The sequence below is a fragment of the Lissotriton vulgaris genome, chromosome 5 (assembly GCF_964263255.1).
Source record: "Lissotriton vulgaris chromosome 5, aLisVul1.2, whole genome shotgun sequence".
Classification (NCBI taxonomy): Eukaryota; Metazoa; Chordata; class Amphibia; order Caudata; family Salamandridae; genus Lissotriton; species Lissotriton vulgaris.
Window position 1 is genome coordinate 640,925,540 of NC_141693.1, and position 288,358 is coordinate 641,213,897.

Genomic DNA, 288,358 nt, shown 5'->3' on the forward strand with positions numbered 1-288,358 from the left:
GGACATTTTCTCTAACTAAACCTACCTTAGTTATCAATCAAATTAACTTTATTTCGGTTTGTTTAAGAACCATAAAAGTACATCAAGTAATGAAAAATACATTTACAATAATAAAATAATACACAATTAATTCTCATTTTGAATAAAAGCAGTTAATATGTGGTTTTTAGGGTGGTGGGAAAAAAAAACACTACAGCAAGAGAATGCATTGATTAAATATTTCAGAATGCAGTAGAAGCATGATCTTACTGAGTTAGAGTAGCTTAATACTACCGAGTCAATCTCCGTCTAATTAACCACATTGAAAACAAGAATTTAGAAATAGCAGTAACTATTAGTGTATTAGTATCGGATTTTAAAATTCTAAAAAACTCTACATGGTTCCTGACTCCTAGGTTCATACATAGCTGTAAAAACCATTTTTTCCTGCTAGCAAAATAAGCAGGACAAAACAATATCACATGGATTAGGGATTCATTTGGATCGTTGCAGCCTGGGCAAGGGTGAACTGAACCTGCTTTCCATTTATTAGTATAAGAATGGATGGGGTAGTGTGCCATATCTAAACTGTAGATACAGTTTTTTTGCTAAAACAGGTTCTATGCTGTCTAATTACTTCTCAAAGCTGTAGGCATTTTTAAAATCCAAAAAGGTGTCAGTGAGACTAGAAGGCCTGGCTGAACGAAGGACCTCTTCTAAGTTGTAATATTTTATAGACTCAGCCAGGGTTTTCTTAGAGATAGATTTGCATGTGTCCTCCGGGTTGGACCAGAGGTTCTCCATGCCAATCCTAGACGCCTGCTCCCTTATAAAGGATAACCACTTTATCCTCCCTACACTCGGGCGTGCCATCACAGTCTTCAATTCCTCTCTATAACACGCAAGCTCCGGGACGCTCCACAGTCTGCGCCAATAAAGGAGCGGGCGTGAAGCAATAGCTTCTGCAATGGGTCTCAAGTTTAAATCCAACCTTAGAGGAACAAGAGGAGTGTTTTTTGGTAAGGAGAGGAGATGCCTAATAAAGTTATTCTCTGTTGTACTAATCTCACTCGCTGGACAGTGGCCCCAGAGTTCAGCTCCGTAAAGGGTAGCTGATCTGGTTTGGACTTTGTATATTTCCAGTGGAACACTGACTACTTTATGGACACAGGACTTCTGCACCTTGAGGATCCCACCCGTGGACTGAGAAAGGGCTAAATTAGCCTTGGTCATTTGAGTTGCCCAACTCATTTTATCATTTAAGGTCAGACCTAGGTAAGTGAAATTGTTTACCCTTTCCAGAGGTCGTCCATCCATTAACGGGCGTGGGCAATTTATTGTATTGGCATTAAACACCATATACTTTGTTTTGTCTATATTAATCACCAAATTCCTGTTCCTACAGAATTTGGTGAATTGGTCTAACACCCGCTGCATCCCCATAGGTGTTTTCGAGAGGAGCAGGGTGTCATCCGCAAACATAAGTGCAGGGAATTTACCACCAGCTAGATTAGGAGCGTCAATATTGTGAACACTGTTTAGATCGTCAACAAGGCCATTTAAAAAAAAGGGAAAATAAGGTAGGGGCAAGTACGCATCCCTGCCTAACTCCCTTCTCAATAGGGAAAGCTCCCGTCAGCTGGCCATATTTGCCATAACGTACCTTTGCATAGGTTCCTTCATGGAGTCTTTTAAATTGGTGACATAAGTAGGGTGGGATGCCCATTGTTGTTAATATACTCCATAGTTGGTTCCTGTGCACCATGTCAAATGCGGATTTGAGGTCCACAAATGTCAGGTAGAGACTACCCCCTTCCATGACCACATGCTTCCAGTATAATACCTGAAGCCGTAGTAGTTGGTCGATGGTAGATGTTTTGGCACGGAACCCTGCTTGCAGATGGGAGAGGATGTTGTTCTCACTAATCCAATCTTGCAAGCGCTGCAAAAGTAGTTTGGCGTAGATTTTTTGGGTGACATCGATAAGACTGATTGGCCTATAGTTTGATGGATCCAACGGTGATCCCTTTTTATAAATCGGGATGATTTCGGCCCCCAACCAGGTATTTGGAATCTCTTGACCGTCAAGAATGGCATTAAATATGACGGTCAGGTAGGGGACCCAGATCTTCGGCTCTTCTCTAAAAAGATCACCGGGGATCTTATCCAACCCTGGGGCCTTGTTACATTTTAATGCTTGGACTGCAATTGTGACTTCCGACATGGTAAAGGGTGGTGGAAGACATCCAAGGTCCAAACTCGAAGATATGATGAGTGGTACCTTATGATGAGGAGCAGGGCTAGAGTAAAGTTTACCAAAAAATGCTTGCCAGGCTTCCTCATACGATGTTAGGATCGATTTTTGCCGTGCCTTCTGGTTTCCCGGTGTGGACCAGGTTCCAAAATGTTCGGGCATCTTTCGTTATTAGGGCCTGTTTAATTGCCTGCCACTTCTCAGTTTCCCATTCGGATTTTGCGTGGGAAAGGAGATTCTTATAGGCTTTCCTTGCGACCATAATGGTAGCTCTATGGCCTTGTTTTAGGGCAGAGATTAGAATAGTCTTCGCCCTCCTACAAGACTGGTTGTACCAGGGATTTGTGGTACGTACCTGTTGGTTAGTCTGCTTTACCGATTTATAGAAGCTTGCCGCTAGGATGAGCATTAGATCATTATGTATGTTTAAGAGTTGAGCATCTTTATCAAGGGTGAGGGCACTTTCAAGCAATATTTTTAATCGCTCTAGTTGGACAGTGACACTATTATACAGTGATGCCAAATTATCTGCTGATGATTTAATGGAGGCCCAACGGATTTTCTTGCCACCCTGTAGGATCCTAATATTACTGGAGGGGATATCATCAACTTGATACTCCCCATCGGGAAGTGGCAACTCTAACTCTGCTACCAAAGGGTTGTGGTCACTTTCTGAGCGATCAGGCACATGAAAGTATCGAATCATGTGCCATAAAAACATACTAACCATGAGATAGTCTATTATTGATGAATGGCCCATTCCACTATAAGTACTCCTTCCTGGGCTATCCCCCGGGAAGCGACCATTGCAAGCTCTAAGTGAATATGTGTATGTCAATGATGTGAGTTGCATGGCCATAGGTGACCAAGATTTAGTTTGGTAAACATTTGGAGGCGGGATCCGGCAGGCATCATCCTCATCAGTTGTTATTAGGGGAACCCCCCCCAAGTGGTTCATAGTGACAATTAAGGTCCCCCCCCATTATCACCTTGGTATCACTTGGGAGGGAGTTTAATAAAGCAGTTAAGCACTCTAGAGTACGGGAGACCACACTCCCCACGACAGGGCGTAGGTAGATGTTAATAATCGCTAATTTGGGTGTGCTAGGACGAGTAAGGAGGCGCTAGGACGAGTAAGGAGGACCTTAGTTATACCATTTTCAGGGCAATGTACCACCCCTAAATGTTGCAAATCTATGTGTTCCCCCCCTGAGTGATTGGTCAGAAAGACAAGGAGAGGTCATCACACCATTATAAGATTAGATAATTGTTCATTAGGCTGTATTGATCAAGTTCCCGCCCATAATTTATTTTTTCATGATTTTATTCCACCCAGCAATATTGGCATACAAATTATATACATTGTATTTGTTTTAGTCTTCTTGCTTCCTCTTTAGAGGTCAGTTGAGCAGGTTCCCAGGAACATCCTGGGTAAGAAGGGTGTTGGCAGTCATTTAATGACAATGACTGCATGACTTTCTGGGATTCTTTTCGCTGGCGCAGCTTTTCAATATGGAGTTTCATCTCATTTAAGGCCTAAAAACGAGCTAGTAACAAAGTCAAAGAAAGACACATGAGAATACAAAAATAAATGAATGCACTGTATACCACTTATCTCTACTCTAACCCCATTACTTTTAACTTTTACATTAATAGTTAAGCAGAATGAACAAGCTTAGTACAAGCAGCAGCATAAGCATTAGCATGTGAGGTTTGAAGCAGCCATTTCTGGTACTAGTGCGCAGAAGCAAGAAGTTTCCACCAAAAGCAGAGGTACGTCACACCATGTAGATGTGGCAGACGCATGCACAGTAAATTTGCCGCATTTACGGCGGCCATTTTTTAGGACACTCGGGTTACTGTTAGTAAAAGCACATTGACAAGCTTCCCCAGCTTGCTAATATGTTGTGTAATGCAAATATTAATGGACAAAACATGTAGATTAATATGGTATATGTTATTTCGAGAGGGTTGAATACAAGCAAGTTTCTGTACGTGTGAAACTTTGCTCCACCAATGTATTCATAGATTCGGCTTCCTAAATCTGCAAACCATTTTCCAACTGTGCCAAACCCTTTTCCAACCTTATCCCAAACTCCTTCAGCTGCCAAGTCCTGTAGTTAATGAGGTATATCAGTAATGTAATTAATATATATTCCTTCAAATCTTTACTTCTTTCAGGGATATTAGTACAACATTCTTGGACCTTCAGCATCCGACAGACTCTGCCTTCTTTTGCCAGTAATATATCCAATGCAAGACAATTCTGCATCATCATCGCCCTTATTGAGACCATATCCCCATCTAGGAGTAATGACAGATAACTTATCCACTATTGTAGACAGCCTTCTAATCTTGACATCATTAAACACAACTCCCTAACTAGGTATCATCACTCCGAAAATGTCTTCCACAACCTCTCTTGCAATCAATCCATATTTTACCCTGCAATTCGAATTTCTTTCCAAACTCTCAAGATCTTTCACATGTTATATTTCCAGAAACACAGCCGCCAAATAGCTTGTACGATACCATTTGCTCGGTAATCGAACGTATGCATCCTTTCAGCACACAAAATATACTCCTGGTGCCATTCAAACTGACCTGTTCAAGAACTTTTTCCAAGGACCATTGATCAAGAAAATATGATCAATCGTACTCTGTCCCATGAATACAGTTTCATAACTACTATTAGCTCGACGTACGCAAAGCTTACCACATTGTGGTCAGTCTAAAGCTATAGTACCAGAACTTCCCTTAGCCTTATGAGCTAATTCTTTATTGGTCCACTACAAATTCTTATCCTTGTTGTCTGCAGTTAGAACTAAGCCCCGACATCTATCTTCTACTTGGTCTACAAATGTGTTTTCTATGTCTGTTAGTATGCATGTTAAATTATGTATATGCGCGTAAGCAGTGTCTAGCGTTACTGTGGATGAGAAGTATTTTTCCATTCTTTCTACTCTTATAGTAAATGTATTTATTCAGATGTTTGAATACAGGAATTTGTGAGAGTACCAGTTTATAGTTTGGAAAGTAGCACTCACAATGGCCTTTTCCATAAAACATACTAAGGAGTAGACTACAACTAATACCATAAGTCAAAGGCAGGTGACAAAAGAATATCCCCTCCTAGACTGAGGCAGGTATTTGCATGCGCGCAAATCAATCTTTCACTTCTATAGTGTCAACATACTCGTACAGCAACTTATCATAAGCATTCAATGTATATTCACCCTTGAATGGATCTACACGAAGAAAGCAACAAGTTTGCTCTATTAAGCCTTTTTCAGATCCTCGGGTACCCTATTTTGAAGTAGCAGTGGTAGGTGTTAATGTCCCATGTACCCCCACTCCATGCTCCTTCTTTGCAGATAAACTCAACATTGACTCTATAAAGACTACAGCTATTATTATAACTACCCCTTCAATGAGTGCACCTATAATACATTTGTGCCTATGATTCAAATTTCCAGACTCCATCCTTGAGCAGCTCGAATCACGTTCGAAAGAGGCTCAACACCCAGAGGCTCTTTTCTCCGTATTCTTCACATATGACAAAGTCCTCAAGCAACTTTTGAAATCTTGGAAAGTTCTTTTCAAAATGTCTTGACTTTACAATATTTACACAGCTTGGAAGACCTCAATAGCCCTTTTTTCTTCTTCGTCCAGGTGAAACCCCATAGATTATATTTATTCCACTCGGGCCTACGGTATCTTCGACAAACAATTATTTACAGTTCAAAGTTCAGTTCACATCCCGAATGAAGTCCGAGACAACCTCCTCAATTACACGCAGTAACAGTTCAGCTTTCAGTGCTGCAATCTTTTGAGGAGACTGTGGTGCTCCAAAGCTTGGAAATTTGATGTCCTCCAGAATCAGAGTCCTACAAATCTTAGAACTTATTACTTTTCATCCTCATATGTGGAGTTACATGTTATTGACCTATCTACTTTGGATGGGGGAATTCTTTGTTTACCCCAGAATCAGCTCTACATTGGAGCTTATCACTTGAAAGGTTCCCTGGTAGACAAGGATACTGCTACAAAATATCTTTGAATTCACATCCAATACACATAAGTAAGCAGGGAATCTATACAGGGGGTTTCGGTTTCAGAGAAATCCTTTGTTTAGAGCACTGATTACGTAGACACAGACAATGTGAGAAGTGGTATAGCAGGAGTCCCATGGACCTGAAAACCAGCATGTAAAATGGGTTTTGTTTTTCCCTGTTTTGTTAATATACTATATTAAACAATAATAATTAAGTTGACCGGGCCTCATACCCCCTTACACAAACTATAGATTTGAAGGTAAATGAGAGAACATTCTAGAAAGAAGAAAAGGAACAGAAAAAACAGTACAAATGACAGAAAGGAACGGAGTAGACAGACCTGAATAAAGCAAGACAGTGGAGTAGCGTAATTTAGACTCCACCCTTACACGTCACAGAAACGCAATTACATATGTGCACCTGACATTATATTCATTGTGTACCTTAACTTTAATAACGTGTGAACCATTTAAACATGTTACTGTAATGTAATCACTGTAGAAACTAGAAATGTATATACTTGTGCACTAATGTTCAATTTAAACATGAATCATGTATTCTTTATCCATGTTTTACACATACACTTCGAGCTTTAATTGTATATGTAAATGTATTCTTTTGCTCACGTTTGCAGTTCATTTAAAGTTACACATGTGCATGTATTTGAAGTGCACATTAAATGCTCATTTAAGTTAGCCTGACTATAGGCCTTAGTTAAAATGCATTTTGTTTGCCAGCATGTTTTTCTTTTCTTACAGGTTTGTTATTTTGTTAGCTAGAGAAAGGCTTATTGTCTGCATTAGATGACTTAAAGGGAGGCCTGAGAGAGACTTGGCAGTGAACGTGGGAAAACAATGGTTAAAAGAGGCTTTCTGTTCTTTGTGAACCAGGATGGTAAGATGTGCAAGGCCGAGATCTGCAGCCTGAGTTTCATGCATTGGGATTTCATGACTATTTTGCAGGTACACTCAAGTGGTGCTCTGATTGGTTCCTGTTGGCGTGAGTTAGATCGACATTTCTGAATCTCTTGTTACTTTTATATCAGTGTTACCATGGTTTGAGTTAGTATATATTCCCTTAAGACTGTGAGAGGTACATACCTCTCTGTTTGCCATATTTTTGCAAATGTGAAGCTTTTGCTAAACACTTAGGGGGTCATTAGGATGTAGGGCGGATCGCCACCGCCCGCATGGTGGTGGCAATCCGCCTTACATCCTTCCCCGCAAGCCACCCATTTACCCCCCGCCACATTAGTATGGCTGGGGGTACCGTGGCAGACGGGAAGACCATCCGCCGCTTTTCCGCCCGGTCAACAAGTCGACTGGGCAGAAAAGGGTTTAATATGGTGGCGGTGTCTGCTAGACACCGCCACCCATATTAGTATGCGGGTGGAAATATGCCTTTCCATGGCGGCGGTGCTGCCGCGGAAAGGCATGCAGAGTTCACTTATAGAGGCCTGGTGTGGGCTCCCAGGGAATCTGGGGGGTACACATTGTCATTAACATGGTGGCAGGCACCTCACGGTGCCTATCACCTTGTGCATGACAATGCACGCAGTGCATTCCCAGCATTGTGGCGGGCGGTGCTGTGAGCACCGCCCGCCACAATGCTGGGAATGGACGATGCCACTGCCACGTGGCATCCTAATCATCGGGTTTGGACCACCGCACCACAGGTGGTCGGTCCCAGCACCGCTAGGTCCCCTTAGTTCCATTTTTTTGGGACTTCTACTGGAGTACGCTCATGCTGACATCTTCTTTTTTTTAAACTCTTGAATTAGAGACCCCTGATAGATGATTCTATATTTGACCCATGTTGAGAGAAGGCAAGGGAAGGTTCTTTATGGAACACCTGCCTGTTTTTATCTGTTATTGTACAAATGTGGCTGTCACAATTTAATATCTCATTCTATTGTGTCTCAACCAAGATATTTCACTTTGCCTATGTACTAATGTACTTGTTCAATTTGCATTTAGTTTGTATATTTACTGGACTGATTGGTAATCAAAATAAAACTCTTTAATAATATCCATTGAATCTTGGTCCTTATTGTGGAATCACATGGTATTCACACGTTAAAATTGTATTTTTGATGTTTCATCCCTTTCAGTGCTTCATGATAGCTATCAAAGGTTCATACTGCCAATGCAGAAAATTCTTTGATAACTTGAGATTACGTTGCAAAGTTCAGGCATTCTAGCAACAGTGAATGGCAAAGTCTGTGCCTGAAAGAGCAGCAGTACCACATTGCCCAAGAAACAGATGTGAGAAACCCAGTTTTGGAAGTTCAATGGCAATCAGAGGTTACTGTGTCCCAATTCTGTCAATAGTAGTCTTTCATTACTGCTCTTGAAGCCTCCATCGTGCAGACCCTCAAAGTGGGAATGAAGTGGATGTATGTCAGTACAACGCGATCTTTTAGATCGCGGTACTTGAAAACGCTGCCATTACAATGCAAGTCGTTACAACGACTTGCATTGGAGGGCGCGGATTGAGGAATATTATAATTTTATATTCCAACAACAGTCCACGTAACAGTAGGGAAGGTGTTGGAATATAAAATTACAATATTCCTTAGCCAACAGCGCCATCCAGCGCAAGTTGTAGTAACGACTTGCGTTGTAATGGCAGCGTTGTTAAGGTAGTGCAGTGTAAACACCGCGTTGTAAAAGATGTTCCCCGAATTAAGTACCCATTTTAGCTATTTACTCTCAGGATAGTGAGGCAGACCAGTCTCAGCCTGTCCTGGTGAAGTGCTGCTAGATACGAAAAACTAAATTACAAATATTGACAAAATGGTATTTGTTAAAGGGCAATACCAGTTTCAATTCCTCCCAAATGGGTCTCGAACACAAACTAAGGTTCTAACTACTTATACTAAATAAAAGTCAGTGTGTGCAACAACCCCTTTATGCTAAGGCTAAATTTGTTAGTTTGTGGTAACTTTACTGATTCTTCTACCAGTAGGACATACCCTCCGAAAAACACAATACCAAATATATATGCCTACAGCAAAACATCCAAAAGATATCCATTATTAAATATCAGGTCTACTGACTTTGTAGGGGGGTTTACAAATGTATCTGGCCCTCAGTCCTTGACAGCGTATTTTAATCAGTAAAAAAGTCTGCAGTTTTATCAAGTAGGAACAATATTTGCTGCTCTCTGCATAATTCAATCCCATTGTTGTTCATTTTCACTATAACAAAATTAGTTTTGAGTATTTTTATACCACATTGCCCAGCGACCATTTAAGATCTTAGCACACATGGGTCAATAACCTCAGCACCTCCACAAAAGTTCAGTACTGAAAATGGGTATAGGTATTAAAAAATAGTACTGCTCCTCCTGGGGACATCAAGTTTCCCTCCTGGGAGACGTAGGGTCTCCGAGGAAAGAAGAGGGGAGTTTGAGGACAAGAGTAGGACTTCCAAGGGCTCTACACCTTTCCAGGTGACCCCAGAAGGTCAACATTTGCAGCCCCAGAGGCATTTCTGGTGTTGTTCAGTCCCAGACAGGGTCAATTTCATCTGGCTGTGGGCCATACAATTACCAGCTGAGGCTGGCCATACTTCTCAATGGGTAACAGAATATTTATCTGTTGGGGGACTTGGCATCCCCAAGGTAGCTTGCCCTCACTCCCTCTGCAGCCACATGGAACTCTGCATTCTGGATTCTGGCAGTTAAGACCACTGCCTGCTGGTCACTCACTGTTCTGAATCTTGAGATAGGGTGGAGCTGCATGCAGATGGTGTCCCATGTGCCAGATGGCCCCCCTTCCTCACAGTGCTGTAGACTCCATGCATAGTGGTTCCTTGGGTGGGGGTGATTCCTCATTTACTCATCCTCCTCTTTAATGGGATCTCACTGGCAAGTCCTTCCTAGAGCTGGTCGTGTATTCTTGGCCATGTAACAGTCGTCCTCAGGAGTTTTGGTGACTGAAAGTGTCCCTGGCTCCAGTGAACTCTTAGCAAATATGAAAGTGCTTCTCGGGAGTAGGTACTTAAAATGACATTTTCTCTGGCCTGAAGTGCCAATTTGAACTGGGTTTGTTGCTTTGTGCTCTTGGTCACGATCTCCAGTCACCTCAGGCAGTTTACTGAGGCCTCCTGCCTCCCAGAAATATAGTGCCACAGACTTTAGGCATTGTGGTTCCTCAGGTGGGGATGACTGCACATTTACTCTGCTTCCTCCCTAATGAAGTCTCACTGCTAAGTCCCTCCTGGAGCTGATCATATATTCTTGGCCATGTATCATTCGTCCTCAGGTGTTTTGGGTGATTGAAAGTGTCCCTGGTTCCAGCGAACATTTAGCAAATATGAAGGTGCTTCTCAAGAGTAGCTACTTAAAATTACATTTTCTCTGGCCTGGAGTGCCAATTTTAACTGGGTTTGTTGCTTTGTGCTCCTGGTCACGATCTCCAGTCACTTCAGATAGTGTACTGGGGCCTCCTGCCTCCCAGAAATATGCTTTTTGATTTCTTTCTGCCTTCCACAGCCTCTTGTACTCGATATTTATCCTCCTTAGTAGTGGATTAGCTGCAAGAGCCTGACCTGCCCTCCTGTCCAGCCCTCCAGGCCTCCTGACATGGAGTTTTTCTGATAGCAGCCAACAAAGGTCCCCCACCACGGCAGACCACTCTCCCTCCCTGGAATTCCCAGAAAAAACAGGCTTTCTGCTGATTGATGTAATTCCAGCAAGAATCTGTAGTGCCCACACCTGGGTCAATCAAAAGAGACACACACAACGCTGGAAAATACACAAGGCAGGCAACTAGAGACAATGGGGTCTCATAAGTGAGCTGACCTCCAAACACAATGTGATCACACAAAAAAGCTACCTGAGATTTTTTTTCTGGTTATGTATCCCTCATGGTTCTACTCAACATAGTATCCATTGTTGGACACACACACAAATGTGACGGGACGTCCTCACACACCACCAGTTGTCATGCTTTATCATACGGCAACCCACCATCTCCAAAAACATGTTTTTTAATTTATTTTATTTATTTATTTAATTGAGTTTTATATAGCGCTGGCTAGACCCGGAGGTATCAGAGAGCTTTACATAAGGGAACAGTGTGTTACAAGTTGCAAAAGTTTCACAATAGTTACAGAATGAATAAATATACAATACAGGAGTGGTTTAACAAACACAAAAATCAGGTTCAGAAAGCCCAGGGAAGGCTGGTAATCCACAGGAAGGAGACAGCAGCGAGGAAGAAAATGAGACAAATGTCCGAAGACTGGCTGGGTAGGTGATGGCCATTGCAGTGTGCCAGAGTCAATCTCCCCTATAACTGTCGGAGCAGCTCCACCGGGAATCAGCCATGTATGCATTTCAGGCTCCACCAGAATAGAGTGAGGATCAGGAGGTGATCAAAAGTCCAGAATCCAAAGAAGGGAGGTGGGAGCTGGCGAGGATGGCAGGATAGGAGAAGGAATGTGGTTTGGCAGATATCTTAAAATCGGACACATCGAGTCTGTTAGTCTCCATGACTCAGTAGCTAGTTCAAGTTGCCACAAGTTATGAGGTTAGTTAAATTTGCTATGTTATTAATCCTGGTAGAACATCAGCACCCTCTTGCCATAAAGGACGTCTACCCTTACTTGCGAATATCCTATTGTGGGTGCCAATTTAGGGTCAGGCTCGGTGAGTATATATCAGAGTACTTACAGAGAAATGATAGGGGATTTGTGAAAAAAAAAGGTCAACAAGCCCTATTGGAATCGGATATGGCTCCCTACGGGGGTACCCAAGAACCTACTTCGCAGATTGGGGTGATGGTTGGTCCAGGGCCCCCCGGTGCATTGATGTGGCGAGTTGGGTGAGCTCCCCACAACAAACAAAAGCCTCTAGCCGGGAGCCCCTTCACGAGGCTGCAATGCCGGTGCCTGACCGCCACCATTTTAAGGTCAGGCACTGCTTGATCTGGATTGATTCTGCTGGCTTTACAGCTGTACTGGGTGCCCCCTCTCCTCTCCGCACCTGGAGGACAAAGCGAGTCAGTCGGGTGAATGCCCCCGCTTCACAGGGGGCTCTCCTACGCTCCGTAGGCAGCGCAACTCATCCATCAAATGCCGATGCGGCTGGGCGCTGCTTTCCGCATACAGCTCCCGACTCACAGGAACCAATTAAGAGAGGTCACAAGATCTCTCAGGCATCCACGGGCGATCGGGGGTCACGCAGTCCCTTGAAGCCCACAGGGTAGCATCTTCCCACTCGGCAGGCTAGCGCGGTAGGAGCCGCAATTTTGCCTTGCTCCTGGAGGATCCTGAGCAAGGTCCAGGGCAGCAGCGACGAGAGGCAAGCCCCAGATCAGAGATTTGGAAGATAACGGGAGTCTCACGTTCCAGATAGCAGGTCCCACTAACACCAGTCAGCTGATCCAGGATGCACACCTTCCAGGGACATGGGGACACCAGGGTCCAGGGTGTGCAGCAGGCACAGCGCTCGACCAGCGGTCTCCTTGTGAAGCGTTCAGCAGGAAAGCTTCTTGCCTACCTCCGCTTTACCGCAGTCGCCCTCGCTTACTGTCCCGGTAGTGAAAGTATCTGGTTCCTCCATTTCTGCCGGCGTTTCACGATCGGCCGCGAATCTGGGACGCCACCATTTTGTGCATCGCCCCCATGCCAGCAGCTCAGGTCCTTCTCTCCTTGATTTTCCCGGCACCGGACAGCGACCTCTGGGGTCCTCCCGATCCCTACGGTATCCGGATTGTGGTCATGTAGGTTTCAGCCATGTCCGGGCTCTACATGTGCCCTCAACAGCTGCCCGACAGCTGCCCAACGGCAGAGCTGGCACGGATCACGTCTGTCCGGCCATCTTGTCCTTGCATCTCTTCTGGTTTGATGAAGAGTGGGCCTTCACCTGGAATCAGGAAGGCCCTTCTCTCAAAGAGTGGACCCTTGCTCTAGATGTACTAAAAACCAATTTGACATCCTAAACACCCTTTTTATTTTCTAGAAATGGCAGCAGCGATGCTGCTCAAGCAGTTGGTAGTTTGCTTTGGTGCTGCTGATTGAGTCGGCAAGGGAGAGGATGAGCTGTCTTTCATCAGCATAGGATACTGTGTTAATGATGTGGCTTTTGACGATGTCTGCAAGGGGTGTCATGTAGACGTTGAAGAGTGCCGGGATGAGCGATAATCCTTAAGGGAATCCACAGATGAGTATCTTGGGTTTTGAGATGTAGGGGGGACATCTAACTCATTATACATGAGGATGGAGGATATCCAGTTAAGGGCTGATCCGCAGATACCTAGGTGCTTAAGCTTTCTGATGAGCGACTTGTAGGAGACTGTATCGAAAGCAGCAGAGAGGTTGAAGAGGATGCACTCATTTTTTCTCAATTGAGGATGCTTCTGAAGTCATTGATGGCCGTAATGAGGATTGTTTCTGTGCTGGGGTTGGTGCAGAACCCTGATTGAGAGCTGAGAGCTGTCTAGGAGTTGATGGAGTTCTAGTTGGTCTGCGAGTTGAGAATTGATGGTTTTTTCCATAACTTTAGCTGAAACAGGCATGGAGTGAGATGGGTTGGTAGTTGTTGAGGGTGTTGGGGTCCACTGTTGCTTTCATCAAGCCTGCTTACTGGTCGGGAAACCCGCTTACTGGTTCCAGGAAAGGGAGTGGGAGAAGACTCCACCTCCCAGACTCCACAGCACTACACTGCACCGCATCCACACCCAGAGTCGCTTAAATCTACATAGCGGCTCCTGCTCCTTGGGCAGCCCGCTTACTGGTTGCAGGAAAGAGAGAGACAGAGAGGGGACTCAACCTCCCAGACTCCCTTGCACTACTCTGCACCGCAACCACACCCGGTGGTGCTTCAATCTACATCACGGGTCTAGCTCCTCGGGAGGCCTGCTTACTGGTTCCAGGAAAGGGAAAAGACTCCATCTCTCAGACTCCCCAGCACTACACTACAACTGCACCTGGAGGCGCTTAAATCTACATCACGGGTTCCGCAGTGCAGGAGGCGCTCGGGCAAAGCCTGTGCCAAGGACGGTCCTGGCCTGCGTCCGTCATCACCAGGAAGAGGCAGGGCAGGGCCACCCCCCTTGGCCTGTGATGTTTCCGGTTATACCTGGCTGTGACACTGTTGTGATCCTACCTCAAGGTACTGTACTGCAATCTTGAAAACCTCTATTGGAGCTGGTTTGTACTCTGACATATTTTTATTGTCAGCGTGCTCTGGGCAGGCAAAGGGGCTTAAAAAAACAGTCTTCCATCAAACAGCTGCTATAATGATTGCAATTTCGTTGTTATATTCCCATGTCACTATCACTGTCTTTGACACGGAGACCACAAGTCTCTGATTGTGTTCTGTAGACATTTTTGGGTCATTGATTTGGTATATTCAGGTAGCTATTAATTGCTGGGTTTATAGGTTCCTTCTGTAAGTTGTTATCAATCTTGGGCCAGGACTCAGAGAATCATTTATCCCCAAAGTGTATCGAATCCCTTATTCTGTCCTTCCCTCTCCTGATTTTATTCCCATTTGATATTGGGCAAACGTAAAGCTTTGGAGGGTGGGCACAGGCTCCTAAAGGAAAAAAAGTGCAACCATCGGCAGGGGATAATGAGGTAATGGATAGGATAGATCATCTGTTACTGGAATGTACAGATCTGGTTAATTCCAACTAGCATCTCTCAAAGCCCAGCCCAATAACCAACGATGTGGACCCAGCTAAACGAGTACACAAAATAAGTGAAAAAGTTAGACCTAAATCCCAACCATGTCCCTGTCTGGTACCACATAATGACCTGTATGGCTCTGAACTAAATCTTAGCCCTGTCCAATTGCATTCAATATCTACCAAACCAACTATTGAGTGTAGCAATCGTTTCTTGCCCCTCCTCATTGAGGGAAATGCTATAATTAACGAGAGTTCACAAGACGGTGACCAGGGCATTATAAATCTAGGGACTGTTCCATTTCTTCAAAATTTGATGCAAAATATGATGGGGATAATTGGGGATTTAAGGGATCAGATCAAAATCCTTCAGAAGATGGTTGGGAGTCTTGTGGGGGAAAAGCTAGTGGACCAGATGTCAATCCCTGCAGGGGCCCGGGGGGTGCTCGCAATAAGTACGAGGACGCCTAAAATTCCATACCCTAGTGCAGATGTTCCCCAGGTACAGATCAACACTATTGATCTCCAGCCAGTTCTAACTCGGCCCATAGTGGAGTAAAGGTGTGTTCAGCAGATAGGAGAGACTGACTACAATCCTCTCATCCAAGGTTGAGTCCATTTGAATGGGAATCCTTTACTGCGGCCTGGCGGTAGCAGCCCCCACCATTTGGTGCACTCAGAGTGCTGCCAAAGTAGGAGGTGTCAGCCGAAAGGGAAAGTTCAATATGGTATCTACACCTGGGGCACAGATCCAGCCAGCTATGATATTCCTTGATAGGGGTCCTAAGCTAGCCTTTGGGGTTAGAGAAGATTCATACTCTCTAATTAACAAGGTAATATACTGGTTTAGAGCAACAAGACAATGTTATGCACTAATTAGGAGTGACACTATAGGGTTGGAAAGGTTGTATACCATTGATCACTGTTGTGATAAACTACGTATCTCCTTTGGTGGAAGCTCTCAAGGCAGTTGAAGCTCAGAGAATCTCCAATGCAAACACACAGATTCAAATTAAGTTTCATGACCCCGTTATGTTGAGCCAGTTTGCTCACACAGGGTCCAAGACTAGGAATGAGGCAATTAACAGTGTGTTAACTGTTGCATCACACTGACTGGAGCATGTCACCCTCCTGCAGTAAGACTGTTGTTAGTGCTTGTTAGAAATGGGGGTCCCTAGTTGGCAGAGGTAGGTTCCTTTGTCCAAGTTGGGACCCTACTTCTTAGTCAGGGTAAGCGGGATACACTTATAACATAAGCCCTGCTCACCCCCATTGTAGCTTGGCATGAGCAGACAGGCTTGTTTCAGAGGCAGTGTGTAAAGCATTGGTGAACACATACAGTAAAACAGTGAAAAGACTACAAATGGACTCCACACCAGTTTAGAAAAATAAGTAATCTTTATACAAACTCAAACAAGACCAAATATGACAGAAATCCACAATTCAATACTGTTAGACCTGGCATCTTTGGCATGGTTTCCCCCTATCTTTGTGCCTCTACCTCCGGTATGTTTTGATGCTGTGCTGGATTTTGTTTTTGCTGGTTTAGATGCTTTGGACACTTTGCCACTGCTGATCAGTGTCAAAGTGCAAGCGCTCCCTGTGTAAATTGTGATTGTAATTGGTTATCCAGGATTGGCATATTTGTCTCACCAAGAAGTCCCTAGTAAAGTCCACTGAGTGTGCCAGGGCCGGTGATACAACTGCTACTAGTGGGCCTGCAGCACTGATTGTGCCACCCACATGGGTAGCCCTAAAATGGTGTCTCAGGCCTGCCACCGCAGTGCCTGTGTGCAGACTGTGAACAGCCATGTCCCCCTAGTCAGTGTCCCCACTGACCAGGCCTTACCTTTCCCTTTCTGTGCACATCGGTCAACCCTATGGATGGCCCTTGGGCAGGATGCAGTGTATGTGAAAGGTAGAGCATGTTCTAGTGCAGGTGACATGATCTGGTAGTGAATTACAGCCATTTTAGTTTTTCATTATTGTAAGGCTATCTTGCCCCATAGGCCATCATGGGGGATCCTGGCTACAGTGGCTACCAGCATACCTTCCCATAGGAGCAAGATAGGACATAAACGTCTGGTATCCCTGAACTCAGAATTTAATAACACATCTTTTAGGAAAGGTTGTTTTAAGTCCTGTGTTTGAGAACAGCACTTTTAGAAAGTTGTTGTTCTCTTGTCTGACCTTCCTGTGTGCCTTGGCATTGACTGTCTGGTTTGAGAGTGACTGGGGCTCAGGTGCCCCCAGGAGGCTGGCTGGGTCAGCCCTAGGCTGGATGACTGCATCTGCATCTTGAGTGGTGGGAGGGGATAGCACCTGGGCCTGAATCGGGCTGTGCCTGCCTTCCACAATGCTGGCTCCACCTCCTGCTGGGCGGCTGACGACCCTGCACCACTCTCTGAAAGGAAAAGAGAAGCCAGGAAAACAAAGTGCTCAAGGAACACCCAGAACAGGTTCAGACCGGGCTCAGAGCCCTCCTGTCCAAAGGGAACAAAGACTTTTAGGGGTATAAGTACATTATCCCTGCCTACAGAAAACTAGATCATCCTGGATTCAAGAAGGAAACTCTGCCAAGGAGAAAGCTGAAACTGAAGAAGAAAGACTGTCCTGATGTTGCTCTGCTGGACTGGCCTGCTGTTGCTTTGCTGCCAAGGAGAGGGGAAGGACTTTTCTTTGCGTTGTGTCCCCTTGCTTTTAGGAATATCCAAGGGCCTATTGTGAGCTGGCTCCCTGGTATGAAGTCCCAGGAACAAAACGACTTCACCCCCAGCTTCCCTGAAATCTGCTGAGAGAGTTCTGTCCTTCCTGGAGTGCCCATGTGTGGTGCCTCTGGAAGTTGTACCTGTATTGGGAAGCTGGAAACCAAGCTTTTAAGGAACTTTCTGCAAGTTTTATGGCATCCCCGGCTTAGCGAGAAAATTCCCGCCGCTACGAAGACCGAGATCGTCGCAGCGCCTGTCGCCGCTGCACGAAGAAGTTGCATCCTTCATTTGCAGGAATATTACCGTCGCTGCGAACATCGTCACAGAGCCTGTGGCCACTGGGTGAGATCACCGCATCACGTCGCTGCGAGAATCGTTGCAGAGCCATGGCATCAAGGAACTGCGGGTGAAAGATCGCCGCTGAGCCGCGCAACGTCGCCGTGGAGATCGTCGCAGTCCCTAAAGATCATCGCATTGTGCCTTTGCAAGAGAAAACTTCCTATGGAACCTATGCACTGGAATCCATACAAGTCATTGCCTTCCTCCCCATGCAGACCGGATTCATCGCAACACGCTGCTACATCCAGCGGAATTGTCCCATCGCCTCCCCAAGGTCTCAGGAGTAACGCATTGCTTGTTTTCCACCGCAACAGCTTCTGTTTCCGAACTTTGTCGCATTTAAAAGGTACTGTTGGCTAAACGTGATGCAACAGTGAACTTTTCACGCAACTGTGGATTATTTTACCGCTAACATTAAGAACTCTTTTGCAACCATATTCTTGAACTATGTATGTTGGATTTTTGTCGTTTTGGTTTTGTGTAGTTTAGATTAAATACCCTTATTTTTCTAAACTGTTGTGGAGTCAGTTTGTGGTGTTTTCACTATGTTACTGTGAGTTTTGGTACAAATACTTTACACATTGCCTTTGATAAGTCTTGACTGCACGTGCCAAGCTACCAAGGGGGTGAGCAGGAGTTATTCCAGAGGGTTTCCTCCTTAACCTGACTAGAAGCAAGGGTCCCTATTTGGACAGTACCTACCTCTGCCAACTAGAGTCCCCCAGTTCCAACAAATACTTTAAAAATAGTTACTTTGCAAGATAACCTTTAAATTGCAGAAATAGCTGAAAAAAAATACAGCTCTTTTAGGGGCTACCTCAATGTTGGAAACAACAGAGTCTAACAAATCCAGCTGACTGCGTCAGTGTGGGGTAATATACTGTGAAGACAGACTCAAAAACAGAGCCTTTACTCGTTGTAGCCGATACAATGGTACGAGCCGCTCAGGGCCAAACATCGCTGTTGCGAGGTGAGATGGAAGCGTTGCAGCATGCCGTGTCCTCATGGCTCTCTGCAGGCAGTGGCTTAGTGATGGAGTTGGTGAGATCAAGGCTTGCGGTGCACGGTGAGATGGTGCTCGATGCGCTGCTGGCAGGTCACAATGTGGCAATGGAGACGGTTGATGTGTGAGTCGGGCAGCGATTGAGTCGTAACATCTGTGCAGCATGTAGAAAAGCGGTGCGGAGTGCGGTACCCACAGGATGCTGTGCAAGCAGCGGTCATTGACTGAATCGGTGTGACCAGGGTTGGGTTACTTTCTAAAAGTGGTATGTTCAAACACAGAATGTAAAAATCACCCTCACTGAAAGACGCTTTTTAACTTTCTGAGTTCAGGTATATTAAACTTTATTTTCCTACCTGGTTCCCAGGGGTAGTTATTCATAAAATATTATAAGCAAACTCCCTATTCTATTCTATGGGAACAGGTAGCCTTGCAATAGAGAAAAACAAAATTGTCAGTATTTCACTATCGGGAAATGCCACACACCAGGGCATGTCCTACCTTTCACATAAACTGCACACTGCCCACAGGGGTACCTTAGACCTACCTTAGGTGTGACTAACATGTAAGAAAAGGGAAGAGTAGGGTTTGGCAAGTGGGTGCTCTTGCCAAGTTGACATGGCAGTACTACGCTGCAGTGGCTGATCTGAGTCACATTTACAGGCTGCTTCTGTGGAAGACACAATCAGTGCTGCAGGTTTCACTAGCAGCATTTGATTTACAGGCCCTGTGCAGTCTCAGTGAACTGTACTAGGGATTGACTAGTAAATCAAATATGCCAAATAATGGAATTGCTAATTCATAACAATAATTTACAAAGGGAGCACTTGCACATTTGCACTCAACAGCATTACAAAGTGCCCAAAGCATCTGGACCAGCAAAAACGAAGTCCAATACACAGCAAAATAATAGGAGGCAAAGGAAAAAGTACATGGAAAATCCATGCCAAAGATGCCAGGTCTAACAGTGCTCTTTTGGAGTAAGAGCTGATCCATCCTTTGGCTGCTCAAATACTGATTGAGCCACTACACCCGGGTAGGGGAACACATGTAGGAATCCCAGGCGATAGATTGATGGATCAGATCTTGCTTTTGGAGAGTATGCCTCCGGCTGAAAGCACTGGGCTTAGCACTTTAGGGGAATCAGACTCCCCACCTTTAGAGGGATTTTACAGCCCCAGAATTCCCATATTAATATATTGTCATGGAATGTAGCAGGATTAAACAAGTGAATGGGGGAGGGTGAATGGGTTGCTTACATCTGACACATTTGACATCTGTCTCTTCCAAGACACATGCAGCCAGATTCATGAAGCTAATTTGCGATCGCAATTGCTGTGAATTCGCAATTGCGATCGCAAATTGAGTAAAATCTATTCATGAAAGTGAAAATCGCAAAAGTGCATAATCGCTAAATAAAAATTGCGAAATCGCAGAATCCTGAAACCTGCCAATTTGCGAATCGGAAATAGCGAGAAACCAAGGATTTTGCAAATTCATTTGCGAAGTCGCTAAATATTTGCTATTGGCATTCAAGAAAATTCGCTGAATGAGAAAAACACGAAAATCGCTATTAGCGACGCGCAATTTAAGGAGAACTCAAACCAGGTGGTAACCAGCAAAAAAAAAAAAAAAAATTCTAAGTTAACTGCATACAGGTGCTGGCCTGACCAAACACACTTAAGGACATGCAGCTGGAGACTGTGGACTCTCACAATGCCAGGACTCTATATGGTGGTCAGGCAGCGTAGGCTGCAGCGAGCAGCACAGAACAGGCGTAGGATCCAGGAGCGGATATTCCGGCAGCGGGTCACCCTTCTGGGCCAAACCAGGGAGCAAATCTATGCCAAGTACCGGCTAAGTGGCCCAATGATCATTAAGCTGATCTAGGACCTGGACCCCCTGCTGCAGCATCCAACAAGGAGAACCAATGCCGTCCCCACCCATGTACAGGTATTGTGCAGCCTGCACCTACTGGCTTCCGGAAGCTTCCAGGGGATAATTGCTGTCACTGGGGGCATATCCCAGCCCACCATGTCCCGCTGCCTCAGTAGTTTTCTGGATGCAATGCTGACCAGGCTACACCACTACATTTCATTCCCAACCACCCAGCAGGACTTAAATGACACCAAGCTGAAATTCTACAACATTGCACAATTTCCGAATGTAATTGGATGCATTGACTGTACCCATATCCACATCTGCCCAGCAGCACAAACGGAATACCTGTACCACAACCCCAAATCCTACCACTCCCTCAATATCCAGATGGTGTGCAACGCCAAGAATGTCATCACGGACATAGTGGCACAATATCCGGGCAGCACACATGACTCCTTCATCTTCCGGCACAGCGGCATTCACACACGACTGGCAAGGGGAGACTTTGGCAAAGGACACCTACTGGGTAAGTACACATGTCCCCATATACTATACTTTCGTCATGTATCTGCGCAGAATAGGCACTCACCCCGTGCTCATTACCCGCAGGTTTCAGCGCCTACGGTCTACGTGAGTACCTCCTCACCCCATACCTCAACCCAGCCACACCACAGCAACGGCGTTAAAATGCTGCACACATACGGACAAGAAATTGCATAGAGAGGACATTTGGCCTATTGAAGAGCCGTTTCCACATACTGCACAAGGCTGGTAGGGCCATCAAATACACACCTGAGGTCTGCCCACGCATCGTGGCCGTGTGTGCAATACTCCACAACATTGCTACCAAGCGCAGGATACCAGTGGAGATATCTGGCAGTGAGTCTGAAGGTGGCACCCGGCCACCTCCACGTGTACGTCATGCACGCGGAGAAGATCCTGCTGAAGGACACAGGCGCCGCAACCACATCACTACGAACTGTTTCTAGTGCACACATCTCACTATCACAACACTGCACCCATGAATGTAATAATGACATGAGTGTGTATCAAGTTTGACCATTCATCTTTATTGTTAAATCACAATAAATTGGCCTTTAAGTATTAAATTGTCTGATGGAGAGAGTATTGCTCCATACCTCCCCATGCTGGGGTAGGGGGTTTGCAGGGGTTGACTGCATGGCCTCCCTCTGAGTGTTAGAGTCCTCATGGACGGTGATGACGAGACGCCCCAAGTCGTCTCTCCGCATCCTGAGGGACGGTGTTGGCCCTACTTGCTGATGTTGGCCTGCTGCTGCGGCGACGTGCAGGCAACGGTGGTAAGGAGGCGCTACTGTTGCTCGACACAGCCTCACTTGCGTTGTCAGCCCCCTCTGCTTCTTCCTGGGCAGTGGCCTGTCTGCCGAGCACAGCTGCGGTGAGTAGGTCGAGTGACCTGGCCACATCCTGGCAACACTGCACCATCTGGGCCTGCATGGCAAGTGACCTTCGTGCCAGTTGAGATGTAGCATTGCCAACTACATGATTTGACCTAGTGTAGGCCGATAGGTGGGCCAGTAGTTGGCGGTGGCGTCGACGGGTCATGTCCTGCTGGGATACAAGCAACTGGTTGTTTTCTCGCACTGCTGCGGTCATCTGGGCAATGTGTTGGCCGTTTGCCTGCATCTGTGCAAGCATTGCTGCCATGTGGCGCGCCTGTGTGCGATGCACCGCCAGCATGCGGCATTCGATGGCCAGGCCTGGGTTGGGTGTTTCAAGTGCCCTGGCGGTGCCTGCTGGGCCCTGGCGCTGCTGGTGCCTCAGTGCGCTGGTCTGTGACCTGGCACCAGGTGTGCGCCTCCTCTGCCTCCGAGGCGCTGGTGGTGGAGCCTGTACCACTGCTGTGACTGTTGGCTGTGGGGTTGGCTGCACTGCTATGGCTACAGGGGTGGCCCTGTCGGCACGGGGTGGTGGTGGTGTTGGTGGTGGTGGGTGCACTGCTGGTGGCTGTGATATGCTGGGTTGTTGGGAGGACTGGCCCTCACCCTCAGTGTCCTCCTGGCTCTCAGCGATGTGCAGCGCCTCGCTGTCCGTGCTGGCTTGGTCACCTGCACCTGTAATGTGAAAGGGTGCATGATTAAAGTTATGTATCTTGCGCAGGCAATGTTGATACATGCATGCAGCCTTGCTTTCCCTGACTGGCTTTTGGATTGACTTTGCATTGAGTGCTTTGGCAGTGTTGGGCTTACTGAGGGTAAATGATTACACTACAACTTCCACAATGCAATTGGGCTTTTTTGGTGAGCATGGTCTGCATTGTTGGGGATGTCATGTTGCTAGCTCAGGACTTAAGGGCATTGTTAGGGGACTGGGTCGCAGTCGCATGGCACTTACCTTCAGTTTGTTGTTGGCTGGGTCGAGATGAGTCCAGCTGAAGGACCCCCACGCAGGCTGCTGGCGCAATGGTGTCCTCAATCAGGTCCTCCAATGGGGTGTTCGGTGTGGCTACAGGTTCCCCTCCACCGGTGGCCAGTTGCTCCCCAAGCCTCACAGCAATCCGCTCCTTGGAATGTCCTCTCAGGTCGTACCAGCGCTTTTTTATGTCATCAATGGAGCGCTGGGTCACACCAACAGAATTGACCTCTGCGCGGATGCGATGCCAGATCCTGCGCTTCTCGGGCTCTGGCACCCTCCGGGAGTCTTTTCCAAAGAGCCTGGCATAGTCCTTGCAGACCCCCTCAATTAGGTGCTCCAATTCGGATTCAGAAAATTTTAGGTTCCTCTTCCTCTCCTGCCCACTGCTCCCTGCTGCATCCTGGGACATCTTTGGACACTTTCTTTCAGGCTGGGGTGCTGCAGAATGTTGGTTTTGGTGCTCCTCAGTTTCCTGCTGCCACTCCCTGGCTCTGTGTTCTGTTTGTGGGTGTGGTGAGCCTACTTCCTGGTTGTGATGTCATCAGTGAAATCGAAATGCGACTTCCCGTTTTTGCGATCTCGCAGTTAGCGAGATCGCAATTTGCGATATCGCTATTTGCGATATTGCAATTTCGGCATAGGAAATTGCCGATTCTGAGATTATTTTGCGATTGCGGCAAGATCGCAATCGCCAATTACGATCTATTGCAATTCGCTTTTTTCCTCTCATTTGTACATGAATTCCATTCTGCGATTCTCAAATTGCGATTCGCAAATTTTCGCAATTTGCTAACCGCAGAATGGTAGCTTCATGAATCTTGCTGATGGTGTCTAGCACCTGCCCACAAAAGTGGGTATACATCTTTTTGTGTGAATGCAAGCCAATCTGAAAGGGGTAGGCCCTCAGGGGGGTTGTGCATATGGATTAAAAAATCACTCCAATGTAGAATATCCCCAGTGCTGTAGCCTCGAGTGACATATTAACAGTTAGATTGGTGTTTCGATCTGGGTTGATGTTAAGAATATACAATATTTATAATAGAGTGGATAACAGTTGTAGGGAGACAAAGGTAATTAATATCTTGAAGCAAGCACTTCTGGAGATCCCGGATAAAGATAGGCTATTGTTGGCTGGGGATCTAGACAGGACAATCAACGGGGAATTCCTTAACTAGTTCTACCCATAGTTTGGTGGAGAGCGAAGGCGGGTCAAATACTGGCCATGACATTAAACTATGATCTGAGTGCTACTGATGGTAGATGCCAATTCAGTCGACAAGGCAAACTGGCCTTCAATTGGGTAGGCTATAGTAGTAGAATTGATTACTTCCTGGCTAATGTAAAACTCTGGCCAGCAATTGTGGATATGGATATAGTCGAGCGTTTGGATAGTGACCACAAGGCCCTTTGTATGTTGCTACTGGACAAAGTACCCCAAGCCCAGCCATCCTATGGCAGCAGAGATATGGGCTCCCTATCATATACCAATAATTTTAAATCAAGTAGGTGGGGCTGGGTGATGAAAAACACTGAGGTATTGGAAGTGATGATCAAGAATAGTGTTACTCATGAGTCCCTATCCAAACTCCCAGTTGTCTCTTGAATTGAGAATATTGCTATCTTCCACAAAAAGTTAATAGCCCATGCCAGAGATACATTAGGGAAACATAGGCGCAGAGGGAATGTTGCCCCTAACACTGACATCTTGTACAATGGTAAATGTAGAGAAGCCAAGTGTGAACTCATTATGGCTGTTAAGACAAAAAGACAAAAACCTAGCCAGACATAGCTAAGAAAAGAAAGCTGTATCGGCAAGCGATAATTAAAGCTAAAAGAGAATGGCAGAGTTCCCTATGGACTAACCTGCATGTAGCACTTTGCAACAAAGACAATAAGTAATTTTGGAAGACAGCATCTGGCTGTCTCAATAGTCGTTTCCAAACCCTCGATTTTTTTATCCAGCCGTCAGACTAGGTGGCTCACTTTGAACAGCTTTACTTCCACAAATGCAATAATGACGAGAATGGCGCAGAAGTTAGTCCATCTAGTTCTACCACTAAGAGTGTCAATCTGACTTTTTCGCTCAGTGAGACATTAACATCTATCAATTCTTGCATTCCTTGTTGTGCCCTGGGAGCTGAAAGACTGCCTAATGATTTATATAGAGAAAACCCAGAAATCTGGGGGCCATAGATCAACTTGCTCACTAACACAATCCTAGTTGCTATGGAGATTCCACCATCCTGGAAATTATTACAATCCATCAAAAAGAGGGATAGAGCTAATCCAGCCAATTATAAGCCTATAAGCCTAATTGACTCCCTACAAAAAAAATTGTACACAGATTTTGACACGTATACAGGAGTGTATTGGGATAAGAACATACTTTCCGATTAGCAGACAGAGTTTAGACAAAATGTGAGCACTGTGGATTTGATTTCCCATTTTGCATGTATATACTGGAGAGAGGTGATTATACGCAAGGGTAAACTTTATGTTGCCGTTGTCGACATCTATGCAGCATTTGATTTAGTTCCCTGTCCCAAAGTATGGAGCGTTCTTAAGGAGATGGGGTTTCCTACTCCCCTGCTGGACATTCTTATGAGATTACACACTGACACACTTGCCCAGGTGAGGTAGAAGCAGGATGAGGCTCTGACCGATCCGATCCAGATTGATTAGGGGGGACACACAGGGGCTTGTATTAGTGCCCACTCTCTTCACCCTACATATAAACAGTGCCATTGGTACACTGGACAGATGGGTGTGATGCACCCAAGATAGGAAGTCGGAGAGCCCCAGTCGTCTTTTTGCATACAAAACGTTGTTAATTTTCTAAATCACTGCAAGGGTTGCAACAACTTCTGAACTCCTTCCAATTGTTTTGTGTGAAGGGGGGTTGGAGCTTAATAGCGCTAAGGCCAAATGTATGATTTTCACCAGTCAGAAGTCAAAACACTGGACAAGCAGATTGTTAGTGGGTGACACAATTTTAGATGTAGTGTCCAGCTTTGAGTGTGTGGGCACCCAACTGACCAATTATCTAAGTTGGGCACCACAGCAGGTGTAAAAAGCTTACCTATCTTTGATTGAGTATACTGCCCAATTAGGGAAATTCCACAGAAAAACATCAAGAAAAGTGGCTCCAACCTTGGAAATGTATAATGTTATGGCTGTAGGGGCGGTTTTATATGGTGTCGAGTTGTGTCTATTCACATATTGAGTGCCTTTCCGTGGTGAAACTAAGGTTTCTTAGAACCCTATTGAATCTCCCCATCAGTACACCTTTAACTCCCTTATATCTAGACATGGCCCAAAAGAAAATTGCCCATAAAAATGAATGCAGAATGTTGAGTTATTGGCATAGGTGATGGCATCAAGGATCTTTTGTAATTGTAATTGTAATTGTAATTGTAAATAGATTTGTTAAGCGCGGTTGCTGCCCACGGGCGTCCAAGCGCTGAGTAAGTAACAGAGATGGGGCGGAGCAGAGGAGTTAGAACTCGGAGGATTTGGCAAACAGTAGGGTTTTCAACTGTTTGCGGAATGAGAGCAGGTTCGGGTTGGACCGGAGTTGTAGAGGAAGAGCATTCCATAGCTTAGAGGTGTTCAAGGAAAACATCCTACCACCGGCCCTGGCTCTCTTTACTCTGGGAATAACTGCCAGGAAAGCCTCCGTGGAAGGAAGGTTTCTATTTGGGTGGTAGGGGATGACTAGATTGTCATTGATTGCTGGGCCTGTCTTCCAGAAGGCCCGATGCGCAATACATAGTGCCTTGAATGCCACTCTCTGCCTTACTGGCAACCAATGTAGGCTTTTTAGTCCAGGTCTGGCTGACTGGGTACGCGGAATCTGTAGCAGGGTACGGGCTGCGCAGTTTTGTACAACCTGCAACTTCTGAAGAGTCATCTCAGGGGCCCCTACATATAGGGCATTGTTTGAGTCTAGGCGGGACTGGATGAGGCCTTGTACTGCCACCTGTTTGGCTTCCAGTGGTAAAAGCGGAAGAACCTTCCTCAGGGTTCTAAGTAGGCCAAAACATGTGGCGGACAACTTGGTGGCCTGGGTGGAGAAGGAGAGCTTTTTGTCCAGCCATACTCCCAGGCTCTTTACATTTTCCTTAGGGGTGGGGGGAGAGCCCAGACAGGGGGGCCATAAGGAAGTGAAAGGCACTGGCGAGGCTGGTCCTAGGAGCATAAGCTCTGTTTTTTCTCCGTTTAATTTGAGGGAGGAGTTAGTCATCCACTCCTTGACGTCCTCTAAACATTTCAGCAGACCTTCCAGGGGTTGCCTGTTGTTCTCTTGTGCCAGCGAGACCACTAGTTGGGTATCGTCGGCGTACGATATGATTTTGATACCGTACAGTTCGACGACCCCTGCTAGTGGTCTCATATATACATTGAATAGCGCAGGGCTCAAGGAGGAGCCCTGTGGTACTCCGCAGCTTAATGGTTTGCTGGATGACACTGTTTCCCCGCCAAAGATCTTAAAAGATCTATTGGTCAAGAAGGAATCGAACCACCTCAATGCATCGCCTGATACTCCGATGTTATAGAGACGGTTCAGCAAGGTGGCATAGCTGACCGTATCGAAGGCTGCACTTAGATCAAGGAGGATCACTGCCACTGATCCTCCCTGATCTAGTACCCTTCGAGATTCTTCGGTAACCGCTAACAGGGCGGTCTCAGTACCGTGCTTCGGTCTGAAGCCTGTCTGGGACGTGTCTAATAGAGAGTTGCTCTCTAGGAACTGGACCAGCTGGGCTTTTATGTACCTCTCCAGAACCTTGCTTGCCCAGGGGAGGAGTGAGATGGGGCGGTAACTGGAGTGATTGTCTGGATCCAGGTTAGGTTTTTTTAATAGCGCCCGCACCATGGCTTGCTTCCAAGCGGTGGGCACTGTACATGCGGAGATAGAGGAGTTTAGTAGCTCCAAGATTACAGGCAGGGTGGCTTGGCATGCCTGCATCAAAACGTCCGGTGGAGCTGGATCGCGAGGAGAGCCCGATTTGACTTGGCTTGCCACTTTGCCAAGGGTGTCAAGGTCAAGAGGAGGGAAGTGCTCAAGAGGTGGCTGGTCTGGGGGAAGAGGGGGTCTTGGGGAAGGTAGGTCAGTTGCATCAGGAATTGTGGCTACTGTTGGGAAGGTGGAGTAGATTTTCGAGACTTTATTGTGGAAAATTCCGCAAGCTCATTACATTGTTCCTGAGTTTTGGTCAAGGGGGGAGCAGTGTTGACTTTGGTACATTGTTTTATTATGTGGAAAATTTCCTTGGGCTTGGATTTGGCTTCCAAAATTTTGTCCGAATAGTAGGTTGCCTGGGCCGCCCTGACCCCTTCTCTGTAGGCCTTGATCGCCTCTTTGTAATGTACCTTTTTTCCGGTTGGAAGTCTAGGCGCCAAGCTCTCTCTCGTTGCCTACAAAGGCGTTTTTTCTCTCTTAGAGAATCTGAGAACCAAGGTGCTGATTTATGCATTCTCTTTGAGGAGGACCTACGAAGAGGGAGGATCGTGTCCAGAGAGTTCGTGATCCAGCCTACGTAGTTTTTGTTCGCCACATTGGGGTCTTTGCAGGGGGGTGGACGAGTGGAGTCCAGACTGTATGTCCAGGATTCCATGGGGAGTTTTGTCCAGTTCCTCCTTGTTGTGACTTGGGGGGACGACTGGGGGGTTTTGTATGTAACCCAGGTGAACGGAATTAAAAAGTGGTCCGACCAGGGGAGGGGGGTGGGTTGGTCTACAGTCAAATCGGTGCAGTTACTAAAGATTGGGTCAAGTAGATTACCCTTCTCGTGAGTCGGGGCTGTAACCAGCTGGGATAGTTGGAGGGCTCCTAGGTCATCTATTAGTTCCTTAGCGATGTGATCTAAAGGGGAATTAAAATGGAAATTAAGGTCCCCTAAGACCGTATGGTTGGCAGAGGTCAGAATTCTTTTTGCTATGATCTCTGGGAGAGACCTGTGGAACAGTTTTGCTGGCTCCGGGGGGCGGTATATCAATGTGCCGGAGAATGAGCTATTAGCATTAAAATCTATACTAAATTCTACACTCTCGCACCCAGGAATGGTTTCCGCTGTAGTTCGGCAGCGATACTGGTCCTTTAGTATAATTGCCAGACCTCCACCTCTCCCTTCTGGCCTGTCCAATTGAAGGATATGATAGCCAGCGGGTAGGGCTGAGACTATATCTGGCTCAGATTGTGCTGTGAGCCATGTCTCTGTGAAAAAGATAGCATCTGGCTTGTGCTCCTCGAGCAACAGGGCGATTTGTGTGCTATGCTTCGGCAGTGATCGACAGTTTAACGCATACATACAGTATTTCTGTGACGCGGCCGGCCGGGTGGTGTTGCAAAAGGGGTGTTTGCAGTCAGGGCAGCGAGGGGGGAGCTCCGTTGGTGCATAGATGTGAGTGCACTGAACAGCAGTTGAGCTTCCTATGTTGTAAATGGCTGCCGAGCTGTACGTCCTGCCCTGGATTGTGGGGGAGCCAGGGTTTATGGCCCCTGGTCCCGTCTGGGCGCGGACGGGCGCAGACGGGCTTGCCTTTGGCGCGCCTTCGGCGCACCGCCGGCGCGCCCGCTGCGCCCGTCCGCTGCGCCTCCGAAACCAACACATCCTTATATGATGGAATAAGGGGGGTGTGGCCTGTTTCAATGGGCGTGGCCCGGGGTCCCGGCGATTCGCCTGCGACCCGCTGCAGCGCCTGACTCGGCTGCGTGGGGAGGGAGTCACGTGGGGAGCCAAGAGGTAGACTAGCGTTGTTTAAAAGTACACGGTATCACAATAAACAATTTTAAAAGCAATCTTTAAAAAAGTCCTGCTCTCGGCTTTCCGCCTCAAGAGCTCTGGTTACAAACAAGCGCTGGCGAGGAAGGCGTGCTTTTGTAGTAAAGGGGGCGTGGCCTGTTTCAATGGGCGTGGCCCAGGGGTCCCGGCGATTCACCTGCGACCCGCTGCAGTGCCTGACTCGGCTGCGTGGGGAGGGAGTCACGTGGGGAGCCAAGAGGTAGACTAGCGTTGTTTAAAAGTACACGGTATCACAATAAACAATTTTAAAAGCAATCTTTAAAAAAGTCCTGCTCTCGGCTTTCCGCCTCAAGAGCTCTGGTTACAAACAAGCGCTGGCGAGGAAGGCGCGCTTTTGAAGTGAAGGGGGCGTGGCCTGTTTCAATGGGCGTGGCCCGGGGGTCCCGGCGATTCGCCTGCGACCCGCTGCAGCGCCTGACTCGGCTGAGCGGGGAGGGAGTCACGTGGGGAGCCAAGAGGTAGACTAGCGTTGTTTAAAAGTACACGGTATCACAATAAACAATTTTAAAAGCAATCTTTAAAAAAGTCCTGCTCTCGGCTTTCCGCCTCAAGAGCTCTGGTTACAAACAAGAGCTGGCGAGGAAGGCGCGCTTTTGTAGTGAAGGGGGCGTGGCCTGTTTCAATGGGCGTGGCCCGGGGGTCCCGGCGATTCGCCTGCGACCCGCTGCAGCGCCTGACTCGGCTGCGCGGGGAGGGAGTCACGTGGGGAGCCAAGAGGTAGACTAGCGTTGTTTAAAAGTACACGGTATCACAATAAACAATTTTAAAAGCAATCTTTAAAAAAGTCCTGCTCTCGGCTTTCCGCCTCAAGAGCTCTGGTTACAAACTTTTGGTCCCACAGTATGCATGGAAAAATCTGTGGCTATGTGGGATCAAAGATAGTCTTAAGATTAAAATTTGCTGAATATTGGACCCTACCCGAGAGTATGTGTCAGATTTGTAAGGCTAGTCTAAAAGGCCTATTCTGGGAAAGTGTGGCAACCGATAGCATTAGAGAGTGTAAGGGCTCCTTTCAGTGTCTTTTATTGATCAGGCACTTATAGCTGCCCATGAAAGCACTATTAATGAAATTGGCCATCCACTGACGAGGAAACTTTACTTCCAATTCTCTTTGTATAAAGTCATTGATGTGCCGATGGCAACAGGAAAAATGCTCATTTAATGAACTGTCTGTAGGGTGTGAAGGGTGCTCGGAATCGCTTATTCATGTTCGGTTTTTTGCTCATTTTACAAATCCATACGTGCTAAATGAATAGCTCCCCTATGTAAAAATCTGAGTTGTAGGGAGCATACAGTCACATTTAGAATACTGCAGAGTGACACTAGTCAGACTGTAGTCTTTTGTGTGACCAAGTGTTTAGATTTGCTTGATGTTGATGAAGTTATGTGGTGGAATGTTTATGCTGCACATTTTATCTGTAGTTTTAGGTCTCTTGCTATTTTAAAACAATGGCTGTGACATGAATTTCTGAGTTTTTATATTTGGTTTTTAGCCGTTAATTTTTATCTATTTTTATTTATAAGTGCATTTTTACGTACATGTGAATTGTGGTTGCATTGTTGTCTATACTTTTATGATCCATAGTGATCGAAATAAAGTCTATGATGATGATAGCTTTCTTCGTTAGGGTGTTAGTTTCTGCAATTTTTCAGCGAGACGTAGTAGTTGTTATGGAATTGTTAATTATAACTGTGACCACAGGGGAGATGATGAATCTTATAATGCTGTATATAAAGTGGGGGCATGGGTCTGAGGGTGCATCTGAGTGGATGGTATTTATCAGGACGGTGGTTCTTTGTTCTAGAGAGGCTCCCAGTTGCTTAGCTGCTGTTTGGCAAAGAAGGAGGTATCTCACTGGCTGGAGGAGCTTGTATCAGTATACTATGGGTCGAATGTGTTGTAGATCTTATTCGGAAAAGTTTCAGAGGTCGTTGCAGATTGCACGGGATGGGATGATGCTATTGGTAACTGCAGGATTGGAGAACTCCTTGACAATGGTGAATAGTTCTTTGCCATTGTTGGAGCTGGCTTTGAGTAAGAGAGTTAGGGCCTTTTTCTTTTTGTCTCATAGCTGTTGGTGGTAGAAGTTGAGGCCGGGTTTGGGAAACAGCCATTATAACATGAATCCTTTACAATGAGCATGCATTTGCCACACATGCCCGTTACTATAAAGCATTCACCACCAATATGCCTTTACCACACATGCGAAATCAGACATACGTGGTAAAGGCAAGTCTGTTGTAAAATTGTAAAGCATGTGTGGTAATGGTCATGGACTGTGTTGTACACCCAGGTGGCACCTGGGGCTAGGGGAAGGGTTTAGGAAATCAGGCACAAGGGACTAGGGGAAGGGGTTAGGTACTCAGGTAGGGGTGGTGGGACTAGGGGAAGGGTTTATGAACTCCTCAGGGCCAGACGGGGGACCATGGCACGGGCAGCAGACTTAGGTCCCAGGGCCAAAGAAAGGGGCAGGCTTAGCTTTCATGGCTGGGCGGGGGGCTGCAGCAGGCAGTGGTTTTCGACTAACCTCTGCCTCCCATGACCCTTCAGGCTCTGTCTTGGTCCCGCAGATTTAGGGATCAGGGCCAGGCAAGGTTTTCGGTCTGGCCTCTCTATCCCATCACTAGATGGAAGTCCGTTCAGTGTGTCTATTCAGCACTGTGAGAGGATCACTCGTGGGAAAAATACAATACAACTCGGACACTCATACCAGAGCACCCCAACTGCACGCATGTTTAACAAACTGTCAAGTGTTTACTTGTTGCAACAGTTCACAAACAGTAGATTGTTTTTCCAAATGATGACAATATGCATGAAACTAAGGGGCATATGTACAAGCTTTATCGCCACCACAACGTCACTTTGTACGACATTGTTGTGGTGATAGGGGCTTTGCCTTATTTACAAGGCAGCGTTCAGCCACTTAAAGTAGCTTAACCCTGCCTTGTAAATAAGGCCCCCTTTCATGCTATGCTTAGCATGAAAGGGGTGGGCAGTTGGTGTTGCGGTGGGCGTTCCACTGCAACACCCATTGATTTTGCACCTGCCCCCTATTTACAAGGGCAGCGTAAATAGGAGGCAGTAGCCAAAATTAAGACCAGGTAAAATCTGGTCTTAACTTGGCAAAAAGAGGAGAAATGCATTATTTCTCCTTGTTTTTGCTTTTTCCATGTGTGCTGCCATGTGCAGCACACATGGAAAAATCAAAATGCCTTGGATTCTTTATGTACAGTAAGGTCCCCCTTCCTGTACATAAACAATCTTTAGAATGAAATGCCATTGCATTAAGGAGCACACATTGAGGTCCCAAAATGGCATTTTATTCTAAAAATTGTTTATGTACAGGAAGGAGGACCTTCCTGTACATAAACAATCTTTCCCCTGCACACAGAAACCCTTGCACTATGGTGCAAGGGTGCCTGCGTTAGTGCTAAACTGCTAAGTGTAGCCCCATCGCAGGGGGAAATGCACCATATATGTTGTAAATATGGTGCAGCCTTGCGTTTCTGAAGTGGCGGAGTGAGGCCTTAAATCATGACGGCAAACGCCTCACTCCGCCACTTCCTTGAACATATGCCCCTAAATGTTGAACTTTGGCACTGTAATTGAAATGTAATGTTACATTTAATTGTTAAATACCCCACAAAAGATGTTTACACCCGGTGTTTTGCAAATATTTGAATTGATTTTCTTACAATTGCTTAATTTGGGAATGGTGTATGCCTGTTGTTGTAAATGACCTCCCAAGACATAGAAAAAAAAGTATGCAAGTAATTACCCGAAACTCAGATATATACTGTAAATTGGAGGATCGCTTTAATAGGAAATGAGCACCTATTTAGTGGCATTTTGGAGGGCACTCTTGAGTAGATTATGTATTCTGAAACACCCAAGATTCTGAAACAAGGAAACTTTTTTTTCAGAAAAATGTTTAATAAATCATGCTAAAATGTCAGTATAACTTGAAGAATAGAAACTAATTACAATGAAGTAACAGTCCAGCTCACAAATTGTCCCAAACTTAATATAGTAAAGAGGACTTTAAAATGGGTGTGTTGGAATTAGTGGCGCTAAAACCTTGTAGGATCCCTTGCCAACAGAAGATTGGTAACGTTGAGGTGAATATCACGGATGACGTGTACATACTCCGGCTAGGAGATACTAAACTTTTACAAAACAAGGGCATAAGGTCAGATTCCAGTATTTAATAAGAGTTCTAACTTCGGTAGTAGCATAATGTGTGTAATCCGCGGAATTATGAAGGTAGGTTTGTTTTCTTAAAGAGAGATATGAAAAATTTCTATAAAGCAACATTAAATAACATCAATAACGTTTTGTGGTAAAGGAGAGATACATGAACTCAGTAAAAAAAATGGGTTATTAGTTGAGGTGGGTGGAATCTCCACTCAGACAATAATCACAATCCTTGTCAGGGTGAACCACAAAAGACATTAAATTAACCTGTGCCTAACACTCTGGTAGCCTGGCACTGAGCAGTAAGGATTAATTTAGAGGCAAAGTTTAAAGTATTTATCCAGCACACAAACAGTAGTAAAGGGAAAACACGACACAAGGAAGTAAAATTATACCAGAAGAATAAAACGTTATTCACTAGAACCGGAGATATTCAATTTTAAAGATTTAAGTTGATATAGCACCTAAAAGCACAAACTGCGACTTGTAATTGGTCATCTGGGCAGGTTAGACTGGAGAAATCCCATATGCAGGCGGATCGCAATGGATGGCAGGTGGCACACAGGGACCAGGTTAGTTCCTTTGAAAAAGTTACATTCTGAAAGTCCAGCATGAAGAGTTCAGCTTGCGGTAGAGGCGGCCAGGAAGAAAAGGGATAGAGTCACTGATGGCCGTCACCCTAGGGTGAAGTGCAGGCCCGGGGCCATAGGCTGTTGTCACTGTAGTGCAAAGAGAGTGTTGGGCACCATATCCGGTTGTTGCTGGAGCTTCCCACTGGCAGTCAACATGAGCTGCCATTGCTGTAGCACCAAATGCAGATTTTGCGTTGCCAGTCATCGCTGGTGGTTGCTGCATCACATAGATTCTGGTCCACCTGAGCTTTGCATTTTGGCTGACACCTCGGGCCATAGAGTCTCAAAGCGAATAGGACCATTTGTGTTTATGGACAGTCCAAAACTTCACATTTTCATCTTTCTTCACAGGAGGAGCTTATCTAACGTCAGACAAGGATTCAGGACCTAGGGACACACCTCTTGGGATCAGGAACTCACTGCAGAAGAGCTTAGGCAGGTCCAGTTGCAGGTCTAATGCTGCTGGTCATCTAGGCATATGCAGGGCACCAATTGACCACTGGAGTCACTCATATTAGCCTGGGATGAACAGCAAAGGTCCAGTCTTCCTTCTCAGCAAGCAGAACAGTCCTCAAGCAGCAAAGCAACCCCTCTGGGGGGGTAAATAGATCCTCAAGCAATTGGGTAGTCCTCTGAAAGTAGCAGGGCAGCTCTATGGGAACAAGACATTCCATCTTCTGAAATGTTCACAAGTCCAGGAGTGTACTGAAGAGTGGCTTTGGAGGGGTCCAGCTCACCTCCTCTGAAGACTACAGACCATACAGAATGTTGGAGTCTTACTCGTCCTGGATCTACCTAGAAGAAACCACATCATTCCCTACCGCAGGGAACTCCACTGGCTCCCTGTACAGAAACTATGCTAGTTCAAGCTCCTAACCCATGCTTACAAGGTCCTACACAACTGCAGACTTGTCTAGTTTAACCTTTGCCTAAATTTCCATCAGCCCACCAGACACCTCTGCATCCCTTTCTCTCACCCCCCGCATCCGAAGAAGCAGATGCGGAGGTCGCTCCTTCTCCTACCTAGCAGCAAAGCCTTGGAATGAGTTCACTTTCAGAGTTCCGAAGGCAAACAGAATTTATACTGCAGCTCGACCACGCTTGAACTTAACAGCATGGTCTGAACCACAAATGCATCCTTGCAACTCATTCCCTTATCATTATAGTCATTTGAACAACTTGCACTAAGGAAACATTTGTTAGGTTGATATTGGACTTTAAATCTAATACTTTCCCTACTGTTGCACAGAATGAAGTTGGAATAGTAAATTATACTCTTCCAACTCCAGCAGTTTCCATAAGGCAAGTCGTTGTAATGACTTGGGTTGTAAAGGAATGCATTGTAAAGATGCATTACTTGTTCGGACAGCAGTAATTAATGTCTGTGTTGTTCCGACATACAACCATTCCGAAAGACCCTGAAGATCGAGCTAATTGTCTAATCAATTAAAGCATGCGAGTGCTTGGAAACCCTCACAGGTGACAAGAAGAAATCTATAAATCCACTGATTGATTGTTCCATTGATTGACTTGAGGTCCAATATTTATACCTGCTGCCAGCATTTGAAGTGGGGGTATTCCCTATATTAACCTCACATCTGGTTCTGGAAAGTTCTTCCCTTACCCTATCAAGGTTCATGGAAGTCTTAGGAGACAAAACAACTAGATTCCTTTGTGTGTGCTGGAGGCACACCCTATGAAGTTTAAGCAAGGCAGGGCACAGATTCATCCCAAGCCATCCCGGCAAGATGGCCCATCTTGCCAATGCAAGCCCAATTTTGTGTCACTGTCTGAAAGGAACCACAAACTATATCCATCTTATTGACATTTGTTCTTAGAAATTCACATTTTGCTTTGGAACACTGGACAAATACAGATCCAGGGATTATCTACCCTATCGTGCCACAATGCCACCGCTCTGCTACCCTCACAGTTATGTGAAGTATACTTGTAAAGCGCACAGCTGCCCCAGCAACGGGGCGTCCCAGCACTGTAGAACGCTGTGGAACCCTTCCTGGCTCTCCCTGTGAGATGCCCCTCCTGGGCACCCCCAAGGTGAAGCCAGGCATCCCAGTGTTGTTGGGGCCGTTTTGGAGATTAAGCAAGCTATTGCCCAGATTTGCAGCGTGGGACCTACCTTGATGGTAGGTTTCCTAGCTTACAGACAGTGCGATTTAGGCACTCCTGTATTGTTATTTTAAAATACTTGCCATTTGCATTTTAAACTGTGTAACGGTATCCGGACTGCAGCGCTAGCTACGCACTCATCTGGTGACTCACCCCACTCTTGGGATTCCTCCTAACCTCCCCGGTCCACCGCGAGCCTCGCTCGATTGATGTGGAGGGAGTTCTTCACCTATCCCTAACTCTTTTGACACTTCCGGCCGGGGCGCGAGAACGCAGTCTAGTGGCAAGGCGCTTCTCTCCCCATAAAACCGGATGTGTTGGCCGTCGCGCAGCAGACGGGCTCAGCGGGCGCGCAGACTGCGCGCAGACGGCGCGTCTAAGGCAAGCCCGTCTGCGCCCGTCCGCGACAGACCGGGGCCAGGGGCCAGCCACCATGCCCGACCCTTAACTTACTCAGCTGACAGGCTGAAATCTCTGCAGCCCACCCTCGGGATAGACCGGCCCTACTCCACTCCTTAGAGCAGCAAGGACTTCTATACCTAATATCCAGCTCTTCCACATCGACGCCCTCACAGCTTCACACCTGAATACCCATTGCCACCATGCCACCCATCAAAACGGCAGCAGAGCCTACACCTCTTATGAACAGGGAACATGACCTATCTGTTTTTTAGCCTAATACTCGCTCTCTGGGTAAACATCAGTCAGAGTTAATCTCCCTGCTCGATACACACAAGCCGGATATTCTGTTTTTAACCGAAACATGGCTCTCACCTGATTCTTCCCCGGACATTTTGGCTGCTATTCCCGAACCCTATTACTTGCTCCACGTTGATAGGGATACAGGCAAAGTGGGCGGTGGAGTAGCTGCCATAATTCACAAAAAGCTTCAATTCATCATGCTGACTACCACTCAAATTGCGCACACAGAAATCCTTACAATTAAATTAGAAGCCCAATCCTCCTCCCTTGTCTGTATAGTCGTCTATCGACCACCTCTATACATGCCTTCTTTTCCGCTGGACTTTGGCGACCTAATTACCCAAATGGTGATTAATCACTCAAGAGTACTGATAGTCAGTGATTTTAATTACTGGCCGGGCGATATAAAAGAGAGTTTATCCTCCCAAGAATTCACAGAAACTCTGATGTGCCTAAATTGCACACAGCACGTACGTGCAGCTACGCACAATAAAGGCCATATCTTAGACCAAATATGGACATCAAATTTAGATATTACAAAACCTCTAATTTAGTCTTGTACCTGGTCAGGTCACAGTTTAATAAACTGTTCGATCTCGAACACCGTGGTGGCCCCAACTACTAAACCCAGCAGCATGTCAGCCAGAAACTGGGGTCATGCCTGTCTTAAGTCTTTTAAAACTATTTTAATTAATACAGCTTCTTCGACATCCGAATCCCCTCTCAGCACTCAGTCCAAAAATCTCACCACCTGGCTGGAATCGGCCAGCAACAAAGTCGCCCCCTTTAAAAACATCAAAACCCGCTGACCACATAATGCGCAACAATGGTTTTCCCCTACCTTAAAAAAACTTAAATGGAGAAGGCATTACGAACCGGAGCTAAAACTAACCTATTTGTCTCTTTTTAAGGAATGCAAAACTACTATTATCTCTTTTAAAACTGAGCTTATAACACAGAAAACTTTAAATTCTGCCAAATAAAACTCGAGAAATCTTCTCAATTGTAGATGAATTGACAGACCTTGAGAGGGTCTTGGCGCAACCCGTGCACTCTCAGGAACTCTGCGACTCATTAAATCACTACTTCTTTGAAAAAATCGACACGATAAAAGCCAGCATCCCAGCCTCTAATTCACCTACCTCTCCTGCCTCTCCCTGTCACCACCCATCCTCTTTCAACTGCTTCCCTCCTATCACCCCTGAATCCTTTTCTAATCTGCTGCTCAAAGTTAAATCTGGTTCTCCTCTTGATAGCGGCCCACCCCACATACTACGAGAAGCTTTTAGTGCTTGCCCTGACCCCCCCTATCTCTCTTGAACACCTCACTTCTTAGCGGCACAGTCCCCAACTCTTTCAAAAATGCCGAGATCCTTGCCATCCTAAAGAAACCAGGTGCCAACCCTCTAGTGTTGTGCAACTATCGCCCCATATCCATTCTACCCTATCTTAGTAAGATCCTGGAGGCGCACATGGCAGGATGTCTGAGCTCTTTTGTCGAGGACTCTTGCTATCTGGATCCCCATCAGGCTTCTTTTAGGCCGGCCCACTCGACCGAAACAGTCATCTTGACCGTCATGGACGAGCTACGTACTGGAGCTGACCTTGATTCTCCCCAAGCTCTGATCATCCTCGATCTGTCCGCTGCATTTGACACGGTCGATCACAACATCCTGATCGACCGTGTCAGCAGCGCGGGCATTGGGGGCCAGGCCCTAAGCTGGTTACAGTCTTTCTTGACGGACAGATATCAATCGGTCCGCCTGGGTAACTTTTGCTCAAAAAAAGGCCGCCTCACCTGTGGTGTCCCACAAGGCTCCTCGCTATTCCCCCTCCTGTTCAACCTGTACATGCAGCCTTTGATTACTGCACTGAAGGACATGGATGTCCTGGTGTTCAATTACGCCGACGACCTACAATTAATCTTTAACATCCAACCCACGAGTCATTCTGAACTTAATCTGCAGGCCATAATGACCTACATCAGTAAGTGGATTAACACCAATCAACTAAAATTGAACCCAGACAAAACAGAGCTAATTCTGACAGGTGGAACGATGAACCCCTGGAACACCAATTTCTAGCCTTCATCCCTGGGCCCTCTGCCTGAACCTGCATCCTCAGCAAGAAGCCTAGGGATTAAGATTAGCAAGGACCTGTCGATGAAATCCCAGATCAGCTCAGCGGTCTTGGTCTGCTTTCTCATGCTACGGAAAAAAAAAAAAAACGATTCCTCTCAACGGAGGCCTTGACTCCGGTCGTCCCCGCTCTCATCATCTCGCGACTTGACTACGCCAATTCACTTTATGTAGGAATCCCGGCATACCAACTACAACGCCTTCAATTAATACAGAACCATGCGGCTAGACTCATTTTCCAGCTCCCGGCCCGTCAGCATGTAAAGCCATTACTTAAACAACTGCACTGGCTACCTGTAGAACAGCGCAGCGTCTTTAAGTTAGGCTGTATCGTACACAAGGCACTACTAGGGGAAGGTCCTAAGTTAATTTCTAAAAAGATAAGGAAATATACCGTCTCCCATACTCTCCGCTCATCTCGTCAACATCTTCTGATCACCCCGAGATACAAGCGCCTTAAACATGGCGGAACCCAATTTTCCTCATTGGCCCCCCCAAACATGGAATTCCCTTCCCCTCTCATTACGCTCCACTCACTCTCATCTCCAGTTTAGAAAAGAGCTGAAAACATGGCTGTTTCTTCAGGCCTTTTCTACCTGATTCCCTTTTCAGTAACATAGAGTGCTGTCTCCAAAGCGCCAATAAACCTATCCGGTGTACGTTGCGCTAAATAAATATTTTAACATAACATAACATGGAGTAGGCGCTGAGGCGAGAATTATCGAGTCCGCGGACATTGAGCCCAAGACCCTGCCGCGTTGTGACTTGAACCATGGTCCGGGCCTGATCTCTGCTTCAGAGTCTGCCTCTCTAACCAGTGAGCCACACTTCTCCAGTTACTTTCTTCTCAAACCAAAACACACATTCAAACACAAATCTTCCCTTGTGTCATACATTGCCTCACTTTTCACGCTAGCTGTATAGCTATGAAGGATCCTCCTTGAACACCCTCAAGAGAATTGTTAGCGCACTTCTAACACAAGGTCACATAAGCCCTTGATCCCATGGGCTCTGTCATGTCACCCTAAACTATATTGAGCAATAAAATAGAAGCAATTGTAAGATCCTCATTCATTGAAAGGCTCTCAAATTTCAATGTGTCAAGCCTCAATCTCTGGACGGAAAGAATAGCCTGCCAGGTACCTGCATGTTGTGACAAGATTAGTTACACAAAGGCCAGGAAGGTTGTCCTCCACTCCTGAATAGCAGGGACAACAAACCTGAGTATCAAGCTCATTCTCTTTCTCACACTAAAAGGAAATTACAGTTCTTATATTAATGCAAAGTTGACTAGTTCGGTCTATCAGCAATGTTTGAAATTACTTTGCTACTTATAAGCCTCATGAACACCCCCTAGACCTATGGTGGTGTCAGGATTCCTGCCACATCTCACCTCTCTTGGCTATCACAATATAACGGCATGAATCATATCATTCCTCCCAACACTTATAAATGAACAAATGTCTTGTATCTGACGTTTGACCATATTACATGCTGTTGGTAATAGCTAGCTGCAGCTGGTGGTCCCGGGTTTGTTTGAAAAGGTTTAATAGCTTTTACAAATGTTTTATTATGCATATGCAAGGTCAGGTTTCAGTTGCCACAGAAACATCCAGAAAACAAGCAACCAGCAAAGCTGACATTAACGTGAACCTTTGTGAAGACAGCCCTTATCAAATTACTCCCCTGCACCTGCTCCTTGCTATAAGCAATTTGAATACAACCTTTGTGAACATTCTAAAACACCTTCTAGAAGACAGACTCATTAAATTAATCATCTGCACCTGTTCCTTGCCATAAATATTTAAATATGATCTTTGTATACATTTTAAAGCACCTTCTAAAAGGCAGCCTCATCAAGTTAATTATCTGTACCTGTTCCTTGTTACAAACAATTAAAGTGTGACCTTTATGAACATTCTAAAGCAGTCTTATTTAAAGACCATCAACACTCTTCGCCTTTGCTTAGTCTCCTTGCCTGCCATCTACCTGTTTCCCGGCTTCCAAGACTCTGTCTGGCCAGCTCTGTTGATCCTTCCACTTCAACCTCACTGCAAAGAATGTCCCACATTAGTCTTACACTTGAACGGAAAAAAGAACACGAAGAAAAGGAGAGAAGCATTAACAGACTTGATTTTACTATGCGCTAAGCTCAGTCACAACATTGTGCTGCAAAGAAGGTACCCAGTGTTTTTGATCAACTTGTAGATACTGTTGGCAGGGCTCTACCAGGGAGGACTTCGGTGAAGCTAACCCCGTTCAAATTTGCTTTTGGGTTTGAAGCTGAAAGCAAAGAAAAACCAAAGGGGATGATGGACGGAGTGTTGACAATACAAACACTCACCCCAGTCAACTGATCTGGTTTTAATCCATCACCATTCTTTAGCTCACTCCGCCACCCCAGTTCAGACATGGCCATATGCAAATCCATCTGACCCTGTGCCTCGTGGGAACAGTCCAGCCGAACTGCAAAGCCATGTCTTCCCTGGACTTGAATCAAGCTTCCCAGGACCGGTTTCTGGCATTACAGCCGTCTTCAGCCGGGCTTGCTTGAATCCAGTGGCAAAGTGAGCAAGGGACTCACATCTGAGCATACCCTGCCAACTTAGGGCAAACAAACTCTATGGATTTAGGCCCAGATCTCTGTACTGGGGTGAATGTGTGATATTGTTCTGCCTTCAGTCCATCAACTGTTGTTTTTGCATTTGTCACCCCGAGTGGGATGGGTATGCTCAGACGTGAGTCCCATGCTCTCCACACCACTGGAGTCAAGCTATCCTGGCTGAAGACGGCTGATAGCCAGAAACCGGTCCTAGGATGCTTGATTCCGGTCCAGGAAATACATGGCTTGGCAGTTCAGACTGAACTGTTCTCATGAGGCACAGGGTCAAGGCTGATTCACATATGGCCATGTCTGAACTGGGGTCGTGTGGAGTGCAAAAAAACAATGGATTTAGGCCCAGGTCTCTGTACTGGGGTGAATGTATGACATTGTTCTGAATTCTGTCCATCAACTGTTGTTTTTGCATTTGTCACACCGAGTGGGATGGGTATGCTCAGACCTGAGTCCCATGCTCTCTACACCACTGGAGTCAAGCTATCCAGGCTGAAGACAGCTGATAGCCAGAAACCGGTCCTAGGATGCTTGATTCCGGTCCCGGAAAGGCATGGCTTCGCAGTTCGGACTGGTCTGTTCCCATGAGGCACAGGGTCAAGGCTGATTTGCATATGGCCATGTCTGAACTGGGGTCATGTGGAGTGCAAAAAAACGATGGATTTAGGCAAGGATCTCTGTACTGGGGTGAATGTATGACATTGTTCTGCATTCTGTCCAACAACTGTTGTTTTTGCATTTGTCACTCCGAGTGGGATGGGTATGCTCAGACTTGAGTCCCATGCTCTCCACACCACTGGAGTCAAGCTATCCTGGCTGAAGACGGCTGATAGCCAGAAACCGGTCCTGGGATGCTTGATTCCGGTCCAGGAAAGACATGGCTTGGCAGTTCGGGCTGGATTGTTCCCATGAGGCACAGGGTCAAGGCTGATTTGCAAATGGCCATGTCTGAACTGGGGTGGTGTGGAGGGCAACAAAACGATAGATTTAGGCCCAGATCTCTGTACTGGGGTGAATGTATGACATTTTTCTGCATTCTGTCCATCAACTGTTGTTTTTGCATTTGTCACCCCGAGTGGGATGGGTATGCTCAGACGTGAGTCCCATGCTCTCCCCACCACTGGAGTCAAGCTATCCTGGCTGAAGACGGCTGATAGCCATAAACCGGTCCTAGGATGCTTGATTCAGGTCCAGGAAAGACATTGCTTGGCAGTTCGGACTGGACTGTTCCCATGAGGCGCAGGGTCAAGGCTGATTTGCATATGGCCATGTCTGAACTGGGGTGGTGTGGAGTGCAAAAAAATGATGGATTTAGGCCCAGATCTATGTACTGGGGTAAATGTATGACATTGTTCTGCATTCTGTCCATCAACTGTTGTTTTTGCATTTGATGCTGAAAGCATACTCTTAACAGTTTCGAGCACTTGATGAAGGGGCCTCTACAAACAATCTAAATGAAAACAAAACAACAATGAAACTAAACGTCGGGTGAGATTTGTAAAGCTTTTGTGAGGTGATACCTTAAGAGAGAATTAATACTAGACTAAAGCCTTAATATTTTATTTATTTATAGTTACCATATCTGCTGGCATCATTCATCAGAATTGCTTGAATGCCTGCTGCAGTGTTGCTGTTGAGTAGACAAGCCACAGCATCTGTGACTCAACACGCTCTCTCCATCTCAACTCCCTTCCCCCTGGGATTTGCAACTGGAGCAGTGTCTCCTCCTGTAAACCAAGAGCAAGTCTCAGGAGGATTCGGGAACTAGCGTCACTGCCCCATTGAAATCATCTGGGATCCAGGTAGGTGGCATATGATAGGTGGACACGAGGAGTGTTATATCAAACAAACAATGTAGAGTTAGGTAGCATTAAAAGAATATCATACAACTTCACTGCTATATATTTGCATAAATCAGAAACACAATAATGTCACAAAAAAGAAAAATAAGTTGACCTTGCAAACAAAAATAAATGAGATAAATGTATATGGAAAACTATTATTTTTTGCATGCCTTACTATTACTAGTAACTTTTCATATGTAGGTAAAGATCTCCACCACCAGAACAGAGATCTCCCTATGGTAAGATACAGGGAACATTTTAAAAGTTTATTAAAATGTTAAACACATGGTAAAATAATTTTTAAGTTAATAATAATGTACATTAATGTTATATATTATTTTAAATGAAGCACAAAATAAAAAGTGACAGCACAGTCAATTTTGAATTAAATATTTAATTAATTTAAATCTATCAAATTAAACATTAGAAGATCTGTTAAAAACACGTAACGTAAAATGATTGTATTTATTTTGTATTTATTAAAGTTTACTAAAAGTTATATATATGACTAATTTAAATTAGTGTTTAAATTTGAAAACTGTTATTTGTGAATTGAAATATTTTATTAGCACACATGTCATAATATAATAACTTTTTATATCTGTTTTAATCATTAAATAACATATAATTTTAGTAAGTCAAAATACATTAATTTATATTAAAATTATTTGCTATGTAGTTCTATTTTAAGCCCCTGCCTCCATTATTTTCTAGGTGAGGATGTTGCAGTACCAGTGACTGGCCTGTATGGCGCTGGATTTTCTCCAGGTCTCAGATGGAGTTCGGATTTAAGACTAATTTAAGCACCTTGGCTGTAGTAGTTTTAGAAGTTTTGTTCAATAACAGAAATAAGCTTACATTTTTGTGGGTAGTTGGATGTCCCTTCCTAAACCACTCCTTTCCCTTTTTATAAATCCCCCTCTTCACTCTTCCCTAAACTCCTCCCATTTTATAGTAAAGATTTTCTATTTGTATTTTGCAGCCACTCCCATGTTCCTTCCATATTGTCTCCTAAGTCATAGTCTTAACTGAGTGGAGAGCTCTACAATCAGAGCAGAAATCTCTGCACATAAGAGATAGGAAAAGCAATGGTCTCCTCATATAGGTTTGTGAAGCATTTTGTAGTATGTGAGGAAGTACGAAAAATATTGGAAAATGTACTTTGTGAATATGTCCCAATTTGTTTAGGCTAAACACCGGCACTTACAGATTCTCTTATCAACCATTGGCAGCTATGACACAAAGCTCATCCCTAGAGACATGTGTTTTAAGTTCCAGCAGTACAAACACTTTTAAAGTCAAAGAAACAACAGACTAAGACTCACAAACAACTTTAAAAAAATATAGAAACATTTTATAACAAAAAAAACACAATTATTAAAATGTGTAAGGGGAACTATGCGCAGGAAAACAGGACTTCAGGGTATAGAGGTGTACCAACCTACCACATTAGTACCCAAAATTTCAAAACCAACTAGCTATAGTGTCTCATTTGTTTTCCTCCAAATATCATGAAGCTACAAATGATTAGACAACCCAGAACACAACACTCCCGACTCTCTCAGGAATTGTGGGAGCAAGACAAACTCTGTCGCTCACTCACTTGCACTTGTCCACAATAAGAATCTACAGAGTCACTGACATTGTTCAAAATGTTTTTTTCACTATTGTGCTCTACAATAGAGTATACGAGCCACTAACAGCAGCAAAATGCATAAACTCAGCACAGTTAGCATTGTTACTATACCATAGAGTACACCATGGTTGGTGATTATCCTGATTTTCCTCTTTATGCCAATTGGTTTTGTGACAGTGTTCTTCTTACTCATCAATGGTCAATATTTGCCAGAACGCTCTGCTGTAAACTTGGTCGATGGAATTCTGGCCCCTCACACATCGTCCCATATTATGAAACGTGATCAGACACTTGGGAACATTTCAGCATTTCCGGTTGCAGGTGACATAGTTTGGGACAAAGTAGCCTTTGAAATCCACGGACCGACAGAGGTGCTTAGGGTACCATACATGTTTTGAGTCTCATTAGGCGATGTGGTAACATACATTCTGATGATTGGGATATGCAAGCAGTACATGCATTACTTTCATGAAGCTTTTGATGCTGAAGATTTGTATTTAAATTCTGCTAATTATGGTGACCTATTTTGCTATCAACTTTATGGGCATAATTTATTACACAAAATGTACACATTAAGACCTGTTTGTAATTACACATAATGGGAACATAGTCCTACTCCCTTGATTGGAGTTCTAAAACTCTTGGAGATAAAGTCCCTTTTTTTTACAGATTAAGACATGTCCAATCCGTAATCCTATTTTTTTAAACTTCAAACATCTTCACAATCAAAATTTATGTTGACCCACACTAAATTGATTTAGGCCAACTTGTTTAGAACTAAATTGGCTTCAGAGGGTATAATCACTGGAAGGAGACCGTTGACTTAAAATCAATCTGGGCACGAAGCCTTGGCTGGTTCATGGAACTGAGGCTTTACATCGTGCTTGCCTCATCCTCGCTCAAATTTTGTTGTTAAATGATACAGTGTGCCAAACAACGTGTTTTGGCCTGGCAACTGGTAAACATTTAAATACCCCATCCATTCCGTTGTTAGCGGAATATGACAATTGGCGTACTCACATAAATTATACTATTGAGGCACTGCAAGCTCTGCAAGCTTTGCTTCGAAATGACATATTCAATGTCTCTGAAATTGATTCCTCCGGGTGGTTGGTTTGGCAAACAAATATAAACGCATGCCTATTGCGTTTTTGCAATGTTACATCTCGGTTCATACTGACTAGACCATTTCCTCGTTATCCACTTACACATTCAGTCACCACATTTTCGGTGGGTAAATTATGCAAGCAATGGTTGGAAGATTCCACATTAACATCAGAAAACAACATCTTACACTCTTGTTGTAAGATTCGTCGCCTGACCTGCTGTTCCTTACAGAGACTTGGCTCTTGCAAGAGTCCAACCCTACCTTAGCCATGGCAAATGCTCCTGGTTACAAGATTTTGAGACTAGATTGCAAGGTTTGAGAAGGAGGGGCATAGCGATTATCTATAAATTTAAATTTGTATGCAATCATATCACACTTGGTGAATTGGAGAGTGCCGAATGCTTAGGCTTCCAATGTACCTTATCCTCACAACAATAGTTAGTTGGCACGCACATCTAAAGGCCCCCGGGCCTGGGTAAAGCATTTTTTAACTCAATTAGTGAGATGATGGCACCTCTGGCCATCCGTTTTAATCACTACATGATTTTGGGGGATTTTAATTTTCATATGGATATTTCTACTGACCCGGAAGGCACAATACTTACTGAATCTTTATCTGTCCTTGAATAAGCTCTGGCAGTCCTGCACACAACACATAATAAAGGCCACACTCTCGATCAGATCCATATGAATATTAGTCTAGAGGTAGAGGCCCCCCTTCCTCTGGTATGGTCTGACCATTTTCTTATTAAGTTCAGGATACCCTGGTTGGCTACGGGTCATCCGGTGACAGCTGTGAAAGAATGCACTAACTTTAGTGCCTTCCACCGAATCAATCCGCTGGCCTTAGGGGAAATGCTTGATTCTTCCACTCCACTAGTTCACGGAAAGGCAGAAAAGATGCCTTGCTGCTTGACTCATGGTTACTTTAAAATGTTAATCATTTAGCCCCCGTGCAGTCCCTGCCATCTAGAACAACAAAACGTTCTGTCCCTTCGTACAATCAACTGATCAAGGATAGCAAAATAATCTGCAAAAGGTTGGAAAGGAAATGGCGAGAAAACTATAATCCAGATGCCAAATGTGAATATAAACAATCACTTAAAGGTTGTTATAATATAGTTTATGAGGCCAAAAATAACTATTTTACTAACAAAATAGCAGCATCCAAATTTAAAAGTAAACAGCTTTTTAAAATTGTAAAAACCTTCACTAACCTGGCCATGGACTTGAAGGTCGCGCTGGCCACTGCCGATTGGCTGGTAGTATTAGCAACTTTCTTCCATGATAAGATTAGGACAATTGAATAAATTTTGAGATCAAACTCGCCCTCGGATGGCGAAATATTATTAGGTGCTTCTATGGAGCCTGTGTTAAAAGCTCTGCACTCACTGCAGCAATTCCCCCCCGATGTCATTGGAAACCTCTCTAGCTAGCATCAAAAGCCTGAAGCCGGGATCTCCCTCCGACCCTTGTCCAGCAAAACTGCTAGTGTCTATTGCACAGGCAATTAATCTAGTTGTAAATACAATTTGCCACATTTCAGTGAAATCTGGACACATGCCATTTAGCTGGAAGCAGGCAAAGCTTTTGCTTAAATCCATGGTTATTTTGCTCACCATGCTACCCCAGTTTAAACCCAGCAATATGCAAATCAGTCTTCACCCTGTGCCTCTTGGGAATTGTCCAGACCGAACTGCAAAGCCGGGTCCCCCCTGGACCAGAAAAAAGCATCCTGGGACCGGTTTCTGGGTATTACCATTCATCAGCCAGGCTAGCTTGATTCCAGTGGCCCACTGAGCAAGGGACCCACGTCTGGGCATACCCATTCCACTTAGGGTGAAAAGTGCTATGCAAACAAATGATGGATGGACCTATGAATACATCATACATTCACCCCCAGTCACGAGATCTGGGTTAAATCCATTGTTCTTTTGCTCACTATGCCACCCCAGTTTAGACCCAGCCATATGCAAATCAGTCTTGACCCTGTGCCTCATGGGGGCAGTCAATCAATCAATCAATCAATCAATCAATCATATCATTTGTAAAGCGCAATACTCACCCGTGAGGGTCTCAAAGCGTGGGGGTGGGGAATGCTGCCACTGCTCGAAAAGCCAGGTCTTGAGGAGTTTTCTGAAGGTCAGCAGGTCTTGGGTCTGCCGTAGGTGGATGGGGAGGGTGTTCCAGGTCTTGGTGGCGAAGAGGGAGAACGATCTGCCACCGGAGGTCGCTCTTCAGAAGCGGGGGACCGTGGCGAGGGTGATGTCAGTGGAGTGGATCTGGTGGGTGGAGGTGTAGAAGCTGAGTCATCTGTTGAGGTACATTGGGCCGGTGTTGTGGAGTGCCTTGTGTGCATTGGGGAGGAGCTTGAAGGTTATCCTCTTGTTGACCAGGAGCCAGTGCAGGTCTCTCAGGTGGAGTGTGATGTGGCTGCGGTGAGGGATGTTGAGGATCAGGTGTGCAGAGGTGTTCTGGATGCGTTGGAGCTGTCTCAGGAGGTTGGCTGAGGCTCCAGCATAGAGGGCGTTTCCGTAGTCCAGCCTGCTGCTGACAAGGGCCTGAGTGACTGTTCTTCTCCTTTTAGTGGGGATCCACTTGTAGATCCTGCGGAGCATGCAGTGGGTGTTGAAGCAGGAGGAGGAGACGGCGTTGATTTTTTTAGTCATGGAGAGGGTGGAGTCGAGGATAACCCCTAGGTTGCGTGCGTGGTCGATGGGTGTTGGGGCGGTTCCCAGTGCAGTCGGCCACCAGGAGACATCCCAGGCCGAAGGGATGGATCCGAGGATGAGGACCTCCATCTTGTCTGAGTTCAGCTTCAGTCGGATGTTCCTCATTTATTCAGCGACGGTCTTCATTCCTTCGCGAAGATCGGTTTTGGCAGTGTGGGGGTCCTTGGTGAGAGAGAAGATCAGCTGGGTGTCATCGGCATAGGAGATGATGTTGAGGTCATGCAGACGGGCAACGTGGGTGATCAGTGCCATTTAGATGTTAAACAGAGTTGGGTTGAGGGTTGAACCCTGGGGTATGCTGCAGATTATCTCTGTGGCTTCAGAGCAGCGGAAGGGGGGAAGGCGGGTGCTCTGTGTTCTGCCGGAGAGAAAGGAGGTGGTCCAGTCCTGGGCCTTCTCTTGCATCCCAGTGTTGTGGAGGCGTGTTCGTAGTGTGTGGTGGCAGACCATGTCGAAGGCAGCTGACAGGTCTAGGAGGATGAGGCCTGCTGTTTCTCGATTGTCCAGCAGGGACTTGATGTCATTAGCGGCGGCAATGAGGGCAGAATGGTGCTGGGTTTGCTGCGCAACCTGGACTGGGACGGGTCTAGGATGTTGTTCTCCTCGAGGTAACGGGTCGGTTGTTAGTTGGCGGTCTTCTCGATGAACTTTGCCGGGAACGTGAGCAGGGAGGTGGGCAGGAATTTCTTGAGGTCCTTGGGTTTCTTGAGTAAGGTGTTGATCACGGCGTGCTTCTAGCTCTCCAGGAAATTTGCTATCTCAAAGGAGGTGTTGATGAATTTCCGGATATGGGGTGCAATGGCTGTGCTGGCTTTGTTGAAGATGTGGTGTGGGCATGGATCTGACCAAGATCCAGAGTGGATGGTGTTCATGACCTTGATGGTGCCGTCGTCATTGATGTTGGTCCAGGAGAGCAAGCGATTGGTGCGGATGGTGGTCGTGGGTGCAGAGGTCTCAGTGGTTTTGGGCGGTTGTGGCGCTGAATCTGTCGTGGATGTCTGCGATCTTGCGGTGGAAGAAGGTGGCCAGCGAGTCGCACAGGTCTTGAGAGGGTGGGACGTTGTTGGTGTTGGAGCTGGGATTGGATATTTCCTTCACGATGTTGAAGAGCTCTTTGCTGTTGTGCGTGTTGTTGTCTAGGCGGTCTTTGAAGGAGGCCCTTTTGGCAGATCTGACAAGGTGATGGTGTCTGCGGGTGGCATTCTTGTGGGCTGCTTGGCTGTCCAGTGTTGGTTCACGGAGCCAGATCTTCTCCCGCTTTCGGCGGGTTTGTTGGAGGCCCGGCTTTCTTGTTTGTGTGACTGTTGGAGGGTTTTTTGATCGGGGCTAGGTTGTTGGCGCAGTCGTTGATCCACTATCTGAGGTTGCGGGCGGCGATGTCGGGGTCGGTGGGGTTGGCGGGTGGGCTCTGGGTGAGGGTGGTGGTTAGCTGGTCTTCAGTGACTTTGCTTCAGCAGCGGCAAGGCATCTGTTGGGTGCGGTGGTGCTTGTTGGGTTTCTTGAAGGTGAAGTGGATGCAGCGATGGTTGGTCCAGTGGAGTTCATGGATGAAGGAGACATGAGAACTTGCGGAGAAGATGGGGTCAAGGGTGTGTCCAGCGGAGTGGGTGGGTGTTGTGAGGAGTTGTCTAAGTCTGAGGTTGGCTAGGTTGTCGTTCAGCGTGATGGAGTTGTTGTCGTTGTTGTTCTCGAGGTGGAAGTTCAGGTCCCCAAGGAGGATGTAGTTTGTGGAGGCAAGGGCGTGTGTGCGGAATAAAGTCGGCGATGGAGTCGCTGAACTGTGGTTGGGGTCTGTGGGGTCTGTAGATGAGGGTTCCTCTGGAGGTGGTGTTAGGGTCGGTGTGGATCTGGAAATTGCAAGGGTTCGGCGGTGCTGATGGTGTCGTCGGTGTTGGTCGGGACTCTGAGAGTGTTCCTGTGGACAATGGTGATTCTTCCTCCTGCTCCGTTGGTCCGGGCCCTGCGGGTGATCTTGCAGCATTCTGGGATGGCTATGGCTATGTCGGGTGCCGAAGCGGGGTTCAGCCAGGTCTCCGTCAGGAAGGCGACGTCTGGGGAGGTTGAGTCGAGTAGGTCCCAGAGTTCAACGGCGTGTTTGCGGGCAAAGCGGGTGTTGAGAAGGATGCTTGTTACCAGTCCAGAGAGGACCTGGCCTGGCAGTTCAGGCTGGAATGTTTCCATTGGCGCAGGGTCAAGACTAATTTGTATATGGCTGGGTCCAAATTGGAATGGCATGGTGAGCAAAAACACGATGGATTTAGGACCAGATCTCTATACTGGGGTGAATGTATGACATTTTTCTACATTCTGTCCATCAATTGTACGTTTTGCGTTTGTCACCATAGTCGGACGGTATGCCCGAACGTGGGTCCCATGCTCTTCATGCCACAGGAGTTAAGCTATCCTGGCTGATGAGGGCTGAAAGCCCGAAACCGGTACCGAATGCTTTTTTGCACTCCGGAGAGGACCTGGCCTGGCAGTTCGGGCTGGACTGTTCCCATTGGGCGCAAGGTCAAGACTGATTTGCATATGGCTGGGTCCAAACTGGAATGGCATGTTGAGCAAAAAAAGGATGGATTTAGGCGCAGATCTCTGTACTGGGGTGAATATATGACATTGTTCTACATTCTGTCCATCAATTGTACTTTTTGTTGTTGAGGGATAAGGCATGTGCTAAGCAAAGCTTCGGTTCCCTGAACTTGCCATTCTCTAGTACCCCAGACTGATCTTAAGTTTATGGTGTCTTTCCATAAGTCGTAACCTTGTTCAGACTACTGGACAATAAATGAAGCAGAATAAATCTGTTTGGTGTTAACATATTTTTCTGTGCTGATGTTGGTGCAACCTTATAATAATATGAGGCTGAGTCAAACATATTAAACCCTGAAAAATATGGAAACTTTTGTGTAAATATTTTTTAACTGCCTTTCGGTGGTGTTGAACAATGTTCCCACTGGCGGTATGCGAACATATTTCTAGGATTCGCAGATTTATGCAGAAAGTGATGACCATATTGTTGATAACAATTCATTGTTTCGAAATCTGGTGTGATTTCCAAAGTTTCACTATTAGAAAATGCAGCAGATTTTTCCAGATCAAACAACATGTTATTTGCAGTTTCAAAATCCCAATCATCGGAAAATTTACTGGAGGTAATGATATCACTCAATGATATTTTAAATAAGTGAGGAATTCTTAAACGTTTGGTCGGACCAATTATATTGAAATCAACCTTGTCCCAAACTATACCATCAGGTATAGGAACTGCTGTAATGTTCACTGATGACAAGTCTCTTTGTTCTCGATGAAATTATTGATGTGGTTTTAAAATTAAATTCACCTTTTGGGCTGCAGAGCTTTGTCGAAGGAATTTTCCATTAATAAGCATGCTAAAAACCAAAGACGGCCGTCTAACTTGTGAGCTCCGCCACGAGGGGGCTTCATAAGGAGAAGGCGCCCAGTCTATGCACTACCTACGATATAATTTTGGTGTCGCGGTGCCGCTGTGATCCTGAGAACAAGATGTGCTGGGTTTTTCAAGAAAAGGCGACCAAGTTCCTGAGTAACGGAAACGATATATTCTGAGAGACTCTGGGCCTGTGAATCTGCCTGCAACCTCGAGCCTGGAGTTTCACAGCTTCCCAATCGCAACGTTCCATCGCTCATAATTGAGCTCCCTAGCTTCTTTATGACGTAACTGAGCCTGTGCGCCACACTGTTTTTCCTGCTGGCAATTGTGATGGGCTTTGATGGTCCAATGCAGCCTGAATGTTAAAAATTAGCAGCTTTAAAGCGGGTAAGTGTTTTGTTCAATTTTAAATTTGGCACCCTGCTTCTTTTCCTGGCTAATGTGAAGCACTGCTTCTGAGGTCACATTTTATGTCTGAGTTTTTAAAGAATTTAAAAAATGAGCTTCTCTCCGGCTATGACTGATGCTTGAATACTACCACCATTTCCTACTCAGACGGGCTTGTGATGTCTGTGATGTGCCTAAATTAAAGTGTACTCTTATTCACAAAGTCTGCTTTTCCGGATGGAAGGGAAGAATAAAGGTTCTTCTGTCATGATTGAGCTTTAAGGATATTAAGCATTATTTATTTACATTGTAGTTCTCATACTTTTACAATAAATTTCCAGGAGGTTTTTCAACTTATGAGTGCACCCAGTATTTGATAGACTGCTTCAATTTATGAGACTATAGGAGACATTGGGGTTTTCTTCTAGTCTCTTTAAAACAATGTGACAAAGTTTATTTATTATTGTGTTTACCAAAGTATCGGAACCTTAGCCTGAACCAATATCAGGATAAAGGAGCGGTGGAGTTCCGGGATGAACTTCACACCTTACAGCTGGAACTAAAAGGGCTGCTTCCTACACACAATCGTGGGCACTTGCTTGACCCAATATTTGCTAACTGGGAGGATGTCTCAGTTGATCCCCCAGTGCCCCTGCCTTGGACAGACCATTTCTTGGTCCCATTTGCCATCTTCCTGCCTAAATATAAAGCCAACGCCCCCAGATTAATCGGGTGGTGGGAGTCTGCTTCGGGATTCTGAAGAAGCTGAGAAAGGTCCTGGACTTACTCCCGCTGGAAGCACGTCAAACCCTGGTTCATGCCCTGGTAACAGCTAGGGCGGACTATGGGAACATGTTATACCTGGGGGCGCCAGAAAAAAGCATGGCCCGGCTGCAAGTGCTGCAGAATGCGGCAGCACGTCTGATACTCAGACTGCCAAAAAGGGCGCCATCTAAGGCGGCCCTCCAGCAGCTACACTGGCTCCCCGTAAGGAGAAGAGCTCTCTGTACCTGTCATCGTATTCTGAATGGCAGGGCACCCGCCCCCCTGACGAATTTGATCAAAGCGTACATACCAACACGGGCGCTTAGATCAACAGGGGGTGGCCTATTGAGGACCCCAAGAATTAAGAAGGCCCGCATGGGAGGCAGGTCTTTCAGACACTTGGCGGCAACTAACTGGAACAAACTGCCAACGGACCTGCGTTTGGAACTAGATGAGGCCAGATTCCGGGCAAAATTAAAAACTTATCTTTATAGCAAATAATGACCCGTGCTGTTTTTGTGCTCCCTGTCATCTGCCTACTCCCACTTTCAGCGCGTGGACACGCCGGTGTGCGTAAGCGCAGCGCTTAATAAATGTCCCAATAATAAATAATAATAATAATAACGCCCTCACCCCACTCAATTATCCTCGGCGCAGGTGGGCAAGATTCTCCCTGCAAAAGTTTAATACGGCCCTTACTGCGGAAGGTCCCCCAGGAGGCAATGATGTGAACACAGCGAATAGGTTGCTCAATGACCGTATTACTGCTGCACTGGACTGCACAGCCCCGCTGGGACGTCCTACCAAAGGGGCCCAGAGACAAAGAACGGCTCCCTGGTTTGGCGAGGCGTTGCGCTGCGCCAAAAGGGACTGCAAACGTGCAGAAAGGCAGTGGAGAGTGGCATACGACGACCGGATGAAAGAAGTCTATCTTGCGAAGAGACGCGCCTATCACAATAAGATCAGGATAGAGAAGACCACATACTATGCTGACAGAATCCACGAGGCAGAGAACTCGTCTAGGGAACTGTTCAGCATATATAAAACTCTGGCTACCCCAAAAACCTCTACTTTAGAGGAAGATCACTCAGTAGCAGCATGCAATCGAATTGCGAACTACTTTGGAGATAAAGTGTCCAAGATTTACTCTGCTTTTCCCCACATACCTCCTGTAGCGGAAATGTCAGCAGACTTAATGAGTGATGAAGCCGATCAAAATCTGCTACTTAATTTCACCACCCCTACACCGGTGGATTTAGTTAAAATCTGCAGATCTGTTAAATCTGGCTCCCCTCGGGATCCCGCCTCCCCAAAAAGGTTGGGAGACAGTCTGGAAACACTAGAACCCTATATTAGACACTTGTTAGATATCTCTTTTTTATCCAGCTCCATACCAGAGGACTGGAAACAGGCTGTGGTGCTCCCCCTACGTAAGAAGCCCAACATTAGCTTTGAGAAGTTAGATAATCTTCGCCCCATCTCCTTGCTGCCTTACTTTTCTAAGGTAGCGGAGAAGGTGGTAAACAAGCAGCTAATGAAATTTGTGGAAGACAGCAACCTCCTTCACCCTACGCAATTCGGGTTCCGGCCGCGTCACTCTACGGAGTCTGCCCTCCTCAGGGCGACCGAAACCCTCAGGCAAGGCGCTGATGAGGGACAAACCATGGCCTTAATCCTCCTGGACCTCAGTGCGGCGTTCGACACTGTAGCACACTCCATCTTGCTACAGTGTCTGAGCAAAGGTGGGGTGAGAGGGGCAGCACTGAAATGGATTTACTCATTTCTTGCTGGCCGAGGCTTCCAAGTAAGGCAGGGCGACCATTACTCGGAGCGCATCTCATTGGATCAAGGGGTGCCGCAGGGCTCGTCCCTGAGCCCAACTCTTTTTAATCTTTATGTTGCCCCGATCGCTTCCTTGGTAGAAAGCTACGGCCTCCAAATGGTGTCATATGCCGACGACACGCAGTTGGTCATCTCCCTATCACGCGCGCCTGGTCCCTCGGCGGACATCTTCAGAGCTTGCATGCAAGACCTCGCGGCCTGGATGTCCGCCAATTGCCTCAAGCTCAACGGAGGCAAGACCGAGGTCCTGGTGGTGGGGGGAGGCCAATCAGCGTGGACGTCGGCGTGGTGGCCGTCGTGCTTGGGTCCAGCACCCTCCCCTTGCCAGAAAGCAAAGAACTTGGGCATTTGGTTTGATTCTGACCTTACCTTTGGTCCCCAGATCAATCAGGTGGTTGGATCCTGCTTTGGGACCCTCAAAAGTCTCAGGAAGGTATTAAAAGTCTTACCTATCAGAGCCCGCCAAACCCTGGTGCATGCACTAGTCACGTCTAAGATGGATTACGGCAATCTCCTCTACTTGGGAACTCTGGAGAAGAATTTGAGCCGTCTTCAGGTTCTCCAGAATGCCGCGGCCAGACTAGTGCCTAGACTACCCAGAAGAGCAGGCTCCACAGCGGCCCTCCGGTCTCTGCACTGGCTCCCGATCCGTAGCAGGGTGGAATTCAAAGCCCTGTGCACGTGCCACCGGATTATCAACGGGAGAGCTCCGCTCCCTTTGAAAGGATTGCTGACACCCTATGAGCCGTCTCGCTCTCTGAGATCTTCCGGCTCAGGACTCCTGGCAATTCCTAAGGTGTCCAGAGCCCGGATGGGTGGAAGATCTTTTAGGCACCTCGCCGCATCCAGATGGAACAAGTTACCTATGGCGCTGCGATTAGAACCTTCAGAAACGATCTTTAGAGCCAAGCTGAAGACTGCTTTATTCACACAGTAGTTTTTCTGTATTTGTAAGTTCTGGCAGGTATTAGCTCCTTAGCGCGGGGACACGCCGCTGTGCGTCACCAAGCGCTCTATAAAACCCCCTAAATAGAAAATAGAAAAAATAGTACGCTAGAAGGAAGATATTTACAACAGAATCTGGATATTGAGAGACTGGTAATTCAAAGCGATAAACCACATATAATCCTATCACTACTTTGTGTTTCTACATTATTCGATTGACTCAATACATTACTCTGACACCTATATATAAAGCTCTCCTTCTGGAGCAGAACATTCAATACAAAGTAACCTAACCATGCAAGGAGAAAGCATGGACCGCATATTACAAGAAATCTCGGAGGTCATTCGAAGATTTGAAGGCATAGATTCAAATATATCCTCATTAGCAGCAGACACTGAAACAATACGAGCAGACATTGCAGGATTCCACGCCAAGAAAGAAGGGCTTAACCATAGGCTAACAACTGTAGAACTCATCTGGACTCAATGCAAAACAGAGATCAAGTGGATTGATTTGGAGGATCGAAACAGGAGGGATAAAGTTCGCTTTTTTCGGTTTTCTGTAAAAAAGAGAAGGTCCAAATGCAAGGACATTTCTCGGAAATATTCTACCAAAGTGAATGGATATTGCTTTTGATCCTCCATTGGAGATACAGCGCGCATATCAAATTGGTCCATTACACAAGGTATGTGCATTATATCCACATCCTCTCATTGCTTGTTTTTTAAGGCATGAGCAGACATTGCAACTATTAATATCAGCACGCACTCATGGTCCATTTTCATACAATGGACATGAAATTCTTATTGCAGCTGATTTGTCTAGAGAGACTAATGAGCGGTGCAAGGCTTTCCTCTCATTTGGACCTCAAATACGTCAACTAGACATTAAGTATGGTCTTTTCAACACTGCTCATTTCTGCATTACCAAGGATGGAATATCCAAAGATTTCTATGACCCTGTAGACCTCCGTCTATTTATAGACAGCTGGAAGCCGCAAGAAATGGAAACTCAGAACTCCATTCCAGACTATCACAACAAAGCTCTTCCCTTCAAGCATTGAACTATGCACGATGTAATGTCAACAGTCCTCGACAGAGGGTTGTATGGCATTACAACGCAGGCTTTTACCACGCGTGCCATTACAACGCTGTTTTTACAACACAAGTCATTACAACGACTTGCGCTGTAAGCGCTGGATAGTGGAATAGTTTAATTTTCTATTCCAACTCCAGCCCACGTTACAGTAGGGAAGGTATTAGAATAGAAAATTAAACTATTTCCTATGCAACAGCGCCCTCCAGCGCAAGTTGTTGTAATGACTTGCATTGCAATAGCAGCGTTGTAATGGTAGCGCGTGGTAATACCCGGGTTGTAAAGGCTGTTCCCCTCGACAGAGAGGCAGAGATTTTGAAAGGACTATTCGAAGTCACAAAGATAAGACTGCAGCTATTCAACGGTATCTACCTTCACTAAGGAACAACATAGGGATAAATCCCATTCCCCCTAAAAATCTACTTCGGACACAGAATGTGGATGATTTAGTACTTCTCTACAAATTTCTTCAGAATTATTCTTTTGCTCACATTTATCTCCTTTTAGGCAAATGAAAGAACTCAATGAACTCATTGTATAGGGGAAAAGAAGAAGGCACCTAGTCATCGGATAGTTGAGTATTACAAATATTGCACTGTTTTTTAAGTTTTTTAAATTATTATTTTTGTTTTCATTATAGTTATTATACTAACTATATTGATTTTGAACAATAAGCTTATTTTTCCAATTGTTACTACATATCTGATAGATGTCCTTCATATATATTAATACACTTTGGGATTGTTATTGTTACAGCTCTACATGAAATAGTTATTCTGTTGTTGATGATTTAATCTTTTTAATCTCGCATTATTTATGTATTTATTTATATTCTAGCAACTCCCCTTTATCTAATGGTTTAATGTTATGTTTTGATATTATATTATACTGTTACATTCTTTAATAATAAGATAAGCTTCGTTATAAGCATTATAATGACTCTTTTACATCTACATTTATCATTTACTGGATGAGTATTAGTATTACAATTACTGGCCTATTTATATTATTTCTTTTTTTCCCTCTATTTATTATGTTATGTTAATGGTGTTGTTTTTCAATAACAAGTTTATTGCTCCAACTATTCCCACATATATGGTAATTATTCTCTATATTTATTAATGCATTTTAAGATTGTCATTGTCTCACTTCTACTTGAAATAGTTACATTCATTGTCTATATTTCAATCTCTTTAATCTTCATTGTATTATTTATTTATTTATAAACATACAAATCATTTTAATCCAATGGTTCGCTAACAGGTTTTGATATCACAATATCATAATATATTGTTATGTTCTTTATTTATAATAAGAGTACACTGTATTCCATGCATTATAATGACCCTTTTAGTTCTGTATTTGACAAGCATTGTTGCATCTTCCTGATGGAGTCCCTCCTCGTGGCGGTGATCCAGAAGAGTCTAGACCCGTGGTTAGAAGTTTTTAAGTCTCTTGTGCCATTTATTACTTGGCACCCTTTCCTGCCTACTTCCCCTTTCTGTCAGTTTCTGTATCCTCCATCTTTTTCATTATGTCCTTAATAATTTATATTACGTAATATTCCTCTTCTTAAATATAGTCCCAGCTCTATACACACACATACTCTTTGATTACCAATTAGTATTACTCATTTGGTCAACTTGTTATTCACTTGATTCCTGATACGGACCAGGGTTTTTTCTATCTTCTTATTCCTCTTTTATTTTCCTCTTCTTTTCTTTTCTTCTATTTTGCTTCATTCTCTTTTCTTCTCTTTTCTTTTCCTTTCTTCTTTCTCATATTTCATTTTTCTCTTTACACGTATATAATAATACCTTACTAATCCTTTTAATTCATCGTGCCACATTCTAACATCTATAGTAAATTCTTACTACAAGCTATCTCCCTATTGTTTTCTGGCATTGTATCTCCCACGACCTTCGTGTAGTAACATGGAATGTTCATGGATTAACACACTACATTAAAAGGAAAAAGACACTTTTCTATTTGCAATCAAAACATGTGGATATAGCTCTCCTTCAGGAAACCCACCTTGATGCTAAAGAATCTGAAAAATTGTTTAGAGATTGGGTGGGAAGGGTTATCCATAGCAGTATATGTAAGCGAGAAGATCCAGAAGCGAGCCCTACCTGTAAATGTGGAGTTGCGATCCGTAAATCTTTACTTTTTTTTAATTTTTATTAAACTTGGTCCTCATTGCCCAGGTATATGAGAGTTTTACTCCTTGATAACCTCCGAGATGGCGCCAACCAGTGATCTTATAATTACTGGGATGGTACACTCTACACCTTGCCTTCTTTGCTCAACCATTGGTGACTGTTTAGCCCAATCGTCTGTAAGCCACCACCAGAGTATTTAAGCAATATAGTATAGAGGCCTAATCATTGGACTATTATATAAATGATTGTTCCCAGTTCTCATAAGGGAGCCAGAAATCATTCTGCTTACATTTACGTACTCTATCCAACGTGTTAGTATATTTTATTGGGCCCACCATTCTATTTTAAAACGAGAAGTTGCTTTGACTCAATTTTTGCATATTTCCCTACGAGCGAGTAATGTTAGATAAACTATCAGTTTTTTGGTATTTTTTATCAAAGATTCGTTTTTATCTGGAGGTCCAAAAAATCCTAAAGATTTGCTGGAGCATTTCAAAGAGTATTAAAAGAAATGTATTATTCACATCCAGCCAAAAATCTTGAATCACTGGACTTTCTATGAACATATGGGTGTGTTCACCTTTCTCTTTACAACATTTAGGGCATCTTGGCACAACTCAATTCCCCAATTTATATGGCATCTAATAGACCCAGTGGAGACAAAACAGGTGGTTCCGCCTTAAATTTGCGGGCAGTGCTATGAAGTATAATATGTCACAAGATTCTTGCCATGAATCTTCGATCTGTTCTCCTGGTAAGCTCTTCACCCACAGCAACATTGGCAAGTTGAAATTGTCATCTGCTATCTGCATTAACAGCCAGTACCCGTTCGCCACCTCTTTTTTCTGAGTTACACCAGCTACCAGGCTTGTTTCCAATTTATTAGGCTGTCCTACTCCAATACCACCTGTAAGACTACAACTCATCATTTGAAGATACTTGAATCTTAATAAATCGACAGTTAACTAATACTTGACCCTCTTCCCAAGATATTAAGGCTCCATTCTTCATCAATTGGCTCCAGGTAGTTATTCCTACATCTTTTAATGGACACGCCAAACAGTCCTTCGACCACTCTGGAGATCTCGGAGAGTCAAAGATAGGCCCCATCCCACTATATTAATTGATTTTTAGTTCTCTCATGACTTTGTACCATGTTATTGCAAATCCCTGTAGGGTTTTTAGACGTATCTTTTTAAAATAGCGGGGGTCTCCATATTTATGAATAAAACCATATTCTCCCCCTTTTACATCTCTTAACATTGCTGAAAACATCTTTCCGATTTCCGAGCCATCTGGTGCCTTAAGCAGACCTTTCCCTCCTTTTAATAGGAAACCCAGGCATAGTAAGATAAATCTGGCAACCTCAAACCCCTTTTCTCATATTGTTGTCTTAGTTTTTTCCATGAGATTCGCACTCCTATAGAAGCCCAAATGAAACTGGTGATTTTTGATTGGGACTTTTTAAATCACTCTTCCTTGAATGCCATAGGAATATTTTGAAATAGAAAAGTAATTTTTGGGAGGATTGTCATTTTGATGATATTAACTCTTCCGTAGATGGATAATGGTAGGGAAGACCATACCAGCAAAAGTTTCCCAATTTCCTTGTTAATCTTCTGAAACTTGGTTTCATGAATTTGTTCTACTTTCTGAACAATTCTGATACCCGAGTACCACATTTCTTTTTTAACACAACTTGCTTTTGTAGCGATATTCCAAACCATTATGACAGTTTTGCCTTGATTTATCTCATAGACATCTCGTAAACTATTGGTAATGCAAGACTAAGATTTGATGTATACACCACCAGATCATCAGCATATATTCCCACTTTCTTTTGCCAGCCTCTAGATTGAAAGGGAATTATTTTCTCATGCTTCCTGAATTTCTCCGCTAGGGGTTCAATATAACGATTGAAAAGTAGTGGGGATAGTGGACACCCCTGTCTTGTCCCCCTGCAGATGTTGAAGGTTTTAGATACATTCCCCTTTAATAATATTTTAGCTTTGGGGGCTTTATATAGCTGCTTTATTGCCCTGCAAAACTTATCCATAAATCTTTACAGGTGACAATCTTAAAAACTTGGATAGATCCGGATAGACAAACTGTCTTTACCAAATTACGAATTGGTGTAAAACACATTCGCGTTGGCTCAGTTTATGCTCCAAATGGAGCAAAAAGATCATTCCTTTTTCAGTTGAACCGCCTTTTAACTGAGATAGGTGCTTCCCAACTTCTTATCGGCGGAGATTGGAACTTACTATGTGACCCAGTTCTGGACAAAACAGGCCCTTTAGATAAGTTTAACGCCTGAGACAGAGCTTTAATGAATGATATATTGGTAGATACTGTTTTGGTAGATCATTGGCGTCTCTCTCACCTGACAGATATAGAATATACCTTCACCTCACCTACTCATGGTACACTCTCTCAACTGGATTACTTTTTAATCTTTCAAATTGTAGTTTAATTGACACAGGATTCCAAGATATTGGAGGCGGCGATCTCTGATCATTCCCCAGTCCTGCTTTTACTCCAAACTGGCTTGGCCAAACCAGGACGTAAGCCCTGGCGTATGAGCATTCAGTGTTACAGAACACCTAAAAACAAAGCTCTTTTGCAGTCTCATTATCAAGATTTCATCTCCATCAATCAAGGATTCGTTAACTCGAGCAGAACTCTTTGGGCAGCAGCAAAGCCACTATACGTGGGCAGCTCATGAGAGATGCAGCGCAAGTTAACCAACATGCTACTAGACAAAAAGAATTGAAACAAGATATTATGTCTTATACTCGTCTATATACAGTTAATCCAATACTTTCACATCACAAATCCGTAGAACGAGCTTACATGTTTTAAATAATCTTTTAACTTTTAAGGCAGAGTATGCTTTACATAGAAGGAATGTGAGACATTATGAACAGGGGGGAAAAGCGAGTAGATTATTGAGAGCCCAGTTGTGACAAAGACAAGCTGCCATGGCTATACCGGCTATTAAATCATTGGGAGGCATTACGTTAACTAAACTCCAAGACATAGTTAAAGAACTTGCCCTGTATTACTAATCTCTCTACACTGCGGAAACTCAACTTGACAGTGATAAATTTGATTCTCTTCTTACAAAAGCAAGCCTACCCTGTTGATTAGATGAGAATAGAAATGTGCTACAGGTTAAAATTACCAAGGAAGAAAATTCACATGCAATTACTAATCTGCCACATCATAAGGCTCCGGGAGAAGATGGTTTCCCGGCAGAATGTTATCGATGGGCAGGGACCAAAGTGATTGATTCTCTCCAATCTGTGTTTTGGGAAGCAGAGCATGGGGCCTCCTTAGGTCTTTCTTGCCACAGTTATCGTCCCATATCTTTATTGAATTCTTACATTAACATTTTAGCTAGCATTTAAGCCGCTTTTTTACGTAGGGTTTACCATCTCTCATACACCATACTCAAGTCTGATTTATCCCAGAACACTCTTCTAGGAACCATCTTCACACTTTATCCCACACACTATCGTAAGCCGAAAACCTTTCAAATTATGCTTCAACCTTGTCACTTGACGCTGAAAAGGTGTTTGACCGGATTGAATGGGATTATCTTTTTAAAGTGTTACAAAAATATGGTATGGGTGAACAATTCATAGCGAAAATATGTTTGCTATACAATAATCCTACTGCAAAGGTAAATTGTGCGGCTTTTGTCTCAGAATCATTTCCAATCCGTAGAGGCACTCGTCCAGGTTGCCCTACCCCTTTCCCCACTCCTCTTCCTTCTAGCTATGGAGCCTTTGGCAGCCACATTATGTCAATCTACCAATATTAAGGTTATTCCTTTTCCGACAGGAGATTCAAAAATGTATTTATACGCAGATGATATTCTACTTACACTCACAGACCTACCTAACTCTTTACCTTCTATACTACACATTATAGATAATATCTCCTCCCTTTACTGGCACAAAATTAATTTGGGCAAAAGTGAAGCATTACCCTTTTCGAATGGGACTACAAAAGTGGCTATTCAAGGGTTTCCCTTTCAATGGCAACTTTCTCGCTTCAAATATTTGGGCATATTAGGGAACTAAGGTCTAGAAGGTTTGATTATGGATAATTTGAATCCCCCCATTGTTTAGATGCAATGTGATTTTGAAAAATGGAAGGTACTGGAACTCTCAATGTGGGCAGAGTACAAGCCATTAAAATGGTTACACTCTCACGTTTTTTATACGTTCTTGGTATTCTCCCTGTTCAGTTTCCTCTGACCACATTGTGCTCAATTGTTTCTAAGATAAAATCCTTTGTATGGAACTCAGCTAAACCCCATCTCTCAGCCCTAAAACTAAAGGTTCATCATTCTTACGGAGGAATGAGCCTACCCTCAGTGGAACATTATGCCCTTGCACTGCACTTTCTCAAATGACCTACATGCTTTCAAAAGCATCTGATGTACCACAATGGGTGCATCTAGAAAGATATCTTTAATTGACAGAAGGTGGTCTCTCCGTCTTATACAGCACTGAGCCACGTCCTCGTGATTCCATAAATCCCATCATATTGGCAATGCATGGGGCTTGGCAAAGGGCACAACTATTACTGGGCTCACATCCTCATCTTCATAGAAAATCCCCCTTGTAGAACAATGCTAGCATCCGTATTAATAGACAAATAATATCCTGGCCTACCTGGAAAATAGCAGGTATTCATACCCTAGATCAGCTTCTCTCCAATGGGGAACTTAAAATATTCATCCAATTACAAGAGGAATTTGACTTGCCTAATATACAACTTGCGAATTACACACAGCTATGACAGTCCTTACGAAGGAGCTTAGGTTCTCAACCCCTGCGGTTACAGACTTCACCAGTAGTAACATATCTTCTTGGGCTTTAGAAAGATGAACAGACAGCACCGGGTTTCGTGCTTGGATATATGAAACAATGCATACATTGAACACTTCTAGATACAAAATAGGTAGAAAAAGGTCTAGAAAAATATTCTTTTTATTTATTAATTCTCTTTTTTTTAAAGTAAAAAAATATGACTTTTTTATTCTTTCTTATATCTAATATATATTTTTAGTGCTTATCTTGATACATATAAATCATATCGAACACTCTCTACCATTTGATAACTAGTCTCATTATATCTTGTTTCAGCAAAGGATAATAAGTCACAATTATACATATGCTGGTTTATCACACAGATTGATGACAATATTTCATTAGAATGGTTACAATCAAGATGATCCCTGCTCATAATATATGGAACCAATCAACGCGTTTCGGCCAATGCCTTCTTCAGGAATTTTGTATAACCAGAAAGAGCTATGAGACAAGAGATGTGTAGTAATTTTCTAAAGTGACAACATATTGCAAAGATAATTTTATGTACAAGCTATAGATACATATGGGACATAAATAAGAGTGCAGGTGGCAAAGTGCTGTAATGAATATAAATCGTGAAACAATTTTGGGTCTAAACCACATGATGCTTGTTATATGCCTAATAACATACAGTGCTATACAAATCAAACTTATAATTACATGTCTAAATATGTACAGTGCTATACAAATGTTATGTACATTTCTAACAACATTCAATACTATACAATTTATACACAATCTATTAACATTTATTGGAAGTCATATTGTTATTATCCTTAATTTAGATAATACGTCCCCTAACTATGCCTATTTGTCTGTAGAGAACAAAATAGGTTAGCTAAACTTTGCTCGTAATTCTGTATCCTATGTTTTAAGAGTGCTTCAGGCCTAACAGTTTAGACAAAAAAATATATATTCACCTTTATGAATTAGTCTTGGTTGAGCAAGAACTGTACTGTCATGGTATCTAGAGATTTGCTGATGGTAGAACCACCTGAAATTAGGAATAAAGGAGATTATATATGTGGCTTATTGTTCTCTCCTAAGCTAGATAACCCTATTTGTGCCCTAACATCAGGTTAAACTATACAGACAAACTATATATCTCCGGAGGTGTTGAAGTTTTATAGATTTGAATTAGATCATTACTTATGCATCCCTACTCCCATTTAACCATAGTCAAAAAGGAAGGATATAAGGATTAATTCCTACTTACACTGCTGAGGCATAGGTTCCTCTATTAAACGTCCTGATATAGATGATATATTGTCTCTCTGGTCTAGGGTACAAGTGGTATGGAGGTATCCTGCAGTACTGGGTTAAAGAGGAACATTCCGTTGTTTATTATGCTGCCCCGTTATATAACATAATAAGAGTGTGATGGATAATAGCTTTGTACATACCTAAAAGACTTGGTTTAATGCATTAGCATATCGCGCATCATAGTATGGCACGTGCTGTGCCCAGTCCCTCCTCTGAGTTTAAGTCGCGTGATATGGCGTCTAATATGTTCTAATAGTAGCGGAGAAATAAACATTAAACCAAGTATGAATCTCCCCTAATTCACCAACTAATTGATGTTAACGTGCTAACAACTTGCAAGTTCAGATAGCAATTCTCAATGAATACCTGAATTGATAGCACAATCAAAATTCAAACGGTGACTTGAGACTGATGGTCCATATTCACTGAAGTTGCCCTCTTCATGGGAATCGAATTTAACTCTGAAAGACAAGATGTAACGTCTAGTGTCTTTATATGTATTAGAGCATATCAGACATCTATATCACCCAGTAATACTTCTAACTAAATGCACATCTTGAAATGATCAATGTGTGCTAAACCTCCTGCTTCCCGTTACATATACGGGAAGGGATAAACACGTTAGATACACTTAACAGCTATCCCGCGGATGTTTCTATTACACTGCCCGAAGGGATAAACACATTAAACACAGATAGGCGTGTTGCTTCCACGAGACCGATGTCCGAAATACCTCCCGCTTCCCTCTCTATTCCTGGCAAAAGATTAATGGACTCATTGCGTTTTGCCGGTAAAACCTCCTATTTACTACCTACTTACTTGGATTCCGGATAAATTGTGTACGTCCCGCCAAGTCATCACGCATCAAGAGACTTGAATGCCAGATTTAGCGGCGCTATTTAAAGCCATTTACCTCGTGGCAATATTTGGAAGATATCGCGATAACATAATGTAATAGGGACATTCTTAACTAACCTCATTTTCGCCAGTACTTCAAGCCTGCAGGTTGGGCGCCATGATGGACTGGTATATTAGGACTATATTATATATGGAACAAACTCAATACAGTCAAAATAATTAATATTGACCGTCTTTTTTCACTCTCTGAAAAATATGTCTTACAGGGTCTACGAGATACACACATGACCGCTACTACTCCATTGGTGCATGAGTTTGCTACCGTAATTTCGCTTATATATAAATTCTATGTTAATCAATGCATACGGGTCTAGGGCATAGTTAATGGTGTATCAACCGTAGAGTCCTGTGGCGTGTACTCTCTCGGCTTCTACTGTGTTTATCGATAGTCGTCATTAGACTACCTGTGGGTTTAGCCGCCATGATGGATCAGGATACTCGGGCTACTTGTAAAATATACCACTAAAGTGAATAACTCTAGTTAACCATAGTTGTACCCCGGGAATCTAGTCTGTTAGGTACATACTACATGATACTTGAGGATTTATCTGTTGGACACTCAGTAGACAGCAGCCGCTGTCTGCCTATAGGGAACAGGAAGCCTCTACGAAAAATTATCTGGTGATAAAGAACTCTCAAGGGTCCATAATTCTCATCTTAATTGACTAATCACACTCATATGTGTGTTAATGGACATAGAGTATTATATATAGTGGCACCAGTGTACTATTTTATGGCCTGCTCCCATGGGATCTCAATATTCAGCCCTTTGATTGCTTTTTCTAAAATAAAGATCTAATATACCTCACACATTTTTCTGATCTTATCTGTGTCTACTCCTTTTATTTGGTGAATCCTTTCCAGGATGTACCATTTCATGTCTTCTGGTGCATGGTTATTATCCAAAAAAAGGCTAACCATGGGTGCCACTGTATTTTGTGTTCTGATAGCTGAATAATGTTCAGTCAAACGAACATTCATGGCCCGCCCTGCCTGGCCTACGTATCAGTTCTTGCATGGACAAATAACCAGGTACACAACATTAGTACTCCGACAGTTACTTAAGTCTTCTGGGGTGATAACCTGATTATTAAAATGCACGGTTGGACCTTGAATCACTGAATCACATGATTTACAGTTCGAACACGAATAGGATCAACTGACCAAATAGGACGAAGGCCCTGTTGAAGGAGGAAGCCCTTGCCTTACTCCGAACATATGAATCACAAGATCGTGAAAAAGAGGAGAACATCAAAACAGTTCCGATCGACTCTAATAGAACATCAAGAAAGAAGAATAGGAAACTCAACCACAAAAATTTAAAACAAGTCCAACTTAATTCCGAATATGAGAATCTGAATAGTAATAACGCTAGAAAACAATTGACTTGCCTCCTACTCAACTGTCGATCGGCTACCAAACATGCATCAGACATAGCAGACCTCATCATTAACAAGGAAATCGATCTGGCAATCCTTACAGAAACGTGGCTTTCGGAAGTATCATCTCCAACCATGGATCTCTTAGTACCACCTCAATATAACATTGTGAGACTAGATAGACCAAAAAAGTCTGGAGGAGGAATTGCCTGCATTCACCGATCAGATATCGAGGTCAACCAAATTCAAGCTGACCCTCTAGAATCCTGTGAATACTTAGGTCTCAATATAAGATCGGCAACCAACCAAAGATGCAATTTACATGCATTTTACCACCCACCGGGAGAGAACGCTAAGTTCATAGAGCAGTTAATGGAGATCATTACGACCAACTCTAACACGGATCCCAACAACATTTTCTTAGGAGACTTTAACTTACATTGGGATGACTGCAACGACAAACTAGTTAACACGCTCAAGGATTTCCTTGCCGAGCTAAACCTCAACCAAGCATGCACACAACCCACACATTCTAAAGGAGCAACACTGGACTGGATTATCTCGGGCAACAAAAATTCATCAATCCTCTCAATAGCCCCATGTGACTGGTCGGATCACTATGCAATAACTTTCCTGATACCCATATTGAGAAAGGGCAAGACCGTTCAACCTGCCAACAGCAAAAAATGGATCCGAGACACAAGAGAGGCTAACATTGAGCTACTAGTAGAAAGTTGTGAGAGAGACTTAAAGCCACCTGGCTACCTGCAGAATGCAAATGAGCTGACAGATCACTACCTAACCTCAGTCGGGAATATCGTCAACAACACCTTGCCGTTGAAACTAAAAAGAACCACGGAGAAGACGAAACATCCTTGGTTTGATTGATCACTGAACGAAGACAGGCGCAAACTGAGAATGGCCGAAAGAAAATGGAGACAACACCCTTCATCCCCTGAGCTGAAAGTCCTCAGAAAAATTAGAAACCAATATAACAAAAAGATCATTAATTCCAAAAAGGAATTTATAAGATCTGAAATGGATAACGCCAAAAACAGACCACGGAAACTCTTTGAAATCCTGAAGCAACAATCAAACAAACTAGCCAAAACAGCACTTGAAAACTCAAAAATATCTCTAAGCAGCGAGGAATTTTCAAAAATTTTTTCGAAGAAGGCCAATACGCTTGAAACAGAACTTTCAAGCGCTGCGAGTAACCTCCCCATCCAACCATAGAATACGAGCGATCATAACCCGACGTCAGTGTGTAGCAAGATAAAAAACAAGGCAAAATGGGACACATTTGAATTATATGATCAGGACACGATCGCCAAAACGCTATCGAAAATCAAACCCAACAACCACTACCAAGATCCTCTACCCGCGAAATGCTTAAGAGGAATCAGCCATATTGTGGTGCCAATCTGGACCAAAATAATAAACGCATCATTATCACAAGGGATCCTCCCAGACTGCCTAAAAACAGGTCAAGTGGTTCCCTTGATCAAAAAACCAACGGCAGATGCTACAGACCTGAATAACTTTTGACCAGTAACTAACATACCTGTACTGGCCAAACTTATTGAAAAATGCGTGCAAGGCCAACTGAGCCAACACATCACTAAGTTCTCCTTACTAGATGAATGCCAATCAGGATTCAGAACAGGGCATAGCACGGAAACAGCGATCCTCCACATTGTTGATGACGCGCTCCAAGCTGTCGATCGAAATCAAGCATGCTTACTAATTCTCCTGGACTTGTCATCGGCATTTGACACAGTAAACCACGAAGCATTACTGGCCAGGCTACAGGACAGGATGGGAGTATCTGGAAATGTGCTGAAATGGTTCGACTCTTTCCTACGGAACAGAACTCAATGATTCCTGGTCAACCATAACATTTCTCCACCATGCCCCAACTCAATCGGAGTCCCACAAGGATCGACACTATCTCCTGATTTGTTTAACTTGTATGTCGAACCTTTCACAGCAATTCTCAGAGACTCACAGATATCCTACCATATGTATGCGGATGATACGCAAATTTACATAAAGATCGCCTCTCTTGAAGACATTGAGCTAATGAATGAATCGTTAAAAATGGAATTGCAATGGTTAACTACCAACCATCTGAAGCTAAATGTTCAAAAAACAGAGTTCTTACTAATTTCGCCACCAAGGTGCGCTACAGAAATAAAGGAATGGACCAAGTTGGTGACTGCGCTTAACTGCACTCTGACTCTAGTAAATTCAGCTAAGTCGCTAGGAATTACTCTAGACGAGAACCTTGACATGAAAGCTCACATTAATTCAATGGCTAAAAGCGCCCGCTTCCACCTGAACTACCTGAGAAAACTGAAACCATTTATCTCTGAAGCAGACTTGAAACTGGCAATCCAATCCTTAGTCATCTCTAGGATTGAATACGGTTGCACCACCTTAGCGGGTTTACCAAAAACTTCCACAGCACCACTAAAAGCCAGCCTCAACACTACAGCGAGACTCGTCTCTGGATCAAGAAAATATGACCACATATCCCCGCACTTGAAAGCATTGAACTGGCTACCCTATGAGGCGAGAATTCAACTAAAGATAGCATGCATCACCCACAGAGCGCTCCACCACAATACTCCTGGATACCTACACAAGAAAATCGAGCTGTCAGGAGGCAACAGACCAGCTAGGAGTGCCAAGGAGTTCTTGCTGCGTCCAGCCATCTTTAGAAAGAAAAGAACTTATGACAGAGCGGTTTCAGGAGCTGCCCCCAGAATCTGGAACTCACTCCCTCCAAGCATCAGGAAGAACGCTAATACCTTAAATTTCAAGCGAGAAGCGAAGAGCTTCCTAATGAGTAAATACCTCACATAGAGAAGCTAATGGATCACTTTGGATCTAATTCTGTCCTTAAACAAAACACTCACGTCATCAGAAAGAGAAGGATCGACGTGAATTAGATGGAAGATAATCTATGGATCGAAACAGCAGACTTCCCCGGTGAATAAACTGTATACCAAATGCTACCTCATGGCAAAGTGAATGTTTATAGTTATCTCACATCCCGAAACCATATAACCTCCTACCTCATTCATTTGTCGAAATCGACTGATGTTAGTGTTGCATGCTTATAGCTGCTGCTTATTGTAAAAGAATAACTTGAATGGAAGTTAGTTACTTAAGTGTTAGTATTGCATGCTTTATAATTACTGCGTAGTGTAAAAGAATACCTTAAATGGAAGCTAGTACCTAAGCACTCTCCAAAACTATATAATTATCTACCTCATATCTTTATGTTATTCAATGGTTATCATCCTGTTAATATTTCTATCATACTTTTATGTGAAGCGCTCTGATACCCACGGGTCTTGTTCGCGCTATATAAAACTTTTCAATAAATAAATAAATGTCCCATTCACTGGTCGCATGGTGTTAATACTCATTTGCGCAGTGATTGTTTTTTGATTCATGCGGAACCTTACAATATGCTCTTTTAGTGACTTGTTGTGTTTGTAGGCAAACATGGGTTTGGTATTCTTTCTTCTTTTGGAGTATTTACATTCAGTATATGCCAGCTGGCACACACTGCCTGCCTATTTCTATAATTAAGCACTGAATGTTTGGTTATGAATACTAGTCCTGGATCCGTTTTATCTTTAGTGGATTCAAGGAGGTGCTGACGATCATAAAAACGGGCCCGCTTATATGAATCTCGCACAATCTTTTTGGGGTAACCCCTTGCTTGAAATTTCAGTTTCATTGTTACAGACCTGGTGTCATAGTCTGAAATACTAGCCCATTCCGCAAACCCAGACCAAGCAGCCACCAACCTCACCCAATGGTTATCCAACAGCGCCGACATCCTAGCACCACTGAAAAAACGACAAATCAAACTAGGCAGCAAAAAGGCCTCCTGGTTCAACGATGACCTTAAGAAATCAAAGAAACTCTGTCGCTCCCTCGAGAAGGCCTGGAAAAAAGACCCAACCACCAGCACCAAGGACGCCTTCAAAAACGCCACCCGCATACACCACCAACTAATCCGAAATGCCAAGAAAGCAGCCTTCAAAGACCGTCTAGATAACAACGCCCATAACAGCAAGGAATTATTCAACATCGTCAAGGAATTTACCAACCCCTCAGCCAACTCCAACGACATCACCCCCTCTCAAGCCCTCTGCGACTCCCTAGCCTCTTTCTTCCACAACAAAATTGCAGACATCCACAACAGCTTCGACAACCAACCCGGAGACCAACCCACCCAATCCCCTGCAGGACCCCCACGCCCCCTGATCACCCTCAATGACTGGAAGCCAATCTCCACTGAGGACACCGTCCGTCTGATGAACTCCATCCACTCAGGATCCCCCACTGACCCTTGCCCTCACCACATCTTTAACAAAGCAGACTCCATTATTGCACCGCACCTCCGAGACGTCATCAACTGCTCCCTCAACTCCGCAACCTTCCCGGAAAGCTGGAAACATGCCGAACTCACCGCCCTCCTGAAGAAACCCACAGCTAATCCCACCGAACTCAAAAACTATCGCCCTATCTCACTCCTTCCATTCCCGGCCAAAGTCATCGAGAAAGCTGTCAACAACCAGCTCGCCGCATTCCTCGAAACCAACAAATCCCTCGACCCCTCACAGTCCGGCTTCCGAGCCAAGCACAGCACCGAAACCGCCCTCATCGCAGCAACAGACGACATTCGAACTCTACTGGACAATGGAGACACAGTCGCCCTCATCCTCCTCGACCTCTCCGCAGCCTTTGACACAGTCTGCCATAGCACCCTTCGACAGCGCCTCAAAAACATCAGAATCCAAGGAAAAGCACTGGAATGGATCACCTCGCTCCTCTCCGGAAGAACCCAGAGAGTCCGCCTTCCACCATTCAAGTCAGAGGCCACTGAAGTCATCTGCGGCGTACCTCAAGAGTCCTCACTCAGTCCCACCCTCTTCAACGTTTACATGAGCCCACTCGCGACCATCGCACGCCAACATAACCTCAACATCATCTCCTACGCCGACGACACTCAACTGATCCTATCACTCACCAGAGACCCTAACACGGCCAAAACCAACCTACACGAAGGAATGAAAGAAGTAGCTGAATGGATGAAGCACAGCCGTCTGAAACTGAACTCAGACAAAACAGAAGTCCTCATCTTAGGTACCTCCCCCTGGGACGACTCTTGGTGGCCAGAGGCCCTTGGAAAAGCACCCATCCCGACGGACCACGCACGGAACCTGGGCGTCATCCTGGATTCCTCACTCTCGATGAACAGACAAGTCAACGCCGTTTCTTCATCCTGCTTCAACATTCTTCGCATGCTCAAAAAAAACATTTCGCTGGATCCCTACCGAAACTAGAAAAACAGTCACCCACGGCTCGTGACCAGAGCGGTCACGAGCCGTCTGGACTACGGAAACACCCTCTACGCCGACACCACCGCAAAACTCCAGAAAAAACTACAACGCATCCAGAACGCCTCAGCCAGGCTCATATTAGACATCCCGCGTAAAGAACACATCTCTGATCACCTGAAAAACCTCCACTGGCTCCCCGTCAATAAGAGGATCACTTTCCGGCTCCTAACCCACGCACACAAAGCACTCTACGAAATCGGACCCGAATGCCTCAACACACGACTATCCTTCTACACCCCCTCCCGCCAGCTACGATCCTCCAACCAAGCCCTTGCCACTGTACCTCGCATCAACAAAACCACCATGGGAGGTAGATCCTTCTCCTATCTAGCAGCTAAAACTTGGAACTCACTTCCCACTCACCTTCGCCTCACTCAGAACCACCTAGCATTCAGAAAGCAACTCAAAACGTGGATATTCGACAAGTAACTCCCTACCCTTTTTCAAGCGCCTTGAGACCCTCTGGGTATGTAGCGCGCTATACAAATCTTTTGACTTGACTTGACTTGGAAGGTAGGAACTCCCCAAACGGTACACTGTTTTTCTGGATGGCGGGATGGAAACTATCAAAATGGAGGAGGGTGTTCCTGGCAGTGGGCTTGGTGAACAAATCCATTACCAGGACACCTCTCTCATGCTTGATCATGACGTCCAAATATTCAACATTTTCATTATCTATGTGATTAGTAAATCTGATGTTACTGTCATACCAGGGCTTCTTATGAGTGTATCATATACAATATACTGGAACAGCCTGATCTGTTTCTTCAAGTATGGTTACGTTTTCTAGGTCCTGATAATAATATTAATGAAAATAACCAATCTATACAGTAATTAATGCAAATTTATTTGTATTCACAATCATTACAGGTAAATAACTCTTTTAACGCCTATCATATTTATTTACTATCCTCCACCGCTTCTGGAAACTCTCGATATGCGTAGTCATGCATAAGTTTACAGGTATTTATATATGTGCTTGTACATATAGGTTCATCTCTTCCCCTCCCCATTTCACATAGTATAATTGATGATCTTTTGTATATTCTTTTTGTATATTTTCTATATAAGTTATTATTTCTTTATGTCACTATGCTCTTCAAATTTTCTCTTTTCCTATTCTGTCCCCCCTGGATCAGTCACATTAAGGCAATAGAGCTGTAATTTAATTTAATTTAATTTCTTTGTACCACCGCTCAACATCCTCTCCCTTCCATCTCCTGTAAATTAGCACAGACATTTTGTATAATGGTAATTATTTACCCACATTATCACTTAGAATGTCACTTCTTCTATTTACTTGCATCAGGTGCAATCTTTTAGTATTTATAGTTGGATTAGGCCTACCCGCATTTCTTTTCCTGGATTGATTTATTCTCTCAAGGATCAGTTTAGTTGCCATTGTTAATTTATATTTGTATGTTCTTATTTTTTGAATTGCCTTACGTTGCTCCCTTCTCCTCTTCTTTCCCTTCCCTTCCCTTCACCTTCCTTTTCTTATGGGCTCAATATCATGTACTTATATAATCTTGTTAACTATTAAGAAGTTTACTCTTCTATCCATCTTTACCAATTTCTTTATCTATTTATTATATAACAAAACTCAAATTATTGCATTCATGATGAAATGTTACGCAAGAATTTAATAAAAGAATATAACACAAAATAAACTATAACTAAGCCTACCCAGAAAGAAAGAAAAGTATCCCAGTGTTTACCGATAGTTCTAACTAAGGTGACACCTGGTAAGTCTTTTTAAGAAAGTTCAGAAAAGACTTTAACTTGCTGCTTGCATGATTTTTGGGCTTGCTTTGTTTCAGGTTCACTTGGATCCCAAGAAAACGTATCAAAGTTTATGAAGTAGCCAGAAGCAGTTCAATCAATTGCTGGTATTGCATCAGGATTTGTGGAAATTGTAGTTTGCTCTTGTTGAGGCATGTTGATGTAGACATCCTTATTTGGCCGATTTGAAATTTGTCTTTCATTTTGATTCTGAATCTGAACTTCAGTTTCAACAAGAACGGGTTCCATAGCATTATTGCATAGTCCTTCCTTCCGTCCAGGGGACTCTTCGAACGTGATGAGTCTTTCCGTTTGAACTTGTTGAATTGTAGTGAGAGGAGGGCATCTGCTACTTTGGAGTCAGGTGGCCTACTACTAAGTATTGGCCACACAGTGTGGTTTGATTAGGTCGATTGAGACAAATCTTTTCTCCCTTTTTCCAGAAAGAGGCTGGAGAAGTACAGTTCTATTTCCTTCAACTGCTAGGACCTGTACAGGCTATCTGTAGGATGGGCCAAATTCTTTCTTGTCTGTTTTTTTCTCTCTGATCAGATCCCCAACTTTATGGATCCAGGTAGGTCTTGCCGTGACAGATTTGACTTCCCCAGTGGCAGTCTGATTCAGATGGACATTAGTTTGTTGTGTCCTGGATTCATTCATATCCTGTAAAACAGCCAAACGATCATGGATGTCAAAAGGCTTTTCATCTGCCACTGCACCTTCACAATCAAGATCAGGTACCCACATTCTTGACCCAAAAGGACCTCATATGGAGTGACCCCACCTAGAGAACGTCTTTGCATGTTATTCAAAGCTTGCTGCACTCCATACAGATGTTTTTCCCAGCTCTCACCCGTGCCTAATATTCTAGCTGTTAAAGACTGCTTTAAGTCTCGGTTTTTCCTCTCCAGGACTGAATTTCCCTTGGGAGAGTATGGAGAGAAGTACCACAATAGTACACCCAATCCTCGCATGGCCTCCTTGTAAGCCCGGGGCAAAACGCAGGGCCCTGGTCAGAATGCAATGTGCCAATTGTGTATGTCCTATGAAGACTTGCAAATCTTTTATAATAGTTTGAGCGTCAACCGAGCGTTGGGGCAACACCCATAGGAATCTTGAGCAGGATTCCACTGCAACCATGATATACCTGTAAGTCCCATCTCTTTAAAAGGCGCATCAGTGGTCCTAGTAAACACACTCTATTAGTTTATCAGATATTAATAATGGTGTCTGCACTGGACGTGTTATGGTGGAACCTTTCATCTGATGGCAGATGTCACATTTCAAGGCATAGTCTTTAGTCTGCTTTGTTATTCCAGGCCACCAATAGTGTTGTTTCAATAAAGAAACAGTCGCCATAACTCCTGCATGTACAGAACCTATCGCTTCATGTGCTGCTAGAACTATACCTAACCTACGATCCATGTTTGGTTTTACTCTATTCCACACTCCGGGAATCTGAGTAAATGGAATGTTATTGGCATCTAACTTGTAGGAGTACGTGAGTGAAAACCTTTTTGGCACTTTTTTGCTGTTTTTGCATTAAGCAATGACAGTCACCATAATCTCACTGTCTATTCTTGTTTTAGAACCAGTGATTGAGGTTACGGAAGCCGTGCGTACAGCCCCCATTGCGGCATCATCAGCCAATAAATTCTCTTCAACGTGAACACCATCACGCTGATGACTCAATGTATGTATCATTTGAGCCCTCGGTAGTTCGGTTTTCAACTCCACTACCTGTTCCCATAGCATTTTATGCTTAATTGTGCCACCTTTTTCATCTTTGCACCAATTTTTAACCCAGTATTGCAAGTATTCATTATATGAATGCACACAGTAAAAGGAACCAGCACACAAATAGGGGCAGATTTACAAGCCCTTTGCAACATCTTTACGACACCGTTGTGTCACTTCTATGACATAGCGGCGTCGTAAACAACGCACCACTATGCAACATATTTACAACATGACACATCCAGTGAGATGCATCACGTTGTAAAGCTCTGTGCTACATTACACCTGCGTCAGGTATAATGTATGCAGGGTGGCTGTTCCAAGGAAGCCCCGTAAAAGTGGCGCAGTGAAATCTACAAGATTTCACTGAGTCACATTTACATCCCAGCTGAATCAAAACCTTACGCCTTCTTGTAGCAGGCATAAGGGGTTACGCAGCACAGCAAGTAAAGGCTGGCCCTGAGCAGTGCTGGAGATGCGTTGCACTTGCGAAACGACTGCACCACTGCGTCACCTATACACTGACAGATGTATCATGCATCGGTCTATCCATGCGCCATTGTGCACCGCATTGTAAATGCAGCACATCCATGGTGGCGCAAGGGGTTTTGTATGTCACACAAAATAACTGGTGCATCCCTGCTGATCTGCAGGGATCCGCCAATTTTTGTAAATCTGCCCCTCAGTGTGGGGAATTCTCGATCCGTATTTAGCAGTGCCAATTTCAAGTCTTTTAAATCCGCCAGCTGTGCCATTCAGTCTGCTAGAGATTGAGTTTTTGTGCAAATTGGGTGGAACTTTCCATCCTGCGTGCGACCTTTAACAATTGCACATGCAGCGCTATATTGTTGCTTACTTTCTATTGCTGGTTGAGTAGATCTCACAACACAAGGAGGGAGGTACCCTAGGAACCAATAAGGGACCGGGTTAACAAGTATAAGAAAACAAGAAAAAGGTCCCTAAACGTTGGGGGTATACCCTATGTCGTACGGTAGCTCACCAAGATGGCTTGGGGGCTATCTACGACTTGCCAGAGAAAATTATCTTTTAGATTCAACATGCATACAATACCTAAATAGGGGCTAACAGTCAGTGTAGGAACTCTGTGTACAATTATTCACAACATTTTTTTAAAAAAACTCTAATATTCGCCATTATTTAAAATCAACAGTTTATTGTTTAAAATTTATAACATAATACAGTCTAACAATGCATAATTTTTTTTTTTTTTTTCAATCAGATACAGATTTAAAAAACCAAAAGTCGACGCGGCGTTTCGGTGTCTTGTATCGATGGTAACACCTTCTTCAGGACGGGTTTTTTTTTTTTTTAAATCTCTAGAAAAGTAAAATTACAAAATTATAATCAACAGAGGCCTATTGTACAATGATGTTAGCTAAACCATAGTATCACAATTACAAATACCCTTACACATTCACCTCAACGTTTGTGGTGTCTACATTCAGAGTTGTATCTAAAAATTCAGTACATCTCTCACAGTGAGGAGTTCTAGTTTGAGAATAATCCCTCCTCAGATCTTTTCAACTTAGAATCCAACTGTATTACTGTGTGTGGTCAAGACATTTTGCTTATCATAAATTCTCAAGGTTATCAGTTATTCTGGTTTGGCACTTTTCATACAGAAAACACAAACTTTTCTCGGGTTACAGATGACATTTACTTTAAAAGGATATCATATACTGTTTCCTAAAATCTCATTCTTATGCATTTTGTGCACATTTCCCTTCTTAGTTCAATAATTGAATTGTCTAGGTATGCTGGTCACATTTTATACACAAAGATTTTGTCAACCTACCTCAAACTTTTTGAGGGATTCTGACCATATAGGATATCTTGAGGGTGCAGTTTTTTCACTCATTAATCTGCCTCTCATTAGTGTTTCTTCATTAGATGGAATTTAGGGATACTTATTCCACCTGGAGGGTAAATTTAATCATTTAATTTGGTCACATACCCAATAGTTCTATAATCACTATGCTTCTTACTGAGTGATACATACAGAGGATCATTACCTGGACATAAAATTCATGTACGTGGTCAGTGCTGTATCAGGGGTGTCTTTTCAACTTGAAAACATGTTTCTGCAGATGGACACAAATACATATAAATTGTTTTTTTTGTTAAATATAATTATGAAACAAATAAACTTGAGTGTTTGAATTAGAGGCCAAAGAATTATTTTCTCTTGTTATACCTTTTATATATAATGTGGGTACGTTTCCAGCTTGTCTTTTTGTAGATAGAGGCTTTTGTATATATTTGCTTCCTTCTACCGTCTTGCGTCCTATTCCTCTGTTATTTTAGGAATAACACTGTTTAATCATAAAGACAAAGACAAAGGACGTATTAGAAATAATTTATTTATGTCCTCGCCTACTTGTTAATATTGTACTGCAAAGGCTCTATTATAGGTTTTTATTGCGGAGTTCTTTTAGCAATAGAGCATATTACCCAAGACCAAAGCTTGGGAGACATTCGTCTGAAAACGAAACCCTCAAAGGGGCAGTCTTAAAAGTGTTTACATCTATAGATAAAGCGGATATGTTAATCCAAACGGAGATACCCGGGCTCGAGGTAGCTACCACCGCTATATGCGTGAGCGTTGTGAACGGAAATATTATGGCTCACTCGGCGGTGTAGCGAGTTTGCCTATGTGCAGATAGGTGTACCCAGATTGACCCGCAACTATATAAATCACCAGTTTGCATACGTTTATGCGTATCTGTAAGTATTTGGAAGCAATCATGTCAGCTTGTAAGGAACAAAGTGTATCTGTTTGATCCTGTGGCCATTGCCTTAGTGAAAAATCCGGTTTTATTAGATAAATATCATCCACATAGGAAAATGCCTCTTCATCCAAATTTTAAAGTAACTCAGTTACTCTGGCCGAAAACAACCCTGGGCTGTTCTTATACCCTTGGGGAAGTCACCAAAATTGACTCTGAGACCCTAGCGCTGAAAATGGTGTTAGATACCTGCTTTCAGGTGCTATATTTTGGCAGAAAAATCTGTTTGATATATCAAGTATTGTTTTATATTTTTTTCATACAATGTTATTCATTTATGCAGCACTGTGTGCATTTTGGCTTGCAATTGTCTTAGTGCTAGTGTTTAAATGTCTATAATCTAAAACTAAAAGATACGAATTGTCAGGTTTCATGACCAGAAACAAAGGATTATTTATTGATGAGGTGCAATTTTCGATCACCCCTTGGTATTCAAGTTGACCTAAGATCTCTCTGACCTGTTTTTTAGCTTCTTGCTTCATTGGATACTGTCTCTGTGCAGGTGGAGTGTTTTGTAAAGGAATTCTGTGGTGGGTTGAATCCTCATATCATCGAACATGTTTTTTGTATAATGCTGGCGCTGGGCTCCTGTCCACTTCTGCGCAAATGTGTGTTTTAAATGCCTGGGAATATGGTAAAGGAATGCTGGTAGAATTACCGTTTCTCTTTAGGGCAATCCCTAACGAATGCTGGTGGCCAATCTTGTTCAGCTAACAAAATCTCATAGCCAAACATCAGGTTCCCACAAAAGATACCTCTCACTGTTCTACATTTGCCCCCCTCCATCTGGAGCGTTATTTCGTATACTTTATGTGGGACACTTACGCTAGTATTGGGTGTTTCTACCGTGAAATAATCATTCAAGTCCGCTATCACCTGAAATTCCATTGGGTTCTGGTGATGCTATTGTTACCTCTGCCGCACTGTCTTGCATCATCAGAGGCCATTCCCCGTTCAGTAGTCAAGTCCTCAGATTTCTGGACATGTTTGATCGTTAGACCTGCAACCCTATTCTTTTTAAACTGTGGCTTTTGCTTTTGTTTCTCTTCTTCTTTAGAAGTGTAACCTTGAGCGTTTTGCTTGTGTCTGGACTTTGTACGCTCTTCTTGTCTGTCTGACCTTCCTTCCCTCTCGAAGTTTTTCGATGAACCCTGAAAGGAACAAGAGGATTGTGTATCAGTATCCTGACACCTCTAAGGTTTCCTAATATTATTCCTATTCCTAAGGTTATGCCTCTGTTGGAGATCTACCTCTGGATTGAGATCTGCTCTCTTTAAAGTTTTGTTGTTTTTAATTGTATCCCTTTTTTGGTTGAAGCAGGTGTCTTCTTGGAAGTGTTCTTTTAAGGACTGCCCATCAATTGTGGTTTTAAAGCTTTCCCACCCAAACTGTCTCTGCCAAATTCTGCATATGCAGTTTCAATTATTTTTGGTAGTTTGTGTTCCTGTTCTAAAGGCCAGAACTCCCTTAGGCGTTGGTGGATACCCAGTGATTCTGATTCCCCTTTAATATTAGCTAATATTATGGCTGATACCTGGGCATAGTTACCTAGTAACTTCATCCCTACATTCTCCGTACTCATTCTGTATTTGTCTCAATACGTCTGGTATCACTAATAATGATGGAATATCATGAGTCCTGGTATAAATGACAGCAAAGACTGTACCCTGTACACTGGAACAATCCTCTATTTGTGGTGTTATTCCCTTGGGCATACAGATTGTTACCATTCTGTGTTTTTCAAACGGGGTACCATTAGGGAATTCTGCCTCTAGCTGTGTTATTTTCTGAGCTACCCGGAATGGCATTTGTTCACGTTTTGTGTCCATTTGCCCATTACTGCGTGTAATGTTTGTGGTGTGATGTTAGTTGCTGTAACCTGAGCTTGAGTTCCATTTGTTGCAACTATTGCTGGTTGAACTGTAAGTGTCCTCATGACTAATTGCGTCAAGTTTCTGCAGATTTTTATCAATTCTTTGTGTTGTTTGAGTAAGTCTCCTAGTAGCATTGTTTCAATGTCAGGATGTGGTGTGTAGGCTGCTAATATCCGCTATTTTGCCCCTTCTCTTCCGAGCGGACCAAGTCTCACTCTTCTTCTTATGTGGGGTAGGGCTCCTTTAAACCAGTATAAGTGTTCCTGGTATGTGAGTGGAACCTCAATGTCCTCAAACGGACAGTATTCCGCTGGTGCATCTTCTTCTGTGTAGGAGAGAAATGTTTTTGTACTTGCATTTGCTGCTGGTAATGTAACCCACGAGTTAAATAACTGTACTGTATGATTTGTGTGCCTCAATCACGAAAACTACTATGCCAACCCTAACTGTTAGTCCATCCACCAGCAATTTCAAGCTGACTGTATGTCTAAAGTTTTCTGCAAATTGTATTGCTTCTGCACCTTCTTCTCCGGCTGAGAGGTTTAGATCTACTATTACATTATCACTATCCTCCATCATTTTTGTAAAGAAGAATTTTTTCAAGAAAACCAAGATAAGGTGTTTATGCACAATTTAGGAACGTTGGGGCAGATTTACAAGCCCCAGTCATCATTTTTATGATGCACACTTCCGTGACGCAGCAGCGTCGTAAACCATGCGCCACTATGCAACAGATTTACAGCGTGACGCATCTAGTGAGATGCCTGCATCAGGTTTAATGTTTGTAGGGTGGGCATTCTGTTGCAATGACGCAAGATTCTACAAGATTTCCCAGAGTCACTTTTACATCCCTGCTGCTTCTAAACCTTACGCCTGCTTGTAGCAGGCATAAGGGGTGATGCAGCACCGCAAGTATAGGCAGCACGACTCCAGTACTGCGTCACCTATATGCTGACAGATGCGTCACACATCTGTCTCTCCTTGCACCACGATGCAGGGCATTGTAAATGTGGCGCATACATGGTGGCACAAGGTGTTCCTGACGTCACACAACATAACTGTTGCATTCCTGTTGATCTGTACGGATGCGCCAGTTATTGTAAATCTGCCCCACTGTGTCCTTCAAGCTTGAATAACCAACAGCCAATAAATAGGATTGTTTGCCTACTCAGCTCAGGCGGAGTTTGTGTCCACCCACTCTAGACATTTCTGGTGTTTTGTGAGTAGGGGTCTCTGAGAATAGCATGACTGAACTACTCAGATTCTACTGTTAAATTAGTACCCAACCAACATTGGCGGCGCCATGTCATGCAGATCCTGTATAGGTTATAAAGGAACTGCACAACATTGGATAATGTCATCAGTGATGTCATTTGAGATGTCTTCAGTGATGTCATTAGTGTTGTCATTGACCATATCCTGAGTGATGTAATATGTGCCATCATCAGCAGTGCATTGTGGGGGCTTGAGTTATGACTATAAGGACCGAATTTCGCTGGTTTTGTACAAGTGAAATGTCAGCCTAACTATAACATCCCAAAAACCTGTGGTTTTTCAGTGAATATATATATATGGAATAACGTTTCTATGTTGGACACTCAAGATGCCCTCATTACTCTGTGAGTAAAAATTTTAGACTGAATTCTGTCTCTATCTGCTGCCTTCTCACATTGGCTACAGAGAAGATTCATGAGACAGAAGCTAAGGAAAAATCATGTGTAAGAAAACTGACGCTGCATTATTTTATTTCCTTTCCCAGCCTATGCCTTGTTTAGAAATAAATTGCAAATCTCTGCACGCCTGTGGAAAGTACTATGACAAGAAGTGATTACTCACTTCACAAAATTCCTGGGCATATATCAGACAAAACTATAAATGTTATAGTTTTCCCTGGCGTATACCGTTTGTCCTAACCATATGGGCGGAGAGAGGGCAGCAGGGTTAGATTTACAGTGAAACTTGTCAGAGGATTTGTTTTTCTTTCAATGGAAATTACTTTCCTTATGAAGTTTTTCTTTCTCTTACTGCACCACTCAGGCCTGATCAATTAGGCTGTAAATTCAGAAATGCAGTTAGTTGCATAAAAGGAAATTGCTAATATTTATGTAAAGTAGACAAGTTAGCACTTTGCTGGTTTGCACAATATGAGGAAATAAAATAAACACTTCTGGCAGGTTAATGAAAAATCTTACTTCCAACGTTTTCCTCAACCCAGTTATAAACCATGGCGCCTTCTATTTCAAAGACTGTTTTAGAGTTGAGTGGTAATGTAAATTATTCTGATTTCTAGATGAACTGCTAAATATGAAGGAGAATTCACAGGCAGAACTAACTAAGGATGAAATGGTAGAGGAACAGTCACTTCAAGCGTTGCAGTTTGGAACTGAATAATTCGTGGAAATTAAGGCACTACTTAAACTCGACCCTCCCCTTCTATTATGCAAAAAAACGTAATTTCAGCTTACTAGCACTTGCTGAAGGTGCAAATAGATTATGAAGGAGACGCTGAATAAGTATGTGGCTTAGTGTATAAGAGTTTGTATGAAGGTGCGATCAAGGATCCGGAGTGGTATGGATATAAATGTAAATGTTTATTGCATATATATTTCTAGATTGTCTAAAGGTATTTGTATTTTTTTAAGCAAATTACATTGAAGCCTTTCTTGATTTGCTTGTTGTTGTAGTCATGAGGTGTAATAAGTTGCAACTTACTGCATATATGTCAATGTACGATGGTACTTTGTGAATTTCATTCTGTTAAACGTCATTTTTCTCTGAAATATGGGTGCAATGCTTTTCGAATTATGAATGTAATTATGTAATTATAAAATAAGCGGTATTTGGTGGAAAAGAAGCTACATTTATGTGACCACTGTGTCAAAGGCAGCTAAGATTGAGGTAGTACCTTAAATTGGGAATGATTTCTCTTTTCAGGTTTAGTATTATAGCAACTATTACACTATTGTTAAGCTTAACATATCACCAAATTTTGGTTTTTGGGGAATTTAATTGTTTACTTTAGATATACAGCTTTCATAATGATTCTGTATCAGAGAACTAAATCTGGAGGCCTCCATATTGCAACAATGGTTCTGAGACATTTTCTCCTTCCTTTTTTTGAGAATAAAGGTGGCTTTGTACAGCTGAGATGATGCCTTGTTTTCGAATGACATAAAAGCGCCTGTCCAGCTAGTCTCCGTTCAGGGCCTCATTGACCTGAACATTGTCGCTGTCCAAAGAGAAGCTGGAGATCTTATAGCTTCTCTGACAACCCGCTTGCCACTGTGAATAGGGTGAAAGAGCAGCTGTAAGTTATCATATTTCTTCGTTTTTGAGGTTGAAGGGGGCCTGGGACAGCTGGCCCATAATATTGAAATTGTAAACAGGGTATGTAATTTGATTTGATAATTTATAGAGCCTTCAATTACCCAAGAGGGTGTCCTGGAATTAGGAGGTAAGCACCTGGAACTAGGAGGTAAGCACAAAAGATGAGAATTAAAATACATTTGAGATCAAGTTATGAACGAGATGGGGCCGGATATAGCTAGGATATTAAGGCTAATTTAAGATGAGAATGTATAAACCACATATATGGATGTTACTTGCATCAGGCTAGGTAGGGTTTAGGGCTATGGTGAAGTGCTAATGCATTCTGTTTCATTGCTGTAAATGATGATGTGTGTGGGCATCTGATGGTGTGTATGGGTACTTGCTAATTGGTCTGTGAACATTTCATATTGTTTGTGTGTTTGTCTGCTGGCAGGTGGTATGTGAGCTATGATTAGCAAGGCAGGAAGAAGGGGCAGACAGGAAGATGTAGTTGAGGTCTCATCATAGGAAGGAGCACTAAAAGAAATGGTGTATTGCGTGCAGGAAGAGAATTAATAGGACATGTCCCGAGGCCAGGTCTTGGCAGAAGTAGTCCCTTTCTAAGAAACTGGAAAATAGATAAGAACCTATGGCTCACAAAGAGTGTCCATCTCCATATAGAGAGATTCAGGGAAAATGCAAAACTGGCAACAAGTGTGATACATTGCTCTCTGAGCCTACTTTCATATCAATAGTTTCCAATGTACCTTTTTCCCCGACTGAGAGGAGATCAGAGTTAATATTCCATTCATCAATTTTCAATTTCGAGTGTAACCCATCTGGCTACACAATAAGGACCAGGAATCAGTAACTATGGTTAAGATGTATGACAAATTAATAGTCAAGTTAAGAAACACCACACTATAAAGATACAGGATAACAACTGGGAAGCCCAACCTCCTGAAGAAGTTTAGAAGAACCAGTGTGAGAAGTTGGCCTGTTATATAATGTCCACTAATTAAAGTGGGCACCTTGCACCAGTCCAAACAACCCTTATGGTGATTTAAGAGGTCAAAGATAAGCTTAGAAATCTATCCAAGTGGTAGCTGTGGAGAGCAGCCCTCAGGCTTAGTCTTGAATAAATGTTAAGCTGCTTGCTTTACCAGAATGCAATCTTGTTGTATTTGTTAAATGAAAGGAGAACCACATAGTAGTCATAAAAATATGTATTTATTATTATAACACACCTTAAGTACCTCACAGTATCTGCTACATGCAGATAAACACAAAGCACACAATACAAAGTGGGCTCCCGGGGGAGACCAAACCATATACTAAAATAGTGCTATAAGAATCACGACTTGAGTCAAGACAGTGTCTAGAGGTTGTAGAATCGCTGGGACCCCAAAGAACCACCCAAGGTGAGTAAGGAGGGACCCCATGTAGGATGGGTGCAGTTTGAGAACACGACCGCGTGCTACGTACAATTCAAGGAGCGAGTCGTGGTTGCACTTTTAGTGTTTAAAGACCCTTCCCATTGGATTACGAAGAAAAAAAGAAGTTGGAGAGCCACTCCACCCGTGGATACTGAAGTACCTGAGTTCCCTATCCCAGGGAAGTCGGGTGCATATGGTCAAAGTGGCATCGGAAACCACTGTCGTTCTTAATGGGAGACTTCAAAGAAATGCCACTACTGGAAAGAGGAGAAGTGTCAGTTGGAACCCACAAGTGGGTTCTTGAAGGATGGAACCTGAAAGCAGATGGGACAGAGTCTGGGTCACTCAGGAGTGACCAAGGGCTCGGTAGACGAATGCCTACTGATGTCGGCTGCTTCAGGTGTGAAGAGGGAGACCTTGACTCTGCAGCCATAGAGACCAGGAGATGTCGAGGATGACCAGGAGCCAGATACGAGCTGTCCCATGAAGGATGTCTAGTGCTGGGGGTTCGGTGTCTGGCAGGAGCACCAACAAGCCTTGGGAGAGGCAACCCATGAAGAAGGTCGAGGAAGATCACGGTCTGGCCCATCTCGGACCAGGAGACTCAACACAGCAAGGGGAGTCAGAGCAGGCCTGGATCAACCAGGGGAGCCCCAAAAAAATCAGTGTTGTCCCTCGAATAGACCCACAGGCTGAAGGCACAGGAATCGTGAGGGGACCTCTAGCAGTTTCACAAAAGAACTGCTTACAGGGCACAGAGTGTGAGGAGGTCGAAGTCCTTTGTAAGAAATGTGCGCCAAGGTTAAGGCTATCAGTAGCCCAACGCACTTAGGTGCGGAAAGCCAGCAAGCATATACACATGCAAATGTACGGTGCACAGGGTTTAGGTTATGCGGTCCCCACGAGGGATACTGCCTCAAACTCGGTGAGACTGCAGCTCAACCTCAAGGAATGTAGGAACCCACCTTCTGTGTTGCTGGAGCCTTCAGAGTCCACAAGAGCAAAGGATCAGCAGACCTGTCAGTTGCATTACGTTGCCTAAGAATGCAGGGGAGTGACTCCTGCACCCCAAGGGAGATACTTCAGTTGCCCTTGATGCTCCACAGGACCTGCATGGAGCCTGTTTGGTACATAGGCACAGACTATGCTTTGGTTGGAGAGTGAGACGAAGTCGGTCCCAGTCAAAGTCCAGCAAAGTCCAGAGTTTCGAAGGTCAGTGGTTTCTTGATCAGAATGTTGTCCATGTCGAATCTAGGGTCATGCAGCCAGGTAAGCCCTTTTGTAGCCACAGGAGATGGTTGGACAGATTCAGGGGAGTCTCCCAGGGAGGTCAGGACAGTGGGGAGGATACTCCCATGTCCTTTGTCCAGTTTCACGTCAGAGCAGGAGCCAACGGCTCCCAGGACTGGTTTGAACTCGACTATGCACAGGGAAACCAAGTGTGCTCCAGATGCAGACTTACAGGCACTTTGGAAGTGCACCCACCCAGCCCCAATACACTAAATCCTGTCTGGGAGGTGGTCACACCTCCCTGTGACAGGATGACTATTGTCCTGCCTTTCCCTGCTCAAGTTTGGCTCAGCACCAGGAGGGCAGAAATGTATTTCTGGTCAGCAGCAACCATTTTGGGCCGCCTGGGTCGAGAAGGCTGATACCGGAAAGACCGGTGACCCCACGAAGCTTGCTTCAGAAGGGTGGAATCATACCTCCCACACCGGTTACCAGTGTGGAGGTAGGAATCCAAGGTGTTTGATACCAAACACAACATATTTTGTTGCAGCTGTTTTTGAGATGGCATTTTACTCGATCATATAATGCACCTCTATCTATGTTATGTTATGTTATGTTAAAAAAATGTGTTACCGCGCACGGACACCAATTGGTTTCATGGCGCTCAAAGACAAAGCAGAGATACAGAGCAGTCGGTGTGGACAGAGGGATTAATCATAAGCTAACTGAAAAAGATAGGTTTTAAGAAATTTACGGAAAGTGATGTAGTCAGGAGAGAGTCAGATAGAGAGAGGGAGGGAATTCCAGGATATATGTCTGGCTGCGTCACCGACAACCCAGGAGAATGGTGTCAGTAGGCTGCAGTGGGGCTCTGCTGATGCAGGGGCACCCTCTCTTATAAAACCCAGCACACTGCCTTCAGGATTGTCAAGACCTGCTAGAGGTGTGACTGTAGGTTTTAAGTGTAGTGACCTATAGATATAGGAAACGTATATCTAAAGTAAGTGGTGCAAGCACCAGCTTACACAGGCTGCAATTGCAGGCCTTTAGTTCCATTTTGCATGGCCTCTCATGGGTGGGATAATACATGTTTCAGCCCATGGGAGGCCTCTGGGGTACCAATGCCCTGGGTACATGTGTACCATATACTAGGGACTGACAAAGGTACCCCTGTATCCAATATAAAGTGTACCTAAGTATATGCATAACATTTTAAGGTGAAAGCAGATAAACTGGAGTCCTGAATAGAAGGTTCGCAGTCAGGCTAGTCAAAAACAGTGTAACATCAAGCAAAAAGTTGGGGTAACCATAAGTAGCAGATCATACTTTCCTACACAACTCCCCCAAACGTAAGGAGATGAGACTATCCTTGCCCAGTTGAGTCTTCATATTCTAAGTAGAAATATCTGGAGAGTCCATCTTCATTGGCATGGTTACTACCAGGTCTATGTTCTTCTGTATAGTCCATTCCCTGTAGAGAATTGGACCACTTCAAAAAAGTTTGGGGTTTTCAACCTTCATCTGTTTTGGCCATAAGAGGGGCTTATGGCCTGTTTGAACAATGCAGTGAGTGTAAACAATGATGGCCTCAGCTTCTTCAGAGCCCAAACCACAGCAAAGGTTTCCCTCTCAATGGCTGACCAACGTTTCTCTCTGGGGGTCAACCATCTGCTAATAAAAGCAACTGGTTGATCCTGACCCTCTGCATTAAGTTGTGACAACAAAGCCCCTACACCCAACTCAGATGCATTTGTTAGGACAATGAATTGTTTGGAATAGTTAGGACATTCCAGAATGGGAGCAGTGTACATGGCCTGCTTGAGGTCATCAAATGCCTTCTGACAGCTAACTGTCCACTGAACTCTCTTGGACATTCTCTTTGACGTAAGATCATTTAAGGGAGTCACTATAGACCCCTATCCTTTTTCAAATCCTATGTAGCACCCAGTCAGGCCCTAGAAAGCTCTGACCTGAGTTTGGGTAATGGGAGCAACCCAGTACATGATGGTCTGAATTTTGCTCTGCAATGGTTAAACCTGGCCTCCACCCACAAGGTAGCCCTGGTATACAACCACACTTTGCCCTATCTGGCACTTGGTGGCCTGGATAGTGAGGCATGCTTTCTACAGAGCCTCCAAATCATTCTTTAGGTGGACCAGCTGATCCTCTCAGGGGAGATAAAGACAGCTATATCATCAAGATGGTAAACAGACAAAATATTGACTACAAAATATCGAATGGACATAATATTGAGTACAAAATATAGGCTGGACAGAATATCGAATGGACAGAATATAGACATCAAAAATATTGTTTTGAAGGTAAGTAATGTAATATCGAATTTTAAAATATAGATAGTCAAAATATCGAAGTACATAATATAGGTTAATAAAATATCAAATATTTAATAATATCAAATTTTTGATAGTGTATTTTATGTGTTAAAAGTGTTTATTTATGTTATAATGTAATGTAATTAATGAATATAATGTTATTTAAATTTTGTGTAATTTAATTCTGTAGCGGGTTGTGGGTTTATAGGGGAATAGGGTGGGAAGTAATTGATTTATAATTAATTAAATATGTAAATGTATTTATTGGTATTTGTTTATAATTAATTGCTAATTTATTTTTATTTGTAATTAATTACATTTGAATTGCCAATTAATTTTATTTAATTGATTAATTGATTATTATGTTAATTTAACTAATTTAATTTCTGTAGCGGGTTGTGGGTTTATAGGGGAATACGGTGGGAAGTAATTTAATTATAATTAATTAATTATCTTAATTTATGTACTGTTGTTTATTTATAATTAATTGTTAAATAATTGTTATTTGTTAATTAATTAAATTTTAATTGAGAATTAATTTTATTAAATTGATTAATTGATAATTATGTTAATTTTACTAATTTATTTTCTGTAGTGGGTTGTGGGTTTATAGGCGAATAGGGTGGGAAGTAATTTAATTATAACTAATTACATATAATCATTTTTTTTGTATTTATTTGATTTTAATTGTTAAGTAACTTTTTAATTACTAATTAATTAATTGTTAATTTGTAATTAATTAGTATTATTAGATAACTAATTAATAATAATAATAATAATAATAATAATAATAATCTTTATTTGGATATAAAATAACATCCTTAAAAGAAGTGCCAACAGCAATACACATTGTAAGAGCAAAAATAACATCAATGATCAACTTTAAGTGGATAAAAGTTCCCACATTGCATTGTGCAGTTCGCTATTGAACAATCCAAGTGACGTTTAAAAATGACTTTTTTTTAAAAAGAAGATAAAAGATACGGAGTTTGTTATACAGTGATTTACCGTGTTGAACTTGTAGGCCCACCCGCCGTTAATAAATAATTACAAATGTTAAAAAAGAGATCAGATAAAATAGCAACAGCAGGTCAATAGCAGCAAATCATGATAGTGCAAAGGTAAATAAAATCCAATTACAGATGATACAACTTGGTTTAGGCTGCTCCCAACATGAGGGGAGCATGCAAAATATTGCGGTATGCAAGGCGTATGAACAGTGTAAGGCCGATATTTAAAGCCGTGTTTTCTGGGCATAAGGCCACAATGATTGCCTGTCTGCAGGACCGGATTCCCAACCTATTCCACTCCACTTTCAATTTATGTCTGCGCTGTGCCATGAGTGCTGGGCAAAGACAAACCACATGCTCCAGAGTTTCAACCGTCCTGCCGCACCCTCTGCCCCATATTTCATCTGACGTGTGACGCCAGCCTGGCAGATCTTTTAAAAATTGCCAGTCACCAAGTCTGATAGCCATAAAACTGAGTTTTAGGTGCAGGGAGTAGGTGCAGGACAGATAGGTTGCAGGAGCTACACGCCCGTACGAGTTCCTAATGGCCCTGGCGTGTCTACGTTTGGCAAAGTGATTTTTATCCATGATGAGGGAACTTATTCAGACGCTATATTAGATAAATAATTGTAATGATTAATTTAAATTTGTATTTGTAATTAATTAAATATTATATTATATTAAATGGGTAATTACTTTTAATGAATTTTTTTATAGATATTAATATATATATATTTTTAAATAATATATGAAGTATCTACTTTCCCTACTGTTGCACTCACTGGAGTGGGAATAGTACTTTTTACCCCTACACTATCCAACGCTTTCCCTACTGTTGCACTCTTTGGAGTGGGAATAGTAATTTTTACCCCTACGCTATCCAGCCCTTTCCCTACTGTTGCACTCTCTGGAGAGGGAATAGTAATTTTTACCCCTACGCTATCCAACCCTTTCTACTGTTGCACTCTCTGGAGTGGGAATAGTAATTTGTACCCCTACGCTATTCAACGCTTTCCCTACTGTTGAACTCTCTGGAGTGGGAATAGTAATTTGTACCCATACGCTATCCAACGCTTTCCCTACTGTTGCACTCTCTGGAGTATGAATAGTTTACCTCTACGCTATCCAACGCCTTATCTACTGTTTCACTTTCTGGAGTGCAAATTGTAATTTTTACCCCTACGCTATCCAACTCTTTCCCTACTGTTGCACTCTTTGGAGTGGGAATAGTAATTTTTACCCCTACGCTATCCAACGCTTTCCCTACTGTTGCACTCTCTGTAGTGGGAATAGTAATTTTTACCCCTACGCTATCCAACACTTTCCTTACTGTTGCACTCTCTGGAGTGGGAATAGTAATTTTTACCCCTTAGCTATCCAACCCTTTTTCTACTGTTGCACTCTCTGGAGTGGGAATAGTAATTTTTACCCCTATGCTATCCAACCCTTTCTCTACTGTTGCAGTCTCTGGAGTGGGAATATTCATTTGTACCCCTACGCTATCCAACGATTTCCCTACTGTTGTACTCTCTGGAGTGGGAATAGTAATTTTTACCTCTACGCTATCCAACGCCTTATGTACTGTTGCACTCTCTGGAGTGGGAATAGTAATTTTTACACTTCCGCTATCCTACGGTAATAATATTGGATATTTTTTAATTATATTATGTTACTATATATATATGTTTTAACAAATATGATTGTAAACTTTTTTTATAACTTTAATTAATTATTTAATTATTATAAGGTAATTTCAGTATTTTTAAGCATATTTTAGTAATTAATTTTTTATATTAATTTAATTTAATATTGTTTTTAATAAAGTCGATATTTCTATAAGCTTGATTTTTGTAAACAATATTTTTTACTCGATATTTTTGTACTTACCTGTTTGTAGATACGAAGTCGATATTCTGTTTGTCGATATTTTTTCGCCGATATTTTTGTTTGTCGATGTTATGTCCCTCGATATTATGTCAGTGATCCCATCAAGATATGCTGCTCTATAGGCTTCCAGGCCTGTGAGGACTATATTCACCAGCCTTTGGAATTTGGCAGGTGCATTTTTCACAGTGAAGGGCATTACAATAAATTGATAATGCCCACTAGGGGTTAAAGAAAATTCTGTGTTGGGTTTGGCAGCCTCAGCTAGTCTGATTTGCCAATATCCATTAGTGAGCTCAAAATGTGCTCAAGAACTTGGCTGAGGCAAAAGTATCAAGGAGTTCATCTGCCCTAGGAATAGGGTGAGCATCAGTCCTAGTAACTTCATTGAGGCCCCTGTAGTCCACACAAACCCTAATTTCTCTCTTATCACCCTGGATATGAGGTTTGGATCTCAGGACCACTGGACCTGCCCAAGGGCTAGCTGAGAGTTCAATCACTTCCAATGCTGACATATGTTGGACCTCAGTCCTGATGCAATCTCTGACATGGTCAGGCTGCCTGTAAATCTTATTTTTAACAGTTAGGCTCTCATCTGTGTCCACTTTTTGGGTACACCAGGTGGTCTGACTAGGAGTCAAAGAAAACATGTGCCCACATTGATTGAGGACCTTCCTGCAATCAATCTGCTGTTGCTCAGTGAGGCTGCCTGCCAAAGCTACACCATCAATGGAGCCATCATCAGGGTTATTTGAGAGGAAGTCAGGGAGTGAGTCACTTTCTTCCTCCTGTCCCTCATTAGTAGTCATGAGCAAGCTCATGTCTGCCCTGTCCACAAAGGATTTGAGCCTGTTTACATGGAGAACCCTTTGGGGGCTCCTGGGAGTTTACAGGTCTACCAAGTAGGTGGCCTCTCCATTCTGCTCAAGAATAGTATGGGGTCCACCCCACTTGTCTTAAAGGGCTGCTTGGGCCACAGGCTCCATCACCAATACTTTCTGTCCTGGCTGGTAAACAGTCAGTACAGCCTTTTGGTCATGACAAGCTTTTTGCAATTCTTGACTTGCCTCAAGGTTTTTGCTGGCCCTCTGTACTCAGTCATCCGGGAGTGGAGACCAAGTACATAGTCCACAATGTCTTGCTTAGGTGGTTTGAGAGGTACCTGCCATCCCTACTTCATTAAACACAGGGGACCCCCAACTGGATGCCCAAACAGAAGTTTAAAAGGGCTATAGCCAACCCCTCCAGTGGGACCTTCTTGTAGGCAAAAAGAAGGCAGGGCAACAGGACATCCCATTTTCGCCTAAACTTATCTGGGAGGCCCATTATCACGCCCTTTAGGGTTTTATTGAAATTCTCAACTAACCCATTGCATTGCGGGTCATAGGATGTGGTGAACTTGTAGTTCATCCCACACTCCTTCCACATAGCATTAATATAATTTGCTATGAAGTTTGTCAGTTAAGACCTCCTTAGGGAAACCCACTCTGAAAAAAAATCCCCGGAGTGTTGTAATTTAGCAGCGATTAGGTTAAGCATTAGCAGAAGACATCTTGTATTTAGAGACTATCTTGTCCGTTGTGTGGAATCCATTTTGTTTTTCTGGCAGCCATTTTGTTTGCCATGTGCTCACCATGTGCTCTGTCCTAGCTTCCTGTTAAGTGTTCTTTAAATCTGCCTAGAGAAGAGATATATTTAGCCTCTTCTACTTCGCACATGCTAAGTTGAGCTTACAGCTGTCTCCAACTTGTAATTGTCAGGATGTGTCCACCAGAATTAGCCAACTGTAAGCCCCTCCCACTTGTTGCCAGCACACTCTCTGTATGACCTTGTATGTATTTAAAACCAGCATTCTGTACTTGTATCACCTTCATTTGAGCCCCTGTGTGGGTATAAAAGAACCAAGCTCCTTCCAGTCAGTGTGCTACTTCATGCATTACTGAAGGGTGCTGTGTGAATGTAGTTCCACCTCATGAGGTTTATTAAACTCTGTCTTTTCTATTCCAGTTTCTGTGCCAACTTCTTCCTATTGGTCTGAGGACTCTGTGCAGAGAAGGGAGAAACCCTAGCACTGGTAGGCCTTGCTGAGGCTCACCACCACAAATTGGTGCTTCCAACGCGGGGCTCATCAGTGACTTGGATGCCCAAAGGACTAGTTGAGACGAAGGACTGGAATCTCGCTTTGGGCGAGATCACTGCCTGAGGAGACTCGAGTCTTGGCACCCACCAGCGTTTTACCTTTCTTTCTGATCTGACCGTCCAGGTGGCGCTGGTCTTCAACTGAGATCTCTTCTGTTGATTTGCCGTGCAGTGACCATTTGGTCGATTTGAGAACTTGGCAGTTGGAACCTGGACACTATTTGATTGGTAAGAGCTGTTTGTCCATAATGTACAGCACGTTATGGAATGAATATACTTGTAAAGATCCTGAGTTGCGTTGGCCTATGCATGGGTCATTTGATTTGCGAAAGATTCAGTATGTGGAGCAACGAATGTTTAAGCGAAAGGCAAGATATGTTTGACTGTGTGCGAATGTGGGAGAAAGAAGTGCGTGAGCGAATGAAGCGTGAGCAAGCCTTGATTTAAAAAGAACAGTGAAAGAGCATTCACACAAAAGCATTGGAAATGAAAAATAGGGAAATTAAAGAATTTAAAGAGAGGGAAGATAGGGAGCGTTATTTATAGGTAAATGGCCAATATGCTGTTCGTAGACCTCTTTATACGATTCTTAATAAACCCCAAGATGATTCGTTATCCACCTCCGTATACTTTTCCTTCTGCTCCTTATGAATCAGATGAGGACTCTTCTTCAGACCAGGACAAAGATCGAGAAACTCGCTCAATGCTATCTGCTGAGCGTGCGTCTGAGATTAGATCTGCTGCGTGTAAAGCCGTTCGTAATACTGCCACTGCTTCTGAACTTTTAGATAGTATAAAAGATTGGCAGGAAAGGGAGCAAATATATTTTACCGATACATTTGCCGGAGAGGTTATTGAACGATTTAGAAAATATTCAGTAGAAATAGAGCCCGATGATGTAGCAGCTGATTGTAAAAAACTACGTGAAGGTCTTTTTGTCTTCTCCCAGGTGGCTGACGCGATCAGACGCTTGGTTAAACTGTGTGTTGAAGTAGCCCATTTGCGAGAGGAGAAAAAGGCAGCAGACGCAGCTGCACAAACATCCCGAATCAACATGGCACAAACTTCTACTCCTGAAACAGATAAGAATGTCGTAATTAATGTGAAACCCATGTGGGAATCCACGCCTTTATATGTTCCTCCTAAAGGAACGGGTACCAGTGATGATAAGACTTCTGTAGATGCTAAAGGGTATTTTATTTATAATTGGGTTTACACTCCTTGGATTAGAGCAAATGTTATGGCCCTTAAAAATGCATTGCCTGATCCGCGAAAGAATCCAGCAGCCGTTTATGAGGAAGTTGAGGGTGCAATTAGTTCTTGTTCTATGACTTCGACTGATATTGATTTGTCTTTTGGATTAACATTACCTACTGATATGTGGAGAACTGTGCGTAAAATTGATGACCGTGCAACATTTGGAGCATTATGGAAAGATTTAGAGCAGTTAGATGAAGATAGAGAACCTGCACAGAAACCGTGTCGGTTTAATTTTAAATCTTCTGGCAGCTATATTAGTTAAGCTAAAGACGATTATCCCCCCATAAAACATAGATTGGACTGTATTAGCGTCGTGTAAGCAAAAGGCAGATGAATCGGTATCAGATTTCTTTACACACTTTGAAGAGGCATTCCATGATTTTACTGGCCATTCATTGACAGATGACACGGGTAGGCATCTGTTTGTCGATAAATATGTCGCAAACCTTTTCCCAGGAATAGCTAGTCGCCTAAAGGCCAGTGAGAGCTCATGGACTGTCTCTTCTCCGGCTTCTCTCCTAACTATGGCTCAGTATTATGAGCGACAAGAATTAGAAGCTAAAAGTAATAAGGGTAAAAAGTCTAAAGAGTTAAAAACAAAGGTTATGTTAGCTCAAGCTTATAGAACAAATTCTAGAGGTAATGATAGAGGTGGCGTGGATCTTATGGTTCGTCTTTTCCTTCTTATACTTGTTAGAATTTATCTGTTGACCAGTGTGCGTACTGCAGGAAATTTGGACATTGGATTTCTGATTGTCCAGTACTGCGTGCTCAGCAGTGTCCACCTGGTCGGGGACAAATGAGAAATCGCTCAGGATATTCAGGGCCTAGAGGAAGCACGAATGATCGCGCTAGGTTTGGGGCTAATACACCTGGGCAAAATGGGGTTAACCCTTTTGATAGAAGGAACCAATATCAAATGTCTGACTATTTGCCATCTGATTTAGAAGATTCTGCTTATGCATAGGATTGCATAGGATGGGGTAAGGAATCAGTTGAAGTTCCAGTAGATCAGAGGGGTCCCTATGTTACAGCACATGTTTTGGGTTCTACTGATCAGTTTCTGGTTGATACAGGAGCTACTCGTAGCGCCTTGTCTAAACAATTGGTTCCAAGGGCTACCCTGTCTGGCTTAACCATTACATCAATAGGTTTCGATAGAACACCTTCCCTTAGCCCACATTCACAACCACTTGCATTCCATGTTGATAAGTTTACTGCTCTATATCCGTTTTTGCTTTCTCCAAACACAGCAGACAATATTGTGGGTCTTGATATGCTTAAATATTTCAGGGCTACGATACGAAGTTCTCCAGAAGGAGTACGGGTTATTTTGAATGACTACTACCCTGTGATTGAGAGATCTTGTATTGTTAAAGAGGACATTGCACTAGCCTCAATCCCTAGTACTTTGTGGGCTACTTCAGACACCGATGTAGGGCAAATGGTTATTCTGCCAGTGCATATTAGTGTCAAGGAGGGTGCTTCTTTACCAAGACTGTCTCAGTATAAAATTTCTAAAGAAGGAGAAGAAGCATTTACACGCATTGTTCATGATTTGATTAAAGTGGGGGTTGTGTAAGAAGTTCCTTAAAATGTTTGCAATAGTCCGATTCTTCCCATATTGAAAAAAGATACTTACACCAGGATTTATAGATTCATCATTGATTTAAGAGAAGTCAACAAGATTGTAGTACCGCAGTACCCAGTGGTTGCTGACATAATGACATTACTTACCCTGGTTCTCTGACAGCAACTACATTCTGTGTAATAGAATTGAAGAACGCTTTCTTTTCAATCCCTATTCATCCTGAAAGTCGATATTTGTTCGGTTTCACTTTGAATAACCAATCAAATAGATTTTGTAGAGTTCCTCAAGGCTATACTGAGAGTCCTAGTATTTACAGTCAAGCATTGAAGAGACTGCTTGATTCCTTTACCTTGCCTGAAGGGGTGGGTCTCATACAATATGTCGATGACATCTTGTTGGCAGCCAATACGCCTGAATTATGTGAAGAGTGTACTTTGTCTTTGCTTTCTTTTCTTGCTACACACCATCATAAAGTATCACGAAAGAAATTGCAATATTGTAGACCGAAGGTAACCTACTTAGGTCACCTTCTGTCTAAGGAGGGCCGTGCACTGACACCACATCGCATTTAAGCAATTTTAGACACCCCAGTACCTTCCACACAGAAAGATGTCTGTGCATTCATTGGTTTGACTTCGTTTTGTAGGCAATGGATATTGGGCTTTTCACACATTGTTAAACCCCTGCTAGCGCTTCTGTCTAAAAACAATCCGATCCCCCTTCCCTGGACAGATTAATGTCAAAATGCAATTTTGTCAGTTAAGACAAGCTCTTTGCTCTGCACCAGTGTTAGGCACAACAGATTACACAAAGGTTATTACACTCTTTGTACATGAGAAAGATGAATGTGCATTGTCAGTTTTAGTACAGACACACGGACAAACAGCGTCCTTGCGCATACTTTTCTGCAGTTCTTGATCCTGTTGCTTGTGCGTTGCCTGGATGCTTTCGTTCAGTTGCAGCAACAGCTGTGTCCATACGTCAGAGTGAAGGGATAGTTTTGTCACACAAACTGTTGGTGCTAGTGCCCAATGCAGTAGATGCCCTTTTGAATCACACCAAGACACAACACTTAACTAGTGCTCGCCTGACAGGATACAAATTAAAACTGTTAGCACCTCATATTACCTTGAAGAGGTGCGTGACACTGAACCCAGCCACTTTGTTGCCATATCCTGCAATTCAGTCTCAGTCACAGGAGCCTCACGATTGTATATTCCTTACTGAGAAACAGACAAAGGGTCGCATCGATTTGCAAGATACGCCCCTTCCAGTTGTAGATGGGGAATTGTGTGTTGATGGGTCATGTCTGAAGTTACCAGATGGCACAACTTCAGCTGCTCATTCAATTACCACGCTTGAGACAGTAGTGGAAACAGCTCGCATACCTCAGAAGTCGGCTCAAGCAGCTGAACTGATAGCTTTGATACGAGCGTGTGCACTTAGCACTGACTTTTGTGTGAACATTTACACGGATAGCCGCTATGCTTTTTGAGTGTTCCATGATTTTGGCTTACTCTGGAAGAAAGTAGGCTTTCTTACATCCCACGGGATGCAGATAATGCACGGAGAATTAGTACATAATCTCTTGACTGCACTTACATACCCAAAGAAAGTTGCTATTATGAAGTGTAGCGCACACAAGAAAATCATTGAAAAATAGGACAAGGCAATGCATTTGCAGATCGTGTAGCTCGTGAGACTGCGATGCAGCGAAGCACTACATCCATGTACATAGTGAAATCACAAACTGAGTGTTGGCATGATGCTAGAGAGGAAGTATCGGATATACAGAGATCTGCCTCTGTGGAAGAACTTGAGCAATGGTCTAAAGAAGGAATGTTCGACAATGAGGGCTGTTGGCGTAACAAAGAAATGAATAAGTGGAAATTGCCTGCAGCCTATTTACAACCTGTGGTTCAAATGTCACATGGGTTGGCACATGTTGGAGCTCCAGCAATAAGTAAATTGCTTACATAAGTTTGGGAGCATCCTGAAATTGCCAGCGCAGCTAAAAGAGTAGTACAGTCCTGTTTGTTCTGTTGGCAGTATAATCCTGAAAAATGGATACAAACTCCTACAGGAGGGTTTGCTACACCAACTGTACCTTTTGAATTCTTGCAAATGGATTACATCCAACTTGAACGCTGCAATAATCTGAAGTATGTCTTAGTGGTGGTATGTGCCTTCAGTAAATGGATAGAGGCATACTCTACAAAGGATAATACTGCTCTCACCACAGCAAAGGTGCTTCTGAGGGAGTTTTTCCCTTGATTCAGTGTTTGTAAACTTTTGTGGAGTGACAATGGACCTCATTTTATTGGGCAAGTTGTTGAGCATGTCCTGAAAGGATTAGGGATCAAGCAGAAATTCTATGCAGTCTTCCACCCACAAACAGCAGGATTAGTGGAGAGGAACAATGCTACTTTAAAATTGAAGTTGGTGACATATTGACTTCCACGTCTTTGAAGTGGCCAGATGTATTACCCTTGGCATTGTTGTCCATAAGATCGGTGCCACATTCACGATCTGGTCTCACCCCGAACTAAGTGGTCTTTGGGAAACCGGTGAATACTTGGGGAGTTCCTAAGCCACGCCCCATACATGATGTTCCTTGTGTTTTGATGAATTATTATTTGGCACAGTCAACCAACAGTTTGAGCTCTATTCATCAACAGGTTCGAGAAACGCTTCCTGACAAATCTACAGGTGAGGCCCACAAACTCGGTCCTGGCGACTATGTGATGGTCAAGGTCTTCGACAGATCGAACAGCCTGGAACCGAGGTGGCGAGGTCCGGAGCAAATGCTCCTTGCGACAAGGACAGCGGTTCGAGCGACGAACAAGAAGAGCGGGTCCACAGCACACACTGTAAGCGTGTGTTGCCTGTCTTGGTGGAACCTGCTGTGCTGACCGACCATCGAGAGATTCTGGAGACGGAGAAAGGTCAAGCTATCTCACCTGACGAATCTGCGGAAGTCTTCCCGGACCACACGATTCCTGGAGCATCGCGGTACCACTTGAGACCGAGGAAAGAATCTACAGTGTTGGAAAAGACTGGTTGAGCTACCGCCCTGGGTTAGTGAAACGGACAGCCGATGTGGCAAGGGCGGGGGATCAGCCCTGCATTAGTGTAGTGACACCCATCTTGGACCGTGGTGAAGAAATCAGCGGATGCCCAAGGGATAAAAGCTCCAACTATTGTTTTCAATGAGTTTTAGAAGGATCAATTATCACTGATGCTGAAATGAATAACAAAAGAAATATTTGCGCTGTAGGGGTTGTTGTTGTTCTGGTGGTTATGGCGATAATCACCTGGTTTGTTGAGAAAGTCGCTCCTGCTCGACAGCTTCTTTTTTCCACAACTCCAGCTTCAGTGGAACACCAATATTTTACACTTCCCTACCATGAGCTGAAACATGGACAATCCTACTTAAATAACACATTCATCAAGATATTGCATCATACACACAATGCTATGAATGCTACCAACTGTTGGGTGTGTGGAAAGATACCTGCACTCCAAAAGAAAAGAGGAGCACCTATTATTCCTCTGCCGTTTTCCTATAATGGTTCATGCCAAGCTTGGTATGCGCTTTTGTTTGCATCTGGAAGATGTACAGTAGGCGGGCTTCTTTTTCGTCCTTATTAAAGTATGCTACCAAGATAAGGACGGTTATCCGCAAGCTAAAGGGACTAAATGGGAATGGAAAGAGTATCAACCGGACAATATTTCAATACCATATGTTTTCAAAAATATAAGAACTTTTTCCAGCAATGAACAATTTGTGATTTCTATTACCAGAGCCAAAGCAGATCTATGTTTAAGCAGTATTGGGAGAATTCCATTGGGGAACAGTGAATGTACTGTAATTCTGACTATTGAAGGCGTTAATAACAGTAGCTTTATAGCCTCACATAATACCTATTTTATCTGTGGTAGCCACAGATATTATCAACTACCTGCTGGGTGGTCAGGTGTGTGTTATGTGTCCTTTTTATTGCCCCCTTACAAAAGGAAAGCTGACACTAATATGCCACAATATGTCAATTTTAATTTAGGTTTGTTCTTCTTTGTGGATGCTGCATTAAACAGTAGGAAAATAAGACAATTGACTAGAGTTGTGGAAGCTGTTACCAATCAGACAGCTATGGCACTTGGGAACATTACAGAGGAGCTGCAAATTGCAAGAAAGGTAGCTCTCCAGAACTGAATGGTGCTTGATGTGATTCTAGCGGATCAAGGTGGTGCATGCAGCATCATTGGCAGCATCTGCTGCATCTTCATCCCGGATCACTCACCTTCAGTATATGATGCAATATCAAAACTGCATAAAATTGCTGCAGAAATTCACACAGAGACTGGTACATGGACATTTTCAAACTGGATATGGACACTCTTTGCTACTTGGGGCTGGAAGCTACTGACTATTCTATGTATACTACTGGTGATACTATTTACATGCTGTACTTGTATACAATGAGGTCCTATGTAACCCTGGGCGCAAGACTACGCTCCGCCCACGGAGTGTACGTAGTGTTGCCTACTTTGCATTTTTGCAGTAGGCAAAGTAGGCAACACTACGCACACTCCGTGGACTGAGAGTAGTTGCCCGCCACCCGCCTCCCTCCTGCCCTCTTCTACTTAACTAATTTCTGCTTAAAAATACTTGAAAAGTAAATTAAAGTCACTTACCTGGTCCGCGGCATCCCGGGGTTCCCTCTTCTATTTCGCAACGCGTCTTCCATCCAAATGCACATGCGCAGCCGCCCGCGCATGTGCATTTCTCACGAGAAATGCGCATGCAGGTGAGTAGGAAGCCCCTAAACATGAGAGGTATGACCAACCTCCTGGTGGTACAGTGCTTGGAGTCTCTACCCTCTGAGTTAAGGAGTCCCTCATTCGAATAGATCCTGTGGGCACCTTGCTGTCTGAGAGGTTCAAGAGAGGGGCGGGTTTGCTGCTCCGAGCTCAGATTTGCCCTGGAAGGGCCCCCTGTCCCCAAGATCTCAACCTGATCAGGTTCCAGTTCATCTGAGACAGTTCCCTCACAGGGACTGAGATCATCTCCCTCGAGAGACTGATCCTCTCTCTGAGCCTGGAGGGAAGACACAGCCTTACCCCTCCTTCTCCTTCTCTTGGAAGGCACCTGGTCCATTCTTTCAGGGTCTAGGGCCTGTTCAGTAGCAGTCAATTTGGCCTGTGACCTGGTCACAGCAATCACATCTGCGGAGATACCCAGCATTGCTGCATGAGTGCTAAGTTCCACCTCAACCCAGGCTGAGGCCTTCAAATTATTGCCAAACAAGCATTCCACTGGAAGTTCTGACCTAACCACAACTTTCGTTTAGCCCGTTACCCCTCCCCAGCTGAAATTAACAACTACCAAGGAGTGATCAGTCCTGACATTGTTAGCTTTGGTCACTTGGTACATCTCACCAAATATGATCTGGTCAGGGCCCACAAGATCTTTTGTCACTATAGTGACACTTGCACATGTGTCCCTGTATGCCATGGCCTCCTTACCATTAATCAAAGGCTATTGCCTGTATTTGCCCAGGTTACTGGGACTGACGAATAAGGTGGCAATATCCATGCCACCCTCACAGACAAGTACAGCCTGAGCTGGTGTTCTGACTAAGCCAGAACCCATCGCACAAGAGGTTTTTTGAGCCCTGATGAAGACTTTTGATCTTTACCCTTGTCCCCACCCTTACCTAAGGTTTTAGCATCCTACTTCTTTTGGTCACCACCAGTGTTCTAGTTTCTCTGCTTCACCCTGGTTCTGACCCAATTATCTGACTTATTTTCCAATTCTTGGGTAAAAGTCAGATCAGAGTCCACCAGGTATTGATGCAACAACTGATTTTGGCAAATATTGTGGATCTGCTCCCTCAAACAAATTGTACAATCCTGTAAAATCATTCACTTTGCTGACAAGCAACCAGCCTTCCAAAGCCTTAATGGCGCTGTCCACAAAGACTACCCAGTCCTGATTCCGTCCTTTCTAGATGTCTCTGAACTTAATCCTGTACTGTTCAGTGGGTAAGCCAAACCCAGCAATGAGAGCACTCCCCAGGACTGAATAATTATCAGCACCATCTTCTCTAACAGTGAGGAGCTTACCGCTATATTTGTCAGCCAAGGAAAGCCACAAGATAGCTACCCACTGCTCTTGAGGGACCCTCTGTACTTTACAGGCCCTCTCTAAAGCAGTTATCCACTTATGGATGTCATCCCCAACATGGTAGGGATGGTCAATCTTGCTCAGGTTCCTATTGTCAAAAGAATGTTCTTTAACTTTAGAGACACTGTTGCTGCCTTCATGAACACTAGTCCCAACTTTTATCCAGCTCTCTGGACTTCTAGGGACTCTTTATCAAGGGCAAATTGATCTTGCCTGAGCCTAAGTCTAGCTTTCTCAAATTCACAAAATTGGTATTCCCTATCAAAAGTGTGGTCCCTCTTGCTAGATACAAAGGTCCCAACAGACTGTCCTGAGTGATGTGATTCTGCAGAGGGAGATCTAGATCTCCTTGGTAAACTCTGCACTCTTCCAGGAGGGGTCAAGAGTGGGCCATCTTGGCCTTCTTCAGCATCTCCCTGAAGATCTGAGTTGTCCAGGTGGGAAGCATCGTGTTTCTCCTGGGCAGGGTTTGAATCTAGGTCATAAAAGGTATCACCTCATGACCTGTCTCCATTCCCTGTCCCACCCACTATGTCCTGTTCATCTGACCCAGGGGTTTTCCTAAGGTCATCTAACAGTAATATCTCAATGAGACTCCTTTAATAGGCATACTAAGTGTGGTGTGATGTGTGCACCTACCTAACCTAGTGGGAAACTAAACTCTCTTAGGTTGGAACAAGGGTGTGCTATACCCTTAACTTACCCAATGCCAAAGTTCTGTTGAACTTACTTATCCAAGCTAGTATTATATGTAACTAGTACTTAAGAGTTTTCAGTTAATCAATACAAAGATTCTTCTAGTAAAAAAATGCAGGCTTGAATCCCAACAGCTGCATACCAGTGTGAGAAGTTGGCCCGGTATATGATGTCCACTAATTAAAGTGGACACCTTGCGCCAGTACAAACAACCCTTATGGTGATTTAAGAGGTCAAAGATAACCTTAGAAAGCCATCCAAGTGGTAGCTGCGGAGAGCAGCCTTCAGGCTTAGTCTTGAAGGAATGTTAAGCAGCTTGCTTTACCAGAATGCAATCTTGTTGTATTGGTTAAATGAAATGAGAACCACACAGTAGTCATAAAAATATGTCTTTATTATTATAACACACCTTAAATACCTCACAGTATCTGCTACATGCAAATAAACACAAAGCACACAATACTGTAGCAAGAAAGAAACATAAGTAGCACTAATACACAGAGGGCTCGCGGGGGAGACCAAACCATATACTAAAATAGTGGTATAAGAACCACAACTTGAGTCAAGACAGTGTCTAGTGGTTGTCGAATTGTTGGGACCCTAAGGAACCAACCAAGGTGAGTTAGGAGGGACCCCACGGAGGACAGGTGCAGTGTGACAACACCACCACGTGCTATGTACAATATAATGGGAGAGTCACGGTTGCAGTTTTAGTGTTTAAGGGCCCTTCCCAGTGGATAGTGTGGCTCAATAATTGTAGAGAAGTGTGGCTCAATGGTTAGAGTGGCAGACCCTTATGCAGAAGTCTGGCCAGGACCAGGGTTCAATTCCCGCCTCAGCGGGTCTCGGGCTCAATTTCCTCGGACCTGATATTTCTCGCCTCGGTGCCTATTCTGATCATGAGCCCCACTCTGCACCTCTGGGCAATAGTTTGCTTAATCTCTACAACAGCCCCAACAATGCTTAGGATGCTTGACTTCACCTTGGGGGTGCCCAGGAGTGGGCTCTTCACAGGGAAAGGCCAGGAAGGGTTCCTCGGCGGTATTCGTACAAGCGCCGAGATGCCTACGGGTAGTCATGCGCTATATAAGTGAGTAATTATCCTTATTGCAAAGAGACCCTTTAGAACATAGAAGATTGGAGCGATTCCCCACCAATGGATACCGAAGTACCAGACTTACCTATCCCAGGAAAACTGGGTGCATAGGGTCGAAGTGGCGTCGGAAATCGCTGTCATTCTCAATGGAAGTCTTCAAAGAGATACCACTGCTGGAAGGAGGAAAAGTTTCCGGTGGAACCCACAGGTGGATTCTTGAAGGAAGGAAGCAACCTGAAAGCAGAGGGGACAGAGTCTGGGTCACTCAGAAGTGACCAGGGGCTGGGTAGACGAATGTCCAACAATGTCGGGTGCTACAGGTGTGAAGAGGGAGACATTAACTCTGCAGTCACGGGGACCAGGAGATGTCGAGGATAACCAGGAGCTGGATACAAGGTGTCCCACAAAGGATGTTGAGTACTGAGGGGTCGGTGTTCGGTGGGAGCACCAACAAGCCTTTGCAGCGGCAACCCACGAAGAAGGACGAGGAAGGTCACGGTCTGGCCTAGCAGGTACCGGGAGACTCACTACAGCAATGTGAGTCAGGACAGGCCGGGGGCAACGAGGGGAGTCCAATAAACTCAGTATTTTCCCTCAAATGGACCCAAAGGACGAAGGCACAGGAGTCACGAGTTGACCTCTAGCAGTTTCACAAAACAACAGTTTGAAGGGCACAGACTTTGAGGAGGCCAAAGTCCTTTGTACAAAATGTGCACAGAGGTTAAGGCTATCAATAGCCCAATGCACTTAGTTGGGGTACACCAACAAGCATATGCACATGCAAATATATGCGGTGCACAGGGGTTTGAGTTATGCTGTCCCCACAAGGGATACTAGCCTCATTCTCAGTGACAGCGAAGCCCGACTTCAATTAATGTAGGAACATACCTCCTGTGTTGCTGGAGCTTTCAGAGTTTACAGGACCTCAGGATCATCAGACTGGTCAGTTGCATTATGGTGCCTGTGAATGCAGGGGAGTGACTCCTTCCCCCCAAGGGAGATACTTCAGTTGCCCTTGATGCTCCACAGGTCTTGCACAGAGCCTGTATGGTGCACGGGCACAGGCAATGCTTTAGACAGAGAGGGAGACAAAATCAGGCCCAGTCGAAGTCCAGTGAAGTTCAGAGCATGCAGATGGTCGGTCAGTGGTTTCTTGATCATAATCTTGTCCACGTCAAATCTAGGGTCCTGCAGCCAGGTAAGCCTTTTGTACCCACAGGAGATGGTTGGACAGATTCAGGGGACCCTCCCAGGGGAGGGTCAGAACAGTGGGGATGATACTCCCATGTCCTTTGTCTAGTTTCATGCTAGAGCAGGAGCCAATGGCTCCCAGGACTGGTTTGAACTCAACTATGCACAGGGACATCAAGTGTGTCCCAGATGCAGACTTACAGGCACTTTGGAAGTGGACCCAGCCAGCCCCAATACACTAAATCCTGTCTGGAAGGTGGTCACACCTCCCTGTGACAGGATGCCCTTTGTCCTGCCGTCCCTTGCTAGAGCTTGGCTCAGCAGCAGGAGATCAGAAATGTGTCTCTGGTCAGTGACAACCATTTTCTGCTGCCAGGGTCAAGAAGGCTGGTACTGGGAAGACCAGTGACCCAACAAAGCTTGCTTCAGAAGATTGGAATCATACCTCCCACCACGGTTACTGGTGTGGAGGTATGATTCCAAGGTGTTTGATACCAAACACGACATGTTTTGTTGGAGACGTTTTTGAGATAGCATTTTAAACAAGCATATAATGCACCTCTACCTATAAGTCTGGCTGTGTCACAGACAACCCGCGAGAATGGTGTCCGAAGGCTGCAGAAGGGCTCTGCTCATGCAGGGGCACCCTCTCACATAAAACCCAGCACCCTGCCTTTAGGATTGTCAAGGCCTGCTAGAGGGGTGACTAATAGGTATTAAGTGTAGTGACCTATAGATATGGTAAACATATATCTAAAGCAAGCAGTGCAAGCACCAGCTTACACAGGCTGCAATGACAGGCCTTTAGTTCCATTTTGCATGGCCTCTCATGGGTGACATAATACATGCTTCAGGCCATGGGAGGCCTCTGGGGTACCTATGCCCTGGGTACATGTGTACCTAACTATATGCATAACATTTTAAGGAGAAAGCAGATAGACTGGGGTCCTGATTAGCAGGTTCCCAGTCAGACTAGTCTAAAACAGTGTAACATAAAGCAAAAGGTGGAGGTAATGATAAGAAGCAGATCCTACTTTCCCTACAACCAGTATCAAGCCAACAGGGAGTTCAGTCACAGCAATACAAAAGAGTAACACAAGTATTTGATGCTCAGAGAAGAGTTTCAGATTTTCTTGTCTATACATGGGTAAACCTAAATCACCTTAAGTAAACTCCAAATTAAGAGGATAGTTCTATAACTTAAAGGAAAACAAAATGGGACAGGAAATTAAGCAGGAAGATGTTAGCACTGCAAAAGCTTGGTCAAGATTCTTCTTGTGTCAAGGAGGTAAGTGTTTGCCAAAGCCACACTTAGGAAAGAATCAAAGCAAACATAAAGGTGTAAACCTCTCAAAGTCCAAAGGAAAGTGACGTAACCTCAGACAGTGTAGACTCCAGTTATTCATACTAAAATTGTTTAGGTAACACCCTTCTGTTCGCATCATCAGGGGTCCTGTTGGCCTCTTCCATTCTCAATTTACAGACTGCAACATTCAGAGAATATCCCACACTAGACATGAGCGCAGCATCATTTTCTCACACTCATATTTAGTGGTAAGGTTGCTGAATGGACCTTTCAGTTAACTCTTTGGCTATCCATGTTCTTTTGTTAAGGTCTTCTTCTCAGGCTCTCTCTCTATCACTAGTACAGTAATGTATCTATTCTTCAACTAACAATATGTGTGAATACCTCCAAGAAATGTCATGTTAGAAGAAAATGGAAAACAATAGTTTATGCAGCATGAAGAATTGCAGGCCTAAAATGTCAACTCAATGTGTTAAAGCAAGACAGTACATTCAATATGCTTATGCACATTTAAAAACATGTAAATCTAAACTATAAGTACATTAGATTCATATTACATGTGGAATACAGTAAAAGCATGAAGGTATATGTGTAAGTGTATCTAGGAACTACAATTTAAGGCAATATATGAAACAGTAATGCACACTTTACATGAACGTTTATAGATTTTAGGGAAATCACATGCTACATAAGTCAGGATGGTTTCTATTCAATCATCTAAACAGTTAATATAATTTAATAGAGTAAGACACATTACGTAAATCATACTTGTTTTTATAGTGAGTACATCTACTAAGTAAGGATGGTTTATTACTATCTTATTAGATTCCATTAAAGCACATATTTTTTTAAGTAACTTCCCTAATCCTACAATAAATGCATATTAGTAATAAATGTCAAGTGCAACATATTTTAATGTTGTTAGACCACACAAGAAACATGCGCTAAGTGCACGCTCATGGTATGCACTTGTAACATGTACAGATGTACCCAAACTTTGCACTGCTTACAACACCCTTCTGATAGCGAATCAAGCCATCACATAAATGTCTTATCAGATGAATAGATCATAATCTAGCTTTCATCATCTTTCTCCTGGAATCCAACAGAAACTTCATTTAATCATAATATTGGCTCGGTCTGTCTTCTAGTTGTACCAAGGAGTAAAACTCAGCTTGCAGAGTCAACGGAATTCGGGCACTCTGCACTCTGCAGAGGAGCACAGAGTTCCTGAATGCTGCCTTTTGGGTGCAAAATACATTTTTTTCCTGTTTACATGCTCAAGATTTGTTTTGCTGCTCATTCATGAGTGCCACTATATTCTTGGGCTGATTGCGAGCTTGCGCAAGACTTCACGCTCCCTCGCACCACTAGCGAGCTCCCACGAGGCTTCGCGCTCACTTGCACAGCTTCTGGCCACGATGGCGCCTATCTAGTGCCATTCGTGATTGCAGCTTTTGTGCTTGAGATGCAGCTGAGAGGTTTTTAGAGTGGATCTTTCTTCTCCAACTGCCCAATGGAGTTGTTTTTTGTGTGCGAGAAGACTCTGTTTTCTTTTACTTTTGTTTCCAACAGGAAGGAAGTGCCCCAGAAACTCCAACTTCATGTTCCTGTCCAGCAGGCTGCTCCCAGTGCTTTGTCCATCTCCTGGTCACTTTTCATTGCGATTTGGAGGTGGAAGGATTGCTCTTGTCGTCTGCTGCATATATACAATTGGATTTAGGAATTTTGTATTTTAGATTTCACAAGTAAGTTGAAAAACTGGTGTAAAAGGCTGCTGTTTGTTTGATTGGGGGCATGCACCAGGATGGATTTGTACTTTTATTTGTCTTTTAAAATGTGTTGTGGTGGGTGACCTGCAGTTTCAGTAGGGGTCTAGTTATTTTTTTGCTTGTCACTTTTCTTCTTTTGTAAAGGAAAAATATGCAGAGCTCAGTACATTTTTTCCATGGTTTTTTATAAATTTGCAATATTCATTAAATTCACTATGTGGACTAATCAGCCTATGTAATCTGCCTATGGGCCTTCCAACCAGTAGGCCCGTAGTACTTATGGGTGCATAAAAACAACTGTTTCTGTGATTTATTTTGAATTGAAACATCAATTAGACCATGGATGATACTGGAATAATTTACAAAATGTGGCTTTTGAGGGTATTTCATGTTTTTTCTTTTGCTGCAAACAGTGTATAGGTGGGGTAATTATAATTGATTCCTTTGGTGGATGTGTGTCTTAGCCCAGTTCATTTTCATTTTTGGCATTGATGAATTAATGCTCTTTTTTCCATGCTACCATGAATTCTGTGTATGGCTAGTGTGTGAGTGTTTTTTAAGCATGGTCGAAATTTGCGAATTGGCGATTTGCAAAATTCGCGAATTTGTGCGAATTTGTGGATTTTTTTATTTTTGTGTGTTCGTGGGGTGCTTTGCGTGTTCGCCTGGCGATTTGCATGTTCGCGGGGTGCTTTGCGTGTTTGCGGAGTTTTTTTGTGCGAGACTGCGATGCGCCCTCTGGTTCATCACTACCACCCTCTAGTTTTTGTGCCCTTCTGTCCTCTTTACCACTCATTTTTGTGCCTTTCTGCCCTCTGCCCCACTCGTGTTTGTGCCCTTTTGCCCTCTGCCCCACTCATTTTTGTGCCATTCTGCCCTCTGCCCCACTCGTTTTTGTGCCATTCTGCCCTCTGCTCCACTCATTGTTGTGCCCTTCTGCCCTCTGCCCTACTTGTTTTTGTGCCATTCTGCCCTCTGCCCCACTCGTTGTTGTGCCCTTTCTGCCCTCTGCCCCACTCGTTTTTGTGCCATTCTGCCCTCTGCCCCACTCTTTTTTGTGCCCTTCTGCCCTCTGCCCCACTCGTTTTTGTGCCATTCTGCCCTCTGCCCCACTCGTTGTTGTGCCATTCTGCCCCTTGCCCCACTCGTTTTGTTGCCATTCTGCCCTCTGCCCCACTCGTTTTTGTACCATTCTGCCCTCTGCCCCACTCGTTGTTGTGCCCTTCTGCCCTCTGCCCCACTCATTGTTGTGCCCTTCTGCCCTCTGCCCCACTCCTTGCCTTTTATTTTAGAATGGCGCCTGCAAGCTGCCAGCGCCATTCTAAAATAGTTACTAAGTTAGCTTCATCAGGAAGCACTAATAGATAAAATAAAGCAGGTGCTCCAGTTGGAGCTCAAATTCAGTTAAACTCAAGCACCTGCTTCATTTTATCTATTACTGCTTCCTGTTGAAGCTAACTTAGTAACTATTTTAGAATGGCGCTGGCAGACAGTATTTTGTGTAGGCAGCCAATGTGCTTTCGCCAAAGGCCTGCATGTGTTCCTTGTTGTGACCATGCCTCCTTGCTGGTTGTTGTTGCTGTGACCATGTGGCTTGTGGCCATTTGTGTAGGCAACCAGTGTGCTTTTGCCTTAAGCCTGCATGTGTTCTTTGCTGTGGCCATGACTCCTTGCCTTTTGTTGTGACCATGTGGTTACCGGCATTTTGTGTAGGCAGCCAGTGTGCTTTTGCCATAGACCTGCCTGTGTTCTTTGTTCCCCATGCTTTCTTGCTCAGTGTTGTTGTGACCATGTGTCTGGTGGCCATTTTATGTAGGCATGCAGGGTGCTTTTGCCATATGCCTGCATGTCGTCTTTGTTCACTACGCGTTCTTGCTCACTGTTGTTGTGATCACGTGGCTGGTGCCATTTTGTATAGGCAGCCAGTGTGCTTTTGCCATAGGCCTGCCTGTGTTCTTTGTTTCCTATGCTTTCTTGCTCAGTGTTGTTGCGAGCATGTGGCTCGTGGCCATTTTGTGTAGGCAGCCATGTGCTTTGGTCATAGGCCTGCATGTGTTCTTTGCTGTGGCTATGCCTCATTGCTTGTTGTAGTTGCTGTGACAGTGTGGCTGGTGGCCATTTTGTGTAGCCAGCCTGTGTGCTTTTGCCATAGGCCTGCATGTGCTCTTTGTTGTGGCCAAGCCTCATAGCTGGTTGCTGTTGATGGTGTGACCATGTGGCTGGTGGCCATTTTATGTAGGCAGCCAGTGTGCTTTTGCAATAGGCCTGCATGTGTTCTGTGTTGTGGTCATACCTCATTGCTGGTTGTTGTTGTTGCTGTGACTCTGTGGCTGGGGATCATTTTGTATAGTCAGCCAGTGTGCTTTTGCCATAAGCCTGCATGTGTTCTGGTTCACATTGCTTTCTTGCTCAGTGTTGTTGTTGATCATGTGGCACTGGCTGATATCTATTTTGTGCATCCAGCTAGTTCGCCATTGCAATAGGCTTGAATGGAAGGATGAGATATCAGTTTAATATAATGCTTAAGGATAATTTGACTTATTGTTAATTTCTTTCATTTTATGTTTTTATTTTTTGACATTTAATTTTTTGTAGGTACAAAAGGGGGTGGTGATGGAAGGAGCATCTGAATCAATCAAACACTCACACCCAGTCAAAAGATCTGGGTTTAATCCACCACCGTTCTTTAGCCCACTTTGCCACCCCAGTTCATGGCTATATGCAAATCAGTCTGACCTTGCCTCATGGGAACAGTCCAGCCCGAACTGCCAAGCCATGTCTTCCCTGGACCGGAAACAAGCTTCCGAGGACCGGTTTCTGGCATTCCAGCCGTCTTCAGCCCGGCTTGCTTGACTCCAGTGGCAAAGTGAGCAAGGGAGTCACGTCTGAGTATACCCTGCCACACTTATGGCGGCAAAAGCGGTACAAAAGGAGGTGGGGGATGGACGGAGCATCTGAATCAATCAAACACTCACACCCAGTCAAAAGATCTGGGTTTAATCATCACCGTTCTTTAGCCCACTCTGCCACCCCAGTTCAGACATGGCTATATGCAAATCAGTCTGACCCTGTGCCTCATGGGAACAGTCCAGCCCGAACTGCCAAGCTATGTCTTCCCTGGACCGGTTTCTGGCCTTCCAGCCATCTTCAGCCCGGCTTGCTTGACTCCAGTGGCAAAGTGAGCAAGGGACTCACGTCTGAGTAACCAGTTGATGAAGGCTGATAGCCAGAAACCGGTCCTTGGATGCTTGATTCCGGTCTGGGAAAGACATGGCTTGGTAGTTCGGACTGGACTGTTCCCATGAGGCACAGGGTCAGAGCTGATTTGCATATAGCCAGTGTCTAACCCAGGGTGGTGTGGAGTGCAAGAAATGATGGATTTAGGCCCAGATCCTTGTACTGGGATGAATGTATGACATTGTTCTACATTCTGTCCATCAACTGTGTTTTTTTGCAATTTTCACCCCGAGTGTGCTGGGTTTACTCAGACGTGAGTCCCAGGCTCTCCACACCACTGGAGTCAAGCTATCCAGGCTGATGAAGGCTGATAGCCAGAAACCGGTCCTTGGATGCTTGATTCCGGTCTGGGAAAGACATGGCTTGGTAGTTCAGACTGGACTGTTCCCATGAGGCACAGGGTCAGAGCTGATTTGCATATAGCAAGTGTCTAACCCAGGGTGGTGTGGAGTGCAAAAAAACGATGGATTTAGGCCCAGATCCTTGTACTGGGGTTTAATGTATGACATTGTTCTACATTCTGTCCATCAACTGTGTTTTTTTTGCAATTTTCACCCCGAGTGTTCTCGGCATACTCAGACGTGAGTCCCAGGCTCTCCACACCACTGGAGTCAAGCTATCCAGGCTGATGAAGGCTGATAGCCAGAAACCGGTCCTTGGATGCTTGATCCCGGTCTGGGAAAGACATGGCTTGGTAGTTCGGACTGGACTGTTCCCATGAGGCACAGGGTCAGAGCTGATTTGCATATAGCCAGTGTATAACCCAGGGTGGTGTGGAGTGCAAAAAAACGATGGATTTAGGCCCAGATCCTTGTACTGGGGTTTAATGTATGACATTGTTCTACATTCTGTCCATCAACTGTGTTTTTTTTGCAATTTTCACCCCGAGTGTGCTGGGTATACTCAGACGTGAGTCCTAGGCTCTCCACACCACTGGAGTCAAGCTATCCAGGCTGATGAAGGCTGATAGCCAGAAACCGGTCCTTGGATGCTCGATTCCTGTCTGGGAAAGACAAGGCTTGGTAGTTCAGACTGGACTCTTCCCATGAGGCACAGGGTCTGAGCTGATTTGCATATAGCCAGTGTCTAACCCAGGGTGGTGTGGAGTGCAAAAAAACGATGGATTTAGGCCCAGATCCATGTACTGGGGTGAATGTATGACATTGTTCTACATTCTGTCCATCAACTGTGTTTTTTTGCAATTGTCACCCCGAGTGTGCTGGGTATACTCAGACGTGAGTCCCAGGCTCTCCACACCACTGGAGTCAAGCTATCCAGGCTGATGAAGGCTGATAGCCAGAAACTGGTCCTTGGATGCTTGATCCCGGTCTGGGAAAGACATGGCTTGGTAGTTCGGACTGGACTGTTCCCATGAGGCACAGGGTCAGAGCTGATTTGCATATAGTCAGTGTCTAACCCAGGGTGGTGTGGAGTGCAAAAAAACGATGGATTTAGGCCCAGATCCTTGTACTGGGGTGAATGTATGACATTGTTCTACATTCTGTCCATCAACTGTGTTTTTTTGCAATTTAATTTTTTGTATTCATTATTTTTTTTAGATTGGATTGAAATTTTTCAAAATATAATTGTATTATTTAAAATTTTTGTAATTTTGTTTTATTTTTTTAAAATTTTGTTTATTGTACATTATTTTTTCTCCGTTTGCCTCGGTTGAGCCATCATCCATTCATCCATCCATCCACCCACTATAGGCGCACAGGCATACAACAGCATTCAGTTTTTTATATATATATATTTAAGGTGTTGTGACCAAGGCGGTTTGTCCGCCGAAACGCGTAAAGCCGTACGTATAGGGTGAATAAAATCCCTTTTCGTGAAGCCCACAGAATCAGCGCCTTTTCTTTCATCTGAACGAGTAAGGTTTGGAATATATATATATATATATATATATATATATATATATATATATATATATATATATATATATATATATATATATTCACTGAAAAAACCATAGGTTATAGACCATATATAGTTAGGAATAAGCATTTACAAAACCATATTTTACTCACACAAAACCATTGAAATTTTATATATAGTTAGTTGCACTAACTATATATCGCGCACCCGCAATCCACTGCTGATGATGTCACACATTACATCATTCATGACATGGTCAGTGACATCACTGATGACATCACTGATGACATCTCAAATGACATCACTGATGACATCTCAAATGACATCACTGATGACATCACTGATGACATCTCATTTGACATTACTGATCACATCACTGATGATATCATTCATGTGATAATACGATGAACCTCTTCAGACTCTAATATAACCTTAGATACAATCAGTGTAAACAGACACTCACAGACTGCCACTCATCCATGGAGTTACTCACGCACCTAGTCAGTCATGCAAAGAATCAATCACACCTCCATTTCCTCAACTATACAGTTATACAAACTTTACTTATTCAAACATATACTAACACATATTTACTCTCTTATATAATCCCTGATACAAGTTCACAATGATTCATACAGCCACTCACACATTCACTGGCTCTTATGCACAGTTATTTATATATGTCAACTCTCAAATGTACTGTGTTTTACATATGTACTTACTTTGACATGTAGCACTGAGATATCCATTCACTCACCAATACACTCATGCACACAGTCAACCGCCCATACAGCTGTTTCCACATGCACTTTTGAAACCATACATCTAGTGAATCAACTGCTCACACATCTATGCACAGAGTCATACACCTCCCAGCCACCCACACACACACTCAGTCTCCCATACAAATACTTGGGCAACCAATCAATAACCCATATATTTACTCATATAGCTACTTATCAACACATGCAACAGTTTACAGAACAACAGACATAATGATGCACAAATTAAGACAGTTTAGTCACTAACCCATGCACTCAGTGAGACACATTTAATCACTCACTCATACAGTCAGTCATGCACCTACTAAATCCTTCATCCAGACACTTATACATCCACTCATTCTTCAATATGTAAGACATATTTTAACTTTACAGAAACATACAGTCACTGGATGTTGTCATCAGTGATGTTATCAGTGATGTCATTTGAGATGTCATCAGTGATGTCATCAGTGATGTCACTGACCATGTCATGAATGATGTAATGTGTGACATCATCAGCAGTGGATTGCGGGTGCGCGATATATAGTTAGTGCAACTAACTATATATGAAATTTCAATGGTTTTGTGTGAGTAAAATATGGTTTTGTAAATGCTTATTCCTAACTATATATGGTCTATAACCTATCGTTTTTTCAGTGAATTTTCAAGGTTTTGTAAATGCTAATTCCTAACTATATATGGTCTATAACCTATGGTTTTTTCAGTGAATTTCATTGGTTTTTTAAAAGCTAACATCTGTAGCTGTAAAATGTATTCTTCTTTAAATCCAAAAATATATTTTAGATGTTTATTGATAAATTTTTTTTAAATATTTTTTTTCTTCGCTTCCAGTTCGCGAACCGGGAAGCTTTCCGTTAGCTCATCTTGATGCCGCGACCTAGTCCGCGAACCGTAAACATTTCGTTTGCGCAACTGTGACGCGTCGCGGAAGCGCGACGTATCACTTTGTCGCGTAATGCGTCTTATGACGCGCCACGTTAGCGCTCCCGGAAGTGCTCCGGACAGCGAACCGGAAGCGATCCGGGACGCGGCGCGCACCGCGTAACGTGAGCGGAACAAGTCATGTGACTTGTTTATAAAACTTTTCATTGGTTCATTTCACTTTTGGTTTCCAAATGATGTAAGACTAGGTCATATGACCTAAAAATAACACTTTTCATTGGTTTAGAACTTTTGCTTTTCCCAAATGATGAAAATCCCTCCTTCTTTCCTCACTCTGACTTTCATCTTGGTGAGAGAAAGACCATTTTCCTATAGTTGAGCAATGGCTTCTGTACTTGCTTCAGCTGGTGCACCCCCACCACCACCTCCACCTCCTCATGAGAAGAGAGGACCACCATCTCAGTTCATCACCAACACAGAGGAGGAAGAGGATGAACTAGAGGAAGAGGAGACAGAAGAACCAGAGTTCTTACAGGAGTTGCCCCGTGTTTCCCGTCGGAAAACCAGTTTTATCTGGCAGTTTTTTTCAATCCCTCGAGGGGAGAAGAAAGTGAATGCAAAGTATGCCACCTGCCTTATTTGTAAAAAAAGGTTATCAAGAGGCACTGAAAAAAAGTATAGCATGGAAAACTATACCATGCATCGCCATATGAGCAGGTGGCATCCACTAAACTACAGCCGTGCAGAGTTGCGTGACCTGCAGGATAATCCACCAACAACTCCTGTGGCCAGGTCAACAACACAAATATCATTGAAAGGAGGAGAGGCACAGGAAACCGTGCCAAACATTCAGAAGAACTTTTTACACATGAAAGTAACTTGTTTGTTTTGCGGAGCATTGCTTTCATGTGGTAACATGAGCATAAAGTTAATGAACATTGCTTTTGAAAATCACAATTGCCCTAACCAACCCAGACAGTAATTTTTTTTTGCTCCTGTTGAGCCCTTTTCAATGCCTGTTTTTTGTTGTTTCCCCTCCATCAAAAACAAAAAAAAACATAAAACTGTTCCAAAAATACAAAAAAAACAAAAAATGTTTAGAAAAAAAAACAAAAAAAAAAAACAACAAAAACATTAAAAAAAAGTTCTTTTCAGAACTACCTCCCCTTTCAAATAAAATTGCTAGAATGTTTAGCACTCTGGCAAGCTCTATTTCTTTTGGTTCGCTTTCCCGTTAGCTGCCCGGTTCGCGAACTAGGAGCGAACCAAAAAACTTTTTTTTAAAAAAAAAGAAGAGTAAGTATAAGGGAAGTAAACAGAGAGTAATGTTAAAAGAAAGACAGCTATAGGGAGTAAACCAAAGATACTGTTTAATAGATCTATTTACCGAAGAAAAGATGGAAGAGGGTATAATTGCGAAAAACAAAATGGATAAGGAAGTGAAAGAAAAAAAAGAGAGTAGAACAATAACAAAGAAGAGTTTCTTGGAGAATGTGAGTGAATGTTCAAAATAAGATTAAAACATGTGGAATAACAGAGAGAAAAAATAGAAAACAGAAAAGAAAAAATAACAGAAAAAGATTAATTGAAACAGCAAAGAAATGTAAATAACATAGAGCCATATCATCAACATAGGCAATAAAAGTTTTGCATTTTTTATCAGCTGAAATATGTCGCCAAAGCATTCTAATTAGCTTGATACATATGACCCCAAGTGAGGCCTGTCTTGCAACATGGTGCATCTTTTTCATCACTGCTGCATCGGTTTCATGTAGCACGGTTTTAAAACAGCATGACACATTTGCCTAGATGCATCAATTTGTAATTTTGACGCCTCATAACATATCTTTTGCACCGCCACTGCGTCACAAAACTGACGCACAGTGGCGCAAAAGAGGCATACATATATCATAAATCTGTCCCTAACATTTTAAATAATTAATTCAGGATGACGATAAGGTGTGGTCTCTCCTGAGGTTTCTTTAAGGTGAGACCTACTCAGGGTTACAGATCAATTTTACGCTTGTTGAAGAATACAGAGGAGATAATACATGTGAAGGCCTACCAATGAAGTAAGTCATGTCCTCTTATTACATCATTCATGACATGGTCAGTGACATCATCAGCAGTGCATTGCGGGTAAAAAGAGTAGAAAACATTTACCTTATAATTCTTGTTAACTTTTTAAAATATTTTTTCATACTTTCAATCTGTAAAAGAGAGAACAAACATTTCCAAAAATATTAAAACATGTATTTAAAAATTAGAAAAGAGAAGGGAAAAGGTTAAAAAACAAACAGTTTTTCAACAACTTTGACATTTACAGAAGCCTCTGCTTCTCTACGTCCCCTACACAATCCTAAAGATATATATTTTAAACAAACAGTATCTTCATGCTGATGAAGTGAGGCCTATTTTGGAACATGGTGCTTCTTTTGCACTGCTGATGTCTCACAATAGTGATGCAATAGCAGCGCAAAAGAGATGTAAAGCCATCATAAAATTGTGTCTAACATTGTAAATGATTGTTTCAGGATGCAAATAAGATGTGTCCTTTCAAGAGGTTTCTTTGAGGTGAGGCCTATTCAGTTTTTTTTAAAAAAACAGTACCCAGAAGTGCAGCACTGTAAGCATTAACTTTGACACTTACAGAAGACTCAGTTTCTCCATATCGACCTCACATTTCTAAATGTATATCATAAGTACAAAAAGAAGAACATTAATTATACATGTTAAATGGTTTATTTTTGCTGTTCTCAGAATGTATCAAATTTCACTTAAATCAGTGACTTGAAGGTATTCATCATGTAACAGCGGGGAAAAAAAACACAATCAAAATGATTGTGTTTAAAAAACCCATACAACCTAAGAAATCTGAATTCAAAACTCCTTAAAATTAACTTACTTTCCATAACGTCGAAGGATGTCCTATGAACAGCGTCCACTCTGTTGTGCTATAAATATTTTCAGCCCGCCCCTTTCTGAAAGAAAACCTCCATCATTTTGAAAAATATGTTACATACAATAAAACACTTCTCACATTCTACCACATGTTTCCACTTGGCCAAATCATGTTGCAGCGATTCACAACTCTTGTATTTCTTCCAATCAAATCCCGTCATTTTCTATTTTCGCAACTTTCAAAAAGAAAACATTTAAGATTATTTTCACAATCCTGGACTACTAATATCTTACCCTTCTTTCTCACTCATGTTCTCCTTTTCCTATGACACTGATACTGCTTACTATGAAGCAGACTTACTTGCATCAGGTTTATATAGTTGGATTTTTAAATTGACATTATAATTAAAAGTTTTGGACCAATAATCTAGACAGCATTGCAGACTTACATTCCCTCTACTTGATGAACGTTTTGCAATTCCTCAGAGGAAATCCCAAGATTCTTTCCTTAAAATTTTGGTTTTAAAAACACCAGGTAAGAATTTTTAAGGTCAAACGGCAATTTTTTTTGAAAGTTACAACAGAATCGTTGCAGAATGACCAGCCATTTCGAGACTTTAAATAAGCTGTGTAATGTCCTGATGTTGTTGAAGGACCATCGTGATAGATAATTGCTACAGTTACAAAAGTCCTTCCTGATATTGACAGCTGAGAAGCAACAACATTTTTTATTAAAGTTGACAATTTTGATCCATCAGGCCTACATCGTTGGATCATTAAAATGACATACTGGCCATATCTTCGTATAAATAATGTTGACATCATTTCAGATTTACATTGGCTACACTCCATGTTGTGATCCGCTGCATTTACTAGCTTATTAAAGGAGACTGATTTACTGTCTGGCAAAGTTAAATATATAAATCTTTCTGAGTCTACACTAGTAGTACTTGATACCATACAGTTCTCGCAGTCATGCTGCCATTGATAAGAAAGCCCAAACAGGTGATCTACATCTACACCCTCATCTTGCAATACATCAAGCATATACATTAAAAACTCCTGACAATCCTGCTGATTATTTTCAGAGAAGTCTGTTTGACCTGAACATTCATCTAACAGATAACGAACTTCAGACACACTTTCTACTTTTGTTCGATCAGTGCTACATTTCTCTAACACAGAATTCAACAAGCAGCATAAACTTTGTTCCGAATTGAACACAATCTGTTCTTTTAAAGTCTCTAGTGAAAAGAGAACATTAACCACTACATTTGCATAGCAGTTGACACCAGAACTGTTTTCAAATTGAAAACCGACAACATCTTCAACAGAATCCACTTTCTTTCTGCTTACAATTTTCGGTTCATCGACTTTTGGGCTTTTAGCTACAACCTCCCTACTATTACTGATATTTCTTCATTTCCGGCCTACCACACGTTTCTCAAACAAAGGATATTGAGGCAAATGTGGCGCATACTCTTTTCTTAACCTGTTGTATTCCTTAACACAATCTAGATCCGCACAAATGTTTGTGACATCACAGTCAATCAAGTACAATCTCGATAAAGTTCTAACTCGTGACAATGCCACATATGCCATACCCTCCTTGAACACAGAACTGCCAATATTCACCAATGCACTATCTACACTTAAACCTTGCGATTTATGGATTGTCACCGCATATGCCAAGCAAACAGGAAACTGTTTACGGCGAACATATAAGTCTTTAACAAGCAAAAACCTAGCAGAACAATGACCAATTAGCTGTACTTCCTCAATACCATCAAATTTAATTTTTAAAAATTCAATTCCATCTCTACTTCTGTATTTCTCAAAATCAACAACATTACCCATTGATCCATTTACCAGACCTCTTTCAACATGTAAATTCCTTCTTAAAATGATTCGGCAATTTAAACACACATTCAAAGTCTTTTCAAAACCCGCTGTTTTAGATATAGTCTTCTCTAATGAATCCAATTTTGGTTTCAAATTCTCAGACAAAATAATTGTTGATCCCATATGCTCTATTCTGTCAATAGCTTCAAGTTTCACAATCTCTTGCTTTTCTAAATTCAACATTTTGTTGTTGAAGATGGCACATTCTGCAAGAGTTGGCATCAAACATATTCCGGATTTCTTCTCAGTAATTTTCTGAAAAATATTCTCAGGCACAATGTCTTGTTCGGGATATAAATTTGACAGTAATCGTGCATTTAAAGCTTCTTTTCCATGCTCGGTCACTTTTCCAATTCTAATATCTTGTAGAATATTCTTGTAATCTTCATCCTTCGCCTGACGCATATTTTCATGCAGTTCAGCATAAATGAAATTTAACCATATATTGACGTTGCCAATGCTCCCTAGGCACTTCCTGGTATCTTCATGCGTGAGTATTTTGAACACAGGTTGTCCTTTTACTGGTATCAGCTGCAGAAGATCTCTGAAAACAATGATGTGTTTGCCACCAAATAACACATCATACTCAGTTTTAAGAACTTCTTGCATTCTCAAATGCACAAAGGCAAGCATGACATTGGAAACCATGCTTACTTCGTCAACGATAAGAAGTTTCATTTTCCTCAAGACTCTTGAAACTTCACAACAAGCATCCCCAGATAACTTGTGGTATTGTAATTTGTTGTCATGCTCCACCGGCAGCATCAGTAGACGATGCAAAGTAATCCCTTTAATGTTATGAGCTGCCAGTCCAGTTGGAGCGGTCACAACACAAGACAGCGATGACTCAGTCCTTTCCTGCAAATAACATGAAATTGCTTTAATGAGGAAACTTTTTCCAGTTCCCGCTTCTCCACTCACGTACAGTCGGACAGGCTTCAACGATGTACATGAGCACTCTTTCTTCTCATGACTTAATCCATGCTCAATTTGCTTGGTAACTTCATCATATATTTTCCTCTGCTCAACGTTGAGTTGTTTTTCCAAGTCTTCTAAGTTAACTGCATCCTCCTGAGCATGTGCCATGGCTCTTTCCACTTCATTCATAGCAGTGGCAGCTTCATTTTCGATAATAGGTCCTCCTAGTGGATCCTGACTCAATGAAACAGAACTCTGACTGTCCTGAGAACTGTCTCTGGCAATCTCGGCTGCAATCGTTGCTTCCTGCTCAATTTCCAAAGTCAACATTTCTTGATATTTGGGAAAAGCAGGACATTCTATAGTCTCCTTAGCAACAGTGAAAGAGTCTTCGTAACAGAGGAAATCTCCAAGCAGTTCCTCTTCTGCACGCCAAGGCTTGAAAAGTTGCAAAAGTGCTAAATAGAAAAACTCCTTTTTTTCTGGAGATTCGCCACTCAATTTTCGATGGTTTACTAATTGGCATTTTCTTTGCTTGACCAGACATCCCTCACTTCCAATTACAGCATACACTCCTTTCTCAATATCTTCTTTGAGGTTCCTCTTGAATATATAATTTTGTAGAACCTCATATAGACAAACATTCTCAAGGTGACTGCTTTGATTTGGATAATATGTATCCAACATGTTGGTCTTCAAAATGTCGGTACTGTTTGGTTCCTTTTCTGCCAAATACTCAATTTCCCGGACAGGTTTTAGAACTCGATTTCGCGTTGCAGCAAGACCAAGACTTGCCCAAACGATATTCCTGGATTTGGCATAGAGACTTGCTGAGGACAACCGGTCAGAACATTCGTAAGCTCCGATTTCTCGATGCGACAACATCTTCAGACTGAAACTGTACAACTGCTTGCTGAGGCTCTTTTCATGGGAAATGTCCTCCCACATATCCTTCAATTCTGTCTTTTCTTTTTTGGTGATGTAAGATGTCACATACCGAGCCACAGCCATACAGTTGTCAGCCACAAACTGTATATCCATGTTAGCATTCCACATGGACAAAATCACTGGGTTGTAGTCGTTGATGTACTTGGACTCTTCGTTCCTTTTCAAATTGTATGTATTTTTGGGTGATTTCCTTGTCACATTATGTCGCAGCGAAAACATCAAACTGTTCACTCTTCCTTTAGAAATCACCGGTCGTGGAAAGTTGAAACGACATTTGGTGTAGAATTTGTCCTTGTTTCTGAATTTACGACGACAGTACTTTCCATAACGATGGCTTTGGAAACGTAGAACTTGTTCTCTTAGGCTTTTCTTCTCCGTTGCGTTTGGAACAGCACACGTAGAATACTGTTCTATGAAATTCATCACTAAGTCATCCGGATCTGTTCCAAATTTAGGTGCATCCTTGATCCACAACAACATATGTATATGAGGAGCACCTCTTGCTTGGTACTCCTTTCTCCAGAAGAAATCCAACACCTCTCCAAGAGGTGGATTCTTCTTATTTGTGATGAAAGACATCATAGCTTCAAATCTATGATTGAAGTACCTGCATACATTCACTGGATCCAAAGAACACAGTTCTCCAGGTGTCTTGAATTCAATGTTTTCAACATTTCCATTTGCCTCTCGTAGAAATTCAAGTAAGTCTTCCCAGCCATACTCGGCACAGCTCAGAGTAAGGAACCATGTTGGAGTTCCTAAGTTCCTCAGCATACATTTTAAATCACCATGACGACGGTACCAGTACTCATTAGTACCACGCTGACACGCCATGAGATTAATTAGGTGAGAATCCAAAATACTGTCTTGGACATTGACTTTATGCATAAAGTCACTTGCCGAGATGTTTCGCATCTGTATACCACTTTTTAAGATGTGGTTCACTGCATATGACAGTCCAGACAGATCGCTTTCAAACAGGAGATGAAACAAATAGGGAATGCATTGACGAAACCTAGGATCTTCTGCATACAATCGTAAAGTCCGGTATTCAGACGCAGGAATTTGATGAGGTCGCTCATCATATCTTCCTCCTCGACCTGTGGGAAATAGCTGTGGGAAACACCGAGCTTCCAAACTTTCCTCCCAAACACTAATGGGACTCCCTTTGGCTTGTTTCATTTGAAACAACTCAATTGCATTCCCCATGACTTCCTTGGAATGCAAAGGATGAACACTATAATGTTCATATATTTCTTCACTTTTAGAGGCCTCTACTTTCTCAATTTGGCCAGCACACAAATCGCTATCCTCTTCATCACTTTCTTCCTCTTCTGCAACATATACATTTATATAGTACTTATTATTTTTCTTCAAATACAATGTTGCCTTTTTGACTTTCCTAACATCCACTAAATCTTGCCATATTTTCTTATTCTTTGTCGGAACCCCATTAACCAAGATAACCAGAGGTTCCTCTTCCACTTTTTCTACTCCAATTGTGTTAATGTTTTTGTTCAAATCTAGAGGCAAATAAACAACTCTTCCCTTTAATCCTCTCTGTAAATCTGCTGGAGGCAACTTCCCTGTCTTTGGCTCCATTCTTACAATAGCCTGAAAGGGATGGATACTTTGAATCAAAATAGATTCATAAGTGTTAGAACCTAGTTGGTACGTTCCGTACTCCCCTCCTCCTAGACCCGTGTGGGTCCTCCCACTGTGAAGCTTACTGTGGAATGTTGAAGTGCTCTTCAGTGAGGAGAGTTGGATGACCAATAAAGAGTTGTATCCTACCTGCTGTGTGGTGTCCTGTAATATACAACTTCCAACACTGGCGACGGTACTGTGCAGGGGACAGTGATGGTCATCTCCCCTTTGAGTACTCTCTCTACACAGAGGAAAAGAGGAGAATAAAGCAAGGCTCGTGGAAGCAGGGATCTTCTATCCATTTCCAAGAAAACGAGAAGAAGAAAACAGAAAGGTGAATTCCCTCGTTTTCACATTTATTGCTCATGGAGGACGAGAAGGGAGCCTAAGGGTTGCAGTTTTAAGGAGTGTAGCGCAGATCGTTGACCTTTGGCGCACTTGGATTTGGAAGGCAGTGAGCAGGGGGGCCTGTGATGTCAGAATAGTTTTAAGCTCGTACAACCCCCGAGCCGACCTTCACCCTGGGGCCCCAACCCCCCAACCCTTCAAGCCTGTCCCAGGCGAACCTGTGAGGAAAACAACCTATTATGCACGTACCTGGTGGCTGAGGCGTCTAAGGTGCTTTTTCCCATCAACGCGTGAGTGGAAGCGGAGTGCGGACCTGCAGCGCGGAACAGTGTTTCATCCCGGCGCCGCCTCAGAGGGACCAGCCCGCCTGCGTGTTCAGTCAGAGGAGTGCAGCACATCCGGGGCACGGAGGTTTACCACAGCGGCGGAGTAGTGTCTCAGCCTGGCGCCGCCTCCGGAGTAACCGCCCGCCTAGCCACAGAGAATCTTCGTGATGGAGCGCGTCTGAGGAAAAGTGTCAGCATATCTTGCGGTTTTGTGCTGTGGTGAGAGGCGAATTGTGCGCTGTATCCAACCTTCACAACTTGCAGTGGAGATTCCGTCTACTTTCCCAAAAGTGAGTGCGGAGCCTGGCAGTTTTCTCCTCCGTTTCTTTTTGGATATTGTCCGTGTGTGTGTGTGTGCTTTGCCAGTACACCCGGTGTGGAGACTGATTACCAGAAATCTGAGCGGAGAGGACGTCACCCATTCCGTGACTTTTCTGTGGTTTCCACTGAGGTAACTCTTATCATATGTGCCATAACTTTATTGCATCATCCACCTGTAATCTCCAGAGGAACTGTTCCTGTGAGGATTTTCTGCCTGCGTTATCCAGATTCAGTTCTGGGATCTAGTTCAAGGGTGTTAAAATTGTGTGCTTTTGTCTGGTGTACTAATTCTTTTGTGGACAGAGGAACTCACATCTTGCCTAGAACTTGTGGATGAAAGGAATTATTCACGTTATTTAAAGCGTGTGGTTTCCGTCAGAGTAGAATTCTTTTAGGGCACATAAATTTTCCATCCACCCCAAGTTCATTTTCATTTCCTTGGTTCTCCCGGGTGGTAGGGTTTCCCGCTATGGCAGCTGCAAGCATGAACCAACCCCCACCCTTCCTAAATGACATTGGGGAACCTGAGATAACTTGGAAAGAATGGGTTAAACTTTTTGAGTCCTATCTAATAGCAATTGGGGGACAGAGGTTTAACTCAATAAGGAAACAGCACATTTTATTACACAATCTGGGTGTGCAAGGGCGTAAAGTATATGAGAATTTACCTGTACCAGAGCGTGATGAGAATGCTGTGGGGGAGGTAGATGTGTTTGCACAAACCATGGAAAAGTTAGAAAAACATTTTGGGGACAGAATAAATGTAGTCCTGGAGCGTCATAAGTTCTTTAAGAGATGTCAGGGGAAGCAGGAGTCTGTACAAAATTATATTGCAGTATTGTGGGGTTTGACTCAGCTTTGTGAATTTGGGGACCTCACTGATTCCTTAATACGAGACCAATTGGTAAGATGTACGAACAATCCACGCATCCAGGAGAAACTGCTAGCCAAGAATCCAGGGCTAAAGGAAGCTGTTGAGTTAGCTAAGCCAGTGGAACATACCGCTAAATGTGTCAAGGAAATGAAACCTGAGGGGGAGTTAGTAGCCTCCATAAATGATGATGAAGAGAGAGTAGAAGTGTACAAGATGAGACCTAGGGATAATGCTAGTACTAAAGCAGAGCATAGGGAGAAAGGGCCTAAGTGCTACCGTTGTGGCAGTAACAATCATTTTGCCACTTTTTTCCAATGCCCAGCCAGATATGTCACCTGCAAGAAATGTAATAGAAGGGGGCATTTTGCCAGGGTGTGCCGGGATGGAGAATTACATCCTAGGGAGAATGAAAGAGGATCTGAAAGAGGTGCAAATAGAGAGGTTAAGTGCATTGAACAAAATATGGGGAAGTTTGTTTTACAAGTTAAAGATGGTGATGACACTGTAAATTCCATATATCCTAAGTGTGAAGTACTAATTGATGATAAGCGCATTGAAATGTTTGCTGATTCCTGTTCTCCATTCACCTTGATAAGTAAAGATGACTATGTGTCCATGGGGGAAAATAAGATTAGTGACCTTAAGAATCCTGATATCTCTCCAGCAGGTTACAATAGAGGCAGTATACCCCTACTGGGAATGAAGGAGGTACAGATACAATTCAAAGATAGGAAAACACATGGATCTATTTATGTGGTCAAGTCGGGTTCTAACCTGTTGGGATGGGTTCATCAAAAAGAGTTGGGGATTATACTGGATCCTAACAGTGCGGAACAGGTGTTGCTTACAGAAAAGTTCCTGGGGAGTGATAATATATGTGAGGAGTTCAATCAGTTGTTTAAAGAAGAACTAGGATGTTTGCATAATTTCCAACATAGGATCAAGCTAAAACAAAATGCTAAACCAGTAGTGCATGGGCTGCGCACGGTGCCCCTCAAACTGAAGGAGCCTTTAGAAAAAGAACTGTGCAAATTGTGCGACTTGGACATTGTACAACCGGTCGAATGCTCCGAGTGGGTGGCCCCCATTGTTCTCGCGGCCAAGTCCAGTGGTGATGGCATCCGCCTCTGTGTGGATTTGCGCAGTTTAAACGACTGCATCTGGGTGGAGAGACACCCTCTGCCAGTCATAAATGAGATGTTGAGCACGATGGGTCCTGCAAAATTTTTCAGCGTAATAGATCTATCCATGGCGTACCACCAGATCGAACTACACCCAGACTCAGGCCCCTCACTGCCTTCATTACGCCTTTTGGAGCCTTTATGTTCAAGAGGATGCCGTTTGGTTTGGCGTCTGCGGCGGCCATCTTTCAGAGAGTCATGCAGAAGATCCTCGAGGGAGTGGAATGCACCATGTGCTTCCAAGATGACATTTTGGTTTACGGAAGAGACTCAGAAGAACATGACAAAATTCTCAGGAAGGTTTTCGGAAGGCTCATGGAGGCAGGTCTAACGGTAAAAAAGGAGAAGTGCAGAATCAAGGTCAAGCAAGTTGAGTACTTGGGCCATTCTATCACAGAACAGGGATTCAGGCCCAAGGGAAGTTTGATCCGCGCAGTGGAGGAAGCGCCTAGTCCACGTAACAAAGAGGAACTCAAATCCTTTTTGGGACTCATGGAGTACATGTCGAAGTATGTGGAAAGCTTCGCAACCAAGTGTGAGCCCATGAGAGTGTTGCTGAAAAAGGACAAAGAATTTGTGTGGAGTGAGGAGCTGGAGGCCGTTGCTAAGGCTCTAAAAAAGGATCTAATCAACTCACCCGCACTAGGAACTTTTGATCCAACCAAGAGGACCATCCTGGCAACGGATGCCTCAAATTATGGGTTGGGAGCCACCCTAATCCAGAAGGATGGAGGGGAAGAAAAAGTGATTGCCTATGCGTCCAGGAGCCTTATCCCACCTGAAAAAAATTACTCCGTAATAGAAAGAGAAGCCCTGGCGTGTTTTTGGGCGGTCCGGCACTTCAAATTCTTTCTTTGGGGAATAAGATTTACGATACAGACGGATCACAAGCCCCTCATGTATGTGTTCTCTGTTAAGGGATTAGAGAACTGCACCCCACGCATCAGCAGGTGGATCTTGGGTCTTGAACATTACAACTTCAGAGTTGAGCATGTACCGGGAAAGGAAAATGTCATAGCCGACTTCCTGTCAAGATCGCCACTACCTGAGGAGAAAGGACATGAGGAAGCATTGGACAGCCCCATAATGATGATGGATTTTCCTGCCATCACGGAGAAAGAGTGGGAAGAGAATATGAAGGAAGATAGGGAACTCAAAATTCTGATGGAGCGGTTAGAGAAAGGATGGCCAATAACTAAGAGAGACGTGGAAGCAGAATTGGAAGGTTTCTGGGAGGTTCGGAATGAATTGAGCGTCATCAATGGGAAGGTCTACCGCAACAACAGGGTAATTCCGCCAAAGGGATTACGGAAAAGAGTAATAGACCTGGCGCACGAAGGTCACCCTGGGCGCAGTGCCACCAAAGGAAGACTGAGAACGAACTTTTGGTTCCCAAAAATGGACAACATGACGGAGGAATCGGTAAAAGAGTGCGGAGCTTGTGCCAGAAGCGACAAGACAAAAGTGGTACACAAGTCGCCTTTGTCTCCAGTGGAGGTTCCAACCAAGCCATGGAATAAACTAGCATTAGATATCATTGGACCCATGCAAAATCTTGGGGTGCAAAAGAGGTTCATGTTAGTTCTAATTGATTATACCTCCCACTGGGTGAAGCAGAAATTTGTACACACTATCAACACCAAAGCAGTAGTCCAATTCCTAAAAGAAGTGTTTTGTGTAGAGGGCATTCCCTCCACTTTAATCACTGACAATGGGGTACAATTCACTTCTGAGGAAATGCAGAAATTTTTGGAAATGTCCGGCATCAAACATGAGACCACAGCGCTCTATTGCCCTAAGGCCAATGGCATGGTGGAGAGGGCAAACAGGGTAATCAAGGAAAATATCCAGCTGGCCACCATAAATGGTAGTGATGTTGAGGATTGTTTGAGGGAATGCTTATGGGCTTACCACACCTCGCCCAACAGAATAACTGGGATCTCTCCCTTTATTTCTTTACGCGGGAGGGAACCAAGCACCAAGTATAACCCCTGTTGGTTAAATGGGGGGGAAGTCAGGAATGTAGACAGGGAGGAAGCAGGAGAGAAAGTCAAACAACATCAATCTGAATACAAACAATGGTATGACAAAAAACATGGTGTGAAGTTGCAAAGGTGGGAAGTGGGAGACATGGCGCAGGCCAGGAAGAATACTAAATTGGGAACTGACAAGAGCAAGTTCCATGCCCCCAGCAAGATTGTCAAAGTGTTAAAAAATGTTGTTCAGTTTGAGAATGGTCAATGGTGGAGTTGTGACAATATTGTTAAAGTGCTGCCATAACCTTTTTCTCTACAGGTTCTTGCCATGTTTGGCAAAAGAAACATTATGAGGAAGGGAGATGTGTTAGAACCTAGTTGGTACGTTCCGTACTCCCCTCCTCCTAGACCCGTGTGGGTCCTCCCACTGTGAAGCTTACTGTGGAATGTTGAAGTGCTCTTCAGTGAGGAGAGTTGGATGACCAATAAAGAGTTGTATCCTACCTGCTGTGTGGTGTCCTGTAATATACGACTTCCAACAATAAGTATTTAAATCCTTCAATTCAGAAGGAACCTCAACTAATTCAAGATTATTATGAACCGCCCTAGCAGGCATCTGGTTTTGGTTTAATTTGTTACAACAATAAGTACACACACGTTGATCTGATCCCAAATCAAAACAATTTTCTACCATCAAGTATGTGGCGAAATCCTTCCATTCACTATTATTTTCCCTTTCACTTTTTGCATATAAATCCACTTAGTCTGATTCTTATAATAAGTGCGTCGATAATAAGGCCTCTCACTTGATTTCATCTGAAACGTGGCAATTTCCTTCTGAAATTTATCTGTACTAGAAACCTGTACATTATCTTCAACATTACCTTCTACTTCTGGGTCAATTTGAACATTCTCATCTTTACTACCAAAGTAACAAAACTCAATTTCTTCACAAATATTCTTGACATCTATTTCAGAACCATGCAAAAGAGCAGCACATAATTGTTTAAGCATAATTGCTGGACTCTTAGCATAATACAACATTCTCACTAATTTTCTCACTTTATTATGATGCACTGCTAGCATCCTGAAATGATGAAAAACACTCTGGCATACTCTCCTGGAAAGACAAGCCAGTGAATGACCATGCAAACCTGTCATTTGTCTCACTCTGCAAGGATCTAAATCTTGCAACAACTTCATTTTCTGCTTCAAACTTTTCTTATTAAATGTCCGTATAAAATCACAAAGCAAATTGATGGAAACCTGTCGCACACTACAAATAGAACTACACTTCCAAATGTACACAGGGCCCTTAGGACGTCTTCCTAAAACATCATTACCTAACACCTCGTCTGTCTCTGTTGTCACAAGTTTTTCTTTTTCAACTGGACAACCATCCTTCACTTCATAAGCTCGACCACTGGTGTCAACTGCAAACACCAAATCATTATCCTGAAAATAACTCTCCTCATTAAAAAATGCCTCACAACTTGAACTATGCATCCATTGTCCAGAAAAAACTTCACAAAAGTTACTACGATTTACTACTCTTTTCCACCTACTATTTGATCGCTTAATTTCAAAAGCATGATCAATAATTTTCTCTACATTTTTCTTCTTCTTATAAAATGCCACTTTCTGTTGGCCTTTCTTAATATTTTTTAATAAATTAACTATTATCCTGTTGCGGAACATTCGTTTTCGAATGTCCCTAAACTGTTGTTTCCTTCTACTATCATGCACAGAGTTATCTCTTGCTCTACCAGTAACATTTTTGATTGGGCTTTCCTTTCCATTTAAATTACTTTTCTTTTTCTGGACTGAAACATTTTTTGTGGAAATACTTTTTTTACTACAAATATTTCTTAAGAATGATTTCGTGCTCTTACCCGGAGCTTTCTTGGTGATTTCACAAATATTTTGGGAAGAGGACTGCTGCAATAATACATGATCTTGTTGTCTTTGACGTTTTCTAGCCTTTCTAATTCGATTCTTAGTTGGCATTTTTCAAATTTTGAAATGATCTGCGGTTGAATCTGTGGAAAAATATAATAAAAAATGTTATTAACCACTATTACCAAACAGTAAATGAATAACAATCATCAAAAACTTAACACCCTACTTATTATTTAACATAGCAAATCTTTTGCATCAGCACTGCGTCACAAAAATGACACACAGTGGTACAAAACAGGCATACAACAATCATAAATCTCTCCCTAACATTTTAAATGATTAATTCAGGTTGACGATAAGGTGGGGCCTATCTAAAGATTTGTTTGGGCCCAAATCTTTGGACTGGGGTGAATGTGTGTCATTGATCCACATTCGGTCCATCACCTGTTTTGTTTCTTTAAGGTGAGGCCAACACATGGTTGCAGATGAGATTTTCACTTGTTGAAGAAAACAAAGGAGATAATACATGTGAAGGCCTACCAATGAAGTAAGTCATGTCCACTTCACTCTTGAACAAAGGACAGACCTCTTTTGAATCTGTGGTCACACCTAAACTTCATCTGCACAATGTCATTCATAAACTTAGGAAACACTAGTGATGTAATTGAAAAATGTGGAGTTTCTTTTCCTCATTTCAGAATTACATCACCTGTGTTTCCTCATTGACTTAAAATGTCCTTAAGACACATGAAAGCGTTTTTTTAGATTGCCCTGGCACCATTTTCGGGACATTTTTAACATGACTATGTAACTCCCATAATCAAAATCTAAATTTGCCAAGCACAGGTGGGAGCGTATTTACAAGAAACTTGCCCCATGAAGAACGCTTTCCATTTAAAAAGGGAAAAATAACATCATAGACTCTCAAATGCTTTATAAATATGACCCAAACAACCTATGAAGCTCTAGCAGTACATATCCAGAAATGTAATTGATTTCAAAAAATCGTTTTTAAACACAACAAATAAATCAATTGGATAACTACATTCAAGAGGAAATGACTAAAAATGTCCTTGAAACACATGAAAGCGTTTTTAGGAATGCCCTTGCACCATTTTTGGGACATTTTTAACATGACTATGTAACTCCCATAATCAAAATCTAAATTTGCCAAGCACAGGTGGGAGCGTATTTACAAGAAACTTGCCCCAAGAGGAACGCTTTCCACTTAAAAAGGGAAAAATAACATCATAGACACTCAAATGCCTTATAAATATGACCCAAAACAACCTATGAAGCTCTAGCAGTACATATCCAGAAATGTAATTGATTTCAAAAAATCGTTTTTAAACACAGCAAATAAATCAATTGGATAACTACATTCAAGAGGAAATGACTAAAAATGTCCTTGAAACACATGAAAGCGTTTTTAGGAATGCCCTTGCACCATTTTTGGGACATTTTTAACATGACTATGTAACTCCCAAAATCAAAATCTAAATTTGCCAACCACAGGTGGGAGCGTATTTACAAGAAACTTGCCCCATGAGGAACGCTTTCCACTTAAAAAGGGAAAAATAACATCATAGACACTCAAATGCCTTATAAATATGACCCAAAACAACCTATGAAGCTCTAGCAGTACATATCCAGAAATGTAATAGATTTCAAAAAATCGTTTTTAAACACAGAATATAAATCAATTGTATACCTGCATTCAAGAGGAAATGACTGAAAATGTCCTTGAGACACATGAAAGCGTTTTTAGGAACGCCCTTGCACCATTTTTGGGACATTTTTAACATTACTATGTAACTCCCAAAATCAAAATCTAAATTTGCCAACCACAGGTGGGAGCGTATTTACAAGAAACTTGCCCCATGAGGAACGCTTTCCATTTAAAAAGGGAAAAATAACATCATAGACACTCAAATGCCTTATAAATATGACCCAAAACAACCTATGAAGCTCTAGCAGTACATATCCAGAAATGTAATAGATTTCAAAAAATCGTTTTTAAACACAGCATATAAATCAATTGTATACCTGCATTCAAGAGGAAATGACTGAAAATGTCCTTGAGACACATGAAAGCGTTTTATTGAATGCCCTTGCACCATTTTTGGGACATTATTAACATGACTATGCAACTCCCATAATCAAAATCTAAATTTGCCAAGCACAGGTGGGAGCGTATTTACAACAAACTTGCCCCATGAAGAACGCTTTCCATTTAAAAAGGGAAAAATAACATCATAGACACTCAAATGCCTTATAAATATGACCCAAACAACCTATGAAGCTCTAGCAGTACATATCCAGAAATGTAATTGTTTTCAAAAATCGTTTTTAAAAACAACATATCTGTTTCAGCTTACATGAGAGACCATGGAATGGGCTCCATGTACAACAATAACTTGTGTTACTGCATGCCAGAATGCTACACCGAAAATGCAATTTCAATTTCTCCCAAAAAACAAAATCTATTTGTATATCACTTGAGACAAAGCCACATTTTAAAAACACAGCTTTCTTCATAATTTTCTCCTTAAATCATACTATTCTCTACCTAAATTAAATAAATCTTTTCTCACCTTAGCAATTACTTTTTGAGTTTCAAAACAGTCTCAGAAATACTCCAAATTGTCTTCAGCAGAACAAAGAAGAAGCACTCCAGAGGCTGCAGCTATTGAAAGCACACAAATACAGATATTCATTACACATATCTCTCATATTAGCCAATCATAACTCTTCCCTCACTTTTTTCAAATCAAAACCCTTCCCCCCTCTGCCCTCTCTGCCTTTTTTGCTTAGCAACCACCTCCTGAAAGACCTCTCATGTTTGCAAATTCACACAACAATGTTTCAATTGAACTCTGAACTCTCAGTGCACCTGCGTATCCAGTGCAATCTTTCATTAAATGTTTCTTCCTTGACCATTCAAATTACATCTTTCAAAGAACACATCCATGCACCCTAACTTTCTGTTTTTAGAAATGGAAATGCACCAATCACTGCTAATGAATCATTAGCACTGGAAATCCACAGTTTTTCTTCTTTACAAACTCCTACTGTTTCAACTGCCCTTTCATTACCACACTTCATCTGACTGCAGCACAACCTTCTCCCACCATGTTTAATGTCTGGATTGTTGGACATAGTTACATCCACTGGGCTCAAAGGTATGCTGAGAACAGAAATTTACCTAACCTCAATTTACAAGATGTGGAAATTAAGTGGTTGGGCCAAAGAGGATTAAAATGTCACCAATTGATACCATTGGTGAAAACCTTTATGCATTTGCCAAAACCTGACCTGTTAATTGTGCACTGTGGAGGTAATGATTTGGGCACTTTAACTGGGGTAGGTCTGGAAATGCTTTTAAAGGACACCTTTGAGCAATTAATGGCACTTTTTCCTCAAACTGCCTTGGTATATTCCAATATATGCCAAAGACAGAAATGGAGGTGGTCCAACCAATTTTGTCCACAAATTGAGAAAGCGAGGAAGCATGTAAACAAATCTGTTTCAGCTTACATGAGAGACCATGGAATGGGCTCCTTGTACAACAATAACTTGCGTTACTACATGCAAGATATCTACAGAGGAGATGGAGTTCACTTCTCAGATGAGGGCAACAGAATTTTCATTCTGAATTTAAGACTGTGCATTGGTACCTACTTATAAGTACCTAAATGTACCATAAACCCAAAAGCTCTTCTCAGAGCTACCCTTCATCTGATCACTCATAATTATTATTTTTTTCTAACTTTTTTCACTAATTTTCCACAAAATACGCTCCCCGGGGCGCTACCCGGTTCGCTAACCGAAAGCTAACCTCGCGGAATTTAAATTATTTTTTTCCCGCACATATAAGCCTCCTCAGCCACCCTCAGAAAACCTAGGGGGTCAAGATAAATCTACCATGCCCCCTTCTACCCATTCTGAACATTATTTGCCCTCCATCTTGTATCTTAATGCGACCAAAACACAAAATGGAGGACTCCCGTGACGCTTAAGGTTCGCGATCCGAGCCGCTTCCCGGGAAGCGGTCCAAAAAAAAGGTGGGAAAGTAATTTACAGAAAAACGACTAGAGACACTCTCACCAAATATAGATTAGCTCATACTACATAACAATCCCTTTCATTTTCACAAATTTGATTGAAATTCCATTTAGCCATTTAGCCTGTAGACCTCTCTAAATACCGTGAGGTAAATTACTTCACAAAACACATCTGAAGTGTTGGAATTGACAACCAATGAAAATGTTACTTTCATTTTCTACTTTTATTACCTGACATTTGATTGGTTATATACCTGAATATATATAAAGGAAGAGAAGGAAACACAGCCATTTTGACTACTACTTCTTGTTGTATATATCATTTGGAATATCACTAATCACTTCAACTTGTTTCTAAAGGTAAGTTGTTATTTTTAAAACTGAAGTATATTGTGCACTATAAGTAAATATGGTAAACTTTTTCAGATAGTTATATACTATCCCTCTGTAGTAGTTATAGATTTAGATAGACTTCTCTGTTATAGTTATGGATGGACTTAGACTTCTCTTGTATAATTATAATTTTACTTACATTAAATCACATACACTTTTTTATATTCCTACTTCCACTCTGATACTATACACTGCCCAAAGATAAATTCACTGATAAAAAATGCCTATCTAAAATTATTCCCAACAGTGCCCTATCTCTACAAATATATATTTTTTTAATCCAAATTTCAGGCAAAATGGAAGGCGAAAAGAAAGTTTCTTTTGAAATGGACCTGCAAGAGAGCAGCCAAAAATTGATTGATACAATTGATCAAATTGACATTGAATTTATGGACGAAACTTTGGACAAAGAACTACTGCAATGTGTCCAAGCAGTAGATGACCTCCTTGAAAATGAGGACATTTTACAACCTCACAGATTGCAAACAATATTCCAAGAAAATAATGACATTTCAGACACTGAAATGTTAGAAAGTTTAATAAATTATGAAACACAATCAAAATAAAAAAAAAGCTTTAAAAATAAAGAAAACAAAAAAATCAACAAAAACAACAAACAATTAACATTAAGTATTTGAAAAGTCTATCATTCTTTTTTCCTTATAGTACGCTGCCCAGAACGCTTCCCGGTTCGCGAACTTGGCGCTCACCACGCAAAAAAAAAAAATTTTTTTTTTTGACCCTGCTGGGCCCTTTTAAAACCTCCACATAAAACCTAGGGGGTCAACGAGGATCTTCTATGCCCCCTTATGGTAATTTCCCCCTTTGTTTTGGCCTCCTCTTGTCTCTCGATCCTACCGAGAGACAAGATGGCGGCCACGCCGGACTGTTTAGAATGTTGACAGACACCGGAGAGCCAATCAGCTTCGCTTCGCAAAGTTCCGATACGCGAAAAGTTCGCGAACTGAAGCGCTACCCGGAGCGCTGTTACAGATATATATCTTGTTTTAAACGTTAATTTCTCAAAATCCACTGAAGCACATATATTGAGACCTAGCAAAGGCACATCGGGCTAACAGTCCCTACAATTTTGCCAAGTTTCGTGGAAATCCATTCAGCCGTTCGAGCTAAAAGTGAGGCCAACCGCCCTATGGAAATTAACATGGGAAAAACGCGTTTTGGGACCCCCCTTTTTTCTCGGCCCCCCCTTGACAAACCCCCCCCAAATTTCCAGGAGCTGCTCAGAAACAAAATGTGCCATTTTCCTGAAAATTTCAGCCGATTCCGTCCACAAACGCCAAAGTTATTAGACATAGAATTTTCAAAAATCCCATAGGGAAAAAATCCTAACTATATATACCTACTGGTGACCGCCAGTAGGTAATATATATATATATATATATATATATATATATATATATATATATATATATATATATATATATATATATATATATATATATTCACTGAAAAAAACATAGGTTTCACACCAGTTATAGTTAGGAATTAGCATTTAAAAAAACCTATTAAATTCACTGAAAAAACCATAGGTTTCACACCACTAATAAGTTAGCTGGAAATTTTACTGACATAAAACCATTGAAATTCCCACGTTATAGTTAGTTGGACTCACTATAACTTGCACGCCTGCAATGCACTGCTGATGACGTCACATATTACATCACTCATGACATGGTCAGTGACATCACTCATGACATCACTGATGGCACCATCCAGTGAATGTGTGTCTTTCTGAAAAACATATATGTTTTATATATGTATTTGTAAAGGACGATGGAAGAATAAATGGTTAAATAAGTGTGTAAATGGATGTTTGTTTTTAAAAGAATTGATTGGTTAACTGCCTTATTAAGTGTATCTTAGTGAATACATATATTAGCAAGTAACTTTTAAATATTGAAATGTATGTATCAGTGCTTCACTTTGTGTATAAGTGGCTGTATGGGTTGGTGACTGACTCACTGTTTGTATGTGTTTTGAAGACAGCATATGTAAAGGTCTGTATGGATGGATGAGTGTGTATATGTGTATGTTAGTGAGTAAACAACTCTCTCACTATTGTCTTTTTCAGTAACAACATATTTTTTAATCTAGTATATGTGAGTATTGATATATATAAGTGAGTATATGTGAGAGTGAGAGATTGTAAGAGTTCCTGTTTAAATAAGTATGTGTTTCTATAAGTGATTGTTCAAGAGAGTAAGTATGTGTACTTTTCCTTAGAAGTAAAGTGGTAGTGTATGTATAGCTGTATATGCAAATAAATGGATGTTCAATAGTTTTTTTGCATGTGTGAATATGTGTGTGAGTAACTTTTGGATGACTGTCAGTGTGTAACAGAATGTATAGGTGTGTCACTACATATAATGAGTGAGAATATGTATGAGTGACTATATAGAACTGTTGGTGAATGAGTGGATGTGTATATAGATGGTGGAATTACTGAATTGTTTGTTGTAACTGGTATGGGTATCTCCATTTTTTTGAAAATGTTAATTTCGTTTTTTGAATATGTGTTTCATGGCTTACATTACACTGAAAGGAGGTCTGTCACTCTGTCACAAGGATGGTGTCATCAGTGATGTCATGAGTGATGTCACTGACCATGTCATGAGTGATGTAATATGTGACATCATCAGCAGTGCATTGCAGGCGCGCAAGTTATTTTGAGTCCAACTAACTATAACGTGGGAATTTCAATGGTTTTATGTCAGTAAAATTTCCAGCTAACTATAACTGGTGTGAAACCTATAGTTTTTTCAGTGAATTTAATAGGTTTTTTGAATGCTAATTCCTAACTATAACTGGTGTGAAACCTATGTTTTTTTCAGTGAATTTAATAGGTTTTTTAAATGCTAATTCCTTTCTATATCGAGTTTCTAACCTATGATTTTTTTTAAAATTTGCTGTTTTGTGTAAGTATTATTGATAATAATTTTTTTTTTTTATCATTTTTTCCTGGGGCGCTCTGGGTGCGCGCTCCAGTAAGCTCTCCGGAAAGCGCACCCAGAGCGCTACTTTCGTTCGTGAAAAAAAATATGAATGAAAAGTAAATAATAACGCAAGACATTTAGTACCATACAAATAAAAGCAGTTTTTTTTAAATAAGGAAATGAAAATGATTTTGCATTTCCGTGAAACTATCAAAACGTCACTTCGGCGTGCCGCGTAAGCGCCCCCGGAAGCGCCTACGTTCATGCTGCGTATGCGCCTACGTTCGCGCCGCATGTGCGCCCCCGGAAGTGCCTACGTTCGCGCCGCGTATGCGCACCCGGAAGCGCTCCGGTGCGCACAGCGCGTCAAGTCATGTGACCTTAAAATAACACTTTTCATTATGCTAACCGTTTTTTTTACAAAGAATGAAATCCCCACCCATTTCCTTCACTTCTTCTTTCACTTTTGTGACTGAAAGACCTGTTTTTTGCTCTTGGATCTTTCTTGGTTTACCCTGGCTGCCAGAGAATCCAGCAGTGAAGATTAGCCTGAATTCATTGATGAAGAGCATCCTCAGCCAAAGGTGAAGGAGCATTTCATTTCGAATTTTTTTTCAATACCACCTAACCAGAAAAAGTTGAATGCTCCAAAAAGTGGAGTGCAGGATCTGCAAACAAGTCCTGTCACAGGGTGACCCCAAAAAGAAATATTCTTTTGGGAACTTTACAATGATACGGCATGTGGAGAGGAGGCACCCCTAGAATTTTGCCCGGGAAAGTGTCAGGGCTCTGGCACAAGAGGTTCCCAGTGATGGGGCCTCTACATCCACCGGATGAGCAACTACTTCTGGGAGGGGGCGATCGCAGGAGCTTGTGCTAAATTTTCAACCTGCTTTTAACAATGCTGTCCTGAAATGTAGATACTGCGATCAACTCCTTACCTATGGGGAGCAAAGTGTCCTGCTCATGGTTCGAGCATTGGAGAACCATCACTGCCATTCCCAGCCCTAATTTTATTTGTTTTTTTGCTCCTGTTGAGCAGTTTCCATTCCCTGTTTTTGTTTCTGTTCTTAAAAAAAAGAAGGAAAAAAAAGTTATTTTCAGAACTACCTCCAATTCTCATCAAAGAGCTATATTCTTAAAAAAATGAAAAAGAGTAAGTGAAATGGAGTGCATTGATAATGGAAAGGAAAATGAGTAAGAAAGAACAGAAAGGTATGCGAGGAGAAAGGAAGTGAAGTAGGGGGACTGAAAGAAGGTGAGTGTTGGGAAGGAAAGTAAGGACAAGAAGAATGAATATGGGGAATGTGGATATTCAAAGAAAATGTTGAAAAGGAAAGGGGGTGTGGAAGGGTAAGAAAAGATGCATTGCTGGAGTTGAAGACTGAAGGCCTCATTTATGAAGCCATGGGTCACTTTAACGCCACCAGAGCGTCACTTTTTGTGACGCATCAGTACAGTAAAAAATGCACCTTATTCAGTCATATTTACAAAGTGGCGCATCTAGGTAGATGCGTCACTTTGTAAGCCCTTGCGCCACATTATTCCTACGTCAGGTGTAATGTATGCAAAAGGGACATATTGACGCAAGAAAGGGTCGTAGTGGTGATGCAGTGAAATCTATGAGATATCACTGCGTCACTTTTATGACGCTGGTGCGTCCAAATAATACGCCTGTTTCACAGCAGACGTGCAGGCCCTTTCACATGGGGCCTGGCCCCATGTGAAAGGATGCATTGCTGGAGTTGCATCATTTTTGAGACACATTCCAGCAATACATCACTTTTGCGCTTACAGATACGTCTGAAATACTGACGTATCTGTAAGAACTTCCAACATAATACATCCTAAATTTAATATGACGCATGAGTAGAAGACTAAAGGCCTCATTTATGAGGCCATGCGCCACTTTAACGCCACCGGAGCGTCACTTTTTGTGACGCACCAGTGCTGTAAAAAATGCACCTTATTCAGCCATATTTACAAAGTGACGCATCTAGGTAGTTGCGTCACTTTGTAAGCGGCTGCGCCACATTATTCCTACGTCAGGTGTAATGTATGCAAAACGGACGTATTGACGCAAGAAAGGGTCGTAGAGGTGACACAGTGAAAAAACTGGGGGCCTCATTTATGAAAAGTGACGCATCGCTGCGTGAAAACAGCGATGCATCACTTTTCAGTGCGCACTCCTTACAACATTCCTGATGCGTCATATTTAATGTATGACGAATCATGTCACAAGGAGTTACAGATACGTCAGTATTTCTGACGTATCTGTAAGAGCAAAAGTGACGCATTGCTGGAGTGTGTCACAAAAGTGACACAACTCCAGTAATGCGTCCTTTCACATGGGGAAAGCCCCATGTGAAAGGGCTTGCGTCAGTCTTACGCCTGCTGTGAGGCAGGCGCAAGATTTTTATGCAACAGCGTCCTAAAAGTGATGCAGTGAAATCTCATAGATTTCACTGCGTCACTATTACGAGGCTTTTTGCGGGGGAACGCCCCCTCTGCATACATTATACCTGACGCAGGTATAATGTGGCGCAGGGGTTTAAAAAGTGACGCATCTACCTAGATGCGTCACTTTTTAAATATGGCGCAACAAAGCGCATTTTTTACACCGCAGGTGCGTCACAAAAAGTGACGCACCGGCGGCGTAAAACTGTCGCAAGGCCTTCATAAATAAGGCCCTGGATTTTCCCCATGCTTCGCTCCCCGGTCCGCTCCCCGGTACGCGTACCGGGCGCTCCCCCCCGCGCAAATCGATTTTTTTTTTAAATGCCCCTCGGGACCCTATTATAGCCCCCACATCAAACCTAGGGGGTCAGGGGGGGGGTCTACCCTGCCCCTTTATAGTCATTGCCCCCTTTTTTTATGCCACCTCTTGTGTCTCAATCCTACCGAGACACAAGATGGCGGCCGCTCCGGACTGTTTCGAATGTTTACAGACACCCGTGAGCCAATCAGCTTTCCATGCGCAAGTCGCGTAGCGCGCCCGGTGCGCTCCCCGGTGCGCTCCCTGGTGCACGCCTATAGATATATATATGTTTTTTGAACCTAAATTACTCAAAATCCACTAGAGCACATATCTTGAGACATAGCAAAGGCACATCAGGCTACCAGTCCCTACAATTTTCCCAAGTTTGGTGGAAATCCATTCAGCCGTTTGGGCTAAAAGTGAGGTCGACCGCCCTATGGAAATTAACATGGAGTTTTAGGACCCCCCTTTTATCTCGGCCCCCGCTTGACAAATCCCTCCCAAACATTCAGGGAAGGACCGGGGCGCCGCAAGGCCATTTTGAGGAAATTTTCAGGCAGATTCATCAACCGGCGCCAAAGTTATTCCAAATAGAAATTTGAGATTTAACATTGAAAACAAATCCTAACTATAACTACCTACTGGCGACCGCCAGTAGGTTATATATATATATATATATATATATATATATTTTTTTTTTATTTCTTTATTGAGTTTTGAGCATAAAATACACTCCTTAAGAAACAAACATTACCACTTAACAGTTTCGACAATGCAGGTTGACCACTCATTCAGCATCAAAATATCATTAGCACTGTGTATCAATTGACCACAGCCCCACGTATGCGACCAACTTGAGTTTTACCATCCAGGCATAATTAGGTGCCTTTGGAGTCAAAACTCATCTCATGGTTGAGACCAGTCAACCGTCTGGCCGATGATCTACATCTGCGTCACCGGTGGCAGCATGCTCCAGGAGGTACGACTGGAGGGGAGTTCATATGTCACGAGTGCGGTAGGAAGGCGGTAGAAGCTTGGCATAAGTGTGCAATTGATCTTGGCAATATATAAGGTCTTTCAGCCAGTCTTTGAATTTGGGCGCCCTGCCTCTGCTCCATCTGCAGGCCACTCGCCTCTTAACTAACAAGAGTCCCAGGGAGATGTATCTCTGCATTGAAGCAGCCAATGCCCAGTTGTATCCAAGGACCTTAACAAGGGAATCGTCAGGAACGTGCAGTCCGGTAATTTGGTCAAGTGCTACCAATACCTCCGACCAATAGCATTATATAGGAGGGCAATCCCAAGCTAGGTGTCTAATATCCACTCCCTCACTCCCATATCGGTCACAGCAGTCGGTGTCTTTTAGGCGAAGGCATTTTAGGTGCATGGGTGTATAGTAGAGACGGTGTATGTATTTAGAGTAAATGATAAGCAGCCTGCTGCTAGCGGATATTTTCCCGGTCTGTTCTAAGCAAAAGGACGACTGATCATCTGTAAGGGGGGAGCTAAGTTCTTCTTCCAAGCATGTCATTGCCAAGGGGGATTGTGTGTACAGTCGCTTTGGGTAGTGCAGCACAGCAGCAATACAACATGTGTGGAGGTAGTTTTCTGCAGGAGGGTGTGTAGCGGAGTCATGGTTGGGGGCTCGTGTGGGAAGCACGGGTTGAGGGCCCTAAGGTCTTGTCTCAGTCTGATGTAGAAAAAGCGTTCCAGGGGGTAGGTGGAGTATCATGAAGAACTCTTCACTGGTACAAAATTTGCCGCTAATATAGAGCTTACCTCAGGTCTGGATGGAAAGCTTCCGGAGGAGTTGGCAACAGCCTTCTTCCTTCGTGACTGGGAGGTCAAACCTGCCGTGGAAGGGCAACAAGGGGGAGTGTAGTGTGGTCGTGGAGAGGCGATAGGCTAGGTCTCCCCAAGCGCTGGTGGTGCAGTCTGCTGTGGTGGAGGCAAGGTGTCTCGGGATGGCAGAGTTTTTTAGGTATATAATTCAACGTCCTCTTGGTGGACACCCTGGCTGTGGTGCACTTTAGACTCTAGCATCACTCAATTTTTTAAAGATTAGAATTCCAGTTACCCATTTATTTCCTCGAGTGCCACAAGTGTCTATTTTAGAATATATTGAACATAAAGGAAAAGAGCTCTAATATTCTGTATATTGTGTGTTACATTCTAATGGAGAATTACGGTATGGTGGTGTGGTTTGACTTTAAAGTTGTTATCTAAGTTAACAAAACAACCACACTAATATTACCTTTGTCTGTACTAATTCAAACTCCAAACAATGCCATGTTTCACAAGGGGTCGAACGTCATTCGGTTTGTGTAAATCCGATTCGGAACCGGCCTTTCCGAACAACTCAGGCACTTTTCCCAGTGAGAGATTAGGAGGGCTGGAAATTGTTCAGACTATCCGACTCGGTTCCCAAAGGCATTGGAAGTAACCAAGTCAGTCAGAGGCTAATCGCAGCAGTCCACAAACCGCCTTTCCAGCCGAGCGATTAGGATGTCAGATTAGGACAGCCTTTCTGAATCGTTATTCTGAGACAGATCTCCTGTCGGAATCTGGCTTTGGGGGCCCATAGTATGCACCCCTTCACCCGGGGGCCTCCGAATCGGCACCATGGGGAGGCCCATCGGTCCCCCCTTCCCATGCATGCACAGTGTGGCAGGCACCTTAGAGTGCCCACCACAGGGTGCAAGGTTTTCCCCAACAACCCCTTTTGTCAATGGGAGCCTGTGTTCTCGTTTGGAACACAGGCTCCGATTGAAGTCAATAGGAAGACGACCGAACGATGTTGGGAAGCATCGTAATCAGTTGGTCGGACTCACAGAACCAGATTCATTTGGCAACGATTCTGAAATCATTTGAATCGGAAAAGTTTCCTAATGAAATCGTCATCGGCTGCCAAAATATTTTTCTTGCTGTGTGTGCTTTTAGGTGCACCAGAGAAGAGATATGAACTGCCGTGCTGCCAAACAGAAGGCCTGTGCAGTCACATATCAGCCCTGTAATCACGTCCACGTGCGCAGCTTGGTGCAACTGCCAACTGAGAGCTTTAAGAAGATGGCCCAATAGAAAGATGCTGTCAATAAAGTTGCTAGTGAGAAAAGGCATCTTTCCACCACTGGTATGCCGGACAAAACCTTTTTTTTTTTTTTTGAGTTTCAAAAACCTTTAGTAAAGCTTAGTACAATGCAGACATGAGTGTTCCATTTCGTCAATCACACATATAATCTCAAAGCATTGACATGGTTCAACATCTCTCCAGTGAACAACCCGTCCTTCCCCACCCCCCAACATAGAAAATTTGCGACAAGGCTAGTGTCATACTTGCTTGGACACATGAGCTACATGGGGCTTGTGACTAACCTTGCCAGTCACCAGGTGAGTCTAATATGCTATATCAATAAAGATTGCATTTGTCCCTACTCTCCGACATGATATCAATCTAAGGTTTCCAGCCCAGTATCACCTATCTCCATACCCATCCTTAGCTTCTCCGTGGTAATAAACAACAATAGTGATACCCTCCTCACACTCCTTCACTGACCAGTCCCTCATCCTCTACTCTATGCTCCTCCCCATCATCTGTCCCTTGTCCTAGGAGATATGACACCAAGGGTCTCCAAATGTCTTTGAGACGAGATTTCATTGGGAGCGATTCTGCATAGTTATGTAACTGTTCCTGCCAAGTGGATAAATCTCGTACCCAGTCTTTGAATTTAGGTGCACGTCCCCACCCCCACCTGCATGAGTGGAGATGCTACAATCGGCACCCCCAACATCTTGGACATTTCCTCAAACACCTTGGTCCAGTAAGCCTCCACCCCAGGACACCGCCAAGCCAAATGCATGAAATCTGCACCCCCCCACCACATCGTTCACAATTGTCATTCTCCCGCAGTCAGAAGCAGTGTAATTTAACAGGGTGTGGTACAGTCGGTGCAGAAACTTGAAATGTATGAGTCGCAGTTGACTGCTTCCCGTCACCGCCTCAGTCTGTGTACAGCTCCGTTCCCACTGATCATCAGTCAGCGGTTCCTCCAGATCTTTGTCCCATTCCGCCCTAGCGCGTGAGGGTCCCGAAGGGGTGGCACCCCCAACCTGCTTGTATAGCACGGAAATAACATGTGTGGGGGTGTCTGTCTGCAGCAATGCATGGAGCGGTATAAATATGTCAGGTTCTGCCGGGAATGCTGGGGTAACTGCTCTAATATTCTGCCTAAGTCGAGTGTATAGAAACACGTCCATGCTGGTGGGTATGTGGTCCCCAAAGAATTGCTCCACAGTGCGGAATTGTCCCTCTATATATAGGTCTCCCATGTGTTATACTTCAGTGCACGCAACATACAGCAGCCTAACTCCTCACATTTAACTTGGAGCAGTGGGTTACGCGGGAGTGCAAATCGGGGGGAGTACATTAGGCGGATCTCCATCCTGCACGCCATCCATCTCCAAGCGTTCACATTACAGTCCACCGTGGATGGGTCTCGACCTCGTTCCTTCACTTGTGTGAATAAGTACCCTTCTGGGGGGGTGGGGGCAATATAACCATCCTCCACGGCTAAATGAACCATGAACGGGGGTGGGTGTAGCCAGTACACCGCATAATGTGCCTGTGCGCAATGATAATATTGCTCAAAATTGGGGACTTCATAGCCACCCTGGTGGTATGGCAACATCAGTGTAGCTTAATTCAGTTGCGCCTGCTTCCCTCCCCATATGAGCCGGAGCAATTGTGTGTTGAGGATACGAAAGAAAAAACTTCCGGGTAGTATGGTATATGGATGAATAAATATAAACATTTTGGTAAAATCGTCATTTTTATAAGGGATATCTGACCTGCCATCGAGAGGGATAACCTGAGCCATTTAGAAATGTTGTCTGCGACCTTGTCTATTGCTCTGTCATAGTTTTTGCGCATTAGCACATCTTTGTTCCTAGTGACGTGTATACCTAAGTATTTAAATTCTTCCATCTCCCATTGTAAAGGGTAATCTAGCTGATATTGTTCTGTCCCACCGGTCAATGGGAATACAGCTGACTTAGCCCAGCTGATCTGAACCACTGATATAGCTCCAAATTTTGTGATTTCCCTTAGGACTGGATTGAGATTTTCTTGGGGTTTGTGTATATATAACGTTATATCGTCCGCATAGAGGGAAACTACCAACTGCCTAGTGGGGTATATAAGAGCTCTATGATTGTGATGTTTCCTTAGTTTCGCCGCAAGAGGTTCAATTGCCAGTGCAAAGGGGACCGGGGACAATGGGCATCCCTGCCGCGTGCCTCTTGAAATTGGTAAGCTGTCCAATCTGGTACCATTCAGCAACACCGAAGCCCGTGGGCTGCTATATAGCAGCTTCACCCAGTTAAGGAAGGCACTCTGCATTCCCATATAACTTAATGTGCCCATGAGGTAATCCCACTCAACCGAGTCGAAGGCTTTGGTGGCGTCTAGAAAGACTGCCACCGCAGCACACTAGTAGGGTCAATATCTTGAAGCACTGCCATTAGGATTCTGAGACTATGTGCTGTCGCTCTGTTAAGAACGAAGCCCACCTGGTCTGGCAGCACGAGTCTCTCCATCAGGAGATTGAGGCGCGTCACCAGTACCTCTGCCAGGATTTTAGTGTCACACTTGAGAAGTGACAGTGGCCGGTAAGAGTCAAAAGCGGTCAGGGGATTTTCCCGGTTTGAGCAGTTGACAATCTGGGCCTCCCTCATTGTCATCAGTAGCAGCCCCTCCTCCAGCGCCTCATAGTAGACAGCCTTCAGAATAGGGGATAAAATCGTTACATATGTTTTATAAAATTCCACTGGCAATCCGTCGGAGCCCGGCGCTCGCCCTGATTTCATATGCATTATTGCCTCAGTAATCTCATCAACCTCCAGGTCTAGATTGAGGAACTTTTGTTGGGTATCACCCAGCCACGCCAGGGCGGTGTCCTCAGGATAGTGCTGTAGGTCTAAGGGCGGTCCGCTCTGGGATGCGTAAAGTGTCTTGTAATAACTCGCAAACGTGTGGGGTTGTTCCGGCAGGTTCCTGTACGATTGACCAATCTCATCACAGATTTCCACCACATAGTTTGCAAACTTGCGGGGCTGTACTGCGTTCGCAAGTGATTTCCCGGGTCGGTCACCTTCTTTGAACAATCACGCTCTGTGCACTTTCCCTCTAAAGCTGCATTCCCTATCGTCTGTTTCTTCATATTCAGACATTTTGATGCGTAATGCGGCTCTAGTGGCTCCTACCTCAATTCCCTCCGGCAATTCCTGTTCCAGTGCTTTAAGTTCCCCCTCCAGTGTGTAAACTTCTGCGCAGGCCTTTCAGAATACCACCTCCTTTGGAGATGCACCAGCCGCGTACCATTACTTTAAAAGCCTCCCACACTGTAGTCAAGCTGGACACCGAATGAATGTTACGTTAAAAAAATACCTGTATGTCTTGCTCTATTTCGGCCATGAACGCTGAGTCCTGGCGGTGTTGGGGATTGAGTCGCCATTGAATATAGGGAGATTGTGAAACTGGGGGCAGCAGTGTGATCTTAACTGGAGAATGGTTCAAATACGTGCGAGCCAGATGGGATGCTTTCTCTATCCAGTGCGCCATTCCTACCGTCGCTAGCCGTGACCAGGACCATGTACCACGGAGTAATGCGTCCCCTCTTTCAATGTCGGGTGTTTGTACCACCATGTGTCTAGCAGACAGTTAGTAGATACGATATCGCGAAGTGACCCCTGTGTGTTGGTATATTGTCTGGATCCGGGATGAGATCTGTCAGTACTAGAGTCTATTACAGTATTGAAGTCGCCACCCCAGGTCACATAAGTGGTACATATCGTCTGGATTTTGCCCCACACTTCTAGGAGGGTATGCGGGTTGTCTGTGTTGGGTCCGTAATAGTTAGCGAACATTACGTCGCGAGAGTGCAACCTCCCCAGAGCAGGCAGTATCGTCCATTCACATCTATCTCCATACCCCCTTGCACAAAGTGTACCTCACGTTTAATTAACACTGCCACGCCTATAGAATAGCTCGAATATTAGGCAAAACATGGATGGGAAGCCCAACGGACAGCAAATTGGGTCTGGCCACTCGGGCCTAGATGGGTTTCTTGTTTGCATGGCCACCTGAACATGGTGTCTATCAATATAGCCCAGCACTTGTCTCCTTTTTACTTGGGTCATTCAACCCTCTTACATTCCATGAGAGTACAGTAATACCTCTTACATCCATTGCCCCTTCAGCCATTATCCCAATATGTGCTCATATCCATGAAGTGTCTGCCTTGTCCATTATCCGTATTTTAACTAAGAACAACCCCATACTCCCCACCCCTCCCCCATGCACACCGGTTCCCCCAACTTGCCGGGCATGTTGCCCTCCCCCCCCAAGAGCAAATGCAAAAGTCAATTGAGTTCCTCCTCTCTCCAGAGGGAAGTCTGGGGGTATGCCCTAATATGGAGGACACTAGGGGCTCACGATTCGTCCTCACTCCTCCTTAATTTCACCCACCCGCAGTCCCGCTCGGTGGAGCAGGTTGCATTAGTGGGACGGAGGCGAGTGACCGGGTGGAACAAAATAGTTCAGGGTAACATTGTTAATACATCACCAATATGGAGGTGGTCGCATGATGTTTATTTGTCATGTCCGTCTGCCGTGCAGTGTCCATGCTCCAATACTCAGTCCTGGTTTGATGTAGGTGAGTGGGATCTAGAGCGTCTGCTTTCCTCCGTCTCCCAGGATGTTGCTCTGCGATGTCTCCTGAGGTAATCTTCAGCTTGTTGGGGGGTGGTAAAAAAGTGTTGCTTCCCCAAGAGCGTGATCCTGAGTTTCGCCGGATATAGCATTGCGTACTGATTGGTTTGCGCCAGCAGTTTTTTCTTCACTGCGGTATATTTGCCCCTCACTTCTTGGACCGCCTGAGTAAAGTCCGGGAAGGATGCCAGGGTAGTGTTCTCATAGCGGACTTCTTTCATTTCTCAGGCCAGTCTCAGTACGGTGTCCCGGTCGCGACAGTTCAGGAAGCGAACAATTACTGGCCGGGGCGGTGCCCCCAGCGGTGGGCACACAGCCTGTGATTGGCTTGGCTCTATCTACCGTGTGATGGGCCGAGAAGGCCTCCCTGCTGTATAGCTCGATGACCAGGTTCTCCATGAAGACCTCCACCGGGCCCGTGTTGGTGGTCTCCGCCAGGCCAAGGACTCGTAAGTTTTTACGGCAGGAACGCACCTCTAAATCCTCGTTTTACTCTGCAATCACTTTCAGCAGTTTGTCCGACACCCTGCATTCAACTTCCTTAAGCCAGTGATCATGCTGCTCGAGTTTGTTGACTACAGACTCCATTCTCACATTCATAGTATCAATCTTGGCGTCAATAGATGTGAGGCTTTGTTTCATACCCATCAGGATCATTTTCCAGTCCTCATCGGTCTGTTCCTTTGGGCCTGTGTCTTTGTGCTCAGCCGAGCTGTACTACTGCCCCCTTCGGGGGTCGAACGAGAGCTTGGACTGTTTAGGTTCAGTGCGACCCATGTCTTATGTGTAGTGGCGCTGTGCTCTGGGTCAACTCTGTTGTGGTCTCTTTGCAGTCTGTGGCAGCGCTGTAGTATTCCCATTGCGCCTAGGGTCATGCATAGGCGAGGGATCAAACTGTCCGGTACTGGAGAGTCTTTCACACTGGCCTTTACCTCGCCACACAAGTCACTCTGCCCGGTGGGGGTAGGGATGTACTGTTACCAAACGATGGCGTCGCTGTTTAGGCCTCGGCACCCAGCTGTGGCGTCTGTAGCTGCACTGCCACCCCTACGCCACTCACTCACCAGAGCCTGGGGCTTTGTGTTGTGCTCCGTGGTTCTTCCCTCGTTTCTTCCCTCGTTAGTAACCCAGGACATAGGCGAGGGCTTGTCAGTATCGACCCTCGCACGCTGCCGTGTCTTGCACGTAAGTGCCGTCGGAGCCCGGGAGCGTGGCTGATTGGCTGCATGCTGGTCTGTCTGTTACCCGCTCCAGCTGAGCCCAGTCAACCCCGGGCTTGCCTGGGTCATGGAGCCGCCACGCAGCTCTGGTGCTCCGTCGCAGTTATTCACCGGCGCTCAGCTCAGGCGTATGGTGCCCCTGGGAGACTGGAGTTTATTCTTGAAGGCAGGGTTATTGTGGCTCTCCGCTTAGGTGTATAGCAGGCAAGGTTGGCACTTCAGGATGAGGGTTATGTTTAATATTCCGCCCGGACTGGCAGGAGCCTTGCTAGTGCGCAGCCATGTTGGTCATGCGCCCTCTAGCGCTCCCCATGCCAGCCAAAACCTTTTTTGGCAAACTTGTTCCTGCTGCACCAGTCTATGGGAAACCAGCTGGGAGCAGCACTCCTGCATAAACAACACCACCCCAATCTAAGCCCAGGACCATGTCTGTCAGTGAGGTAGTCACCATAATCATGTTGATGCCAATGAGTAGTGACATTGAATTGGATTTGTCCCTATTGCAAAGTAGACTACAATCATTTTTCAAACAGAGCAAAGTGGACAGCAGCCTCAGCCAGCAATAGTAAATGTTCTTGATGTTGAAGCAGAACAGGAAGCTACGCTTCCTTCTGAGCAAGAAGTTGAACCTCCTCTTTTAGAATCATTAGCTCCCAGTTTTCCAGCAAGGAAAAGGAAGGGTTTTACTCCATCACCTTCTCCAAGCATCACTTCTGATGATGATGATGCGAGGGAGATGGAGTGGACCCTGGCAGAACCCAGGAGACAAAAGGAGAGGCAAGGGAAAATAAAAGTACCTGAAAGACTTATACTTATGGAAGGGATGATGAAGAGGATGATGAGACAGGGCAGTCATTGTGGAAGGCGACACAGAAGAGTCTGACATTGCTAATCAATGTGCTCAGAGTAATGAGGTACAGGTAGCACCACCACCAGCTCCAATATTTGCTAAGCCCCAAGTGAGACCTACACCAATCCCTACCTCAGAAGAAGGACAGGGGCAATTGATGACATACACACCTACCTCCAGTTCCTCTTTAGACATTGGCATTGGTACAGTAAAGAAGATCTCCTCTCCAGTTTGGGACTTTTTTACAGTTAGCAAGGAGGGGAACACATTGCAATATGCAGCATTTGCAACACAAATGTTTGTCAATGTAAGATTGGTACACATTATGGTACGGGAACACAAATGACCCATATGAAAATGCACCACAAAAACAAGAGGGAGGAGCACCTTAAAAAATGCTGAACGTGGTTTTGGTGGTGAAGAGAGCCAGGGAACATCATTTACAAGTCCAATCCCGGTGGAAGGTGTTGCTAAGAAAGAAGAGGGTGACATCTTTCAGCAAAGCAGCCCTTACCCAGCAGTGCGTCAGCAGAATCACCCACCTCAGTGACTTCTCAATGGCACAAGACTCTGAGTGAGACAGAGACACCATGGCAAACAGTGTCTGCCCCACCATGACGCACATTGAGTCTGCTACCGCCATCTTCTCAAATGATGCCTGTGTCAGTGGCCCCAGAAAAGAAGAAAATCCAGGCTACTGTTTCTGGCATATTTAGGAAGTAGCGGCTTTATGTGTGGAGCCAACCAATGCATGTTTGTACAATGGAAAGCTGGCAAAAATGTTAGGGCTGGACCTCCTCCCTTTTTTTTCATGGAAGCAGGGAGATTCTTAGAATTTGTGGCAGCCATCTGCCCAAAATGGAAAGTACCAAGTCAATTTATTTTGCCAATTATGCTGTTTCAGCACTGGTACTTGATGTGCTGCAGTTGGTTAGACAAGCTTTGTTGTAAAGTTCTGTTCACACCATCCACCTGACAACAGACATGTCAGCAGTTGTCAGGTGACTGATTACATGTGCATCACTGCACTCTGGATCTCTTTTGCAAGGGTAAGCAAAAGACATCTGCATGTATTGGCCCTGAAGAAAGTTTGAAGAAGATTCCGTGTTATTCAACAGTGGCCATGTTTACCATGGAGAAATCACATACAGCTGTAAAAAGTTGGAGTAATATAATAGCAAGGTGTATGAATGGCTGCGATCCAGAGGTCTCAGAATTGGATTTGTTGTAATGTACAATGGCAGTAACATAGTCAAGGCCATGTCAGATGAAGGGTATTTCAGAGTCCTGTATTTGGCCCATTGCATCAACCTAGCGGTGCAAGATTTCCTCAAATAAGAAACATAGTCAGCAATTTACTGACCACCTGCAGATGAATCTGCACTCATTTCAGCCATACCTTCAAAACCTGGAAGCAGTAGCAGATTATTCAGTGTAACAATAGAGCACCAGTTAAAGCCCTGATACAGGAGGTGGCAACACATTGGAACTTGTTCTATTACATGTTGCAATGTCTGTTTGAGCTCTAAAACAGGTCATTTATTATGTCATTATAGGAAGAGTGGATCTAGTTAGGAAAGTACTCCCTTTTGAGATGTTCACACAGGAAGTTAACAAGGAGGACAGTACGATGGGTCAAGCTATACCATTGTTACATCTCCTACAGGACCAGTTAAAGAAGATATCTGAAATGTTTGCCCCTGCAGGTGTGAATGAAAACACTGAAGTAAATGCCTATGTTGAGAGCTTAATCCTTTGCTTGACTTATAATACAAGGCTACAACATGACATAATCACGTCTAAAAAGTATTCCTGTGCCACACTACTTGATCCACGGAACAAAATAATTCTGCCCACTTTCATCCTTTTTTCTAAAGGGGATGTTTTAAAATTCAAGAGGTGGATTATAGAGCAAGTTGCAGACTTGGTGGAACTTCAGGCCCACCCCACAGTTCTGGGGTGCCACCTTCAACTTCTAAAAAGGGCAGTCTAGTCTCACAGCTGCCAACACCTTCAACAGGAACATCCGCAACAACAGCAAACAGACATACCTGGCCCAACCTCTGCATTGTATTAGTTTCAATTGGCAGGGCTCTGTTCCAGTACAGAGGCAGTATCAAAACAGGCTGAGCAAGTGGCAGTACCAATGACCATCCATAGGATGTTCTAGGAGGATCTGGATGATTCAAAAGTGGTCTATGTGGATCAAAATCCATTGATGTATTGGTATGGGAAGAAGCACCATTGGCCAGAGCTCAGTAGGATGGCAATACATTATCACACTTATCCTGGAGGCAGTGTGTCTTCTGAGCATTTTTTCAATGCACCTGGTGTAGTTATTACAGTAGGAAGAACCAGTCTCTCACCTCAAAATATGGAGAGATTAACTGTGATAAAAATTTACCAACATTTTATACCACACAATTACACCGTTCCTGGAACAGCAGAGGAGGAAGATGATGATTGATCAGAAATTGAATCAAGTATGTTAGCTGACCAACTTCTGGGTGAACCACCTGAGTTTGAGGACAAAACCTACTTCCCGGACTGAGTATGCCAGCCCCCATATGAAACTTTTCAATTAATTCTCATTGAATTGTCTTTGTGTTTTTATGTGAGACTTATGCTGAGCCACCATTTTTCATCATATACTTTGCCAGATTGCATTTGGACTAGTGTGCATTGAAGAAACCTCCATAACTCATTCATGACATTGGAGAAAATCACTGCTCCGATCGCAAACCTATTGTCCATTTTTTTTTTGCATCACTTTGCACTAGCAGGTTTGCCCCAGAAGATCGTTGATTTACAAGAGTGCCTGCCAATATCAAACTCAAGTGTGTTGTATGTATCAAAGATGAATACCTAATGCTTAAACTACCCATGATTGGATTGGAAGAGTCAACTACAACTATTGCAACAGTGAGTGAGTGATTGTGTGAGTGATGATGATTGATGTGGTAGCTGACATTGAGGAAAGGTGTGTGTTGAAATATAATGTGGGAGCTTTCTTGAGATTATTAATTTGCAATGTTTGGGGCCTGAGTGATGGGCAATCCTTTTTTCTCTGGAGGTGATTGGCCTTTACAAACTTACATAGCAAGTCCACTTCTATGACGATTCTGTTTCTTTCATCATCTAGAACGGCAGCCCCAGACAATCATTTGACTTTCAAGACTTCTGAATTCCAATCTGCTGCTTGAATCAAAGAAGAGATAGTGTACCTACCACTGTGCTTTGATTGGAACAGGTAACTATTGCACCAATAGGTAATCTGATTATCTAGTGACTGTGAGTGAAGATTGCTGTGGTGGCTGACTGTGAATGGAGGGTGTGTTGAACTGTAATGCAGGAAGGAACTTTCTTGTGATGATTGATTTGCAATGCTTGGGGCCTGAGTGATGGGCGATCATTTGTTTCCCTGGAGATGATTGACCCTTTCATGCTTAGCCAGATTTAATTGCAGGGTCTTCTCCTTTTTTCTGGTTCTTCAAGGACCAGAACAGTCACCGTAGTTAACAAACAAAAACCTATGCAAAATACAGCAATTCTGTTTCTGTACTTGTTCTTCAACAGCAGTACACTACACGTCTACCTTGCTCGAGTTATGATGACTGGTCTGGGACAGAGTTACTCAGAGTCAGGAGTAGGGTGGAAGAAATCAGGGAGGGCGCTGCTGGACTACCTCATCAACAGCTAGAAGCAAGAATTTATCAACTTCAGTTAAAAGGTAAACCAAGAGTCTGAAGCTTAGTACTCAGCTATGTAGAATGGAGAGAGGTGCATTTATTTGTGAAATGCTGCTGTTTGCAACTGCCATGGAGTCTTCTTGATACACTTCTCATGAAGCTTACCTCCTTTCTGTCCTTCTCCTTGAGTGTAAAATACAGTTTCTGTTTTACAATCTGCAGATGCACCACCTAATTTTGCAATACAGTATCATTTTTCTTTTAAAAATCATATTTGGAGAACTGGGTAGGTGGGTTTAATTACCTAAATAAAGAAGAAAAAAATACTTTGGGACTAAAAGCATTTGTGCAATTCCTTAATGGGTGCACCTCCCACCTTTTGTTCATAGGTGGGTTCACACCCCAGCCTAGAAGAGAGAGCATTTAGATATCTGATAACTTGGGTCTCAGGGGCAGAATAACTGTTTGCAATGCATTTATCTGTACTCTGTCATACTCATTCCTTTGTTTCCTTCGACAACAGATTGATGATGAATAATGTACTGCTCAATGCCCAGATGAATGTTGTCCTTGTGTAGTGATTGTCTTTGTCAAACATTTCCCCGAATCAAACAAATCAAACTCCTAATCCTCTTCCCTGGGCTGTGTGATTTGTTGAGGTTTGGCTTAATTTACACCATCAATGGATCACATACTTGGCTGGGCAGATGTGGTGAAAGCAATACCAACATACTGGAGGATCTTATAAACAATGGCCCGCTTGGCCCTTTACCCACCCACACATAAGAAGTGAACCATATTCTAGATATAGAATAAAGAACATCAGTTGTTAGCATCATCATTCAGGTCTTGTGTTGAGTAACTGTAAACGCCTAACCTAAGTTTGTCTTCTATAGACTTTGAGTAAATTTTTCATAACTCGAGGATTTTGTAAATACTACTAGCTTCCCATTAGTCCCAAATGACTGCTATTGCTATTTTTTTTAGTCATTCACAATCAGGAATTCTTTTTGTGTCATCATAGAGTACTCTGATGTCAATTCTTTGTAAAGCTTTCATATAATATAACCAACTAATTCAGACTTTTTATTTCCTTTTAGTTGCCTACGATGGATAATCAATCATTCAGAGTAATCTTACAGTTAAAGATCACTAGGGTGGATCTGGAAGTGGGATCTCGCTTGCGAAGTTGTGATGCCTTTCCTGTTATTGCTTCATCTATATTCAGTTAAGACAGCTATGGAGCGAAGTGAACTACTTAACTTAGTAACTAAGTGCTACTATTGTTTATCTAGATTTTTGTAGACAATGTAGGTCATTGCAGCATTCCCCCTAATGGTCAAGGTAGTTAGAGCTGTATAACTCAATAACAAAGTGCTACACTCTCTCTTACAATCACATAAACATGCTGTGTAAAAGATAAGAGGCACCAGTGAAAAGTACAAGTCTAACAAACTACTTAAGGCATACATGTCAAAGAATCAAAATAGTTTCAACCTTTATTTTTTTACAAAGAAACCCACCTTCTCTACCCATAAAACATGGCCATCCCACCGCTCTCTCCAAACAAACAGACCCAAGCCCCAATATTCCAAAATTCAAAAGGTTCAAAGAAACTCAAACCTGATCCCAACTCCCTTTGCACCCTCTCAAACCAGCCCCAAAAAGTCCCTCCTACCAATACAAAAAAATTAAAAAGGGCTTAAAGAGCCTTTTGGATGTCAGTCCGAAGCTGGTCCAGGCTCTGCTCCAATGTGGTGAGCCGACTCTCGATATAGTCCAGCCGCTACAGGATGTGGTGCAGCAATGGCCCTGTGTCAGAGTGGTAGGGAGTGGCAGAATTTGATGGAAGCTGAAAACGGCTCCTGCAATGAGATGGCCGAGAGGCTGGAGGCTGAGGGGGACTGTCTGCACTAGAGCCCGGCTGAGAGATATCTGTTTCCTCCTCATCCACTTCCAGGGCCACCAACCACTGGTATTTTTTCTGGATACATTCCAGCCTCTGCCGCGCAGATGGGCACCTATCTCCTGCCTGTTGGGTGGTCCTGCTGTGCTAGCAGGAGTAGCTATATTGAGAAAAAAAAAAAAGACAAACTGTAAATAATGCTCTGTGCAAACAATTGTTTGACATTACTGGGTGGCATATTAGCAGTACACTGCTGGTCCCCTAGGGCCCTTGGAATTTGATATGATTATGATTAGGAGAGTCACAAGGCCAATTCTATGTTATACCCACACATACCTTGCATAAAAAGCACCGACTGTGTGGCAGAGAAGTATTAAAGTGCAGAATTACACTGAATTTAAAAAAGACTGTGATTTGATTCTTCTAAAGGCCTCTCAAGTAATTATTAACAGACACTTTGATTTGATAAAATAAATTACCTCTCATTAATGAGTACGGCATTATGCACTATGGAGCACAAATTGTGTGTTGTGCTAAAATAATGAAGCCATGCTCATTGCTAGTTAGTGCATTGGGTATTTTGCACACAGAATGCAGCTGTATTCGACAATTACCTATTTTTATTTCCAATGGCCCTGCTTTTCTCCAATTGCATTTCTCTGTCTAATTCTACCCTGACTCCAAAGAGGCAGGTGAATATTAAATAAGATATTATGGGCCAGATGTAGGTCGCCCAATACCGGTCGGTAACAGCAGAAATTACCGAATTTCAGCTGTTAGCGACCGGTATTGGGCTTTTTAGATGTAGGTGGCATTTTTTTTAGGATTCAGTATTTTAACGAATCTGTAATTTATGGATTCGGTAAAATACCGAATTCTTAACATACCGATTCAGTAAATTACCGAATCCAGGATGTAGGGAGCACTCAAGTTGGTGCATTCCTCAGTTAAGGATTCGTTATTTACCACCAACTACAAGTTGGTGGTAAGTAATGAAAACATTTGAAAAAGCATTTTTTTTGCTTTTACAACAGTGCGATGTGGCAGAATGTATGTGTGCCACATGTGCACCCATACACAATTGAGGGGTGCAAAAGGGTGTCAAAGTGACACCCTGCCACTCTTCAATGTTTTCTCCCTTTTACCGAATCGGTATTTACCGATTCGGTAATTGCCATTCATTCCTATGGGCCTCCAGGCCCATAGGAATGAATGGCAATTACCGAATCGGTAAATACCGATTCGGTAATTACTGAAACTTACAGATTCTGCAATTTTTAATGAAAAATTAATTACATCCCATTTACCTATTCTTAAATACCGAATCGGTACGATTCCGTTTTTAAGAATAGGTAAATTGAGATTACCTACATCTGGCCCAGGGTCAAATATATTCTATATAGCTTGTTCCTTTCCCTGTAGTGCAACCAGGGTCAGTTGTAGGTAATCTCATTTTACCTATTCTTAAAAACCGAATCATACCGATTCGATATTTAAGTTTTGGAAACGACCAAATCGGTATTTACCGATTTAGTAATTGCCATTTATTCCTATGGGCCTGGAGGGTGGCAGGGTGGTACTTTGACACCGTGTTGCACCCCTCAAATGTGTATGGGTGCACATGTGGCACACATACATGCCCTAAGGGCATGTATGTCTGCCACGTCGCACTGTTGGAAAAGCAAAAAAATGCTATTTCAAAGGTTTTCATTATTTACCACCAACTTGTAGTTGGTGGTAAATAATGAATCCTTAACTGAGGAATGCACCAACTTGAGTGCTCCCTACATCCTGGATTCAGTAATTTACCAAATCGGTATGTTAAGAATTCGGTATTTTACCGAATCCTTAAATTACCGATTCGGTAAAATAGTGAATCCTAAAAAAATTCCACCTACATCTAAAAAGCCCGATACCAGTCGGCAATGGCCAAAATTCGGTAATTTTGGCTGTTACCGACTGGTATTGGGTGACCTACATATGTGCTAGCAGCAGAGTACAAAGTTCCCCGGAGAAGGTGTGAATGTGTGGAGATAAGGAATGGAGTAGTCAATACTGTGACTAGAAGGGTTCCCTAGTCGGAACTATGAGAGCCTCATACACCCAGAGTATTAGGTTTGAAACACACCTTTATCGGAGGGTATCCAGTGTCATCATCGACTCACTGCCCCTCGACAGACCGGCGCTGCAATGTCTGCCGGAGTACCAGAAGGTACTCTTTTAGCGGGGTTCTTTAGTTCCTTGCCGATGGTGGGTGTGCGTGAGGAAATGAAAAAGTGTAGTCAGTGTAAACGTGAGTGATAATAAAAAGGGTAAGACAGTCCACACTGAATTTTATTAACGTGGCTGGTTCCCTGGTTAAAAGGGGTGAGAGGGGAGCTAGAGACCGTAACAGTGTACAGAACTTTAACTCAACCCCCTGGTATGGTCAACATGTTTCTCGCCGGAAGGCGATTCGTCAGGACCTAAATACAGTACTACACAGAAAAACACATAGGGACTAAATGCTCATTCGATATGTAGACGGTAAATACAACCTCTCACAGTCGGAGAAAAAGAGGGCCATGGGGTCCTGCTCTATTTAGGCGACCTAGAGGTAGGGGAAAAAAAGTAATAACAATGAAAGAACAGGTGAAGTCACATAACACATTAGTAACTATTAAGCACCCAAGGTATACCGTGACTATAGTGACAAATCTCCACTTTGTGAGGGGTGGCGGGGGCATTTCTATGTGGAGGGAAAGTAATTGTACCAAGATGTGGTCGCAAAATCCCTTCTAAAACTGACGCAGGTGGATCTCACACTGGAGGGTAACCATCATGCGCTAAGAACAGAGCTAAGGGGTGAAGCCATAACCTGTCATAAAAACACCCAATAATCATAAAAAGCGAGAATATTCTTACCCTAAGGGAATTGGATAGGGCCTCGCAGCATGCTCCCGTGAGGCCAGCGCTAGTGGGTTACTGGAACCTGTAGGGATTGGAAGGAAGGTCAGGGGTGGCAATCGGACCAGTAGTTTAAGGGGGGGCTAAGGATTCAGGAAGAAAACACCCTGTAGGCTGGTGGGGAGAGTGGCCTCAATGGTGACAACCCTCAAAAAGAAAGAAATAGCTGGCCGGAAGGAATCCCGCAATGCAATATACACTGGGAGGTTAAGAGGAGGGAACCCCCATTCTTCTAACAAAGGGAGAGCACTAGTGTGATGCTAGGTGCATAGCGCATTAGCAAGTATGCAACACAAGGTAGAGACCGGTACCATGAAGACAAGGCAGTCCGTGAGGAGAACCACATTCTTGAGACATGCACAAATAAAGAATGTCGGACTAACCATGTGTAGTGCTCACATGTCACTGAGGTCGAGTGGAACCTGCTGCTGGTGGGGTGTCCCCCTAGAGGTTGGTGGCGTGAGGCGAAGGGAGAGGGCGAGAAGCAGGAAAAAGACTACACCCACATGGGAAGTAGGCCGATAGTGACACAGCTGTTGCCCTTTCATCTTAGCGATAAATAGCCATCCTCTTAGGGAGCTGCAGGGGTTGCCGGCAGGGATGGGCAGGGTGTGGTATAAGGTGACAGGCAATTCCAATGGGTATGGAAACTCGCGCTGGGCTCGCTTCTACAAAAGGAGGCTCAGGGGTTAAACATGACAACAACAAGCTTACCTCGAGTAAGGCGCTGGAACGGCGGAACACCTACCCCTCACGCTCGCAGCACCTGGTCAGGGTGCGGAGCAGCTGGTGAGTGAGTACGCCGGTGTCCGCCATTATGTGGGTGGAAGTCTGATGACGTCGGGATGGCATCGTTAGTGGCGCGTCCCTCGCGCCTAACGCGCATGCGCAAGCTGGATCCACTAGCGAGGTGTTCTATTACAATACAGGATGGCTTGAGGTGGCGTCCATGTTGGTGGGGGCATGATAGGAGTGTTGGATATATCATGCTAGCAGATGATCCCCCAAGGTGGCCGGGGAATGGAGCAAGAGCGGCGGACACCCGTCCAGTGAGTACAATATATGTCAATATAGATAACGGGCAATAACCACCGACTAGCGTGTGTCACGCAGGCTTCATGTATGCTCGCCCAGTGCTGAGGTATAGCGCTGTGCCTACAAACAGATGGTGCAGATCGGATTTCATCTCGGCTGGAGTGCTGGTTTCAGGGGTAAGGCTTCCCTCTTGTGTTGCCTGATTCAGTGATAAGGAAGCCTAAGTGAAGTGGGGAAAAAGGATTCTAAATGCAAATCTCGGCTCTATGTCAATGCGTCAGGATATGAGGAGGGCTCATTAATTACGACAGATGCTTGAGAAGTCCCTCTAGTGGGCGAGAATCCACCAAATCAAAAGTAGGTGTATGAGGCGGTGTCTGGATGGTACTCATGTGGTCAGTGGTGATGGGGGAAGTAGAGCCTTTGTTGATGGAGTAATTGAATTGGTAGGGGAATCACAGTCAGTGTCTGTTGAAATGACAGTCGGTGACTGGATATTGTTGGGGGGTGACCAAAAGGCACTGGCCAAGGATGGTTATCAAGAGGGCGGCTATTGGGGGTACACACACCGGGCAGGCTAAAGGGACGTAGTGGTAAGGTTGGGGGTCTTATCTTGAGACGGTCGCCCAAGGAATAGCGTCATTGAGCCCCATGGTGTCTAGTTGTAGGCGGTGAACCCATCTTTGTTCAAGTCTAAATAAGGCTTGTTTGTTCATCCCTGGTTGGGACTCCAGCACCAACCATTGGATGCTGTCAGCAGAGTGGTTTTGTAGATGGTGAAGTATTTGGGGGTTCCCAAGGCCTACACGCTCCGGAGATAACCCACTCACACTCAAGAACTGTTGGCACGGAAACTGTAAAAGGCAAAGAACAAGTTTATTAAGACCCCATGGGGTGGTGGTACACTCAAACAGCACCCTTCGGTAATGCAAGAGGTATCACCCCGAACATCGGTGCAACCTCATTTTATATACAGTTTTGGGGCAATAAAAGATAGGCGGCACAAGTTAAGACACATTTTCGAGACATATATGGTCATGTTTTGGAATACTGCCAGCTCATTGGAGGGGGCACAACTCCGCTGGTCAGTTTGGTGCACATTCCTGAAGATCTACGGGTCAGTTGGAGCTACGCATGTGCGGCTTGACCAGTACTAAAAATAGCCTGTTGCTGGGCAGACAAGCATGACCAGTGGAACGGACAACGGACTAAAGGGCACGTCGGCCACGAGGCCGCTCATGATCTAAGATGGCCGCCGTAACATTCAAAATGGCGTTATCATATATAGCCAAGTTAAGGAGGACAACGTGTAGGTTCAGCTAATCGCTAATGCGAACGGGCCAATTACGACAGACGACCCTTTTAGCGTTTAGCTGAATCTACCTCATAATGAACATAGTCAGGATGTTCGTCCTCGATGTCTATTAACATAATTTGTGTCACCTCTTTGTGTAGCATCATTTTGTCGTGGGCAAGAGCACGCCTCGATGGTAAGCAAGCTGATAGACACATGGAACATAAGGCGGGGCCACATTGAATACATAAGCATATAAAGAACATTGCTCCCACAAGTATACAGAGAATTGTCAACAGTTTCCAGCCCCAAGTTGCAATCATGGACCAGAACCATCCTGAAAGTGTCCAAGTCCCATTGTCCGGGTGTATCTCAGCAGCTATTTTATGCAGCTTGGAAATAGCATCATACACAGATGGAGAATTGTCCGGGACGTATACAGCTGCTTCCGATAATTCTACATGCCCCCCCGCGATCAGCCAAAACAACGTCCAAAACCATTCGATTTTGGAGGGCGACAATTCTGGAAATCTGTAGTTCCTCGGTAATATTCCCCAGGGCAACGGCAGTGTCATTCGCAACAGCCTCGACAACGCGTGTCAGTCGTCTTATTTTCCAGCTGTTCAATGCAGCCCCCACAAAGGAGAATAGTCCCAGATTAAAATCCACATACTGTTGTAATGCAGTGTCCGTTTGATCAATGTCCTCTAGGGCAACAGTTCGTTTAACCCTGTTCAAAACGAAATCGTGGTACAATGTGTAATCGTTGTGGTACATTGGAGGGGCAATGAATACAGGAGGTAGCACAAACGATACGTAGCACGTGCCCAACCACCCCACTGGAAGCTGATGGTACCCCTTCGTTCCACAGATAAAATATGTGTTTCGAGATGCAACAAATGAAATGCCATTCGGGCTATCAAACGTGAGAGTAATGTTACATTCACTTTTCCCCACTGCAATCGTGCCCTTGTTTCTAATACATAAATCGGCTTTTGTAGCAATGACATTTATGACATGAGCACTAGATACATTCACATTTCGCTGATTGCTATATACACGTGGAGCAGATACATTGTCAGGCCTGTACTCTTCCCATTCGAAACGTGTGCCCTCAGCCCAGGGAAACCCATCCTTGTCATGGGAACATACTTTATTCAGACGGAAAAGCACCCCCCCTTTAGTTGGCCATCTCAGAGTAAAAAGGAGGCTGTACCAGGCGTTGCACGACCCATTGTGTGAAAACGGGAGTGGAATAAGTGGGGTGCCCCCTCTCTTCTGGTGCCCAGGCAACATTCCACACACCCAGCAATTAGAGGTATTGGTCATATTATGCGTGTGGTGAAGAATCTGAATGAAGCTGTTATTTAAATACGTTTGGTGATGGCGCTCTTCATGGAAAGGCAATGTAAAATGAAAATGTTCAGACGGTGCCGGGGTAGTCGGCAGCAAATGTTCACGTACAGGCACCACAAGTTCGACTACCCAGGCTATAACAGCTATCACCACAATGGTCAAGACAAAGAGAAAGGCACCCAATATTTTCTTATCACGAGATGCCGTTGATGCCATAGTTCAAGAAAGTTCGTGCAAAGTCTCAAGTGGCACAAATTGTTCACAAATTTTTCACAAATTGTCTCAGATACACGTGCGTGTATACCTAAAAAAAAAAGAAAAATGCGGTGCTGAACTCCGAGGTAGCCGTTGTTTTCTTCTCCGGGCCAAGACGGGTGTCGCTACTCTGGCAGAACTGATCCCCCCCCCTTGGAATTCCCGGTTTCCGTTTCACAAACCTGGAGCGGTAACCAACCAGTCATTAAAAAGGAACAAAAATCTTCTTATCGTGGACGCAGATCGTAGCGCTCTCTTCCGGTAGCAGATTGGTCCGGGAAGGCTCCCTCCACTTCGGCCGACGTCACAGCTGGGCTCTTTTCTTTCTCCAAGATCTCTTTATAATCAGTCAACACAGCAGGAGTCACCAGATCCGGAGAGACACGGCGACAATGTGTCGAATGCACCCACCGCTTCCTGTTTGTCACTCGTACTGCGGTGCGGGTCGCCAGGAGGACCTGCTCGGGGCCCTTCCACCTGGGCTCCAGACTGCTTGCTCTCTCAAACGAGCGGACCATTACATGGTCACCAGGACGAAGATCGTGGCCCTCTCCAGTAGAGTTATCAGGGAGCGCTTCTCGAACCTGTTGATGAATAGAGAGCAAATCATTTGTTAATCGTGCCAAATAATCATCCATCATAACACAAGGCACATCATGTATTAATCGCGGCTTGGGCACCCCCCAGATATTCATAGGGCGGCCAAACACCACCTCATAGGGCGTAAGGCCAGTTCGTGAGTGGGGTACTGATCTAAGAGATAGTAGTGCTAGCGGCAACGCATCTGGCCACTTCAACGATGTAGACGCCACCATTTTGGCCAGCTTAAGCTTCAACGTGGCATTGTACCGCTCAACCAAACCTGCTGACTGAGGGTGGAATACAGCGTGGAACTTTTGCTGAATCCCTAACCCCTTCAGTACATATTCCACAATCTTTCCAACAAAATGGGGCCCATTTTCGCTCCACAAAAATTTGCAAACTCCAAAGCGAGGAAAGAATTCCTTAAGCAACACCTTAGCTGTTGTCAAAGCCGTATTGTCTTTCGTGGGGTAGGCCTCAACCCATTTGCTAAAAGCACACACCACCACTAGGACGTACTTCAGGTTATTGCAGCGCTCGAGTTGGATGTAATCCATTTGAAGCACTTCAAACGGTGCAGAAGGTGGAACGAACCCTCCTTTCGGAGTATGGGTCCCCTTTCCAGGATTGTGTTGCAAGCATACCAGGCAGGTCTGCACTACTCTCTTTGCAGTATTCGCAATCTCGGGATGTTCCCAAACTCGTGTTAAAAGCCGAGTGATTGCAAGAGCTCCGACATGGGCCAGTCCATGTGTCATCTGGACCATCGCCTGTAAGTAAGCCGCAGGCAATTTCCACTTCTCCATGTCTTTGCTTCTCCAACAACCCTCGTCATCTAGTACCCCATCTGCTGCCCAAGCCGCAAGTTCAGATTCTGTGGCTGATTTTTGAATATCCCGTATCTCTGCTCTAGCATCACTCCATCGCTCAGCCTGTGATTGTACCACGTACATGGGGGAGCTAGTTCGGGACATAGCTGTTTGCCTTGCTATGCTGTCTGCAAAGGCATTTCCTTGACCCACTTTATCCGTAATCTTCTTATGGGCACTGCACTTCACTATCGCTACTTTTTTAGGACTAAGCAACGCATTTAGGAGATCACGCACTAGCTCTCCGTGCATAATGTGCTCCCCGTGTGATGTCAGAAACCCGCGTTCCCTCCAAAGAAGCCCGAAGTCATGGGCCACTCCAAAGGCATACCGGCTGTCTGTGTATATGCTCACACATAAGCCAGCACTCAATTCACAGGCTCTTGTTAAAGCTATCAGCTCTGCTGCCTGAGCCGATTTTTGTGGTATTCTAGCTGTTTCTACCACCGTCTTAAGAGTCGTGATCGCATATGCTGCGGAAGTCGTACCATCTGGCAGCCTTAAACACGATCCATCAACCCACAGTTCCCCATCCACATCAGGAAGTGGCACATCCTGTAAGTCAACACGACCCTTTGTCTGTTCCTCAGTCAGGAAAACACAGTCGTGATGTTTTTCTTCCTGACCCTCCTCGGCCGGATAGGGCAATAAGGTGGCAGGATTCAAAGTAGCGCATCTTTTCAATGTTATGTGTGGCGCTAAGAGTGTCAGCTCGTATCCTGTAAGTCGTGCACTCGTCCGGTATTGGGTCTTTGTTTGATTTAACAGGGCATCTACTGCGTGAGGGACTAACACCAACAATTTGTGTGATAACACTATGCCCTCACTCTGTCGTATGGCTACTGCTGTTGCCGCTACCGCTCGAAAACACCCAGGCAACCCTCGTGCTACAGGATCCAAAATGGCAGAGAAGTATGCACATGGTCTCTGCTTATCCCCGTGTAACTGCACTAACACTGACAACGCGCACCCATCATTCTCGTGCATGTACAATGTGAAAAGTTTCGTGTAGTCTGGTGTTCCTAACACGGGTGCGGAACAAAGGGCCTGTCTCAACTGTTCAAAAGCTTTCTGACATTCATTTGTCCACTCAAGAGGCATCGGTGTAGCTTTGGACAGTAATGCTAGCAAAGATTTTATGATATGTGAAAAACCCATGATCCATTGCCTACAAAAGGACGTTAACCCTATGAAGGCACGCACATCTCTCTGCGTGCGGGGGACTGGTGTGTCTAAAATTGCTTGAATTCGATCAGATGTTAATGCCCGCCCCTCCTTAGACAACAGATGACCGAGGTAGGTCACCTGGGGTCTACAGTATTGAAGCTTTTTCTTGGAAACCTTGTGATTGTTTTGTGCCAAAAAGGAAAGCAACGCAAGCGTACTCTGTTCACATTGTGCATAGGAGTCGGCGGCAAGCAGAAGGTCATCCACGTACTGGATGAGCGCAACGCCAGACTGCAATTTAAAGAAATCTAGTTGTCGTTTCAAAGCCTGGCTGTAGATGCTAGGGCTTTCAGTATATCCTTCGGGAACACGACAAAATCTATACGATTTATTATTGAGCGTAAAACCAAACAGATATCTGCTATCTGGGTGCACAGGGATGGAAAAGAACGCATTCTTTAAGTCAATAACGCTAAAGGTGGTGGCCGTCGGTGGAACCAGAGTAAGCAAAGTCGTGATATCAGACACCACCGGGTATTGGGGAATGACAATTTTGTTGATCTCACGCAAATCAATAATAAATCGATAGATCTTGCCATCTGAGTCTCTCTTAAGAATCGGTAGAATAGGGCTGTTACAAACATTATAAGGGACCTCCTCCACCACCCCTGCAGAAATCAAGTCCTGTACAATATGTGTCAGTGCAATTTCACCTTCTTTCGAAATCTTATACTGGGGCACTCGTGGTAGAGGGGCCCCCTCCTTAACAGTAATGCGTATTGGTGGAATGCGCATCTCTCCCACATCCGTATCTGAAATCGCCCACAACGTGTGTGGCAGGGAAGCCAAAGCAGGGATGTCTAAAATGGCATAAAATCTGTCAGGGTCAGGGCAATCATCAGGGTCAGGGTAATTATCGTTCAGAATAACCCGCACTCCCTCTGGAGCGCAGCGTATTGTTGCTCGAAAATATTTAAGCAAATCAATCCCCAGGATATTGTCTGGGGTATGAGGTGATAACAAAAATTGGCCAAAGCTAGAGTATTTGTCAATGCATAGTGCAAGGGGCTTGGACAATGGGCTGGGGGAGGGTGTGCCATCAAACCCTACACACGTAATCATTTCGCCAGACAGGGGAGCCCTCGGAACCAAATTTTTCGACAGAGCGCTACGAGTAGCTCCTGTGTCGACTAGAAATTGATCAGTAGAACCCAAAATACCCGCTGTTACATATGGACCTTGCTGATCTACCGGCACTTCAACTGATTCCTTACCCCATCCTACGCAATCCTATGCATGCACATAATCCTGATGTTCCACATTCTCTCCTTCCGAAATCTGATATTGATTCCGTCTGTCAAACGTATTTCGTTCGTCCTGGCCACGGCCCCTCTCCTCAACCTGTCTACGATCACCTCCGCCACCTCTCGTTCCAGTATAACCTCCTCTGGACCTTCCACTTCCTCGACCACGCTGACTACGCTGCTCACGAAGTACCGGACAGTCTTCGGCCCAATGCCCAAACTCCTTACAATAAGCACACTGATCCTCCGCAATGTCCGTACGACCATACGATGCGTTTCCTCCACCTCGTCTACCTCTATCATTTCCTCTACCCTGTGTTCCCCGAACCTGCGCCAACATCACCTTCGTTTTCAATTCCTTCGCCTTTTTCTGTACACTTTCTTTAGCCTCCACTTCCTGCCGCTCATAATACTGAGCCATAGTTAACAAGGACGCAGGGGTCGCCGTGGCCCAGGAACTTTCACTCGACTTCAATCGCTTTGCAATCTCCGGTAGGAGATTAGCTACATACTTATCTACAAACAAATGCCGACCCGTATCGTCAGTTAAAGATTGACCACTGTAATCATGAAACGCCTCTTCGAAACGTGTAAAGAAATCTGAGACCGTTTCATCGGGTTTCTGCTTGCACGACGTTAACATGGTCCAATCAATCTTTTTGGGGGGGACGAGCGTTTTTAATTTATTCAATATAGCTGCCGGAAGGTCTAGAATTAACTGACAAGGCTTACATGCTGGTTCTCTGTCCAAATCTGCAGCATTTATGTCTTTCCATGTCCCCCCCAATATCGTTTCATCATTATTTTTACGAATTTGCCTCCACATACCAGGTGGTAAAATTAGTCCAAAAAACAAATCTATATCCACAAGAGTCATCACACAAGACGATATAGCCCCCTCCACCCCCTCATAAAATGCCGCCGGATTCTTCCGAAGATCAGGTAAAGAATTTTTCAATGCCATGACATCTGCTCTATTCCATGGCGTATATACCCAATTATACACAAAATACCCTTTCGCATCCTTCGACAATTTATCATCATCCGTACCTTCCCCTTTAGGTGGAACATACAAAGGCGCGGCTTCACGCATAGGCATAACATGCAACGCAGAACTCTTATCTGAACCACGTAGAGAACACTCCTTAGCCTGCCCGTTATTTCCCAAGTCGGACTCCTTTTGCCTCCGTTTTCGTTCCTCCCGCAATTGGGTTGTCTCATCCCGCAGCTTGATCAATTGCTTGAACAGGTCGTCAACATCTGAAAGATCAAAATCACCTTTAGCTAAATTCTCCCGATACACTGACAACACTTTAGGCTCTAACGTATCAGAAAGTTCACGATATGCGTTTACAACTTCATCCGCCGGACTGGACAGAAAATACATTAATTCAAGATCCGACCACCCTTTCTTTTCTGTTAACAACTGCTCCTGAGTAACACAATGCTTATTCACTTTACGAGCCCAACTGCGTAAATGAGCGGACCTCTCCGCAGTAAACCTGAGAGACGATACCCCCTTCTGGCTCGACTGATCCTGTCCATCATCCTCGGAATCCGCAGCCGGAGCCGTCGGTGAAACGTACGGAGGCGGTGACCGATCTAACAAAGAAAAATCATCAATTTCATTATTAAGGACAGGATAAAGTGGTCGGCGAATAGGAAACTGACCAGTCGTTTGCAAATTACGTTCCCGTTCCTCCCTTTCTTTCTTCTCCTGAGCCTCCTTTTCCTCAAGCTGTAAAGCCTTATCCCGAGCAGCCTTGCGCTGCTCTTTGTCCGCCAAGGCAACCTCACGCTTCATTCCCTCACGCGCCGCTTTCTCCCACATTCGTACGCAATCAAACATGTTTTGTCTAGACCTGCGTTGAAACATACATTGCTCTACAAATTGTATTTTACTCAAATCATACGACCCGTGTAGAGGCCATTGCAATTCAGGATCGGCCTTGGTGTATTTATGCCATAATTTACTGTACATAATAGGGGGAAGGCCAAGCTTTATGTACATGTCCCTATTTGGAGTTCCCTCTGGGGGAGCCGGCTGTGATTCCGCTAACCTAATTGAGGTACTGTCTCCTAGACAACACATTCCTCGGAGTGTGCTGAAAACAGGCATGTTCAAAAAGTATCACGAAAGCGTGACACCGGACAAAATGGCACTTACAGTTCTCCACACGATTGTGCCGCTCAAAGGAAAAAAACAAAGTTAGAGAAACATCTCTACATGCCTGCCTATGTGAAGTGCACTACACATATAAGTTCAAAGATCACAAATTCACAATGTTAGCTAACTCAAATCAAAGTTCATAGGACTCGGCAAGCGTCCGAAGACTACCTCACCGATCACAAAGCACAGATTTTCAGTAAGCGTCCGAAGACTACCTTACCGAACACAAATCGCAGAACTTCAGTAAGCGTCCGAAGACTACCTTACCGAACACAAAGCTTACCAAATTCCCAACTGTCCAGATTCCAACTGCCAAAGTCTTGTAAGCCAAATCAGCCAAACGGCACTTTCTCAACGATGCAGACACTGCGAAGACTCAGTCGGAGACCGGCGCCACCTGGAAGGTCAGATCGGAAGGAAAGGAAAAAACACCGTGGCAGCCAAGACTCGGGTCACTCGTGGCAGCGCGCGCCCATGGCGGGTTTCCAAGCCTTCGTCACGACCTCTCCTTCGGGCATCCGAGTCGCCGATGAGTCCCACCAGAGTCGCCAATTGAAGTATTTGGGGGTTCCCAAGGCCTACACGCGTGAGATAACCCACTCACACTCAAGAACTGTTGGCACGGAAACTGTAAAAGGCAAAGAACAAGTTTATTAAGACCCCATGGGGTGGTGGTACACTCAAACAGCACCCTTCGGTAATGCAAGAGGTATCACCCCGAACATCGGTGCAACCTCATTTTATATACAGTTTTGGGGCAATAAAAGATAGGCGGCACAAGTTAAGACACATTTTCGAGACATATATGGTCATGTTTTGGAATACTGCCAGCTCATTGGAGGGGGCACAACTCCGCTGGTCAGTTTGGTGCACATTCCTGAAGATCTACGGGTCAGTTGGAGCTACGCATGTGCGGCTTGACCAGTACTAAAAATAGCCTGTTGCTGGGCAGACAAGCATGGCCAGTGGAACGGACAATGGACTAAAGGGCACGTCGGCCACGAGGCCGCTCATGATCTAAGATGGCCGCCGTAACATTCAAAATGGCGTTATCATATATAGCCAAGTTAAGGAGGACAACGTGTAGGTTCAGCTAATCGCTAATGCGAACGGGCCAATTACGACAATGGTAATGTTCATACAATCGCGTATGGGTCTTTGAGCATCGTATGTTGCTTTTGTGCTCCGTTATCCTGAGCTTCACCTGTCTCATGGTCATCCCTATATAGAATTTGTTGCAAGGACAGATGAGGAGGTAGATACACTTAGAGCTGTTGCAATTGGTATGTCTATTCAATTTCCACAGGAAAGACTCTGTTAACTGGATCTCTTTGCACTGCTTGGTCTGAGGACAAACCGCGCAGCCTCCGCAGGGGTAGTGTCCAACAACAGGTGGAAGGTCCCACAGTGTCCGTTGTCCAGCACCGGGTAATTTCTTAGGGCGTGTATGAATCAGGGAGTCTTTGAGGTTAGCCGTGCGTTTAAAAGCGAACATTGGCTTAGGTAAATCAGTGCCCCCTGAGTTAAGAATGTCCCAGTGTTTGTTCACTGTCTTTTTAATGAAGTTAGAGTTTCGGGTGAAACTAGTGACGCACGTTATTAGGTCATCACGATCTTTCTGGTGTACTTCAAGGAGGGCCTCCCTATTGTTGTTAAGAGCTCTCTTGCTGGAGTCACGTACTAGTTTGGTGGGGTACCCCCTATCAAGTAGTTTATGTTGTAAGGTTCTTGCTTCTTGTCTATAGTCATCCTTTGACGAGCAATTTCTACGGACCCTCAGAAATTGACCAAAGGGAAGGTTCTCGCGCAGTGCTCTCGGGTGGTGACTGTTGAACAGAAGGAGGCTGTTTCTGTCGGTCTCCTTACGGAACAGAGTGGTGCTCAGACCAGCTGGTCCTAGCCGTATCATGAGGTCAAGGAAGGGGAGAGCTGTCTCTGACATGGTCCCTGTAAATTTCAAATAGGGGTTCTGTTGGTTAATCCAGGTACAGAACTGGTTGCAGCTATCTCGGTCACCCCTCCAAAATATCAAAATGTCGTCGATATAACGACGCCATAATGTAAGATGTTGTCTGAAGGGGTTCGAGTCAGAGTAGATAATCTGGTTCTCAAATGCCGCCATGTAAATGCAGGCAATGCTAGGAGCAAAAGTCGAACCCATAGAGGTCCCCCTAATTTGATGGTACATCTGTGATCCATACTGGAAGTAGTTCTCCGTCAAGGCGATACTCGCGCAGGCCATGATAAATGATATTGGGGTAGGCGAGGACCATTCCTGCTGCATGAGGGCAGATTCTACGGCTTCTAGTGTGGCTGCTTGGGGAATGTTAGTGTATAACGCTTCCACATCAAGCGTTAATAATAGGTCCACCTCTTCTCTGCCTTCAATCGACTCTATGAGACGCAGGACATCTCTTGTGTCTTGTAAAAAGGAAGGTATTTCCTTTACAATGGGTTGTAGGAATACGTCACAGAACTTTGATAGGGGCTCGAGTAATGAGCCAATTCCCGAGACGATGGGTCTCCCTGGCACTGGGCTGGTCCCTTTATGAATTTTAGGCAGAGTATAGAAATAGGGGACCACTGGGTCCGTTGTCAGAAGGAACTCTGCTTCATGTTTAGAGATCCAGCCATTAGTCTCGCCTTCAATGATGAGACTAGAGATGTCTGTAATTAGTCTATTGGTTGGATCTGCTGGGAGGGGTCTGTAGTGGGTAGTGTTAGCTAATTGGCGCTTACACTCTGTGTCATAATCAATGGTGTCTTGTATGACGGTTGCTCCCCCTTTATCAGCTTGTTTGATGACGATGGAAGTGTCGTTACCCAGAGATAGGATTGCTTGTCTTTCGGCTCTGCTCAGGTTGTTGAAACTGTTGGAATATGGTTTAGTCTCCAAAGACTTAAGTACAGCCTTCTCAAATGTTAACACCTCTGGGGGGACCATCCCATCTGTGGGGGTAAAGGTAGATGGATTGCGCAGTCCAGTATCGGTCTTATCCGTGGATGGCTGCTCCTGAAAGTAAGCTCTAAGGCGAACTTTGCGAAAGAGTTGTTTAATCTCGCACATTTCTGTGAAGCTGTCCGGGTTGGGGGTAGGGACAAACCCTAAGCCCTTTTCGAGAATCGTCATTTCAATGGGAGTGAGTGTTCTCTTAGAGAGGTTCACTACTAGACTCTTCTCCCTCTCGCTACACTCCTGGTCTCCATTGGGGCGGATGTCGATGGCTGGTCTTGCCACTGTACCCCTCTTGTGCCGCTCCGCTTGCGCCCTTTTCCTCTGCCCCAACCTCTGTCGTGAAAAGGGTTCTGGGGGTAGAATTGTGGAGGTCCTTGCGGATAGAAGGGATATTGCCAAGGTGGCAGCATTTGAGGGGGTCCATGGAACATGGGTCCTTGGTGGAAGCCCCGGTTCCAATTTGGACGGCGTTGGTAACGGTTGTTGTTAGAGGTATTACCGGTACTGGAATCACTGCTTGAGGATCCCCTGCGACTGTCTGTGCCAGAGTTCTCATCAGAGGAATATCTGGGTTTTTTGTTAGTGTATCCTTCCTTATGGTAGGGATAGACTTTCTCCTTGTCAAACCTGGCTACGTCTTTTTCAAGTTTGGACAGTTTCTGTTTAAGTAGAGAAATTCCTGATTGTCTGCGATTTCCTGATTAATTTCTGCGAGTTTAGCTGAGAAGGCTGTTTTAGAGTTTTTATTAACAGCTGCCTTCATTGTTGTCTCTATAGCCGTGATCTTATCTAGCAGGGCATCTGCCAGTCTGTTAGCTGTTTTGACAATCAAGAAAAGAAGGTCCTTAGTACACTTCCAGGAAACCTGGCACCAGTCTCCTTTGAACTGATTGTCCTCAAGGAAAATCCTAGGGAAAAGGTTGACTATGAGTCCCTGGGGGGCGATGTTAACTCTCAGGTACTCGGTCATCATTAGTCCATGTATGGTAATTCTCAGCCATTCCTTTTTCAGGGTGGTGAGTGTTGTCCAGTCGTCGTTAGTAGAGCCAGTAGCAGCTGCTTCTGTTGTTCCCAGGAGTGAGGGTGTAGATCTCAAGGCTTCGGCTATAGCTTCCTCATCGAAACTAATACCCGGGACGTCCTCCATGGTGGGACAGTCAACCAGTGGATAGAATCGGTGGGAATAATGGGTGAGATAAGGGGGACATATGTCACACAACTCACGTATGAAATGCAGATATAAATATTATCCTGTCAGCCGTAAGTAGACCTTAGGGAAAATGATGGTTGCACTACAGGGAAAGCAACACGCTATATAGAATATATTTGGCTCATCAGTCAAAGTGTATCAAATCATGCACTTACTCCCACTTAACTCAGTGGCCTCGCCCACCACCACATATTATTTCCAACAAATTCATTAAGCATGGAAAGGAAACTTGACTTACCCTAGTGCAGGGTAGGGTAGACGGTTTAGACAAGTAGGGTAGTGGTTATTCTTTTTTATATAAAATAGAAGGGCCACTAAACTGATCATTGATTCATCATCTTTAGCTTATTCAGTCACTGTACGAATCAAAAGGGAAACATGTATGAACCGGTGTAAAATTAACACCTTTGTTATGGAAATCATTAAATATATTCTGTAATCACTTCCCGTCACATAGTTATGAAATCAAATGTTACCCATGCTAAGAATGGATTTTCCAATTTGGTAGGTTGGGACGGAAGAACTTAGGAAAAAATAAAGGAGTGGAGTACTAAGAGGTGACTGAGTGGGCGTAGGGAAACACCACACCTTGTGTGTTCACTTCGTAATGCATTGAAAACAACATAAATGCTGCATTAACTGATGCAGATGCACATTGCACATACCCAACATAGTAGTTACAAATTTACCCATACTGCATTTTGGTCATAGGTGGCAAAAATGATGAATGATTGGTGGGATACATCTGGTACACTTAACAAATACAGCGAGAAAAGGGTGTAGAACTAAAAATAACAAATATGCCCTACTGAAGGAATATAAATTCGATATTACATGATGTTGGCCTAATGTATCCAATATGTTAGTATGTTACTGAAACTCCTATGTAAATACCCAAAAGTTATATAGTCGTACAGAATCGGGCCTTTTGCTATAACAGATGCCATCTTGGTTTCGTTTCACTGTGTCTTCCTCTGTTAGTTAGGAAAACACGTGACCTGCTTCTGAACGATGACCTGAGATGCCGGCCTGGGCTATGAACGGACTATTCGTTTCTAGCTCAGGGAACCCAAGCTCACATCTGCCTTTCTTGTAGGAGGCACACATTCTTGCAGGCCCGTTCCTGTACTCCCATGCCACAGATAGAAAGGGAGGCACCTTTACTGACCTACCCCCCGGAATAGCATGAGCTAAGCTTCATAGCAATCAATTGTGCCTTATATGAGCTTCTTTGTTGGCTCCTTGACGAGTGGTGTTTTTCCTTCTAGGGGGTTTCATGAAGTATGTAGAAAGTATATATGCATTGTATTACTTGTATTCTAGAGTCTTCTCTGCGCACTCTTCGAGAGCTGTGCAGAGAGAGGCTCCCCTATATAGGGCCTTTTTGCAAAATAAACGATTGAACCTTCTCCATTGCCGACTGACTTATAATTGGTAATAAGGTATATGGGCTATTGGTAAGTATAGCTCTATGATATAATTTTTGGTACTTCAATTGGTGACTCAGCCGGGACTCCATGATAGGGTTGTCCCCTCCTGTAAACAGGAGTAGAGGGAGAGGGAGGAGTTCTGGCCGAGTGGGTGGACGTAAAGAGGATCCAAATTGAGAAACCAGTTTGTGATAGAAAACAGAAATTCCACTCTCGAGTCCAGTGACCTTCCCAGCTGCTAAAATACCCTTCTCTGTAGTCCTTCAGGCTTAACCTGGAACAGCTGACCGTGTTGGTCTATAAAGGAGTCGGCAGTGGAAAATCCGCAATCAGACCTGAGTGCACCAGGTGAGTGAATTGTATTGTATGTTGACTCGACGTCGATGGAATAGAAAGCACTTGGAAGAAGTGGCTTTCTGTAACAGTTAACTGTATTTGGAAAGTAGTGGTCGGTGAGCCACAGGGAATCTGAGGGTCTGACGTGGCAGCGGAGTGGCTGCACGGGTGTAGGACCCACGGACTTGTTTGGTGATATTTGAGCCAACATCGGACGCCTTAGTGTTGCACGGAGGATGCTCACTCGGCCGAATCCTCTTCGGAAAAAGCTTTAGGAGCAACTGGGTAAGCCTGGGATCTAGAGCCACGTACCCAGCCACCTGGCCCAACCAGCACAGGACTATGGGATGGTCTGTAAGAGGGTTTGTGGTTCGCCTGTCTGATGATCTCAGGGCAGTCTCTGGACTGTCTCCTTTGTGAACAGTTGTTGGTCCGGAATCCGGCGAGATCGATTCCCCAAACAGGAGTCGACTGGCTCTGTTCGATTTGAAAAAGACATGTCATTTTGTATTACGAGAATTATAGAACGGTATTGAAAAATTTGATTAAAACATAAGAACGAAAGAAACAATAAGTGAAGAAAAATTTATTTTCCTTTAAGCACTTTACGTATGGAGCAATTGTATATTGTGGGAGCAAATGAGTAGGTGGTGAAAAAGGACGCGTCCGAATGAATGAGTAAGTGTTGTGATGGTAATGTGGTGAATTTATAAATATGCTGTGTTTTAGTAAAATACGTTTTGGATGTTGCTGTCGACGGGGTGGAAGGCTGAAAGAAAGACAGCCTGCTCCCCTGGAAGGCTGCCCGAGTTTCGATATGTATGCAAAACATGGTCTTTCTCCAATTTTGTTTAATACTATTTGGAATAAATATACCAAGGATAATACAGATCTGCAATGGCCCCTAACCGGGTCTTTTGATGAGAAGAAAATAAATTATTTGCAGAATAAATTGTTTATGAAAAAGAGCCGTCAATCAATGTTCGATTCTTTGAACCTATGGTTAAAGGAAGCGAAACGGCGGCGAATAAGGGAAGAAAAATTGGGGAAACTTAAATCAGGACAGACGATTACCCAAAAGGAAGTAGCTTACGAAAAAGAGAAAGTAGAAAAGAATATTGAGCAAATGGATAGAACATTTGGATTACAGACAGATAAAAGTTATGTAACTCGAACAGAAACGGGAGATGAGATAGAAGAGTTACTGGAGGCTCTTCCACCCCCTCTGTATGCGCCCCAGGGTCTATATCCAGCAGTGCCACTAGTTAGAGCAGGCCAGATTGGAGCCATCCCACCTGTGGGGATGCCCATAGCCGCTACTGCCCCAGTAGCCATGCCCCCTCAGGCCCCAGTACTTTCTCCTCCAACTCTCCGACCAACTACCTCAGAATTAATTTCTCTAATGCCTGAACCCACTACTGCCTTATCCTTGTACCCGGTATTTTTAACGCCACCGATGAGAGACTTAGCAGCCTCCTCGAGTGGAGCAACTTCCGTCCCTATAGATGTTACACCTAAACGCCCCAGAGGGGATTTGGACGGTCAACGAGCTTTTACTCGATCGTCTCTGGGATCCGAAGAAAGAAGGGCAATCGTGGTACAAGCATCCCAATGGATGCAAAACCCGATTTATACTTTGGAGGATATTTGGAGTACTTTGAAGGATTTTGAACCAGTGACACAACAAATGGCCCTGGAACATATGGCGGTTCTATTGATCTCTTTATGGGAACAATGTTTTGAAGAAGGATTAGCCACCTAGATATTATTTGATATTAGAGACCGGGCATTTAAATTCGAGTTGCAAGTTAAGGAAGTGTTCCAAAATGTCGTAACCTTGGTGCATTATCGTGAACGAATGCATAGGAAGTGTGCTGATTGGGAAACGCAGCACCCGATGAGGGAAGTACACCCCCTTTTTCATCCTGAGCTCCCTGAATTAAAAGATGGGGGTAGACAAGTAATTAGGGCTCGTGTAGACTTCAAGAACAATGGGTTTATACACGGTGGAAAAGAAGTGAAGTTCTTACTTTAAAGGCCCAACTCCCTGATCCCCGTAAAAATCCCACTGCTTATTATAAAGAATTAACTGAAGCTGCAAATTCAGCTGTGATGACTTTGACTGATATTGAACTGTTTTTCTGTCTTTTGAATCTGGTAGATGTTTGGAGACAGATACATGATACTGATCACGCCCCAGAACTAGGTGGAACTTAGGATCAGATTAAAACATGGGATAAAGATCGTAAACCAGAGGACAAACCTAAGGACGAAGTTTTGGGTGTACCGGCCCAAATTATCACCTATATGCAAACTCTTCTTCCCCCTCGAAAGGTTGATTGGGGCAATTAACAGCTTGCAGGCAGAAGAAGGATGAAAGTTTTTCCGATTTTTTCACGCGGTTTGAAAAAGTATTTATAGATTTTAGTGGACAGGATCTATCCACGGAGGGTGGTATACGATTGTTTGTGAATCAATTTGTTACTAACCTGCTCCCTGAAATAATGACTCGACTACAGGCTGCTGAAAGTACGTGGACTACTGCGGCCCCGTCTGTAATTCTTAGCATGGCCCAGTATTAAGAACATCAAGAGAATGAGAGTAAGGACAAATCTGACAAAAAGGTTAAGGAATTGAAAACAAGAGTACTGTTGCAACAGGTTAGTAGGGGACAGAGCAGTGGAGGGGGAGGAGGAAGAGGTTCATTCCCCAGAAGAGCAATAGGTGGAAGAGGTGGAAGAGTGGGTCCACCTCCTAACATTGGAATAAATCAGTGTTCTAACTGTAGGCAGGAGGGACATTGGAGAGCAGAGTGTCCGTTGCTCTGTGGCCGTGGTTGTTTTAGTAGAGGGAGAGGCAGAGGATGAGGCAAGAGGGAACCTCCGGTAGTGAATCAAGAAGGAATTATTTCGATGACCCCCAGGGTAGACAGTACTATCATGAGGACTATCAAGACGATGGATATGATGGAAATAGACATGCATGAGACAGCCATGTACAGAGCGGGGTACATATAGCAGTACCAGTTGATCAACAAGGACCTTATGTAGAAGGACAATTTCTGGGGACATCTGAAAAGTTTTTAGTGGATACTGGAGCAATGAATAGTTTGGTTGCTCACTCATTGGTCCCAGGGACTGCTCTGTCTGGGCAAACTAATGTACTGATGGGTTTTTCAGGAATCACCGTGGTGAGCCCCATTTCCAAGCCACTTCCATTTACTGTTGGTACGATCACTGTAGACTCTCCTTTTCTGCTTACTTCTAATTGTGGGGAAAATCTGTTAGGGTTGGACATACTGAAGAAATTGCATGCAACGATTTATTGTTCTCCTGATGGTGTTTATTTAACAATGCAACCACCCACGTCCCAATGTTTTGCTAAAAATGAACACCTCCCGTCTGAATTTTCTACGATTCCTCAGTCCCTATGGGCGACAGGAGATACGGATGTAGGATTGTTAAAAATAGCCCCACTATCAATTACCTTGAAATCAAATGCACAGTTGCCACGTATCCCTCCAGTATAAAATCTCGCCGGAGGGCGAACAAGCTTTGTTGCACATTATTTGTGATTTAATTAAGAGAGGAGTAGTGGAAAAGACAGCTGCCAATACCTGTAATAGCCCTATTCTACCGATTCTCAAAAAGAACCCAATAGATGGTGATCCCGATTATAAAAATACCCATCGATTTGTGATTGATCTAGGAGAGTTCAATAAGATAGTGGTTCCCCAATATCCTGTGGTTCCAGATGTCACTGCAATTCTTACTATGATTCCCCCTTCAGCGCAGTATTTTTCAGTGATTGATTTAAAGAATGCTTTCTTTAGCATTACAATCCATCCTGACAGCCGTCATATTTTCGGATTCTCGTTATCTGGCCGCAGCTTCAGATTTTGTTGGGATCCTCAAGGCTATACTGAATGCCTGTCATAGCATTTTCTCATATCAGCTTTATTTTTGATTTTAGATAATTACAATTGAATGACTGGTTTATATTTGTGCCAGATTGCATTTGCCATTTCTATATCTGTGTTAAGTTGTAATTGTTATGCTTATATCCAGATTGCATTTACTATTTCTATAGCTGTATTAAGTTGTATTTGAAATGCTTGTATCCAGGAGATTCAGGATGATTCCTTTGTGATAGAACCTTTTGAAATAATATGAGAATTCTATTCAAATACATAAGCGAATGTCATTTGTGATAACAATGACACAATTGATACTGATAAGTTATGTCTATAGTGCTGTGTGTAGAAGACACATTCTTGTCCTTTATGCCAGGGGTTCACTGATGGATCGTTGGATAAATCACTAATATTGATTTTTGTGATTATAAAAAATGTGATAAACTCATTGCTTTAATAGAACTTATATATACACTTTCAGATCTTTCTAAAGTTTGCGTGAATTAAAGAAATTCTCGCGCTCACACTACATTCCATAAAGACAGGTATTTGAGGTATGATTCTAATAAGTGGTTCATTTTTAATCCACATATGATGTTTGTTTATAATTCTGCGCAATCTCTTCTCTGACGTTTATTTTAAGAAATGACCAATAGGTTTTGTGCTGAAAAATATTAATGTGCCGAGTATATAAGACAGTCTTACAAATGCAAATATAAGCTTTGTTTTTAAAGGAATCAATACAGTCCAGTTTATATTTGAAAATGACATGGCAATTTTGTGCAGAAAATTATTCATGTCCTGAATAATAAATATATTCTTCCCCCTTTTTTAAAGGTAAAGGTGAGCCTTGTTTTCTTAACAGGAACCAATACAGCCCACCTTGTATTTGGAATAACTTGGACAGATTTAGTTTGTCTTAAGTAAAACTCTTTTGTATATAGATGTCTAAATGCTTTCTGTAAATAGTATGTGCATGTATATAGAAGTGTATTTATAAAGCAATTTTATATGTTTTTTAGCCCTGAAGAAGTCTCAGTTGATGAGACGAAACGCGTTGGCTAAGAAAAGAAAATCCACTGTGAATTGGACCATTTTCTCTACTGTGAAAATACAATAAAGAATTGAAAATATACTACTATCAAGTTCGGACCTGTTCATTTGATATGGACTCTAATCATTGATTTAAGGACACTAACTACTATTGCAAAAAAATGTTTTGTTGATGGGTGCTGATTCCACAGTTTTTGTTGTGCATTTGGACTTTGTCCTTGAAGGAACAGATAGGGTTGTGTTCCTAGGTTTCTCAAGCACCATCATACCACTTAGGAGTCACTGGCCATAACAGGTGCAGGCTTTTTGCTCCAACCCTTCTTTTGCTAGTATACTGAAAGCCCTAGTATTTATAGTAAAGCTTTGAAAGCGGTTCTGGATAAACTGGTCTTACCCCCTGGCAACGTTCTCATCCAATATGTGGATGACATACTGGTGGCTTCCGATACGGCGGAAAGTTGTAAGGAAGCCACTGTTAAATTGTTTACTAATTTGCCGGCTAATGGTAATAAAGTGTCCTTGTCCAAATTTCAGTATTGTCGACAGGAAGTGACCTATCTTGGCCACTTACTGTCGAAAGCAGGGAGAAGACTAACTCTTGAACGTATATCTGTTATTTCTAACATGTCTGTGCCCCGCACTTAACGTGATGTTCATGCTTTTCTTGGCATAACCTCTTACTGTCGCCAATGGATTCCTAATTTTTCTCTTTTTGCTAAACCCTTTTTGCATTTGACTACCAAAGACTTGCATGAACCTTTGCCCTGGATGGATGAATGTCAGGATGCTTTCGACTTTTTTTAAATCTGCTCTTTGCTCTACACCCGTCTTGGGTACTCCTGACTACCGTAAACCTTTTGTGCTCTATGTGAACGAGTTGTACGGTTGTTCGCTTTCAGTGTTAACACAGGGTTTTGGTGGTAAGCAACGACCCTGTGCCCACACTCGGCGGTATTGGATAATGTTGCTAGAGCTCTTCCGAGCTGCCTAAAGGCTACTGCTGCTGTGGCGGTGGCCATTCGACAGTCTGAGGGTATTGTTTTAAATATTGACCTCACAGTCTTGGTACTGCATGCTGTGGATATACTATTAAAGCTCAGCACCTTACGAGTGCACGATTGACTGGATATGAACTGACTTTATTTGTGCCCCATATTGTTATCAAAAGATGTGCCACTCTGAACCCAGCCACGTTACTACCCCTCCCTTGGAATGATGAAAAGGACAATGTCCATGATTGTATATTTCGAACAGAAGAAAAAATGAAGGGGCGTGTAGACCTCATTGACACCCCTTATCTGACCCCCAAGGGGAGCTGTATGTGGATGGCTCTTGTTTTAGGTGGCACCACGACAGCTGCATACGCGGTAACAGATAGCACCACGACAGCTGCATACGCGGTAACAACTCTTAGAACTGTAGTGGGGACTGCTCGGGTTTCCCATCACTCAGCCCAGGCCGCTGAACTAATAGCCCTGTTAAGAGCATGTGAACTGAGTGAAGGCTTGAGAGTAAATATTTTTACAGACAGCCAGTACGCCTTTGGCGTGGCCCATAGTTTTGGGTGGCTGTGGAGAGAACAAGGGTTTCTCACCTCCCATGGTCAGAAAATACAAAATGGCCCTTTAATTAAGAGATTATTGAATGCTTTGAGTTTACCAGAGAAAGTGGCCTTTATCAAGTGTAGCGCCCACAAGAAAATTACTGACACCACCGGGAAGGGAAATGCCTTTGCCGACCAAGTGGCCAAAGATACTGCACAAACTAAAATGTCTGCTATGTTTCCTAGTGTATCGGCCAGGTGGGTGGCGGAAACGTCCTTGTTCGATAACACCATTGAAACTGTGAGAGAATTACAGAAGGAAGCTACCCTGGATGAGCTAATAAAGTGGGAACAGGAAGTAGGAAAACTGGACAAAAACAATTGTTGGATTGATCTAACTGAGAAACAACGATGGTTGTTACCCAATGCTTTGGTTTATGCTGTAATAGTGATGGCCCATGGTCCTGCTCATATTGGTGCGAAAGGTATCTGTGCATTATTAGATCATTGTATGGAATAACCCGAACATTTCCAAAACTGCTACACATGTAGTTAAATACTGCATGGTTTGCTTGCAGCACAAGCCTGGCTGGAGGGAACCAGTTCTTAGTGGGAATTTTGCACCACCTACCTTACTTTTCGAAGTGATACAGATAGATTATATTCAACTTGAGAGGGTGAATATTCTAAAATATGTATTGGCTGTGGTATGCGCTTTTAGTAAGTGGGTCGAAGCATACCCCACCAAGGAGAATACTGCTATAGCTACTGCAAAAGCCCTTATTAAACAGTTTATACCCCGCTTTAGTTTGCCTCGAGTCATTTGGTCAGACAATGGGGTACACTTTAATGCACAACTTGTACAAAGTATTTGTAAAGTACTACAGATTAAACAGAAGTTTCATGCAGCACGACACCCCCAATCTGTAGGACTGGTAGAGAAATAGAATGGTACATTAAAGTTGAAGATGGCAAAGATACACGAAAGCACGGGTTTGAGCTGGCCCGACGCTCTGCCTTTAACATTAATGTCATTAGGAGTAGCACCTCATTCACGGGCAGGATTATGGCCCTATGAGGTGGTTTTCGGACGCCCAACTAATGTATGGGGAGTTCCAAGGCCTCCATCTTTCCGTGATATTGATTACCCAATGATGACAGATTATTTGTATGCTTTAACTAAAGATTTGCGTTCTATTCATCAACAGGTATCAGCTGCACTGCAGCCACTGTCGGAGGGTCCTGGACATCGTTTGGAGCCAGGACAGTGGGTCCTAGTGCGAAATTATCAACGGGAATCGAGTCTGGAACCAAGGTTGAGCCACCCCCATCAAATTCTACTGGCAACGCGGACTGCAGTGAAAGTGTCCGGTAAGAAACATTGGGTGCACATATCACACCTTAAAAGGTTTCCTCTGCCGCTTCCTTTTGATCAGCAGAACCGAGAAGGAGTTCTAACACAGGAAGGAGGTTGAGTTTTGTGCCTTTCTCGGATGCCCTTGAAATCGGGAAAGAGGAATAAGTGTCATTGTCGCAAGGAAGTATAACAGCTGCTGGCTCTTAGTCCCTGGAGAAAGCTGTTACCTCGGAAGCATCTGAGGGTTTTGTTGCACTAAATGTCCCCGCTGCTGTGTTGTTCCAAGACCAGGAGCAACCTGGCCATCTTCAATACAACTTACAGCCCCGAAAACAACGCAGTACCTCAGTTTCGGATCTCATAAGATAGGGAAAGACTTGAGTTAAAGGGTTGAAATTAGTTTTCTGAGGTACTGAGCGAGACACTGTACTGAACGCGTTGAGGGCTTGGAACTGTTGCATTGCTCTGTTTAGAAAGAAGGACTGTGTTAAGGTCCTAAGTTTCACCAACATAAAATAGAATCTGGATGTGCCGTTTTTTTGATTAAACAATAGGAGTCTACCTGTGAGGCTCTAAAGGACAAAGGGTGAAGATCCCTTGTAGGGAAAAAGAACCCCTCTGGCAGATGGCGTGCATTCATATTCCGAGTTTAGTTTGCACTTTTAGTGAGAATGTATCCCTTTGCTCGATTTGCCATGGAAGATGAACGACCCCTTGCTCCCCGTCCTTTCTTTGAAAATGTTCCAATGTTTTCTAGTTGGGCTACCAGAGTGAAGGTAGCCTTTGTGGTATCAATTGCTATAATAATGATCATTTTAATGAGTGTGTTTGTGTATTTGGAATTTCAGTATCCCATGCATAAGGTATTAGGTACTACACCAGCTCCGACTGAACATTATTTTTATACCTTGCCACCTCATAAGGAGAGACATCGAAAAACGTATGCTAAAAATGTGTTTATTGAAATGTTGCACCAAGCTCACAGTACTACCAATAAGACTAATTGTTAGGTGTGTGGCCTTTTGCCATCCGTAATGCATCAACATGATTTATTCATCTCATTGCCATTATCACATTTAGCCAGTTGCGAGGCTTGGTTTTAGTTATTATCTCTCATGTACCTGCATTATGTAGCAGAGCCTAAAAGATACACGGAAAAATATTTTGAAGCTATTTTGAAGTATTTAGAACAGCATCAAGGATTCGATGAATTAAGCAATGGGGTGAATGATCTCTAGACCCAGAAGCCTGTATGAACGTATATACCACCTATGAAAATGTTACTTGGTTAAAAGAAGAAATGTTGGATTTTGAACATTTTAATTCCACTCAATATTTTCAGTATTTTCAATAACGGAATGTCACATACAACAAAGTAATGCCAGTAAGCATGGGCTAATTTTGCGAATCTCGCGTTCGCGAATTTTGCGGATTTGCAAACTCGCAATCCGCAAAATCCGCGAATTCTCGCGAATTTGCGGATTTTTTTTTTGTGTTCGCGCGGGTTTCTGCCAGGTCGCGAGGGTTTTTGTACAATTTTGCAAACGCGAACTTACCTGTCGGGTCGCAAGTTTTGCGAACTTGTTGTTTCTACGTGTCCAGCCTGTTTGGGACACTCTTCTTTATCACTGCCACCCTCTGTCACCACTGCCACTCTCTGGTTCACCCATGCCACCCTCTGGCTCACCCATGCCACCCTCTGTTTCATCACAGCACCCTCTGGTTGTCCAGTGTACATTATTGTGGCAAAGCAAAGCACACCTTTCCTGCCTCAAGTGACCTGAATTAATTTGGGGCTGATTAATGTGTCACAGAATATTTTTTTAGCTGGCACCTGCTTCCTTAGTGCTTCCTGATTAGTGATCTTTTGCACTTGCTAAGTGCTTTCATTGTTGCAAAATTAGTTACAACACCTGCCCTGCCCCAACTGACAATAATGAATTAGGGGCTGATTAATGTGTCACTGGATTTGAACTTCCAGCCTGGCTCCTGCTTGTCTCCCTTAGCTGTAATTCAGGACCTTTGTGGCATATGTGTAACTATTCTGAGGGTCAGAGCAGGGTCACATAATAGTTGCAAGTAGGCAACTGAACTCTGGAGGGGCCCCTCAGGAAGCACTACAGGAAATGGCTACTAATGATGAGCTTGAACTTTTGAACCTGGTAAGTAGTTTCAGTTTTGCTAAGATCGTATTTCTGCAATTTAGCGCTTATTCGCGGGGCGCGAAGTTGAACTGGGAAGCCGCGAACTCACGCGAACAGTGCGAGCAAGCCATAAAATCCGCTGCTCGCGGATTTGCGGATTTTGCGGGAAATTCGCGAATCTCGCGGATTGCGAATTTACCGAAAATCCGCAAAATCCGCGAGCGGAACGGATTTTCCGCCCATACTTAAATGCCAGTTCCTATTCTGAATAGTACTGCTTCCTTTTGTATCAATGGACAGGGTCATGTCAAGGTAGGAAATAGTCAGTGTAATTATACCTACACTCTACATACGAACAGTACCCCGCCTTTTATCTTTCCGCCTAATGTGTATTTTGTGCGTGGTGAAAATGCTTATACTCGGCTTCCCCGAGGATGGGCAGAGCAGTGTTATCTTTCCTTTCTTTATCCTCCAGTATATATAGCTCCCGCCAACTATCATAAGACACATTAATTGATCAAACGAGAATCAGACTCTAACCAAAGTAGTAGAAGTATCAATACTGACGATACAGACCAAACTGATACTGCATTTCAGAAGTTTGGAGATATAGCAAAGAGACTCTTTCCAATATGGGGCCCAATTTTCACCAGGCGAGATGTTAGACGCTTGGCTAGAGTAGTGGAAAATGTCTTCCAGACCACTGCAGGGATATTGACTAATCTGACTGTAGAGCTTCAGGCTACAAGGCTTGTTTCGCTTCAGAACCGGATTGTTCTTGATGTCATCCTAGCAGATAGAGGAGGAGCATGCCGCGTGATTGGCAACTCCTGCTGCGTGTACATACCTGATTCTGCCCCCACAATACATTTGGCAATTCAGAAATTGCATCGCTTGGCAGCAGAAGTTCATGCCGACACAGGTACTTGGTCCTTGACGGGGTGGTTCTGGAATCTTTTGTCTACGTGGGGTTGGAAGATGTTTATGATCCTTGCAGGAGCTCTGGGTATAGTATTTGCTTGCTGCCTATGTTTACATTGCGGGCCAGCATGTTGTTCTTACTGTGCTGCCAAGCTTACTTAATCACTGTCCGTTTCTCATCAGATGAAGATAGAGAAACAGATGACTCAAAAGGAACTTGCTGGTCTCATGCAGATCGATGAAGTTGCGTTCTTAGATTAGGAAAATTATATATTGGCTACATCATGCCAAAAGGGCGGTCTGAAGGAATATAAATTCGATTTTACATGATTTTGGCCTAATGTATCCAATATGTTAGTATGTTACCATCTGAAACTCCTATGTAAATACCCAAAAGTTAAATACTCGTACAGAATCGGGCCTTTTGCTATAACAGACGCCATCTTGATTTCATTTCCCTGTGTCTCCCTCTGTTAGTTATGAAAATATGTGACCTGCTTCTGAACAGAGACCTGAGATGCCGGCCTGGGCTATGAATGGACTATTACTTTCTAGCTCAGGGAACCCAAGGTCACATATGCCTTTCTTGTTGGAGGCGCACATTCTTGCAGGCACCGTTCCTGTACTCCCATGCCACAGATAGAAAGGGAGGCACCTTTACTGACCTACCCCGCGGAATAGCATGAGCTAAGCTTTATAGCAATCAATGGTGCATTATATGGGCTTCCTTGCTGCCTCCTTGATGAGTGGTGTTTTTCCTTCTAAAGGGGTTTCATGAAGTATGTAGAAAGTATGTATGCATTGTATTGCTTGTATTCTGGAGTCTTCTCTGCACACTCTTCGAGAGCTGTGCTGAGAGAGGCTCCCCTATATAGGGCCTTTTTGCAAAATAAACGATTGAAGCTTCTCCATTGCCGACTGACTTATTATCGGTAATAAGGTATATGGGCTATTGGTAAGTATAGCTCTATGATATAATTTTTTGTACTTCACTACTGTGAACTATAGCTTTGATAACCCTAAATAAACAAAGAAGATGAGCACTAAGCAGCATGCTCCTCATGAGAAGAACTGCCTTGCGTATTCATTCAAACAATCCAAACATTCATTCATCCTTTCATTTTAATTCACCCATAGCCACCATGATTAAACCTTACTTAAATTCTTTCATCCATTCTTTTATCAAAATTTCCAATCCATTATCCATTCATTCAATATCCACCCTTTTTTCAAACCATCCTTTCACCCATCCATCCCTTTCCTCAACCATGCACCCATTCACCCACCCACTCTTTCAATCGTTTACCATTTCTTTTCTTTTAACTTTCCGTTCATTTATGTTTCCCTTAAATCCATCAACACACATTTTGTGAGCTTTTGGTGAGTTGCAGATAGAAGAGGTCATAATTCCTCAAACACTGCTGCAACTGGTAATGCTGGGGAGGGTTCCTGGTCTTGTGCTGAGGACGCCCTAGTACTAGCTAGTGAGTTTAGTAATTGCAAGAAATTACGTGACTTATCAGTACACATCCCTGCTGTCAATTCTCCCGCTCCAAATAACTCTCCTCCTGCAATGTCACAGGACCCGGCATCACTGGTATGCTGTGTGACTAGAATGAAACATTATACGTATTTTAGATGCCAGACACGCCACACCAAATATAACTGCAATACATCACTACAGTTCAGTTAGCACTGCAGTATTGTCTAAAAAAATATCACTCTGGGCATTTTATTGGTTCACAAAGTTAGACATGCCAGGTCTATTGGTCAGGAATAATGGTCAATGAAAGACATATGGCGTTAGTGGGCAATTGCAATGGGAGTGGGATCTCATACTTTTCTTCCAGCCATGCTGCACTGTTTTGGTAAACTGCTGGTATACTGTATAAATGAATGAGACTGCAACACACTACATTGAGGGAGGCATGATGACATGGGTACTCTCTTGTGAACCCAACTGCTAGAACACAAGCAGGAAAAAGAAAACCTTCGCAACAAACATACATGGTGAATATTATTTATAATACTAGCTTACTTGGGCCTGCAATCTTCACATTGGACAGTAGAGTACCAAAATGTGTTATTCTTAGTCTTACTCTTACAGTACCACAAGATATATAGAAAAGAGGGAAAGATTACCAACAAAACAGAAGATAAGGCAGAGATAAAAAGGAATGAAACAAAAAATTGATCCATTGTGGTTTGCTTGAGTGGTTCTTATCCCCTCCTCATCACCACATGGAAGGAAGACGGCAGGTAAGGGTGCCAGAGAAACTTTCTTTCTCACAAGCAACACCAGCCTCAAGGCAGCAACTCCCATCCTGGAACCCAGCACCTACATTCCAATACCCCAAGGTTCTACCCTAAGCCCATAACAATCATATAATCCAACATTAGGGTTATAATAAAAAGAAATAGTAGTACTTACTGGGGTCAGCAGAGCCCTTTGCAGCAGCACAGGTGGTCAGTGCCGGCTGACCAGCTACTCCCGGACCCATCTCCTGAACGTCCCTCTTATTGCCCTCGGGTGCTGATGTAAGAAATAAAGAAAATAAAAAAAAATAGATTAGTGAATCAGTTAATCTCCACTAAATGTTTATAACAGATAAATTGAGTCAAATTGTACTTCTCTAAGAAAGATCAATTATAGTACTAGTTTCTAATCTATCGACTATCGTTGAGATGCCCTTTCCAATCCTGAAATCCCTATTCCAAATTTGGTTAGCAAAAACTACATTTGGAACTAATGCATTGCAGTAATGATCTTTGATTCTATTCCCATTTCTCAACCCCCTTGATGGAACAACTCAATCTCCTGGTTTTTTGCAATGCATAGATGCATACTACACATCACTGTGGAATAACTTGGAACTGTATGAGTAACATAAACAAAGTCACAGAGAGAATGTGCTCCTCACTAAAATAACTGATTGATTACAGTGGGAGAAGGACAGTCTGCAATGGCTTCTTAACTAATCAGCCAAATCGAGCGCCAATGATGAGTACAATTAGGTAGCGCTGAGCACGTGCCTAGCAGAAACTACAAACTGGATCACACAACAATATTCCAACTTACCTCTGAGTTTGAGCAGCATGCTATTCAAAAATAAAATGTGTGGATTGTAGAACACAAACACAATAAATAATTAATACTCACTGAGCCCCATAATCTGGTGCTGAACGGTGCTCTGGGCCTGGTTAGTGCACCACAAGCACTGGTGCAACGTCCCCCAGCACAGCCGGCAATGCTTCCACTGGGGGTATCCGCTACCGGGCATGCCGCCTGCTAGCAGCATGGAGGAAAGGTGGTGTTGCACAAAAACAACTGTGCTGCCACCTCCTCCTTAGCAAAAGATCGCCCGGCTGTACACCTGGGAGGCGGCACCACCCGCAACATAGCCGCCCTGCCTCTGCTATGGCGCTGGGTGGGTTAGGAAAAAAATGGAAAAGTAAGGGAAAGGAATGCAGAAATAAATAATAAAGCAAGGGGAAATAAACAAAAAGTCACGAAAACACACAAAAATGTCCCAAAAACATCAAATAACAAAGACACACACTAATATAAAAAATAAATATGAGGGGTAGATAAGTTTTAGAGGGGGGGATTACAGAGGTTAAAGAGAGATTAAGATTTAGGTAGGCCCAGCTCCATAACAGAGAGCAGAAAAACAAGACGGCCCGTGTGGTGCTGTTCACACGTTTTTTGGAAGTCGAGGACGCACAGAAAAACTGTGTGATGCCATTTGTGTGAGATTTGGAACATAAGAACGCACTCCTGTTCCCATTGCAATGCGAACAGGCGTGCCAGCAAACTTCACCTGCACACAGAACTCCGTGTAGTGCGGCTGAGTTTGTTTGCCACTTCATGGATTTCCACTTTGCGCCACTCTGTAAACTCCGCCCAGGCCTACTTCTTGTTCTACATCTGCTCTTTTTCTCTTCTCTCCTTTCCTTCGTTGTGCATGTTTGTATCCCTTAATTACATACAAGAATAATCTGCTAAGAGCAATTATCACTAAAGGTTTCAAAATACTTCCAACAGTTCCACTACCTAGGTTTCCAAATTACCTGCCTATAGCAGAAAATCCATTCCCAATTTCTTGCCTAGAAGCTGTTGCTTCTAACCCTTTCATATCTTTCTTTAAGTCAGTAATGTTCTTTATGTACTCCTACAAGTCCTTTCTTCCGTCATGGATGTAAGTGCAACTTTGTTGAACTTTTAACATCCGACAGACACTTTGCGAGAAGGTAGTCAAATACAAGTCAATTCTGAAAAACCATTGATCTGATAGCAACTGTTTCAGTATCTATAACTAAAAACCTTCCAGCTGTACTAGTGGATAACTTATCAACTACAGTAGAAAGCTTTCTAATTTTGTGTGAGTTGAGTATCACTCCTATAGATGGTATCAGAACACCAAAAATGTCTCCTACAATTTCTCCTACGCTAGCACCTCTTTTTGTTCTCACGTGCTGTTCCCTTGCTGGATAATAATGTTGTCCCACATGATACATCTTTGGAAAACTATTCCAATGTAACAATGCATTTTCCAACAAATATAATAAACTCCAGGAAAAACAGGATATGCTCCATCCACAATTTCCTTGAACTTGAACGGTATGATCACATTCAAAAATACCTTCGAAATTTGTGTCAGTTGTTGATTTCTTAACAAATATTAATAATTTCCCTTTGTGTTGGCAATCTAAAGCTAATACTTACATATTTTACACTAAACTGTGTTCACTTTCATCTATGAACCATTGGGGGTACTTATGAAGGATTTTTTGATTTAGCCAACATATCTCTTCATCTATCTTCTACTGAATCTATTAATTTATGTTCTACTCCTATTAAGGAACAAGTTAAATTGTGTCTATGTGCATAAGCAGAACTAATGTCATTGTGGGTCTAAAGAAATGTCCCGCTATCTCAGTGCTTTTAGCACCAGGCTGACGATGTAAGTGCTTAAGCATACGAAATTCTGAAAAAAAAACAGTTCAAGTAATAGTATTGAAAATGACACTTTCCATAGAATAAGCTCAGCCGCAAGCTACAGGTAGCTCCATATGTCAAGGGGAGATGGTGGTCAGTTATTCCCTCAACAACTGGCACAGGTAATTGCATGCGAACACAACAATACCTAGCATCCATAGTGTCAACATATTCGTAAAGCAATTTTAAATGAACATTCAATTAATAATCTCCTCTAGAAGCATCTACATGTAAGTCTTTCTCATCTATTGCAGTTAGACTGTTGTCAGTAGGAAGTGGTGTTTGAGGGGCACTAGTAGATTTAAGCTCCTCTGCATGTAAACGGTGGGGTAAACTCAACATCACAAGTAAATTATTAGTACTAATGTCACAACCAAATATACTCCTACACATAATCGTCTACATCTATTAGTGTTTGGGTTAGGCTCCATGAGTTTTTCTGATGTCATACCATTTAAATTGATGATTTCAGCACAGTCCATTTAGTTAGATTCCACTTGCACGGATAGAAAAGCAAAGTGTTCTTCAGGAAAAATATGTACAGTGATCTTTGTGAGACTTCCTTAGTCCTACTCTGTGTTCTTCTAGGGAGGAACACCTTCCGCTCCCTCAGCAGACTTGGGCCTTAGGACTCATCTTTTTATTTTGTCAAAACTAAGTTCATCAACAAAGTTCAGTTCATGGAGGTACAGCTGTATGTAATTTTGTTATAGCAAAGGCTTCAAAATGCTCTTTTCAAGTTATTGATAGCTAGCTATGTCCTTTCAGGTGAGGGATACCTCTGATAGGGTACTCTAGCTCAGCTCTCTTTGATCTCCTTCTTACTGGCCCTTCTTGATCACAGTCATTTAGGCCAGGTCATTCAGTATCTTCTGGGATGGTTTATGGCACATACACTTCAGAAAAGCTTCATCTCCCTCTCTCCAGTCTCCTAAGTCACCAGTCTCCATGTAAAACTTGTATTACTACTGCACTAGGCCCATTGCGAGGGTCTACATCTGGTGCACTGAATACCACAGGATGGGACCCTTCTGTACCGATTTAAACTGTTGACTCTATCAGACCTCCCTCAGGCCGAACAAGTGCTGCTCCAGCTTCTTGCTGATCCCCAACAGCTTGCTTAACCTGCTCCCTCCATCTCAGGGTAACCACCAGCATATTAGAGAAATGTGCTGTTATATCATCAAGGGGACAAGGGATTCTGCAAGTAGGAGCAGTGTGTACCCAGTTAGGGACACCTCCACTGTTCACAGCTGTTGTGGTGACTAGAATCACCTGGTTGAGACCATGCCCCCAAGGTTCCAACCATGACTTGCTGTCGTGCTTCTTCACCATAACCCAGTCGAAGGGTCTGAGTTCATGGAACAGCTCCTGTTGAGGTGGTGCTGTAGCCTCTCAAACTTGATGACACACAGATCGCATCACATCAGCCAGTCCTTTGCAGTAATCAAGAATTATGTCATCTGTAATGTTCACAAGCACATTTGCAGGCACAGCTGGCAGTCTCTCATGGAGGGACAATCCTATTATCCTATCTAGAGTATAGCATAGCCTCAACAACACATGAGGCAAGGCATCAGGCCATTTCAAGGATGTAAAAGCACGCACTTTAGCTAAACTGTATTTCGCGCCACTGATCTGTTCAACAATTTCAGAAGCGTCTGGTCTGTAACTGTAATTTAGCCTCGGTTTCACTTGTAATGCTGCACACAAAATTTTCAGGACCTCATTATTAAAATGAGTTCCTCAGTCTGACTCCAGAGATGTTGGGAAACTAAACCTTGGTATTAACTCCCTCAAGAACAACTTAGTCACTGTGAGATTACAATTTCTCCTGGCTGGGTTAGCGTCAACCCACTGTGAAAAGATCCACTCAATCACTAGGATATACTTCAACCCACTACAAACAGGTATCTTGATAAAGTCCAGTTGCATCCTTTTGAACGGGCCTCCTGATGTCCCTATGTTACTCAGTGTTACTGCTGTTCTTCTGCCTACATTCTGCTTTTGGCACACATCACATCTGTAACCCAGTCCTTCAGCCATCAGTATGAACCTTGGGTTAAACCATGTTTGCCTGAACAAGTACTGTCTCCATTAGAGGTAACATGCTATCCGGCAACAAATGTCTTCCATCTCCTGAAACCCAAACATCATCCTCATCTCTTTTGACACAACTTGTTCTAATCCAACCTTGTTGAACAGCTTCTGACACTTCTTCATGTAACCTCTTAACTTCCTCCCCGGTATCCACTGTAGTCAACAACAGATTACAATTTATGGCATCCAATTGTTCATTGTGGTACTCCTCATTAAAGGTGCGGACATTCAAAGCACAGTATCTTGTGGTCTCATGGGCATACCTATTGACCATGGTCACATAATTGGTGCCGTTTCGTTATGTGGCACATTTCACTACTGCAATTGGGGCAGGTAACCGTAAAGCAGGGATCACCAATCTTTTCTGTAGTGAGAACTTCTTCTGATCAGTGAAATTCATAATGTGCTACTGAAGGCCAAGGCACTTGCTCAAAGTTATCAGAACCCCCACACCCAGTTTAATTAAATGTAAGTCTAATATCCATGGAGCCAAAGACTAGGTGTAACGAAGATGTACAGCTGATGAGTTGGTGAAGAAAACAATTTATTTTGAAATACAATTAAACCCACTTGTGAGGAAAAACAGAGCACATCCTCAACCAGCCCGTTCCACACCGTTTAACACAAGCCTCACATTCCAATTTCCTCACCCGGCAACAGAGTGATGACATAGACACCATTCCAAGAATGACATTTATGCTGTAATGACATACATGTAATTCCAAAAAACACTATGGTTTGAACAAAATACTTTGGCTAGAGGCACTATGACAGGACTGCCATGCATATCAGTGAGAGTGTGGTCATTAGAGGATGTATGAACGTGTGCATATAAATGGGGTTTATGTGTATTGGTGAATGAGAGTCTATGCTGTATGTACTAGTGGCACAGACATGTTTTGTCATATGTGGCACTGTTACATGTATAACACTAACCTACAACCATTTTTGTTTTATGGGAGAAACTTTAAGTGCTGAAACATGTTCCACAAAATAATATTGATAATATGGAGATTTCTCCCACTAAAACAAATGCCTCTTTTTTCAATAATAAATAGGACACCACGACTACCAGCCAGTGGGTGAAAGATGCCTCCTGTGCATAAATGAAACACTTTGAAATGGGAGAAAATTAAACTTAAGAGTTAACCTTCTTTTTATATAGGTCCCATAAAACTCAACATTTACATTTTCTCGTATTTCAAAGGGTTGCATTTACAAACAGCAGGCATCTTGCACCTAGTGGCTTGTAGACATGGTGCCATAATTATAACTGAAAAATACAGCAATTTATTTAAATAAGATGAATTTAAAATGAAGAAACATTCTTCATAAAATATTAAGACATAATTGGCTTAATTGAAATCGTATAAAAACATTGACTAAAAGTTTCATAGAAAACATTTTATCCACTTTAATAAATATGTCACATTGTCTACTGGCCACGGGGAGTTAGAGGCCTAGGGCCAGATGTAGGTAAATGTCATTTACCGATTTTTAAATACCGAATTTTACCGATTCGGTATTCAAAAATCGGTAAATGACATGTAGGGAAAAATTCGGTATTTTTTACCGAATCGGTAAGATTCGGAATTTACCGATTCGGTAAATACCGAATCGGTATTTGCTATTGAATCCTATGGGCCTTGAAGCCCATAGGATTCAATAGCAAATACCGATTCGGTATTTACCGAATCGGTAAAAATACCGAATTGCTAAGGGGGACAGGGTGTCACTTTGACACCCTGTTGCACCCCTGTAACTGGCTTTTGCGCCATGTGGCACAGAGACATGCCATTAGGGCATGTCTGTGTGCCACATGGCACAGGTGTACATGCACAGATGTGCATGTACACATGAATTCGTAATTTACCATGCAATTGTATTGCATGGTAAATACCGAATTCTTAATGCCCTGTAGCACTGTTAGACATGCTACCTACATCTCAAATTACATTTTCGGTATTTTTACCGAATGGTAAATTTCCGAATCGGTAAAATGTACAGAATCATTAAATTTACCGATTCTGTAATTTTACCGAATCGGTAAAATTACCGATTCGGTAAAATTACCGAAAATGTATGTTTTTAAAGCCCCTACATCTCCATAGCCCTTTACCGGTCGGAAACGGCCGAAAATCGGAATTTTCGGCCGTTTCCGACCGGTAAAGGGCTACCTACATCTGGCCCCTACTGTTGGTAAATGCAACACTTTGAAATGGTATAAAACTTAAATGAAGAATTAAGTTAATCATTAAGTTAACTCTACATTTTATTTTTATACTATTTAAAAGCATTCACAAACATAATTTATTTCTCATGTTGCAATATTAAGTTGACAAGAACTTTTATTTAATATTTAAATACTTCATTGCTTCAGTTTTTCACCTCTGTGCCCTGGCTCATAAATCTGACTCCAGCACTGTTCACTGCCCTGCTATCTGCAGCCTGAAGAAGATAATGTAAAATAAATACAGCCTTCCCTTAACTTTAAAAGGAAATTGTGACCCTGTGCTTATTTAAAAATGAACTCAAGACTCTAAGCTACGCTGAAGGTGTCGGTCAGCTAATGGTAGGTCACGATCGACTGGTTGAAGACACCTGTGCCTTAAGAAGGTTATCAACAATGTCACCATTACATATGGGAGACCCTGAAGAGGTTGTGAATCCCCGTTGTGACCATAACCATCCAAAGTCATGAAGGGCACCAAAGCCATACTTACTGACTATCAGTAAAAATTGTGACTCTCAGTTGGTGTGAAACACAGCATGCCCTAGTAAGAGCTATCAATTTGGCCACTTATGCTGAAAATACTCCTTGAAGTCAGGAGGCTTCGACCACACCTGAGGCGTACAAACTCAGCTCTCAGGTTTCCATCATGGTCTTGTAAGCAGGAGCCATCAACAAAAATCACATCATCTGATTTGGGTAGTGCATATCTTGTATGTCAGGTCTCGGCTTGGTACATAGTTCAGTAATATCAACTTCACCTTCAAAAGATTCATTTCTAGGTATAGATAACAGAGTTACAGGATTAAGTACAGTACATCTCCTTAATGAGATGTTTTTGGCACCAAGCAAGACCTGTTCATACTTGGTGAGATGACTGTTGATCAAATACTGGGTTCTGGTGCGAGTTAATAAAACTTCTACAGAATAGGGAACAAAAGCTGTCAAAGGATGACCCATGATAGTGTTCTTGCACTGCTCAGTGCTGACACCAGTTGAGGCTAGGGCTTCAAGACAGCCAGGCAAAGCAGCAGTTGCTGCATGCAGTGTGGCAAAAAAGTATGCAACTGGTCTGCAAGCATTCCCCTGCATCTGGGTTAGCACAGAGAGCACAGCCCTCCCTTTCACTGAAAAACAAAGCAAAACATGTATTATATTCAGTCATTCCCAGCCTTAGGCATGGTTGAGACACTCTCATAGCTCTGAGACAGCATGCATGCAACTGTCATCCCATGGTACCGGATTTCATGTCTTTATGTATCAGCCTCTGTCTAGGCTTAGCCATTAGGGAAAAGTTGGAAATCCCCTGTCAACAGTCGACCACCATTCCCAAGAACATCCTGACTTCTTTCTGTGTAGTTGGTGAATTATTTTTTTAGAATTGCCGAGATTCTCTCTTGTGCCAACTTCATCGCTCCTTTCTCGATATGATGTCCTAGGTACAGGACTTAAATCTTTCAGTACTGCAATTTAGTCTGAGACACTTAATGTCCATTCTCAGCTAAGTGGTTCAACAGAGCAATTATTTCTCATTTAAAAGCCTCCTGAGTGCTTGAAAACAATAATAGGTCATCAATGTAATAGACTAGGACTGAATGATAGGTCATCAGCAGGGACTCCATATTCTTCTTGAGTATCTGATTGAAAATTGATGGACTCTCCATATGCCCTAGTGGGTCTCGGCACCATGTCAAAACACGGCTGCCGAAATGAAAAGCGAAAAGGAACTAGGTATCCTCATGCGATGGTATAGAAAAGAAGGCTTGGCACAAATCAGTGACAGAGAACCTCTCAGCTTCATATGGAATCTGAAACAAAATCACAGCTGGATTTAGTACCACAGGACAACAAGGCAATCGAGTTAACTTTTCTCAAATATTGTACAATGCAGTACCTTTCATTGGTCACATCAACTCTCCATAATCTCCTTCTGAATGCCTTGCTCAATCAGTGAGTCAATCACAAGAGTGATTCCAGCAATAGTTTCAGAAGCCAGATTATATTCTGGGATTCTTGATTACTCAGCATTAACCTTCACTGTAATCCTGATTGGTTCATAACCTTTGATGAGACCTATGTCTTTCCATGAAAAGTGCCACACTTCAAGTAACACTATGTTTCTCAGCTCTGGTGGCCAATCTCTTTTTGTCAACATGGGGTACAATCCAGTTTCTGATCTCTGTTTTACGAACTTAAAAGAAATGTTTCATCATGAGTTTGATGCACAGATCCAATTGGGGTACAGTAAACAGAACAACTCAGCTTCCACAAGAGATCTCGTCCAAGCAGATTTACAGGATTCACAGGACTTGAATCACACACCACAAATCAGTGATTCTCCTCAAAGGATCCTATTTTGACAGGCACTGCTGCTGAAATTGGAATAGTAATTTGTCTATTGGCATTTCCTACAGCTTGGATTCTTTGTCCTGAGAGGTGTGGGTTGGGAACCTCTGTTGTTCTCACAGTAGAGCGGGTAGCACCAGTGTCAATGAAGAACGATACAAGATTTCCGTTTACCTCACCATGCACGAATGAACCTCTCTGGCCTACATCTAAGGTTGCACCAAGTATGCACTCCTCCACCCCTCTCAGGCCCCGTTATTGTGACAGGTATGAGCTGAAATCATAATCTGTTTATATCATTGAGTACTGTTGAAATGTACTCTGGTTCACAAAAGGATTGGTTTTCACATTAGGAACTTGATTCATGTTGTATCTTTGAACATTTGTATTTTGTTGTGGCGTTGGGGCTTGTCGAACCTGCATAACCTGAGTTAGGGATACACTGGGATTGTGAGCCCTTTGTCTCTGTACTTGCTGTGTCTGAACCATGTTATTTCCCACAGACTACACACATCCACCATTCTCAACCTAATTCCCATTAGCCCTGTTACCAGCATTAAATAGAAATGTGTGCTTACAATGCCCTAGCCCACCGCAGACGTTGCACGGATATGCTTTCTTTAAAGTAGCCACTTAAATCCCTGCAATTGGGACACCCCACCCTCTACCTTGCAGTTGAAATCCATTTCTACCTTGCATCATCGGAACTCCCTGCTGATACATTCCTTGAATGGGACCAGTATTCCCATCAAACTGCTGATTCTGACCACGCTGTGCAACTTTGATTTGTGCTACCATTTATATTTCCTTCAATTTCTTGTGTTTCATCTCCCATTCATCACAGCAATACTTGACATATCTCAATTTCTCATCAATGGGCTTGCTCTGTCAACAAATCAAATGTTGCTGAATCAAGGAACTAACCTCAGGCTTCAATCCATACACAAATACAGGCAGTCCCATATCTATGAGATCCTTGTCACTGAAGCTTAAACAATAACCTTTATGCAAAGCTTTGGATCTCTGCAAGTCAATTCCATATCAGTAGCCAATTCAGATAATCTTTCATGAGCCTATCCTTCACGTCTAGTAATATATTTACACGGCAACAATAGCGCATCATCTTGGTAGGCATTTCATTGAGACAAATCAAGAGTTCCAATTATCATTTCTTCTAAATCTTAAAAATTAGCCACATTTTTTCTCTTCCTGGACTCTGAATATTTCTTTATTTATTTCCAAGATTCCCACTACTAGTTGGGGTATCTATACCTCTGAGCCAATCATCGAGTTCTCGAGCAGTAAGACCTGGTTGTTTTGATGGAGTGTTAAGAAATATCTCTCCGCTATAGGTATCACTATTTGTATTAAGTAATGAATTCAAAAGTGACATGTCAGAAATTGGCATTCCCATGGGCATCGCTTTCCTAGGGGTACTGTAGTTAACATTCAGAAGCTCATTCATTCTAGGCATGAAAAAGAGTGGTGATCTCTGAGGAAATCTCCTAGCTGCATCAAACCCTGTCTGATGAAATTTAGGTTCTGCAATGGCAGCACATTGTTTATTAATTTACATCGGAACCATAGGAATCTGGGGAATTGGTCTCATCGTCAAGCCCACTGAGTTGATAGCTGTGGCATTCTTTCCAGTAGACACATACAAAGTATTGTAGCATTTCCTGATAATCCAGGATTATTCAAAGGCATAAAAGGACCAATTGTAACAGGAATGGTCAATGCATCTGGAGCATTCAGAGCAAGTGAATTCAAAGGGTATGTTATTCCTTAATATTCTCCCAATTAATTAGGATTCATATTTATTTGTGCCAGAGGCCCATCAAAAGTCTCACCAATAGGTATATTTCTGACTCCTCTGGTTTGTGTTACATTATATTTAGGATGGCGGTTCAACAATAATTCAGTTATAAAATCGTCATTTGAATTGCTATGTTGGAAATGGCCTTTTTTGCAGGCTTATCCACAAACTTTTTGCTTTTTCCTCCTATTTTTCCCTGACCTGTTTGTGTTGGTTTTAGGACTCTGGGCACGTTACCACTGCTAATCTGTGCTAAGGTGCATATGCTCTCTGTGTAAAATGTGTTATGGATTGGTATTTCCAAGATTGGCCAATGTGATTTATATGTTTGTCCCTAGTAAAGTGCACTGCGAGTGCCAGGGCCTATAAATCAAATGCTGTTGGTGGGCTGCAGCACTGGATTGTGCCACCCATGCAAACAGCACATTGGTTACTAATTTGCATCGGCACCATAGGAATCTGAGTAATTGGTCTCATCGTCAAGCCCACTGAGTTGATAGCTGTGGCATTCTTTCCAGTAGAAACATCCAAAGTATTTGTAGCATTTCCTGATAATCCAGGATTATACAAAGGCACAAAGGACCAATTATAACAGGAATGGTCAATGCATCTATAGCATTCAGAGAAAGTGAATTCAAAGAGTATGTTATTCCTGAATCTTCTCCCAATTAATTAGGATTCATATTTATTTGTGCCAGAGGCCCATCAAAAGTCTCACCAATAGGTATATTTCTCACTCCTCTGGTTTGTGTTACATTATATTTATGTTGGCGGTCCAACAATAATTCAGTTATAAGATCGTCATTTTGATTGTTATGTTGGAAATGGCCCTTTTTGCAGGGTTATCCCCAGACTTTTTGCTTTTTCCTCCTATTTTTCTCTGACCTGTTAGTGTTGGATTTAGGACTCTGGGTACTTTACGCTTGCTAATTCGTGCTAAGGTGCATATGCTCTCTGTGTAAAATATGTTATGGATTGGTATTTCCATGATTGGCCTATTTGATTTATGTGTTTGTCCCTAGTAAAGTTCACTGCGAGTGCCAGGGCCTATATATCAAAGGCTGTTGGTGGGCTGCTGCACTGGATTGTGCCACCCACGCAAACATCTCGTAAAGTGTAACTCTGGCCTGCCATTGCAGAGACTGTGCACATACTGGGGCCGCCATGTCAACTTGGCGAATACGCACCCTTTCAAGTCCCTAAACCTTCCCTTTTTACATGTGAGTCGCCCCTAAGGTAGGCCCAAGGTACCCACCTGGGCAGGGTAAATTATTTGAGAAAGGTAGGACATGCCCTGGTGTGTGTGGCATGCCCTGATAGTGAATTACAGCCTACTTGGTTTTTCACTATTGGAAGGCTACCTGTTCCCCATAGTCCAGAGTGGGCAGTTTTATTATAACATCCTATAATCCTAACTGACCCGGGGAACATGGTAGAAATTCGAGTTTAGTAGGCCTGAACTCAGAATGACAAAATGCATCTTTTAGTGAAGTTGATTTTAACATTCTGTGTTTGAAAATACCACTTTTAGAAAGTAGGAATTTTCTGACCTAACCATCCAGCCTGCCTCTGCTAGCCTGTGTATTGTCTGTGTGATTTGTGAATTACAGGGGCTAGGGGAGACTCTAGGAGACAGGGTGAGTCAGCACAGGGCTGAATAGCATGATCTACATGTAGATGGGTAGGAGGAGTTGCACTTGGGTCTGAATAGGGCTGTACCTGCCTCCACATTGCTGGCTCCACCTCCTGTGGTGCATCTAATGACCCTGGCCAACACTGACAAATGAAGAAGGTGCACACTGGCAGAATGCACCCAGAACTGGTTTGAACTAGGTACAGGACCCTCTTCCTTCAGAGGATAAAGGATTTGCTGTTATAAATATTGGGGCCAGAACCCAAGACTTTAGATTACTTCTAAATTAAGGAACCTGCCAAAAAGAAGGACCAGGAAAGCTGGAGGAGGAGTACTGCCCCTATGCTGCGTGTTGTGGGGTTGGCCTGTAGTGCTTGCTTCTGTCTTGGCTAAAGAAAGTGTCAAGTACCCCACAAGGCTTGCCTGTTGCTTGCAGAGTAATCTCACAGAGACAACATGAGCTATCGCCCCTGTACCCACCTTACCCCAGTTAAGGAGTGTACACCAACCAGGATGGAGATGGGACGGGGGAAGGAAGCTAAAGATGACGGGCATGGTGTCATGAAGACCGGAAGAGAACCTCCCTCAGTTCGGGGAATGATCATCAACTCCAGCTGGTAAGGAAGACAATGGAGACCCTGTTATACCGGGCACAGATAAACCCCTCTCTTGGTTCACCTATTACACATATGCGGAACAGCTTTTACCTTGTAATGGGAAGCACCTTGCGTGGAGAAGTCATCTGTAGTAACGGAAAGAATAAGCAGCACCCCTGCGCTGCATTCAGGGAAACACAAATAGCTCTACAATGTCGGTAGCACCAACTGAGCAGTGCTCCAGAGCATTTAGGCAAGGTAAAAGGCAAGCGCACCAGCGCGGTGTTTAGGGTACACTGGCAAGCGCTAAAGCGCAGTCAGGCAAGCAAAAGTCTAGCGCTCCAGTGCAGTAGCTAAAGGAAACAAGAAAGCACTCCTGCGTGGTGATGCAAAGCAAAAACCAAGGTGCTCCTGGGCTGTGAGGCAAAGCAAAAACCAAGACGCTCCAGCATGGCATCTTTGAGTAACAAATGAAAGCGCTCCAGCGCTGTATTTACGGAAACAAGTAAAGCGCTCCTGCACGGCGTTTACTGGAAACAAGTAAAACGCTCCAGCGCAACCTCGGAATACCTGATGCGAGGTCCGGCTCCGAAGCAGGCATACGTGGCAAGGCGAAGGTGTCAATCCAAAGCGCTGGACCTGCAGGAACCACTGTGGTTTATGCGGTTTCCTCCGGAAGCGCTGAGAGGCGCATCGGCGGTTTCCGGTTGCGGAAGCTACACCACAACCCGCCTGCCACACTGAAGAGAGTAAAACCTGATTCCGCATATGCAAAAAAGCAAACACGCTGCTAACAATCGGATGGTAGGGAACACCCGGGAACTATGATAGAAAGGACTGGACAGTGCTTTCACAATCCTGCTGTCAGAGTTTTCCCCAAGGGCTTGAAGTAGAGCTTGCCTCCTGTTGGAAGTCTCAGGGATAGAAAAGACTTCTGAGAACTCGCTGGAATCAATGAACCTGCCAAGAAGAGCTGGAAGAGCTGCCAGGAGGTTTACTGCCTCTTTGCTGTGTTGTTACTTTGTTGGGTTGGCCTGCAGCTGCTGCTACTGCCTTGGACAGTGAAAGGACTGGACTGAACATTCTCTACTTGTGCTGAGTATCTCAAGGGCTTGAGGTAGAGCTTGAACCCTGTTCAAGAGGTCTCAGGAACAGAAAAGACTTCAAGCCTGACGCCATCTAAGGAGCCGCTGCCGACTCTGTGTCCCCAAGGCACCGCAGAGGGCACCACCGCAACACCGCAACGCAACTCTGGTCTCACCGACGACACCCGCTGATGCCGCCACCAAGCCACTGCTTGCACCGCGACCAGTGGGCATCGCACTCTGCACCACCTCGCTTCATGCCAATGCTTTGGCACCGCAGAGAGCACTGCCGCAATGCCGCACCACAACCCTGGTCTCACCGACGATGCCTGCTGACACCACCACCGAGCCGCTGCTCACACAGCGACCTGTGGGCACCGCACTCCACACCTCCTTGCTGCACTACGATGCCTTTGTATCCCCAACGATGCCGCTCCCCGCCAGACTCGATGCTGCTGCTTGCACCGTGGTTTGAGGGCACCACTCATAAAGTGCACGACGCAGCACCCTCATCCCACACCTCAGCCTTGGCCTTCCTGATGCCGGTGCCATTGACTCTAGTTGTCAGCCAACTACATCGCTTCAGCGACAGTGATGCCACTGCTGCACCGTGACCTGCCAGAGACGTTACGAGCACTGCCTTCATCTCACACCGTGACCCTGGTCTCACTAACGATGCCATCTGACACCAATGAGCCGCTGCTCGCACCGCAACCTGAGGGCACCGCACGCCGCACCGCTGCACTTTGCACTGCAGCACTCAACGCCTGACGACGCCAGTGCTCCTGATTCCATCAGAGAGGAGATCGACCTGCAATGGGTGTGACAACGAGAGGTCATCGACGACAAAGTACAGTACTGTGAATTTTTATCGTATTTGGTCTTGTTTAAGTATATAAAATATTGGCTATTGTTTTAAACTCGTGTGGTGTCCATTTGTAGTGCTTACACTGTATTACTGTTGGTTATGTGCAAATGCTTTACACACTGCCTCTAAGATAAGCCTGACTGCTGGTGCCAAGCTACCAAGGGGGTGAACAGGGGTTATTTTAGGAGTGTAACTCCCTTATCCTGACTAGAGTGGTAGTTTCTGCCTGGCTTTGGTGCAAACCTTAGTCAACCAGAAATCCCATTTCTAACAAGCTAACACTGTCCTCAGCTATAGTCTCTGTTTCTTCTGTCTCTTTCGTCTTTTTCTTATTTTTGTGTTTACTTTTTCCTTGCTTCCCCACTCATAAATTCAGGATATAGTCTATCTCCTTCAGTCATATCAGTTCTCCAAGATTTCTGTTCTGCATCCCATTTAACATCTGCACAAGTGTGTATAACTTTCTTGTCCTTCCTTGAAATCTCTCTCTCTGCCTAAGATGAGCTAAATGTTCCCAGGCATTAAGTGCTTCATAATTGTATAGGTCTAGGAGGCGGCTTCATGTCATACAGCATCCTCCTTAAATGTTCAATAATACTGAAATTAAGGGCCTCATTACAATAGTGGCAGTTAGACCTCCTACAGGCCATCAGTGATGGTCTGAGCACTGACAGCCCTTCGGTCCGAGGCCATATTATGATACTGGCACTTGGACCCACAGCCGTTGGGCACAAGACAATCAGCTCCACCAGGATCATAGATCGCGATTGAGGTGGTGGTCAGAGGAGTGTCCCATAATAGAAGCGGTGCCAAGGTTGGCACCACCGTCAGGATTTGAATAGCCCTTTCTGACAGCCTTTTCATGGCTGGAACCCTGCCATGGAAGGTTCTCGGAAAGGGATCTGAGAGCCCCAAAGAGGGGGCCCGTCCATTGTGGCCACCACAGGCAGTACCCCCACTCACCTCCATGCACTGTGTGACATGCAGGACATAGTGCATAGTGGATGGCGTAAAGACATGCAAGAGGTGTAGCATGGTGGGTAAAGGCATGTGCGTTGGCACTTTCCCATGGCTGCAGCATGCCCCCGCTGTGGAATCAACACATTTCCGACCGCCAACCTGGAGGTCGCATCACAATATGGCATTCGGACTGCCTGCATGCTTGTGGATGGTCTCCTGACTGCCGCAATAGCTTCTGGGGGTCAAACTGACTGACATCCTAATCAGACCCTAACTGTCCCATACCGAGGAAATGTCAAAGGACCATCTTTTTCAGTGATCATATACCATATTGCGAGTCAAACATGTGTGAATACCCACGTGTATTTCCATAGTATAACCTGGTGTACCTTCAAGGGGTGCCTATTTCCCCTTTCTAACAGGCACAGTCACATCTCCCTTCATTAGACTTTGTAATTCTATAAAGAATTTAATTTTCAAACAACAATATGCAGTATTCACAAATGACTTATTGTTAAATCCAGGAAATTATTTTTCACCCACAATTCTCTGTGCCGCGGTCACAACCAATACCCGCGCAGCTCTACACCAACCGACCTATGATGTCACTCTCACTCCTTGCAGCTGGTCACCCTCCTTTACAATTTTTATGAGCACGTTCTCCCAGGAATTTACTTACAAAACAATTGCAAGCAATTTCTGTCTGCTCTTCTAATCAAGTTAAAAATTATTCATACAAATTATTATTCAGACAGTCCTGAGCAACACTTTCTGACCTATCATGACACTCACTTCAAGTAAAACCTCGACCAGAGGGATCACACTTGGATTGATACAGTTTTTTCTGTGCACTGAGATCAACTATATCAACCACACCTCATGATCACACAAAGATAAAGTCCTTACCTCAATAATGCTGTTGATGAAGTCTCACGACCAGCACCACAACAAGGCAGAAAACTACACCCAGTGTCTTCTACACTGACAACTTGACTTTTAGTCTCTCTAGCTTGAGATCTTAGGCAACAACAGTATCGCTACCCACTTCAACTTCTCTGCATTAAGGGCCCGATGTAGGTAAATCTTTTTTACCACTTCATAAATACCGATTCATACTGAATCGGTATTTAAGAAGAGGTAAAAAAGAGAAGGGCAGACGTAGGTAATTTTATTTTAAAAATTACCGAATCGGAAGGAATCGGTATTTACCGATTCGGTAAATACCGAATCGGTAATGCCCATTGATTCCTATGGGCATTGAAGCCCATAGGAATCAATGGGCATTGCCGATTCGGTATTTACCGAATCGGTAAATACCGATTCCAGCAAGGGTGCAGGGGGTGTCACTTTGACACCCTCTAGCACCCCCAATACTGGCTTGTGTGCCATGTGGCACACAGACATGCCCTAAGGGCATGTCTGTCTGTCACATGGCATAGGTGTGCATGCACACATGTGCATGCACACCTGGATTCGGTATTTTAACACCCAATTGGATTGGGTGTTAAAATACCAAATCTGAAGGGCCTGTGGGACTCAGAAGAGTCCCACCTACATCTGGAAGATACCGAATCGGTAAAAATACTGATTTGGTATTTTACAGATTCTGTAAATTTACCGATTCGGTAAATATACCGAATAGGTAAATACTGGCCCCCTACATCTCAAAGTGCCAAATACCGGTCGGAAACGGCCGATTTCGGCCGTTTCCGACCGGAATTTGCCACCTACATCGGGCCCCAAGTACCATATTCACACAACAACTTAAATCATCTCCGCAAAACACCACACAGCAACTGCGAAATACGCGATCTAAGCATAAGAAATTGAAACATGCAACCCTATTAATACTCACACTCTTCCTCTGCTACAATTAGTTTCCAGACTGTTGAAACTCCATCAATTCGTTGTACGAACTATGGGCTTTTGGGGTTTGGATTGGGCTTGGGAAATTTCTAAACAGGACACCCTAACTCCATCACACCGGTGGGGTACCATCCGACATGATACCAAATTGATACAGCACTATCTGGGCCTACTTTCTTACCAATGGTGCTCCGATGGATTTTTTTCCCGGACTGATTTATTACAAATTATTAAGCAAGGTAAGATAAACAACTCGTTGCACCATACTATAAAGATATAGGGAAGCCCAACCTCCTAAAGAAGTTTAGGCGAGACAGTATCAGGCAAACAAGGAGTTCAGTCACAGCAATACAGTGTACCCAGTGCCTGTAAATACAATAGAGTAACAAAAGTATTTGATGCTCGGAGAAATGTTCTTGTCAATCCATGGGCAAACCTATATCATTCCAAGTAAAGTCAAAGTTTAGAGGATAGTTCTAGAACCTAAAGGATCTCATCAAGCAGGAAGGTGTCAGAATTGCAGAAGCTCAGTCAAGAGTTGTCTTGGATCAAGAAAGCAAGTATTATGGAAGATACACACTTTAGATAACCCCTGCTCACCCCTGGGTAGCTTGGCACGAGCAGACAGCCTTATCTCAAAGCAATGTGTAAAGTATTTGTACTCAAAACACACAGTAATACAGTGATAACACCACAAATTGACACCACATCCGTTTAGGAAAAATAAACTATCTGTATCAAAACTCAACAAGACCAAAATGACAAAAAACCAACATACAGGTAATAAATATGACTTTAGAACAGTTATTGCAAAAAATATAACTTGTAGAAAACAAATAGCTCCACCTGGGTCTATTGCAAGGTTGTGACAGCAATTAATCCAAAGTACACCCCCGATCGCGAGGAGCGTGGAGTCAGGCATGGAGTCACATGGACCCCTAAACATACAGTCCCTGGGAAATGAAGTCTCTGATGATGCACCGCATCGTTGAGGTGAGGTATCAATGCTAAGGTCGAGGCCAGATCCCTGGCTGCCACGGAGGAGTCGAGGCGATATGTTGGCAAGGAGGTGACGTGTCGTGTCCAGGACTGGGGAAGAGAGTTGCATTGGCAGATAGACATCGTTTCCGGTGACGATGCGAAGTTGGCGAGTTTGTGGAGTAACCCTCGGCGGTTATTGGTGCCATAATAATAGGATGCAGGCGCTGGCAATGATAGAGTCAGTGCGAGCGCAGGCATCGGGAAATGCCGATAACTGCAGGCATCAGCAAGCATCGACAGGCACCGGCAGACATCGGAGCTGCGGTGCCGGCCGGGTAGTGTGTTGTGCACTTCACAAGCAGTGCCCCTGGTCTAGGTGCAGGTCACGGCATCACAGCAGCATTGTTGATGGCGTCAGAGACAGGTTTTCTTACTTTCCTTAATTTGCTTTCAGCTCCCAAAAGCAAGAACAACCTCCAGAGGCCTGGGAAACTTGGAAAAGGCACCCCGTAGGAGGTCAGACCTCTCAGAAATAGAATTCAGGGGTGCTGGGGGGGGGGGGGGGAGTCTTTGTGTCCCTGAGACTACAGAACAGGAGGCCAGCATACTGAAGGCCCTTTGGAGTTCTTCTTCAAGCAGGTTCACAGCAAAGTTCCAGTCTTTGTCCTTTCCTTGGCAGAAACAACAACTGCCGGCTAACCCCATGCAGCACACAACAAAATGGCAGTACTCCTCCTCACAGCTCTCCAGCTCTTCTCCTAGGCAAAGGTTCCTCTTGAGACCTGAAGTGATCTAAAGTTCTGGGATTTAAGGCCTACTACTAATAGCCCATTTTGTCTTTGTGTAAGGGTCTCTGAGCCCAGTCCAAACCAGTTCTGTCCTCACTGGTGCAGTATGACCACAGGGTGGTGGATACAGCATTGTGCATGAGAGACAGGCCTTATTCAGGTGCAAGGAAAACATCTCCCACTACTCAAAATGCAGCCAAGGTCTATTCAGCTCAGCTCTGAGTCATCCAGGAAGGGCCAGGTCTATCCCAACTCACCCAGTGGCTGTCTACAGTGAATGCACATCCCCAGCCCCTGTCACTTCAAAACCAGACAGTCAATCCACAAACAGGCGGAGGCACACAGAATGGTTAAACAAGAAAATGGCTACTTTCTAAAAACCAATGAACAAAGCAAGTGTACCAGATTACTTGCCCCTACCCACACTGTGGTGTGCAAAACTAAGTTTGCTCAATTAATGCACGCAAAATAGGACACTTTAGCCTCATGGCATTCTATTTACTCAAAAACTAAAATTATTTTTTTCTCAATAATAATATTTTCACTGCTTACTTTCTATTACAATATCTGAAGTATGCCATACAATTGACAACATAAATTACAAAAAACATTATACATGAAATCAAGATATGAACATAGTATTTGACGTCAATATCCTTATAGTTTCTCCCAATGCATTTCTGGATGCAAGATCCTTTGTCAGAGGAACTGAAGAAATTAAAAAATTAAATACACAGTGTTTTAAATACAACAACAGAGGAACATGTCACAATGAAACATTAGTCATAAGCACAAGGATGCAATTCTTATGATGTGTCAGTACCAACAAACAAGTGCCCCTTGCAGAAGTGACAATCAACCATCACCAGTGAAACACACAAAAGTGTGCATGTAAGAATCTCACCATTGTTCGGTTAACAAAGAAGTGCGAACTTACTGAAATGATGACGTCAACATAATGCAGAGCCAATTCTCGCAAAAAATCCATAAAACCACAAGAAACGAAACGACAATTTATTATTATCACCTGCAACCTTTTAGAGGATATTCATCCTTAATCTAGTTTCCTGCTTATTACCTGGCTCAACATTTAAAGTCAACCTCTATCCCACCATATTGGGATCCTGGTGCACTAGGTCCGGGTGGTATAAAAACATCTGTAGGAATTATATGAAATCAACATTACCAAACCCTCTCTGAGTGTAATCTGTGGCAGTTAATACACTAAATGATCTGCATTCCAAAACAAACAGTTACCTTCCCGTTGAAAAGCTGTTTCTAAAACCCCAATATTGGGACCCCAATGATGAAGCATGAAACCAACCAGGTTGGTGTATGAGGGGTCTTTTAATAAAACCTAATGTTTCCCTGGCACAGTTCTCTATAACAGTGAGTCACAATTCTTTCCTCAGTGGGTTTGTCCAGTTTAACATAACATACAGTGCAGTGGTAGGTTTGAGATATCTGTTGAAGGCTACTCATGTTGGTGGCACGATCAGTGCTGCAGGTCCACTAGTAGAATTTGATTTGCAGGTACTGGTGCCCTCAGTGCACTTCATTAGGGACTTACCAGTAAATCAAATATGCCAATCAGGGAGAAACAATTGTAATAACAATTTACACAGGGAGCACTTGCACTTTGGCACTGGTCAGCAGTGGCAAAGTGCCCAAAGCATCTAATTCAGTAAAAACTAACTCCAGCACAGCATCACAAATGCAGGAGGTAGAGGCACAAAGTCAGAGTAGGCGTTCCAGTGCAAAAAGCCACGACAACACCACTCCGCAACATTCACAACGACCAGCCAGATCAGCGTTAAGAACCCAAATCAGGCGATAAGGCGCATTAGCAGTAAGAAATTAACACCTGCTCTGACCTGGTGTAAATTCGGGCTACAGCCTGTACCACAAAAGGGAGCCCAGCCCGGAGCCACACTTGAAGATAAACAGATGCCATGGAGCCACTGATCATGCAGCTCAGAGCCCCAACAGGGACTCAACACCCACAGCTACCACCCCCAGGTCCGCCCCCCAGGACCCCCCCCGGACCACCACAGAGGCAGCGCAGATAAAGACAGCAGACCTTCAGAAAACGCACCAACCTCACAGACCCAACACCAGAGAATGTCATTGTCCCCTACAGGCACAAAAGGACAACCATCCTCTGCATCCTGACCATCATAGACCACAGGCTGATGGCACCAACACAGCGGACAACCAACATCCCACCTCAGACAAAGCTGCTGGCTGTGCTCTACTTGTTGGCCACCGGTACATTCCAACAAACAACCGCCAGTCAGAGGAGTCTCACAGCCAGCCCAATCCAAGTTCCTTACAACTGTCTTGGATGCCATTATCAGCTTGGTACCCCAATACCTATACTTCCCCCACACTGCGCAGGAACAGCTGGAGACCAAGCAAGGAGTCTACGCCATTGCTGGCTTCCCGCATGTGTTAGGGTGCAATTGACTGCACACATGTCCTACTTGTGCCCCCTGGCAACACTGCACACTATTACCGCAACAGAGAGCCCACGCATTCCATCAATGTGCAGGGAATAGTGGACCACCGAGAAATCTCCACCAACATCGTCGCCAACCACCCAGGCAGTATGCATGATTTCTACATGTACTGACAGTCCATCATCAACCCGAGCTACCAGGGTGGCACCTGCGGAAATGCTCTGCTCGTTGGCAAGTACCAAATGAACACGCCACACACCTCCACTCCACAATTACGCAACTCACAACACTGGAAATGCACGTTACAATCTCACACACAACATCACCACCGACCAGACACAACAGCACAACTTACAGTGGGAACCTGGGCCAGCCATGTACATAAGCCAACAATGGCATGGCACCTCATTCACACCATAGCAGATTGTGGGAAGATGTGGGAACCTGGCATGTGTGAAGGAGGCAAGTGACCCATGAATGAGAATGTACACAATGCCAAGTATGACATGGATGTGAAGGCCAGACTGCAGTATGCAGATCACACACATATCAATGTCGACATACACCGCTGGTGTATGGAGTGTAGTGGACAGTGGACGCAGCCATGTCACCCTAGCCAGTGGGGAAGATTGTGGAAATGTAGCCTGTTACGTCCCCCCTGAAAGCGTGAGCGGAGAGGGCTGACCCGGTGTCCGCCAGTCCAGCGTAGGGCTGTGAATAAAAACACATAGCTCTTGGTGTGGTTCTCTTCCGGAAAGCCCAACATCTCTGCCAGGGCGGTGCCTCTCAAAGCGCCACAAGGCCATCGCCATGAGCGGTGTTGCCTGTGATCCTGTGCGCCTGCTGCACCCGGGGCAGCTGGTACCCAAACCCGTCTTGCCCGCCCCTGCGCACCCAGGCCTTACTGCTCACCTGCTGACACGGGTGTGTATCAAAGAGGGCCCTCCATGTGCTGGTGCAAGCTCCAAGCCCGAGGCCCGCAACCTTGGCATCCTGCTCAGACCATCACAGCCTCCATGAGCAAGGCCTGCAGTTCTCCATTCTCGTTGACGCACACCACTGGCATACACAGCAGACAGTAAGTCACACATTTAGAGCTGGGTCTTGATTACGCTATGGCAGAGTACATTTTTTATGGCAGAATTTATATCACTATATTCCCTTCGATGTGGTGCCACCAATTCTGTGTATAGCATTCCAACCACACGTGTGTGGGCCCTCGCAAACTACTGCCCTCAGCCCACACTGCGCTCGAATAGGCCACACATTTGTAACTGAGTCTTGATTTCTTCTTGGCACATTTGCGTCAGGAGGAAAAAAGGATCATTGTTTCGTAGGTGATCGAACACTACCAACAACTGCCCTGGTGCCACTAACTCTGTGCATCGCAAGCCAGCAATACATGTCTGAGGGCCCCTGTTGGCCGCTGACTCCGGCCTACACTGCACTCGAGTAGGTCACACATTTCGGAGTGAGTCTTGATTTATTCATGGCATAGTTTATGTCATTGTAACGGTGCCACCAAGTCTATTCCCTGACATTCATGGACACTCTCTAGTTGAACTTTAGCAGTAGCATTTCAGTCCTCAATTTCCAGCTTCTGGATGGCTTCTGACCATTGCATCATGCCCTGGAGGACACCTTCCACTGTCCCCCGCAACCCTCGCCACATTCAGCTTCGACATCGATGAGGACCCGCTCATTCTGTGTGGCCCTACCTCAGTGCACCGCAGGTCACCGTCCCACGGCAGTGTGCCTGTGCCGGCCGCTGTGCATCCTGAGCCACTAACTCTGTGCAGCTAAAGTCAGGGACCCTGTCTGATAGGATATTGGATGGCCTCTGGGTCGATGGCCGTGGGGTCATCAATGCCAAGTGTCTGTGGCCCTGTGCTGTCCTCTGCCCCCGGCCTCAACTGCGGTCCACCAGGGCTCACACATCAAATCAAGTCCTGACCGGCCCGACGTCACATCACCGCAGGAGGCGCACGCCACCACTGCCAGGACCACCTCCAAACTACAACTGCCAGAGTCGAAACAGTCGTACTGGCAGACTATCAGAGTTGCTCACACCTGTTGTGGATGCCATCTTCTGCCTGATACCCTGCTCAGCACTCCAGGTACCACTAAGTCAGTGCACCCCAACTCATGGACCATTTCTGATTGAGTTTTGTGCTGTGGAGAGCTCACATAGCAATGCCACCTCAGGCAGTGTGAAAGACGTGGGACAATGATGAGGAAGATGATGCAGGTGTGACACACTCCGCTGCAGCAACATCAGGAATATCCCGAAGGGACACAATCCTAGACAATTGATTCACATGAGCAGGCTCAACTCTAGTGCCCCAACCTCAGTGCACTGTAACTCATGGACCCTTCTGATTGCCTATTGAGTGACCTCTGTACTTGCTCCGGCTACCACCATGCTGCTTCTTAGTTGTTTCTGTAATGCTGGTGTTTTCTGTTTCCACTTTAATAGTGATCACTGTTCAAGTTGTTGCCAGCACCAACCACTCGTGAGGGCTGGCTTACAGTCCCCACACACATCCAGCACAGGCGTCACTATACACGTGACTCTGGCAATAAAGGGGCCAGGCGCACATGCCAGTAGCCAGCTCCACAAACTATCTGAATGTGTCCGTGTGGTCATAATGTATGCATGAGGGCCCCGGGCCCTACAACATTACATTGCGCTGTGTACAGCGGACGCAGCCATGTCACCGCAGGCAGCGGGTAAGACCTTGGACATGTAACTTTGTTGTCACCCACTCACTACTTAAGAGGAGTGGACTGGTCCATCGTACGTAGGTCCAGCGTGGGTGTATGAATAATAAATCCGGGGCTCTGGGCGTGGTTCAGTACAGGAAATGTTCAAATGCATGTGTCTCTGTTGCAATGTGGATCTCCTTTGTGGGGTGTAGGTGGTCCCTGATGGGACTTAGACACCCACATATGTGATCTAGTTCGACTTCCATGAGCTCCGACCCCACCCAAACCTGTTCGGCCACCTCCTTTTGGCATTCTGACACCTGCCATTGGAATGCGATGTGTGCCTCGGTGAAGTGTAGGGAGCCAGCCATGCTGGTGGGTGCATCCTGCTGTGTGGTCTTTGCAGGGGCTGGGGTCTCCTCCACATAGCTTGGCTGCCCTGCTCCTGGATGTCAGTTGCCTCATATGTCCATGAGCTGTTGTAGGGCGTCGGTGTCGAGGGTGTGGTGGTCCTCTCCAGCATCACTGATGAGTTGTCTGGTCTACTCTGCTGGAGGTGTTGTTGTCCCTCTGCAATGTAAAGGGGAGATGCATGTTGACATTGTGTTAACATGTATGTTGGCACATTGTTCGTGTTTACATGCAGACTGTATGACAAAGTACATTGTGACTGTTTGGGAGGTGCTGAATTTTTATGCAGGACAGTGGACATTTGGACTACATGACTGATATGAGGTTGTACACCTACATTTCCATCTCACAGTTTCCTGCTATATTAGATGTGATTGGCTTGTTTCTACGCATGAGCGGACCTAGTTGTGTTCTCTGTTCTGCAGTGTTGGAGTTGCACTTTGTACCACATTGTCGTCAATGTGGATGTGCTTTTATTGCTATGTGTGTGCTGCAGTATGCCACGGGATCGGGGACATGATTCAGGGTCATTGTGGGTGTGCAGTGTGCTACACATCATTGTGCATGTGTACCCTTGTGCCCATCTCCCCCAGTCCCTGGTTGTAACTCACCCTGTTGATGTTGTGTCAGGTCCTATGGAGCTGTTTCCAGACTCCCAACTCCTTGCACCGTCTCTGTGCTTGGTTTGGCTTTTGACATGCCAGCGCCTCTTGGCCTCCTCCATTGACCTCCTCGACACTCCGACTGCATTCACGTTTGTCAAATTGAAGTTCAGTTGATGGTAGTGTTCTGTCACCTCTGTGACGCTGATCTGGTTTTCCTTCGGATTGCACCCCGTCTTACTCTTCCTCTTCTCCTTGGCCTACCCCGACCCTGTTGTTGCTTGCTGGTGGTCTGTGGGGCTTGTGTGGTTCGCGTTGACCTCTGCATTCGGCCCGGGTGCATCCATGGTGCTACGCGGTTTCTTTTTGCTTCCCTTTGTTTTTGTTCTGCTTTTATGATACCTTTTTCCACTTGACGCATGGGAATTGCAGGCCTTTCGCTGGTTTTCGCAGATTTTTTTATTGCGATTGGCGTCATCTCAACTTTTTTTCCGTTCATATTTCACATTTTGCGGCGACATCTTGACTTTATCGCGGACATTTGACGCGCTATCATGAGCCTATCACATGGTACCACCGTGTTGAGAATACGACGTTAACACTGTGTTATTTTCCCGCGATAGACTGCGATGTAACGAGTTGTGTTAAGCTAATTTTGCGGTAATTATCACACGTTCTTGAGAATGTCCCCCGCCGTTTTTAGAGAATCTTAATGTGTGTTGTTATTTAGCACAGTTTTTAGCGGAGGTGTTTCACACTCATTTATAAATTTGAACTGCAATGTTGTGAAATGTGTTTATGCTATCATTTACTTGTTTTATTGTACTTTTATAATTTGGTTTGTCAAATTAAATATAATTATTTGAATTGATAGTCAGTGTAATCCAACTTCAAGCTAATGATAGCAGTTTCCTCAAGACATAAGCAAGAGGAGATCAAAGCTGAGATCTACACAACCAAAATAATGCAGAAAGTGAATTTGAGGGAATCATAATATAGAAAGGTTAAGATCCGGTTAACTGGGTTAGGGGCAATTGGTCTGATCTTGGAAGGCGACTATGATCACCGACTCCCTTGTTTGTGGTGAACACTAATTTGGATCCATGCCTTTTGTAGTACAGCTCTCCTAAATGGAATTCAATGAGACTCCATGCAGTTGAGTTATGACTAAGGAGAATTTTGGACACATCTCACCTATGCATTATATGTCAACTGAAACCCACCTGCTATTGCACTCCCAGTCAAATAAAAATACATGAAGCGCTGCATGTTGGCTCTTGATGTGGCTGTGGTATGTGCTAGAAGATCCTGTACAGCTAGCAACTTAAATTAACAATCTAGTTTTTCACAGCCAATAATATGATATGATGTGAACTACTTTGTATTGTATCTGGTGCTCGGCAAACCTGGGTAGTCACAAATGAAGTATTGTTATTTTAATTCAGATTCGGCACTTTTTTCATTTTTAACATTAAGTATTTGAGCAGAATCCCCATTTGTATCTTAGATCGAGATAAGAAGAGGCACCTTTTTGATGTCGGCCTCGTCACCAACAGTAACTGTTAAACACAATTATTTTGAAAGGGCCAAGCGGCATAATTCACACATTGACACAATGGGCCTTTGATAGATTTTAAAAATCCACTTTGCTTTCTGCCCGCTGCTCCCCGTAGCAAACGGCTTGATGCACCTATCTTGCTAAGAGGAAATTAGACTTCAGTAGTTTGCCTCGGAAAGCACGAGGCCTCCTCTTTTAGCAAAAAAAATAAAAAATAGTGAGAAAAAAAATGAGACTAGGCAAGTGGCTTTTCAGCTGCTGCCAGTTGAGTTATGTAGAAGCTCGGCATGGCGTCTTTATTCCTGAAGTGTTGCGCTGTTCACTCGTCCTCTAGTGATTGGGATTCCTGAGAAAGCCGCCCACATTCTCCAGGTGTAAGGATTAATCTACAAAGACCGGCATCACGCGGACACACTAAGTGCTCAATATGGAGCCGCGCTCAGTCCCAGGTGCGGCATGCGAGTGGCCAAATCAGAGGCAGGTATGGGAGCGCGAGAGCGACGCATGCTAATTAGCGGCTCGGTCTGAGGCTGCAGAAACCAATCAGGCCTAGATAATGGAAGAGTCTCAAACAGGCAGGACAAATTCGCGTCCTCCTGGGGAGGGGGGGCGTTAGAAGGATCGAGGGTTAGCCTTGTAGACATTACACAGCGATGCCCCTCACTTCAAGCCTCACAGGCATGTATTGTCTGAGCCAATTTTGGTTTTCCTGTACATGAACGAATGAGCAGTTCGAGATTGGGCTTTTAAAATGCAAAAAAATATTCGACCGATTGTGAAAAAAGTCATGCCGCTCTGGAAACAGCCGCGTTCCGTGCAGTTAACAGCGGTGGGCCGCGGTGGAGGGGGGATTTCGAGGCACAATGCCAAGGCAAAATTAAATAAATTATTAATTTCCTCTCTGCATCGGCCCTCAAAAACACCCACCCCCTCCCCCAACGCGGCCTCACCGCTGTTAACTTCACTGACCGGGGATGCCAGAAAATATGTTGCCCCTGCCCCTTCATTACAGGAACATATGAGATAGGTAAAAATAAAAGATTAAAAACAAGGAAGTGCGTGCTTTTGAAACATTATTTGTTTGCATCATCTATATGACGTTTAATTTTCTTTGCTATCTCATAAAAGCAAAATGTGGTGAGGTGTGAGGGACTCTTGTATCTGACGGAGGAGGGCCCCCCTTACCACGTCATATGGGCTGCAGGAACCTGGGGCCTCATTTATGAGGCTGTGCGTCACTTTTACGACGTCGGTGCGTCACTTTTTGTGACGCATCAGTGGCGTAAAAAATGCGCCTGTTGCGCCATGTTTACAAAGTGACGCATTTAGGTAGATGCGTCACTTTGTAAACCCCTGCGCCACATTATACCTGCGCCAGGTATAATGTATGCTAGGGGGGCGTATTGACACAAGGAAGGGTCGTAGAAGTGACGTAGTGAAATCTATGAGATTTCACTGCGTCACTTTTAGGATGCTGTTGCGTCAAAATCTTGCACCTGCCTCACAACTGGCGTAAGACTGACGCAGGCCCTTTCACATGGGGCTTGCTCCAAGTGAAAGGACGCATTGCTGGAGGTGCGTCATTTTGTGACACACTCCAGCAATGCATCACTTTTGCGCTTACAGATACGTCAGAAATACTGACGTATCTGTAACTCCTAGCGACATGATGCGTTATACATTAAATATGACGCATCAGGTATGTCGCAAGGAGTGCGCACTGAGAAGTGACGCATCGCTGCTTTCACGCAGCGATGCGTCATTTCTCATAAATGAGGCCCCTGGCTTCCATCATAGGAGCCCCACCAACCCCCCTTCTGTTTCAATAAGCTAATTTGCCCTGCTTGCTTGAAATAAATGTAAAGTATAAACAATACATAAACACAAAAAAACAGTCAGATTGAGCAGAAGCCCCAGGAAATAGCTTCCAGCAGCATTAGGAACAGAGCATAGTTGTTAGACGGGACCTGGAGGGTCGGCCGAAGACAAGGGGAGAGGTCTCCGGGGAGAGCCGTCTCCAGCGATCGTACAGACAAGTAACTTCCCCCCCACAGATGTACACCACACAAGGATAAGGTTCAACGTTCTTTATAAGCAATTCTTCAAGTACGGTGAAATGGTACAAGGAGGTCTGGACTCAGAGGTCCCCTCTATTCTAGTCTCTTGGTTGGGAAAAGGGTAGCGGGACAGTCTCGTTACCAATCTGGTAGATGAAGTAGCTCACAATCCTCGAGCTCGGCGTTCTAGATGGTCGGGCCGCGGCGGAGCCAGCAGGTCCCGGGATGGTTGAAGGTAGCGACGGTCCGCGGCGGAGCCAGCAGGTCCCGATGAAGGTGGTGGTTACAAACGGTCCGCGGCCACGCCAGCAGGTCCCGACGACGATGAAGGTTTCAGAAGGTTGCGGCAGTGCCAGCAGGTAGGTCGATAGTTCGCAAGGCAGGGCTACGGCAGCGCCAGTAGTCCGTCAAGGATGAGTTCTTCACTGCGTCTCTCGACTCTAGGATACAACTGCCTTCCTGCTCTGGAGCTGCCCCAGTTATAGGTCTGGCGCCCTTTGATGTCCGGACCCTCGCACTTGGAGGTCGGGAGGTCCAGGATGAGGGAGTCCAGACACCCAGCAGGGGGGTGGAGCCAGCGCCTGGGGGAGCTGGGGCGATCGGCACCTGGCGGGGGAGAGCCATCGACACCTCTTTCTCCCATTGACCTGCCAAGTAGTCCGCTCACCTCCTGGGTGGATGGTGGTGCCGGGATGTCGGGGCCTGGCCAGGCCCAGGGTTGGGGTCGATCGGAGGCCACGCGGCCTCGTGGTGCTGTGTCCAAGATGGCGCCCAGGCAGGGCGAGAGGGCCGGTAGGGAATCGGGCCCATGATGGGGAGATGTCCAGGGGCAGGGGTCCCATATGAGACGGGAAACGGGTGGTTGTTGCGTGTAACACCTGAAGAGCCAGGCTCGGGCCTGGTCGTGCGGGGAGGGAGCAAGCCTTTCACGTGGCCTGTCCAACATGCGTCCCCCCCAGCTGAAGGCGGGGAGAGTCACCCATCTTCTTGGGGACTCTCTTCGTCGAGGCGGAAAAGCGTGACAGGCCATCTGCGTTGGCGTGGTCTTGCCCGGGTCGATGTTCCACAGTGAAGTCCATCCCCTGCAGGGAGATGGACCAACGCAAGAGTTTCGGGTTTTCCCCCCGCATCTGCATTAGCCACTGCAGGGGCCGATGATCGGTCTGTACCCGGAAGTGGGTACCGAAGAGATAAGGCCGGAGCTTTTTGAGGGCCCATACCACGGCAAAGGCCTCCCTCTCGATGGTGCTCCAGCGTTGTTCTCGGGCCAGGAGCCGTCTGCTGATGAAAGCCACTGGCTGGTCAAGTCCTTCGGGGTTCAGCTGGGAAAGGACTGCCCCAATGCCATGGTCGGAGGCGTCCGTTTGGACGATAAATTCCTGACTGTAGTCGGGGGCCTGGAGCACAGGGGCGGAGCACATGGCGGCCTTCAGCTTCTCAAAGGCCGCTTGACAGTCGGGGGTCCAGTTGACTTTCGTTGGTTGGTTTTTGGATGTGAGTTCCGTGAGGGGCCCCACAATGCTGCCATAGTCCCTCACGAACCGCCGGTAGTAGCCTGTGAGTCCCAAGAAGGCGCGGACCTTGGTCTGGGTGATGGGGGGCTGCCAAGCCTGGATGGCAGCGATCTTGAGTTGCAGAGGGGCCACCAGACCGCTTCCCACCTGGTACCCGAGATAGGTCACGGACCCCTGGCCAATTTGGCATTTGCTGGCCTTGATCGTGAGGCCAGCTCGTTGGAGGGCCTGTAGCACCTCTCGGAGGTGGTGGAGGTGGTCGGACCAGTGGCGGCTGTACACAGCGATATCGTCCAGGTAGGCGGCGCTGAATTCTTCGAGTCCCGCCAGGACCTGGTTTACTAGCCGCTGAAAGGTTGCAGGGGCATTCTTCATGCCGAATGGCATGACCTTGAAGTGGTAGTGGCCATCAGGGGTGGAGAAGGCAGATCGTTCTTGGGCCCGGGGTGTGAGACCAATCTGCCAGTAGCCCGCTGTTAGGTCGAAGATGCTGAGGTAGCGGGCAGCTCCCATGCGGTCGATTAGTTCATCTGCTCAGGGAATGGGGTGTGCGTCTGTTCTGGTGACCGCATTCAAGCCCCGGTAGTCGACGCAGAACCGGAGCTCAGGCGTGGTGCCGGGGGCGGCCGCTTTGGGGACCAGTACCACCGGACTGGCCCAGGGGCTGTCTGAGGGCTCGATGACCCAGAGCGTGAGCATCTTGGCCACCTCCTCTTGGATGCAGGCCCGTACCCGATCTGGTACGCGGTAGGCCCGATGGCGGACAGGGGGACTCTCTCCGGTGTCCACGTCGTGTAAGCACCAGGGGGTGACCCTGGGGGTGAGGGAGAACAGGGTGGCGAACTGCAGCAGGAGGTCTCGGCAGCCTTGGCGCTGTTCCGGGGTGAGGGCCTCCGAGAGTCGGACCCCGTCCACGGAGCCGTCCTTCTCCTGAGTCCGTAGGAGGTCAGGAAGTGGTTCGGAGTCCTCCTCGGCTCCGCTGTCTGTTGCCATCAGGAGGCTGAGCTCTGAGCGCACAAAGTGGGGTTTCAGTCTATTGGCATGGAGGACCCGGAGAGGGTTCCGTGAAGATTCCATATCGATGAGATAGGTGACAGGGCTCTTGCGCTCGACTACTTTGAAGGGCCCCGTCCATTTGTCTTGCAGGGCGCATGGTTCGGTGGGAGACATTACCCACACTTGTTGGCCGGGTTCAAATTCGATGGAGGAGGCATTTTGATCGTACCACCGTTTCATGTCTTCCTGACTGGCCTCCAAGGTTGCTTTTGCCATCTCCCTGAACCGTCTGGTCTGGTTGCGGAGGGTTAGGAGGTACTTGAAAACATCTGGAGGGTTCTTTAGAGGGGGCATTTCCCAGCCTTCTTTGACTAGGCTGAGCGGCCCACGCACAGGGTGTCCATACAAGAGTTCGAACGGGCTGAAGCTGAGGGACTTCTGGGGGACTTCTCGGTAGGCAAAGAGGAGGCACGGCAGTAGTACATCCCACTGGCGACGGAGGGGTTCTTCCAACCCCCCAATCATTCCTTTGAGCGTGCGGTTGAACCGCTCAACCAGTCCGTTTCCTTGGGGGTGATAGGGGGTCGTGAATCTGTAGGTGACCCCACACTGTTGCCAGAGGGACTTCATGTATTTTGAAATGAAGTTTGTGCCCCGGTCGCTGACGACTTCTCGGGGGAAGCCCACCCGGGAGAAGATCCCCATCAAGGCCCGGCCGACTACCGGGGCTGTCATAGTTCGCAGGGGAACAGCCTCGGGGTAGCGAGTGGCGTGGTCCACCAGTACCAGGATGAACCGATGTCCTTGTGCTGTACGGGGGTCCAGGGGCCCCACAATGTCTATCCCCACCCTCTCGAACGGGGTGGTGACCACCGGGAAAGGTTGCAGAGGTGCTTTAAGCTTGCGGCCGCTCTTCCCGCTGGCCTGGCACGTGGGGCAAGACCGGCAGTGCTGGAGTACGTCGTTCCTCATCTTGGGCCAGAAAAAGTGAGTCACCAGGCGACTGTAGGTTTTGTCCTGACCCAGGTGGCCAGCCAGGGGGACATCGTGGGCCAGGTTTAGCAAGAAGTCTCTAAAGCGTAGGGGCACCACTAGCACTCGACTGGCCCCTAACTCCGCGATTCTCTGTTCGCTGTACAACAGGTCATTGTCCCAATAGACCCAATGGGTTCCGGAGGTATCCCCTGGACTCTGGGCGAGGGCTTGTTGGCGGAGTCCCTCGAGGGAGGGACAGGTCTTCTGCTCGTGGCGAAACTGTTCCTGGGTGGGCCCCCCTCCTGACGCCACTGAGCCAGGCCGGGAAGGTCCTGAGGCTGAACGAGCCCCTCGGGAGTTTGCTCTGGGGGGATGGCACGGTCGGTGTCTTCTACTGGAGCGACCGGGGGAGGAGGTGCCGGCCATTCATGTTGTTCGGGTCGAGGGGTGGCACGGGCAGCCATGGACCGGGTGGTTACGCACCCCCAGTCCGGGATGCCCAACATCCCCAGGTGCTCTCTCCTCTCTACGGCGGCCCATGGGGAACTCTCAAGATCATTTCCCAGGAGACAGTCTACGGGGGCATCATCTCGGACCGTCACCTTCAACATGCCGGAGACTCCTCCCCACTCGAAGGGGACGCAGGCCATCCGACATAGACTCTCCGAATTGTCGGCTGAACGGACAGGGCAGAGAACGTTCGGCAGGATCTGTTCTGGGGTCACCAGGTGACAGCGTACGGCCGTTACACTGGCCCCGGTGTCACGTAGGGCTTCGGCCCGGCGTCCATTAATGTTCACCCACTGACTGTACTTCCGGGTGTTGGCGGGTAGGGGGACCCGCGGGACCATGTCTCTTCCCCCTAGGCACGCTAGAACCATGGCGGCGGGTTCCCATTCTTGGTGTTCTTGCTCACATTCCTCGTGTTCTTCGGAGATTTGTTCTTCCCCCAGGGCGGCGGCAGCCATCTGGCGGGGTCTCGGAGTCTGGCTCTGTGGACAATTCGGGTCGTTTGCGTAGTGGCCGACTCGCTGGCATCGGTGACAGGTGACATTGGCTCTGTATCCCGGCCGCACCGGGGTGTGGCCCCGGTTGGCCGGGGGTGGGGTGCTGGTAGCGGGAGCGGCCGGGGCGTTGTCTCTTCCTCGGCCCGGGCCCCCTCCTCCTCCTCGGGGACGGTGCTGACCGTGGTTGTTCCGGTTCTGTTCATGTGACCCATTTCGGCCCACTCGGGTAATTTCCCACCGGTCAGCCTCGGCGGCGAGCTGCCGCGGATCAGTCAATTTACTGTCGAGGAGGTGCTGCCTGAGCTCGACGAAGCAGTTGTTTGATAGATGCTCCCATACTATGAGATTGAAGAGTTGCTCATATGTCGTTACATTGCTTCCCTTGATCCAACCCTCGAAGGCTCGACTGAAATAGTTCACGTATTCCACCCAAGTTGTACCCGGGATCCGGGTGCAGTCTCGGAACCTCTGGCGGTACATTTCGGGTGTGAGCCCATAGCGGGTGAGGAGGGTAGCTTTCATGTGGTCATAGGAGGTCATCAGATGGTCGGGAAGCTGTAGCAGGGCATCGCGGCCCTCATTGACTAACCTCCTCCATAGACCGGCTCCCCAGTCGCTGCGATCGATCCGGTGGGAGGTCATAGCGATCTCATAGGCCTTGAACCACTGCTGTATGTCGTCATCTCGGAAATATTCTCGAACGACATCCTTGGGGATGTGTACCTTCTTTTCTGTTGCCCCCGGGGTGCGCGGTTGCTCGGGCACCCCTAATTCTTTGTTCTGCTTGCGTAAGTCTATCTCAGCTAGTTTGCGCTCGTGTTCATACGCCAGTCTCTTCTCTTCGAGCTCTCTTTGTCTCTGTTTCTCTTCCTGTTCTTCTCGGAGCCGCAGGTGTTCCAGGTTCAGTTTTTGTTCGGCTAATTTGAGTTCGCCATCCATTTTGAGCCGGGCCATTTCTAGCTCATGTAGTCGGTTTCTTTCTCGTTCTTGGATCTCATCTTGCGAGAGACCCGTTCTTTGCTCCTCGGAAGCCGTGGTGTTTTTCTCTGCTGCTGCGCCATTTTGGTCCGGGGGTCTGACGGCCCCGGTTTCTGCCCATGACTCAATGGCGTGCTTGAAATCATCTTTAGTACTCAGACCGGTGGTAGCGATACCTAGTTCCATGCAGAATTGTTTCAACTCACGATGGCTGTATTCTTCCAATTTCTCCATCTGGAATTTCTCGGTGGATCCGCTTTCTTTGGTTGACATTGTGGTTTTGTCGTGGGGTGAGCTACTCTCTGTACGATTACGCGTTGATTCGGATCGCGCCGCTGGCCACCAATGTTAGACGGGACCTGGAGGGTCGGCCGAGGACAAGGGGAGAGGTCTCCGGGGAGAGTCGTCTCCAGCGATCGTACAGACAAGTAACTTCCCCCCCACAGATGTACACCACACAAGGATAAGGTTCAACGTTCTTTATAAGCAATTCTTCAAGTACGGTGAAATGGTACAAGGAGGTCTGGACTCAGAGGTCCCCTCTATTCTAGTCTCTTGGTTGGGAAAAGGGTAGCGGGACAGTCTCGTTACCAATCTGGTAGATGAAGTAGCTCACAATCCTCGAGCTCGGCGTTCTAGATGGTCGGGCCGCGCCGGAGCCAGCAGGTCCCGGGATGGTTGAAGGTAGCGACGGTCCGCGGCGGAGCCAGCAGGTCCCGATGAAGGTGGTGGTTACAAACGGTCCGCGGCCACGCCAGCAGGTCCCGACGACGATGAAGGTTTCAGAAGGTTGCGGCAGCGCCAGCAGGCAGGTCGATAGTTCGCAAGGCAGGGCTACGGCAGCGCCAGTAGTCCGTCAAGGATGAGTTCTTCACTGCGTCTCTCGACTCCAGGATACAACTGCCTTCCTGCTCTGGAGCTGCCCCAGTTATAGGTCTGGCGCCCTTTGATGTCCGGACCCTCGCACTTGGAGGTCGGGAGGTCCAGGATGAGGGAGTCCAGACACCCAGCAGGGGGGTGGAGCCAGCGCCTGGGGGAGCTGGGGCGATCGGCACCTGGCGGGGGAGAGCCATCGACACCTCTTTCTCCCATTGACCTGCCAAGTAGTCCGCTCACCTCCTGGGTGGATGGTGGTGCCGGGATGTCGGGGCCTGGCCAGGCCCAGGGTTGGGGTCGATCGGAGGCCACGCGGCCTCGTGGTGCTGTGTCCAAGATGGCGCCCAGGCCGGGCGAGAGGGCCGGTAGGGAATCGGGCCCATGATGGGGAGATGTCCAGGGGCAGGGGTCCCATATGAGACGGGAAACGGGTGTTTGTTGCGTGTAACACCTGAAGAGCCAGGCTCGGGCCTGGTCGTGCGGGGAGGGAGCAAGCCTTTCACGTGGCCTGTCCAACAATAGTTGATCTAACAACACACAGAAATAAAAGGATAGTCGAGCTGCAGCCACTAGCTTTGGTCATCTAGCAACCTTCTAGGATTTTATTTTTTGATGAGGTTTGTATCCTAGTGTAGGCATATTTGGGGACGGATAATCACAAGAGCTCATAAAATTGCATTTAGGGGCAGGTCTACAAGAAAGTGCTGCAGCGCGTCACCGCAAGCCCTTTGACTGCGCCATGCTGCAGCACTTTCAGAGCACAGGAATGCAACATATTTACAATGATATGTCGCAATCCTGTGCTCTCCACTGAGCTGGTGCACAAACAGTTGCCAAGCGCTGGCGCAGCCACCCTTGCACCATGGTGCAAGGATGCCTGCATCATGGGGAGATAGTTTTTGTGCAGGAAGGGGAACCTTCCTGCACGAAAACAATCACTACAAGCATTTTCTTCTTTCAATGCCTGCTGTAGAGTGCAGCATGCATTAAAAGAGGAAAAAAAAGAGGAGAAATGAAAACATTTCTCTTAGCTGCGCAACCCCTAGTGTGGTCTAGCATACCGACGTATTTCTGCCCGCGCCTGGACCGCACCCAGTGCCAGAACCCCTGGACCAAGCAAACGCCATGGCACCCGATGCCGCTACGATGCCAGCACCCTCCACGCACTCAACATCGGACGATTCCATACCTGCTTCCTGGCCGCCTGAAACGCACGCAAGGACCTTTTGCCTGCCGGTACTGCAACTTCACCAGCACTACCATCCGATCTGCAAATCCAACAAACGGGAAAGGATCCAACGACCTCAGATGCATCCTTCTCAACACCCGCTCCACCTGCAAACACGCAGTTGAACTCTGGGACCTACTCGACTCAACCTCCCCAAATGTCGCCTTCCTGACGGACACCTGGCTGAACCCCTCTTTGGCACCCGACATCCCCATAGGCATCCCAGACGGCTACAAGATCACCCGCAGGGACTGCACCAATGGAGTAAGAGGAGGAATCGCCATTGTCCACAGAAACACTCTCAGAATCTCGAATAACACCAATGACACCCTCAGCACCACCGAACACCTGCACTTCCAGGTCCACACTGATCCCAACACCACCCTCAGAGGAACCCTCATCTACGGACCCCCCGGACCCCAACCACAGTTCAGCGACTCCATCGCCAACTTCATCAGTGCACACGCCATCGCCTCCACAGACTACATCCTTCTCGGGGACCTGAACTTCCACCTCGAGAACAACAACGACTGCAACTCCATCACCCTGATCAACAAGCTCACCAGCCTCGGACTCAGAGAACTCGTCACAACGCCCACCCACTCCACCGGTCACACGCTTGACCCCATCTTCTCCGCAAGCTCCCACATCTCCTTCAACCACACCACCGTACTCCACTTGACCGACCCTCGCTGCATTCACTTCTCCTTCCGGAAACCTACCATGCACCACTGCACACAACAGATCCCCCGCCACCGCTGGAGGAAATCACCGAAAACCAGCTAACCACCACCCACTTCTGGAGCCCACCCCCGACCCCACCAACCCCGACACCGCCGCCCGCAACCTCAGACAATGGATCTACGACTGCGCCAACACCCTCGCCCCATTCAAGAAATCCTCAACAGACACACCAGCAAGAAAGCCAGCTGGTTCACTGAAGACCTCCAGGCCTCCAAGCAAACCTGCTGAAAGCTAGAGAAGAAATGGCACAGTGAGCAGACACCGGACAGCTACATAGCCCATAAGAACTCCACCTGCAGACACCACCATCTCATCAGATCTGCCAAAAGAACCTCCTTCAAAGACCACCTAGACAACAATGCACACAACAGCAAAGAGCTCTTCAACATTGTGAAGGAACTCTCCAACCCCAGCTCCAACATCAACAACATCCCACCCTCACAAGACCTGTGCTAATCCCTTGCCACTTTCTTCCATCGCAGACATCCATGACAGCTTCAATGTCACGACCGCCCCGACAACCACCGAGACCTCCATCCCCAAGGATACCTTCCGCACCGATCCCCTGCTCACCTGGACCAACATAAACAACGACAACACCTTCAAAATCATGAACGCCATTGTAGGAGAGTAGGGTCTGCTATCCTATGGTCACCCCAATTTTTGCTTTTTGCTTCACTGGTTTTCGACTTACTGAAGCTGTGGGCCTGCTAATCAGACCCCCAGCCTACTGTTCTCTCTCTAAATTCACATACATGTACTATAGGTACATAACCCAATTGGAAAATGGACTCCTTGTCAGCCCCTGTACCAAGCGCTATAGGTGCTCAGGGTATAGGTGCCACCAAGGCCTACCAGGGGCTGAAGCATAGCTTTTGCCACCCCTGGCTGGTTCTTAAATTGACACAACTGGCTGATCACTCAGCTGGGGCAAGTTGGTGTAATCACCCCTTGCTTAGATATAGCATACCTATATCTAAACCTATATCTGGACACATATAAACCTGTGAGCCACTCCTATGGAAGGCCTCATCAATCCTGGAGGCAGAGTGCGTGATTTAATGTGAGATGGAGCTCTGGCATGAGCTGAGCCTGTCTGCAGCTGTCGGGAACAACTCCCTAAGCTGTTCCGGGATAATGCCAAACCATATACTATTAAGTGCATTATAATCCTCGCGGTTATATAGCAACTTTGGTTTGGCTTTATCAAAACATGCCGTGTAAGGTGTCATACGATTTGGAATACTATCCCCTCGACTGTTCTGTTGACGGGGATAGCATTCCACCCCTCTAGAGGGAGAAGACATGTTACTTTACTGAAACGCGGTTGATTTTTGAAAGAGCCTCAGATCCACAAAATGGATGCTTCTGCCACAGACACGAGTCTGACCTGCTGCTGCTGACCGAAACTCAGCAGAGGAGGCCTGGACAAAGGCTTTCCTGTTGCAGGGAGGTGTTACACCATCCCAGACAGGAGATAGTGGATTGTAGCAGGGAGGTTTGAAAGAAACCAGACACTGCCTGGGGAGCACAAGGCTTCCCCTTGCATAATCCGGCCAAACCGGTTCTGGGGCACACCAGCCCCTGTCCCAAAGCGGCATGGATCAAAGGAAAGTGGTGTATCCACCCCCTTCCTGGGTCCCACCCATAGGAGGGGACCTAGCAGGTAATCCAGCCCCCTAGATTGGTATAAGAATGGGAGCAGTGCCAACGCACTCAGATTATCCTGATGAAACATAAGAAACAAAACTCTGGACCCTTCGACATCCTACTCGACGTAGAAGACTGAAGAATCTCCTTTGTGGTCAAGGAGTGACCACCCTGTGCAAACAGGCACCATCCAGCACCTCGACATCTGCTTTGTTGCAGTTCCTTCCGGAACTCGAGCGGCAGAGATCGAAAAGATCAAGCTTGCCTGCCTTCTTACAGCCCGATCCACAGTCCCTGCAGAGCTGAGACCCGTGGAGGCGACCGGAAGCGTGGGGCATGCCATCTTGAAAAGACCACAAGAAGCTGACCGTGCAACCAACAAGTGACCCTCGAAGCTGTACACCGGGGTTTAAAAAGCCCCAACCCTGAGCCACTCTTGCACCGAAGCTCACCCCTCTACACTCGACGAGTGCTGTGTGGGGCCCTTCTGCTTTCTTTGGCTTGACGCGTTGGCCCGGTCACTTGCCAGCTGGCTTGTGGCCTCTGTGCCGACGAAAACCTAAAACCGACTTGCGATTCTGGTTGCTCCAGACTTGCACCAGCTCCTCTGAAAAGGAGCACCCACTCTGACCCTCCTGGTCCGAGCGAGAAGTAATCTTCCAGTCCTGCGTGGATTGCTCTTGCCAAGTGTTGTTTGCTCCGATCTTGAAGCCGACAGCGCCGACGGTGAGAGCCTGTGTGGGACAGCTGGGGACCCACTCCTGGATGTCGCAGATGCCCCAGAGCCCACGTGGCAGCGGAGAGAAGCTCTTTGACAACCACCTGATTGCGCCCAACATTGCCTGGTTCCATCCTGGTTCCACCCTGGTCACTGTTGAGTGACCCAGACTCTGTCCCCTCTGCTTTCAGGTACTTTTGTACTCTGATCCACCCTTGTATCACACCGGACAGTTCTCCTTCACATCGCCTGCAGCATCTTCAGCTTCAAGCACCAAGAACCTGCGCAACTAAACTCGACGCCACTTCGACCCTATGCACCCGCTTCCTGTGGGTGAGGTAACATTGCAACGCCGGTGTTCCCACACTGGTACACACCTCTAGGGTCTTTGTCTAAAGCTTTGTCCCTCTAGGTTCAGCGGAAGTATCCTAAAACTCTAACTGTGTAACTTTTACGCACCATTGACTTAACATTGGTGCATGCGTTTGCTTTAAGAGCTGCACCCGAATCCCGCGGGCTTTTCCCGACTTCAGCATTGCTTGTCCCGACTGCTCCCAGCGATTCCCTAGGCCCTAGGCCTAACCACTGTTCGATTGGTATCTCTTATACCACTTTCTCACTATATGGTTTGAGAGGCCACCCGCCCTCATCCATAATTGTGCAACTTTGTATGTTATACTGTGCTTTTGAATTAACGCTTGTGCCCCTTTGCTCATAAAGAGTACTGGGGATTATTTTTAGTAATAAACACATATATTTTTATAATATATACTTGTGTGGTGTCCTTTCATTTGATATTACAGGATTGTGATTGGTAAAACAGGTCGCTTAACACGACCTCTTGAGTTAATGCCTTTAAGGCTGCTTAGTCTATGCTACCATTAAGATAGCTTGTCTATAAGGTTGACCTACAACCAGACACCATAAGGGATTGTTTGGACTGATACAAGGTGGTTCCAGAATTGGAAACATCATATATCAGGCCAACTTCTCACATTGGTGCGCAGCGGTGCAAATTTGAGCTTGCTGTTGTTTTACCATTGCAATCTTTTTATCAAATTGAAAGATCACATAAAGTACCCTAGGTACATATAAATCAAAAGCTTAGCATATTAAGTTCCACTGAACTTAGTAGTTGTAGATTAAAGGGATTAGCACACCCTGACTACAACTCACTAGCAAGGTACAGTAGGAAAACACTTAGTGTAGGTAAGTGCACCACATACACCTCACTAGAAGTCATGTCTGACACAAGAAGAGCTGAAGGCTCTGCCCCTGTGACAGTTGACCTTACCAAGGCAACTTCCACCTATGACAAACTTAGCCACAAAGACTTGAGTGCCTTGTGCACTGCAAGGGGGCTAAACAGGGGTAGAAACCCCACCATTCCTTCCCTGATAGCCATCCTGGAAAAGGATGACTTAGATAAGGCAAGTGCAGCTCCCTTAGACTTAGGAGATGGAGTGAACACCCCTGAGAATGAGAATATTCCAGAAGAGGAAGAAGAGGAGGAAGAGGAGGAAGAGGAGGAAGAGGGCTCAGAAGTAGATGAGCCTGAGTATCAGGATCAGAGGGTTGACCAGGTTGTAGTTGCCAGGCTTAACCAGGCAAACTTAGACCTACATGGGAATTGAGAGGGCCAGCACCTCCCCAGATCCCATAACCTAATTCTCCCAGGCAACAGGAGGGTGAGATCTCCATCAGGGGACTCTCACATTTCTAGTGTCTCAAGAGAATCTCAAAGGGGAATGACTTCCCCCCAGAGGAAAGAGCATAGGGCCAGGATGAAGGCTGTCCAACTCCAAATAGAGAGGGAAGAGATAGCCTTGGCTCAAGCTAAACTTGCTTTAGCAAGAGAACAGAAGTTGTGTGGCTTAGATGCCACTGGTGGCAGCAAAAATCCTAGAGAGAAAGACAGGGGCTATGACAATAGAAACCTGACAAAAATTATGCCCCCCTACAAGGAAGGGGATGACACCACAAATGGATGACTGCTCTTGAGAGAGCCTGCATGGTACAGCAGGTTCCTCAGGATCAGTGGGCAGCAATTTTATGGTACTCCTTTTCTGAGAAAGGGAGGGATAGGCTCATCACAGTTAGACCTGAGGATGCCAAAAACTACTCTGTCCTGAAGAGTGCTCTTATTGAAGGGTTTGGCCTAACCACTGAGCAATACAAGTTGTTGTTCAGAGACACCCAAAAAGCACAGACTCAGGACTGGACTGATTTTGTTGATTGTGCCACTAGGCTCTGGAGGGTTGGCTGCAGGGAAGTAAAGTCTCAGACTATACAGTATTGTACAATCTTATAATGAGAGAGCAGATCCTTAATAACTGTCAGAACCAGCTGTTGCATCAATACCTTAATGACTCTGATCTGACCTCTCCCCAAGAATTGGGAAAGAAGGCAGACAAATGGGTCAGAGCAAGGATTAAGCAGAAACCCCAGAACCATGGTGACCAGAAGAAAACTGACCAGAAGGGTGGGAATCTGAAAGATAAAGAAAAGAAACAGAAGTCTTCAGCCCCCCAAACTAGTAATAAGGAGGGTGGTCCCCAAAATGACAAAAAGAAAAAGAAGAATGATGGCCCAAAGAAACCTTGGTGTAATACCTGCAAATCAGTTGCACACTGGGGCAGTGAATGCACTAAGAAAAATCCAGCTCCTACCACTGCAGCTCTTAAAGCAACTGCACCCCCTAGTACAGTCAGCAGTGGTAGTGCACAACCTAAGGGGATAGTAGGGTTAACCTTGGGTACTGAGGTGGAATCTGGCCTAGTCAGAGTCCCCACTCAGGCAGTTCTCCTATATGATGTGGACTTATCTTTGTCCACTACAGTGAGTCCCAGTAACCTGGGCAAGTATAGGCAGACACCTTTAATAAATGAGAAACTGGCTCAGGCCTACAGAGACACTTGTGCCAGTGTCACTATGCTGACACCTGACTTTGTGAACCCTGGTCAGATTGTACTAGGTGAGAATTACCTAGTGACCAATGCAAGCAACTCCACTACTTCACATAGTGTGGCTGTTGTGAACGTCTCCTGGGGAGGGGTAAATGGCCTAAAGAAAGTTGTGGTAAGTGCAGACCTCCCAGTAGACTGTCTGTTAGGCAATGATCTTGAAAGCTCAGTTTGGTCAGAAGTGGAGTACAGGACTCATGCAGAAATGCTAGGGATTTCAGCTCATGTCCTTGCAGTGACAAGGTCTCAGGCTAAGAAGTGCCTTCCTGAACCAGTGGTGGATCTTGAAACATTAGACCAACCACAACCCAAGAGAAGGAGCAAGAGGGTTAAGGCTGTGCCTTCCCACTTGCCCCAGGTTGAGGATCAGACTTCACAGGAAGCTGATTCTGCAGTCCAAGATGAGACTGTCTCAGAGGAACTTGAGCCTGACCAGGTTGAGTTTCTGGGGACAGGGGGGCCCTCAAGGACAGACCTGGGGCAGGCCCAATTAGATTGTCCTTCACTTGAACACCTCAGACAGCAAGCTTCTGCTGAGGCTGCAGGGAATGCTCAAGGTGCCCATAAAGTATATTGAGATGATGGACTCCTTTACTCAGAGGTTAGAGACCCCAAGCCTGGTACCACCAGGAGGTTGGTCATACCTTTGAAGTTTAGGGGTTTCCTTCTTTCTTTGTCCCATGATATTCCCCTTGTAGGACACTTAGGCCAGAACAAGACTTGGGACAGGCTTGTTCCTCACTTTCACTGGCCTCATATGTCAGAAAATGTCAAGGAGTTGTGTCGCTCCTGTGTCACTTGCTAAGCCAGTGGTAAGTCAGGTGGCACAACAAAGGCCCCCCTGATACCACTACCTGTGGTGGGGGTACCCTTTGAAAGAGTTGGCATAGATACTGTGGGTGCCATGGATCCTCAAACAGCATCTGGGCACAGATTTATACTGGTGGTAGTGGATCAGAGGCAATTCCCCTGAGGACCACAACAGCACCTGTTGTGGCAAAAGCCCTCATTGCAGTTTTCTCAATAGAGAGTGGGCTTTCCAAAGGAGGTTCTTTCAGACAGAGGTACCAACTTCATGTCTGGATACTTAAAGACAATGTGGAAGGAGTGTGGAGTAAACTACAAGTTTACCACACCCTATCACCCACGGTGCAATGGGCTTGTGGAGAGATTCAACAAGACCCTCAAGGGAATGATACAAGGACTACCAGAGAAACTTAGGCGGAAATGGGACACCCTTTTACCCTGCTTGCTCTTTGCTTACAGAGAGGTCCCACAGAAGGGGGTTGGCTACAGCCCTTTTGAACTTTTGTTTGGCCACCCTGTGAGGGGTCCACTATGTTTGGTGAAGGAAGGTTGGGAGTTACCTCTCAAAAAGCCTAAGCTAGATGTTGTGGACTATGTACTTGGTCTCCGCTCCAGGATGGCTGAGTATATGGAGAGAGCATCCAAAAACCTGGAGGCCAGTCAAGAATTACAGAAAGCTTAGAATGACCAAAAGGCTGTTCTGGTTGAGTTCCAGCCAGGGCAGAAGGTGTGGGTGTTGGACCCAGTGGGCCCAGCAGCACTCCAGGACAAATGGACTGGACCCTACCCTATTGTTGAGAAAAAGGTAGAAGTCACCTATGTGGTTGACTTTGGAACCCCTAGGAGCCCCCACAGGGTGCTCCATGTAAATCGTTTGAAAGCATTTGTTGACATTGAGGACATGAGTCTCCTCATGGCCACAGATGGGAATCAGGAGGAAGAGAGTGACCCTCTCCCAGACCTGTTTTCCCAGAACCCTGATGATGGTTCAGTTGATGGAGTAGCCTTGGCAGGCAGCCTCACTGAGCAGCAACAGGTGGACTGCAGACAGGTGTTGCAGGCCCACAGACATATGTTTTCACTCACACCCAGTCAAACTAACTGGTGCACCCATGACACGGGTGACAGTCTGCCTGTGAAGAATAAGATCTACAGGCAACCTGACCCTGTCAGGGATTGTATAAGGACTGAGGTGCAACAGATGTTTGAGCTTGGAGTGATTGAGCCATCAGAGAGCCCATGGACTAGCCCAGTGGTCCTTGTGCCAAAACCTCATACCAAAGATGGAAAGAGAGAAATGAGGTTTTGTGTGGACTACAGAGGTCTCAATGCTGTCACTAGGACAGATGCACATCCCATTCCAAGAGCAGATGAGCTCATTGATAAATTTGCTTCTGCCAAGTTTCTGAGCACATTTGATTTGACAGCTGGCTACTGGCAGACCAGACTAGCTGAAGAGTCAAAAGCCAAGACAGCATTCTCTACCCCTAGTGGACATTATCAGTGTGTGGTAATGCCCTTTGGTTTGAAGAATGCACCTGCCACCTTCCAAAGGTTGGTGAATCAAGTCCTTGCTGGGTTGGATGACTTTTGTGCAGCATATCTAGATGATATTGCTGTCTTTAGCTCCACCTGGGAGGATCACCTGATTCACCTGAAGAAGGTTCTGGAGGCCCTGCAAAAGGCAGGCTTGCCTATCAAGGCTACCAAGTGCCAGATAGGGCAGAGCAAGGTTGTGTAACTGGGCCACCTAGTAGGTGGGGGTCAGCTTCAACCATTGGAGAGCAAGATCCAGACCATACAGGACTGGGCTCCTCCAACTACCCAGACACAAGTCAGAGCCTTCTTGGGCCTGACTGGGTATTACAGAAAATTTGTGGAAAACTATGGGTCCATTGTGACACCATTGAATGACTTGGCATCCAAGAAGATGCCCAAAAAGGTTCAGTGGACAGTTAGCTGTCAAACGGCATTTGATGACCTGAAGAAGGCCATGTGCTCTGCACCTATCCTGAAGAGTCCTGACTACTCCAAACAGTTCATTGTACAGACAGATGCCTCTGAGTTGGGGGTGGGAGCTGTGCTTTCACAACTTAATCAAGATGGTCAAGACCAGCCCATTGCTTTTATTAGAAGAAGGCTGACCCCAGGGAGAAACGTTGGTCAGCTATTGAGAGGGAGGCCTTTGCTGTGGTTTGGGCCCTGAAGAAGTTGAGGCCATACTTGTTTGGTACTCACTTCCTAATTCAGACAGACCATAAGCCCCTCTTTTGGCTTAATCAGATGAAGGGTGAAAATCCCAAACTGCTCAGGTGGTCCATTTCCCTACAGGGGATGGACTCTACAGTGGAGCACCGCCCAGGGACTGACCATGGTAATGCAGATGGTCTCTCCAGGTACTTCCACTTAGAACATGAAGACTTATCTGGTCAAGGTTAAGTTTAATGTCCCTGCGTTTGGGGGGGGGGGGGTTGTGTAGGAGAGTAGGGTCTGCTATCCTATGGTCACCCCAATTTTTGCTTTTTGCTTCACTGGTTTTCGACTTACTGAGGCTGTGGGCCTGCTAATCAGACCCACAGCCTGCTGTTCTCTCTCTAAATTCACATACATGTACTATAGGTACATAACCCAATTGGAAAATGGACTCCTTGTCAGCCCCTGTACCAGGCACTATAGGTGCTCAGGGCATAGGTGCCACCAAGGCCTACCAGGGGCTGAAGCATAGCTTTTGCCACCCCTGGCTGGTTCTTAAATTGACACAACTGGCTGATCACTCAGCTGGGGCAAGTTGGTGTAATCACCCCTTGCTTAGATATAGTATACCTATATCTAAACCTATATCTGGACACATATAAACCTGTGAGCCACTCCTATGGAAGGCCTCATCAATCCTGGAGGCAGAGTGCATGGTTTAATGTGAGATGGAGCTCTGGCATGAGCTGAGCCTGTCTGCATCTGTCGGGAACAACTACCTAAGCTGTTCCGGGATAATGCCAAACCAAATACTATTAAGTGCATTATAATCCTCGCGGTTATATAGCAACTTTGGTTTGGCTTTATCAAAACATGTCGTGTAAGGTGTCATACGATTTGGAATACTATCCCCTCGACAGTTCTGTCGACGGGGATAGCATTCCACCCCTCTAGAGGGAGAAGACATGTTACTTTACTGAAACGCGGTTGATTTTTAAAAGAGCCTCAGATCCACAAAATGGATGCTTCTGCCACAGACACGAGTCTGACCTCCTGCTGCTGACCGAAACTCAGCAGAGGAGGCCTGGACATAGGCTTTCCTGTTGCAGGGAGGTGTTACACCACCCCAGACAGGAGATAGTGGATTGTAGCAGGGAGGTTTGAAAGAAACCAGACACTGCCTGGGGAGCACAAGGCTTCCCCTTGCATAATCCGGCCAAACCGGTTCTGGGGCACACCAGCCCCTGTCCCAGCGCGGCCTGGATCAAAGGAAAGGGGTGTATCCACCCCCTTCCTGGATCCCACCCATAGGAGGGGCAACCCTGAGCCACTCTTGCACCGAAGCTCACCCCTCTACACTCGACGAGTGCTGCGTGGGGCCCTTCTGCTTTCTTTGGCTCAACGCGTTGGCCTGGTCACTTGCCAGCTGCCTTGTGGCCCCTGTGCCAATGAAAACCTAAAACCGACTTGCGATTCTGGTTGCTCCATACTTGCACCAGCTCCTCTGAAAAGGAGCACCTGCTCTAACCCTCCTGGTCCGAGCGAGAAGCAATCTTCCAGTCCTGCGTGGATTGCTCTTGCCAAGTGTTGTTTGCTCCGATCTTGAAGCCGACAGCGCCGACGATGAGAACCTGTGTGGGACAGCTCGTGACCCGCTCCTGGACGTCGCAGATGCACCAGAGCCCATGTGGCAGCGGAGAGAAGCTCCTCAACAACCACCTGATTGCGCCCGACATTGCCTGGTTCCGTCCTGGTTCCACCCTGGTCACTGCTGAGTGACCCAGACTATGTCCCCTCTGATTTCAGGTACTCTGATCCACCCCTGGATCACACCGGACACTTCTCCTTCACATCGCCTGCAGCATCTTCAGCTTCAAGCAGCAAGAACCTGCGTGACGAAACCGGACGCCACTTCGACCCTATGCACCCGCTTCCTGTGGGTGAGGTAACATTGCAACGCCGGTGTTCCCACACTGGTACACACCTCTAGGGTCTGTGTCTAAAGTTTTGTCCCTCTAGGTTCAGCGGAAGTATCCTAAAACTCTAACTGTGTAACTTTTACGCACCATTGACTTAACATTGGTGCATGCGTGTGCTTTAAGCGCTGCGCCCGAATCCCGCGGGCTTTTCCCAACTTCAGCATTGCTTGTCCCGACTGCTCCCAGCGATTACCTAGGCCCTAGGCCTAACCACTGTTCGATTGGTATCTCTTATACCACTTTCTTACTATATGGTTTGAGTGGCCACCCGCCCTCATCCATAATTGTGCAACTTTGTATGTTATACTGTGCTTTTGATTTAACGCTTGTGCCCCTTTGCTCATAAAGAGTACTGGGGATTATTTTTAGTAATAAACACATATATTTTTATAATATATACTTGTGTGGTGTCCTTTCATTTGATATTACAGGATTGTGATTGGTAAAACAGCTCGCTTAACACGACCTCTTGAGTTTAGCCTTTAAGGCTGCTTAGTCTTTGCTGCCATTAAGAAAGCTTGTCTATAAGATTGACTTACAACCAGACACCATAAGGGATTGTTTGGACTGATACAAGGTGGTTCCAGAATTGGAAACATCATATATCAGGCCAACTTCTCACAGCCATTCAATCCGGATCTTCGTCATACCCATGCCCACATCACATCTTCAACAAAGCCAGCACCATCATTGCACCCCATCTCCGGAAAGCCATCAACATCTCCTTTGAGACAGCAACTTTACCGGAAAGCTGGAAGCACGCCGAGATCAACACCTTAATCATGAAACCCAAGGCTGACCCCAAGGACCTCAAGAACTTCTGGCACATCCCCCTGCTCCCGTTTCAGGCGAAGGTCATCGAGAAGACCATCAACAGACAACTGACCTGCTACCTCAAGGAGAACAGCATCCTGGACCCATCCTAGTCCGGGTTCCGCAGCAACTACAGCACCAAAACTGCCTTCATGGCCGCCACCGATGACATCAGGGCCCTGCTAAACAATGGAGAAATTGTGACCCTCATCCTCCTAGATCTGTCAGCCACCTTCGACACTGTCTGCCACCTCACCCTACGCACACGCTTTAGCCACACTGGGATCCAAGACAAGGCTCCGGACTGGACCACCTACTTCCTCTCTGGCAGAACACAGAGCGTCCGCCTCCCCCTTTTCTGCTCCGAAGCCACCGAGATCATCTGCGGCGTACCCCAGGGCTCATCCCTTAGTCCAACACTGTTCAACATCTACATAACACCGCTCGCCCACGTCGCCCGACTGCATGACCTCAACATCATCTCATATGCCGACGACTGAAGGACTGGGTTCTTTAAGACCCAGCGGTGCCAGGGCACAACACCTGAAACCTTCGTGGGTAACCTGCTCCGGCGTATGAATCACAGAGACACGGGACACTTCCTTCGGCGTCAAAGATTCAAGGTTTATTTGCTGCAGGGAACACAGAAGTCACGACAAGTACACCACGTGCAACTTGGGGAGACTGCTTCAAATTGGTTCTGTGGATCGCTCCTTTTATACAGTTTTTACCCATAGGACAACATGGCACACAAAAGTTTACAACCTGGTTCCCACCACTATCCCCCAGAGGGGTCGCTTTGGTCACTTTGATACACATGAGGTCCGGAACATAAGTGCGGAAACATTTGGCGGTTCCCAACTGTAAAAACCCATCTTCCCACCATTAGCGAATTCCAATCAGCAGTAAAACAGATCGAAATAGGAACAAGGACAGGTGTAGAGGAAGACGGAGACAGTGGGGAGATCGGAAAGGGTGTAAAAGGGGAGGTATCGGGAAACACGAGATACAGGCATCAAAGGGACGTGCCTAATGAGATGCACGGCTGAGACAATAAGTCCGTGCGGCAAGATGAGCCTCGAGCGGCGCCATCTGCCTTACAGTAGCATCCCCCTCGTCATAAAGACACTTACAAAGGACATGTGTCTTCCGCAAATATCTTGGGAGTCCCAGGGTCGCGAAGCGGACAACGTCCGTTCGCTGGCTACTTGAGGGCAAGAGACAAAATGGATGCCGTATCTAAGATGGAACCCGTGGGTACAGATGAAAAACCCACATAACAAACGAAAGGTTTAAGTTAGCACAGCGAAACTGCGCACGCTTACTAAACTCGTCATTTGCGGTTCATAGATACCAGACTCGACCATATTCGTACGAGTCGAAAACACCACGTACAATTGTCACGGAACCTCAGACGCTCCTTTTGCCCTCATGTAGGCAAGCACTAGTCGGAATCATATTCGATATTCATCAAACCATCGAGATGTTGCTGTAGCATAGCTCTGTCCAACCGAGTCCCCTTGGTAACAGGTGGTTGTCTTATACACGTTGTAGCACAGAGGCCACATAAGGCAGGACCACACTGCACACAAAGGCAACACGTGAACAGGAACACTACAACGACTCCGATGATCATCAGAATCTTCCAACCCCAAGTCGACATCAGGCCCCAAAACCACCCAAGTAGCGTCCAATCCCCTACATCCACGTGTATGGATTCGGAGATCTTATGCAACCTCGAGATGGCTTGATAGACAGTAGGAGCGTTATCTGGAATGAAAATGCAGCAGCTCGAATGGATCACCTTACATACCCCACCTCGATCTGCTAAGATGACATCTAAAACCATACGGTTTTGTAACGTCATAAGTCTATCCGCCTGAAGTTCTGTGGTGATATTACCAAGGGCACTGGCAGTAATATTAGCCGTCGATTCTACCACTCGAGTCAACTGTCTCAGGTTCCTACTATTGACCATAGGTCCCCAAAACGGGAGGAAACCCTTGAAAAAGTCTCCTGCCTCTTGACCGGCAGTATCCTCTTCGCTAATTACGCCTCGCACAACTCTAGTCTTATGATAATCGGCATCTACAGTGAACGTCGGAGGCAACAAATTTGCAATGAAGCATGAGCCCATGAAGTCAGCGGGCAACCATGCATATGCACGATCATAGCAGATAAAGTATGTACCCTTGGCAGCCAGAAACACAGGGGACGAGAACATCGGCAGAATGTAATTTTCAGTGCAAGCACTTGCTCCAAGTCGGGCTTGCGATCTTCGGCCACGACCCATGAGACAAAAATTACCAGTGTGGGGTACGACCCATATCGGAGGCGAGCTTTTAAGCTGCTTTTCGCTAGTGAACGCACTATATTCACCTCTACTTAGGACCCTATAGGCCTGTACCTCTTCTTCGGGAATAAGCGAGGGATCATAGATATCACTATCTAAATCCTCTATTGCTATCGACAAAGGTTTTTGATACGAGGTAGGACCAGAGTAGGGGGAACGTGGTTCTCGAATGGGGTGGAAACCCAGTGCGCTTCGAAACATTGTTTGAAACGCTCGAGCTGACCCTTGGGAACTATACGGTAACACCAGATATGGAATTCCCTTATCCGTAGTATGTGGCATCAACCCACACACCCAACAATTAGTAGTGTTAACCACTAACTGATGCTGATGAAGGAGCTGAATAAAGGAATTGTTGCGGAATTCTACACGTCTAGCCTGCTCGTGTTCCGGTAACATATGAAAGGAATGGGGAGAAACAGTAGAGGTAAGTTTAGGGTCAGGAGTAGGAGTAGGTGTAGCAGAGGGCAAGAAATAAGACATCGTATAATACACCCCACCCGCCAATAATGCAGAAGCAGTCAAGAACAATACAAACAGTTGGGATATAAAACATTTGGTACGACTGAGTTGCTGTAGCTTGAATCTGTGAACCTGAGCTCCCTCCAAATCATTCAGCTTCGAGAATGCCATTCCCTATGACCGTCCGCAACGTTTCTTGACGCACTTCGTTCTGTGCAGTAATAGTCAATCCCTAGGAGTTCCCAGGAACCGACGGCCTTTAACCTAGCGTCAAGACCTACTATCCAGAAGGAAGTACGCGCGCGGCCCTACGGCCTTTAATGCACAATATGTATGTATGCAAAAACAAAGTCTCTCAGCTGTAAAAGCAAAAGTATAAGGAATGAAGCTCAATATATGTACAAAATAATCACAGTAATATGAATATTCAAAACTGATCACGGAAAACGGGATAATGCAGTTGTCAATACAGAAAAGCAGGATCTTTTATTAGTCTTTAGTGCGAGATCATAGAAAGTATCGGGTTTTCCCAGGACGTGTCTGCTCGTCAAACAAAGGATCCGTTGAAGAGACAGCGTCCTGCTGATCAGTTGAGTGTTCTGGTCTTGAGTCTTTCGATGCTAATTGTTCAACAGTGTCTTTCTGCTGCGCTGAGGATTCTCCAACAGGCTGTGCGTCGCTGAAAGGTACAAACGCCGACAATGTTTCTGTTTCAGTTGATGCAATGCCTCTCCTTACCCACGGGTCTGCTGGCAAAGGGATGGGGACTCTTTTGGTATGGGTGGCATGCACCCAATTCTTACGTCCCTCGAGACGTACAGCAGTCCTCGTGGCAAGGAGCACCTGGTAGGGTCCAATAAACCTCAGGTCCAGGTTATTCTTGCGTGAAAAATTTCTCGTCACCACCCAGTCTCCGGGCTGGAGCTGGTGGCCTGGACCCTCCGTCTGCGTCGGCAATGCGTCGTAAACCTGTTGGTGAATTAACCTCAGTTTAGCAGTCAAGTCATGTAGATAATCGATCAACATTGGGTACTCAAGATCACAGAACATTCCTGGCCTAGGAACCCCCCACACATTCGCAGGACGGCCGAACACTATTTCATAGGGACTAAGCCCTACTCGGGAGTGTACAGTCGCCCTAGTTGACAGTAATGCTAAAGGTAAAGCGTCAGGCCACGAAAGACCAGTCGTAGCCTGAATCTTCGCTAACTTTAGTTTGAGGGTGCCGTTGTACCCTTCAACCAATCCAGCTGACTGGGGATGATTGGCGCTGTGGAATTTCTGATTAATTCCAAGGCCCTTACACACACTCTTCATCACACTACCCACAAACTCACTTCCGTTATCTGACCACACGACTCTAGGCATTCCATACCGAGGAAAATATTCCTTCAGTAGGATTTTCGCAGTAGACAAAGCAGTATTGTCTTTGAGAGGATAGGCCTCGATCCATCGGGAGAATGCGCAAACCACAACTAAAACGTATTTCAGGTTATTGCATCGCTCCATATGGATGAAGTCCAATTGAATCACCTCAAAGGGACATGAAGGGGGAGCAAAACTGCCAGGAGGAGTCGGGGTTCCTTTGCCAGGATTGTACATCATACACACCATACAATTCTTCACCAGACGTTCAGCACATTTCGTGATACCATCATTCTTCCACACAGGAGACAATAATTTGCAAATACCTTTCGCGCTAATATGTGCTAACCCATGCGCCATTGTCACAACGGCCAGCACATACGCATCCGGTAACATCCATCTTTTCTGATCAGACAAATCAATCCAACAACCATTCGCATCCAACTTTCCCGTACTTTCTTTCCACTTCGCCTTTTCAGTCTCGGTGGCCTCATTCTGAATTGCTTTCACACTCTCGACAGTGTCCTCACACATACTCGATTCTGTAGGCCACCTAACCGAACTCGTCACATACATCCGAGTGCTAAGGTTCCGGGCAGTCTCCTTAGCAGTCTCATCCGCAAACGCATTACCACGACCAACATCATCCGTCACCTTACGATGCGCACTACATTTAACAATCGCTACTTGTTTAGGCAACGTCAATGCATCCAAAAGATCATTCACAAGCTGGCCATGCTGAATCTTCGTACCGTGCGACGTCAAGAAACCTCTCTCTCTCCACAATCGTCCAAAACTGTGAGCGACGCCAAATGCGTATTGGCTGTCGGTAAACACATTCACACGTTTCCCTTTCGCTAACACACATGCTCTAGTGAGAGCAATCAATTCTGCAGCTTGGGCAGAATTCTGATTCAACCTCGCAGTCTCAACAACAGTATTCAATGTTACAACAGCATAAGCAGTAGTCACATCGCCATTCGGCAACTTAAAACAAGACCCATCCACATACAATGTACCATCCGGATCTTCCAATGGGGTGTTTTTAAGGTCCACTCGACCTTTTGTTTCCTCCTCTGTCCTCAAGTAGCAATCATGTTCTGCTACTTCATCTGACTCTGTGCTAATTGGTAACAAAGTTGCCGGGTTCAGAACATTACAACGTTTTATTTGAATGTGGCTTGCCAATAACGTCAACTCGTACCCAGACAACCTCGCACTCGTCAAGTGCTGAGTTTTCGTTCGATTCAAAAGAGTATCGACTGCATGCGGAACCATCACCGTAAGCATATTATCCATGACCAATCCTGCTGATTGTCGGATGGAGACCGCGGCTGCCGCAGTTGCTCTCAAACAACTCGGCAATGCTCTAGCTACCGGGTCCAAGGTCGAGGAAAAATATGCACATGGACGTTGCTTACCACCAAAAGGTTGCGTTAAGACACTCAAAGCACAACCTTCCCTCTCGTGAACATATAATGTAAACGGCTTACTGTAGTCAGGGGTACCTAACACAGGAGCCGAACACAATGAATCACGCAGTTCAGAAAAACTTTTCTGACATTCTTCCGTCCATGGTAAAGGAGTTGAAACATCCTTGCACGTAAGAGCCACCAATGGTTTCGCTAGCAATGAAAAATTAGGAATCCATTGCCTGCAGTACGACGTCACGGAACCTCACGACACCCAGCTGATCCTCTCCCTCACCAAGGAACCCCTCACCGCCAAAGCCAACCTCCATGAAGGAATGAAAGCTGTCATGGAGTGGCTGAAGAACGGCTGACTGAAGCTAAACTCGGCTAAGACGGAAGTTCTAATCCTTGGCTCCATCCCCTCAGCCTGGGATGACTCCTGGTGGCTGAACGCTCTGGGAACAGCCCAAACACCCACCAACCACGCACGCAACCTAGGGTTCATCCTTAACTCTACTCTCTCCATGACAAAGCAGGTCAACGCCGTCTCGTCCTCCTGCTTCAACACCCTCCGCATGCTCCGCAAGATCTACAGGTGGATCCCCACCAAAACTAGCATACCGATCACCCATGCCCTTGATAGCAGCAGGTTGGACTAAGGAAATGCCCTCAAAGTAGGAGCCTTGGCAACACTACTGAAATGACTCCAGCGCATTCAAATTGCCTCTGCTCACCTGGTCCTCGACATCCCTCACCGCTGCCAGATCACACCCCACCTGACAGACCTGCACTGGCTCCCTGTCAACAAGAGGATCACCTTCAACCTCCTCACCCACACACACAAGGTACTCCACAACACAGGACCAGCATACCTCAATAGACGACTCAGCTTGTTCACCCCCAACCACCAGCTCTGCCCCGCCGACCTCTCCCTTGCTACAGTCCCCCGCATCCAAAGAGCGACCTCCGGCGGCAGATTGTTCTCCCACCTCGCCACCAAGACCTGGAACACCCTCCCCATCATCCTACGGCAGACCCAGGACCTGCTAACCTTCAGAAGACTCCTCAAGACCTGGCTATTCGAGCAGTAGCAGCATCTCCCCCAGTGCCTTGAGACCCTCACGGGTAAGTAGTGCGCTTTACAAATGTCCTGATTGATTGATTGATTTTTTCCAGGTTTACGATTCCTGGTAAATCTGGAAATGTGTCTGGCTCCATGGGTGTTGCGTGGGAACACCCACAGCAACACCCATGGAACGTCCCTCTCACACAAAGTGCTGTGTGTAAAGGGGCCATATTTACAAGAACAGGAAAAGCCATGCAGGGTGTCTTATTCTGTCGTTGTAAATATGGGGCAGAGAAATGCGCTGCCAGTGTGTCCCAAAAAGTGACGTACTGGCAGCGCAAGGGCCTTGTAAATATGCCCCTTAGTATTTTGTGCTGGCCTTGGGTGTTGCAGTTGTTAGCTTTGGAAGGTTCACATATGACTTTTTAGTAATTTGTGCTGTTGATTCATAGTGATAGATTTCATAATGTATTGTGTGCATTGCATTAATTTTCTATACCATGCGTTTCACGTGGGGGCTTATGTCTCATTTTGTGCTCCATTTTTGTTGCTTGAAGTTTGTACAACCTCATCCTTTTCTTGCACTTTCTGCCCACTGGGCTTTGATAGAACAAAATAAACCAACTCACACACTGGGCCTTTGAAGCTGGCCCATCTGAAAATGGTAGACTGCCCAAAGGACCAGTGCAAAACTAGGGGGCAGATTTACACGCCCCATGCGCTGCCAGTACTTCACTTTTTGTATCACACTGGCAGAGCATTTCTCTGCCCCATATTTACAAGGATAGGAATAGCCACCCTGCATTGCTTTTCCTGACCTTGTAAATATGGCCCCTTCAGACGCAGCACTTTGCGTGAAAGGGGTGTTTCATGGGTGTTGATGTGGGTGTTCCCACACAACACCCATGGAACAAGACACATTTCCAGATTTACCAGGAATCGTAAACTTGGAAATGCGTGTGTTTGCTACACCACCCTAGGGGTGGCATAGCAAAGAGACATTTTTTCATTTCTACTCTTTTTTTCTCTTTAAATGCATGCTGCAGCACACATCAAAGGAAGAAAATGCCTGTCCCGATTGTTTTTGTGATGGAAGGTGCTCCTTCCTCCAAAAAACAACCTCCCCTTGACGCACCAGCACAGGGGAGAGTACAGGAATGCGACATATCATAGTAAATATGTCGCATTCCTGTGCTCTGAAAGTGCTGCAGCATGGCACAGCCATAGGGCTTGTGGTGCAGCGCGGCAGCACTTTCTTGTAGATCTGCCCCATGATGCGTTAGGGACATCATGGAGTCCGCAGGTATTTCTCCCAATTTCTATGCATTCTTTCCAGTGCTCCTGCTGGGATCTTAGGTTGCCTGAGGCGTTTGTATATAACCCACATACCATTTTCTTGCATTGGCCTGCCATTTTTCAAGCCTTCTTATGTTGGCCTTTCGTTTGTTTAAGGCCACATGGATGCTCCTAGATTTATTTCCAACTACTTCAATGTTTGTTTCATAAGATAGGCCTGAACACTACGGCAACCACTCACCATGTGTTTTACCTTTTCTGTCCAACATTTTCAACATGGAATTATTGTTTAGTTCATATGTTTGTTGAAATTTAAAACTGAGTGTGTCATCTATGATGACTTTCCCCGTAGTTTCAAACCAACTTTAAAATGTACCTTCTGTCATCCTCTTGAGTTTCTCAGTAGTAAAACTGGGTGATTTGACCATTTCACACGTTTTGAGTTAGGTACTTTCTGGGTACCTGCCAACAGTGGGCTATCTTTACAATAGGTATCTCTGTGTTTCTAATGGATAACGGTGACTTTGTCTGAACTCTGGCATGGCACTACTCAGGTTTTTTTTATTATTAACTTAACATATGTGAATATTTCATAAATATTTATAACTTTATCAAGTCTATTCCATATCATTTGCTGTGCATTGCAACACCATACTCCCTAGGTCTTCACTATTTACTTTATATTTCTTGGTGCCGTATTAGTGTTTTGGTGGTTGACAGTAATTATCATACTGTGGACCACAGCTTGACTCCTGCAAGCTCCTACAGGGCAGTCACCAGCTAACTACTTGGAGGAAGTTTATGTCTCCCTTTCTTTCACACAGAATGACAAATCTTGCAAAAATGCTCTCTCTGCTCATGTTCCCTATTCTTTTTAGTTCTCGCCTATCCCATTCCGCAAGGATAGTCGAGAATTATAGGAGGCAAAAAAGTTCTGAAACCATCGGGCGGATTTCAAACAGTTCACGTGAACACAAGCATGCACATTTCCCCACATCAAAGCCATCAGTCTCCCTCCCACAGGCTTCCCCAGCGTGCGCAGTGCGCGCTGGCCTCAATTCTCCTCCCCCCTAATTGCTTTCACTTTCAAAGCCACTTCAAAGGGATCCTCTCAGCCGCTTTTTTTTCTTTCGACAATGTTCTTGTTTTAACAGTTTATTTCATTAATGGGTGCCACTTTTATCTGGGAGTCAGGGCATATTTTCTGCCCCAGTCCGACCTAGGTTGCAGCCTAGTAGTGCTTCACGCACTTGTTTTTTGAATACGAGCACCCCCTTATATGAGGAAGGCATTCAAGAAACTTACTTTGCTAAAGAAGTCTAATTTCCAAATGTTGACACGCTGAGTCAGATCCCCTCCTACACAATTCTAAGACTTTCCTAAAACTCTACTGTGATTATTATGCGCTCCTTGGGACCCCATTATAGTAGTTGAAGCCCCCTGCAAAGATACACTCCTTACACTCCAACCATTCTGGAACTCACTACCAGCTCAGATCCATGCCCTGGAGGACTTGTACGCTTTTAGGAGGGCCATCAAAACATTCCTTTTTCCTCCTGGCCCACTATAGTTCCCTGATTTTTCCCTTTTTGCGTTGTTCTGTTGTGTACTGGTATTTTCTTCTGCCAGCTGAAGCGCCGGGACGCCCCTTCGCTGGGGCAGCTGTGCGCTATAAAAGTCACAATAACATAACATAACATAACATAACATAACATAACATAACATAACATAACATTCTGCAACGTCACAACATTTCCCGTGAATTCACTTCCATGTTCCTTGTTAAATTCACTCAATTATGTTCCACAGTAACTTCGGAGCACACAGTTGACCAGTATAAGGCTCCCGAACAGTCGCGTGCATCTCAAAATCACATTTGGTGACACAATTCACTTCCCAACATGCTTCACATTGAAAGTAGTAGCATGCAAATTTCGGAGTCGCAAGGGAGTTGAGGAAAGCAGTTCTGGAGAGCGTGCGCTGAATAGAACAGAAAAGCTGATGACACGTGAGCCCGTAAAAGGCCTGCCAGAAACGCCTGGCGATGACATAAGTAATGTCTCAGTCCGAGGGTCTAATTGGACATTTAACACCTTTATCTGAGGTGCGAACCTGTAAAACAGGTGCAAAGCAGGGGGGTCTGCAAGACCGTATCCCAGCTACATCAACTAAGCCTTTCACCTCCCGGGTTATGAAGAATCACCAGGACCAAAAGGCATTCGGGGACGAGGGCGGATGCAACTGGTGATATTCCAGGAAAAAGGCCTATTTGGAGAACGCAACCACCACAACATCACTCAGGGGCACCACAACATCACTATGAGCTACCACAGCATCACTGAACGCCACAGAATCACTCAGCGCCACTACAGCATCAATCTGTGCAACCATTCAACAATAACTTGTTCAAATATTTTTTCTCAATGTTTCAAGCTTTATTACAAATGTTACAAAAAAGATGTTAATATTTCACTTCTGTTCTTGGACTTTTGTCACAATAAAATACACTGAACATAATCGTCACAAAAGTTATTTACAAACATTTAAGCTATTGCCATTATAAATTACAATAACTTTTATTTAAGTATTAATTATTTAAAAAATTAAAAGCCATTATTATTTGTAATATCAATATATCTAAGTCACGTAAATACAACACATATTGCATTATAAATTCTATAGGTCATACATTTGCGAAAGTTAAAACTATTGGCATTGTAAATGACAAAGCTATTAATTTTGCTATTTTCAAAACCAACACAAATATAAAATTTGTCATTTACAATACCAATAGCTCAAACTTTCCTAATGCGAGACCTATTGCATTGCAAATGCTTGTTTAAGATGTACCCTTCAATAAAACTCTCTCTCTAAGTGGATCAATGCGGCATCCATATCATAAGTTTAAACACAGTGACTCCTAACTCACATCCTCTGGCCGATGAGCGTATTAATAATTATTAAGCTGAAACCTCTACTTGTGAATTTAGACTAGGGATTAGAATGGTCATGTGCATAGAACATGCCCACCAACATAATTACACTGCACTCATTGCAACATACACCCCAAATACCACTCAGTGCCACATAATTGCACCCCACATAATTACACTCTACTGAATGAAGCACACACTCCCCACAATACCACTCAGTGCCACATAATTATATGCTACGTAATTACAATGCAACATACACTCCAAACAATACCACTCAGTGCCACATAATTACATGCCACACAATTACACTCTACTGAATACAACATACACTCCTCAGAGTACCACTCAGTGCCACATAATTATATGCTACATATTTACACTGTGTTCAAAACAACATACACTACAAATACCACTGAGTGCCACATAATTACATGTTGCATAATTACACTGCACTCAATGCAACATACACTCCATATACCACTCAGTGCCACATAATTACATGCCTCATAATTACACTTTACTGAGTGCAACATACTCCACACAATACCACTCAGTGCCACATAATTATGCTACATATTTACACTGCACTCAATGCAACATACACTCCAAACAATAACACTCAGTGCCACATAACTACATGCCACATATTTACACTCTACTGAATACAACATACACCCCAGACAATACCACTCACTGCCACATATTTATATGCTACATAATGGCCACTCGTGGATACAGCCTAATTGCCAAAGGACTCACTCTTTGCTCCAGCTGCCGTTTTCCGCTACAGGAGTAGCCCAGTTCACCACCTGAAGCCCCGCAGCGCGACTGGGAGAGGGAGGCCGCAGAGGAGGACGAGGCGCCGGCCCCTGGACTGCGAGGACCAGCATTCACCATCTCCAGCTGGTCCTCTTCCTGCGAGAGCCGCGCCCCCTTCCAGTGCCCCGCCCCCAGCGAAGCGCTATAACTTCTCGCGGCACCCGCTGCGCGGGTGCCACTCGTGGATACAGCCTAATTGCCAAAGGACTCACTCTTTGCTCCAGCTGCCGTTTTCCGCTACAGGAGTAGCCCAGTACACCACCTGAAGCCCCGCAGCGCGACTGGGAGAGGGAGGCCGCAGAGGAGGACGAGGCGCCGGCCCCAGGACTGCGAGGACCAGCATTCACCAACTCCAGCTGGTCCTCTTCCTGTGAGAGCCGCGCCCCCTTCCAGTGCCCCGCCCCCAGCGAAGCGCTATAACTTCTCGCAGCACCCGCTGCGCGGGTGCCACTCGTGGATACAGCCTAATTGCCAAAGGACTCACTCTTTGCTCCAGCTGCCGTTTTCCGCTACAGGAGTAGCCCAGTTCACCACCTGAAGCCCCGCAGCGCGACTGGGAGAGGGAGGCCGCAGAGGAGGACGAGGCGCCGGCCCCAGGACTGCGAGGACCAGCATTCACCATCTCCAGCTGGTCCTCTTCCTGCGAGAGCCGCGCCCCCTTCCAGTGCCCCGCCCCCAGCGAAGCGCTATAACTTCTCGCGGCACCCGCTGCGCGGGTGCCACTCGTGGATACAGCCTAATTGCCAAAGGACTCACTCTTTGCTCCAGCTGCCGTTTTCCGCTACAGGAGTAGCCCAGTTCACCACCTGAAGCCCCGCAGCGCGACTGGGAGAGGGAGGCCGCAGAGGAGGACGAGGCGCCGGCCCCAGGACTGCGAGGACCAGCATTCACCATCTCCAGCTGGTCCTCTTCCTGCGAGAGCCGCGCCCCCTTCCAGTGCCCCGCCCCCAGCGAAGCGCTATAACTTATCGCGGCACCCGCTGCGCGGGTGCCACTCGTGGATACAGCCTAATTGCCAAAGGACTCACTCTTTGCTCCAGCTGCCGTTTTCCGCTACAGGAGTAGCCCAGTTCACCACCTGAAGCCCCGCAGCGCGACTGGGAGAGGGAGGCCGCAGAGGAGGACGAGGCGCCGGCCCCAGGACTGCGAGGACCAGCATTCACCATCTCCAGCTGGTCCTCTTCCTGCGAGAGCCGCGCCCCCTTCCAGTGCCCCGCCCCCAGCGAAGCGCTATAACTTATCGCGGCACCCGCTGCGCGGGACACGCGCGGGACGCAGCCCGGGGCGAAGCCCGGGCCAAGGGCGGGCCCGTTGTTGCCCGTTAGTGCCCGGTAGAGACCGGACCGGGCCATACCCCTTACATCGACGACCCAGGAAAAAGCAAGCATGCCGCCGAAAACCAGAAGTGCCTCCAAACCTAAATCCAAGCACGCACAGGAGGTAGCACAAGTCACAGGTCCTATCGATCTATTCCTATCACGGGTTAACGAAACAATAAACCAAAGTATAGCTATAATAGAAAAGAGAGTCTCAATGGACCTTATGACCGCAAATGCTAAGCGCTCATCACTTGGCGCTATAGCGAGCGCTGCATCCCCAATCAATCTGACCTCCCAAAACAGCTCACTCCCAGTGTCTCTACTAACCACAGAACTAAACACCGTTCCTTCAGTAGTTGACCTGTCAGTCACGCACTCTGAGTCGGACCCCTCGATAACATCAGAAGACCTGGAAGCAACTCCTGATTTAGAGGGATGTCAAACTCAAGGAAATATCCAAACCATCGAAAATTTGCCCCAGCTTAGTGAGAGGGATGGGGTAACATCGAAGACCCGCCCAACACTTAGTGGAAAAACACACAGTTCATCCACGACCCATTCAAACTCCCCATCCTCCAACACCACACTGTATATTCCCGATTCTATTCTCCCACATAAGGCAATTTCTAACAACAATACATCAGAGCAATGTAAGACCTGTAGAATTACATCACAAGTGCTCACCACCACCAAAGATCTACTCTACCAATATCTAAAGCCAATCCAGCTGAGCATCAGAAACCTCGAAGCTCAACTGACAATAATATCGGCCACTCTCCTAGACACAAACACCAGGATAGACGTAAAGGGCCAGCGAACCATCTCACACCAACCAAAAAAATCAAACCAAAAACATACACAGAAAGCAGTCAATATCCCAAACGCAACATCTACAGTACAGAAGAATTCAAACCCACCGTCCACCACACCCAAACTAATTGTAAATACGCCCCATTCCCAGCAGGAGAAACCAACGCAACATAAAGCACAGCAAGCAGCAACCACAGGCAAGGTCACCGCACATACCTCATGTCCAACACAAAACGCAGATTCCAGTAGAGTCCCCCTAGAGAAACCCGATCCCCAGCCCACGAAATCACCACCTTCCCAAAAAGCATCTAAAAATACTTCGGAAACAACTCCGAAAAAATTTCCCACAGTTAGACGTCCAGCCCACCTGCCTCCCGAAGCTACTCCCTTTACAATAGTTTTAACAGGAGTACCTGAGCTAGCAGAGGACACCCCAGAAACTGCATGGTCACTTAAAAACAAGGCCATGCAGTGGCTCAGCATAAACAGGCCTCTCGAATCTCACCTATCGGGAGGGATCACGTCAGCACGCAGGGTAGCTTGGATAGGAAAAACAAAGAAAACAACACGCGGTGACTGCATCATTGTAACATGCAGAGATCCCGCAACGGTAGACTACATCTGTGCCTGGCCACAACTCGAGAAAAAAGGGGGAATAGATGCCCGCCACCTTTCCTTCTTTTACCCCCCAGCGAAACAACATCACAACTTCCCACCCTGGGAATGGCATCATCACCCCAAAGCCCAGCGTAACCAGGACTCATGGCGTCAAACACCATGGAGCCAGAGGGATTACACATGTGAGTACCTAGACAGGGGGGGGCCAAGAGAAAGGTATGTCGATGGCCAGGTCCCATACTGGCAGGACAGACCTTACTCGGCATACGAAGGTTGGCAGGGCTTCCCGACCCAAAACCGATTCGAGTGCCTCGATATGGTCGATTGACCATTCACGGTCGAACCCAGCTACCACACAGTAGATGTCCTACATCACTCTGCCTCTGACAAGCATCTGATAGTTCCACCAAACTTGCATGACATTTCAGAGACACCAACGATCCATTTAAACAACCTTTTGACCCGCACTCCCCTCGTAGAACTGGCCACGAGTGGAAGACCACCCAACGAGCAAGTGTCAGCCACAGAAATCCCTACCAACCCTAACACAGTACCCGCTATCTCGATAGACAAAGAGGCCATGAGTATAGGCATAGCCTTCTGGAATGTCGCAGGTCTAACTGGAAAAATAGCATGCCCTCAATGGCTGGAAATAGCAGGCAGCCACCAAATCTTGTGCCTACAAGAGACCTGGCGTACATCCCCCCTCCACCTAGTGGGATATAAGACATTTTTTACTAAAGCAACGCCAAGCACAATGGGAAGACCAAAAGGCGGGCTCATGATCTACATCTCAAACACCATAGCAGTCACGGTAAAGCTAACAAAAGAAACACCCATTTTTCAAATTATCCAAATTACCCACCAGACCACAGCATCGAGAAATATATTCATACTCATAAACTATTACAATAACACAGGTACCTCGGACTGCTGTACCTACCTAGATGAAATGGTGGCCCACATATCCACACTACAAAGCGCGAACTTAAACGCGACAATGAAATTCATTTGGGGAGGTGATTTCAACCATCCATTATGCCCAAGCCACAAAAGTGGAATCTGTGGCTTGCAATCGGAATCCGGAAACCCCATCCCTCACTTCTTACACACTCAAAGCGGAAATAAGTTCAACGAAACCATATTCACTCTGGACCTAGACTTCGTAAATGAACTAGTCGTCCCGCCCCAGGAATTTCTACCCACCTTCCATGGGCGAGGTTGCACGTCTACCATTGACTTTATTTTAGCCTCTAACACCTGCAAAAGATCGCTAAACAACTACAAAGTAGGGTCCAGTCCGATTAGTGACCACTATCCCCTAAGCGTGGAGCTCATCATAGAAGAAGCAGGCCCTCACAAAACAAAAACCAGCTCTCTTGACCAACAATCAATAGCAATAAAGAAGAAGAACGGGTACGCCATCAAATGGGCGAAAGTCGACCCTGAAGTTACCTCGCAAAGGATACTCGAAAAAACGTACCCCTGGCAAAGGGACTGCTTGTCCGCAGAGGCCTCCCCCGCACTAATTATTGCCTCTTTTCATAATATTCAAGGGGCAATAAGAGATGAATTATTTAAACATATGGCAAACAAACCAAAACCCCAAATAAAGAGATGGTTCAACTCAGATTGCAGAAAGGCCCTCACATCCTTAAAAGAAGCCCTTCGACAAAAACCAAGAGACGTTCAATTAATCTCACTTCGGAGGAAAATGTACAATAAAGCTAGGAAAAACCGAAGGCACCAGATAAAGAAAGATCTATGGTGCCAACTGCATGAGAGTGCACTAAAAAAGGATAGCATTACTTTTTGGCAGGTTATTAGATCACCTTTTTTAGACAACAACACCGATCCATATCATCTCGACGTAGCAGTAACTGAGAACGACTGGGTCTACCACTTCACAAAAATCTTTGGCCAGCCAACAGACATCTCTCAAATAGAAGGCGAGGACGAAGCAGAGAAAAATTTTCTCCCTATCGATCTACGCTTCACTGTCAGTGAGGTCAGAAAAGCAATTAAAGCGTCAAAAACCGGTAAGGCTCCCGGCCCTGACGGGGTACCTATGGACCTGTTCTTATACAACAGCGAATATTGGTCACTAATAATAACCCGGGTAATGACCGCAGTCACCGAAATCGGTCTCCTCCCATCATGGTCATCATCCACCCTTGTGCCAATATTTAAGAAAGGGGACCGAAATGATCCCGCGTGTTACCGGCCGATCTTCCTTCTGGACTCCACAGGTAAAATTGCAGGTCGATTACTCCTGGACCGATTACAATCTTGGGCCCAGGAAAACAACATCTTTACAGACCTGCAATATGGCTTCCAGAAGGGGCTCGGAACGGTAGAACAGGCCTTAAACCTGACCCTTCTGGCCGGAAAATACACACGCGCAAAAGAAGGAAAAATCTACCTGGTATATGTAGACCTAAGCGCGGCCTTTGACTGTGTTCAGCACGCAAAGCTGTGGGATATCATGACCAATCTTGGAGTAGACCCATCTATACTGGCCTTTCTTCGGGGTCTATACACCAACGCAGAAGGCCGAGTGCGTTACGGCATTGGTGGCGAACTATCACGTCCCTTCAAAATCACAAGAGGAGTAAGGCAAGGGTGCGTGCTGGCTCCCTTTGTATTCAATCTATACACCAACGGGATTGAAAAAGCTATGTTGGCAGGGAGTCAGGACCTCCCACAGATAGCACGCCGCCCTATACCCATCCTCCTCTACGCCGACGATTCGGTCATCCTGGCCCGAACAGCCAATCAACTCCAGCGTCAGTTGAACAAATATGTGACATTCATGGACTCTCTGGGTCTAAAAGTAAATACAAAGAAAACATTTACAATGATCATAGGACCCAAACACGGAACCCTAAAATCCATACACATAAACAATACCAAGCTGGAAAAAACATCAGTATATCCCTATCTGGGTATACTTGTAGATGACTCAATGACATGGCGTAAAGCCATCGAAGCCAGAAACCTCAACTTTTGCCGAGCAACATCAGCACTATGTGCCTTTTCCAGGAAACTTGGCAAACCAGCTCCTTCGGAACTGCTAACGCTGTATTATGCAAAATGCCACAGCGTGGCTAGCTATGGAGCAGGCATCTGGGGCCATGGAAGCATTAACCAACTACAGGTAACGGAGAACGCCTTCATCAAGTATGTTCTGGCTCTTCCCCAAAGCTCTCCGATTCTAGCATCACATCGGGAGCTAGGGATGGAATTTATGACAGACACCTTACGTTGCCAGCCCCTCATCTTATGGCACCGCATATGGTGCAATCCAGAAAGCCACATAACGCGTTTCCTCATTACCGACTGCCTCAGCCTAGTCCACTGGAGGAAAATTCCCTGGCTCAATTACATCTCCAAATTTTTCCAAGATCTTGATCGGGAGCAATATTTCTTAGATCCACCTTCAATAGAAGATATTTCAAAGAAACAACTTAAAGAACTATGCATGGGTCATCTAAGAGAACTTCGCAATCAGGCAGAGATCGTAAAAACACAAAATGGAAAGATCTGTCTATTGCAATCAGAGAAACTGATACAGCCCTACTTGACGTTTTTTCTTTCGAACCATGAAAAGTTTCTATTGACAAGGCTTCGGTTCGATCTCTTCTTCCGCTTGGTTTCATTCCCGGAACAGTATAATTGGTCTCGGGTCATGACCTGTTGTCCGTGTGACGGAGTCTCTAAACAATCAACGGTCCATGTCACACTGTTCTGCAAATTCTACAGAGTAGCCAGAAAAAAATGGATCCTTCCTCTCCTTCGCTCAAGTGGCCTTAGAAGCACATACCCAGCTCTTGCCTATCTTCAGTCACCGGTAAACCCGCACGAAGCTAAAATGATAGTGACTTTCCTAAAAAAAGCACTAAAAACTCGCAAGGGCATTGTTTTATAAACCACAACATGTGTATTTCTGTATAAACTGATGATTTTTATAAAATTGTACTTTTTATGATTATGCCAATTTTTATAATCGAATAAAAGTTTATGAAATGAAATGAATACATAATGACACTGCACTCAATGCAACATACACTCCAAATACCACTCAGTGCCACATAATTACCTGCAACATAATTACACTCTACTCAATGCAACATACACTCAAAATGCCACTCAGTGCCACATAATTACACGCCACATAATTACACTGCACTCAATGCAACATACACTCCAAATACCGCTCAGTGCCACACAGTGCTTTAAATGGGAAAAAAATAGAGCATGTACCCATTTAAATGTGGCGAGTGGGCGGGGCTAGGGGCGGGGCTAAATGCAAGACATGCAAAGTTTTTCGGCATATATACCAGTTGCAATACACACGAGAAATTTCTTTTTATAAACAAATCCGGTTAATTCCTTACACAAAATGAAAGTCAAACTCTGATATTTTAACCTTTCCTTATTTTGTCATATTTCTCATAAAAACACGCACACACAAGCAGACACTCACACAAAAGAATCGGGTGGGATTAAAACCCTTTTAACCTCCCATGGCTTTTCACATTGTGCTGTAACTGGGCTGCCTCGATTCCTTGCAACACATTATGATGGCGAACGCTAAGCTATCATGTAAATGAGCCCACACTGAATGGTTCAGCGGGGGCTCAGCTCAGGGCTTTAAAAGTGATTCGGCTGAACAAAGAGAAAGGCTACTACCACTAGAGGCCAATGAGCCTCCCCTCCAGGAGTACCAGTACTCTCCACGGCTGTAGAAAAAGTGCCGGTACTCAGTGTGATAAAAATAAGAAGTGCCGGTACTCAGTACCGGTGAGTACCGGCCCATTTAAAGCACTGGTGCCACATAATTACACGCCACATAATTACACTGCACTCAATGTAACATACACTCCAAATATCACTCAGTGCCACATAATTACACGCCACATAATTACACCCTCACTCTATCGCCATCACTCTCTGTATCTATTTATCGCCCTTACTCTATCTATCACCCTCACTCTATCTATCTATTGCCCTCACTCTATCTATCTACGCCCTCACTCTATCTATCTATCATCGCCCCCTCACTCTATCTATCTCTCTATCGCCCTCACTCTATCTATCTCTCTATCGCCCTCACTCTATCTATCTCTCTATCGCCCTCACTCTATCTATCTCTCTATCGCCCTCACTCTATCTATCTCTCTATCGCCCTCACTCTATCTATCTATCGCCCTCACTTTATCTATCTATTGCCCTCACTCTATCTATCTATCGCCCTCACTTTATCTATCTATCGCCCTCACTCTATCTATCTATCGCCCTCACTCTATCTATCTACCGCCTTCACTCTCTCTGTCTATCTATCACCCTCACTCTATCTGTCTATCGATTGCCCTTACTCTATCTGTCTATCTATCGCCCTCACTCTGTCTATCTATCACCCTCACTCTATCTGTCTATCTATCGCCCTCACTCTATCTACGCCCTCACTCTATCTGTCTATCTATCGCCCTCACTCTATCTACGCCCTCACTCTATCTGTCTATCTATTGCCCTCACTCTATCTGTCTATCTATCTCCCTCACTCTATCTATGCCCTCACTCTATCTGTCTATCTATCGCCCTCACTCTATCTATGCCCTCACTCTATCTGTCTATCTATCGCCCTCACTCTATCTGTCTATCTATCGCCATCACTCTATCTATCGCCCTCACTATATCTATGGCCCTCACTCTATCTATCGCCCTCACTCTATCTATGGCCCTCACTCTATCTATCGCCCTCACTCTATCGCCCTCACTCTATCACCCTCCCTCTATCTATCACCCTCCCTCTATCTATCGCCCTCGCTCTATCTATCGCCCTCACTCTATCTATCTATCGCCCTCACTCTATCGATCTATCGCCCTCACTCTATCGATCTATCCCCCTCAATCTATTGATCTATTGCCCTCACTCTATCCCACTCACTCCATCTATCTATCGCATCACCACAGCATCACTCAGCACCACCACAACATCACTCAGGGGCACCACAACATCACTATGCGCTACCACAGCATCACTGAACGCCACAGAATCACTCAGCGCCACCACAGCATCAATCAGTGCACCCATTTAACAATAACTTGTTCGAATATGTTCTCTCAATGTTTCAAGCTTAATTACAAATGTCACGAAAGGATGTTAATATTTCACTTCTATTCTTGGATTTTGGTCACAATAAAATACACTGAAAATAATCGTCACAAAAGTTACTTACAAACGTTTAAGCTATTGCCATTATAAATTACAATAACTTTTATTTAAGTATTAATTATTTAAAAATATTAAAAGCCATTGTTATTTGTAATATCAATATATTTAAGTCATGTAAATACAACACATATTGTATTATAAATGCTATAAGTCATACATTTTCGAAAGTTAAAACTATTTGCATTGTAAAAGACAAAGCTATTAATTTCGCTATTTTCAAAACCAACACAAATATAAAATTTGTCATTTACAATACCAATAGCTCAAACTTTCCTAATCCGAGACCTATTGCATTGCAAATGCTTGTTTTAAGACGTACCCTTCAATAGAACTCTCTCTCTAAGTGGATCAATGCGGCATCCATATCATAAGTTTAAACACAGTGACTCCTAACTCACATCCTCTGGCCGATGAGCGTATTAATAATTATTAAGCTGAAACCTCTACTTGTAAATTTAGGCTAGGGATTGGAATGGTCATGTGTATAGAACATGCCCACCCTTATGGGATTGCTTTCTACAATCTATTAGTTTGTCATTGATATCTATGTGGTCGCACTTTTTGTAATCTTTTTTGCAATTCTGTATATTGTCCTGTACACAGAACATTGATTATAATTAAGGCTTCCTGTTTTCCGTTTTTACTGATTTTTGCAGATAAACACAAACAGAAAACCATTTATTTTTCCTTCTGTATTTATTTTTAAATGTGGATAAAACGCAAATTGGCCTTTTTTTTAGATTCTAAATGTTGCCATTAATGACTGCCAGGCCAATCAATCAATCAATCAGAACATTTGCAAAGCGCTCCACTCACCCGTGAGGGTCTCAAGGTGCTGGGGGAGGGGTGCTACTACTGCTCGAATAGCCAGGTCTTGAGTAGCCTCCTGAAGGTTAGTAGGTCCTGGGTCTGACGTAGGAGGATGGGGAGGGTGTTCCAGGTTTTGGCGCCGAGGTGGGATAACTATCTGCTGCCGGTAGTCGCTCGTCGGATGCAGGGGGCGGTGGCGAGGGCAGCGGTGTGAAGCGGGCGGTTCGGGGTGTAGAAGGTGAGTCGTCCGTTGAGGTATGCTGGTCCGGTGTTATGGAGTGCCTTGTGTGCATGGGTGAGGAACTTGAAGGTGATCCTCTTGTTGACGGGGAGCCAGTGCAGGTCTCATAGTTGGGGTGTGACGTGGCTGTGGTGAGGGTTGTCGAGGATCAGGCTTGCAGAGGCTTTCTGTGTCCAATAGATGTGTTCTGTTTATTGACAGGTAAGGGGTTAAAAAAAATAATGAAATTTCAGTAAAGAGGCTCAAACAGCAGTAGATATGCACAATCTTGATATTAAACTGTAATTTTTTTATAAGTGCATTACTTTAACCTCTGTGGGTGTTCCTGTCTCTGGAATGCGCATTTATCGGTTACATAAATGTGGAAAAATACTTGTTTCAACTTCGTTTATTCACAAAACCCCAAATAAATACGGATAAATTTCAGATGGAAATGTAAAAAAAATATATCATAAAACCGGGAGCCCTAATTATAATTTGGACTGCTGAAACAAATGCTTTATTTCGCTGACAGGACCTTTTTATATCAATAGTTTTTGGGGATTAAATAAATCCACGTAACTTTAATTATTGTCTGACTGAAGCTTGAGGAAACAATCCTGTCTCTTACAGACAATCTGACAATCCTCACATGCATTTTCGTCCCGGTTGTTCCATGCACATAAGAAGAGACTGAGCTCCTTCGGTTATAATTAGTTTACTGATGCTGGACTCCAATATTTTCTCAATTTAAAAAGAGAAGGGCGTCCAAATAATTTGCAGTTGCCAGTACTTCCAATACCTCCAAAAACACCACAATTAGACAGACAGTCTCATTAGCGTTCCATTCCCATCATTGAGTGCTGTCTGTGCACTACATAAGAGGATCAACCATACAAAATTAAGGGCCAGATTTAGATTTTTAGCGGACGGGCTACTCAAAACGGTGATTGATACCCTGTCCGCCAAAACATAAATCCCATTGGATATAATCTCTTGGCCATACTACATAAATAAGAGCTCATTCCAAACTTTTGCATAATATAAGTTCAAGTTCAAATATTTGTATAGCGCACTACTCACCCAGGGGGTCTCAAGGCGCTTGAGGGAGGGGGGGTACTTTACTTATCGAATATCCACGTTTTTAGTTGCTTTCTGAAGGAGAGGTGGTTCTGTGTAAGGCGATGGTGGGTGGGGAGAGAATTCCAGGTTTTGGCCACTAAGTAGGAGAAGGATCTTCCCCCCATGGTGGATCTATGGATGCGCGGGATTGCGTCAAGGGCTTGATTGGACGATCGTAGTTGGCGGGTGGGGGTGTAAAAGGGCAGGCGCGTGTTGAGGCATTCGGGTCCTAGGTCGTAGAGGGCTTTGTGTGCGTGGGTGAGGAGACGGAACGTTATTCTCTTGTTGACGTGGAGCCAGTGGAGGTCTTTCAGGTGGCCGGAAATGTGAGCTTGGCGGGGGATGTCTAGTATGAGTCTGGCTGAGGCGTTTTGGATGCGTTGCAAACTATCCCATTTAATGAGTATACAACTATCCCATTTACAATTTGGCCTTATAGGACCTCATTGGTAAAATATACTTTGTATTTGTATTTCATCAAGTGCTCCAGAACTCATTTCTATGAATACTTGTGCCAATTACAGCAGGTGACTAAGAGAAACAAAAAGTGATGGAGAAAATGCTTGAAATAATCTTTAGAAATGATAACTTCTCTTGGCGGCAAGCCAATGCCTATGAATTTGCTATTCCAGCATCAAGAGCATGCCATTGTTGATGTGTGAAACACTTAAGAAACACTGGACCATACTGAACAGTGGTGATCTAAACATCCCAAAGCCGATGTTCAGCCACTGAAGAGGTATGAATTAAAAAATTACCTGGTCCATACCAGACCAAAACCTGTGGAGAACACCAACAGACTGCATCCACTACCGAATGGCCATTACCCATGTAACAATTGTAGTGTTTGCCACCTGACCTCAGTGACTAAATGAGTCACGTTTAACAATAACACCACATGGCAACTCAAACAGTTTTCTAACTGCAACACAAGTGGGGTGGTATATCTGATCACATGTACTTGCAATCTACATTATGTAGGCATGACCTCAAGAAAAGTCAGCACCCGGATAGTGGAGCACAGGAGCAATATTCGCTGTAAAAAAGCCACCACTCGCATGACCAACCACTTCATTGAAAAAAACCACACACCAAACGACTTGCAATGGGTGATTTTAGAATTTGTGAAGAACAGAGACAACCTTGAAAAAACCCTTCATGAACACGAACAGCATTGGGTTTTCAGACTACAGACAGATATAAATGGGCTGAACGATGACATACCCTGGGGTGCCTTTAACCGCTGAACACCCCAATACGATATATACCAAAATAACAGTGGACCTGGTAGGTCTTCATGAACAATCCTGATACAGTATTGGTTTGAAAACCGGAATTGGCAAAATCCTCTACTCTCTAAAAATATTCAGAATTAATTCTGGGAATCTATGCCAGTAATTATGTGACCCCTCTTCTGTACATGTTGTTTTTTGTACATATCGTTTTTACAATAATTTTTTCCAATTGTTTTACAATTGGCCCGAACATCTGCCCAGCAGTGTCTGAGTAAGTCATCTATGCACATTTATTAAAACGAGTTTCACAACATACTGTTTCATTAACATTATCCCCGTTTCTGGGAATTTGTTGTTCCTCTACTAAACGCTGAACCAATTGAAATGGAAGAAAGACCGCCTCTGCCTGTTTCCGTTTGCATCCTCCTAAAATGGCCGCTCGAACGAAACGGTCTAGTTTCCAACCCGGAAACTGGAACAAACAAAAACCGAGCCCACGGATCGCATTCTAAGATGCGGTCCGAGGGGAAGCAGCTAGGTAGTACGGCGCGGCGTTGCTGATTAGGAAGTAAGTGAATGACCACGTTTCCTAAGACAGAGATGTGACAAACGAATCTCTGAAATAACCATGGCCCAAAAACTTCTCGTTTTTGAAAATTAACCGCGTATTTACAATCCCGTAACTTTACAGCATTGTTTCCACTGAGGCGACACCGCCCCCCTCAGAGACCATGATGTGCTAAGCACCTACAAATGTAAATATCTGGCATATTTCTCTGGTTATGTGTTAAATGTGTGTTCACTGTCTGTGTTTTTGTTAAGTCACTTCTGGATGTTTGTATAAGATATTTCACGTTATAATCACCTCACTTGTTATTTATCTAGCAGACACCGGACCTGAAAGCGTGCACGCACCAATATGGTGTAAATAACACCATATAGAGTGTGCATATATATGCACATGGTTTGAAAACTTGCATCATGAAGGACGTTTTTAAATAAACCCCGATCTCGGTTGAGAAAGGGGCTAGGTGTTTTTAACTCTGCTTTATTCATTTCTTTTGCAGGTTCATCATTGAGCAATACATTCGCCCTAAAGGTCACGCGTATGTATTCTGAAGCACGCAAGTATCAGATTGGTACAGAGTTATTCTCTGTAAATACTACCTTTTTTTCACTAATAATTCCTTGACCCGAATTAAGGCTTCTAGGAGGGGCACAATACAGGGCGGGTCCCTGTATGGTCCTGACGAAACGCTAGGGGTAGCGTGAAACATGTTGACCCTATACTGAACCTACCCACATTATTGGTTGGTGTACAGTATAAACCCCATTTTTAACATACAAGTCTACGAGCAGAATAAAACATTGAGGCCCACTAGCACGGTATTTTTAACCCACACTCTCACCCACTCCACTTTTTCTACACCACACATAGTCCTTCACTACTACAGTGCTCCTACGTAGTTCGCAAGTCGCAGCACGCCCCTTTTCGTAGAGAATTGGGATGGCCCCAATGATGAAGCATGTCACCGTGAGGAAACTCTGGTGAGTGAGGGGACTAAAAGAAAGACATTTTTTCTTTCTTTTCTGACTACAGTTAGACTTTATTTTGTAGTTAGCCACCACACGAGACAGGTCTCCGAACCCAGACACTGGGTTCTTTTTCTTCAAATGATCCATGCCCTCTTCATTTATCTGTGAGAGCACCGCCCGATGCCATGCTCTGAGGCATCTGTCTGCACAATGAACTCCTTGGAAGAGACAGGAGCCTTGAGCATGGGTGCTGTGTACATGGCCTCCTTCAGGGTGTCAAAAGCGTTCTGGCATGCCTCAGTCCAGATCACCTGTTTGGGTGCAATAATGATGCCATACCTATTGGGAAATCTCCTGTAGTAACCAGTGAGGCATAAGAAGGCTCTCACCTCTGTCTGGGACGTGTAGTGACAGTTCCCAAGCCAGAATGGTTTGGCTCTTGGCCTGTAGGGGCTTCATCTTGCTGCCTCCCACTTTGTGTCCCAAGTAGACCACCAAAACCTGCCCTATCTGGCAGTTACTGGACTTGATAGTCAGGCCTACCCTCTGCCAAGCCTGAAACACATACCTGCGGTGGTGCCAATGGTCCTCCCAGCTGGAGCTGAAGACTGCAATGTTGTCTAAGTAGGGGGCACTTGCAGATTTCCAGCCCAGCTAGGGCCTGGTTTATCAGACTCTGAAAGCTGAGAGGGACATTCTTCAACCCGAATGGCATCACTCTAACGTGAAAATGGCATTCTGGGGGTAGAGAACGCAGACCTCTCTGTCGCCCCCTCCCTTAAGGCACTCCGCTAGTACCCAGACTTTAATTCAAACGTGCTGATCAGCTTGGCAGCTCCCAAATGATATATGAGCTCATCAGCTCTGGAGATGAGTCTTGCGGACTGCATTGAACCCCTGGTAATCCACTCACAAACTACGTTCTGCAGTGGCAGTGTAGGGGCAGCCTTGGCAAACAACACCACTGGGCTAGACCAAGGGCTGTTTGAGGGCTCAATAGCCCCTAACTCCAGCATCTTGGAGCCCTCCTCCTTAATGCTGGCTTGCACCTTATAAGATAACCAGTACATTTTACTGTACACTGGTGAGCTGCCCCCAGTGTCGGTATCAGGGGTACACTATGCAGTGAGTCCTGGGGTAAGGGGGAATAGAGAGGCAAACTGCCCCAAAAATTGCAAAAAACACAGTTGATGGACAGAATGCAGAACAATGTCTTACATTCACCCCAGTACAAAGATCTGGGCCTAAATCCATCGTTTTTTTGCACTCCGCACCACCCTAGGTCAGACATTGGCTATATGCAAATCAGCCTTCACCCTGTGCCTCATGGGTACAGTCCAGCCCGAACTACCAAGCCATGTCTTTCCTAGACCGGAATCAAGCATCCAAGGACCAGTTTCTGGCTATCAACCTTCTTCAGCCTGGATAGCTTGACTCCAGTGATGTGGAGAGCCTGGGACTCACGTCTGAGCATACCCAGCCCACTCGGGGTGAAAGTTGCAAGAAACACAGTTGATGGACAGAATGCAGAACAATGTCTTACATTCACCCCAGTACAAAGATCTGGGCCTAAATCCATTGTTTTTTTGCACTCCACACCACCCTAGGTCAACACTGGCTATATGGAAATCAGCCTTGACCTTGTGCCTCATGGGAACAGTCCAGTCCGAACTACCAAGCCATGTCTTTCCTAGACCGGAATCAAGCATCCAAGGACCGGTTTCTGGCTATCAGCCTTCTTCAGGAAAAATTGCAGCAGTCTCTCTCATGCTCTCGGGTCAGGATTGAGGAGAAGCTGACACTCTCCACTGACCCATCCTGCTGCTTGGAAGAAAGGAGTCATGGAGAGGTGCACTCTACTCTTCCACCCCATCATCTGTTTTTTTTAATTCTTTTTTGTCTCATGCCACTCAATTATCTGTGACCAGGCGCATGGTTAACTCAGACCTCTCAAAGTGGGGTTTGAGGCGATTGACTTGCAGAACACTTAAGAGGTTCCTGAGAGTTGTGCGGTCCACCAGGTATGTGACCTCATTCTTGGTCTCTTTTACCTCCTACTGTCCAGACCAATGGTCTTGCAGGGACAAGGGCTTCACAAGCTCCAACACTCACACGTTTTGGCCAGGCTGAAACTTTATACCGTGTTCCTATGGTTGTAACAGTCTTTCATGACCTCTGGGCTGTTTTCTAGATTTACGTTAGCTTGCTTTCAGAAGTTCTTCATCTGGATACAGAGTGCTGTCATGTAGCTGACCACATCCTGGGGTCCTCCCTGGGAGCTTGTTCCCATCCCTCCTTTACCAGACTCAGAGGTCCTGGCACAGGGTACCCATACAGAAGCTCAAAGGGGCTGAAGCCAACCACCTACTGTGGTACATCCAGGTACACAAACAACATACATGGCAAGAGGACGTCCCATTTCTGCCTCAAGGGCTTTGACGGGCCCATAATCATGCCTTTGAGGGTCATGTTGAACCTGTCAACAAGCTCATTAGTCTGTGGGTGGTAAGGGGTGGAGAACTTGTAGGTTACCCCATACTCCTTCCACATGGCCTAGTTGCTACCCTGGTCCAACATCACATCCTTGGGGAATCCCACATGTGTAAATATACCCATCAGTGCCCTGGTCACTGTGATACTCTCACTGTCCCCAGAATGATAGCCTCTGTGTACCGGGTAGCCTAGTCTACCAAGACCAGGATGAACCTTCTGCCCATGACTGTCTCTCAAAAATGTTGATGCCCTCATCTCTTTAAATGGGGTGCCAACAACAGGAAAAGGTTATAAGGGAGCCTTGCACTTCCCTCCTGTATTGCCACTTGCCTGGCAGGTAGGATATGACCTGCAGAAAGCATCTAAGGCCCTACTCATCTGGGGAATGTCAAATGTCTTTGTCTGCCCTAGATGACAGGGGTACATCGTTAGCTAGCTCCAGTGGGAAGGCCCTGTAGTACTGGTGGCCACCAACACATGTGTTGCACCTGCCTTAGGAACCTTAGGCGTGCTATACAGGTTTCTATTCTCCAAGTAGATCAGGTGATCACTAGAGGTGTCACCAGGTGCCTTTGTCTTGGCCTGTTCCAGTATGCCCTCAAGAGTAGGGCACTTTATCTGCATCTTGCAGAACTGCGCTCTGGTGAGAGGTGGCTAGTTGAGGTAGGTTCCCCAGTGCAGCAATGTCCTGCCTGTAGGCCATGGGGCATCAGCATCAGGTTCAGCCTCTTCCAGGAGTATGGGAGTTTCCGTAGCAAGTTTCCCTCACAAAGTTCACTGTAAAGTCCATTCCGTGCAGGAACTGGTGTGCATACGTTATGCCCACAGACATGGACGGACTCACATCTACCCTCAAGTAACCTGAGAACCCCTCCAATCAAAGTGAAATATAGCTATAGGGCATTGGCTCTTATGGTTGTCAACTGCAGCAACATGGTGGAATTCATTAAATTCTACTTACTCTGAGGTCATCAGATGGCATCTGACAGTTGTCAAGCTGGCTCCAGTGTCTGAGCAGGGTACAGTTGCAGACAATGGTGGATGCTGTGACCGCTCCTCCCCGCTGTGTTCCCTTACTGTTTGGTTCAATAATGAATCCGGCTGGGTGTGCACAAACTACTGAAACAAGAAAGTGTGAGGGAGGGTCTAGGGGACAGTATTTATAGACCAAATTGACTCCACACACCTAATCACAAACATCCAACTACGGGGAGAAAATCAGTCTGTTGGTGTGACAAAGAAAACCTTGAATGCTCAAGAATAACCAGTTCACCAGTCCTACATAGCTTGCCCAATAACTGGCATGAGAAAAGTCTCCATCAACCCACCCATTTGGCGGAGCTTCGTCATCTGGAGAACTAAGAGAGGAGGGTCAGATGTAGCCAGTGTTGCTCCAAGGCTGGAACCCATAGCGGTCCCAAAGCATTGTCTGTACCATTTTCCATTAAAAACAAAGACATTATTTTTCAGTACCATTTGAGTCATATCAAGTATCATCCTCGTATGTTCTAATAATTCAACTGGTCTCTTGTTGAGGAAGGTCTCCACTGCGTTTGTCCCCAAGGTATGATCTATATTAGAATATAGGGAAACCACATCTAATGTAACTAAATACATACCTTCCTGCCACGTAACATCTGACATTATGTTCAATACATGCTTGGTGTCTTAAATATAGGAGGGCAAACTTTCAACATAAGGTCTCATAAATATATCAATGTACTCTGAAATTTTCTCTGTCAGTCCACCGATACCCGAAATTATTGGTCTTCCAGGTGGATGTTCTCTATTTTTATGTACCTTGGGTAAGGTATATAGGCAGGGTGCTTTAGGTGACGATATAGTCATATAATTAAATTCATCAACATCCAATAATGTCATAACATACCATCCGGATTGCAATATCGTCGTTTGTCCTCATAATTCTCAATGCTGCTCTCTCTCCCTGCGTCAAATTGTCCAATTTTCTACAATATCCACTCCTGGACTTCTTATCTATGAGTCTATCAATATCCAGATCTACTGATTTATGAAATGCATCAATGGTATTACCCGTTCCAAACTGTGGTGTCCATTTAGATTTAAGTTTTAGACCACTACTTTCGCTCAAATATCTGTTGATCTCCAAGTCTTCCAATAATTTGGCTAATGTAATTGGATCATCTTCACTTTCAGTCAAGGATAAAAGTAATCTCGTTGCATTAGCCCCCTGTATAGTCAAGTCACTCATTTGTTTCATTTTTTCAATGCCTTTATCTGTAGTAGGTGCATGAACAAAGAATTTCTTAATCTTAAGTAGTCTTACAAATTTGTATAAATCAATTTTAGTCATGTACCAATCTGGTACTACAGTGGGACAAAAGCTCAATCCCTTCTTCAACAAGTTGACCATATCCTCTGTGAGTACAACATTAGACAGATTAATAATCTCTATTTCATTTTCAGGGTTGACCTGTGTATTAGTCAATCCTTCCACGATCTTAGTCTCATTCCTCTTCTGGCTCCCTGTTGACCCCTTGCCCCTGGATCCTCTCCTGGTCTTGTGGCCTGTCACCTCTGCCTCTGGTTGTAGAATCCCGGTTTCCAATCCTGAGCCGTTTTACTTCCTCTAAAAAAGCATTTCCTTGTGCCCCAATCCCGGCTACCGGTGCACCATCAGCCTCTTCATTCTCACTGCTAACTAAGGATGAAGCTTCTGTATCGCTAGCACTCACGCTAGGAGTGGTCACCGTTCTATGTTTGGAACCATAGGATTGTTTAACCAAATAATCGAAGCGCTTAGCAAACGTAAAAACGCGACCTGCTTTATAATCGTTCTTGTCTCTTTGCAGTTTCCTCGCCTTTCTACATTTTATATCTGCCCGTAGATCTGCAAGATAATTATCCAAGATAGTATAATTTTTAACTGTTGCCTCTGGCATATTAAGTTCTTTTATCTCCTCTTAAATCTTTTGAATCTCTTCTAGTAACTTTTTGATCTTTCTTTTTGCATTTTCTATGAGTATATTTATAAGATTTCTAGAAGAGGCAGTAAGTTCTTGCTCCCAGTTAGCTAATAAATCTGGCTCCAAGTCTTCATAAGTAGGCATTATCTGCGACCTCAAACCCCTCGGTATTCTATTTAGGATGAGATATTGTTTAAGGGTCGCAGCGTCCCAGCATTTGTTATGCTCTTGTTTCTTCAAATTCTCTGGTTTCATACATTTCTCCCTTAAACCTACATTCTTAGCAGGTAATGATGCATTGACAGTCTTACCTTGTCTACTCCTAGCTCGCAGGTTACTAAATAAATCCTGTGCTTCCTGATCTCTATTCATCATGAAAATATATATTTACAAAGCCCAAAGGGTGGCAGCTCCTTGCTGTGCAATATAATAATTGTCAGGATACCAACATACTATTGGGTGCTCGACCCAATTACTATCAGGTCTACAGAAAGTTTTGTTCAGGTTCTCTTAATGGACCCTTTATTTTCTTCACAGTCCAAGTACAGATAATTACCAGCCAACGCATTTCATTCATATACAATTAACTTCTTCAGGGCAAAAAAGTTATTGAAGTGAGGTCCTTGGAGAAATTATAGCAAGTGCAGTGTGGTTGCTTAGGCCTCCTTGATAAGGGCCAGCTTGCAGTGAATCTGGAAGTGAAGAGAAACTGCAGCTGTCACCTCCTTATCAAGGAGGCCTACGCAGCCACACTGCACTTGCTATATTTTCTCCAAGGACCTCACATCAATAACTTTTCTGGCTCCAGTGTCTCTCACAGCCTCCACCCTCTGCCCATTGATGATGGCACACTGCCTGTATTTCCTAGTGTTACTAGGCATGTGCATTCTTTGTATCAACTGTCCATCACACAGGGACACTAGGTTAACATCAACACCTCCCCACTAACTGAAACAGTCTCCTCCCCAAGTGCTACGTTAGAAGCCCTAGTGACTGTCCATGAGTGGCAGGCTCTGCCCACTTGTGACACTTGACATCATCCTCCTTGAAGTGCCCTTCCTGTTGGCGCTCATAGTACTCATGGGCTGCCTTCCCAGAGGATGTACTTTTAAGGCAACAACTTATTTTTCTCAGTTTGGAGTGGGGAGTCCTTAACTGTGGAACAATTTTGGGAGCCTTTAGTGAACTCTTTATTTTTATTCTTGTCTCCTCCCTCCTTCTTCAGGTGAGAGCTCTGTCCATCATTGTGCTGATCCCTCCCAGATACTTTCTGGTGGAACCTAGTGCTGACCCAGAGGTCGGCCTCCTAAGCAACCTCCTTGTGGTCAGTGAGCTTACCATCAATCAGGTGTTGGCGCAGATCTGCAAAACAAAGACTGAACATGTGCTCCTTTGTAATCAGATTGGACAACCCCAGATAATCATTTACTTCACTGCTTATCGCCAAGCCATCCAATACCTTGAAAAAAGAAAACGGCCCAATTCAACCAGGTCTGAAGGAACAGCTTTTGTCTGTCCAAAAGTTCTGCCTATACGTTTCTGGGGTAAGGCCATCCTTACTAACAAGGGCTTCCTTCATGGAGTGATACTTTATCCTGTCCCCCCTTCTCCAGTCCAGTAGGGTGTCACTTCCCTCGCTAGGGATGTGCTTCCACAGGCTAGCACCCCAATCCTCTTCAGTGATTCTGTGCCTCTGTAAAGCAATATCATAAGCTTCAAACCACTTGTTAACAAAGTCAGGCACAAGACAATTAGGAATAGGGACCCCCTTGTCTCCTGAGGGAACTGACAGTAAGCTGCCACAATCACTGCTGGACACTACCAGCTTGGCTTTGATGTCCAGCCCAGCTACTTTACCTTCATGATTACAAGCCAACAAGATTTTCTTTTCCTTTAAGGCTGTCTTGGCCTCCACCTTCTTTACCCGCAGGTTTAGTTTCTTTTCCTCTGCCTCCATGACCAGTTTATTTTCCTTCATTTGTAACTAGCCATCTGCAGCTTGAACTCTCTCTCCTTCCTCCCAGCTCCCCTGGGGTCAGACTGCGAGAATACACACTGCGCCCAGCCCTGGCAGGTGGCTCCGCTTTCAGTGTCATGTCATCCCCCTCAACTGCAGGTAGCACCATAGGAAGGTACTCTTCAGGTACTTACATCTAAACATCTTCTTCTGTGGCTTCAACCAATGACTGGTGAGCTTCTGCCAAAGTCCTCAGCACCTTTTGGAGCTCCACCATCCTGGTGTTGCTTTTTGCTGGAAGTTCCCTTTCCTTGCAGTACACCTTTAGCTGGGTCATAGTGTAGGTATCCATGTTGGTTAGCTCTAACTTCATTGTTGCAGGTGTGGTTTCAGAGACAACAGTAAGGGAAATAATTTAGAAAAAGCAAAAAGGCCTATGAAGGAGAATGTAACATTCAAATTGATCTCAAATATGGGATGGTAGTGTACATAAAATCACTGTATGATAGTGCACGAACACAAGTCCTAACCCCACCGCTACCATCAATGTAAGAAATTGGGTTGTTGGTTGACTGGGGTGTGAGTCCTTGTCAAAAATCAACCACAGTCCTTGTCAGAATGAACCCTAAATTAACCGGTTCTCAACCCCATGATAGCTTGGCACAGACCATTCAGGCTTAACTTAGAGGCAATATGTAAAGTATTTGTGCAACACATAAACAGTAATAAAGTGAAAACACCATGCAAATAGGACTCCACACCAAATGGGAAAAATAGAACTTTCTGTAATGAATAAAGCAAGACCAAAAACAACAAAACTCCAACCAGTTGAATTGGAAATATGCAGTTTTCATGAAAATAGCACCAAAAGCACAAATACCCAACTGTAGATATATTCTCGCACCGGATCAGGACAATGTAACCAGTTCAGGATGACCATGATGGAGCACAGGCAGGTTATAGGGATCCAGTTAGCCCCATTGAACAGAGTACCTTAAATCCGGCTTTGCGGAGTGTTGCAAAGATCTGCATCAATGATGTGTCTTGCAGCAGAGGAGATGCATCGGTTCTGCTCGAGTTTGTGCCCTGCAGCAAAGGAGATGCATTGGTTCTGCTGGATCCAAAGAGGCTTTAAGCCAACTTCCGAAGGTCAAGGACTGGGGTGGCACCACTCAGTGTAGACTCACAGGGGCAGGTGCAAGGTTGTTGGAAACCTAGTGAAAAATTAATTGAAAAATATTTTACTACCAGGACATGTAAAACTTAAAAATAGGTGTCCTACTTTTAAAATACATTGCACCCTGCCCTCTGGGCTGTCCAGGGTCTTCCGCCGGGTGACTCCTATGTATTAACAAGCATTGGCATAGCCCATAGGTCTCCCCTTTGGCACCTTATAAGTATTAAGCCATGCAGCACGTTATCTAGGGTGCTACAACATCCACTCTTCTTTAACGTGGAATCTTTGGCACTAATAGGCCCATTATAGCATTGCATTAAGAAGTCCTTATTTAAAGTGATATTTTTGTACAGCTGGTAGTCTGAATTTGTGTTTGATTGACTGCTGCTTGCGATTTTTGTAATGTTTTTTTTTGTAAAACCTTCCTTATTCTTTATCAATTGATTCACTGAACACCACAGGGGAAAACATTCCATTGAAACCAGACAGTTGCTGAGGTGGGTGGGGGTGGGGGGGAGAGAGCTGGTGTTCTACTTGTGATAATGCATTGTTTTAAATGAAGACAATCAATACTTAGTCTTGATAAATAAAAATAAAAACTTGGGTATGCATTAATAGAAAAATTCACTGTGAACCTCTGATGTCTAAAACAAATTGTCCTACAACAGTATGAAGAATGCATGATTTGTTCGTAACATTAGATACTTCCTCAGCCACTGTAGAAATCCATCTTAAGAAACTGAGACATTTCACACTGTGCTGGATTAAAGGATAGGTGCATTTTCTGCCTCATTTCTGTTATGGTACATCATGCTGCATCGTTTTTTTCAGCAATTTCTCAAGAAGCATATTGTGTATCCCTAGTAAGTGATATTTGTGACTGGGCATTCATCTACACGATCATCATTCAGCCTTACACAATGCCCTGTACGTGAGACACCATTTGCAACTCTCAAGCAGTGTACTCAAGTAACACATTTTAAAGTGCCTCAATGCCATGTAAGGGTAGTATTTAAATACAATAATAAAAGACGACGTTCCAAGCGGCACTGGCCATTCATTATGTGTACCTGCAAAGGTACAGGAAGTTTGCACACTATGTGAAAGACTGGAGCCCTATTCACCCCCTTTTTTAACAACAGCAAGCTCCACCCGAAGGTATTGGGTGCTCTATCTGAGCAGCAGTTACATAAACAAGGCCAGGTTCCATTGTTAGATGCAGGGAGATTAATTGATGTGCCCAGAATCACTGGATATTGAGCCGAAGCTGAGACTCAAATCCGGTTCCAAATCTGTAGCTCTGATTATGCACTTGCTCCAAAGCCGCACCAACAATATTGCGTACTTGAGTAGCTCCTAGTGTTTACATGAGAGATCTGCCCGAACCCGCTGTTTCTCTTGCTCTCTTGAGAATCCCTTTGGCTGCAGATTCACAGAAAGGTATCATAGCGCAGCAGTGCTGATATTGACACCAAAAGTCTAACAGCAACACAACCCTCACTTCCAAGGCAGAGCTAGCATTAGGTCCAATAAGGAAAGATGCTCAACTATCCACAGAAAACGAATAAAAACAGGGGCAGCCTACACAACGAGTCACAGCAAAAAATACATTTGGTGATCGGACTATCCACTGTTTAGTGTTTTTTGTGTGACCCAGATGTACAGACATTACAGACTAAAGGCGTCTGTTAAAAGATCACAGCATTGAACACAGACATTATGCTAAATGCAATCTGTGTAAGTAGTTGGCACTGACAATTGTCACCTTGTCGAATAGTATGGTGAAATATAGCAAATATGAGGAAATCCAACTTGAGGGTCTCTTGTTCTGCCACTGACTTATAGTTTTCTTTGTGATTTGCCTAGGAGAATACAGGGCATTTTAATATGGTTCTGTGGTTTTGTGGTGCACTGAGGTTCAATTTGGCAAAGCGGTGTGGTGCTGAGATGAAGCGTTGTGTTAGCTCCTCAGACACGCCAGTGTGAACCTATGTCCCAACAGGAAATTAAAAAATTAGTCCAAGGCAAAAAGCAATAAGCTCCAAAGTGTAACAATAGCAGTAGTATGGCACTGCTCCCTGGGCATTAACAAACAACTAAAAGGAAGAGTATAGAAGAAGGATTACCCAGTAGAAAGCAAGCTTTTCTAAAGGACAATCCAAATTACCAATAAATTAATCAATTAGGATTTGTAGAGCAGGGCTACTTCATCCATGAGCGTCTAGAGGCGCTGTCTGATAAAACTGCCTGTTCTCCTGTCGGTCGAACACCCATGTCGTGAGGTCCTTCCTGAAATACTGGAGCCATGATGAGGCTCTAGGGGGCAGGGGTAGATCGTTCCAGGATCTGAGTTTCCTTGTGGGCTGGTGAAAAGTCACATGTTGGTTGAGGTATGCAGGTCCTTCATTCTGTAATGCCTTTTATCCACAGGTGAGTAGCTTGTATCTCTTAGTGACCGATAGCTAATGAACTTTCCTGAGGTGAAGGGTTATGTGTGTCCATCTGGGGAGGTACGAGGATGAGCCTGAGTGCTGTGTTCTGGACTGTCTGTAGCTTCTTCATGAGTAGGGCAGTTATTCCATAATTAGGGGGAGTTGCCATAGTCGAGTCTGCTGGTGAGGAGAGCCTGCATGACAGTTCACCTGGTGTTGGTCGGTAGCCGCCTGCACACCTTGATGAGCATATAGAGCGAAGGAAGCAGGCGGTGTAGACAGCTCTGACTTGCTTCTTCATGGATAGCTGGCTTTCGTGGATAATATCGAGGTTGTGGACGTGTTTGGTGGGTATTGCATTGGGCCCAGCTCTGAGAGACACCATTTGTTGTTCCAGTGTGTGTCCTTGCCTTTCCCAAAGATGAGTACTTCTGTCTTTCTGTGTTGAGTTTGAGACAGTTGTTGTTCATCTAGTCGGTAACATCTTTCATGCATCTTTGGAACTTGTCTTTGATGGTTCATGGATTGTGAAACAGAGAGAGGATGGGTGTCTTCGGGGAAGGACATGATGTTGAGTGCATGGCTGTTGATGATATTGGCCAGCGGGGCAATGTGAGTGTTGAAGAGGGTTGTGCTTAGGGGTAAGCCTTGAGGTACCCCACAGGTGATGTTCTTAGGGAGAAAGGAGTAGGAAGGGAGGATGATTTCCTGCAGTTCTCCTGTGAGGTATGATGCGGTCCACTTGAGGGCTGCTCCTTGGACTCTGATCAGATGGAGCCTGTTGAGCAGTGTATGGTGAGATACGATGTTGAAAGCTGCTGAGAGGTTGAGTAGGATGAGGGCCACTGTTTCTCCCTGGTCTAACACTATTCTGATGTCATCTATGGCTGCGACTAGAGCTGTCTCTGTGCTGTGGTTTACTCTGAAGCTGGACTGGGAGGGGTCCAGGAGGTCGTGGTTCTCCAGATGTCTGGTGAGATGGATGTTGATTGCCTTCTCAACTACCTTGGCTGGGAAGGGGAGCAAATAAATGGGACATAGTTCTTCAGTTCTCCATGGTCCAGGGATGACTCCTTCAATAAAGTGCTTCACTTCGGCTTGTTTCCAATTGTGGGAGAAGTGGGCTGTGATGATTGAGGAGTTGAGAACTTTGGTGAGTTCTTTGCTGCCGAGTTGGTTGCCAAGGTTGAAAGCGTGGTGGGAACAGGGGTCTGCAGGGGCTCCGGAGTGGATGGATCTCATGATGGTAGCAGTTTCCTTTTTGGTAAGGGGGTTCCGTGTGGTGATCTGGTGTTGAAAGGCGTCGGTCTGCATGAGGAAGTTCATGCTGTCTGTGGCAGGAGGTTGGGGTACAAAGAGTTGGTTGATGGTTTTAATTTTGTTGTGGAAAAAGTCCACCAGGGCTTCGCAGAGATCTTGCAAGGGTGTGATGTTGGTTTCTGTTGCTGAAGGGGTGTTGGAATCCTCCATTACATTGAAAAGTTTCTTGGAGTTGTTGAAGCTCCAAAAGTACAAAAGGTGGGCTTTAGACCCATATAGTGAAAACAGTTTGTCTCAAGAGACAGCATATGTGCGATGCCTAGGCTTGACCTAAACAGGAAGGTTTGGGGCTGGCAAAAGGTTTACTTTGCCAGGTTGAAATGACAGTTTAAAACTGCGCACACAAAGGCTGCAATGGAAGACATGTTTAAAGTACTTCATAAGTGAGAGGCCCAATCCCTGCTGGAAGCCCACTAGTAGCATTTAATTACATGCCCAGAGCACAGGTACCACCAATTTACTAGGGACTTAAAAGTAAATTAAATATGCCAATAGGGTGTAAGCAGGCCCACTGAAATTATGTAATTGTATGACTGTGGCAATTCTTGAATGATTATAGATTTGCTGCAATTGTCACACACTCCATCTCTGCAGAGTTTAACAAATAACATTGTTTCTAGCTCAAACAGTTCAAAAGTTACTAAAGAATCATCAACAGTTGTTGCAGCACAGTGGAAGGCCCTTCAGAAAAGCTGGACTGGTCCCCTTTGTTTTTGCTTATTGCTATATTTGGATGCTAAATTGATGCCAATGAGTTGCAACCAATACCCAGACAGTGTTACCAAGCTTAAGCATGATGAAATAATGAAGAAACACTATACGAAATGTGTTGAGTTATGCCTCATAATTTCCCTTTTCTTGCTGCATAATTTACTCAACCCTGCTGCATAATTTGACCCTCTCCTGCTGGATTATTCCAGTGTCTCTTGGTATAAGCCAATCTAACATGTTTTAAGGAGAGAGCACAATCACTTTAGCACTGGCTAGCAGAGGTAAAGTGTGCAGACTCTTGAGGCCAGCGAAAATGAAGTTAGCAAAAATAGGAGGTCTGAAGGCAAGTAATTAAGAGGGAAATAACAACAAGGATGCTAGATCTAACAGCTTGCCTCCCATGCAAACCTTGTGAATCTTGGTAATATAATGGATAATGGAGCATCGAAAATGAAGAGCAAAGAGTCCACAGGTGCAAGTGTGGAACTAATATGAAGCACAGATACGTGGGGACCTGAGAATAGACTGCACTATGGCAAAATCAGAATATCTTAGAAGTCTTTAACAACATTTCGGAACATTGAGGTGAAAAGAAACCTGTGAAGATATTAAAGATTGAGGAGGCGTAGCATATTCTACATTCTTGGCATATAACCTTTTAAGATTCTTTAATAAAATCAATATTTTTTCCTTAATAGCCAAGCTCACTCACCATTGGCTTTCAAAAAACTTACAAGAGTTCTTAACACCAGTGAGCTCCTGAGTAAATAAAGGGGCATGAAAGGTGAAAGCAATTCTATGGCAGTAGGAACCAATTCATTATAAATAGAAGAAAAGGTTGAGATATTGTTGTCTTTAATAAGCGATTTACCTCTAAGAATATTTTGAACAAGGTGGGTGTGTTCTTGGTCCCGTAACCAAATCCCCAGAGTATGACTAAATTTAAAAGAAATTCAACCCGCTCCCTTGTATTTGATGTTATGCTTGGCATAAGGAGCTCTAATCCAGAGTGTAATTAACAAGAATGTTGGGGGAAGGAATCAACAGATTAAAATGTAAACAACAGCAATATCCTCTCTTTCTTCAGAAAGTGAATAGGTGCATTTGGTGATATCTGTTACCGTATGAGTTGGGGGACAACACTTAACAATAAATACAGCAATGGCACCGGACAATAAGAGCTATAAACGAATAAAGTGCATGAATAATTTTCTACATTGATTCTCTTGGGTACTGAGCGCTTACATTCAAGAAGTCAAATATGATATCTGGTACTAGCTTTCGCATGGCAGGCCACAAGGAACCACAGGTCAAAACAGCGTGGAAAGATCACACAGTAAGCAGAATAACGCTAGGAAGAACTCTGAGGGAGTACGGAAAAAAGTTGCACTTTTAAAATCAAGAAAAATTCAAGGGAATAACTAACAGGTATAAAGGGAGTTGTGCTCAAAAAGCCTGGGATCCAAGGGAACGGAGTAATTGTAATTGCATTTAGATAGTGCTTACTACTCCTGACATGGTGTTGAAGTGCTTTTTCGGCAAGTAGCACTCTACTTCAGAACCCAAAAAATAATTTGTGGTGCACTAGTATAGTGAAATATGAAATTAATTTGAGCAGTGGATAATTAGTCTGTTATTTGGATTGAAAAGGATAGTGGAGGGATAGAAGAAGGAAGGGTTTGCATTTATTTAGCGCTTTCTACCACTGATGGGGTGTCAACGTGCCTTTTGGCGAGTATCATGCTACTCCGGAACCCAAAAAAAGGAGATTAGTAGTGAGTTGGTCTAGGAAAATATGAAATTAATTACCGCTGTGGCAATGTTAGTCTATGATTTAGATTGAAAACAATAGTGGATGGATGGAAGAGGGAAGGGTTTGTATTTATATGGCCCTTTCTACCCCTGTTGAGGTGTTGAAGCACTTTTCAGTGAGTAGCACGGTACTCCGGAACCCAAAACCCAAAAAGGATTTGTGGTGATGTAAGCTGTGGACATGTTAGTCTGTTATTTGGATTGAAAAAGGATAGTGGAGCGATAAAAGAGAGAAGAGTTTACATTTATATAGTGCTTGCTACCCCTGATGAGGCTTTGAAGCGCTTTTTGGTGGGTAGCACACTACTTCAGAACCCAGACTGGATGGAGAATTAGTATAGGGAAATATGAAATTAATTCAAGCTGTGGACATGTTAGTCTGTTGTTAGGATTGAAAAGGATTAGTTGTGGAATAGAAGAGGGAAGGGTCTAGAAAGCTTTTGTTTGTAGTGGATTGCAGGAGGAGATGGTTTGGGATGACTAAAGGGGAGGTGGAGGAGAAAGTGTCAGAGGGAAGGGTTTAGAAAGGCTTGTTTAGGAGATCTGAAAAGTGAAAAAGGTGTGTGGTGATGTAAGGAGGGTATGAGGAGGGAAGAGTCTAGAAAGGGTTATTTTGAGGATCACAGTAGTGGTATGGGGTTTGTAATGAGTGAGAGAGTGGAGCTAGTTGATATATTGAGAAATTAGAAAATGAATTGAAGTCAATCCAAAATTAAAACGAAGGAGATGTGTTCATCATTTGGGTGGGGGGGCGATTTTAATATAGCTCTGTGTCCAAATAATGGAAGGGAAGCATGGAGCCTTACAACGGAAAATGGGAATAGTAATACGCACTTCCCGCATTCACACAATACAGGGAATCCTTAAATGAAGTAATGTTTGGCCACAACCTTGCCTTTGCAAATGAGATATGTGCCTTACCTTCCTCTTTTAAAAACACTTTTAATGGAAGCGGTTGCGGCACAACAAAAGATTACAGTCTGACATCAAGTAGATATTGTAATAGAGTTAAGTAAGACTAAGTCTACTTTTTCAGCTCGCTTGGCAGAGAAAGCCATACATGACGTAGTCCTGACCTCTTTCCAGCATATCACAGCAGTTATACAGGATGCCCAATTTGTACAAAAAGGAAAACAAAATAGGAACACAAAAGGGTGGTTTGATACGAAGTGCACGCATGCTTTTGCCAAGTTAAAAACACGAAACACGAGACACACAAAACCCCTAGAAATCTGCATGATATTGTCATATAGATGCTGCTTTTCTATATATTGTGTTAAGTTAGCATGAGTTTATTAAATGTTTAAACAACATATTTTCCTTTGGCTTCAGTTTGCACACGACACATAATTGTTATTGTAGCTTTCAACCTAGACGAAAGATGTGATTTATTTGAGAATAATCTGATATCTGTCGTGCTTGGTACACTGTCTGAACAGTGGGTGCCGAACGCTCTAAGAATAACCTAACACAAGGTTGCTGGGAGCTCTGATCCTCGCACCACTAGACATAACACAAATACAGTTGCTGCCAACATTGGGCTCTAAGCGGGTTTAAGATAGAGTTACTGAGAATGCAAAAACACACTTGATGGTGCTTCGCATGCAGAGAGCTGGTAGCTGATGATGTGATCTTCTCCTACTGACATTTAGAGGTATGGGCCCGCCCTGCTAAAACCCAAATGAGACCTTTTTAGATATAATATAGTATGCTAAATAGGGTGCGCGAAATATAGGTGATACAGATTTCTATTGATTTTTGCATTATAATATGCTATCACCGTTCGCTTACTATGGATTAGTGACTATGCTGATAACTCTGATTTTTATAATATGTATTCTGGTATTATATAAGATACTGTGTTTGAGAACCTTGCTTTGAAAAATAAATATTTCAAACTTGCACGTGTCTTCTTTTACTCCCCGTTCTGGTTTGAAATGATTAAAGAGCGAAAGAGTGTTCATGTGTTCCACGATACCTGAGGTTCTGGTTTGTCTAAGTCATTGGGAGTTTGTTATGACCAATGAGACATTGTAGCTAGTTCGGTAAGGGGATTTGGATACTAAGGTGGGTTTTGGGTCACCCTAATTTACCGAGGTTCTAGATCTCTGTGCACAGTTCTGTGGGAGAACGGAAACCCTGCTACATGGCGCCCATACGTTGTTGGCCTTATATCATGACACTCGAGTAGTATATCATTCAAACCTTAACCCCTGCATTCCCGTTTCCGGAAAACGGTGGTGTTGGAAAAACCTACCTATTTTTGAAATAGGTCTTTTCAAGCTTGAATCTATCTAAAACGGTTTCCTTGAATTGCTACCCAGTTGTGCTACAAAGTATTCTTTGTTTTTTCATATTCCTGTGCAGTCATGGCACAAGCCGTGGACATCCCGCTGCATAGTCGCATTGCGGTGCGTGATCATTTGCGGGCTTATGATGTTCCTGTGGAAGGCTTGGCTGTGATTCTGGTGGTGAGTGCGGAAAATGCTTACCCTTACGAACTGTTTTATTCGTGGGTGACATTTCCGGCAGTGGACGCAAATTCTGGTGTGTTCCACTCGTACACTGCGTCACCTGTACCTGCTGAATATGCTCCGTACAGAGCACAGGAAGTACCTATTGATGTTTGGCAGCATGGAGTTTGGTTTGGTGGCGCCCTACCCCACTCTTTAACCGCTCCGAGATTAGGTCCTTTGTCCGTTCCGGGCGCAAATTGGCCCACTTTGGCTGGTTTTACTCCTCACCCTAATCACGCGACTTGTAACTTAGGTGAACTTAGGCGACTTCATGTAGTCGCTATTGCCGTGATTAGAGCCCTTGTACATTACACGAGTCGTAATGTTCAAGGTGCAGCCCCTAGAGGTGCAGCCCTTCCGGCAGGGCAGGCTGGTTTGAAAATCAGTCCTGTCATGGAAAATTCCGTAATGGGCAGAAAGCCCCAAGATAAGGATGAATTTCCTTTCTGGCTTGCCGAGAAATTTGACCAGCTGGAAGCGGTATTTCCGAATACGACTCCCGGTGAAAAACACCGGATTCTAACGCTTAGCTTGCCAAAGGATTTGGCACCTGAGCTTTGTGACTGTGAGTCTTGGGGTAAGACTTTTGCAGCGGTCTATTCGAGGTGCTATGGCACCCCGTCTATGTCCAATCTGTCTGCGGTCCCTAAACGTGTTCAAGATGACCACGGACCGGAGTCTGCGGTTCAAATGGGTATGCGGCTGTGTGGCACCTTTGATGTGGTTTGCGATCTGATCCTTGCAAATGTCAAGGGAGATGCAGTAAACTTTCAGGTGGCTAACGCGTTAAAGGCGGTTCCCGAACCCGAAAAACCCTGACAGTTAGCGAGGATAATTGTGGCGGCTTATAAAACAGTTGGCCGCAATGCCAAGGGTCTTAAGCCTTTTCTGATAAAGAGAAAAAGCAGCCCCAGGGACAGACTTCGGCAGCGGCGGCACCACCCAATACCAATAAAAAACAAAATTGGCCTAAAAAACAGAATCAGGGTAAGCAACAGCAACAACAGGCTCAGACATCTCACCCTGCGTCTCCCTTGCCTGCGCAGTCGGAACGTGTTTATGATTTGCGTGACCGCGCGATGATTAAATCTCCTGATCGGTTTCAGGCTTCTGACCAACGCTCTCCTCGTTCCTTTCAGGACTCATCGGCTCCGTCAACCGGTGGTGGAGGGGGCGGCAGGGGCCGGGGTGGCCAGCAAGGACGTGGTCAGCCCTGCCCGCGCAACGGTGTAGACAAGCAGGAAGGCTCAACGCCTCAGAGACCGCAGTTTGCCAAGAAAAAAGTCACTGCCTTAACGGCGCATCGATATGCCCCAGATTGTGAGAACGCGGCTTCGGAATCTGACTTGGGCTCTGACCTTGCTGGACAGCGCGGCGGAGATTACCATAGTGAGAGAGGCCCTCCGTCCACTACTGAAGGTGACAGCGACTGACACTTATGTTGTGATTGAAACAGCTGATACAAGAGTTGCTCCCCCTGATAGACTTTTTGAAATTGACCTGTTGATTGAAGGTGACATACAGCGTACCATAAAAGGGGTATTTTGGGAAAATCTTTCATCTACGTATTATTATTGGGACATTTGTAGAGCGCTGCGATTACGCACACCGGCGTGTCCACGCGCTGAAAGTGGGAATAGGCAGATGACAGGAAACACAGGAGACTGCGCGAGCCAATTATTTAGTGTAGAGATAGGTTTTTAGTTTTGCACGGAATCTAGCCTCCTCTGGTTCCAGACGCAGGTTCGTTGGCAGTTTGTTCCAGTTGGTTGCCGCCAGGTATCTGAAAGACCTGCCTCCCATGCGGGCCTTCTTAATTCTTGGGATCCTCAGTAATCCGCCCCCTGTAGATCTAAGCGCACGTGTTGGTATGTACGTTTCGATCAAATTCGTCAGAGGGGCGGGTGCCCTGCCATTCAGGATGCGATGACAGGTGCAGAGGGCTTTATACTCCACTCTTCTCCTCACCGGGAGCCAGTGTAGCTGCTGGAGGGCCGCCTTAGAAGGCGCCCTTTTAGGCAGTCTGAGAATCAGACGCGCTGCCGCATTCTGCAGCACTTGCAGGCGGGCCATGCTTTTTTCTGGAGCCCCCAGGTACAGCAGGTTCCCATAGTCCGACCTAGCTGTCACCAGGGCATGAACCAGGGTTTGACGTGCTTCAAGCGGGAGTAAGTCCAGGACCTTTCTCAGCTTCTTCAGGATCCCGAAACAGACTCCCACCACCCGATTAATCTGGGGGCCAAATGTGAGCCCTACGTCAAACCACACCCCCAAATTGCGCGCCTCTAGGCACGGGGTTGGGGTAGGTCCAAGGCAGGAAGGCCACCATGCCGGCGACCAGGCAGACTGGGCTCTCCCCACCACCAGCACCTCTGTCTTGCTGCCGTTCAGCTTCAAGCAATTGTTGGCCATCCATTCGGCTAGATCTATCATGCACGAACGGAAGCCATCGGCAGCAAGACAGGGCGCCTGCGATAGGGAGATCACCAGCTGCGTGTCGTCGGCGTAGGAGACCAGTTGGAGGCCATGGCTCTCCACAATCGAGGCGACAGGCGCGACATACATATTAAAGAGGGTTGGGCTCAATGACGAGCCCTGCGGCACGCCTTGGCCCAGAGTCACCCCCTTTGAATAGCAGTCTCCCTGCCTGACTCGAAAACTTCTCCCACTGAGAAAGTCTTGGATCCATCTCAGCGCGGTGCCAGAGATGCCACCTCTGTTCAGACACTGTAGCAAGATGTTATGTGCTACAGTGTCGAACGCCGCGCTGAGGTCCAGCAGGATCAAAGCCATAGTTTGACCTGCATCCACGCCCTCTCTCAGATGTTCCGTGGCCATGAGAAGGGTGGACTCGGTGGAGGGTCGTGGCCTAAAGCCAAACTGCGTCGCATGGAGCAATCCCCTTTCTTCTACGTGCTTCATAATTTGGGTATTGACCACCTTTTCCGCCACTTTTGACAGAAAAGGCAGGAGGGAAGATGGGCCTCAGATTTTCTAATACCTCGAAGCCTAAGTGGGGTTTCTTCCGGAGCAGGAGCACTACCGCCTGTTTCCACCCGTCCGGCAGCTTTCCCAATCCGAAAGATACGTCGAGGATGTGCCTTATATAAGGCTCCAAGACTTCCAGACTGTCTGCCAGGCGATTTGGCGACACTGGATCCCACGGGGACCCTGATGTAACAGAGCGGCACACCGCTAATAATTCCTCGAGAGGAGGGGTGCAATAGTGTGTAATCTGCCCTGCCGTCTCTGTGTCCCCCATTGCTACCTCCAGGTCAGACCCTGTCGACCGAATAGGGAAGGTCGAGTAGATCTTCTCTACTTTAGCGGAGAAGTAATCGGCAATCCGGTCACATGACTCCGTAGAGCAGCTCTCCGGCTCTGTAGGTGCCTTTACCGAAGTCAGGGATTTATAGATGCCGAAGAGTTCCTTGGCGGAGTTGTCCGCCCCCTGAATTTGTCCAGCAAAGTAGGCTGCCTTAGACTTTTTTATCAGCCTATGGTGAATGCGCCTTTTTTCCAGGAACAAGTCCCTGGCCTTGTTGTCATAGGACACCCTCCAGACTTTTTCTGCCCGCCTACAGTCCGCCTTTGTCAGTCTCAGTTCAGCACTAAACCAAGGAGCTGAACGATACGATGAACGTATGACATTTTGCTTTCGGAGGCTGACTGGCCCCCACCTTTTGTGCTCGCAGCTCCGAGAGGGGAGGAGGTAATCCTCCCCAGTTTCGCGAACACTGTTTCGAGAGTGGAAGCGCTGCACTTTGCAGAAGAGTGGGCTCTGGCGCTTGCACCGGCTGTGTACCGGAATCAGTGTGGCTGAGATAAATTGTCCCCAAGCCACGAGATTCCTTTACGGTCTCAGCCGCAGCCTCAGCCTCAATATCCCATACGACGTGAAGCCAAAGCTTCCGTCGCAGCGATCCTTGAACAATTGGAATATCAAGGTGTGATTGAAACATGTGTGTCACCGATGAATAACCCCCTTTTACTGTAAACAAGCCGGACGGCTCTTACCATTTGGTTTTGGATTACCGGCATTTAAACTCCCATTGCCGTAACTGTGCAGTACAGAATACTCACGGCTCTGCCCTTGTAAATAGTCTTGTGTGTAAGCGGTTCAAAACCACGCTTGACATTTCCAATGGTTTTTATGCCCATTCATTGGACAGTCTAAGTTCCCAATGGACTTCTTTCACATGCGGCGGTGTCCAAGAAATATTTCGGCGTCTCCCAATGGGCTATAAAAATAGTCCTGGAGTATTTTCCGCCCGCATTGTCTCTCTGTTGCAGAGGGTCGACCCAGATGCTTGTTCCTATGTGGATGATATCTATCTCACAGACGACGAACTTTGGGAGCATCTGTGTTGAGTGAACAGTATTATTTGTAACTTTGAAGACATGGGTTACAAATTTAACTTTGCAAAGTCGCACATTGCAGAGTACACAGTGTTGTTTCTAGGCTATGAACTGAACAATGAAGGAAAAGGCTTGGCTCCTCACTTCCTGGAGAAATGCGCACAGTTGCGCGCTCCAATAACACTGAAAAAAAGACAATCTTTACTGGGCTTTTTGAATTTCGGGAGAACATACATTCCGGAATATGCCCAGCGTATCAAGCCTTTATATGCTTTGATACAACCATCTTTTTCCAAATCATGCTGGCTGCCTGAGCATTCAGCTATTCTGCAGTCTTTGTAAGCTGATTTGCTCGCTTCTGAATATTTACAGACTTGTGATAACCAGACCAACCTGGTGATAAGAATTGTCCCTGGGACGGTGGGTTTCACGTACCTAACTTTTAATGAAGGAGATACACATGGCTTACAAGTCACATTTCTACACTTCGGCTGAAATGCGCTTTTCCACTGTGGAGAAAGTTTTGATGGCTGTGCAGATGGCAATTCTCAAGGAACGTGCCCTGTCACAGGGAAAATGCATGTTGGTGTTTACCCCGTGTCCTGCCTTGGAGGCAGTTACGAAAGCCAGTGTACCGAATTCCAAAGCTTTGCACCCTATGTGGATTCAATGGGCTACATCCTTGACGTCCCAGGATGTCACGTTTATTTTTGACGCCACTTTATGGTCGCAGGAGTATTTACAGTATGAATTTGTTCATCCTGCTCCTTTAGCAATGCGGCCGTTGGAGGATTTCCATTGCATCATTTACACTGATGGTTCGGAGCAGGTTGCGCATGGCTCTAAACATGCCTACGTTTCCGCGTGCGCCATTGTGGTCGGTGCCGTGGTGAACGATGAGTTCAAGTCCAGTGTCATGCACACGCAGACGCGTGGGGACTGCACCGCACCATTAGCAGAGCTTCGTGCTCTGATGCTTGCATTGGAGTACGCAGATCCTAGTGTGACGACTTTGATCGTAAGTGACTCTTACTACTGTGTCCAGTCTTACAATGAAAACTTGTTCTTTTGGATTCAGAATGAATTTCGTGATTCCAAAGGTAGCACAATAAAACATAAAATGATCTGGGTCCGAGTGGCGGAACTTA